The following is a 288358-nucleotide window of genomic DNA, read 5'->3' on the forward strand; positions in this document are numbered from 1 at the left end:
ATCGGAAATATATTTTTTAATCTAAAAACCATTGGAGTACATTTCAAACTAGTTCGTTAACAAAAGATTGATGTAATGTTCACATCATTTGTTTGTTAGGTACCATGCTGATAATAAATATCAAAAATGGAATTATTGATATATATATGGTTTTCAAATTTAAAAATGGTGTAATTGATATATCGAATCGTATATATTACTGGTCACAAGGCAAAAAATTCTTATTAAGGCCAGACCATATGTAGGTCTAAATTGTCAGTTAATAAAATATAAAACGTAGATATCTCTTTCGTTAGCATAACTTCCTTCTAATGGAAGGATAAGTAGTACAAATACGTTATCCAAATTCCGATTGTAATTTATTAAGAAAAATTGCGGAATATTTAAGAACTGAAAATCATTTTCAATCAGTATTTGTTACAAAATATTCGAATCTATTTTGTTGTTTGTTTTTTTTTTCATTTTGCGTTAGGGTTCAACTAGAATTAATTTTAATAATTTCCATATTTCTTTAATTTTCATTTAATGCCCATATCGTTTTTGCTATGAGAATGTTTTCTATGTAAACTCTACTCTACTAATAATGTAGGGAAGGTATAGAATAGATAGCTAATATCATTACTAAAATTAAATTATAATTGGAACTTAGACATAGAATATAGGCTAAAACTTATAGGCGAGTAAGTAATTATAATACAGAATATCTTGCATTTCGTTTTCGTTAACATTATTCTTTATACAAAATAGGGCTAATAAATTACAAAAAAAAACACACACACAGATATATAAAAAATAATATATATATATATACTAATAAATAATAACAAAGGAGGATTGAAAAACATTTTTATTTTTCATAGAATCAATGAGAGCGCTTTTCTAAATTTAGAGCCAGACAGTTGTTAATAATGATTTAGAAAATCATTTGTAAAAATTTTAAATAAATTAAAAATATTACATATGGTATACATTTATATAAAAATTATTTTTTTTTCTTCTTTTTTAAGGGGATTTAAAAAACAATAGTTGTGGTTCTGTTTTTTCGCAATATCTTTTTCCCAAACATACATTTTGTTTTCTCATAACTTTCCTTACTTATAAATAAACATTTAATACACAGTTTAATTGTAATTATAATAATTAAATAATTTATATAAAAATTTTATTTTTATCATAAACTCGATACACATTATCATTATTATTATATTTTGTAAAACATTTCCATGAATTTGAAATAGGAATTTCCCTACTGTATTTTGTAATTGGTTCATTCATCGTTTAATGATTTTCTTAGTTTTTAAGTTACACATTCAGTTTTTCTTTTTAATGTATCTTAGGGGGGTGTGTATGTTGTTTTTTTATTACTTTTGTGTAAAATAATAATCATTATTATTATTTTTTTAAATTGTAAAATTAATATTTAATAATATTTAATTATCTTTAAATATTATGATGATAATTCGGTACTTTCTCTTCGCATGCTAATGATGTCATTGAAATCACTTTCGGCCGATTCGATGGATTGTATTGAAGAGCTTCGCAGTTTAGAGGCTGGTATAAATTTTCCTCGACTTTTTAATGCTGTTAACTGGAAAAATTTATAAATAAAAAATAAAATCATTATTAATATAAAAAAAACTTGTTATATACAAATATTTTGCTAGAGATAGATCCAATAATACAATGATATTGAAAACACATGCTATTTTTTTTTTTGGGAAATGTATCTAATATATGCTAGCATAGAGTGAAAGGGCAGAATATGTATACACATAAAAAATATCACGAAAATTGATATTTTATATTTTAAATTGAAAAAATATTCAATTTAAAATTTAATTGATTCAAGCAATTTTTTAATTAAAATATATCATGCAAATTAATTAATTAATTTTTTTTTATTGGATCAGTTAGTTTTTTAATTCAGATTGGTGATTGATATTATCATATCTCTGATTGAAGATTAATTGAAATTAATTAATTGATTTGAAGATATACACTTGTGCAATTCGCAGTGCATTATTCTCCGCCATTTGAAGATTTCTCGATGAGTCTCGCAAAAGTGTCCCAACGAGGGCGGCATAATCGATAAGGGGATGACCGACCATTCGACTCAAAGAAGCCAATGCCTTTAGGATCTTGTTTCTACTTCAAACGTTTTTAGCAACCATTTCCGTATTCTTTTCAAAGAGGAACACACCAATATCCTTGGGGTTTTGCATTTGGGAATGCTTTGTATGTGAATATCAAGGTTCTGATTCACCTCTTTAATTCACCATGCGAAAATGGCTGCCATCGATTTCGGGGTAGATTTCTCTCATTAATCTTCACATCAAGCCCCTTGATGTCTCTGCCTGATGTAACCGTAGAACAATCGTCCGAATAAGTTAACGTATGAACATGTGATGGTGGAAGAGGAGCTATTGCCTTCTCTATCAACCATTACGCCAGATAGGTTTTGTTTATTCTTCGCCAACCATATCTTAAGATTATTATCGTAAAATCTCTTACGAGGACGGTTTACGGTATTCAATGCTATGAACATCGTTTTTATATATTTATTTGCAATCTATTTAAACATTTATTTCTATAGAAATTTTTATCAAAATTTTATTTCTCTGAAAAGTTTATTTCTATAGAAAATTTTGTAAAAATTTTATTTCTAAGAAAATTTTGTTAAAATTTTATTTCTATTGAAAATTTTGTCAAAATTGTATTTCTTTAGAAAATTTTGTCAAATTTTTATTTCTTTAGAAAATTTTGTCAAAATTTTATTTCTATAGAAAATTTTGTCAAATTTTTATTTCTATAGAAAATTTTGTCAAAATTTTATTTCTATAGAAAATTTTGTCAAAATTTTATTTCTATAGAAAATTTTGTCAAAATTTTATTTCTATAGCAAATTTTCTAAAGAAAGTTTTGTTAAAATTTTATTTCTATAAAAATTTTTTTTCAAAATTTTATTTCTATAGAAAATTTTTTCAAAATTTTGTTTCTATAGAAAATTTTTTCAAAATTTTGTTTCTATAGAAAATTTTCTCATAATTTTCTTTCTATAGAAAATTTTGTCATAATTTTCTTTCTATAGAAAATGTTGTCAAAATTTTATTTCTTTGAAAAGTTTTGTCAAAATTTTATTTCTATGGAAAATTTTGTCAAAATTTTATTTCTATGGAAAATGTTGTCAAAATTTTATTTCTATAGAAAATTTGGTCAATTTTTTTTTCTTATATAAAATTTTGTCAAAATTTTATTTCTATAGAATGTTTTGTCAAAATTATATTTCTATAGAATATTTTGTTAAAATTGTATTTCTATAGAAAATTTTGTCAAAATTTTATTTCTATAGAAAACTTTGTCAAAATTTTATTTCTATAGCAAATTTTCTAAAGAAAGTTTTGTTAAAATTTTATTTCTATAAAATTTTTTTTTCAAAATTTTATTTCTATAGAAAATTTTTTCAAAATTTTGTTTCTATAGAAAATTTTCTCATAATTTTCTATCTATAGAAAATTTTGTCATAATTTTCTTTCTATAGAAAATGTTGTCAAAATTTTATTTCTTTGAAAAGTTTTGTCAAAATTTTATTTCTATGGAAAATTTTGTCAAAATTTTATTTCTATGGAAAATGTTGTCAAAATTTTATTTCTATAGAAAATTTGGTCAATTTTTTTTTCTTATATAAAATTTTGTCAAAATTTTATTGCTATAGAATGTTTTGTCAAAATTATATTTCTATAGAATATTTTGTTAAAATTGTATTTCTATAGAAAATTTTGTCAAAATTTTATTTCTATAGAAAATTTTGTCAAAATTTTATTTCTATAGAAATTTTTTTTCTAAGGAAAATTTTTTTCAAAATTTTATTTCTATAGAAAATTTTTTCAAAATTGTCTTTCTGTAGAAAATGTTGTTAAAATTTTATTTTTATAGAAAATTTTGTCAAAAATATATTTCTATAGAAAATTTTGTCAAAATTTTCTTTCTATAGGAAATTTTGTCAAAATTTTATTTCTATAGGAAATTTTCCATAGAAAATTTTCTTTCTATTGAAAATTTTGTCAAAATTTTATTTCTATAGGAAATTTTGAAAAAATTTTATTTCTATAGAAAATGTTGTTATTTTTTTTTTATTTTTATAGAAAATTTTGTCAAAAATTTATTTCTATAGAAAATTTTGTCAAAATTTTCTTTCTGTAGGAAATTTTGTCAAAATTTTATTTCTATAGGAAATTTTGAAAAAATTTTATTTCTGTAGAAAATTTTATTTCTATAGAAAATTTTGTCAAAATTTTATTTCTATAGGAAATTTTGAAAAAATTGTATTTCTATAGAAAATTTTATTTCTATAGAATGTTTTTTTTTTTCTATAGAAAATTTTGTCAAAATTTTATTTCTATAATTTTTTTTTTACAAAATTTTATTTTATTTCTAAAGATTTTGTTTTTTTTTTCAAAATTTTATTTCTATAAAAAAATTTCTCAAAATTTTATTTCTATAGAAAATTTTTGCAAAAGTGATTTCTATGAAAAATTTGGTCAAAATTTTTATTTCTATAAAAAATTTTGCCATATTTTTATTTCTATAAAAAATTTTGTCAATATTGTGAAAATTTTATTTCTATAGAAAATTTTGTCAAAATTTTATTCTATAGAAAATTTTCTCAAAATCTCAAATACGGTCAAAATTTGGTCAATATAAACTTGACGTATTTCTTTCAATTTTGCATTTAAAAAACCTGAACACCCCTCATTTTGAAGGTGTGTGTGTAGAATGTTGCTCTCATTTTGATTTTGGAATGCACTCTTCAGTTGTCAAAATGCCGTCCAAGCAAGAAGAGCAGCGTAGCAAAATTTTGCTCGCGCATCGCGAAAATCCGAGCTACTCGCACGCAAAGCTGGCAAAATCGCTAAAAGTTGCCAAATCAACCGTTAAAAATGCAATTAAAGTGTTCGGGGAACGTTTGTCGACAGCCAGGAAGTCTGGATCGGGGGGAAATCGAAAACCGGAAGCCGCTGAGACGACAAAGAGAGTTGCCGGTAGTTTCAAGCGAAACCCTAACCTCTCTCTCCGAGATGCCGCAAATAAGCTGGGTGTATCGTCTACAACCGTGCATCGAGCCATAAAACGAGCCGGACTATCGACTTGGTGAAGGGATACACGCGTTTTCCCTGTGAAATCGTTTATTTAAAAAATCAAATTAAATTTCTTTTTCAAGTTCAATTAGTATAAAATTCAGGAAAAATATTCAGTTAGGCTTTCGCTTCTCCAAATCCGAATTGCCGAGCCTCACGCTTGACACCTGCCATCAGATTTTGTACAACCACCTTGTCCACCTTCTTCGCCGCAGAAAGCCAGTTTGCCTTGAACTGCTGCTCGTCCTTAGCAGTTTTTTTTTGTCTTCTTTAGGTTCCACTTGACAATAGCCCAGTATTTCTCAATTGGGCGGAGCTCTGGCGTGTTGGGAGGGTTCTTGTCCTTGGGAACCACCTGCACGTTGTTGGTGGCGTACCACTCCATGGCCTTTTTACCGTAATGGCGAGATGCCAAATCCGGCCAAAACAGTACGGAACAACCGTGTTTCTTCAGGAAAGGCAGCAGACGTTTATTCAAACACTCTTTTACGTAAATTTCTTGGTTGACAGTCCCGGAAGCTATGAAAATGCTGCTTTTCAAGCCACAGGTACAGATGGCTTGCCAAACCAGATATTTCTTTGCGAACTTTGACAGTTTTATGTGCTTGAAAATATCTGCTACCTTTCCCCTTCCTTTTGTCGTATAAAACTCCTATCCCGGAAGCTGCTTGTAGTCGGCTTTGACGTAGGTTTCGTCGTCCATTACCACGCAGTCAAACTTCGTCAGCATCGTCGTGTAAAGCCTCCGGGATCGCGCTTTGGCCGTCGTATTTTGTATCATCGCGATTTGGAGTCACTACCTTCTTGTAAGTCGATAGCCCGGCTCGTTTTTTGGCTCGATGCACGGTTGTAGACGATACACCCAGCTTATTTGCGGCATCTCGGAGAGAGAGGTTAGGGTTCCGCTTGAAACTACCGGCAACTCTCTTTGTCAGCTCAGCGGCTTCCGGTTTTCGATTTCCCCCGATCCAGACTTCCTGGCATTTGTAACGGTTGATTTAGCAACTTTTAGCGATTTTGCCAGCTTTGCGTGCGAGTAGCTCGGATTTTCGCGATGCGCGAGCAAAATTTTGATACGCTGCTTTTCTTGCTTGGACGGCATTTTGACAACTGAAGAGTGAATTCCAAAATCAAAATAGGAGCAACATTCTACACACCCACCTTCAAAATGAGGGGTGTTCAGGTTTTTTTGAATGCAAAATTGAAAGAAATACGTCAAGTTTATATTGACCAAATTTTGACCGTATCACCCTTTATAGAAAAATTTTTAAAAATTTTATTTCTATAGAAAGTAGCCAATCCATCTGGATCAATTGCGGTGAAAATTTTGACGGTCTTTGTCGCTTGGAATACACACACCTGGCTGATGATGAAGTATGGTTTGTTGTTGTTCTAGCATCTTGGAAAAGCTGATGTGAGAATCCTTAAGTTCATGTTGATCACGCTCTGGCTTGAACGCAGGCCATTGTCTTGGGAGCCTGTTTTGCGTCACTGTTTATATTATCAGGATTTAGATTAACAGCTATTTTGTTAATGGATTAAAGGGACTGGATGTGGATTGAGTTTTGCCACTATTCTCCAAATATTTTCTCTTGTGGTTTGCGCCATTATGATGGATACAATGAACAAGGAATACTTCATACCCTAACGAATCGACGTTACTCGCCCGTGCCAGACACTATTGTCTCCCCCGTAGAATGTATGGGGTGGCAGTTAAAGCCATCCAAATTTTATTAATATATATCACACCTCCGTTCACTCTATGATAGCATTATATTTTTATTCTTTTATTTTATCGATTAAATGTATGGTTAGTTAAATGTTAAATAGTGTTAGTTTTTATTTCTTTTTAAATTAATGGAAATTTAATGATTGTGCAGATTTGTGTAAAAAAGGTTAATGTTGATATTTTTATTATTATTATTTTTTTTTTTTTTTGAGGGGTTAGAGATTGTGCTTATGTTAAGTGTTAGTTTTAATAATTACAATAAACATTAAATATATCCAATATTACATATAAATTATTTACAACACAAAAAAAAATCAACTACATTTAATTTTTAGTAATGGGTGAAAAAAAAGACTTTATAGTATGCAACAAATGAATATAGGAACACTGATAAAATTTTGTTATTTATAACCGAAAAAAAACATTTGCTAGCAGGAAAACTAGTTATTGTAGTTGTTTCAAATGAAATATGCCAGCATATATTTTGTTCTGTTGGCATATTAAACATATAAACTACTGCATTAGTAAAAGTGATGTTTTAACAAACATTCACCGAAAAAAAAAACAGTAAACGCACCATGAAGAAAAATTTTAGTTGATTTTAGCATATTTAGATTGTTTTTAGAAAATGTTAACTAAACAAACGTTGACATCACGTCGATGTCACAAAACTAAGTTAATATTTTTCGATAAATTCAAGAAAATTTATCAAACATAATTCATTTTTTTTTTCATTTGATAAAAAAAAAATTGTAGTTTGAAGAAAAACATTGGAGTTCAAAATTGCAAGAATGTCTTTAATGCCAAGATGGGCACATTGGTAGTAAAATTTACTAATTTAAAGAAATAATTAACTATATTGTGAGAAGTACGAATTGAGTAAAACTTTATGATTCATTTGTGTATAATTTTTCCCGTTTTTAGTTCATTTAACTAACGTAAGCAAAAAAATTACACTAGTTTACAAAATATTTTTTATACCCTCCACCATAGGATGGGGGTATATTAACTTTGTCATTCCGTTTGTAACACATCGAAATATTGCTCTAAGACCCCATAAAGGATATATATTCTGGGTCGTGGTGAAATTCTGAGTCGATCTGAGCATGTCCGTCCGTCTGTTGAAATCACGCTAACTTCCGAACGAAAAAGCTATCGACTTGAAACTTGGCACAAGTAGTTGTTATTGATGTAGGTCGGATGGTATTGCAAATGGGCCATATCGGTTCACTTTTACGTATATCCCCCATATAAACGGACCCCCAGATTTGCACCCAGTTGCAATGTTAATTCTACACCCTGTGCAAAATTACACGTAAACCGGATTACAAATTTGACTTCTGCACTGAAAAAAATATTGTCGTGAGTTCAAAGATTTCATGTCTTTAAAATACGAATGCAAATTTAGTTTAGCATAGAAGACGCATTTCTCTAATATAAAGTTTTTTTACTTGTCCAAAAGTCGATAAACTTTTCAATCAAGTCGTATTTTCCTTATAATTAAGTGATTTGACTAAAAAATGGGTATCATAATATGAAAGAAAATATGTTTGGGCTAAGGTCAACTTGACTTTAATAATTCAGAAAAATTCTTTAGATTTAATGAAATTGTCTTTAAATTTGTTGTCTTTTTGCATCTTGACTACAAAGCAAAAAATTGTTCAAATATAGGACATGTTTTTTAACACTTTATTTTAAAGACGTTTTTTACTTTAAAAATAGCATAAATTCTACTGGAAGTCGAGTCTTAATTTGGAAAATAAAGTTGTCGTTAACTCGTTTTTAAAGGACTTTGATAGCATATGAAGAAAAAAAGCTGAAAAAGAGAACAATTACAATTTGCTTCCTAAAAGCAAGCACACAAAACCCAAATCTAAAAGAGAATTGTGTCTTAAAAGTATCCTTACTTGTATTCTCCGCTTCTTTGGCTCGGAATCAATACCAAAATTTTTACAGTAAAGACAAAATCTTTGGAACCGGGCACGCTTTTTTTTCAGTGTGTGTGAAAATCGGCAGAAAGATATATGTGAGAACTATATCTAAATCTTAACCGATAAGAACCAAATGTGGTATGCATACCGAGAACATTAATTCTATTCTGTGTGCAAATTTTAAAGTAAAGCCGAGTAAAACTTTGGTGTCTGTGGTTATAGGAGTCTGAATCGGGAGTTATATCTAAATCTGATCCGATTTTATTAAATTTTAGCACACTTGACTACACTAATAATTGTACTTCTAGTGCAAAATATCATACTACTTAGGGTAATACTCTGGCTTCTGGGCCCTTAGGTTAGGTTAGATGGCAGCCTGATGTATCAGGCTCACTTAGACTATTCAGTCCTTTGTGTGGGGCCTTATAAGTGCATATCGAGCTAAATATACATATATATGGGAGCTATATCTAAATCTGAACCGTTTTCAATAAAATTGATTACACTTGACTACAGTACTATTCGTTCTCCGTGTGCAAAATTTCAACCAAATTGGAGTAAAACTCTGACTTCTGGAACCATATAAGTGCATATCGGGGTTCTATAGAAGTAAAAATTTTCTATAGAAGTAAAATTTTGACAACATTTTCTATAGAAATAAAATTTTGACAAAATTTTCTCTATAAATAAAATTTTGAAAAAATTGTCTATTGAAATAAAATTTTTGACAAAATTTTCTCTAGAAATAAAATTTTAACAAAATTTTCTATAGAAATAAAATTTTGACAAAATTTTCTATAGAAATAAAATTTTGACAAAATTTTCTGTAGAAATAAAATTTTGACAAAATTTTCTACAGAAAAACAATTTTCACAAAATTTTTTATAGAACTAAAAATTTTACAAAATTTTCTATAGAAATAAAATTTTGACAAAATTTTCTGTAGAAATAAAATTTTGACAAAATTTTCTGTAGAAATAAAATTTTGAAAAAATTTTCTATATCAATAAAGTTTTGACGACATTTTATTGCTATAAAATTTTGACAAAATTTTCTATTGAAAAAAAATGTTGACAAAATTTTCTATATAAATAAAATTTTTACAAAATTGTCTATAGAAATAAAATTTTGACAAAATTTTCTCTAGAAATAAAATATTAGCAAAAATTTCTATAGAAGTAAAATTTTGACAAAATTTTCTATAGAAGAAAAATTTTGACAAAATTTTCTATAGAAGTAAGATTTTGACAAAATCTTCTATAGAAATAAAATTTTGACAAAATTTTCTCTAGAAATAAAATTTTAACAAAAATTTCTATAGAAATAAAATTTTGAAAAAATCTCCTATAGATATAAAATTTTGACAACATTTTCTATAGAAATAAAATTTTGACAACATTTTCTATAGAAATAAAATTTTGACAAAATTTTCTATAGAAAAAAAATTTGACAAAATTTTCCATAGAACTAAAATTTTGACAAAATTTTCTGTAGAAATAATATTTTGAAAAAAATTTTTATAGAAATTAAATTTTAACAAAAATTTCTATAGAAAAAAAATTTTAACAAAATTTTTTATAGAAATAAAATTTTGACCAAATTTTCTATAGAACTAAAATTTTGAAAAAATTTTCTATAGAAGTAAAATTTTGACAACATTTTCTATAGAAATAAAATTTTGACAAAATTTTCTCTAGAAATAAAATTTGAACAAATTTTTCTATAGAAATAAAAATTTGAAAAGTTTTCTATAGAATTAAATTTTGACAACATTTTCTATAGAAATAAAATTTTGAAAAAAATTTCAGAAAATATAAAATTTTGAAAAAATTTTCTATAGAAAAAAAAATTTTGACAACGTTTTCTATAGAAAAATAAATTTGACAACATTTTCTATAGAAATAAAATTTTGACAACATTTTCTATAGAAATAAAATTTTGACAAAATTTTCAATAGAAAAAAAAATTTGACAAAATTTTCTATAGAACTAAAATTTTGACAAAATTTTCTATAGAACTAAAATTTTGACAAAATTTTCTATAGAAATTAAATTTTAACAAAATTTTCTCTAAAAATAAAATTTTAACAACAATTTCTATAGAAATAAAATTTTAAAACAATTTTCTATAGAACTAAAATTTTGAAAAAATTTTCTATAAAAATAACATTTTGACAAAATTTTCTATAGAAATAAAATTTTGTCAAAATTTTCTATAGAAATAAAATTTTGACAAAAATTTCTCTAGAAATAAAATTTTAATAAAAATTTCTATAGAAATAAAATTTTAGCAAAAATTTATATAGGAATAAAATTTTGAAAAAATTTTCTATAGAACTAAAATTTTTACAAAAATTTTTCTCCACACAGAAAATTTCATTAAAAGTCAGCCAAAAAAAATTTCATTGATATAACGAAACATTGTCATTAATACAATGAAAATATTCGTAATAGTTCGAAACGTTACGTGTATTGACAGAAAATTCATTATGTTACCGAAAAATTTCGTTGTATTAACGAATTTGTTTCATTGGCTGACTTTTAACGACACATTTCGTTAATATAACGAAACTTTTCTATATATATAGAAATAAAATGTTTCCAAAAAATTTCTATAGAAATAAAATTTTGTTAAAAAAGAAGAAATCTGGCCTCTGGAACCATATAAGTGCATATCGGGGTTCTATAGAAGTAAAATTTTGACAAAATTTGCTATAGAAGTAAAATTTTGACAAAATTTTCTGTAGAAATAAAATTTTGAAAAATTGTCTATAGAAATAAAATTTTGACAAAATTTTCTTTAGAAATAAAATTTTGACAAAATTTTCTATAGAAAAAAAATTTTTGACAAAATTTTCTATAGAAATAAAATTTTTACAAAATTTGCTATAGAAATAAAATTTTTACAAATTTTTCTATAGAAATAAAATTTTGACAAAATTTTCTGTAGAAATAAAATTTTGAAAAAATTTTCTATAGAAATAAAATTTTAACAAAAATTTCTATAGAAATAAATTTTGACAAAATTTTCTATAGAAGTAAAATTTTGACAAAATTTTCTGTAGAAATAAAATTTTGAAAAATTGTCTATAGAAATAAAATTTTGACAAAATTTTCTTTAGAAATAAAATTTTGACAAAATTTTCGATAGAAAAAAAAATTTGACAGAATTTTCTATAGAAATAAAATTTTTACAAAATTTGCTATAGAAATAAAATTTTTGCAAAATTTGCTATAGAAATAAAATTTTTACAAAATTTTCTGTAGAAATAAAATTTTGACAAAATTTTCTATTCACAAAGAAAATGTCATTAAAAGTCAGTCAACGAAAAATTTTCATTGATATAACGAAACATTTTCATTAATGAAAATATTCGTTAATAGTACGAAACGTTACGTTGATTGACAGAAAATTCGTTATAACAACGAAAAATTTCGTTGTATTAACGAATTTATTTCATTGGCTGACTTTTAACGACACATTTCGTTAATATAACGAAACTTTTTCTATATATAGAAAATTTTGCCAACAATTTTCTATAGAAATAAAATTTTGTTAAAAAAGATTAAAGCAATTTCTGGAAAGCAATTTTTCTGGAAATTTCGACCCCATTCACGAAAAAATATCGCAAATTTGGGGAAAATTCTCAAAACTGGCAACACTGTCTACATGGAATAAACAAGATATGTTCGTCTACAAAATTATATAAAATTCCTTCGATTTACATTTATGAATCTATGAGATATGCTAAAATGATAAATAAAAATATTTAATATTTAATGTAACTTTTTGAACAAAAACAAAAAAAAAAGTACTAAACAACAATCATGCAAGATATAAACAAAAGAAAACGAAAACTGTTCTATTTTCAAATTGAAAATTACAAAATTTGAATCAACATGAAGAAAATATTACGCATTCACATACGAGATTATTGTAATGGATTATATGATATAGAGAAGATTGGGGGATTGTTGTTTTAATTTAATTGGGTTGTTTTTATTTTCTTATAAAACAATTTGCATGTAATGACCTGATCATATTTCTTTAATGCTTTTGTCAATATCTTGGGAAGGTATACTTGGAATACATGTTTAACTTATCCATTTCCAAGGTTCAGTATCGGGACTTGTTATGGGCGTAGTATACTATAAAATCACAAAAAAAAACAGAATGGCGATAAATTATATCAAACAGAAATTATGTGATGTATAAAATGTTGTTGTTTTTTGCAGCGGCGAGATTTTTTTTTTTTTTCGTAAAATAAAATAAAAACAGAAAATAAGTTTTAAATATAAATTAAATGTTTTTGAGAACAAAAATTAAAGTATATTGTAACTAAACAATTAGGCATCAATTGTGTGATTTAGATTTTTTTTGGAAAGCCATGATTGAATAAAAATAATATCGTATGAAAGTTGTATTTACGATAGATGATCTCTTTAATGTGATTTATGAAACAATTATGAAATGTTAGCGTAAGTGAGGTAAACCAAAAAGAAATGTTACAAGAGTATGATGTGATGGTGTTTGCATGAAGCAGCCTGTGGATGTTAGGTGAAAGAAAACCAAAAAAACGAGTCAATGGTTTTTCAATTGGTGAATACAAACATTTGATATGAAATCCAAAACCAATTAGTTATAATGTGTGTAGTGAGAATATATGTTTATTATATTATGTACACATGATAGAACACAACATGGTAAGTACGTGTTTTTGTTGTTTTTGTTATTGTTTGTGGAAGGGTGTTGTTTATAACTAACCAAAAAAACAAATAATAATAAATAAAATGTGAAGGGAACATTTCAAAAAAAAAATGAAATGGGTGTATTTGTATCGAATATTGAATCGTATAATCCTACCTCTGCCTTCAAGTCAGCGATTCTGTCCTGCAGATCACGTACTTTATCGGAGTCATCTAAATTGGAACGTAATTCACCTTCGGCCAACATTTCGGAATTCTGAAAGAAACAAAACAAAATATGTGAATGTGAGGAATATTTCAAAGGAATTTAATTGTGTAGGTTGGATATATTTGAAGTCCGTTATATTTTAAGTACACTGGTAATGAAATTCTCTCCTATAAATTAGTGATGACCGAATCTATGTTTAGCTCAATAACCATAGACTACGGTTGAAACCACTTGGACAAGCTTTAAAACATTCAGAAAGATCATCAGAATTTTTGAGAGCAATAAACACTTTTTCGATGTTGGGCCAAAACTGGGATTGAACCCATAATTTTTTGTATGCAAGTTGGGCATGTACGAGGGCAGTTCGGAAACTTCTTAGCCTAGCACAAAAAGCTATGAACACATGTTAAATTTTGTTTCGATCTGGCAACTCCTTCATATAGAAACAGGTGTTCAAAAATGACGCATCCGCAATTTTCTGCAAGATGGGTGCCGCATTTGTTAACACTCGATCAAAAACGCATAAGAATGAACATTTCTCAAGCTTGTTTGGATCGTTTTAAGCGAAATAAAATTGATTTTAAGCGTCGTTTCATAACTGTTGATGAGACATGGATCCACCACAATACTCCAGAGACAAAAGAACAATCCAAACAATGGACTGAAGCTGAAGGAATGCCCCAAAGAAGTTTTTTTTGGGACTTCAAAGGTATTTTATCGATTGACTATCTGCAAAAGGGTAAAACAATAAATTCAGAGTACTATTGCAACCTTTTGGGTCAATTAAATGTACAAATTCGAGAAAAACGTCCTGGCTTACAACACAAAAAAATAAATTTTCATCAAGACAATGCACCAGCGCACAAGAGTGTTAACAATTACTTGTTTCCAAATCTACAAAAATTCCTTGCTGGCAAGCGTTTTACTTCAAATGAAGATGCAATTACAGTTTTAAACCACTATTTTGAAGACGTTGAGGAAAACTATTTTAATCAAGGGATAGAATTGCTAGAAAAGCGTTGGACTAAGTATATTGTAGTTTCAGGAGATTATATTGAAAAGTAAAAAAATTTTTGAAAAACTATTCTCTTTCATTGATAGGCTAAGAAGTTTCCGAACCGCCCTCGAACAATGTGCAAAAACCAACTGCGTCTCGAGTTATAAACAGTGAATGCACCAAAACTGTACACTGGGGTAGAAGAAAGCCTAAGACAACGCCAAAAGAAGATCATATAATCAACAGAACTATGCAACAATTCAATCAAATATCATCTAAAGAAGTCAAAAATTAAATTCAATTGGATATATCTACCATAACGATCAAGGGTAGAGCATTAGAAGCCAGAGTGCCATTGTACAAAAGAGTCAAAAATCACTTATTTCAAAGAAAACTAGGTTAGCGCGCCTTCAATTTTCACAAAAACACCTTAAATGGCCTCAGGAGCAGTGGATATGTGCTATATTTTCCTACGACTCAAAATTTAACTTGCACGGATCGGATGGTAGAAATTTAGTACGAAGGCTGCAAGGAAAACTTTAATCCAAGAAATACAAAAAGTTACGTCAATCATGGCGGGGCCAATATTAGGGTCTGGGGGTATTTTTGTAGACCAGTTATTGGCCCGATTTACAGAGTCGAGGGTATTATGCTGTCGGAAGTCTACAAAAACATTTTGTCCCATGTGATATTGCCGTAAGCATTCTGGGAAGAGACGTTTGCAAGGATTATTCAGCGCGATCAAGACCTCTATTACACGTGTAACGTGGTAAAACAATGGATTTCCGATGAAAAATTGCGGGTGTTTGACTAGCCTGTTCAGTCGCCTAAAGTAAAAGTCATAAAAAAAACCTTTGGAAAGCTGTAAAACGAAAAATAGGTACGAATTCTTGCAAAGGGCTTATGAAATCTATTTGAACTTGAACCATAGGATATCATTGACCACTTAATCCTAACCAAGGGCAAAAAGTTGTGCAGAAGTAATCATACGGCATGGCTGTAATATCGACTATTAACATTTGTCGTTAAATGTTACAAAAACTTTAATTATTTTTAAATATATGTGACACTTAATATTAGTTGCAAATGTTTTGAACAGGCGAAAACTCTAATTTAAAAAAAAATTATAAATTATCAAAAACATTTTATCGTTAGTTCCGCTATTTCCTTAAATCTTTAAAATTGACATAGTAAGCAACAACATTGCATTAAAATTTTGGTTTTAATATTTTTTATTTTCATTACAATTACGGTTTATTTTTAAGAGTGAAGATAGTTGCAAATGTTTTGAATAGCACTGTATATATGGGAGCTTTATTTATATCTGAACCGATTTCGATGAGGGTGGCCAATTAGATTACGTTGTGGCAAATTTGACGCCGATCGTTTAGTAAATGAACGCAATCTGACCCCGTTTATCGAAATCGGGCGTTAAATATATATGGGAGCTATATCTAAATTTGATCCGAAATTCAATAGCGTTGGTCATTGTATCAAATGAACACTCGGTACCAAATTTCATCAAAATCTGTTAATAATTGCGATCGAAATCCTGCGATCAACAAATACATGGACGGACACCAAGGGCTAGATCGAATCAGGAGGTGATTCTGAGTCGATCGGTATATACTTTATGGGGTCTGACTTACTAACTATGTGGTTTAGGGTATAATAAAGTAAAATTAGATATGAATTAGACCGACCCGAAGTTCATTTACAGTCAGGCAAATCATATAATAATGACGTCTTCTAGAGGATTTGTACACAGAAAAAAAATCACGAAAATTTTTTCAATTAAAGTCTTACTTGAGTTTTAAAAAATATTCAATTAAAAATTTAATTGATTCAACAATTTAACAAAAATCAATTACTATATTTCATGTTAGCCTGATACCGAAACAGGCAATTGACGTCCAAATGCATTATATCTAATTATACAATTATTTTTTTTTTTTTTTTGTATATAATTTTTTGTTCCTACTATCATTTCTGTGATTGAAGACATTTCAATTAACAAATTAATTGGATCAATTAATTTCGTGATTGAGTCAGAAAAAAAAATATTTTATGTATGTATATATCTGGGGCATATGTAAAAAAACTGCCGATACAAGTTGATCTCTGTATGGGCCTATGGGTCCATCATAATAGCCTTCTCACGCAGCATGAGCTTGCTGTTAGCCAGAGGCTATGCAGTTTCATGAAAAGTTACTGCAGGAAAATATTGTACTGCTCAGCCATCTCGTTGATAAATTTACGGCTATCTATTGCCGTTTTCGAGTTAAGGAACAGTGTGTCCAAGGATTTTATTGCAGGTTGACTATCTGAGAATAAGTTTTTTTTTTTTTTTTTTTTTTTTATTATTTTATTCAACAATTCAACTTTAATACAATACAAGTCTGTCCCGCGCCATAAGGCATTAATGGGACTAGTTGGCCAATTATTTATACAATATTAAAAACAAAAATTATATGTATTTAAAAGGTTCATTCATATATGGTTTAATATTTGTTTCAAATTACAATATTATAAATATTACAATTATAGCAGAAGCGATTCAAAGCTATTGCAAAGATAGTATTTGCTCATTTCCTTAAATCTCGATATACGTTGAATGGATTTCAATTCGAGTGGAATATTATTGTAAGTTAAGCCACCTATATAATCAATCCGTTGCTTTGTTTTTTCGAATCTACACCTGGGCAAACGCAAATTCATTCTATTCCTTGTATTAAAATTTGTTTGATTCGTATAGAACTTTATTGTATGGTAACCAATGTTGTAATTACACTTGAAAACATACTTTAAAATATTATATTTATATAAACCATTGATTGGTAAAATATTTTTTGCAAACTCTTCAAATAGCGACAAGGTTGAGAAATTTGGAGGTAGGTTAAAAACAACTTTCAAAGCTTTATTTTGCATAGATTGAAGTGATCTTAGCTCACTATTATTTTTATTGTATGCATATGATGTAACCATATAATTTAAATGCGATTGTATTAAACAGGAAAATATTGTTAATTTTGCCTTTGTGTTTAATTTGTTTTTCATCTTGTAGAGAAATCCAATTGCGGGAGCTATTTTCCTTTTTAAACTGCGTATATGACAATCCCATGCTAAATTATTTTGTAACATCACGCCTAGATATGTTACGCTTATACATTCATGTATTGATTTTCCATCAATATAGACACTGAAATCGTTGTTAACTGAAGGATTTGGTCGAAATCGAATAAGTTTTGTTTTATCAGCGTTCAGAACTAGTCTGTTTACTCGTGCAAACTCACAGAGTAATGCAGAATCCCTTTCTATGTTTGCACGCAGAGCGATGTCATATTTATAGGGATAGAACAAGCAAATGTCATCAGCGAACATAAATAATTTTCCGCTAAGCTGGAGATTCCGGATATCATTAATAAAAATGGAAAACAATAATGGACCCAAACAACTCCCCTGTGGAACTCCGTGCACTACGGGCCCCACAAAACTTTTCGATTTACTGACATCAACGTACTGTTTCCTATTCTCCAAAAAACTTCTAAATAATAAAAACTCTTTCCCTCGAATCCCATAGATATGCATTTTTTCCAGCAATAATTGGTGATCGACAAGATCAAATGCCTTTGAAAAATCAAAAAATACTCCAGCAACTCCATTGAATCCCCCGTCTAAACCACTACAAATAAACTTAATTACATTTAATACAGCTTCCTCTGTTCCGCATCCACGCCTAAATCCATATTGATTCTCATAAAGCAAATTATTCGATTCACAGTATGTGTATAATTTATCATAGATAATCTTTTCAAAAATCTTGTCTATTGTTGACAATACGGCCACTGGTCTGAAGTTAGATACGTTACTAGCATTCACTATTTTGGGTATAGGAACAATTCTATGTAATTTCAAAATGTCTGGATATATCGATAAACTGATCATCCCATTGAAAATTTTTGCTAAGAAAGGTGAAACTATTTCACTGCATTCTTTGAGGAATATGGAAGAAATGCCGTCATGTCCTGGACTCTTATCTGCCTTCAGATTCTCTATAACTTCCATAATACAGTTGTTATCGACTTGTTCAATGGAAAATACGGAATCTATATCACCTGACAATGTATGGAAAATATTAATGTTATCCCCAGGATCAACTAAAATTCCTCGCCTCAAACTCATTACAGAATCTAAAAAGTATGTATTGAGTGCATTCGCCTTATCCAAGTTATTTGAAATCCTTCTTCCTTGTACGTCTTTAAGTTCTAGTTCTTTATGCCCCTTTTTCCCTAGAACCTCATTAATAAAATTCCATCCCCTTTTGGGATCATTTGCTGCCCTGTCAATATTCTCTGCATAATACGCCTCTCTACTTCTCTTGTTGGCAATACTAATTATTCTACTAATCCTCTTTAAGGAATCCTGTATCGCCTCATTTCCTCTTTCCTTCTTTCTCCTCTTCAGCAATTTAAACTTAATCGTTATCAAATGTTGTAAATTTACATTTATCCATGGGGTCATCATAAACCTAGCATGTTTCAAAGTTTTACTGACTGTTGTTGAATATGCAATAGCACCTTGTATACAAGATGTTAATCTGTCTGTCTGATCCTGTACATTCAGTGAACCAAAGTCAGGAGACAACTCATCTGATAAGTAACGTTTGGCCTTTTGGTAGTCACACTTAGTTTTCATTACCTCCACAAAATCATTTCTCATAATCTTACTTTTTATCTTGCAAAAAACTAAATTATGGTCTGAAATATCACATTCCACAGAGTCAACATCGACTCTCTCTACAAAATTGGAAAACACATGATCAATGCATGTATTACTTAAAGGTCTTGTAACCATCTCATGAGCATTCTCACATCCAAAACTCTGAAAGAGATCCAGCATTTCGTTATAATAAGAGCTGTGATAACGATCTATATTAGTATCTCCAACCAAAACTATTGGACTTCCAGCGTGATCATTCAACATTGATTCCAGTGTAAACTTAAATTGTTCAACAGAACATTTCTGAGAACGATAAAAAGTTACAAATTTCATTGGTCTTGCATTAACTTTAAAGTTTAATAAGGAAATAGCAATAATATCCAAAAACGATTCACTTTTGCAATAATCTACAGTATATACCCATTTATCCCTTACATAAACCGATGTTCCTCCATACCCATCTTCTCTACAACAATGAACTACCTTATAACCAGGAATCGAATAAATTTGAGTGATTGCATTTTGAAACCAAGTCTCTTGAATTGCTATTATATCCGGTAAAATAGGGATACTCGATAGTAATCCTTTCAAACGATTGAATTTATTAATAGATGAAACGCTTCTGCTATTCAAACTTACTATTGTGAAATAAGATTGCTTTAAATTACAAATATCCTTTTGGAAAGATTGAAAACTTTTAAAATATTTATTTTTATTTAACATTAATATCAAAAAATAGAAAATTTAATTCAAAATAATATATTTAAAAAGAAAATCATGATGTTAAATAATCATCATCTTCCTCCCCATTCTCCCGATCTTCTGTCTCCGCACCTCTTGCCATCACCTCAGATCTTCTCTTCCAATGCCTATTTGTAGTAGCGTTCAAAAGCATTGTGTCAACGTCATCTTCACATCTTAATAATTGAGGTCTTGAAATATTAGTTTTTTTACAATATACTCTCCCGTTGCGAGAATAAATTTGTTGGTAACCAATCGTTTTCAATGTTTTTGCATGATGTAACAAATTCATATTTTCTTTGCTCAAAAAGTCATTTATATATACATTTTTTGTTTTCTCATCTTCTTTAAGTTTATTTTTTGCTTCCATTATTTTTTCCTTTTCTGCTTTAGTAGTAAATTTCACCACAATAGTTTTCTTTTCATTTTGTCTCTTATTTCCAATAATGTAAACATCTTCAATAGCATTTTGCTCCAGATTTATACCAATAGTTTTCGATAGATTCATTACAGCACTCCTCGGATTTTCATCGCTACCGATTTTCATTCCACTAATTAAACAATCATTTCTAACTCGATAATTATTTAAATCCTTTACTGAATCTTTTAAAGCTTTGTTTTCTGTTTTCAATTGTTTGTTTTGTTTTTCCAGCTGTGATATTTTCTTTTTGTTTTCATTCACGTCTTTCATGATTTCATCAAATTTTTCTGACATATATATTATTGACTCAGACAGCTGATCTAGTTTATCAAGTTTTTTCAATTGCTTTAACTCAGTTTTTATTGTTTTCAATTCATTCTTTATGTCACTCTCTTTCTCTCTTTCACTGTCATCATCCTCTTCCTCTCTGCAATATTCGCACTCAAATGTCTCACTCTCGTTATCAATTAACATCTCAAACTCTCTCTTCGTTAAATCAGTGCAGCTGAGGTGAAATGTTTTCTCGCACTTATCACATTTTATGTAATTTTGCGTTTCTTCTTTAATAACTTTCTTGCACTTGAGACAATTTATTTTCGTTTTTACCAAACTACTACGAACAGTTCTTTTGGGCATTTTGTTTTTGTTTGAGCACAGGAACTTTTACTTGAATTTTAAAAAGTCTCAATGATTAAACGTTAACGTTTCAATGAAAAATTCAAATAATTGTTAGAGGCGATGAGAAAACAGTTGAAAAACACGTCCGATCAGTAGGGTTGCCAACTCTTCTTTTCTTTTTTGTGTCAACATTTTTTGGAACTTAATTTTTCAAACTGGAAAACACTACAGTGATTAGTTAATGTTTTGCGCGATTTCACAAACACGCCTTTCACTGAACTGTATCTAAATTTGTCGACTGTTGAAATCTTAAAATTTTGTTTTCTGTCCCACATAAATCCAAGTTAATTTTCACTCACGCACATTCACGCACTAACAAACGACGCTTATGAGGCTCATGCACGTTTCACAACAGTTCTCGAGACTCACGACAATACTGTTGTTTCACCAAAAAATATTCGTGACACCACAATTCGAATGATTCACGAACATTTTCGTGATTCACTACAAATTTCATGACTTGCTGCAATTAAATCATTTTCAGAACTCACGAAGGAATCATTAGCAAAATTAAAAAAAAAATGGTTCACCAGCAAACCGTTAGACAATGAACGCTATTGAAATTTTAAGCGTGATCAAAACTGTGGAAGTGATTGAAATTGCTGAGCATGAATTTAATCGGGAACGTTAATTTGTTCGCGATGATGAATTTTTTCTTGTGTCTGTATATTACCGTGAGTGTGATTTTAATCGAATGAGCGTGATTTCGAAGAAATTCTACTCACGCACATTCCCGAACAGAATTTGATTTTCACTCGCGCTCACCCCCGACACAATGTTTTTCTTTAGTCCTATTCACTCACATTACAAGGTTTAGTTTAAATTTCATTGACCACTCACGTGATTCATGCGAGAATCGAACGAATTCGTGTCACGCGCACACCTCTACATTAGGAGCTACCGTGGTGCAATGGTTAGCATGCCCGCCTTGCACACACAAGGTCGTGGGTTCGATTCCTGCTACGACCGAACACCAAAAAGTTTTTCAGCGGTGGATTATCCCACCTCAGTAATGCTGGTGACATTTCTGAAGGTTTCAAAGCTTCTCTAAGTGGTTTCACTGTAATATGGAATGCCGTTCGGACTCGGCTATAAAAAGGAGGTCCCTTGTCATTGAGCCTAACATGGAATCGGGCAGCACTCAGTGATAAGAGAGAAGTTCACCAAAGTGGTATCACAATGGACTGAATAGTCTAAGTGAGCCTGATACATCGGGCTGCCACATAACCTAACCTACATTGAAGTACATAATTAGTTTTGTCTTTGCCGGCTTTACCCCTAGACCATTCTTCTTCGCCCATTTCTTAGTCATCCGGAGGACCCTCTAATTCATCTGTGTATGGCACCACTTTTATGCCGTCTTTTTCTAAGATCACATATTTTTCAACGATTGCTTGCCCTAGAGCGGCTGTAATACGTCTCTTCTTTGGAAGTTCATCTATCAGTATCAGTATCCCTTGATCAACATTCCGAGTTGCATTTACTATTGAACTCGGATGGACGTTATTCAATGTGTATTCATTGACAGATAGCGAGCTTTCAATAAGGCTGATTAGTTCATGCAATGTGATTTCAGTAGACCTGCCCTTCGAGAAAGCATGTTATCATTTTGAAAGCAATCTTGAGTCGATACTAGTTCTAGGATAAATATCTATAAGCCTGTTAAGAAGGAATACGAATATGCTAATTGGTTGGGTATATGGGCATAACTCAACGAACTCATTTTCGTTAAACCAATTTGTGAGGGTAACCAACAAAATAGGGTTAACTGCACAAATTATCCTCCAAATTCAAGAAGCATTCTCCTAGGATCAGCGATTCTTGGGATCACATAGGACACTTCTTTTAAGACATATGTAGCAATTCAACCCACAATATTGTGGATAGGTATCCATAACCCAGGAAAATCTGATTGATCTTCACTATCTATTGAACGAGGTACCGTGAAGTCACTTTAACATCCACTTAGCCAAAATTAATAACAGAATGACTTAATTCCAATAGCAGTTAGTGGAATAATATTCCATTGGTTTTAAGATGGAATCATTCGATAATTTCTTTCATTAAAACTTACCTTAGTTTCTAATCTTGAAATTTCTTGTTTCAATTCCGCCACTGTTTGAGATTGTTCCGTGAATTTAATTTTGACATTCATCAGTTCATCCTTCATGCGAGATTCCAAATCGGAGTACCTAAATAAACAAAAAGACATAGGACATTTTAGATAAATATACCATCCAACACAAATGACCAAGATTAACATCATACCTATGTTGCTGTTCCCTAGCCTTGTTGGCCATTTCCTTTTCACGCATCAAGGCCATATCCAATTCATCCTTAATCTTCTTACTCTCTTCATCCTGGCGACGTAATTGATTTGTAGATACTTGCACTTGGGTCTCCAATTCCATAACCTTCAAACGTAATTCTTTCAATTCGGTTAGAGTTTCCATTTCACGTATACGTGTAGTCATCAATTCCTCTTCCAATTTTTGTGTGTGCTCATTGGATTTTGAAGAATCAAAGAGATTTGTAAGAAGTTTCTTGGGTGTCGAATCCACAGGATGAGAATTGTGATCATTGCGTTGCTCTTGCAATTGCCTTTGCCATTGATTACTGAGTTCTTGGACCCTTTGTTTGAGATCTTTTAGCGAGAGACTGGCTTCAGCCTCTCGCAGCTTACTGGCTATTAGCTCATCTTGTAAATGAGCTACCGAATTGTCAGGTGTAGTTTCACGTAAAGTCTTTTTATCTTCCTCCAGTTCCTCGACTTTGGTTTTCAAATTACGTATTTGATCTTCACTTTCGGCTAGACTTTGTCGTACCTTAACCAATTCTTCGAGAAGACATGAGACCATTTCATCACGCTGTTTTAGAGCTTCCTCTTTCATGCATAGCTCATCGAGTGATGATTGACGGGAATTATTCTGTAGGGAAGGAACGATTTTTGGAAAACGATTAGTTATTGTTATATTTTGTGAAGAGTGTTCGTTCGAACACAAGGTGTCATGCTACAAACGAAACAATTATAATTTTCGGGTTAGTAAAAGCATGATTAGTGTTATGATTAGAAGCATTCAAATTCAATAGGAAAAACATAACGAAATGAAAATGTGCAGATTATTGCCATAAACGTTAGAATTTAAAATAATTAGTGGCAAAAAAATATATTGTTAAATAGCTAATTATTTGATAAAATTTTTAATAAATTTATACATTTCTAATTTATGTATTTTTTAATATTTAATGGAAATATTTAGAGTGGAAAATTTTCTAGAGAAATAATATTTTGACAATATTTTCTATAGATATAAAATTTTCTATAGATATAAAATTTTGACAAAATTTTCTATAGAAATAAAATTTTGACAAAATCTTCTAAAGAAATAAAATTTTGACAAAATCTTCTAAAGAAATAAAATTTTGACAAAATTTTCTATAGAAATAAAATGTTTTATGTTGTTTTAATCTCAGCTTTAAAACCATTTCGTTGGCTAAACCAGAAGAGTAGCTTTACCAACAGAGGAAAATAATGTTTGTCAAATTTATTTGGGCAAAGCCCTATAGACTGTAAGATGGTTGGATGGACGCACGTTTCGGAATTACATTCCTCATCAGCATCCTCTACTTGCAGCAAAACTATCCACCAATTATCAGAATAAATTCGGATAGTTCACTAAACCCAAAGTGAACCACACTCGAAAAAAGGTTTATGATAGTTGGCCTTTGCCTAAATAAATCTTTGTACAAACATTTTTCTTTTCCTTTGCCACCGTCACATCATCGATGTGAGTGGGTTTATTTTGAGCGTGCGTCCTCTTACTTCATTCGTTTTTATTTTTATTGTTGGTTTGTACTTCAACCCTATTTTTCTCTGTTGGTTAAGCATTCTTTTCCTCTGTTGGTTAAGCTACTCTTGTAGTTTAGTCAACGCAATGGTTTTAAAGCTGAGATCAAATCAACAAATATGATTGAAGTAGAAACCAACAATAAAAACAAAAACGCAATAAACTGTTGACAAAATTTTCAGGAGAAATAAAATTGTAACAAAATTATCAATAGAAATAAAATTTTGCCACAAATGTTCTAGAGAAATAAAATTTTGACAAAAAATGTCTATAGAAATAAAATTTTGACAAAAATTTCCTATAGAAATAAAATTTTCCAAAATTTTCTATAGAAATAAAATGTTTACAAAGTTTTCTATAGAAATAAAATTTGGACAAAATTTTCTATAGAAATAAAACAAAAAAAAAGAAATGACAAAATTTTCTATAAAAAAAAAATTGTGAAAAATTTTCTATAGAAATAAAATTTTAACAAAATTTTCTATAGAAATAAAATTTGGACAAAATATTCTATAGAAATAAAAATGTTGACAAAATATTCTAAAAAAAATAAAATTTTGCCAAACATTTTCTATAAACATATCAGTTTGACAAAATTTTCTATGGAAATAAAATTTTGACAAAATTTTCTATAGAAATAAACTTTCGACAAAATTTTCTATAGCAATAAAATTTTTACAAAATGTTCTACAGAAATAAAAATGTTAACCAAATATTCTAAAGAAATAAAATTTAGACAAAAAATAGACATAAAAGTTTGACAAAATTTTCTAAGAAAATAAAATTTTGCCAAAAATTGTTATAGAAATAATATTTGGACAAAATTTTCTATAGAAAAAATATTTTGACAAATTTTCTATAGAGATAAAAATTTTACAAAATCTTCTATAGAAATAAAGATTTCACAAAATCTTCTATAGAAATAAAATTTTGACAAAATTTTCTAAAGAAATAAAATGTTGCCAAAAATTTTCTATAGAAATAAAATTTTGACAAAATTTTCTAAAGAAATAAAATTTTCTATCGAAATAAAATTTTGACAAAATTTTCTATAGAAATATAATTATTACAAAATTTTCTATAAAAATAAAATTTTGACAAAATTTTCTAAACAAATACAATTTTGCCACAAATTTTCTATAGAAATAAAATATTGACTAAATTTTCTATAGAAATAAAATTTTTTCAAATGTTCTACAGAAATATAATAAAATTTTCTATAGAAATAAAATTTTGCCAAAAATGTTCTATAGAAATAAAATTTTAACAAAATTTTCTACATAAATAAAATATTGACAACATTTTCTATAGAAATAAAATTTTTACAAAATGTTCTATAGAAACAAAAATGTTAACAAAATATTCTATAGAAATAAAAATGTTGACAAAATAATCTAAAGAAATAAAATTTTGCCAAAAAAAAAATTCGATAGACATAACAGTTCGACAAACTTTTCTATGAAAATAAAATTTTGTCAAAAAGTGCTATAGAAATAAAATTTTGACAAAATTTTCTATAGAAACAAAATTTGGACAAAATTTTCTATAGAAAAAATATTTTGACAAATTTTCGATAGAGATAAAAATTTTACAAAATCTTCTATAGAAATAAAGATTTCACAAAATCTTCTATAGAAATAAAATTTTGACAAAATTTTCTATAGAAATATAATTATGACAAAATTTTCTATAAAAATAAAATTTTGACAAAATTTTCTAAAGAAATAAAATTTTGCCAAAAATTTTCTATAGAAATAAAAGATTGACAAAACTTTCTATAGAAATAAAATTTTTACAAAATGTTCTATAGAAATAAAATTTGACAAAATTGCTAAAGAAATAAAATTTTTACAAAATTTTCTATAGAAATATAATAAAATTTTCTATAGAAATAAAATTTTGCCAAAAATTTTCTATAGAAATAAAATTTTTACAAAATGTTCTATAGAAATAAAATATTGACAACATTTTCTAGAGAAATAAAATTTTTACAAAATGTTCTATAGAAAAACCAGTAAGGAAAGTCTAAAGTCGGGCGGGGCCGACTATATAATACCCTGCACCACTTTGTAGATCTAAATTTTCGATACCATATCACATCCGTCAAATGTGTTGGGGGCTATATATAAAGGTTTGTCCCAAATACATACATTTAAATATCACTCGATCTGAACAGAATTTGATAGACTTCTACAAAATCTATAGACTCAAAATTTAAGTCGGCTAATGCACTAGGGTGGAACACAATGTTAGTAAAAAAATATGGGAAACGTTTAAATCTGAAGCAATTTTAAGGAAACTTCGAAAAAGTTTATTTATGATTTATCGCTCAATATATATGTATTAGAAGTTTAGGAAAATTAGAGTCATTTTTACAACTTTTCGACTAAGCAGTGGCGATTTTACAAGGAAAATGTTGGTATTTTGACCATTTTTGTCGAAATCAGAAAAACATATATATGGGAGCTATATCTAAATCTGAACCGATTTCAACCAAATTTGGCACGCATAGCTACAATGCTAATTCTACTCCCTGTGCAAAATTTCAACTAAATCGGAGTTAAAAATTGGCCTCTGTGGTCATATGAGTGTAAATCGGGCGAAAGCTTTATATGGGAGATATATCCAAATCTGAACCGATTTCAAGCAAATTTGGCACGCATAGTTACAACGCTAATTCTACTCCCTATGCAAAATTTCAACTAAATCGGAGCAAAAAATTGGCCTCTGTGGGCAAATGAGTGTAAATCGGGCGAAAGCTATATATGGGAGCTATATCTAAATCTGAACCGATTTTGCTGATATTTTGCAAGTTTTTCGAGAGTCATAAAATATTCGGATGTACGGAATTTGAGGAAGATCGGTTGATATACACGCCAATTATGACCAGATCGGTGAAAAATATATATGGCAGCTATATCTAAATCTGAACCGATTTTTTCCAAAATCAATAGGGATCGTCTTTGAGCCGAAACAGGACCCTATACCAAATTTTAGGACAATCGGACTAAAACTGCGAGCTGTACTTTGCACACAAAAATACATCAACAGACAGACAGACAGATAGACGGACAGACAGACGGACAGACAGACAGACGGACATCGCTAAATCGACTCAGAATTTAATTCTAAGCCGATCCGTATACTAAAAGGTTGGTCTATGATTACTCCTTCTTGGCGTTACATACAAATGCACAAACTTATTATACCCTGTACCACAGTAGTGGTGAAGGGTATAAAAAATGTTAACAAAATATTCTATAGAAATAAAAATGTTGACAAAATAATCTAAAGAAATAAAATTTTGCCAAAAAAAAAAAAATCTATAGACAAACAGTTTGACGAAATTTTCTATAAAAATAAAATTTTGTCAAAAAGTGCTATAAAAATAAAATTTTGACAAAATTTTCTATAGAAATAAACTTTTAACAAAATTTTCTATAGAAAAAAAATTTTGTCAAAAATTTTCTATAGAAATAAAATTTTAACAAAATTTTCTATAGAAATAAAATTTTGACAAAATGTTCTATAGAAATAAAGTTTTCACAAAATTTTCTATAAAAATAAAATTTTTACAAAATTTTCTATACATAACATAATAACACATGCACATACAATTAATTAAACTAAAAATAAATCTTTCAAATATTTGTTTAGACTTTTCTGTTCTTTTTTTACTTACGCTTTCCATAGGATCATTCTGCGAATTTTTATTTGATTTTGTGTCGTTTTTTTTTCGGGATGTTATTATGTGTATAGTGTTTGTGTATGTAAATTGTAAACCACAACCAGGAATTTGTATGTTACATATAAATGTATATATTTTGAAAAATTATTTAAATTAATATTAAAACAAATACACATAGAAAAAATAGAAGAAAAAATAAGAGAAAAAGGGTATTTGAGTAAATAATTGTTTAGCCATTTCCAGACAATTTAATATAGAGAAAACAAAAATAAATGTTTTCAATATTTTATTTTTGGTGATTAGATACAGCATGATAATGAATGAAAAATATAGTGAGCACAAAATGATGATTCAAATAAATTAAGGCTCAAAGGTATTGAAATTTATAGGTTCATAGTCCGTTTTTAATTCAGTTTTAAATAAAAACTAAACTTTTTCTAAATATTAATCATTTTAATTTTTTAAAATAATTTTAAAATATTTACTTTTTCGTAGGAGTTTAGATTTCTTGAGTTTTGATTTTCTAATCATTTGAATTTAAAAATAACTTTTCAAAATATTCTGAATTTTTATTTTTTATAATGTAAAATTAAATTCTATAGAATTTCAGATCTCTTAAGTCTTAAAGAAAACGAAAACCCAAGAAATCTAAACTCGTACAAAACAGTTAATATCATAACAAAAATTCGGAAACTAAGTCAACATTTTTTTAAAATATTTAAAATGAAAATATTAAAAAAATAAAAATGATTAAATATTCATAAATAATGAAAATGAGTAATATTCATAAATAATAAAAATGTTTAATATTACAAAATCATTTTTATTATTTATGAATATTAATCATTTTTATTTTTTTTAATATTTTCATTTTAAATATTTTAAAAAATAATTGACATAGTTTCCGAATTTTTGTTATGATATTAACTGTTTTGTACGAGATTAGATTTCTTGGGTTTTCGTTTTCTTTAAGACTTTTAAGAGATATGAATTTCTATAGAATTTAATTTTACATTTTTGCTTTTAATTCAATTTATGATAAAAACAATCTTTTTATGAATATTAATAATTTAAATTTTAAAATAATTTTAACAAGATTCTGCATTTTTGTTAGCTTGCTTGTGAGAGTTTATAGCTTTGTTTTATTTTAAAATTTTATATCTCTATATATCTAAGACCTTTAAATAAATACCTTTAGGCCCATAAACGAATTTTTGAAAAATTAAAATTATTTTTTTTTTTTGGCAAATGCATTAACAACAAACTTACATTTTCTTGCAAACGTAAACTTAAGCCACGAACTTCTTCATTGGCATTTTCCAATTGATGTGAGATTTCCAAATAAGAACGACGCAATTGCATTAATTCCGTTTGTATAGCAAAGCTAAAATGTCAATTATTTCAGGAGAAAAAAAAACTAAGTAAATTTTATCAGATTGTTAATCGATAGCCTACCTAGTTTCTTCCTCTTCGGCCCTGGAGACTTGACCACGAACCAAACGATCAGCTAATTCAGCAGATTCAGCCTCTAAGAGATCATTTCGTTGTTTCAGCAAACGATTTTCTCTTCGCAATCGTCTTAGCTCAACCATTTCCTCTTGTTCCTTTTTCTTAACATCTTGATATTCTTTTTCCATTTTTTTCATACGTTTTGTATTGATTTTAACCGAATAAGCCAACTGGAAGAAAGCATCGGAATCAGCTTCAACTTTTTTCGGCAGCTCCTTTTGGAAATACTAAAAAAAAATCAAGAACAAAAAAGATCTTTTGATTAAAGGAAATTTTAAAAAATAGAAAGGATAGTTCTAAAGTTTACAGATAAATAATCAAAGTTTATAGTTTTCGAAAATTTCTTATAGAAGGCGGTTACGAAAGTGGTCCACTAAGTATTTATCCTCAGTGCTTATTTTTATGAAAATTGTATGTTACTTAGAAGAGTGCACGTGAGTAATATTTTACTCACACTCACGCACACTCACGCACGATATTGTTTGTTTGTACACTCACGCACGAAAATGTCGTGACTCACGAAAAATACCGTGACTCACGAAAAATATTGTGACTCACGAAAAGTGTTGTGTCCCACGAACAATTTTTTGATTAATTTACCTTAGCGACGTGTCTGAAAACATGAGCATTATTAAAATTGAAAGCGTTATTACACTCTTAACATCCCAGATATCACTAAAATTGTATATGAATTTAACTCTTAAGCGTATTAAGTTGATGAGCGGAATTATTTACGTGAGCGTAAATCTTTACTCACGCGAGAGTTACGAACATTTTCGTGAGTCACGACAATTTCGTGTTACGTGCACACCTCTAATGTTACTTTGTCATAATCTGGCGAAATTTAGCAATTTTATTTTTAGCCATCATGGAACCGGGCCATCCACAGTGTGTGCTCAGGGCCATCGCAATAGACGGGTAAGGTTTGGCTACGAGGATGGACTCGAAATACCAGATATCTGAAAAAATGTGAAATTTGTTCCGGTTCTGAAACCATGACAACCGGGACACTTGGTGATTCGTATTACTTTTTCCCCCTTTTACAAAGATTCTTAGAGCTATTTAATACTCTACTTCACAGAATATCATGTGGTGCTTACCCTATCGTAGGCATTCGATACGATGAACATCCCTAGCAGCAAGAACCAAATGTTGGGTTCTTAATTAGCTGTGCGGGCGCCATTTGGAATTTAGGGATGGAAATTAGAGACCCCGTAGAGTGAAACAGAGAGTTCCTCAAGGAGGTGTGATATCTCCGACACTGTTCTATCTATATATATAGGCAAAATTTGTCAACATTTTATTTCTATAGAAAATTTTGTCAAAATTTTATTTCTATAGAAAATTTTGTCAAAATTTTATTTTATATAGAAGATTTTGTCAAAATTTTATTTCTATAGAAAATTTTGTCAAAATTTTATTTCTATAGAAAATTTTGTCAAAATTTTATTTCTATGGCAAATTTTGTCAAAATTGTATTTCTATAAAAAATTTTGGCAAAATTTTATTTCTATAAACATAAAATTTTGTCAAAATTTTATTTCTATGGAAAATTTTGTCAAAATTTTATTTCTATGGAAAATTTTGTCAAAATTTTATTTCTATAGAAAATTTTGTCAAAATTTTATTTCTATAAAAAATTTTGGCAAAATTTAATTTTTATAGAAAATTTTGGCAAAATTTTATTTTTATAGAAAATTTTGTCAAAATTTTATTTCTATGGAAAATTTTGTCAAAATTTTATTTCTATGGAAAATTTTGTTTGTCAAAATTTTATTTCTATAGAAAATTTTGTCAAAATTTTATTTCTATGGCAAAATTTGTCCAAATTTTATTTCTATAACATATTTTGGCAAAATTTTATTTCTATAGAAAATTTTGTCAAAATTTTATTTCTATAGAAAATTTTGTCAACTTTTTTTTTCTATAACATATTTTGGCAAAATTTTATTTCTATAGAAAATTTTGTCAACATTTTATTTTTATAGAATATTTTGTCCAAATTTTATTTTTATAGAAAATTTTGTCAACATTTTATTTCTATAGAAAATTTTGTGAATGTTTTTTTTTTTTTTTTTCAATACAAAATTTTGTGAACATTTTTTTTAAATAAAAATAAAAAAATTGAAATTAAATTTATTTCTCTAGAAAATTTTTGTCAAAATTTTATTTCTCTAGAAAATTTTTGTCAAAATTTAATTTCTATAGAAAATTTTATATCTATAGAAAATTTTGTCAAAACTTTATATCTATAGAAAATTTTGTCAAAACTTTACATTTATAGAACAGTTTGTCAAAATTTTATATCTATAGAAAATTTTATCAAAATTGTATGTCTATAGAAAATTTTATTTCTATAGAAAGATTTGTCTAAATTTTATTTCTATGGAAAATTTTGTCAAAATTTTATTTCTATGGAAAATTTTGTCAACATTTTATTTCTAAGGCAAATTTTGTCAAAATTTTATTTCTATAGAAAATTTTGTCAAAACTTTATTTCTATGGCAAATTTTGTCAAAATTGTATTTCTATAAAAATTTTTGGCAAAATTTTATTTTTATAGAAAATTTTGTCAAAATTGTATTTCTATGGAAAATTTTGTCAAAATTGTATTTCTATGGAAAATTTTGTCAAAATTTTATTTCTATAGAAAATTTTGTCAAAATTTTATTTCTATAAAAAATTTTGGCAAAAATTTATTTTGATAGAAAATTTTGGCAAAATTTTATTTTTATAGAAAATTTTCCATAGAAATAAAATTTTGTCAAAATTTTATTTCTATGGAAAATTTTGTCAAAATTTTATTTCTATAGAAAATTTTGTCAAAATTTTATTTCTATGGCAAAATTTGTCAAAATTTTATTTCTATAACATATTTTGGCAAAATTTTACTTCTATAGAAAATTTTGTCAAAATTTTATTTCTATAGAAAATTTTGTCAACTTTGTTTCTATAGAAAGTTTTGTCAAAATTTTATTTCTATAAAAAATTTTGTCAACATTTAATTTTTATATTCTATAAAATTTTATTTTTATAGAAAATTTTGTCAACATTTTATTTCTATAGAAAATTTTGTGAATGTTTTTTTTTTTTTTTCAATACAAAATTTTGTGAACATTTTTTTTTAAATAGAAATAAAAAATTGAAATTAAATTTATTTCTCTAGAAAATTTTTGTCAAAATTTTATTTCTATAGAAAATTTTATATCTATAGAAAATGTTGTCAAAACTTTATATCTATAGAAAATTTTGTCAATACTTTACATTTATAGAACAGTTTGTCAAAATTTTATATCTATAGAAAATTTTATCAAAATTGTATTTCTATAGAAAATTTTATTTCTATAGAAAGATTTGTCTAAATTTTATTTCTATGGAAAATTTTGTCAAAATTTTATTTCTATGGAAAATTTTGTCAAAATTTTATTTTTATAGAAAATTTTGTTAAAATTTTATTTCTAAGGCAAATTTTGTCAAAATTTTATTTCTATAGAAAATTTTGTGAATTTTTTTTTTCACTAGAAAATTTTGTGAACATTTTTTTTTCAAAAGAAATAAAAAAAAAATGAAATTAAATTTATTTCTCTAGAAAATTTTTGTCAAAATTTTATTTCTATAGAAAGTTTTTGTCAAAATTTAATTTATATAGAAAATTGTATATCTATAGAAAATGTTGTCAAAACTTTATATCTATGGAAAATTTTGTCAAAATTTTATATCTATAGAAAATTTTGTCAACATTTTATATCTATAGAAAATTTTATCGAAATTGTATTTCTATAGAAAATTTTATTTCTATAGAAAGATTTGCCAAAATTTTATTTCTATGGAAAATTTTGTCAAAATTTTATTTCTATGGAAAATTTTGTTTGTCAAAATTTTATTTCTATAGAAAATTTTGTCAAAATTTTATTTCTATGGCAAAATTTGTCCAAATTTTATTTCTATAACATATTTTGGCAAAATTTTATTTCTATAGAAAATTTTGTCAAAATTTTATTTCTATAGAAAATTTTGTCAACTTTTTTTTTCTATAACATATTTTGGCAAAATTTTATTTCTATAGAAAATTTTGTCAACATTTTATTTTTATAGAATATTTTGTCCAAATTTTATTTTTATAGAAAATTTTGTCAACATTTTATTTCTATAGAAAATTTTGTGAATGTTTTTTTTTTTTTTTTTCAATACAAAATTTTGTGAACATTTTTTTTAAATAAAAATAAAAAAATTGAAATTAAATTTATTTCTCTAGAAAATTTTTGTCAAAATTTTATTTCTCTAGAAAATTTTTGTCAAAATTTAATTTCTATAGAAAATTTTATATCTATAGAAAATTTTGTCAAAACTTTATATCTATAGAAAATTTTGTCAAAACTTTACATTTATAGAACAGTTTGTCAAAATTTTATATCTATAGAAAATTTTATCAAAATTGTATGTCTATAGAAAATTTTATTTCTATAGAAAGATTTGTCTAAATTTTATTTCTATGGAAAATTTTGTCAAAATTTTATTTCTATGGAAAATTTTGTCAACATTTTATTTCTAAGGCAAATTTTGTCAAAATTTTATTTCTATAGAAAATTTTGTCAAAACTTTATTTCTATGGCAAATTTTGTCAAAATTGTATTTCTATAAAAATTTTTGGCAAAATTTTATTTTTATAGAAAATTTTGTCAAAATTGTATTTCTATGGAAAATTTTGTCAAAATTGTATTTCTATGGAAAATTTTGTCAAAATTTTATTTCTATAGAAAATTTTGTCAAAATTTTATTTCTATAAAAAATTTTGGCAAAAATTTATTTTGATAGAAAATTTTGGCAAAATTTTATTTTTATAGAAAATTTTCCATAGAAATAAAATTTTGTCAAAATTTTATTTCTATGGAAAATTTTGTCAAAATTTTATTTCTATAGAAAATTTTGTCAAAATTTTATTTCTATGGCAAAATTTGTCAAAATTTTATTTCTATAACATATTTTGGCAAAATTTTACTTCTATAGAAAATTTTGTCAAAATTTTATTTCTATAGAAAATTTTGTCAACTTTGTTTCTATAGAAAGTTTTGTCAAAATTTTATTTCTATAAAAAATTTTGTCAACATTTAATTTTTATATTCTATAAAATTTTATTTTTATAGAAAATTTTGTCAACATTTTATTTCTATAGAAAATTTTGTGAATGTTTTTTTTTTTTTTTCAATACAAAATTTTGTGAACATTTTTTTTTAAATAGAAATAAAAAATTGAAATTAAATTTATTTCTCTAGAAAATTTTTGTCAAAATTTTATTTCTATAGAAAATTTTATATCTATAGAAAATGTTGTCAAAACTTTATATCTATAGAAAATTTTGTCAATACTTTACATTTATAGAACAGTTTGTCAAAATTTTATATCTATAGAAAATTTTATCAAAATTGTATTTCTATAGAAAATTTTATTTCTATAGAAAGATTTGTCTAAATTTTATTTCTATGGAAAATTTTGTCAAAATTTTATTTCTATGGAAAATTTTGTCAAAATTTTATTTTTATAGAAAATTTTGTTAAAATTTTATTTCTAAGGCAAATTTTGTCAAAATTTTATTTCTATAGAAAATTTTGTGAATTTTTTTTTTCACTAGAAAATTTTGTGAACATTTTTTTTTCAAAAGAAATAAAAAAAAAATGAAATTAAATTTATTTCTCTAGAAAATTTTTGTCAAAATTTTATTTCTATAGAAAGTTTTTGTCAAAATTTAATTTATATAGAAAATTGTATATCTATAGAAAATGTTGTCAAAACTTTATATCTATGGAAAATTTTGTCAAAATTTTATATCTATAGAAAATTTTGTCAACATTTTATATCTATAGAAAATTTTATCGAAATTGTATTTCTATAGAAAATTTTATTTCTATAGAAAGATTTGCCAAAATTTTATTTCTATGGAAAATTTTGACAAAATTTTATTTCTATGGAAAATGTAGTATGTAAAATTTTGTCAAAATTTTACTCCTTTATTTTATTTCTATAGAAATAAAAGAATTGAAATAAAATTTATTTCTATAGAATTTTTTTTTTTTTAAATTTTATTTATATAGAATTTGTTTTCAAAATTTTATTTCTATAGAAAATTTTCTCAAAATTTTATTTCTATAGAAAATCTTGTCAAAATTGGTCGAGTAATCAATTTCTTTTAATATATATTTTATTTTTTTGAAAATCGATTTTTTTCTGATCGCAATCCCTATTTTTCATTGACCACATTGATGCTAGCTAAAAATTTACCCCTCTGGTGTAAAATCCATAAACAAACTTACCTTCAGCATAGCTTCCATATCCAATGACAATAAAGTATCTTTACCCAATAGCAAAAGAGCCAAAGCAACTTTAAATATAAATTCCATGCCTTCGCTAAGGAATACATCCATGATAAGACTGCTGATATTTAAATTTAACGAAGTTGTATACAAAGTAAGGAACCAACTGGAAGCATACATGGTAGTTTGGAAACCCTAAAAAACAGGAAATAAAAAATATTATATTAATTGTAAATAATAATAAATTTGAAAACAAAAATAATCATCAAAATTCCCTACCTGTTGCTGGAAGTGTATATGCATTTCTGGTATTTGCTCTTGCACCAAATTCTCCAATTGATACATGCACAAACCCAATTCGGACATTGATGGCTTAAACATATCACGCATACGATGCTGTTGCATGATTTGTACTAATACTGCAAATGCTTCTTCCTCGGGCATATGCATAAGCAATAGGCCTACAATAAAACCGGAACCCTGACAATAACCCACTTCACGATCATGCAGGGAATAGGCTTTAATTACATTGAAAAGTGCCTCTTGACCAGGGCCATCTTTTTCTTTGAAGAAATCCACTTCGGGATAAGTACGAGCAATATCCCGACGAATGACTTTTTCACAAGCCGATGTTGCTTTGATATACTCGGCATATTGTTTTTTGTCAGCATCGCTAGCACCACACAATTGTTGCCAAACAATGGCTCTGCAAGGAGGAAGAAAGACACATTCGTAAATTTAGAAAAAAAAACAGGAATCGAAAATTCTTACCTAAAATGATGTGGAATACCACGTCGTACTAGCTCACGAACACACGGATTTTTTCGTTTTAATGCACCATCCCAATCATTTAGAATTGTAGCCCAAGTGGTCCAGATATCTTCTTCAGCCACAGAGTTACCATCTGTAATGAAACGAAATAGGAGTATTATAATTTCTCCACTCACTTACATACACGCAAAGCATTTTTACATACCACACTTACTTGAGGTCACACTTATTTGACTTGTATCCGAATTTTTACGACTGTGCGTGGAATGCAAGGAATTCAATGACTTGGCATCACTTTCGATTAATTTATTGGCAGCTTCCAATTTAGCTAAGAGATCCATTTCGGAGGTGGGTAAATTCTCATCAGTGGCCACGGCAGGTGCTGTGGAACATTTAATATCCATTTTCTTATTCGTATCCGTTTGTATAGTGGTGGGCTGATTTGTAGCGGCAGTTGTAGCTGATGCAGTTGTTAGGGTCATTGCCAAATATTTGATGTATGTATATTTAACCAAAATTTTATGGATTACAGCCAAAAAAAAAAAAGGAAAATAGGTATGGATTTTCGTTTTGTTTTAGATTTCCAAGAGCTTTTGGAAAATGCTTTAGTGAGAGTTGTTTAATATTTTCATTTGTTTTTCTTTTCTTGGTTTTAATTTCAAAATCCAAAATGTTTAATTTCGGCAATTTAATTGTCCTTTAACATTGTTCTTCGGGTAGAATGGTGGAGAACTGTTATTTTAAAAACTGAAATGGAAAAAAATGATGAAAACTTTAGAAAATTTTAATAATTTTACATTGATTTATGTAGAAAAAATTAGGAAAAAGAAATCTAAGATTTTAAAGGGTAGCAAATTATTAATTGCCAAAAAAGAAATAAAAAAGTCTCAACGAAAGGGTAAATATTTTTTTTATCCCGATATCAATGATCCATTTAAATTTTTAATTGAAATTGCTTCAATCACGAAAATTATGATATCAATCAGAAATGAATTAAAATAAACAAGTATATACGGCCGTAAGTTCGGCCAGGCCGAATCTTATGTACCCTCCACCATGGATTGCGTAGAAACTTCTACGAAAGACTGTCGTCCAAATTTCAACTCACATGGTTGTTAAATATCATATGCTACCACCACGTACCAAATTTCAACCAGATCGGATGAAATTTGCTTCTCCAAAAGGCACCGGAAGTCAAATCTGGGGATCGGTTTATATGGGAGCTATATATTATTATGGACTGATAGGAACCAATTCCTGCATGGTTGTTGGATACCCTATACTAACATCACGTACCAAATTTCAACCGAATGGGAAGAATTTTGCTCTTCCAAGGTGCTCCGGAGGTCAAATCTGGGGATCGGTTTATATGGGGCCTATATATAATTATGGACCGATATCGACCAATTTTTTGCATGGGTGTTTGAGGCCATATATTAACAACACGTACCAAATTTCAACTGAATCAGATGAATTTTTGTCTTCTAAGAGGCTCCGGAGGTCAAATCTGGTGATCGGTTTATATGGGGGCTATATATAATTATGGACCGATGTGGACCAATTTTTGCATGGTTGTCAGAGACCATATACTAACACCATGTACCAAATTTCAGCCGGATCGGATGAAATTTGCTTCTCTTAGAGGCTCCGCAAGCCAAATCGGGGGATCGGTTTATATGGGGGCTATATATAATTATGGACCGATGTGAACCAATTTTCGTATGGATGTTAGAGACCATATACTTACAACATGCACCAAATTTCAGCCGGATCGGATGAAATTTGCTTCTCTTAGAGGCTCCGCAAGCCAAATCGGGGAATCGGTTTATATGGGGGCTATATATAATTATGGACCAATATGGACCAATTTTTGCATGGTTGTTAGAGACCATATACTAATACCATGTACCAAATTTCACCCGGATCGGATGAAAATTGTTTCTCTTATAGGCTCTGCAAGCCAAATCGGGGGATCGGTTTATATGGGGGCTATATATAATTATGGACCGATATGGACCAATTTTTGCATGGTTGTTAGAGACCATATTCTAACACCATGTACCAAATTTCAGCCGGATCGGATGAAATTTGCTTCTCGTAGAGCAATCGCAAGCCAAATTTGGGGGTCCGTTTATATGGGGGCTATACGAAAAAGTGGACCGATATGGCCCATTTGCAATACCATCCGACCTACATCAATAACAACTACTTGTGCCAAGTTTCAAGTCGATAGCTTGTTTCGTTCGGAAGTTAGCGTGATTTCAACAGACGGACGGACGGACATGCTCAGATCGACTCAGAATTTCACCACGACCCAGAATATATATACTTTATGGAGTCTTAGAGCAATATTTCGATGTGTTACAAACGGAATGACAAAGTTAATATACCCCCCATCCTATGGTGGAGGGTATAAAAATATACTTGATTTAGAAAACTAATGGATTTCTTGGGGACTTGGGGATTCTCAATTAATTTTTAAATTGGTTCAATAAAAAGTTTAATTGATTTTGCTTGGTAAATTCAATTAATTTTAATTTTGACTTTATTTATTGTATAACTATTTATTTATTTTATTTAATATTATTTTATTTATTTACTTTTCGATGAAAAGTGTTCTTATTTCATTACATAAGAATGTCTAACGAATATTTTAAGACTTTCCATGGCCAAACAAAAACGAAAGCTGTTCATGAAATCGTGAACGCGAGTGGACAAAACCTTAAACATTCCGTTTTAATTTTTCGTGAACATTTCCGTTTCATTTTGTTACCGTCCGTTCACGATTCTTGAACGTAATTTTTTTCTAATAGTGCACTTATTGAAATATGAGCTTGGGCTAAAGCCATGGAAGTTCAAAGAAATGCTCACCAATGCACAAAAAAAATGTAGACTGGAAAGAGCAAGCCACTTTCGAAACTGTCCTCCCTAGGAGGAATTTAAAAAATTAAATTAATTAATTTTTTAATTATTTTGAAGTATGTGTTATAATTTGGATTTCAAGACAGAAATTTATTTTAAGGTTAAGGGATTCGTCAATACAAAGCAAAAATCTTATCCCCATTTTTATTTTTAGAGCCTTCAAAGCTACAAAAAAAAAATCTGATTCAATCACGAAATTAATTGATCCAATTAATTTTTTAATTGAAATGTCTTCAATCACAGAAATGATAGTATCAATTAAAAAATTAATTGATACAATAAATTTTTGTGATTGATTTTTATTTCAATTAAAAAAATTGTTGAAACAATTAAATTTTTAATTGAATATTTTTTAAAAATCAATTAAGACTCTAATTGGAAAAATTTTTGTGAAAAAATTTTTCTGTGTAGTTAGCTCACCAAAAATTTCTTTTCTTTCTTTTTCAATTATTTAGAATTTAATTAATTTACAAAAAAACATAAAAGATATTAGTAGCGGTTGTCAGCACAAGTATTGCCAGTAAATTTTTTTACCCACCACCATACAATGGTGATTGGGGTATAATAAGTTTGTCACTCCGTTTGTAACACATCGAAATATCGATCTCCGATTATATAATTGTAAGACGATATATGCATGCCCGTCTGGCCGTCTGTCTGTATCACGCTACAGTCTTCAATAAAGGGTGATACGGTCAAAATTTGGTCAAGGGAAAACGCGTGTAAATCGATGAAATCGTTTATTTAAAAAATCAAATTAAATTTCTTTTTCAAGTTCAATTAGTATAAAATTCAGGAAAAATATTCAGTTAGGCTTTCGCTTTTCCAAATCCGAATTGCCGGGCCTCACGCTTGACACCTGCCATCAGATTTTGTACAGCCACCTTGTCCACCTTCTTCGCCGCAGAAAGCCAGTTTGCCTTGAACTGCTGCTCGTCTTTAGCAGTTTTTTTGGTCTTCTTTAGGTTCCGCTTGACAATAGCCCAGTAATTCTCAATTGGGCGGAGCTCTGGCGTGTTGGGAGGGTTCTTGTCCTTGGGAACCACCTGCATGTTGTTGGCGGCGTACCACTCCATGGCCTTTTTACCGTAATGGCAAGATGCCAAATCCGGCCAAAACAGTACGGAACAACCGTGTTTCTTCAGGAAAGGCAGCAGACGTTTATTCTAACACTCTTTCACGTAAATTTCTTGGTTGACAGTCCTGGAAGCTATGAAAATGCTGCTTTTCAAGCCACAGGTGCAGATGGCTTGCCAAACCAGATATTTCTTTACGAACTTTGATAGTTTTATGTGCTTGAAAATATCTGCTACCTTTCCCCTTCCTTTTGCCGTATAAAACTCCTGTCCCGGAAGCTGCTTGTAGTCGGCTTTGACGTAGGTTTCGTCGTCCATTACCACGCGGTCAAACTTCGTCAGCATCGTCGTGTACAGCCTCTGGGATCGCGCTTTGGCCGTCGTATTTTGTTTATCATCGCGATTTGGAGTCACTACCTTCTTGTAAGTCGATAGTCCGGCTCGTTTTTTGGCTCGATGCAAGGTTGTAGACGATACACCCAGCTTATTTGCGGCATCTCGGAGAGAGAGGTTAGGGTTTCGTCTGAAACTATCGGCAACTCTCTTTGTCGTCTCAGCGGCTTCCGGTTTTCGATTTCCCCCCGATCCAGACTTCCTGGCTGTCGACAAACGATCCCCAAACACTTTAATTACATTTGTAACGGTTGATTTGACAACTTTTAGCGATTTTGCCAGCTTTGCGTGCGAGTAGATCGGATTTTCGCGATGCGCGAGCAAAATTTTGATACGCTGCTCTTCTTGCTTGGACGGCATTTTGAAAACTGAAGAGTAAATTCCTAAATCAAAATAGGAGCAACATTCTACACACACACCTTCAAAACGAGGGGTGTTCAGGTTTTCTAAATGCAAAATTGAAACCAATACGTCAAGTTTATATTGACCAAATTTTGACCGTATCACCCTTTACTATATGCTAATGAGCAAAGTTTTTTCTTTTAAATTTTGACGATTCACTATTCAATTAAACAGAATTTCATGTATTGTAAACCTAATTTATTACACTGAATCGATTTCCAAAAAATTCCCATATTTATGGAAATTCCCCATCAATTCCCCAATTTTCCATCTCGAAAATTTCGTCCCCAACCACAAAAAAAAAAATTTCTCAAATTTGAGGAAAAATCCTCAATACTGGAAACACTGGTAGGGACCTTTGTCTATACCTTTATAAGCAGCATATTTGGCTCAAAATCAATACCAAGGTTAGGTTAGGTTAGTTTAGGTGGCAGCCCGATGTATCAGGCTCACTTAGACTATTCAGTTCATTGTGATACCACATTGGTGAAATTCTCTCTTATCACTGAGTGCTGCCCGATTCCATGTTAAGCTCAATGATAAGGGACCTCCTTTTTATAGCCGAGTCCGAACGGCGTTCCACATTGCAGTTCCAAACTGAAGTGGTTTAGAAATGTCACCAGCATTACTGAGGTGGGATAATTCACTGCTGAAAAAAATTTTGGTGTTCGGTCGAAGCAGGAATCGAACCCACGACCTTTTGTATGCAAGGCGCACTCAAAAAAAATGTACTTGGATCCAAAGATTTTGACCTTTCCTTAAGGATTTTGGTATTGATTCCGAGCCAAAGATGCGGCTTCTTTAAAATAAAGAAATTTTTTAGCGACCTATCTGGCTTTAAATCTAGGACCAATAAAATTAAAATTAGGATACAGATCTCATTTATCAAATGTTCATTTTCTTTTCGCGGTTTATTAATAAAGGTACTCACGTACAAACAAATGCCAGTTTAAAAATCCAAATTATAACGGATACTTCAAAGTAAAAAATGTTTTCTTAACTCAAAAAAAAAAAAAAAAAAAAAACATTAAACCAAATAGGCTAAATCCTCAAAATAAGTATGAAGCGTTTTTATCTTAAATCTAAAGTTTCAATATTTCTGTTAATTTAAGGACAATTTCTTTAAATCAAAAATGTGTTTCTTTACTTTAAGGAAACTTAGCCTTAGTTCAAAGACATTGGACTTTAACGGAGGGACGCAAATTTACAAAATTTGTGTCCTAAATTTAATGAAAAATTTTTTTGAAGCAAAGATTATAAATTTTATTTTAATTAAAATTTCATTACTTTACAGAAATTTGTTCTTAATATTTTGTAAATTTCGCATCCTAAAATTTAGGTTGCGTAATCTTTAATATTCTTTTGAGTGCGGGCATGCTAGCCATTGCACCACGGTGGCACCCAATTCAATATAAATACTAAAATCTTTGGACCTAGTAAGCTGTAGGAAATTCTATGTTAAAAACAATTGAAACTTTCATTCTAGGGAGGTAGTGATACATTTTCCCCGTATTTATATCTTTATCAATAAATACAACCCAAATATTTATCCATAAATTATTGACCTTCTCCTATTTTTGGCTATTATTGGTCATGGTCATCTAATGATGACTACGAAGACAAATGACTATATTTAGTTTTCCATAAAACAAAATTCTTACTCCCTTGGCCACTAATTCTAATACTCTCGCAGTTATGAATGAATTTTATAGCGTAAAGGCAATTAACGCATAAATAAATAGAAATTTTCTATAAACAATTACCATGGTGGTAATGACCTCGATTTGGATCAAAAGACTCGAAGCATTTGTGTGGGGGGGATTGTTTGCCAATATTGGGTGGCATAAAAAGCACAACAAACCAGCAAAAGAGTAAGTAAGTCACCCAAACAAATATTAAATAGTAAAGCCTCAGGGAGCTTAACATTAAAGACACAATGAATGAATTGTTGAATGGAGATGGTGTGAATGATGGAAGGCATTTGTTGCCTATGGTTGAAAGCAGTCCAAGTTCGGATGCAATATGAAAACAATAAAAATGGAAAAAAAATGAAAAATTTTCAACAAAAAAAATCTTATAAACAAAACATAATGTAATGCGAGGGAAAAGTATTTTTTCTTGGCATTAAATATTTTAACAATAGCCAATATCATATCATAGCTGCTATCAATAACCTTGGCCAACAATTTTTCTGGCAGCCAAAATCAAAGCAGGTCATATCATATTAACATGAAATAATCCATTTTAATGACATCACTTGCACATCATTCAGTGTGCATACATTGCTTATTCGATTAGAGTTCTATTCATGTTCTAATAACGAATCAATATGTGACAAGGATATAAAATTACCATTAGTTAGTCCTTTTGATATGCCAGGATATTAATGTAGGTCAAGATGGCGGCTTTTATGATTGGCTTTATTTGAAGGCCAAATTTCGTTTGATTAAAATATAGGCCAACAAAATATAAAGAAATGAGAAATAAAAAGTCAATAAATTTTGGGGAGGAGGATGGTGATTTTGATGACATGATTGGCTATATTTAAAGGCCAAATTTCTTTTGATTAAAATATAGGCCAACAAAATATAAAGAAATGAGAAATAAAAAGTCAATAAATTGGGAAAATATTTGTGTCTAAGCTGACTACTAAGCCGAATAATTTTCTATGGAAATAAAATTTTTATAAAATTTTCTATAGAAATAACATTTTTACAAAATTTTCTATAGAAATAAAATTTTTACAAAATTTTCTATAGAAATAAAATTTTGACAAAATTTTCTATAGAAATAAAATTTTGACAAAATTTTCTATAGAAATAAAATTTTTACAAAATTTTCTATAGAAATAAAATTTTGACAAAATTTTCTATAGAAATAAAATTTTGACAAAATTTTCTATAGAAATAAAATTTTGACAAAATTTTCTATAGAAATAAAATTTTGACAAAATTTTCTATAGAAATAAAATTTTGACAAAATTTTCTATAGAAATAAAATTTTGACAAAATTTGCTATAGAAATAAAATTTTAAGGAAATTTTCCATAGAAATAAAATTTTGACAAAATTTCTTATAGAAATAAAATTTTGACAAAATTTTCTATAGAAATAAAATTTTGACAACATTTTCTATATAAATAAAATTTTGACAAAATTTTCTATAGAAATAATATGTTGACAAAATTTTCTATAGAAATAAAATTTTGATAAAATTTTCTATAAAAATAAAATATAGAAATAAAATTTTGACAAAATTTTCTATAGAAATAATATGTTGACAAAATTTTCTAGAGAAATAAAATTTTGACAAGATTTTCTATAGAAATAAAATTTTGACAAGATTTTCTATAGAAATAAACTTTTGACAAAAATTTTCTATAGAAATAAAATTTTGACAAAATTTTCTATAGAAATAAAATTTTGATAAAATTTTCTATAGAAATAAATTTTTTGACAAAATTGTGTCTAGAAATAAAATTTTGACAAAATTTTCTATATAAATAAAATTTTGACAAAATTGTGTGTAGAAATAAAATTTTGACAAAATTTTCTATATAAATAAAATTTTTACAAAATGTTCTATAGAAAATTTAGTCAAAATTTTATTTCTGAAGAAAATTTTGTCAAAATTTAATTTCGTTTTGTTTTGTTATTGTTGGTTTTGTTCTTTAAGCATTGTTGTTGTTTTTTCATTTCAGCTTAAAACCGTGCATTGACTAAACTACAAGTGTAGCTTAACCAACAGAGGAAAATAATGTTTGTCAAATTTATTTGGATAAAGCCCTATAGACTGCAAGATGGTTGGATGGACGCACGTTTCGGAATTACCACATTCCTCATCAGCATCTTCTACTTGCAGCAAAACTATCAAGCAAGTATCAGAATAAATTCGGGCAGTTTATTAAACCCAACAAAAACCACACTTGCAGTCTATGCTGATGAGGAATGTGGTAATTCCGAAACGTGCGTCCATCCAACCATCTTGCAGTCTATAGGGATTTGCCCAAATAGATTTGACAAACATTCTTTTCCTCTGTTGGTTAAACAAAAAAAATTTTATTTCTGTAGAAAATTTTGTCAAAATTTTATTTCTCTAGAAAATTTTGTAAATTTTGTTTCTATAGAAAATTTTGTCAAAATTTTATTTCTATATTTTATTTCTATAGAAAATTTTGTCAAAATGTTATTTCTCTAAAAAATTATGTCAAAATTTTATTTATATACACAATTTTGTCAAAAAGTTTATTTCTATAGAAAATTTTATTTCTATAGAAAATTTTGTCAACATTTTATTTCTATAGACAATTTTGTCAAAATTTTATTTATATATAAAATTTTGTCAAAATTTTATTTCTATAGAAAATTTTGTCAAAAATTTATTTCTATTTTGACAAGATTTTCTATAGAAATAAAATTTTGACAAAAATTTTGTATAGAAATAAAATTTTGACAAAATTTTCTATAGAAATAAAATTTTCTATAGAAATAAACTTTTTGACAAAATTGTGTATATAAATAAAATTTTGACATAATTTTTTAGAGAAATAACATTTTGACAAAATTTTCTATAGAAATAAAATGTTGACAAAATTTTCTATAGAAATAAAATTTTGACAAAATTTTCTATAGAAATAAAATTTTGACAAAATTTTCTATAGAAATAAAATTTTGACAAAATTTGCTATAGAAATAAAATTTTAAGGAAATTTTCCATAGAAATAAAATTTTGACAAAATTTCTTATAGAAATAAAATTTTGACAAAATTTTCTATAGAAATAAAATTTTGACAACATTTTCTATATATATAAAATTTTGACAAAATTTTCTATAGAAATAATATGTTGACAAAATTTTCTATAGAAATAAAATTTTGATAAAATTTTCTATAAAAATAAAATATAGAAATAAAATTTTGACAAAATTTTCTATAGAAATAATATGTTGACAAAATTTTCTAGAGAAATAAAATTTTGACAAGATTTTCTATAGAAATAAAATTTTGACAAGATTTTCTATAGAAATAAACTTTTGACAAAAATTTTCTATAGAAATAAAATTTTGACAAAATTTTCTATAGAAATAAAATTTTGATAAAATTTTCTATAGAAATAAATTTTTTGACAAAATTGTGTCTAGAAATAAAATTTTGACAAAATTTTCTATATAAATAAAATTTTGACAAAATTGTGTGTAGAAATAAAATTTTGACAAAATTTTCTATATAAATAAAATTTTTACAAAATGTTCTATAGAAAATTTAGTCAAAATTTTATTTCTGAAGAAAATTTTGTCAAAATTTAATTTCGTTTTGTTTTGTTATTGTTGGTTTTGTTCTTTAAGCATTGTTGTTGTTTTTTCATTTCAGCTTAAAACCGTGCATTGACTAAACTACAAGTGTAGCTTAACCAACAGAGGAAAATAATGTTTGTCAAATTTATTTGGATAAAGCCCTATAGACTGCAAGATGGTTGGATGGACGCACGTTTCGGAATTACCACATTCCTCATCAGCATCTTCTACTTGCAGCAAAACTATCAAGCAAGTATCAGAATAAATTCGGGCAGTTTATTAAACCCAACAAAAACCACACTTGCAGTCTATGCTGATGAGGAATGTGGTAATTCCGAAACGTGCGTCCATCCAACCATCTTGCAGTCTATAGGGATTTGCCCAAATAGATTTGACAAACATTCTTTTCCTCTGTTGGTTAAACAAAAAAAATTTTATTTCTGTAGAAAATTTTGTCAAAATTTTATTTCTCTAGAAAATTTTGTAAATTTTGTTTCTATAGAAAATTTTGTCAAAATTTTATTTCTATATTTTATTTCTATAGAAAATTTTGTCAAAATGTTATTTCTCTAAAAAATTATGTCAAAATTTTATTTATATACACAATTTTGTCAAAAAGTTTATTTCTATAGAAAATTTTATTTCTATAGAAAATTTTGTCAACATTTTATTTCTATAGACAATTTTGTCAAAATTTTATTTATATATAAAATTTTGTCAAAATTTTATTTCTATAGAAAATTTTGTCAAAAATTTATTTCTATTTTGACAAGATTTTCTATAGAAATAAAATTTTGACAAAAATTTTGTATAGAAATAAAATTTTGACAAAATTTTCTATAGAAATAAAATTTTCTATAGAAATAAACTTTTTGACAAAATTGTGTATATAAATAAAATTTTGACATAATTTTTTAGAGAAATAACATTTTGACAAAATTTTCTATAGAAATAAAATGTTGACAAAATTTTCCTATATAAAGGGTGATTTGTTAAGAGCTTGATAACTTTAAAAAAAAAAAAAACGCATAAAATTTGCAAAATCTCATCGGTTCTTTATTTGAAACGTTAGATTGGTCCATGACATTTACTTTTTGAAGATAATTTCATTTAAATGTTGACCGCGGCTGCGTCTTAGGTGGTCCATTCGGAAAGTCCAATTTTGGGCAACTTTTTCGAGCATTTCGGCCGGAATAGCCCGAATTTCTGGAAATGTTGTCTTCCAAAGCTGGAATAGTTGCTGGCTTATTTCTGTAGACTTTAGACTTGACGTAGCCCCACAAAAAATAGTCTAAAGGCGTCAAATCGCATGATCTTGGTGGCCAACTTACCGGTCCATTTCTTGAGATGAATTGTTCTCCGAAGTTTTCCCTCAAAATGGCCATAGAATCGCGAGCTGTGTGGCATGTAGCGCCATCTTGTTGAAACCACATGTCAACCAAGTTCAGTTCTTCCATTTTTGGCAACAAAAAGTTTGTTAGCATCGAACAATAGCGATCGCCATTCACCGTAACGTTGCGTCCAACAGCATCTTTGAAAAAATACGGTCCAATGATTCCACCAGCGTACAAACCACACCAAACAGTGCATTTTTCGGGATGCATGGGCAGTTCTTGAACGGCTTCTGGTTGCTCTTCACTCCAAATGCGGCAATTTTGCTTATTTACGTAGCCATTCAACCAGAAATGAGCCTCATCGCTGAACAAAATTTGTCGATAAAAAAGCGGATTTTCTGCCAACTTTTCTAGGGCCCATTCACTGAAAATTCGACGTTGTGGCTCGTTAGTAAGTCTATTCATGATGAAATGTCAAAGCATACTGAGCATCTTTCTCTTTGACACCATGTCTGAAATCCCACGTGATCTGTCAAATACTAATGCATGAAAATCCTAACCTCAAAAGAATCACCCTTTAAATACAATTCTAACAAAATTTTCTATAGAAATAAAATGTTGACAAAATTTTCTATAGAAATAAAATTTAGGCAAAATTTTCTATAGAAATAAAATTTTGACTAAATTTCCTATAGAAATAAAAATTGAGAAAATTTTCTATAGAAATAACATTTTAACAAAATTTCTTATATAAATAAAATTTTCTTATAGAAATAGAATGATGAAAAAAATTTCTATAGAAATAAAATCTTCACAAAATTTTTTATAGAAATAAAATTGTGACAAAATTTTCTATAGAAATAGAATTTTCTATAAAAATAAACTTTTTGGCAAAATTGTGTATATAATTAAAATTTTGTAAGAATTTTCTATAGAAATACAATTTTGCAAAAATTTTCTATAGAAATAAAATTTGTACTAATTTTTCTATAAAAATAAAACGTTGACACAATTTTTTAGAGAAATAAAATATTTGACAAAATTTTCTATAGAAATAAAATCTTGACAAAATTTTCTATAGAAATAAAATGTTGACAAAATTTTCTATAGAAATAAAATTTTGACAAAATTTTCTATAGAAATAATATTTTGAGAAAATTTCTTATAGAAATAAAATTTTGATAAAATTTCTTATAGAAATAAAATTTTGACAAAATTTTCTATTGAAAATAAAATTTTGACAAATTTTTTTATAGAAATAAAATCTTGACAAAATTTTCTATAGAAATAACATTTTAACAAAATTTTCTATAGAAATAAAATTTTGTCAAAATTTTCTATAGAAATAAAATTTTGAGAAATTTTTCTATAGAAATAAAATTTTGAGAAATTTTTCTATAGAACCCTCTTTATTAGTGTTAAGCTTTTTTTAACGTACCTAACTATTTATAGTACAAACCTGATGACATTAATGATATCATTAAATAATTACAATACATGATATTCCCAGTAAATAACAAAAAAGAAATCTGACTTCCTCATCACATTGTAAGTCATGATTGTTGTATGTCACCAATACAATGCATCGATTATTGTCATTAATGTAAGTATCCATAAAAATGATGAAGTAATAATGTTGAAGTTATCAACAATTATACAATACAAAAATATTATTATTATTATTTTTAACAAATTTTCGGAAATACTTTCACCAACATTATAAGAAAGCAAAATAGTTAGACAAGCGAATGAGAGAAAGAGACAGGGGATCCAACGTTATAGTAAACCAAGGAGTATTGTTTTTTTTTTGTTTTTGTTACTAACAATATTTACTTATTAAATTTTCAACAAAAAAAGCTAAAAAATTTATTTCATTAGTAGAAACTTTGACTACCAGCGGAATTGGCCTCCCAGAAAATAAATAAGAAACACTAAAGTTTATGGTTGTTCACTTTTGTTTTTTAAATTTTTAATTACTCCTACCAGTGTTTGTGGTTTTGGTTCCACAAATGAGCCATGAGCAAATCCAATAGTCATCCATCCAATCCATTAGTGTAGAAACACAAGAAGAAAACGGAATAAGACGTTTATTTATGGTATATCGTCGACTTCGTAGACAAGCGCTCGCCGGAAACGTGCAAAACAAAATAGGGAAATCTATAGTTTGACGTCTTTACATTAAAATTATTTGAATTTTCCGGGTTAATTTTCACGGTTAACGCATTTATTTTAATGATTTGTTTTTAACTATATCGATTGCTTCTAAATAACGAAACAAAAATCTTCAACTCGTGGCAAACTTTTAAGGCAAAACTACCACTGCACTCAAATGATAGCCGAAGATAACGAAGAAAAGTACTACTAAAGTATTTTCAAATTATATTTGAATTGTTTTAGAAAACACACAAAAGAAATATTTATTGTTCTTATATTGTCTAAGAAATAAATATCTTTCACTTTTGTTATCTGAAAAAATCAGAAAAAAAGAAACAAAATCGTATTCTTCACAAAAGAAGAGAGTTTCAAGTGAACAATCAAATTTTATTGTTGAGCATTGATATTCTCCACTGAAGAAGGTGACCGTAATAATAATGTACAAGAATACAAAGATAGTAAAAAAAGAACTAAAAAATAAAATTGTTTATAACAAAAATCAAAAATAATATTATTAACCAAATGGCATTATAAAATAATAGTGGTAAAATAACGTATAGAATAACCAATCCCATCACAAAATAATTAATCTAATTATTATTTTTGTTTTTTTTTTTTTTTTTTAAGAAATTGCTCTCTAGAAAATTAATGTTAAACAGAGTCCATCATAGAATTAATAAAATAATAAAGCAAGTGAGTAAAGTAGAAAGTCGGGCGGGGGGTATCATTGGTATAGGTTTGAGAGATAAAACGCATTTCTATACACGCAAAAAAAAACACGAAATTAATTGATCCAATTAATTTTTTTATTGAAATGTCTTCAATCACAGAAATGATAGTGTCACTTAAAAAAATTGAAAGTCAATTAAAAATTAATTGATACAATTAAACATTTAATTGATAGTATTAATTTTTATACACTCCGCCATAGCATCAAAATATTGTGTTCCAAACGGTGCAATGGTTAGCATGCCCGCCTTGCATACACAAGGCCGTGGGTTCGATTCCTGCACGCAAAGAAAAAAAAAAACATTTGGAAAAATTCATTTGTTACAAAATATTTTTTTTTTTTTCAATAAAAAAGTTATTTTTGAAACAACAACACAGTCCATTTCGTTTATATCAAACAATGTTCTTTTCTGACTTTAGGTCTTTTATAAGACACATTTTACAGTTCAAAATTTAATATACTACAATGCAATGTTGAAAATTTTTTCGGAATCTTCCGAACATATCTGGAATATATTAAAAAAAAAAAAAAACTTTGGTCGAAGCAGGGATCGAACCCACGACCCTTGGCATGCAAGTCGGACGTAGCAACCACTGCTCCACGGTGCCAAACTAAATATTTGTTTCTGTTAAATAAACTTTGTTTATTCGGTTCGTGGGCGCCGCAAGCTATGCTGTATAAATATAACTTATATGGATATTTATCTATTGATGACGATAACAGCTACATAGCTCAGTGGTTAGTGTGTTGGCTTACAAAGTACATGGTCCGCGGTTCGATTCTCCGTCCAGGTAAAAGGTAAAAAATTTTAAAAATTTATAAAATTGTATAATTTCTTCTACATGTTGGTATTACAGGAAAAGGTGTTAAGAACTAAAAAACCTCGTGGATGTGAGAAAGATGTGAGGGAAAATGCAATTAGCAAGAAAACAATGTGTTTTTTTTTTTTTTTTGAGTTTGTCTTTATGAAATTGTTTTTCATCCTGGAAAAGAATAAACGTTTATGACAAAAAGTATATACTTTTCTTCCAAATTCACTTCCTTACAGCGAAAAGCAAATGAGAAACAAACTTTTTTTGTCTACAATTTCTTTTGGGAGAAAAGAATTATTTTTTTGCGTGTGCTTCGACCGAACACCAAAAAGTTTTTCAGCGGTGGATTATCCCACCTCAGTAATGCTGGTGACATTTCAGAGGGTTTCAAAGCTTCTCTAAGTGGTTTCAGTGCAATTTGAACGCCGTTCGGACTCGGCTATAAAAAGGAGGTCCCTTGTTATTGAGCTTAACATGGAATCGGGCAGCACTCAGTGATAAGAGAGGAGTTCACCAATGTGGTATCACAATTGACTGAATAGTCTAAGTGAGCCTGATACATCGGGCCACCTAACCTAACCTAACCTAAGACCCCGTAAAGTATATATAGATTCTGGGTCGTGGTGAAATTCTGAGTCAATCTAAGCATGTCCGTCCATCCGTCTGTTGAAATCACGCTAACTTCCGAACGAAACAAGTTATCGACTTGAAACTTGGCACAAGTAGTTGTTATTGATGTAGGTCGGATGGTATTGCAAATCGGCCATATCGGTCCACTTTTAACGTATAGCCCCCATAAAATGGACGCCCCAGATTTGGCTTGCGGAGCCTCTAAAAGATCCGGCTGAAATTTGGTACAGGGTGTTAGTATATGGTCTCCAACAACCAAGCAAAAATTGGTCCACATAGGTCCATAATTATATAGAGCCCCCATATAAACCGATCCCCACATTTGACCTCCGGAGCCTTTTAAAGGAACCAAATTCATCCGATGCGGATGAAACTTAGTACATGGTGTTAGTATATGGTCTCTAACAACCATGCAAAAATTGGTCCATATCGGTTCATAATTATATATAGTCCCCATATAAACGGATCCTCAGAATAGACCTCCGGAGCCTCTTGAATGAGGAAAATTCATCCGATCCGTTTGAAATTTGGTACATTGCGCTAGTATATGGCCGACAACAACCATGCCAAAATTGGTTTGTATCGATATATAGTTATATATAGCCCCGAGATAAGCCGATCCCCAATCATTGAAAAAATTGCACCTTTTCGGTTTATAATCATATTCTACAAAAATTTTATTGCCATAGAAAATTTTGTCAAAATTTTATTTCTATAGAAAATTTTGTCAAAACATAATCTCTATAGAAAATTTTGTTAAATATTTATTTCTATAGAAAAAAATTTTAGATTTTTTTTCTTTAGAAAATTTTGTCAAAATTTTATTTCTATAGAAATAGAAATTTTATGAATCACCTCTTAGTTGGAGAGGATTTTTTTTGCAAAATCTTCCAAAACATCGAGAATTCTACCTTGTCATCGGCCGCAACCCAAGTAATTCGATAGTGTAAAGGGTGATACGGTCAAAATTTGGTCAATATAAACTTGACGTATTTCTTTCAATTTTGCATTTAAAAAACCTGAACACCCCTCATTTTGAAGGTGTGTGTGTGTAGAATGTTGCTCCTATTTTGATTTTGGAATTCACTCTTCAGTTGTCAAAATGTCGTCCAAGCAAGAAGAGCAGCGTATCAAAATTTTGCTCGCGCATCTCGAAAATCCGAGCTACTCGCACCCAAAGCTAGCAAAATCGCTAAAAGTTGTCAAATCAACCGTTACAAATGTAATTAAAGTGTTTGGGGAACGTTTGTCGACAGCCAGGAAGTCTGGATCGGGGGAAAATCGAAAACCGGAAGCCGCTGAGACGCAAAGAGAGTTGCCGATAGTTTCAGACGAAACCCTAACCTCTCTCTCCGAGATGCCGCAAATAAGCTGGGTGTATCGTCTACAACCTTGCATCGAGCCAAAAAACGAGCCGGACTATCGACTTACAAGAAGGTAGTGACTCCAAATCGCGATGATAAACAAAATACGACGGCCAAAGCGCGATCCCAGAGGCTGTACACGACGATGCTGACGAAGTTTGACCGCGTGGTAATGGACGACGAAACCTACGTTAAAGCCGACTACAAGCAGCTTCCGGGACAGGAGTTTTATAAGGCAAAAGGAAGGGGAAATGTAGCAGATATTTTCAAGCACATAAAACTGAGTTCGAGTTCAAAGTTCGCAAAGAAATATCTGGTTTGGCAAGCCATCTGTACCTGTGGCTTGAAAAGCAGCATTTTCATAGCTGCCGGGACTGTCAACCAAGAAATTTACGTGAAAGAGTGTTTGAATAAATGCCTTTCCTGAAGAAACACGGTTGTTCCGTACTGTTTTGGCCGGATTTGGCATCTTGCCAATACGGTAAAAAGGCCATGGAGTGGTACGCCGCCAACAACGTGCAGGTGGTTCCCAAGGACAAGAACCCTCCCAACACGCCAGAGCTCCGCCCAATTGAGAAATACTGGGCTATTGTCAAGTGGAACCTAAAGAAGACCAAAAAAACTGCTAAGGACGAGCAGCAGTTCAAGGCAAACTGGCTTTCTGCGGCGACGAAGGTGGACAAGGTGGCTGTACAAAATCTGATGGCAGGTGTCAAGCATGAGGCCCGGCAATTCGGATTTGGAAAAGCGAAAGCCTAACTGAATATTTTTCCTGAATTTTATACTAATTCAACTTGAAAAAGAAATTTAATTTGATTTTTTAAATAAACCATTTCACCGATTTACGCGCGTTTTCCCTTGACCAAATTTTGACCGTATCACCCTTTATATAGCCCCGAGATAAACCGATCCCCAATCACAGAAAAATTTGCCCCTTTTCGGTTCATAATCACGTTTGCCACTCGAGCCAAAAATATTCTGCAAACATTTTATTGCCATAGAAAATTTTGTCAAAATTTTACATTTCTATAAAAAATTTTGTCAAAAATTTTATTTCTATACAAAATTTTGTCAAAACATAATCTCTATAGAAAATTTTGTTTAATATTTATTTCTATAGAAATTTTTTTCTGAATTTTTTTTTTTCTTTAGAAAATTTTGTCAAAAAAGGAATGTGATCACCTCAAACATGTTTCAAGATCAAAATGATATTTTTGTATGGTGACCATGTAACATGTTTGTCACTAAAATGTTATTTTCTCGTCAAATATAACCTGCTTGCCAAAACCAGATACATGATTTCGAGAAAATAACATGGTTGTGAAAACCATGTACACCACACAAAAATAACATTTTGCTCTTCAAACATGTTTCAGGTGATCATATTCATTCTCTGGGTGTACATAAGATTCGGCCTGATCGAACTTACGGCCATATCTATTTCTTGTGATTGATTTTTGTTTCAATTAAAATTTTTTTTTTTGAATCAATTAAATTTTTAAATTGAATAGTTTTTAGAACTCTACTAAGATTTTTATTGGAAACATTTTCGTGAATTTTTTTCTGCGTATCTAAGAACATTAAGGGTACATGGTTATGGGAGTTTTATCACAATCGCAACCGAAATGTCTGATATTAGGAGCTATAGTTTAGGTCTGAACCTACAGAGTTAGTATGTCACTAATATTGATTCCATTATATTTGGGAAATATATTTATGTAAGAGCTACATGTGGGACTAATTGCGATCGGCTATTACTTCAAAATTTGAAATTTGAGTAACATTGGTTAATAAATACGAGTATTATGGGCAAATTTGGAAAAATCGAGCGATGCATAACAGGTTGGCTGATAAGTCCCCGGTCTGACACATCGATGGCGTCGCTAGTATTAAATTCATATTATTTTTATATATTACCAACCTTCAAATGATTCGTGTCAAAATTTGACGTCTGTAAGTCATTTAGTTTGTGATATAGAGCGTCTTTTGTGAAGCAACTTTTGTTATTGTGAAAAAATTGAAAAAAAGGAATTTCGTGTTTTGATAAAATACTGTTTTCTGAAGGGAAAAAATACGATGGAAACAAAAACTTCGTTTGATAATGAGTTTCCGGACTCTGCCCCAGGGAAATCAACAATAATTGATTGGTATGCAAAATTCAAGCGTGGTGAATTGAGCACGGAGGACGGTGAACGCAGTGGACGCCCGAAAGAGGTGGTTACCGACGAAAACATCAAAAAAATCTACAAAATGATTTTGAATGACCGTAAAATGAAGTTGATCGAGATAGCAGGGGCCTTAAAGATATCAAAGGAACGTGTTGGTCATATCATTCATCAATATTTGGATATGCGGAAGCTCTGTGCAAAATGGGTGCCGCGAGAGCTCACATTTGACCAAAAACAATAACGTGTTGATGATTCTGAGCGGTGTTTGCAGCTGTTAACTCGTAATACACCCCGAGTTTTTCCATCGATATGTGACAATGGATGAAACATGGATCCATCACTACACTCCTGCGTCCAATCGACAGTCGGCTGAGTGGACAGCGACCGGTGAACCGTCGTCCGCTGGCAAAGTAATGGCCTCTGTTTTTTGGGATGCGCATGGAATAATTTTTATCGATTATCTTGAGAAGGGAAAAAACATCAACAGTGACTATTATATGGCGTTATTGGAGCGTTTGAAGGTCGAAATCGCGGCAAAACGGCCCCATATAAAGAAGAAAAATGTGTTGTTCCACCAAGACAACGCACCGTGCCACAAGTCATTGAGAACCATGGCAAAAATTCATGAATTGGGCTTCGAATTGCTTCCGCACCCACCGTATTCTCCAGATCTGGCCCCCAGCGACTTTTTCTTGTTCTCAGACCTCAAAACGATGCTCGCAGGGAAAAAATTTGGCTGCAAAGAAGAGGTGATCGCCGAAACTGAGGCCTATTTTGAGGCAAAACCGAAAGAGTACTACCAAAATGGTATCAAACAAGTATATACAGCACTAGATTTCCAATTTCAGGTAAATTGAATAAAAACTGCGGTTTCTATAAGCCCAAGAAGTAAAATCGGGAGATCGGTCTATGTGTGGGCTATATCAAAACATGGGCCGATACTCACCATTTTTGGCATACCTCTTTATGGTTATAAAATACCTCTAGATTTCAAATTTCAGGCAAATTGGGTAAAAACTACGATTTCTATAAGCCCAAGACCACAAATCGGGAGGCCGGTTTATATGGGGACTATATCAAAACCTGGACCGATATAGCCCATCTTCGAACTTGACCTGCCTGCAGACAAAAGACGAGTTTGTGCAAAATTTCAGCACGATTGCTTCATTATTGAAGACTGTAGCGTGATTACAACAGACAGACAGACGGACAGACGGATATCGTTATATCGTCTTAGAATTTCTCCCTGATCAAGAATATATATCGTTACCTTAATATAGAAAGGCCCCAACTCATAATTTTTTGAAATCGTGTTTTTTGTCGATTCTGACAGAGCACCATCAGATACACCTTTCATAAAAAATTTACGGAGTTGCGTTGAAAAATAGCGAAGTTATAAGTTAATAATGTAAAGCCCTAACTCATATCCACACAATATGTACAAAAAAAAGCCCTAACTCATACCCACACAATATGTACAAAAAAGCCTAACTCAATTATTACTGCAAAAACACATAGTAGGCATAGATTTTCTGATTTTGTTTATATTGCTTTTGTGTTATGTATGTCTGTGAGCGGTTATTGCTGTTGTTGTTGTTGTAACAGTTTTTAATGTGGTCTCATCCATTTTGTTCTATGCTTGTGTAGTCCAACTTGTAGCCAGATCAAGGAACTCTGCGACAAGGATGTTCAGAGTGATCTGGTGGTGAGACGGGTAGGCTTAGCTGGGCAAGCAAAAAGGTGACGAGTGCCATGTGGCCCTTGATTGCAGATGTGACACACGTCAGCTACGCTGCTATCAATCACTGATAAGTATGAATTGAGGCGGCTGCACTTGCCTGATCGTAGTTGGGCCAAAACTACCTTGGTCTGCCGTGGGAGGTCTCTCTCCTCCGGTGCTATGGGCGACGGTCGGACTCCGAGAACTGGATTAACCTTGTTGCTTCTCACCGCTTCAGCTACAGTATCCTCATGAATCCTGTTCAGACCTGTCTGGTATGCTGCCTGACCTAGAGGCTCTCTTTTGTAACGCTGGATCTCGGGCTCTAGAAGGTGAAGATCAACCCTTACATTCCTGGGTGGAGGTTGTCTATCCACAAGATGGTGATTCGGATGACAACTTCGATGGCAACCCATGAGGTACTGCTTTGACAACATGTACCTAATTGTGTCGACGCACTGGGATGATCTTGGCCTCCGCATAAAGGTGATCCAGGGGTGTACTGCGTAGACACAATCTCGACGCCGTCAGAAGTGGGTGGAATCGAGGACAGGTAGAGGTTAAACAGTGCCCTGGGAAAACTCCTTGTTTAACTCTACGGGGTTTTGACTTCTTGTCCCTGAATTCCACGTACGACTGGCGTCCACACATATAATTCACAACCCAACGCTTCGTTCCTGCCGGTAGGGACGTATTCTCGATGTCCTCAAATAGTGTGGCATGGTTGACCGTATCTAATGCTTTCGATAGGTCAAGCGCCACCAGGACCGTCCTATGACACGGCTTGGGCTGATTAAGTCCCCTATTGATATGTGTCGAAATGGCATGTAAGGCTGTCGTCGTACTGTGTACCTTACGGAATCCATGTTGATGGTGGGCAGCTAGAAAATTCTCCACAAGGCTGGGGAGGAGTAGTGCCTCAAGTGTCTTGGCTACTGGCGAGAGAAGGGTTATGGGTCTGTACGATTCACTTTTATGAACAATAACCTTATAAAACCTAAGTTTAATTCCAACATTTCCTTTACTTAAATATGAATTGATATGTTATTTTGTTTTCTTTTAAGTTGTGCAAGAAAAAGCCCCAACTCATTTTTTTTGTTCAAAAATTCAAACCCAAAAAGCCCTATGTCATACAAATTAATTAAAAATGTAAATATTAAAAAAATTATTATAATTTTGAATTTGTCTGATGTTAATAATAAAAACTGAATTTTAAATATTTTTGTATCTGGTGTGTTTCTTATTTTATTAAGTTTTTTCCTCCTCCTGTAAACTTCGTTTTTCATGAGTTAGGGCCTTTGTATATTAAGGTAACGATATATACTTTATATAGTCGGAAATCGATATTTCGATGTGTTACAAACGGAATGACACACTTATTATACCCCCGTCACCATTCTATGGTGGTGGGTATAAAAATTGGAAGGTTGTTATAATCGTTGTATCGCTCTTGAAGGGAACTATGTTGAATAATAAAAACGAATTTTGACAAAAAAAATGTGTTTTTCTTTGTTAGACCGGGGGCAACCTGTTATACTACGATCTAAGAAGACTTAATAAAACGCATCTGGCTATTACTAATTTACATGCTAATGGTAAAATATAATATTTAAAGGAGAAATAATTGTCCATTAGTTAAAATAACACTTTAAATGACTTAAAAAAAAAATAGCTTATTTGCACAATGCTCAACAGTCTCGTGAATATCACTGTAAATATTGCCATAATGACATTAGCTGTGAAGCGATTCCGACCTATAACAAATATTTGTATAGAAAAACAATGAAAATAAAGAAACAAAACAATAGCTGATAAGTTCTTCTATGTAACAAACCCCTTATGAACCCGTAGGAAGTATTATGGCATGATTGAAACTTCCAATAAAAAGCATTTGCAATTTCCTAGATTACGGGTGAAAAAATGTAAAATTAATTAGCCATGCAAAATGCAACCAGATATTTATATTTTAACTAATTGCTACACGGAGACTCGACTTTTTTAAATATCAAAAACATTTTCAAAAAAAATTTAAGCTGTCCATTTCTTAAAAAGTTGACCTTTAAAAAGACGATTTTTTTTTCAAATTCAAATTTTTTACTCTGTATCTTTTACTCAATAACTGTTTATTGAGACACAAGATTTTTACCTTCACTGAATAATTTTAGTAGTAAATTTTAAGACTCGCAATTTAGAAAATATTAAGCACAAATTTCTTTAAAAGATTGAAATTTTAATCAAAATTTTTGCTTTAATTTTTTTTTTTTTCATAAATTTAGAAAACGGATATTTCAAATTAAGCAAATTTTACTTAAACTAAAGAAAACCATTTTTGAGTTAAAGAAATAATCTCCAAATATTGACTTCCAAATTCATAAAAGTTCATGTAAACTTTAAAACTATTATTACCATACAAATTCCTTCGATAAACTATCAGTAAATTATTATGAATATGACCATGAATCTTTGGATTAAAGACACAAAAACTTTAAATATAGGCTAATTGACTAATATTCTCTTTGCGCCACTGTACCCCATTTAGAGGTATATTAACATAAAGACAACAATTATTGGTAACATTGCATTATATGTTAATTAATTTATTAAGCATTTCATTCTATAAAGAAATGTTCATTGAAAATAATGTTAATCAGCGTTTTATGAATGGAATGGAAGAGGAAAATAATTAATTCTATACGGTAATATTGAATTACGTATTTTAAAAACAATTAATGCGAAGGTCATTCACCACATTTCCATTGATTTAACAAATGCAGTATATAAACAAAAATTTATATATATATATATTGAAATTAATTCAAACAATAAAGAAATATTTATCGATTTCTTTCGTTTGCAATTAATATGGTATAGAAGCTATAGTTCAGAAATAAATAATAGAATTGATAATGCGACATTATAGCGAATTTGGTAAATTATAAGATAAAATGTATATTTCCAATAAATGTTTATAGACAATGTTTTTCAATAGATAAATAATTACGCATCGTGTACTGGGTTCAGGGTGGCTGATATGTATTGCAACAAATTTCAGTTTACTATAATTTCTAAACCGCTTGAGAAAAATTTCTATAGAAATAAAATTTTGACAAAATTCTCTATGGAAATAAAATTTTGACAAAATTTTCTATAGAAATAAAATTTTGACAACATTTTCTATAGGAATAAAATTTTGACAACATTTTCTATAGAAATAAAATTTTGACAAAATTTTCTATAGAAATAAAATTTTGAGAAAATTTTCTATAGAAATAAAATTTTGAGAAAATTTTCTACAGAAATAAAATTTTGACAAAATTCTCTATGGAAATAAAATTTTGACAAAATTCTCTATGGAAATAAAATTTTCACAAAATTTTCTATAGAAATAAAATTTTGACAAAATTTTTTATAGAAATAAAATTTCGACAAAACTTTCTATAGAAATAAAATTTTGACAAAATTTTCTATAAAAATAAAATTTTGAGAAAATTTTCTATAGAAATAAATTTTTGAGAAAATTTTCCGTGAATAAGGCTTAGATATATGTAAAGACTTATTTTAAAGATATTTGTCTTCAATATTATGCAAATTGCGTATCTTAAAATTATATCTATTTCAGTGTATATTTGTTTTTCTTTAAAATCAAATACGAAAAAAAGGGAAAAAATGACAAAATTCTCTATGGAAATAAAATTTTGGGTAAACTTTTTATAAAAATAAAATTTTCACAAAACTTTTTACAGAAATAAAATTTTGACAAAATTTTCTATAGAAATAAAATTTTGACAAAATTTTCTATAGAAATAAAATTTTGACAAAATTTTCTATGGAAATAATTTTTTCATTCGTTTTGTTTTTTATTGTTGGTTTTTTTCCTTTTAATCATTGTTGTTGTTTTTGATTTCAGCTTTAAAACCATGCATTGACTAAACCGAAAGTGTAGCTTAACTGCACTCAAATCTATGATTTGACGGTGGCAAAGGAAAAGAGATATGTTTGTACGAATTTATTGCGGCATAAACCGGCTATCATGTAAAACCTTGTTTTCGGAAGGTTCAAGTGTGGTTCATTGTTGGGTTTAATGAACTGCCTGAATTTATTCTGATAATTGGTTCATAGTTTTGCTGCAAGTAGAGGATGCTTATGAGGAATGTGGTAATTCCGAAACGTGCGTCCATCCAAACATCTTGCAGTCTATAGGGCCTTGCCCAAATAGATTTGACAAACATTATTTTCCTCTGTTAGTTAAGCTACACTTGTAGTTTGGTCAATGCATGGTTTTAAAGCTGAAATCAAAAACAACAACAACGAAATAAATTTTTGCCAAATTTTCTATAGAAATAAAATGTTGACAAAATTTTCTATAGAAATTTCGACAAAATTTTCTATAAAAATAAAATTTTGACAAAATTTTTAATAAAAATAAAATTTAGACAAAATTTTCTATACAAATTATATTTTGACAAAATTTTCTACAGAAAATGTTGACAAAAGTTTCTATAGAAATAAAATTTTGACAAAATTTTCTATAAAAAAATTTTTTTTTTTTTTGAGAAAATGTTCAATGGAATTAAAATTTTAAGGAAATTTTCTATGGAAAAAATAAAATTTTGACAAAATTTTATATAGAAATAAAATTTTGAGAAAATTTTCTATGGAATTAAAATGGAATTAAATTTTCTATAGAAATAAAATTTTGACAAAATTTTCTATAAAAATATAAATTTGACACATTTTTCTATAAAACAAGTAAGGAAAGTCTAAAGTCGGGCGGGGCCGACTATATTATACCCTGCACCACTTTGTAGATCTAAATTTTCGATACCATATCACATCCGTCAAATGTGTTGGGGGCTATATATTAGAGGTGTGCACGTGAGAAATATTTTGCTCACGCACACTCACGACGGAGAAATCTTATTCACGCACACTCACGCACGATATTTTTTTGGTAGGACTCACGCTCACGCACGCTCACGAAAAGAAAATTTGTACTCACGCACTCTCACGCCCAAAAATATTTTAAATGTCGTGACTCATGAAAAATATCGTGACTCACGAAAAACCTCGTGACTCACGAAAATTTTTATGGGTAATTTACCGATGGAACCTGATTTAAAACACGAGTATGTGTAAAATCGTTATAAAACTCTTTACACCTAGGGTGTCACTAAAATTATAAATGAATTCAACTTGTAAGCATGTTATGTTCGTACGCAGAATTATTTTCGTGAGTGTGTTTTTCCGAAATTCGTTACTCACGCACACTCACGAAGATATTGTTTTCGTGACTCACGCTCACGCATGACATTTGGTTGGTTAATCACGCTCACGCACACTCACGCCGTTGCCGTCAGCGTGAATCACGACTCACGCGTGAGTCATGAAAATTTCGTGTCACGTGCACACCTCTACTATATATAAAGGTTTGTCCCAAATACATACATTTAAATATCACTCGATCTGGACAGAATTTGATAGACTTCTACAAAATCTATAGACTTAAAATTTAAGTCAGCTAATGCACTAGGGTGGCACACTATGTTAGTAAAAAAAATATGGGAAACATTTAAATCTGAAGCAATTTTAAGGAAACTTCGCAAAAGTTTATTTATGATTTATCGCTCGGTATATATATATATGTATTAGAAGTTTAGGAAAATTAGAGTCATTTTTAAAACTTTTCGACTAAGCAGTGGTGATTTTACAAGGTAAATATTGGTATTTTGACCATTTTTGTCGAAATCAGAAAAACATACATATATGAGAACTATATCTAAATCTGAACCGATTTCAACCAAATTTGGCACGAATAGCTACAATGCTAATTCTACTCTCTGTGCAAAATTTCAATTAAATCGGAGTTAAAAATTGGCCTCTGTGGTCAAATCGGGCGAAAGCTATATATGGGAGCTATATCTAAATCTGAACCGATTTCAACCAAATTTTGCACGCATAGCTACAATGCTAATTCTACTCTCTGTGCAAAATTTCAACTAAATCGGAGCAAAAAATTGGCCTCTGTGGTCACATGAGTGTAAATCGGGCGAAAGCTATATATGGGAGCTATATCTAAATCTGAACCGATTTCAATAAAATTTGGCACACTTGACTACACTACTAATTGTACTTCTAGTGCAAAATTTCAACCAAATTGGGGTAAAACTCTGGTTTCTGGGACCGTTTTAGTCCATATCGGGCGAAAGATATATATGGGACCTATATCTAAATTTGAACCGATTTCAATAAAATTTGGCACACTTGACTATAGTACTAATTGTTCTTCTTGTGCAAAATTTTAAGCAAATTGGGGTAAAACTCTGGCATCTGGGGCCATATAAGTCCATATCGGGCGAAATATATAAATGGGAGCTATATCTAAATCTGAACCGATTTCTTCCGAAATCAATAGGGTTCTATTCTGAGCCAAAACACACACTTGTGCCAAATTTGAAGTCGATTGGACTAAAACTGCGACCTAGACTTTGATTACAACTGGATGTTGCAAACATATGCACTAACTTATAATTCCCTGTTCCACAGTGTGGCGCAGGGTATACAAATTGAGAAAATTTTTTATATAAATAACATTTTGGGTAAATGTTTTATAAAAATAAAATTTTGACAAAATTTTCTACAGAAATAAAATGTTGACAAAATTTTCTATAGAATTAAAATTTTGAAAAAATTTTCTATAGAAATAAAATTTGACAAAATTTTCTATAGAAATAAAATTTTGACAAAATTTTCTATAGAAATAACATTTTCAGAAAATTTTTATAAAAATAAAATTTTCTATAGAAATAAAATTTTGACAAAATTCTATAGAAATAAAATTTTCAGAAAATTTTCTAGAAATTAAATTTTGACAAAATTTTCTATAGAAATAAATTTTTGAGAAAATTTTTATAAAAATAAAATTTTCTATAGAAATAAAATTTTAACAAAATTCATATACAAATAAAATTGTGACAAAATTTTCCATAGAAATAAAATTTTGAAAAAATTTTCTATAGAAATAAAAATTTCAGAAAAATTCTATAGAAATAAAATTTTCAGAAAAATTTCTATAGAAATAAAATTTTAACAAAAAATTATTTTTGCTAATTTAAACCTATTCAATTAAAGTGCTTTACATGCGATTACATTAAAATTTATTAATAAATGGATAAAAATGTGTTTTTTTTTTTCATACATTCAAGTTCATACATATAGAAATAAAATTTTGACAAAATTCTCTATAGAAATAAAATTTTGACAAAATTTTTGATAGAAATAAAATTTTGACAAAATTTTCTATAGAAATAAAATTGTGACAAAATTTGCTATTGAAATAAAATTTTGACAAAATTTTCTATAGGAAGCTTTTCTATAGAGAAATAAAAATGTCAGAAAATTTTAATAAAAAATTATTTTTGCTAATTTATTCAATTAAAGTGCTTTATATAAGACTTAAAATTCGTTAAATACGTGGATAAAAATGTGTTTTTTCATACATTCAAGTTCATATATAGAAATAAAATTTTGACATAATTTTCATTTCATTTCATTTATTCCAAAGCTTTATAGCCCTTACCTGAAAAGATCGCTGCAAGACCAGTGATCGGAACAGAGGCATAACAAGGGCAGAAGTTCTAACCGAATTGCAAAAAGCAAATTTAGAGCTCAAATACTGAGGACTATCGAACTTTATGGTTCTGTACAACAATTGGATAACTCTAAGATCGATAAATTTCTGGAAAGAGCAGCCAAGAAATTGTATCGTGTAAGGCGTAACATGTTGACGGTAATCTAAATTGAATACGAAACGAACAATTCGATTAAAACAAACCTTTAATCTGTCCAGACTCCCTTGGGATGCACCGGACAATATTTCAAGCCCATACAAGATATGTGGTAATAATATCGTCATCCCTACTTTCCATCGGACATTGAAGGGTAACACAGAAGCAGTCGTATATATTCTCCGTAACAAAAAGGGTATTCTAGCCATTAGCCTGTTAACATGACAATCACACTTCAAATCAGCATCGATATAGAATCCCAAAATTTTCATTGAATGAACATTTACAATATCTAAATCACCTAGGGAAAAATACAAATTTCCGTGCCCGGAATAGTTAAAAGTTATTGATTTAGATTTTGTGGCATTTATAATTTTATATCTATGGATATAAAATTGACAAAATTTTCTTTGGATATAAAATTTTGAGAAAATTTTCTATGGATATAAAATTTTGAGAAAATTTTCTATGGATATAAAATTTTGACAAAATTTTCTATAGAAATTAAATTTTGAGAAAATTTTCTATAGTAATAAAATTTTGACAAAATTTTCTATAGAAATAAAATTTCCGTGAATAAGGCTTAGATATTTGTAAAGACTTATTTTAAAGAAATTTGTCTTCATATTAGTTCAATATTTATTTCAGTGTATATTTGTTTTTCTTTAAAATCAAACACGAAAAAAATTGAAAAAGTCTTGGAACAAGAAAAACGTTACATTTATTTCGTTTTGGGAAACTCCCATCAATCATATTCCTTTACTGCCCATTCTTAAATGTTAGGAAGACACGAGTCTTAGACTCAGGCCAGCTGGCTGGCAGCTCAATGTTGAACATCACGTGGCAAAAAGTGTAAACAAAAACTCCCAATACAGTTAGTCATCATCATCAGATTAATAAATAATGACTGAAATTCCATAAAAGAAATATTTGAACAGAGTGTGCAAATATAATCGATATATGTGTGGAACATATTTGAGGATAAGAATTTACGTCACGTGTAGACAAAATTTATTGATAACAATAAAGTTGACACGGGTTCATGGGTTAACGGTTGACAATCCCTAAGAGTCATTATTTATGCTCTAAAGATGTGACAAACAAGAAGCTAAAAAATTTATAAATGAAGTGTTAGGGTATTTAATGTAATTGAAATTTATTATATTTAACATTATTTTCTAACAAATAGATTTTTTTGGAAAACCAAAAAAATGGATCGAGTTTTAAAAATTCTAAAATATCAAAAAATTTTATCAAACTAGAAATATTTTAGATGTTAGATTTAAACAAATTAATCAAAAAATTTTGACTCGTTTCAAATACGTATTTAAGAAATACCAATTTACGTTGATACGTAGAAGGTGATCATATCTACATTGATTGATATACGTCATAGAAATTTGATCTATGAATCATTATTTATAGCTAAGGCCTATTACTAATCATTAATATATTTTCTAATATACAAAATTGATCGAAAATATCAAAATTATTCTTGTACAACAATTTATACCTGACGAAACTCATGCATTGCGATTAAAAACAGAAAACCTCGATAATGATATAAAGATATTTTACTTCGGTTAAGAAATAAAACATTCTTTGGGTGGGTGGTTACAAATTATGATAGCCTTGTAATGAAACAAAAAAAAAAACTACTTACGACATTTAAATTGTTATCTTCATGAAACATGTAATACCATACCAGAAATAAGCTTACCTAAAAGTAAAAATAAGAATATAAAAAAATTATATTTGATAACATGTATTTTATTTTTGCTAATTTAAACCTATTCAATTAAAGTGCTTTATATGAGACTAAATTTATTAAATACACACCCTGGGAAGGAATATGATCACCTCAAACCTGTTTTAAGAGCAAAATGTTATTTTTGGGGAGAAAATAACATTTTAATGACAAACATGTTACATGGTCACCATACAATGAGGTGATCATATTCCTTCTCTGCGTGCATGGATAAAAATGTGTTTTTTTTTAATATATTCAAGTTCAATTTCCATATATAAATACTGAAGTGGAAGCATACACAGAAAAAAATTTTCCAATTAAAATCTTAATTGAGTTTTAAAAAATATTCAATTAAAAATTTAATTGATTCAACAAATTTTTTAATTGAAACAAAAATCAATCACAAAAATTAATAGCATCATTTAATTTTTTAATAGTATCAACTAATTGTTTAATTGACTTTCAATTGAAGACATTTCAATTAAAAAATTAATTGGTTCAATTAAACTCGTGATTGAATCAGAAAAAATTTTTTCTAAAAAATAAAAAAAGAATTTTCATGTCGTTGGAGTGATCTATTTCCAGTGCTACCGCACACATTGTGTCATACCATATGGTGTTGGAAAAGTACCATTTTAAGCTTCATTTAACCCAAAAAGGAAATCAAATTCAGAGATTTTGAAAAAAGGTTACCGCTAGTCTTGTATCATTCCAGAACGAAGTCGTTAAAAAAAAAAGTTAATCCTCCAGGGCAGCCAATTTTATTAAATTTTATAAAATAATATCGCAATTTTTTTTTCAATTTTAAAACCCAATTATTTCCTTCAAACTACAAAATTTTCTTTAACAAGTTAAGAAAACGAAACTAATAAATATAAAATTAAGGAATTTGTAGTCATATGAAGAGATGATGCACAGTGGGATTAAAGATGATTCGATTAAAAGGGGTTGATTCCTATATGTTTTCTCCATAAAGAGTTAGCATACAAGACTACGGTTTCCACAGTTGGTAGAATTATACCAAAAATGGTAGATTTTTTACTGTTTTTTATTTCTATAGAAATAAAATTTTGCAAATATTTTCTATAGAAATAAAATTTTGACATAATTTTCTATAGCTATAAAATTTTGACAAAATTTTCTATTGAAATAAAATTTTCACAAAACTTTTCATAGAAATAAAATTTTGGAAAAATATATATAAATAGAAATAAAATTTTGACCAAATTTTCTATTGAAATAAAATTTTGACAAAATTTTCTACAGATATAAAATTTTGATAAAATTTTCTACAGATATAAAATTTTGATAAAATTTTCTATAGAAATAAAATTTTGACAAAATTTTCCAAGAAATAAAATTTTGACCAAATTTTCTATAGAAATACAATTTTGATAAAATGTTCTATAGATATAAAATTTTGATAAAATTTTCTATAGAAATAAAATTTTGACAAAATTTTTTACTGAAATAAAATTTTGACAAAATTTTCTAAAGAAATAAAATTTTGACAGAATTTTCCATAGAAATAAAATTTTGGCAAAATTTTTTTGACAGAATTTTCCATAGAAATAAAATTTTGGCAAAATTTTCTACAGAAATAAAATTTTGACCAAATTTTCTATAGAAATAAAATTTTGACCAAATTTTCTATAGAAATAAAATTTTGACAAAATTTTATATAGAAAAAAAAAACTTTGACAAAATTTTCTATAGAAAAAAACGTTGACAAAATTGTCTATAGAAATAAAATTTTGACAAAATTTTCTATAGAAATAAAATGTTGACAAAAATTTCTATAATAATACATTTTTGACAAAAATTTTCTATAGAAATAAGATTTTCGGTATAGGTATTTTTTGATAAAATTTTCTCCAAATTTTGGTAGATTATTTTTGGCACGAGTGACAACCGTGTAAAGGACCCAAATTGAGTTATCTATCCCAGCCAGATCTACACTAAAGACTGTGGAAAAAAGCCGTGTATAGATTTGTTTCTGGCGTTTCCTTTTCAATGACTCTGTTGATCAAGTGCCTTATTCTTCTTTGTCCCTAAATCTTGAATAATAATTAATTGTAAAGAAAAAAGTAGTTAATTAAAAATATTTAAAGTTTTGTAAACATTTTCTAATATAACCTGGTGGGTTCACTTTTATTTTGAGTGTGAAGAGGTAATAGTTCCTTGGATCGAAAAAGACCCATGCGTCGAAATTTCTCAAAACTACTGTCTCTAAAAGATTACGGATCTAGAAAATCCGTAATAATTTATTTAGAAAGATCCAAATGGAAAGTTCTACCCCATCCGCCATATAGACTAGATATTGCCTTCTGACTACCACTTATTTCCATCGTTGACGCATGACCTGGCTGATCAGCACTTTCGTTCTTATGAGAAAGCCCAATATTGGGTCGATTCGGACGACACGCAGCGAAGGAATATGATCACCTCAAACATGTTTCAAGAGCAAAATGTTATTTTTGTATGGTGACCATGTAACATGTTTGTCACTAAAATGTTATTTTCTCGTCAAATATAACATGCTTGCCGAAATCAGATACAAGATTTCCGAGAAAAGAACATGGTTGCGAAGACCATGTTAAATGGTCACTACCCAAAAATAACATTTCGCCCTTAAAATATGTTTGAGGTGGTCATATTCCTTCTCTGGGTGGACAAATATGTTTTTCGTATATATTCTATTGTCGCAAAATGTTTCAAATTTGTAACTATTTTCGTTCAATTTCAATGGAAAATGATGTTACACTTTATTTTTACAAGCCCTCCAACAACTACATATATCTCTCCGATAAATATATACATAGCCACTTTATTATTTATTCCACAATAGAATATATTGATGGAATAGGAATACGGGTTTGAAATTGTCATTTTGTTACTGATTGTAGCTCATCACATCACTGTCAATGCAATTTGTCATATCTCTTGTTTTACATGCAAATGTTAAAATACGCCTCTCTATATACAGGTCAGTGATGGCAATTTGAGAAAAAAAAAGAGTACGAATTCATGTACGAATATATAAACTAATAATTTCAAATTTTTATTTACAAATTGACATTATACACAATTGATATAATAATTTTGACAATTTTTTTTCGTAATTTTTAAACTTAACGGTCAACATGGCATTTGTAGAACATTTTTATAAAACAAAAATTATAGAAAAAATCATTGTCACCAAAAATGGACATATTAATAATGTTAATCTTCATTTTTGATAACTTGGGAAACTTTAACCCTCCGTCATACACATGTTTCGATAGTCACATTCGTAGCACATGAGGTCTGGCCATACCCATTATGTATTTTAATGTATTTATATGGAAAATATGCTATTTTGTTGATATTATTACATTATTACTGTCGTATTTTCCGTCCTGATTTTTTCACAAATCGATAGGTAATAAAATTTTAGGAGGGTGCCAGAAGTTTCAAGTCTCTAGCTACATTACAAATGTATTTTAATTACAATTAGAATCGAAAAAGGTCTGTCCAGACTCATGTCCGAGTGTTAAAAAGATGCTTCTCAGTTTTTCATAGATTTTGTTTGTCGCAATTTTCAAAATTGCAATGGGCTCTTAAAAAAATATTAAAAAAATAACATTAAACTGAAACAAAATATTTTTTGCAGTACCAATAAATAAATTTTGCAATAGGGTTAATAATAAAAATTGTTTCTGTATAGGGTTGCCATACATTTTTTTTGTGTGTGGATCTTTGTCTAACAAAATCGATCACAATAATAAGTTTTTCTTGATCATTTGGTTTTACTGCCAAGTATCGCTAAAGCAAACAACAAGCGTACAAAAGTAACCCCTTTACCATCATAGTTACCATATACACTCTCCACCAAAAAAAAACAACAACAGCTGAGTTACAATTAAAGATTGAAGGCTTCTTGCTGACAAACACGAAGAGAGAAGAGATTTGAGTCACTATATAAGATATGACGTTTCTTTTTGTTATAAATGATTCCAAGCTCAAGGAATACAATAACAGAACCAAGCTTCAGTTTTTTTATATATTTAAATGTGTTCATATATTTACACATGTACAAATGCATACTATTGTGTGGCTTTTTGTTTAGTATTTTCTGTTTTTTTTTTTTTGTTTTTCTTCTTTCTTTTTAGTGATTGGGCTTAGTCGGTAAGCTACTGCCACCACGAGAGGTATTTGTTGATCGTAAGCGCAAAGTAGAAACAAACAAAAAAAAAGAAAATACAAACAACAACAAAGCTCACAATTCCGTATAAGAGCAGCGCGTGCCTCAATATAAACACACGGAAGATATACAAGTCACCTGCACCACATACAGAGTCGTAAGTGGTAAGGGGGTACTCTCGCTCATAATTGAGTTGCAGTGTAAATATCATTGTTTTGCAGTTCGAAACATCTGTGTGAAGCTATATTCGTGTAAAAATATATATGTACGTGTGTATGTGTGTTTTTGTGTTGAAATAAAACTAGATCGTAGTGGATAGTGGGTGGATGGCTATGGGGTATTGTTTCCATGAATTTGTGATAGATAAACTTTGTCGTAATCGATCAGTTAGACAGTGTCCGAAACTAAACAAGACCAGACATTAAAGACCAGATATTAAACTACTACAAAACATTATTAGTTTTTATATTCCGTTATTATCGTGAGTTGTGTGGCTCCCATTCCCATTTCATATGTTTTGCTATCGCCTCCGAGAGAGAGAGTAGCGAGTACCAAACAAAATACAAGAAAAACTTAAGTCCAGTCACAGAAGTTTATCTTATCTGAGTTGTCTTTGTTGTTGTACTTTCGTTATTGTTATTTTTTATGAATTTGAACAAAATAATAACCGCATTGTATTTCTCACCACGATTTATTGACGAATAAATAAAGGTGGGAAATTTGATACAAAAAAAAAAACTGAAATTTATTTTGGTTTGTGTTTTGTTGACTTTCGATGATTTTTCTTTTTTTTGTGCAAATGCTAATAAGTTAGTCAGCACCTACATAAAATGTGCCCTATAAAATTGAGTTTTATCTATTAAAACTAATGTATAAAAAATAAATAAAAAAATACAAGTGAAAATATATATAAAATCAAGTGTTATTAAACATAATGTTTATAAAATAAGAAAACAAGTGAAAAATGAAATAACATAAATTTTAATATTGTACAATAACAAAATAATTTAAATATAAGGTCAAGTTTATATCAGTTCAAATCATAATAAAAATATGATAACGAAAAACTAAGAACTTAACAAACCAAATTATGTTAATTAATGATCACTCTCAAAAGGCAAATAAGAATAAAATATCTAAAGCGGCAACAAATAAAAAATGCAATTCTATATTATAAACGTAAACTAAAAAAAAAGTAAAAAATATTTATAGTAAATATTAAATTTAGAAATAAAACGTTGATAAGAAATATTTTAGTGTACGTAAGTAGTTTCAGAGCAAAGTATGACGTTTTTCGCGGTAAGCGTATAACATTTTCAACGCGATCATGTCAAATACAAATAATGCAATTGCAAATATCAGCTGTCTCGTAGTGTATTTCCACCAAATCTCTTTCGAAATCCACTATAGTGCGGTATAGTTATAAAACTTCAGTTTTTTCAAGTCTGTGCTTATTTAAATTATAGATGTATGTGTGCGTGAGCACATGCCCCTTTGTTTGTATTTTCTCATATTGAAGAAGTTTTTATGTTGGCCATAAACGAATGCAACTCATTTGTTAGCTTCACTCTTTAGTTAAATCAAAAGAAACCAGTTCAACAGTTACTTTTATGTTAAAATATTATACAAAAAAATCAATGTAAATTGACAAAATAAAAACTAATATTTACTTTTACTTTTTGTAAACATAAATAAAACAGCTCTTAAATACTAAAGTTAATGAAATCTCACATTTTTGCCAGCAAGAATATTGGAGATTTGTATAGAGAGAATGAAGAGAAAACTCGACATTTCGTGTCTAGTGTGAAACAATCAGAGATAACTGATTTGAAGAGCCGTGTTTTGAGATGTTCAAGAGTAATCAATATGAGATCTTTCGTATATCACCGCAAATGGTCTCATATAAAGAAAGAGAAAATGCTAAATTATTTTATGGTAAAACTGAACTACCGCATGCGAAAATTGAACTTAATGTACTACATTTTTTAGTATTTATAAAACAAGCAAAATGTAACAATTTTAAGTATTGTTAAGAGACATTTAACAAATTGCACTTTCTCACAAAATAAAAAAATAACTTTTTCGCCAAATCATGTCACAGTTTCTTCGGTAGAATTCTTGATGTATTTGTATAAAAAAAACTTTGAAAATTTTTTCTACAGAAATAAAATTTTGCAAAAATTTCCTATAGAAAAAAATTACACAAAATGTTTTATAGAAATAAAATTTTGAAAAAATTTTCTATAGAACAAATGACAAAAGAAATAAAATTTTGAAAAAAAAAAATTATAGAAATACAATTTTGCAAAAAAAAATTTAGGAAGTAAAATATTGATAAAATTTTCTATAGAAATGAAATTTTGCAAAAATTTTATATATAACATAAAAATATAAAAATACAACTCAACAAAAACAACAACATCTGTTTTTATTCATATGACCTCAAGTCGAACTAAACAAATATAAGAAATAAAATTTTGCAAAAATTTTCTGTAGAAATAAAATTTTGGAAAAATTTTCTATAGAAATAAAAGTTTGCAAAAAAAAATCTATAAAAAAAAATTTTGCAAAAAAAATTCTATAGAAATAAATTTTTGATAAAAAACTTCTATAGAAATAAAATTTTGCTAAAATTTTCTATAGAAATAAAATTTTGCGAAAATGTTCTATAGAAATAAAATTTTGACAAAAATTTTCTACAGAAATAAAATTTTGACAAAAAGTTCTATAGAAATAAAATTTTGCAAAAATGTTTCTATAGAAATAAAATTATGCAAAAAATTTTCTATAGAAATACAATTTTGCAAAAATTTTCTATAGAAATAAAATTTTGCGAAAATGTTCTATAGAAATAAAATTTTGACAAAAATTTTCTACAGAAATAAAATTTTGACAAAAAATTTCTATAGAAATTAAATTTTGACAAAAAATTTCTATAGAGATTAAATTTTGCAAAAATTTTCAATAGAAATAAAATTTTGCAAAAATTTTGCAAAAATTTTTTATAGAAATAAAATTTTGCAAACATTTTTGCAAAAAAATTGTTTATAGAAATACAATTTTGCAAAAATTTTCTGTAGAAATAAAATTTTGCAAAAATTTTCTATAGAAATAAAATTTTGCAAAAATATTATATTTAAAAATAAAATTTTGCAAAAATTTTATATAGAAATAGAATTAAGCAAAAATTTTCTATTGAAAAAAATTTTGCAAAAATTTTCTATAGAAATAAACTTTCGACAAAATATTCTATAGAAATAAAATTTAGATAAAATTTTCTATAGAAATAAAATTTTGCAAAAATTTTCCATACAGATACAATTTTGACAAAATTTTCTATAAAAATAAAAATTTGACACAATTTTCTTTAGAAATAAAATTTTGCAAAAAATTTTCTATAGAAATAAAATTTTGCAAAAATTTTCTGTAGAAATAAAATTTTGCAAAAAATTTCTTTAGAAATAAAATTTTACGAAAAAATTTCTATAGAAATAAACTTTCGACAAAATATTCTATAGAAATAAAAATTTTGACAAAATTTTCTATAGAAATAAAATTTTGACAAAATTTTTTATATAGAAATAAAATTTTGCAAAAATTTTCTATAGAAATAAAATTTTCCAAAAAATGTTCTATAGAAATAAAATTGTGCAAAAATTTTCTATAGAAATAAAATTTTGCAAAAATTTCTATAGAAATAAAATTTTGCAAAAATTTCCTATAGAAATAAAATTTTGCAAAAATTGTCTATATAAATAAAATTTTGCAAAAATATTCTATAGAAATAAAATTTTGCAAAAAATTTCTATAGAAATAAAATTTTGCAAAAAATTTTCTATAGAAAAAAAATTTGCAAAATCTTTCTATAGAAATAAAATTTTGCAAAAAATTTTCTATAGAAACAAAATTTTGACCAACATTTTCTATAAAAATAAATTTTTGACAAAATTTTCTATAGAAATTAAATTTTGACAAAATTTTCTATAGGTATATAATTTTGACAAAATTTTCTATAGAAATCAAAATTTTAATAAAAAACTTCTATAGAAATAAAATTTTGCAAAAAATTTTTATAGAAATAAAATTTTCCAAAAATTTTCTATAGAAAAAAAATTTTGCAAAAATTTTCTATAGAAATAAAATTTTGCAAAAAAATTTCAATAGAAATACAATTTTACAAAAATTTTCTAAAGAAATAAATTTTGCAAAAATTTTCTATAGAAATGAAATGTTGACAAAAATTTTCTATAGAAATAAAATTTTGCAAAAAATTTCTATAGAGATTAAATTTTGCAAAAAATTTTCTATAGAAATAAAATTTTGCAAAAAATTTTCTATAGAAACAAAATTTTGACCAAAATTTTCTATACACTCAAAGAAAAAGTCAAACCTATATTTGACTAAAGCCGATTTAACTTTATTTTATTTCATGGAATTATTATGTTTTAATAAAGTTTCCATGGCTTTAATAATTTTTTCCGTAAGTTAGTTAAATTAACTAAAATTATACATATACGAAGTATAAAGAGCTAAAGAACTAAATTCGTGTGACCCACGACATAGTTCAGAATTTCTTAAAATTTGTAAATTTTTGTAAATAATGCGCCCATCTTTAACTTCGTATGGCGCAAAAGACATTTTTGGCAATTTTCAACTTCAATTGTTTCCTTCAAGCTACGAAATTTTCTTTAGTATGTGAAAAATAATAATTTTGTTTAATAAATTTTCTAGAATTTGTCGAAAATTATTTACTTATTTTTGTGAAATCGGCGTGATATATGTATTTCTAATACTATTTAGTTAAAATTTACTAAAATTAATCTATTTTTTTTTTTCTAAAATTAACTAAACTTTTCTTTCCTGGTGGGTTCACTGTTTTTCTGTGTAGAAATGAAATTTTGCAATTTTGATTTTTCTATAGAAATAAAATTTTGACAAATTTTTCTATAGAAATAAGATTTTGACAAAATTTTGTATAGAAATAAAATTTTGACAAAATTTTGACAAAATTTTCTATAGAAATAAAATTTTGACAAAATTTTCTAAATAAATATTTTTTCTAGATTTGCAGTCTGTGAAAACAAAATGTTGAAAAAAATAATATAAAGTTAAACTGAAAACAAGTAATTAATAAAAAGTTAAATTTAGTATCAGTTTAACGATGGACTTTTTTTCTGTATGCTGTAATTTTTTAAAATGTTTGTCTTGCTATGACACGATGACATTTCCGATACGATATGCATATCTCTAGTATTCATTGAGATACTAAGAGAGTCTCTCTGATCTAAACCTAAGAGAGTCTGCTTGATCTAAACCTAAAGGATTATTAAAATAATCCCAATATTGTTTATTCTCTCTCTCTCTCTTCTAAACTTGCTCTTTCATACATGTTCCAATCATAATGAGTGAACTAATATTACTTTCTCTTATCATGTAGAGGAGGCATTCTACACATAACAAAAAGTTCAAAAAATTTAGCCTTAATATACTAACCAGACTTTACACGCGGGGAAAAATATGAGGCAATAATAAAAGAACAAAATAACAAAAAAAAGAAGATTGATATGGCTAAATAATATTGAAGCGAAAAAAAGAGTATATTTTTTCTTTTTTTTTTTTTGAACTGATAACCAAGTTCGATTTCGATGTTAGATGAGACGGGAGATTGATAGAAATGAATTATTTTGTCAGTACGTAATGAACTTTTGGAGTTGAAACAACGCGAAGAGAAAGAGGAGATATACAAATAAAAATAAGATACAAAAAAAAATAAAAATTAATAACTTTCAACGAAAAAATAATAAAAATAAGTAAGAACAGAAAGTAAAATTAAATAAAATTTATAAAAATAAAAATATTAGTAAATAATTTTGAAAAAAAATTAAAAAAAAACTCAAATCTATTTCTTATAATTTTTCCATATTATTTCCTTTTGTTTCTTTTAGCAACGGGGAAACTAAAACCCTTCCAATGACAGCCACGGCAGTATATGGTAGTAACACAAACCCTTACCCAAATGGTAATAACATTCCGCCAAATATTACAAATTTGAATATTACCAACCTGAATATGACCGCCCATAATATGTCACCTGTCTCCTCACCCACCTCACCAAATGGCATTGAATTAACCGAGAATTTCTATATCAACAATAGCAATAAAAAGAAACATAATCTCAAAATTCAAGTACAATTAAATGCTACAGGAATATATTTGAGAAGAGAGACACCCGAACATGATCAAATCACCGAGCAATTGATACGTCTGGAGGATATCATTGGCAGTCATTGTGGCATGAAGATTAAGAAGCAAGTACGTGGCGTGCTCAATTCGTGTAATAGGATACAAGATAACGATGAGGAACAACATCATAGTGAGGGCTCATCATCGGGAAGTGTTGGAGGTCAGCAACAGGATAACAATGATATCTCGGCCTATTTGTATATCTATGCCTATGTGAAAAAAGAGAAACCATTAAGGCGCATGCGTACTGTAAGAATTTTAAGATTTCGTTCATTTCTAACCTATGAGGATAATTTGAAATCAGCAGAACGTTGGCAACGGGCCATTACCATCAACAAGGGCCAGGAATTACATGCTGGAGGATTTCGTAAACCTTTACTGATACTCCTTAATCCCAAATCGGGTTCGGGTAAAGGTCGTGTGTTGTTTCAAAAACAAGTGGCTCCGATTTTCAAAGAGGCTCAAATCCAATATGATTTGGTGGTCACTACCCATGCCAATTATGCCCGAGAGTTGATAAAACGACGAAATGATTTAACCCAGAAGTATAGTGGTATAGTAGTGGCCTCAGGCGATGGTCTATTCTATGAGGTTCTGAATGGTATCATGGAACGTAGCGATTGGAGGGTCTTGGCCCGCGATCTTCCTTTGGGAATAATACCCTGCGGCTCTGGCAATGGTTTGGCTAAGAGTATAGCCCATCTGTACAATGAACCCTTTGAACCTAAACCCATTGTAAATGCCTCTCTTGCCTGTGTCTCTGGAAATTGGACTAATTTGGATGTGGTACGTGTAGAGGTGGCCAACAAACAACAACAAAGTGAAATGTATTCATTCCTGTCCATAGGATGGGGTCTTATAGCCGATATAGATATAGAAAGTGAACGTTTAAGATCCATAGGAGCCCAAAGATTTACCCTATGGTCCATACATCGAGTATTGAATTTAAGAACCTACAAAGGGAAACTTTCCTATTTACCCTGGAAGAGAAGAGAAATGAAGAATGAAACCTTCACTAAGGCACCTCGTAAATCGGGAAGCTCTTCTAATGTTAAACGATTCCAGGATGCCCTTGATGATGACAATGAATTTATGGATGCTCAAGATATCAATGAGGGCAATAATGATGATGATTTTGCCGATATTGTTTCCCAATCCACCTATCGCCCTGATAGTTGGGCTTCAGCAAAATCAAATGCCACCGCTTATTTTTCCATACCTGGCCATTCCTTGCGATCCAATAGAAGTGTAGCCACTATCCAAAGTAAAATTGAGGCTGCCAATGCTGAATTTAATACTAAATCTTTGAATTTTACCATTCCTGCCCTTAGTGAGCCCATCCCCACCGCAGCGGAATGGCAAAGTGAAGAAGGAGAATTTGTTATGGTCCATGCTGCCTATACGAGTCACTTAGCTACAGATTGCCTTTTTGCTCCCGATTCCAAACTTAATGATGGCATTATCTATTTAGTAATAATACGAGCCGGAGTTTCCAAATCCCAGCTAATACATTTTCTCTTGAATCTTAGTTCTGGTACTCATTTGTCTGAAGCTCCCACTCAGCATATACAAGTGATACCTGTGAGTGCTTTTCGCATTGAACCTGCCAAAGATATAGAGGGTGGTGGCATAATGAATGTCGATGGAGAACGTGTACCTTATGGAAATTTACAAGCTGAAATCTTTCCGGGTATATTGAAGGTTATGGTGCCCAATGGTCAAATGATAGAGTGAGACGAAGAAATTCAAGAACCAACGTGAGTGAGACCAAGAAATTCATGAATGAATTGAATTTCCCCTCTATGGCTACTAAGTGGCCTTGCCATTCCTAAATCAAAGCTATATCGAAAGCTGGATATTGTGATGCCTATCCATTTATTACTGCTTTGTCAGTGGATATTTTATTTATCAAATTTTCAAATAGCTTTAGGGATAAGAAACTATTAATAATTTCCCAATACTATTGTTTATGAACTAATCTATTTAATCTTAATTGTTATTGTGATAAGTGTTAATTGTTGGCAGTATGTATGGAATATTTTTTACCTAAGATTTAATAAAAAACAATATTACTCTACATGAAAAAAACATAAGCATTGGAATTCAAATTTATTTTCTACAAAAATTTTTAAATTTTTTTTTTTCGAAATTTAAATACGAAGAATGTCGAAAAAAAATATGCACAAAATGTACAAAGTACACAAGTTTTCCCTTTATAATTTTTTAGTTAACTTCAATAAGGTTATGAAGTGGTTTTATATCAAAAAGCCAAAAACGAATTGATTACCTATGTTTATTTAAGAGATATGAATAAAGATTAATATTTTTAAAACAAACAAAAAAATTGGGTTTAGAAATAATCAAACATCGGTAAAGTCTAAATGTTTGCATAACATTTAATAAATTGCATTCCTTTAAAATATTCACAATCAAAATCTAATATACGAGAGAGGAAGATTTGAATTCAAATCATTTTCAAACAATATGATACCAATAAGAGAAGAGCTTAAAATATAGGTTTTGGGTCCCCAATGTGTGATCTAGAAATTGAACAAATTTGAATCATCTCCAATGATTTTTACATGGGCTTAACATAAGGTGCAAGTAAGTTCTCCATTTTTGGATCCTTTGTATTATTTAGGTCAAAAAACTCTTCCTTTTTATTTTTGGTTGGTATTTTTTTGTCGATTTATTGTCTATTATTTTATTTGATCGTATGATTTATTCTCGGTTACAGTCCTTTGTATTATTTAGGTCAAAAACTCTTCCTTTTTATTTTTGGTTGGTATTTCTTTGTCGATTTATTTTCTCTTATTTTTATTTGATCGTATGATTTATTCTCGGTTACAGTGAAGCCGATGTAAAGAGTTAACGACTAATGATTTCTTCTTGATAATCTTTTGAGAGTGAGTTAAGATGCAGCGAAGAAGAAGTCAGTATCAATAGCAACAACAACAACAATATGATATCCGTTATCCCTATTGAGAGCGTTGCTATTGAGAGAGTTATTATAATATTGCATGTAGAGATGATGATAATTAACATAAGCAATGAGAGGCCAGTGAATTTGCATATGTTAATGGTTGACATATGTAAATATCATCATAATTACATGACATTAGGGTGGGTCGTGTATTTATGGATATTTTTCATTGGTTCTCAAATTGTAGAATGAATAGAATAAATATGTTCTCGAAGCAAGCGAAGATCGAAGAAATTGATATAAAAATATATAAAATTGATAAAATTCTAATTAATTCTAATTAAAAATTAAATTAAAATAGAGATTAATTAATGAATTTTGATTGAATATTTCATTAAAAGACTGTTTTGTTACGTCATACAAACACCGACAAAACAGACTGTTTAATGTATTTGGTCTTCTCCTATCATATTATTTACTTAAGCTTAATATAACAAATTGAAGTGTATTAATTGAATTGAATTAAAATAATATCATATTTTCTGAATTTGAATTTCGATCAAGTAGCCTGCGAGCTCACATTCTACTTTCTCCTTCTCTATCCATCCGTCGACTAGGACACATCACTCCTCATCGTCTAATAAAAACCCACTTTTGAAATATAATCTCCCGTATCAATCTCTGTTTTTTTTATTCTCATATTAAAACATGTAAGTATCCGTTAAATCCCAAGATTATCAAAAGAGCTTGAGCTCCAGATCGAAGCAGGGATGGAAAATACAATTTTTAAGAAAGTACAAAAAAGGTATTTTTTTGAGCGGAAAGGTACTTTTTGCTAAATTTCAACAAAAATTTCACTGGAAGATTATTGTCAAGAGACTAAATTTTAAAGAAAATAAAATTTTGACAAAATTTTCTATATAAATAAAATTTTGCAAACATTTTCTATAGAAATAAAATTTTGAAAAAAAATTCTGTAGAAAAAAAATGTTGCAAAATTTTTTCTATAGAAATAAAATTTTTTGCAAAAATTCTATATAGAAATAAAATTTTGACAACATTTTCTACCGAAATAAAAAATCGACAGTATAGAATCGCATTCTTTTTTCGACTAAACCATTTTTGAAGTTCAATAAAATCCTGTTTTTGACTATGTCTTTTACAAAATCAAGATTTTCTTCCCACATGAACATGTCTGTTTTGCTATATTTGTAAAAGACTATTAGCAAATAAGGATAAAGACTTTCTCAAAATATTAAAATATTTTGTCAAAGCTATTGTACCATAAATCTGATATCGACTCAAAAATGTCTACACAAAAGATACTAAATCATTGGCGGGGGTACTACGGTACTGACCGGGGTGAAAAAGTATTGAAAAAAGTACTATAGTACTGCATTTTCCATCCCTGGATCGAAGTGATTTCTCACCCTATGAATCAATAGTGCCATATCGGAGCCTAAGTTCCCGTCTACAATTGAAAGGTGATCCTCCTCTTCTCCTTTCGTCCATAGCCCATTGATGAACCTAAGTTCATTTAGATAATTATCCACTAAAAAATACACAGACCTATTATAAAAAAACGACAAATTTCTTTAAAATGAAAAAAATTAAAAGAAAGTTCATATTCTTTTAATTTAAATGTTTTGTTACGTTAAATTTGGGTTAGGACCCTTTGAATATTGTGATTATCCGTTAAAGTTCTATGCCTTGGAAGTAAGACAAATTTTCCTTAAACTAAAGATTTTTTTTTATTTCAAGAAATAATCTTTAAAACTATCTGAAATATTGAATCTTTCGATTAAGGGCAAAAACTGTAAATATAGATTAAAACTTGTTTTGAGATCTTGGTACCTTAGTTTTTTTTAATACTAAACATTTTTATTTTTTTTTTTTTTTTAATTAAAAAAAAACATTTTTTACTTCGATGTATCTAAATTGCTTTGACACTATTTGGCAAAAAAAGAATGAAAATTTAATAAATGAGAAGTGTATCCTAATTTTAATTTCAAAATTTGAGTCTAAATTTAAAGATTGATAGATTCCTAAAAAAAAGTTTTTATTTTGAAGAAGCTTCATATTGGAATTGGAATCAATACCAAAGTCCTTAAGGGAAGGTTAAAACCATTTACATTTTTTCCTGGATATGATAAGAATATTTATTTTAATCAACAATTAATGAAATTCCCAAAAATTGAGTATAATTGTCCAACAACCTATTTTATAACTATTTGGCCAACTAAATGTAAGCTAATCTATATAAAAAAGTTTATAAAAAAATTTCGATCGACCTTCACTATAGTTTAAGGTGCCATACAAAAACAAAAAAACTCAATAACCCCGTTCATTGTATTTTATTGGTGATTAGCATAGTGATTTTAATTCATTGTTGTTACGATTAGATTGCAATGGTAGCTGATAATCTTGCAGGTAAATTCTTTTGGCACAACTATTAAGTGTGAATTAAAATAAAATCTAACACAAATTTCATTCAATAACAATCAAACCAAGGAACCCACTAGACTACTATAAATCATAGAAGCTTTAGGAGAACAAATGATTACATTGGACGACTTGTATCGATAGATAGTGTAGTAGGTTGCTAATGTTATTTTAATGTTAATTACTTAACATAGGCTCTCAAAGCATAGCATAGATTTTAAGTGTTGCCAACTTTTTCTATAAAGGAAAGTATGAGCTGGTAGAAGAAATCTCCAATAGGAACGAGCTGTTACAGAAAATCTACAATAGGATAAAGAATAAACTGCTAAATGATCTAAACGAAATTTGTGAAATTGAACCAAACAAACTCTATGTAAACGTAACTTCAAGTTATCTTAGACAAGTGAACCCACCAGGAATGAAAATGTAGCATAAATTTAGAAAATTTGAACCAACTTTATTTTTATTTTGGTTTTTAGTAATATTTGTTCTTGTTTCGGAAAATATGGTATTTTGAAGAAAAAATTTTTAAGAATGTCTTTCGTCTTTTGAAGAAAATATTTTTAATAATGTCTTTAGCGACATAATTAATGATCAGTGTTACCTTAATTGCCTCAACGAAAACCACTAGATTTTCTCAAAAAAAAAATAAATAATAATAATGAATAATTATAAATAAATTTATAACTAATTCATTTTTAATAATTATTATTATTCAATTATTACAATTGTTGAGTTTTTTTCTTTTTCAAAAATTAATTGAAAGTGTTGATCAATCATTTTTTTTTTTTTTTCATACAGAATATTTTTTATTTCTAATTGATTCTGTGATTGATGCTGTAATTTTCAGTGTACATAGAAAAAAAAACTTTTTCGTTTTAATCATGAAATTACTTGATCCAATTATAATTTTTTTTATTAAAATTTTAATCAGAATAATTAATACTATTATTAATACTATAATTCATTTAATTAATTAGAAATTAAAAATATATTTATTAAACATTTTATGGATTTCATCGGCAACGTCTATTAATTCTTTAATTGGTTTAATTGATTTTGATCGAATAACTCTTTTAATTTTTCAATTAAGGCAATCAATTATTTATGTATTATTATTTTTTGTTAATTGTTACAAATAATTTTTGTTTTAATTAAATTGAAAAAAGTTGTTGATTCAATTAAATTTTTAAATGAAAAAATGTTGGTAATATGGTTATTCTGTGTAGAATATACTGTCTACATAGCTAATAGAGTATTAACAAATGTTTTATTTTTTAATGTTTACACGATTTTATGTTTACAATGTTAATTGAAAGTCAATTAAAATATTAATTGATACTATTAATTTTTGTGATTGACTTTTGCTTCAATAAAAAAAATTGATGAACACACAAAAAATTGTTTTTCTGATTCAATCACGAAATTAATTGATCCAATTAATTTTTTAATTCAATCACAGAAATGATAGTATAAATTAAAAAATTAATTGACAGTCAATTAAAAAATTAATTGATACTATTAATTTGTATGGTTAATTTTTGTTTCAATTAAAAATTTTTTTGAATCAATTAAATTTTTAATTGAATATTTTTTAAAACTCAATTAAGATTTTAATTGGAAAAATATTTGTGGATTTTTTTTTCTGTGAATCAATTGCATTTTTAATTGAATATATTTTAAAACTCAATTGAGACTTGGAATAATTGGAAAAAATTTTGTGAATTTTTTTCTGTGTATCTTTAAAGGTGGGTACTAAGTTCGAGTTTAGCCGCTAAAATCGCTAAAGTGAAAACTAAATCAGTAGGAAAAAGGCATAATATTATACATTTTTTTGGCAAATTTTTTATAACTTGATGGGGAAAAGACCAAAGCAAATTTTCACAAAGTTTGTATTCCTTAAAATGGATTATTAAAGAAAAGTAATCATGAAAAAATGACGATTTTAGCGGCTAAACTCGAACTTAATACCCACCTTAATAGAGAATTCGTGAAAAATTCCCAATTATTTTAGCGTGCATTTTTCCTCTAAATACTCATTCTTTTACGATTACTTTTTATTAATAATTCATCTTAAGGAAATAAATGTTTTGAATTGTTGCTCTACATCATTACCTTTGTGGTTATAATAAAATTTACCTAAAATTTTACATTACTTTTGAAAATTTACTTTTGATTTAAGCGTTTTCCTGCTTAGTTCATTAAAACTGCAACCAGTGGCAAAATTTGGCAACCCTGTCTATGTTGTTTACATTGCATTGCAATATGCTACCATGTTTAGCAACATTTAGAATCAATTAATTTGCGACCCCCTAAAGGTATGCTTTAATTTTTATAATGAATTCTAAAAAAAATGCAATTAACCCTTAACTGCTGCCGAAAGTAACAGACAACGGTTAAGTGAATATATGAAACTTTATTTTAGAAACTCTAAAATAAAAATTGCTTGTAATGCTTTTCTTATTTTTGAAGAACATGATTTTTTTAATTTTGAAGAACATATCAACAAATATTTGTGTATACATTAAAATAAAAAGCCATTTTATGAACTATTGTATTTTGGCAAATATTTGAAACCTATAGATGTGGTTTAAAAACGAACTTCTTTATATCAAATAGATTTTTATCGTACAAAAACACTTGTTTATAATGTCTATAACAAAACAATGTTTCTGATTTTTATGATGCCCCCAACAAGAAAAAACGTAAACAAATTTTTTATTTTATAATATTATTCCAAACACATGTTTTGTGCTTAAATAAACAAAAAAATAAAATACTAGTTTCTCTCGCGCCAAAGAAAACAAAATGGCATGAAAATATCTTAAAAGCTAAAAATACTACAAATGAATTTAATTTTTAGATATTTTAGACATCAACATCAAGTTGATATCCATTATACTGGGCTATCACTCTTAGTAATCAATTGATACAAATTAAAGTAAACTTAAAGAGCCTTCGAATTGGAGGTAAATTGAAAAGATGTAATTCGGAAAAACGTTATTAAAGAAAGTCATTAATAAAATTAGTAAATAAACCAAAATTAATCATATTTACACCATCTTTTTCTAGCTCAGTACATCCTTTGAACTCATATTCAATCATTATTATTATTATGATTTTTTTTAGTAGTCAGTAAATCCATCCTTCTACTTAAATAGTAAAATAGTTTTCATTAATATTCTCATTGTTGTTTTAACTTGAATGAAGATTTCGAATATTTTTTTTTTAACTTAAATAAGCTTTTCTATCTATTTTAATTCCTAACCCACAAAAAAACCCAAATTGCCAGAATTGACTAATTAAATAAATGTTATCAAATGGATTTGGGTCAACTGCAATGTGTATCCAACAATGAATGAATTGTTTTAGTTGTCAATTTGGCAAATTTAGAACCTCGAAAATGAAACTTACTACCATTACTTCCGCTGAGATATGGAAATGGAAATTGTTTAAAGTTAATTACAAAATTGTCCATAGAAATAAAATTTGACAAACATTCTATAGAAACAAACTGTTGATAAAAATGTTCTATAGAAATAAAATTTTGAAAAAATTATATATAAAAAACTTTGATACAAATTTTCTATAAAAATAAAATTTTGATACAAATTTTCTATAGAAATAAAATTTTGGTACAAATTTTCTATAGAAATAAAATTTTGATAAAAATGTTCTATAGAAATAAAATTTTGACAAAATTTTCTATAGAAATACAATTTTGATAAAAATTTTCTATAGAAAAAAAAATTTGACAAAATTTTCTATAGAAATAAAATTTCGACAAAATTTTTTATAGCAACAAAAATGTTCACAAAATTTTCTATAGAAAAAAAAATGTTGACAAAATTTTCTATAAGAATAAAATGTTGACAAAATTTTCTATAGAAATAAAATTTTGACAAAATTTTCCATAGAAATAAAATTTTGACTAAATTTTCTATAAGAATAAAATTTTGACAACATTTTCTATAGGACTAGAATTTTGACAAAATTTTCTATAGAAAAAAAATTACAAAATTTTTTATAGCAACAAAAATTTTGACAAATTTTTCTATAGAAATAAAATTTTGACAAAATTTTCTATAAGAATAAAATGTTGACAAAATTTTCTATAGGACTAGAATTTTCTATAGGATTGGAATTTTGACAAAATTTTCTATAGGACTAGAATTTTGACAAAATTTTCTATAGAAAAAAAATTACAAAATTTTTTATAGCAACAAAAATTTTGACAAATTTTTCTATAGAAATAAAATTTTGACAAAATTTTCTATAAGAATAAAATTTTGACAAAATTTTCTATAGGACTAGAATTTTGACAAAATTTTCTATAGGATTGGAATTTTGACAAAATTTTCTATAGGACTAGAATTTTGACAAAATTTTCTATAGAAAAAAAATTACAAAATTTTTTATAGCAACAAAAATTTTGAAAAAATTTTCTATAGAAATGAAATTTTGACAAAATTTTCTATAGAAATAAACTTTTAACAAAATTTTCTATAAGAATAAAATTTTAGAAATAAAATTTTGAAAAAATGTTCTATAAAAATAAAATTTTAACAAAATTTTCTATAGAAATAAAATTTTGACAAAATTTTCTATAGAAATAAATTTTTAATAAAATTTTCCATAGGAATAAAATTTGCTATAGAAATAAAATTTTGACAAAATTTTTTATAGCAACAAAAATTTTGACAAAATTTTCCATAGAAATAAAATTTTTCTATACAAATAAAATTTTGACAAAATTTTCTATAGAAATAAATTTTGCAAAAATTTAACATCGAAATAAAATTTTTAAAAAAAATTCTATAGAAATAAAATGATGACAAAATTTTCTAAATAAATAAAATTTGGAAAAAATTTCCCATAGAAATAAAATTTTGAAAAAAAGCTATATAAATAAAATTTTGACATTTTCTATAGAAATAAATTTTTAATAAAATTTTCCATAGGAATAAAATTTTAACAAAATTTTCTATAGAAATAAAATTTTGACAAAATTTTTTATAGCAACAAAAATTTTGACAAAATTTTCTATAGAACTAAAATTTTGAAAAAAAAATTTTATAGCAACACAAATGTTGACGGAATTTTCTATAGAAATAAAATTTTGACAAAATTTTCTATAAAAATAAAATCTTGACAAAATTTTCTATAGGACTAAAATTTTGACAAAACTTTCTATAAAAAAAAATTTACAAAATTTTTTATAGCAATAAAAATTTACAAAATTTTTCTATAGAAACAAAATTTTGACAAAATTTTCTATAGAAATAAAATTTTGACAAAATTTTCTATAGAAATAAAATTTTGACAAAATTTTCTATAACAATAAAATTTTGACAAAATTTTCTATAGAAATGAAATTTTGACAAAATTTTCTATAGTAATAAAATTTTCACCAAATGTTCTATAGAAATGAAATTTTGACAAAATTTTCTATAGAAACAAAATTTTGACAACATTTTCTTTAGAAATAAAATTTTGAAAAAATGTTCTATAGAAATAAAATTTTGACAAAATTTTCTATAGAAATAAAATTTGGACAAAATTTTCTATAGAAATAAAATTTTGACAAAATTTTCTATAGAAATAAAATTTTGACAAAATAAAATTTTGACAAAATTTTTTATAGAAATAACTTTTTAAAAAAATTTTCCATAGGAATAAAATTTTAACAAAATTTTCTATAGAAATAAAATTTTGACAAAATTTTCTATAGAAATAAAATTTTGACAAAATTTTCTATAGAAATAAAATTTTGACAACACTTTTTATAGCAACAAAAATTTTGACAAAATTTCTATAGAAATAAAATTTTAACAACATTTTCTATAGAAATAAAATTTTGACAAAATTTTCTATAGAAATAACTTTTTAACAAAATTTTCTATAGGAATAAAATTTTAACAAAATTTTCTATAGAAATAAAATTTTGACAACATTTTCTATAGAAATAAAATTTTGACAAAATTTTCTATAGAAATAAAATTTGGACAAAATTTTTTATAGAACTAAAATATTTTATAGCAACAAAAATTTTGACAGAATTTTCTATAGAAGTAAAATTTTGTAAAATTGTCTATTTTGAAAAAAATTCTACAGAAATAAAATTTTGACATTTTTTATAGCAACAAATTTTGACAAAATTTTCTATAGAAATAAAATATTGACAAAATTTTCTATAGAAATAAAATTTTGACAAAATTTTCTATAGAAATAAAATTTTGGAAAAATGTTCTATAGAAATAAAATTTTGACAACATTTTTGATAGCAACAAAATTTTCTATAGAAATACAATTTTGTTGTTTTGTTGGTTTCAGCTTAAAACCATGCATTGACTAAACTACAAGTGTAGCGTAACCAACAGAGGAAAAGTATGCTTGCCAAATTTATTTGGGCAAAGCCCTATAGACTGCAAGATGGTTGGATGGACGCACGTTTCGGAATTACCACATTCCTCATCAGCATCCACTACTTGCAGCAAAACTATCAACCAATTATCAGAATAAATTCAGGCAGTTCATTAAACCCAACAATGAACCACACTTGAACCTTACGAAAAAAGGAAATAAAATGTTTCTAAATAAATAAAATTTGAAAAAAATACATAGAAATACAATTTTGAAAAAGAAAATCTATAGTAATAAAATCTTAACAACAATTTTCTATAGAAATAACATTTTGAAAACAATTTTCTAGTTTGAAGATGGTCTCTATTGATCCGTGTTTCGATATAAGCCTCATATAAACCAATCCACCGATTCGACTTCTTGAGCCCTTTAGCTACTTTTATCCGATTTTCATGAATTATTTTTTTAGGTCCTTAAAGGGCTGTGCTGTATATGTATATAGGGTCATCGTTTTAATATAGCACCCATATATACCGATCTCCCGATTTTAATGCTTGAGAAAATAAAATTTTAAAAAAAAATTTCTATAGATATAAAATTTTGACAAAAGTTCCTATAGAAATAAATTTTTAACAAAATTTTCTATAGAAATAAAATTTAGACAAAATTTTCTATAGAAATCAATTTTGAAAAAAATATCCCATAGAAATAAAATTTTGAAAAAAAATCTATAGAAATAACATTTTAACAAAAATTTTCTATAGAAATAAAATTTTGACAAAATTTTCTAGTTTGAAGATGGTCTCTATTGATCCATGTTTCGATATAGGCCTCATATAAACCGCTCCACCGATTTGACTTCTTGAGGTCTTTAGCCACTTTTATCCGATTTTCATGAAATGCTATTTTAGGGCCTTAAAGGTAAATTAGGTATATGTATATAAATTAGGTATATGTATATAAATTAGGTATATGTATATAGGTCCACGTTTTAATATAGCCCCCATGTAGACCGATCTCCCGATTTTAATGCTTGAGGGCATAGAAGCTGCAATAAATTAAATAATTTTTTAGAAAACAATTCAAATTCTTTAGATTTATTTGCAATTTTATTTTTTCCTAAAATTCTTTAGCAAGATCTAAATGGTTTCAAACTTTCTCACTTAAAAAAAAATTGCTTTCATCGAGTGTAATGAATTCTTTTATAAGACCACTTTCACCTAAAAAAAAGGCAAAAGAAATTCAGTTCATTTGTTTTAAACAAATTATCTCTTGTTTTCTGAATGAAATAATAGCATAATTTTCTATTAGTGACTGGTAACCGGTTATTGAAATTATTTACCAAATTATAGCTAGAAATTTATTTCATAGCCATAGAAAAAAAAATAAACAAGAATAAGATACACAAAACATACAACGTAATTGAGAAATGAATGAAATCTAAGCTAAATACCGAAACAGGCAAATGGTAATAATAGTATTTCTGGTTTATTTACCTGTTAGGCATACCATTCATATTAAAAAATGGGAAAGCTCAATGAAAATGATGAAATTTGTATATATATAATTTTTTTTAATTTTAATATTTTGCAGGGTCAAGTATATAAAAAAAAACAATTTGAACTCAGTGTTATTTGTATCGGTTTTGATTTTTATTATATTATATTTTTATTTATTTTTGTTTGAGATTAGCCTGAAAATCTGTACTTTTTCCTCTCATGGTAGGCGAGTATAGAAGTGTGGACACACAAAATTGTGGACAAATGAAATTGAATGTGTCATTACTCGTTGCGGAAGAGTGGAATCGTGATTTGTATATCTTCATTCATAGCCAAAATCTAAACTCACACAACATACGGCAAACCGACACATATGCTCTTTGTATTGGAAGTCAGCTGTTGCTGTTTTTCAAAGGGGGGACATCTGTCTTTTTTCAACGATCCACTGTAATATTCGATGTAATGGCCCCCATGGTCTCTAATGTGCGCTTTAAAGTACAAGTGTACTTTAACATGAGTGTGTAACTCAAGTGTGCATTAATATTAGAGCATACTACACTCTCTAATATGGACATTAAGAATGTCATTTTTAACTTTAAAAACTCCGTTATCTTTGAGAGGTCTTTAGATATTTCCAGAGAGAATGATTGTTGAGTACTTTTGAGAAAACTCATCATGCCTGACAAAATATTAATAGGTATCTCAAAGAGCACAGTGTATATAAGTTACGCTCTTAAGGGCTAAGTGAGTGAGACATCATTGACACTCCCTCTATTATATGATGAGATTTTTTTTGTAGGTTATAGTGACTAGGGATTAGTGCCATAATCATATATATGAGATTTTAAACTTTAAAAATTGTATCTATGCTCTTAAGAGCTAAGTGAGCTAGACATCTTTGTGACACCCTTATTTTCATTAGAATGTGAAGTTTTCGAGTGAAATTTCAAGTGAAGTTTTCTTCGTCATCATATTCGATTAATTTTGGACTTATAAAACAGGTTGTTTCTATGTTTTTTTGTTTTTCGTACCGTTGACGTGGACTCGTACTCGTTACCATGGACGCAAAAAGGTAACAACACAAGAGTTTGATATCAAAATTGTGACCAGATTTGTTCGAAATCCAGAAAACTTGCTCGTGAGCTGAACATATCGCAAAATGAGGTTGAGCTAAAGCCATGCAAAGTTCCAAAACGTGCAGGAGCTCATCGAAGCCCAAAAAAAGTTGACTGGAAGCAGCCAAGGCTTTGCTTTGCTTACACACGCACAGAAAAAACATGTTTGGACATGGTTGCCGCATCCATTTAATGCTTATTTAGAGTATGTAATTGTCGCGAAAACCATGTATTTTGTCTTTGTAAAAATAATTTTCGAGCGGAGAAAAATATATGTTGGCAATAAGCATTTAAATGGTTCTCAAATGCCGCAAACATGTTCTATTATTTAAATGATAGAATTTGAGACCATTATATGGTGAGGAAAATCATGTATCTGACCATTCAATTTTTTTACTTTTTTGCAGAGAAAAAAATATTTTTATAGTTTACGTATAGACATGTCTACAACCATTACATGGCCATAAAGACCATGTACATTGTTTTCGTGACCATTTAATTTTTTAATTTTTTTGCAGCGACAAGAATTTTATAAAAACATTGAGCAGGTACACACGATTTTCATTTTGCGCGTCAGTCGTGTGTTGATTGTTTCTTGGAATGGACGGAGAATACGGAATTATTGTGTTTTGTGTTAATTTATTTATTCTGAAATGGCACGTGGTTTTATGTGAATACAAAAAAGGAAAGTGTAATTGAAAAAATATACCTGGTTTTTGTTCTGCATTTTGATACATGATATAATTTATTTTTATTTGCAGTTACATGATGTCTGCGTTTGTACATTTGATGGTCACGAAGTAAATATGGAATGATTACTTATTGTTGAAATTGAACCAAACTAGAGTGTGTAAAAATATGTGAAGTTTGCTTGCACGACATTATAAATACAAATAAACAATGAATTAGTTTATAAATAAATAAAAACAAATAAATAAAGTTGATTTTGTGTTTTCTTTTCTCAAGTGGCGTCCTTTTTTCTACGACGAAAAAAGTTTTTTCATAAAAATCAAAACATTTTAGGTTGTGACCATGTTCTTTTAACTAGAAGAAAAACATTTTTGACGAATAACATAACATTTTAGATCGTGACCATTGTCTTTTAATGGAAACAAAATTCTTTTTATCAATATAATAACATTTTAGATGAGGACAATTGTATTTTTCTTAGAACCATGTTCACTGAGCCAACATGGTTGCAGGTTAAAATGTTACATGGTCGCCGCAAAAATAGCTGCTATCATATTATTTTGCTCTTCGAATATGATTGTGGCAATCATGTTTCTTCTCTGCGTGCACGAAAGTGGCCAGTTACCGAGTATGGCTTTCTCTAAGAAGCCATTCCAAATTCAGCAGTTTGGGAAAAAAACAAAAAGTCCGGGTTTTCTCGCTAAAGAAGCCAGCTGAAAATGTACACCAGAAGTCATCGTTAGCTGATGGTTGTTCCGTGATTGTATTCATCAACCGTGGTCTCAAAAAGGAATGACTTAAAACAGAGATTCCTCGCCTCAGTTGTACCACCAAATGGCCACCAAAATCTCCGGATCTCAATCCGTTGGACTTTTGTGCCTGGGACATTTTGGGGGGTTGGTACTAAATACAATTCCAGGTGCTTCGCCGGGAATGGGCCAAAATACCACAGGGTCACTTGCGTGATATGGTTTTGATGATGGCATTCTCCGAGGGCTTTCTAGTAGAGGTGTGCACGTGAGTAATAGTTTACTCACGCTCACGCACACTCACGACGAAAAAACTTGCTCACGCACGATATTCTGTGGTAGGACTCACGCACGAAAATGTCGCAACTTACTAAAAATACTGTGACTCACGAAAAATATCGTGACTCACGAAAAATGTCGTGACTCACAAATAATTTTATGGGTAATTTACCTTAGCGACGTGTCTGAAAACATGAGCATTATTAAAATCGACAGCGTTTTTAAATTCGGAACATCCCAGGTGTCACTAAAATTTTAAATGAATTTAACTCTTAAGCGTTTTATGTTGGTGAGCGGGAATATTTTCGTGAGCGTAATTCCTTACTCACGCACACTCACGAAGATATTATTTTCGTGATTCACGCTTACGCACGACATTTTGGTTTGTTAATCACGCTCACGCACACTCACGCCCTTGTCATGAGCGTGACCCACGACTCACGCGTGAGTCACGACAATTTTGTGTCACGTGCACACCTCTACTTTCAAGCTTAGCTCGGATTTTTCGGCTTTCAAAACCGAAAAAAATGGTTTTCTTGGATTATAGTTTTCTTGGATTAAAGGCCAGGTGTCCGGTGTTATCTTCCGACATATCCCTCTTCACTCGAAAGACCTTTTCTACCTTCAGAAAGAAGAAGGAGACAGTAGAGCATATTCCATCCGATTGTCTCTACTAGAGGACCTGCTTCGCTGACCGGCATATTTGAAACCTCCTTTCGGTTTTCGTGCTATTCAACATTTTTGACCCGCAAGACTTTCCTTTCAGTCAAATCGTCCTTCTTTTCCAACCTACGAATGCATACTTTCGCATTTTTCAAGGATGCCGACCCGCGTATACCCTGGATATTAAGCTAAAGTTATCACTCCGGTTTATCGAAATTAATTTACAAAGATTTTCTCTTAACTTACGGAAAATATTAATGACAAGAAACACATATAACACAATCACATCTTATTTTACGACTGGCGCCACCTATCGGCGAGTAGAAACACAGCGATATTTGAGTAGTGGTAGCCCTCTTAATTTATATACAACGCCCTCCAGCATTTCCAGATTCAATAACAGCGAGAGCAGAGATAGGAGTTAGGTGAGAAAATTTATTTTTTTCCTAAATGTCATTCTGATTACATTCCCTACGTCGAGAGCTCAATTGTCAGAGTTAACATATTGAAGATTTTTTTTAAACGTTTATGACTTAGCTCTAGAAAAGCCTAACCTGAAATAATGAGAACCTTTTTACATTCATTCTTGAGTTCTTTTGATCAAATGCAATACGACCCAATGTCCAAACTCCCCACCACCATTAAATACTAAATTGCGAGTGTAATACATATACAAAAAAAGAGATACAACGACATAGGGACGCATTGAGCAAATGAGCTTTGTTTCCAGTCTGATTCATTCATAAGTTTTTTTCTTCTGTTTGCTTTGAGAAGAGAGGCACAAGAGGCACACACAACACAAGAGTCAAAAGTGGTTAATAATTCGACAAGTGTGTTTTTGTTGATGCCTCTGTTTCTGCTGTTGCCGTTGTCTGTAGGGATATGATGGAGAATGCATGCAAGCATGGTGGAGTGAGATATTGATGGATGAATGCTTTGATACTTTCGAATATGAGTACGTACCACCACCCACCATCATCATCATCACGATGGCTATTTTTCAAGTGCGCACAGATATGATAAGCGCTTGAAACGACAACACTTGCTCATCATACCAGAGCCCCATGTATGTCTGTTGTTCTATTTACCCTCATCTCGTTTCATGTCTCATCTTTCCATTTCCTTATATAAGAGTTCCATTAAAAACTAAAATGCACCATTTTATTGTTTGCTCACCAACGGTAGCTATAATGCACAAATGGCGGAAGATTTTTCAAAGAGAAAGCAGTTGATTGGAAACCAATAACGGGGTAGAGTCTAAATTTCACAGTGTGACTCTAACTGGTAGGGAAATTTAGAAAAAATGAAAATTATTAACCTAATTCCGTAACTTCATCTACAAGTATATCGCTTATTTATAGATCAATATGGTGCAGGGACAAATATATAGAGAGAGACATTTATAGAAAAAAATTTGCTAGGCTGATATCTGGTATGAAAGTGAAAAATTTCTCGCCCGAATCAAATAGAATTAATGCCCAAAAAAATAATATTAGGAGTTTGTTAATGTAATGTAATGTTCCAAATATTTTTTAATCGAAATGATGATATTAACCACACAATTAATTTAACAAAAATATATTTGTTTAAAGAAATGTAGCAGTTAATTTTTTACTATATCAACTTCAATCAACGTTTTTAATTGGAAATGTTGTAGTATGTTTTTTTGTTTCAGTGCAGCGGAAAAATAGCAAAAGGTTGTCGATCAAAATGTAACATATTTGGTTCAATAAAGTTCATTATAAATATAAAAAATGAGTTGAAAACGCCTATGAAAATCAAAAAAAATGCCTATGAAAATCAAAATTCGGCAGAAAATTTCTATGAAAATAAAATTTTAAAGAAAATTTTGTTTTGACGATATTTTGCATGAAAATCAAATTTCGACAAAAAATTTTTATGAAAATAAAATTTCATTATTGTTTTTGATTTCAGCTTGCGTTGACTAAACTACCATGCGTTGACTAAACTACAAGAGTAGCTTTACCAACAGAGGAAAAGTAAATTTGTCAAATATATTTTGGGCAGAGCCCTTCCGACTGCAAGATGGTTGGATGGACGGGAGTTTTGGAACTACCACATTTCTTATCAGCATCCTCTACTTGCAGCGAAACTATCAACTAATTATAAGAATAAATTCTGATTCCCGAAAAAAGGGTTTTTTGCTTTAATAAATTTGCAAAAATACATTTTCCATTAAAATCAAATTTCGACGAAATTTTCCATGAAAATCAAACTTCGACGAAATTTTCCATGAAAATCAAATTTCGACGAAATTTTCTATGAAAATTAAATGTCAACAAAATTTTATATGAAAACAAGTAAGGAAAGTCTAAAGTCGGGCGGGGCCGACTATATTATACCCTGCACCACTTTGTAGATCTAAATTTTCGGTACCATATCACATCCGTCAAATGTGTTGGGTGCTATATATAAAGGTTTGTCCCAAATACATACATTTAAATATCACTCCATTTGGACAGAATTTGATAGACTTTTACAAAATCTATAGACTCAAAATTTAAGTTGGCTAATGCACTAAGGTGGAACACAATTTTAGTAAAAAAATATGGGAAACATTTAAATCTGAAGCAATTTTAAGGAAACTTCGCAAAAGTTTATTTATGATTTACCGCTCGATATATATGTATTAGAAGTTTAGGAAAATTAGAGTCATTGTTACAACTTTTGGACTAAGCAGTGGTGATTTTACAAGAAAAATGTTGGTATTTTGACCATTTTTGTCGAAATCAGAAAAACATATATATGGGAGATATATCTAAATCTGAACCGATTTCAACCAAATTTGGCACGCATAGCTAGAATGCTAATTCTACTCCCTGTGCAAAATTTCAACTAAATCGGAGCAAAAAATTGGCTTCTGTGGTCATATGAGTGTAAATCGGGCGAAAGCTATATATGGGAGATATATCCAAATCTGAACTGATTTCAACCAAATTTGGCGCGCATAGTTACAATGCTAATTCTACTCCCTGTGCAAAATTTTAACTAAATCGGAGTTAAAAATTGGCCTCTGTGGTCATATGAGTGTAAATCGGGCGAAAGCTATATATGGGAGATATATCCAAATCTGAACCGATTCCAACCAAATTTGGCACGTATAGCTACAATGCTAATTCTACTCCCTGTGCAAAATTTCAACTAAATCGGTGCAAAAAATTGGCCTCTGTGGGCAAATGAGTGTAAATCGGGCGAAAGCTATATATGGGAGCTATATCTAAATCTGAACCGATTTGGCTGATATTTGGCAAGTTTTTCGAGACTCATAAAATATTCGGATGTACGGAATTTGAGGAAGATCGGTTGATATACACGCCAATTATGACCAGATCGGTGAAAAATATATATGGCAGCTATATCTAAATCTGAACCGATTTTTTCCAAAATCAATAGGGATCGTCTTTGAGCCGAAACAGGACCCTATACCAAATTTTAGGACAATCGGACTAAAACTGCGAGCTGTACTTTGCACACAAAAATACATCAACAGACAGACAGACAGACGGACAGACAGACAGACAGACGGACATCGCTAAATCGACTCAGAATTTAATTCTAAGCCGATCCGTATACTAAAAGGTTGGTCTATGATTACTCCTTCTTGGCATTACATACAAATGCACAAACTTATTATACCCTGTACCACAGTAGTGGTGAAGGGTATAATTATATGTCGACAAATTTTACTATGAAAATCAAATTTCGACGAAATTTTCTATGAAAAATCAATTTCAACGAAATTTTCTATGAAAACACAATTTCAACGAAATTTTCTATGACAACTCAATTTCAACGAATTTTTCTATGAAAATTCAATTTCAATGAAATTTTCTATGAAAACTCAATTTCGAAGAAATTTTCTATAAAAAGCATATTTTGAAGAAATTTTCTATGAAAATCAAATTTCGACGAATTTTTTTGTGAAAATTAAATTTCAACAAAATTTTTTGTCAAAATTATATGTCGTCGAATTTTACTATGAAAATCAAATTTCGTCAAAATTATCTATGAAAATTAATTTTTGACGATTTTTTCTATGAAAATTAAATTTCAACAAAATTTTATGTGAAAATTTTATGTCGTCGAATTTTACTATGAAAATCAAATTTCGTCGAATTTATCTAAGAAAATCAAACTTTTTTGGACAAATTTTTCTTGAAAATCAAATTTCAACAAAAATTTTATGTGCAAATTAAATGTCGACGAAATTCACTATGAAAATAGAATTTCGTCGAAATTATCTATGAGAACCAAATTTTCTATGAAAACTCAATTTCAACGAAATTTTCTATGAAAACTCAATTTCAACGAATTTTTCTATGAAAATTAAATTTCAACAAAGTTTTATGTGAAAATTATATGTCTATATTCACTATGAAAATCAAATTTCGTTGAAATTATCTAAGAAAATAACATTTCGACGAAATTTTCTATGAAAATTAAATTTCAACAAAGTTTTATGTGAAAATTATATGTCGACGAAATTTTCTATAAAAATAAAATTTCGATGGAATATTCTACGAAAATAAAATTTCGATAAATTTTTCTATAAAAAGCTTATTTTGAAGAAATTTTCTTTGAAGATCAAATTTCAACAAAATTTTCTATGAAAATCAAATATCAACGAAATTTTCTATGAAAAGCAAATTTCGAGGACATTTTCTATGAAAATTAATTTTCTATAAAATCTAATTTCAACGAAAATTGCTATAAAAATCAAATTTCGAATAAATTTTCTATGAAAATCAAATTTCGACAAAATTTTCTATGAAAATCAAATTTCGACGAAAATTTCTATGAAAATCAAATTTCGACGAAATTTTCTATGAAAATCAAATATCAACGAAATTTTCTATGAAAAGCAAATTTCGAGGACATTTTCTATGAAAATTAATTTTCTATAAAAACTAATTTCAACGAAAATTGCTATAAAAATCAAATTTCGAATAAATTTTCTATGAAAATCAAATTTCGACAAAATTTTCTATGAAAATCAAATTTCGACGAAAATTTCTATGAAAATCAAATTTCGACGAAATTTTCTATGAAAATTAAATTTCAACAAAATTTTATGTGAAAATTATATGTCGTCGAATTTTATTATGAAAATCAATTTTCGTCGAAATTATCTAAGAAAATCAAATTTCAACAAAATTTTCTATGAAAATCAAATATCAACGAAATTTTCTATGAAAAGCAAATTTCGATGACATTTTCTATTAAAATTAATTTTCTATAAAATCTATTTTCAACGAAAATTTCTATAAAAATCAAATTTCGACGAAATTTTCTACGAACACTCAATTTGAAATTGTCTATGAAAATCAATTTCGACGAAATTATTTATAAAAATTTAATTTCGATGGAATTTTTTATAAAAATTAAATGTAGAAGAAATTTTCTATGAAAATTTCTAGAAAACCAAATTTAGACTAAATTTTCTATAAAAATCAAATTTCTCTTAAATTTTCTATGAAAATCAAATTTTGACAAAATTTTCTATAAAAATCAAATTATGAAAAAATTTTCTTTAAAGATCAAATTTAACAAAATTTTCTATGAAAATTAAATATTGAAGAAATGTTCTATGAAAATTTCGACGAAATTTTCTATGAAAACACAATTTGAAATTGTCTATGAAAATCTAATGTCCATGAAATTTTCTATGAAAACTCAATTTCGACGAAATTATTTATCAAAATCTAATTTCAATGGAATTTTCCATGAAAATCAAATTTTGCAGAAAATTTTTTAAAAATGAAATTTCGACAAAATTTTCTATCAAAATCCAATGTAGAAGAAATTTTCTATGAAAATCAAATTTCGACGAAATTATTTAGAAAATCAAATTTAAACGAAATTTCCATTTAATTATTTATAAAAATTAAATTTTGACAAAATTTTCTATAAAAAACAAATATCGATGGAATTTGCAACGAAAACCAAATTTCGAAAATTTTGAAGAAATTTTCTATGAAAATGAAATTTTGACGAAATTTTCTATAAAAATTTAATTTAAACGAAATTTTGTATGAAAATCTAATTTATACGAAATTTTCGATGAAACCTCAATTTCGACCGAGTTATTTATGAAAATCTCATTTCGATGGAAATTTTGACAAAATGTTTTATAAAAAACAAATATCGATGGAATTTGCAACGAAAACCAAATTTCGGTAAAATATTCTATAAACATCAAATTTTGAAGAAATTTTCTATGAAAATGAAATTTAGACGAAATTTTCTATAAAAATTTAATTTCAACGAAATTTTGTATGAAAATCTAATTTATACGAAATTTTCGTTGAAAACTCAATTTCGACGGAGTTATTGATGAAAATCTAATTTCGATGGATTTTTCCATGAAAATCAAATTTTGAAGATTTTTTTAATAAAATATCGACAAAATTTTCTAGAAAACCAAATTTAAAAAAAAAATCAATAAAAATCAAATTTCGATTTAATTTTATATGAAAATTAAATTTAGACAAAATGTTCTCTAAAAATCAAATATCGAAGGAATTTGATAAAATTCGATCAAATATTCTATAAAAAAATAACAAATTTTCTATGAAAATTAAATTTCGATGAAAGTTTCTATAAAAACTAAATGTCGACGAAATGTTCAGTGAAAATCAAATTTCGACGCCATTTTCTATGAAAATCAAAATTCAACGAAATTTTCTATGAAAATCAAAATTCAACGAAATTTTCTATGAAAATCAAAATCAATTTCAATTTTCTGGTAAAATAAAATTTCGACAAAATTTTCTATGAAAATCAAATTTCAGTAAAATTTGCTATTTTATCGCATTTTCAATGAAAATTAAATTAAAAAAAAAAAAATTATAAAAATTATTTTATAAAAATTTATTTTTGATAAATATTTTCATAAAACTAAAATTAAATCTCAACTCCTAATTCAAGATACTGTGATCTTCTGCAACACAGAACTAACTCATTGTTAGTTCAGTTTATAGCATTTTGTTCGCATTCATATAACATACAAATACCCATTATGTCAGAAATAAAATGATAGAAAAACAAGTGATGTACAATTTTCTCTAATGCTGTGTAAATATCAAAGCAATTTGAAAGCATTTTAAATTATGTATTTATGTGGCATTACAAAGTCGACATTTTCGAAAAGTATCCTCCGTGAATAAAAGACATAATAATTGAGCCCATAAAATAGTACAACATTAATGTTAAGCCCATGAAATCCTAAACATAATTTTATGATTGAAATACTTACATCATATTATAGTAATGACTTTAAAATATGCATGAAGGTTTACCTGGAAAAAAGATGAATGGAATTTGAGATTAATAATTATATAAAAATAAAAAATTATTTGTTAAAATAAATTTGAAAAAAATATTAAATTCCGTTTTAAAATATTTTTTTTTATTTACAGTGAAACTTGAAAGAAGTGATCATTTTGACCAATAAAAAAATTAACTGAATTGCAATATTAATTTTAACTAGTGCTAATTAATTTTTTTAGCGTTAAAAAATCTAATATTTTTTTTTTCGATTTCTTTAGGTTAATTTTAATATTTTCTTTTCATGCACAACATTTCCATTGAAAAATATAGATGGCCTCCATATGAATTGGCATTGGAATTTCTATCATTCATTCCGATTTGCCCAAAATCGAAATCATTCAAGCACTTATTGCTCATGGCTGCTGGGCGATTAGTCAGAAACCTGTTATAGGTATCCCCACATAGCTGCATTTGGACACGCGGTTTATTCGATGTCTTCGATGCCAAAAGTAGGCAGTTGCTGTAATATGAACGTGGGGTTCTTATGTTTTCTTGTTAGAGCATGTAGTTTTACGGTTACGAGGCGAAACATGTAGAAAAACTCAATAATATATTTATTTCTACGTTTCTGCTTCTTCTTACAAATCTTCAAAAGCTAATGCAACTGTATTTAGTCCTCACTTGCAATCCGCTACTCTAAATGATGGTAGTTGAATGAATGAGAGAATGCTTGCTTGGTTGAAAGAGCTTTGGATGACTTAATAGCTGTTTGCTGTGAATGGCTGGTTAAGTTTACATGCCTGAGATGTTAGACGTGTTGTTGTGGTTAGAATTCATGAAAAAAAATGTAGAGAAGCAACTACGATGGTTGATGAAGAAAAGAAAAAAAATTGCAAACAACAACAACAAAAAACAGAGAATTCTTGAAATTTTAACACAAAAGGCTATGACGATTGGCAATAAATTATATCCACAATGCACACTGAGTTATAAATATCTATTGAATTTGTAAAAAAAATACAATAAATTGAAATTAAATTCGAAAAAATCGTATAACAAAATAAAGAATATAACACAACTAATACTTGGATTCGTGTAAGGTGAGACCACGAAAAAAAGATATAGAGAAAGTTACTCGAAGAAGAAGCAATGTGACTGATATTCATTAGGACACTCTCTTCACTCTAGCTCTCTCTCTCTCTCTCTCCGTGCGTACTTAGGAGCTTATTACATTGAATTAAATCTTTTTTCATCATATGATGCTACTGTTTTAAATCAACAATGATGTTTTTGTTATTCTTCCGTATTAATTAAATTTATCTACATGATAAGCATTTGAAATTTATTGAATTCTAACAACTCCAAGAAAAATCGCGATTATTGAGTTGTCACTCTTCATAAATGTTGCATTCATTGCAGTGTTGCCAAGATGTGGTTTTTCCACGCAAATTGTGTTTTTCATGTTTGAGGGGATTTTTTAAGAGTAATGTATACGTTTTTGTATTTCCCTAAAATAGGAATGCGAGTTTTGCTTAGCATAGAAGACGGACGCGTTACTTTGATACAAAGATTTTGTCTTTGGCCAAAAGTCGATAAAAGCGTTTTACCCTTACAGTTAGAATATTCCAGTTTAAAATCGATTTATTTACATACACAGAAAAAAATTTCCGTAGTTAAACTAACGCTAAATTGAACTTATTTTTATTGGAAAAAAATTTCCACAGCTTAATGAAATCTTACTTTTTTTAAGTATGTCTCAAAAATTTTATGAACTAAACCTTAGTATAAAGTTCAATGACCGTACACATAAGTTCAATATGAACTAAAACAAATGAAGATTTTCGTACGATTCCCAAAAACAGTAAGAATGAACTACTGTATGGTTAAAATTGTCATGATTTGGCGCCAATGATTTTCTTCTTTACTTTTAGTTAATTTTTTCTTCTATGATATGAGGTAATTTCGTGAACTGCAGTTAAAAAGTACAACAGGGCATTAACATTTCCTGGTTTTAACAACGCTTTGTGGAAATCTCAATATGTGGAGTAAAATTTAGTTCAATTGTCGTGCGTGGTAGTTCATTTTTCCTATAAAACAGTTCCCTTTTTTTATTCTATTCTAATTAATCTAATTGCCCTCAATTTCAATAATTTTTGGTAACTTGAACATGAAGCCAAAACGTATACACCTTCAAGATTTGATTTTATAGACGGTTTTTACTTCAAATATGGCATAATTTTAATTTGAAAATTGAATTTGAGTTTAACAAGTTCGAAACGGACTTCCATGAAAAAAAAAAACGAATGAATACGCAAATACAAAAACTACACAATTTTTCAACCATTCGTACCAGGTTTACGTTAACCCTGGACAGTCATCCTTCGTCAAAATGGCGATGCGTAATTTCATTTTCGATTTTAAATACATTTTAGTCGATTGGGAAATGATAACATTAAGTTATACTAATTCAACCATTTTATGAATTTTGTTAAAATTTTATTTCTCTAGAAAATTTTGTCAAAATTTAATTTCTATAGAAAATTTTTGTCAAAATTTTATTTCTATAGAAAATTTTGTCAAAGTTTTATTTCTAAAAAAAAAAATTCGTTAAAATGTTAGTTCTATAAAAAATGTTGTCAAAATTTTATTTCTATAGAATATTTTGTCAAAATTTTATTTTTATAGAAACATTTTGTCAAAATTTTATTTCTCTAGAAAATTTTGTCAAAATTTTATTTTTATAGAAAATTGTTGCCAAAATTTTATTTTTATAGAAAATTTTTATCAAAATTTTATTTCTATTAAAAATGTTGTCAAAATTTTATTTCTATAAAAAATTTTTGTTAAAATGTTAGTTCTATAAAAAATTTTGTCAAAATTTTATTTCTATAGAATATTTTATAAAAATTTATTTTTTTTTATAAAAATAACATTTTGACAAAATAATTTTATTTTTATAGAAAATTTTTGCCAAAATTTTATTTTTATAGAAAATTTTTGTCAAAATTTTATTTCTATAGAAAATTTTTTCAAAATTGTATATATATACAAAATTTTATTTCATAAAAAATTTTGTTAAAATGTTATTTCTATAAAATATTTCGTCACAATGTTTTTTCTAAAGAAAAGTTGTTCAAAATTTTATTTCTATAGAAAATGTTGTCAAGTTTTATTTCTATAGAAAATTTTGTCAAAATTTTATTTCTATAGAAAATTTTTTCAAAATTTTATTTCTATAAACAAATTTTGTTAAAATGTTTATTATTTATTTCTATAAAAAAATTTTGTTAAAATGTTAGTTCTATAAAAAATGTCAAAATTTTATTTCTATAGACAATTTTATAAAAATTTTATTTTTTTTATAAAAATAAAATTTTGACAAAATAATTTTATTTTTATAGAAAATTTTTGCCAAAAATTTTATTTTTATAGAAAATTTTTGTCAAAATTTTATTTCTATATAAAAATTTGACAAAACTGTATATATATACAAAATTTTGTTAAAATGTTATTTTTATAAAAAAAATTTGTCAAAATGTTTTTTCTAAAGAAAAGTTTTTCAAAATTTTATTTTTATAGAAAATTGTTGCCAAAATTTTATTTTTATAGAAAATGTTTGTCAAAATTTTATTTCTATAAAAAAATTTTGTTAAAATGTTAGTTCTATAAAAAATTTTGTCAAAATTTTATTTTTATAGAATATTTTATAAAAATTTTATTTTTTTTATAAAAATAAAATTTTGATAAAATAATTTTATTTTTATAGAAAATGTTTGCCAAAATTTTATTTTTATAGAAAATTTTTGTCAAAATTTTATTTTTATAGAAAAATTTGACAAAATTGTACATATATACAAAATTGAATACAAAATTGAATTTATGAATTTTGTTAAAATTTTATTTCTCTAGAAAATTTTGTCAAAATGTTTTTTCTAAAGAAAAGTTTTACAAAATTTTATTTCTATAGAAAATTTTGTCAAAATTTTATTTCTATAGAAAATTTTGTCAAAATTTTATTTCTATTGAAAATTTTATCAAACTTTTATTTCTATAGAAAATTTTGTCAACATTTTATTTCTATAGAAAATTTTATCAAAATTTTATTTCGTTTTTTATTGTTGGCTTCTCTTCAATCGTTATTGTTGTTTCTTTTTTTGATCTCAGCTTAAAGCCATGCATTGACTAAACTACAAGTGTAGCTTAACCAACAGAGGAAAAGTATGCTTGTCAAATTTATTTGGGCAAAGCCCTATAGACTGCAAGATGGTTGGATGTACAGCTGTTTCGGAATTACCACATTCCTCATCAGCATCCTCTACTTGCAGCAAAACTATCAACCAATTATCAGAATAAATTCGGGTAATTCACTCAACCCAACGTGAACTACACTTGAACCTCCCGAAAAAGGGTTTGATAGTCGGCTACTGCCTAAACAAATTTGCCAGCATATCTCTTTTCCTTTGCCAAACTCAAATCATCGATTTGTATGTATTTGGCTGGGTTTGTTTTTGAGCGTGCTTCCTCTATCTTCATTCGTTTTGTTTGTTATTGTTGGCTTCTCTTCAATCGTTATTGTTGTTTCTTTTTTTCACCAACACTTTATATCCGTAGAAAAATTTTGAACATTTTGTTTTTTGGTATACAACATTTTATTTCAATGAACATTTTTGCAAAATTTTATTTCTAAGAAAATTTCGTCAAAATTGTATTTCTATAGAAGATTGAGTTTTGTAAATATTATATCTATAGAAAATTGTACCTCTTAATTGGAGAGTCAATCAATAAGAGTTTTATGGTCAAATTTGGAAAATGGGGCAACACATACGTAAATATTTATTTTCAAATAAAAATCTTACTGAATTAGTAACTATATTGCATAAAAATGTTTTATGTTATTTTTATACAAAACTGAATTTTATTGTTTAAGTGCATTGTTATGTATGTTCATTTTCTGTTCTTTATATGAAATAAATACTTTTGTTTTTAACCAAAAAAATAGTTTTAGTTTTAATATTATTTACATTGCAGATTTTTTGATGATTATGACGATTTCTTCGAAAAACCATGACGATTTTGCTTGAGATTTTATTGGCAACCCTGTTTGTGAGATAACAAATTGAGTATGGAGAACAATGATAGTAACATATAAGTCAGATCTCCTTAACATATATTAACATTAGAGATAACATTAACGTTTAACTTTAATGAAAAAGCATATGAACATAGCATATGAATAAAAGATCAACTATTAAAATAACATTTCAACGAAATTTTCTTTAAAATTCAATTTTGGAAAAAAATACTGTATGAGAACTTTGCTGAAGCTAAAGTCAATGTCACAATTGATATTTTATTTTATAGCCAAAGAATTTTTGTTAAAATTCCTAACATAGGAATACCTCGTTAGATACCGAACAACAACCAAATACTAGGGGAAAATTCATACAACAAACAACCGATGACGGCAGCGAAACCAAAAGAACTTAACCGCACTAGAGTAGTACACAGAACTTGGCCCCAAACAAAAACTCTAGGCATTTTTTTTGCTTTTTTTGTTATACTCTGTTTGGAGTGGTGTCGTATCATGTTTCCATTCATTTTTGGCTCAAGTTTATTTCGTTTTTTTTTTTTTGAGCTAAAATATTTTGTGAATCTTTATTTGCCATTTCAGCTTGGCTTGAGATTGCATTTTGAGGAGGGTACTTCATTTTATGATTATCTCTTACGTATCCTTTTGCAATGTTTGCTTGGGGAGAAGTGGGGAATCAAACTTTATCGTCACCATCAAGTATTCATTCATACTAAATTCATGCTCAAAGGTGAACATTAGAGCGAAGGTAAAACGACCAAGGTAAGTGTAACATTTCACAGGTAGACACTGGTAAAGAGTGAACTGTGGTTCATAGCCAGAAAAGAATACTATGAACATTCATTTATTACGAAAATGTTTATCAATATCCAATTTGATGAAATTTTCTATCAAAGTCAATTTCCGTCGAAATGTTCAATGTGAATCAAAATTCGACTATTTTTATAAAATATTGACGGAATTTTCTCTGAAAATAAGATTTCGACGAATATTTTATGAAAGTTTAATTTCGAAGAAATTGTCTTTGTAAACTCAATTTCGACGATTTTTTATGAAAATCTAAAAATTTCGACGAAATTTTCTATGAAAATCTAATTCCAACGAAAATTTTTTTGTTAAAATTTAATTTTGGCGAAATTTTCTATGAAAATCAGATTTCGACGAAATTTTCAATGAAAATCTAATTTCGTAGAATTATTTTTATAGAAATCTAATTTCGACGACATTTTCTATGAAAATCAAATTTTGATGACATTTTTCTTAAAAAATTCAATTTCGACAAAATTTTCTATAAAAATCAAATTTCTACTAAATTTTCTATGAAAATAAAATTTTAACGACATTATTCTATAAATATCAAATTTTGAGATTTCGACGAAATTTCCTGTTAAAATCAGATTTCGACGAATTTTCCTGTGAAAATCAGATTTCAACGAAATTTTCTATAAAAATAAAATTTCAACGAAAGTCTCTATAAAAATCAAACTTCGACGAAATTCTCTACAAAAATCAAAGTTCGACGAAATTTTAAATAAAAATCAAATTTCGACAAAATTTTCTATAAAAATCAAATTTCTACTAAATTTTCTATGAAAATAAAATTTTAACGACATTATTCTTTAAATATAAGAGAGAAGTTCACCAATGTGGTATCACAATGGACTGAATAGTCTAAGTGAGCCTGAAATATCAGGCTGCCACCTATACCTAACCTAACCTAACCTTCTTTAAATATCAAATTTTGAGATTTCGACGAAATTTCCTGTTAAAATCAGATTTCGACGAAATTTTCTATAAAAATCAAATTACGACAAATTTCGACGAAATTTTCTATGGTAATCCAATTTCAACGATATTGTCCATGGAATGAAATTTCAACAAAATTTTTATGAAAATCAGATTTCGACGAAATTTCCTGTGAAAATCAGATTTCGACGAAATTTTCCATCATTGAGTTTAACATGGAATCGGGCAGCACTCAGTGATAAGAGAGAAGTTCACCACTGTGGTATCACAATGGACTGAAAAGTCTAAGTGCCACCGGGCTGCCACCTAACCTAACCTCTATAAAAATGAAATTTCGGCGAAATTTTCTATAAAAATGAAATTTCAACGAATTTTCTATAAAAATCAAATTTCGACGAAATTTTCTATAAAAATTAAATTTCGACGAAATTTTCTATAAGAATTAAATTTCGACGAAATTTTCTATGAAAATCAAATTTTTACGACATTATTCTATAAGAATCAAATTTCGACGAAATTTTCTATAAGAATCAAATTTTGACGAAATTTTCTATAAGAATCAAATTTCGACAAAATTTTCAACAAAAATCAAATTTCGAGGAAATTTTCTATGAAAATCAGATTTCGACGAAATTTCCTGTGAAAATCAGATTTCGACGAAATTTTCCGTCATTGAGTTTAACATGGAATCGGGCAGCACTCAGTGATAAGAGAGAAGTTCACCACTGTGGTATCACAATGGACTGAATAGTCTAAGTGCCACCGGGCTGCCACCTAACCTAGCCTCTATAAAAATGAAATTTTGGCGAAATTTTCTATAAAAATGAAATTTCGGCGAAATTTTCTATAAAAATCAAATTTTGACAAAATTTTCTATAAAAATCAAATTTCGACGAAATTTTCTATAAGAATTAAATTTCGACGAAATTTTCTATGAAAATCAAATTTTTACGACATTATTCTATAAAAATTAAATTTTTACGACATTATTCTATAAGAATCAAATTTCGACGAACTTTTCTATAAGAATCAAATTTCGACGAAATTTTCTATAAGAATCATATTTCGACAAAATTTTCTATAAATATCAAATTTCGAGGAAATTTTCTATGAAAAAACAAAAACCAATTTTTGACGAAATTTTCTATGAAAATCAAATTTTGAGGAAATTTTCTATGAAAATTTAATTTAGACATAACTTTCTATGAAAACTCAATTCCGGGGAAGTGTTCTATCAAAATCAAATTTTTGTGAAAATTTTCTATGAACATTTAATATCGAATAATTTTATTTGGACACCAAACTTCATTGAAATATTGTATGAAAATCCAATTTCGAAAAATTTCTGTGAACAATCAATTACTAAAGAATTTTTAATGAAAATCAAATTTCAACAAAATTAAAAATTTCGATAAAACTTTATCGAAATTTTCTATGAAAATAAAATGTTATCCATGAGAATCGAATGTCAACGAAATTTTCTATGAAAATCGGATTTCTACAAAAATATATATTTTTTATTTTATCTGAAATATCCTATTGAAGCACAATTTCGACAAAAAATAAATTTCATTTGAATATCAAATTTCAACGAAATTGTCTTTGAAATTCGATTTACTTCTCAAATATTCTATGGTTCAGTGTATTGAGTAAAGTATGGCCACGCCTAAAACACAACCACAAATTAACCATATGAATATCCATGAGTATATCTTTGTAAAGTAATTCCATTAATGTCATGTTTTATAAATTAATTTTCTGAAACATATTTCAAATATTCATTAAAGCTTTTAGTCTCATTCCCAAAATTGTTTTTACATACCAGAAACATTACGTGTGGAATACACAGTAATAGAGGTCATGGGTTTAGAAGCACAGAGAGATGGAGAGATTTGGAGAGAGGAGAGAAATAGAGACAAAAGTTACCTTTATATGAATAGATAGCAGATTAATCTAAAGGGGTTTACTTTTGTAGTGTAGTTATTTTATTTTTATAACAAATTTTTCCATATAATCAAGGACACCATTTGTGTATATAGGAATTGGGGTCAGGCATTCCAAGCTAAAATAAGGATATTTTACGCCATTATCATCACCAATGGAGGGGGGGGGGGGGGGGAATTACATTCTCCCTTACCCATTTGCCATTAATGATATTCTCCAGAGTATCTCTTTGTAGATTGAGTTCATGGCTTACACATAATGTCATGAAAATATATTTTAACTATCAACTACAGAAGTCGGTGTCTCATCTACTTACACTTGTAGATGACGTCCTGTTTGTGGGTGGTGGAGAAGGAGGGGTGGGGTGCCTATTATGATACTCCAATGAATTGTAGTCGTAATGATGTCAGTGACCGACCATAGCAAGAGAAAACTATTTTACTCTGAAAGAGATTACCAAGGTAAGCATTAATGTGCAATTTGTGTAAAAACAGAGGCCAAAAGAGGAAACTCCAGCTACATTTCTTACTCAATGTTAATGGGATAGAAAAGAGAAATTCATTTATTTAAATTAATGCAATTTTCTTATACATAATTAAGTTATGCATCGTTAAGACGTAGGAAAAGGTGGGAATTAATGTTACAGTTAGTTTTTTTTTTTGGAATTGAGGATTAAATACTCCAAGATGGGCGCATTATTGGTAAAATTTACAAATTTTCACTAATATGGGTTCAGTGAGATTTTTTTTTTCTAATGAATTATAGGAACTTTATATTGAATGATTGAGAGTGGAAGGTTCAAAATGTTTTTTTTAAATACAAATATACAATAATGAAACAGACCAATACATCATACACATCATTTCATTTATATATTATTTTTTTTCGTATTTGTTCATATTGCATCTACCAATTTATGTTAATTTGTTTCTAATGCTAAATTTCAATAACAGAGATCATTCATGTTAAAAAAAAACTCGTAACAGCGTTAAGTAGTCATTGCTATGCTACACGCAAAAAATAATTATTTCCTCCCAAACGAAATTTTAGACAAACAAAATTCGTTTCTCATTTGCTTTTCGCTGTAAGGAAGTGTATTTGGAAGAAAAGTATATACTTTTTGTGATAACCGTTTATTCTTTTCCAGGATATAAAAACAATTTCATAAAGACTAACTCAAAAAAACATTGTTTTCTTGCTAACTGCATGTTCCCTCACATCTTTCTCACATCCACGAGGTTTTTTAGTTCTTAACATAACACCTTTTCCTATAATATCAACAATGTAGAAGAAATTATACGATTTTATAAATTTTTAATTTTTTTTTACCTATCGCCTGGACGGAGAATCGAACCGCGGACCATGCACTTTGTAAGCCAACACACTAACCACTGAGCTATTACCTGTTATGGTCATGAATAGATAATTATCCATATAAGCTACATTTATATAGCATAGCTTGCGGCGCCCACGAACCGAATAAAAAAAGTTTATTTTACAGAAACAAACATTTAGTTTGGCACCGTGGAGCAGTGGTTGCTACGTCCGACTTGCATGCCAAGGGTCGTGGGTTCGATCCCTGCTTCGACCAAAGTTTTTGTTTTCTGTTTTTTTTTTTTACATATATATCTGGAATATATGTAAAAAAAAAAAAAAACAAAAAAAGATTCCGAAAAAATGTTCAACATTACATTGTACTATATTAAATTTTGAACTGTAAAATGTGTCTTATTAAAGACCTAAAGACAGAAAAGAACAGTGTTTGATATACACGAAATGGACTGTGTTGTTGTTTCAAAAATAACTTTTTTATTGAAATAGTAAAAATTTTGTAACAAACGAATTTTTTTGGTGATAAAAATTTAAAATTTTCGAAGAAATTCAAAAAACTCTAACAAAAGAAAAACGTTTACGGTACACGTTTTCCAAACGTTTTTTTTTTTTTTTTCTTTGCGTGTGTAGCAAGCCATTCCTAAGACGGATACCGAGCCTTGTCGCCTTATCGCTGTCTTTCCTAGACAAATAAAAAAATTAATATAAATAAAACAAATAAGAAAAGTCTAAAGTCAGGCGGGGCCGACTATATTATACCCTGCACCATTTTGTAGACCTAAATTTTCAATACCATATCACATCCGTCAAATGTGTTGGGGGCTATATATAAAGGTTTGTCCCAAATACATAAATTTAAATATCACTCGATCTGGACAAAATTTGATAGACTTCTACAAAATCTATAGACTCAAAATTTAAGTCGGCTAATGCACTAGGGTGGAACACAATGTTTGTAAAAAATATGGGAAACATTTAAATCTGAAGCAATTTTAAGGAAACTTCGCAAAAGTTTATTTATGATTTATCGCTCTATATATATGTATTAGAAGTTTAGGAAAATTAGAGTCATTTTTACAACTATTCGACTAAGCAGTGGCGATTTAACAAGGAAAATGTTGGTATTTTGACCATTTTTGTCGAAATCAGAAAAACATATATGGGAGCTATATCTAAATCTGAACCGATTTCAAACAAATTTGGCACGCATAGCTACAATGTTAATTCTAATCCCTGTCCAAAATTTCAACTAAATCGGAGTTAAAAATTGGCCTCTGTGGTCATATGAGTGTGAATCGGGCGAAAGCTATATATGGGAGCTATATCTAAATCTGAACCGATTTCAACCAAATTTGGCACGCATAGCTACAATGCTAATTCTACTCCCTGTGCAAAATTTCAATTAAATTGGAGTAAAAGATTGGCCACTATGGTCATATGAGTGTAAATCTGGCGAAAGCTATATATGAGAGCTATATCTAAATCTGAACCGATTTCAATAAAATTTTGCACACTTGACTATACTACTAATTGTACTCCTAGTGCAAAATTTCAACCAATTGGGGTAAAACTCTGGCTTCTGGAACCGTATTAGTACATATCGGGCGAAATATATATATGAGAGCTTTATCAAAATCTGAACCGATTTCAATAAAATTTGGCACACTTGACTATAGTACTAATTGTTCTTCTTGTGCAAAATTTTAAGCAAATTAGGGCAAAACTCTGGCTTCTGGGCCATATAAGTCCATAAAGGGTGATACGGTCAAAATTTGGTCAAGAGAAAACGCTCGGTGAAATCGTTTATTTAAAAAATCAAATTAAATTTCTTTTTCAAGTTCAATTAGTACAAATTTCAGGAAAAATATTCAGTTAGGCTTTCGCTTTTCCAAATCCGAAATCACGCTTGACACCTGCCATCAGATTTTGTACAGCCACCTTGTCCACCTTCTTTGCCGCAGAAAGCCATTTTGCCTTGAACTGCTGCTCGTCCTTAGCAGTTTGGGCGGAGCTCTGGCGTGTTGGGAGGGTTCTTGTCCTTGGGAACCACCTGCACGTTGTTGGCGGCGTACCACTCCATGGCCTTTTTACCGTAATGGCAAGATGCCAAATCCGGCCAAAACAGTACGGAGCAACCGTGTTTCTTCAGGAAAGGCAGCAGACGTTTATTCAAACACTCTTTCACGTAAATTTCTTGGTTGACAGTCCCGGAAGCTATGAAAATGCTGCTTTTCAAGCCACAGGTACAGATGGCTTGCCAAACCAGATATTTCTTTGCGAACTTTGACAGTTTTATGTAAAAATATCTGCTACCTTTCCCCTTCCCTTTGCCGTATAAAACTCCTGTCCCGGCTGCTTGTACTCGGCTTTGACGTAGGTTTCGTCGTCCATTACCACGCAGTCAAACTTGGTCAGCATCGTCGTGTACGGCCTCCGGGATCACGCTTTGGCCGTCGTATTTTGTTTATCATCGCAATTTGGAGTCACTACCTTCTTGTAAGTCGATAGTCCGGCTCATTTTTGGCTCGATACACGGTTGTAGACGATACACCCAGCTTATTTGCGGCATCTCGGAGAGAGAGGTTAGGGTTTCGCTTGAAACTACCGGCAACTCTCTTTGTCGTCTCAGCGGCTTCCGGTTTTCGATTTCCCCCCGATCCAAACTTCCTGGCTGTCGACAAACGTTCCCCAAACACTTTAATTACATTTGTAACGGTTGATTTGGCAACTTTTAGCGATTTTGCCAGCTTTGCGTGCGAGTAGCTCCGATTTTCGCGATGCGCGAGCAAAATTTTGATACGCTGCTCTTCTTGCTTGGACGGCATTTTGACAACTGAAGAGTGAATTCCAAAATCAAAATAGGAGCAACATTCTACACATGTGTACCTTCAAAATGAGGGATATTCAGGTTTTTTAAATGCAAAATTGAAAGAAATACGTCAAGTTTATATTGACCAAATTTTGACCATATCACCCTTTATCGGGCGAAATATATATAAGGGAGCTATATCTAAATCTGAACCGATTTCTTCCAAAATCAATAGGGTTCTATTCTGAGCCAAAACACATACTTGTGCCAAATTTGAAGTCGATTGGACTAAAACTGCGACCTAGACTTTGATTACAAAAATGTGTTCACGGACAGACGGACATGGCTATATCGACTCAGGAGCCCACCCTGAGCATTTTTGCCAAAGACACCAGGTGTCTATCTCGTCTCCTTCTGGGTGTTGCAAACATATGCACTAACTTATAATACCCTGTTCCACAGTGTGGCGCAGGGTATAAAAAATAGAACAAAATTTCATATAACCTAAGCATTTAAATTCATTCTTATAAATTTTCTTCTTTTGCTTTAAATTTCCCTTCGATATTTTCCAAACTCGTTTTTACAAATTAAAATGCAATTTGGTTAAGAATTAATTTCTATTTGCCCTATTCCCCATTTTTCTCTACACAGTTCCTTATTTGATTGCCTGGCATTTGCTGTCATTTGGATGAGATACGATGCACAATAATTTAATGGAGATTATCTAACTCATGCCAAATAGCTGTAACATGTCTAGAATATGGACTAAGCAAGGAAAGGACCACTTTTTTCCATATTTGAAAACAAACCCGTATATATAATGTCCTTGAGGGAGTGCTATCCTTGTAGTCAGCCAAAAAAATGCAATAAGAATACTTCGCTATGGTTGTCTGCTTTATTTTCTCCGGCTTGTTGCCCACAACCGATTGCCATAGGTAAATGGATTCACCATCAAGCAATGTGAAATTTGTGTCTTCTTTTTCTCTTGCCAGGTTATTTAGTGGCCGACGTTTTGTCATTATTGTGTGAAAGTAATTAGATGTAATTGCATCATGGCGGTACGCCACCACCACGATGATGAGTACGATGGTGACATAGCCTGTGTGTGAGTGTATATATGTGGAAAGATACAGGTACAAGCAAACTTAAATATGAATTTGCCCTGGCTAGATAAAAGGAAAGGAAGACGACAAAATTTGTCTGTTTAAAGAACCTTTGTGTTTGACTTGGATAGAACTTGTCAATTTGTCGAAATGATTTTCTTTTGTGTGATGTTTAAGTAACTTCCCATGTAAAAAGTCTGATTCATACATACAGTGGCGTAGCTAGACTAGGAAAGACTCAAGAAAAGGAAAGACACGAATAGCCCACAGCTAAAGACCTTATATGGAATGCAAATGAAAATTATACCATGTGGTATCAAAAATTAATTAGCCTATATTACTTGTTACTCCACATTTTGTTGACGTCATACCTTACGGCTTCATATGGGTACTAAGTGATAAAATTTTAGTTAACGTTCAATAAATTGAACGTTTTTTCTTTACGGACATGTTTTAGGATCTGTTGCTCAATGTCATGTTATTACTTATATCGTATTAAAAACAGCTAATCGAATTCAAAAATTTTGCGAACAAATGGTTTTTCGGCCGGACAAGTACGAATCGGTCATAAAAACTTAAGGAAAATTTTACTTTAGAATTCCTTGTCACATACCTTGACTTCCCATTACAAGTCCACATAGACAAGGGTCGCCCACCGACAACCGTTATTATTGTGATTGGTAATTATACTCCATCTCTTCGGGTGTCATATTTCTTTCGAATGTCTTTCCATTGTATCACTCACTCTCCCTTTCCCTCTCTCTACCATCTTTACTCTCTGACAAACTAGTACCCCGTCATGTTGTCTGTCTATCTTGTTATCATCTATTCAAGCTACAATTTTGTTAATTGTAATGAGATTGTATAAGCATCACTAATGGTTGTCTTTTACTTTTTACTTGAGAGTCTAGCAAATAACAGCTGCTAATGGCAATTAATGTCTTCATCTTGTTTCGTTTTTCAAGAATATACACCCACATTTCAAAACAAACAGTAGGCATTACGGCGACATAGCTAGAACCAGTTGAAATACTCAATTTAAAGATGGGAGAAGAATTTTTTGAATTCCTATAGTTGGGGGAACGTTGAGGAAGGTGTTAAAAAAAGGGAAAATATGTAGCGAAGACTAAACAATGTTCGACAAAAAACTTGATTAATAAAATGATTTTTTTGTGACAAATGACTATTGAAAATTGTCAAAGAACTTAATTAATGGTAAATTGTGTTCTTATTCAACGAAAATAGTTGCATAAAAAACATACTGAATTTCTTAATACAGAATGTCCAGAATAGAAATTGTAATAATCATTAAAAAATCAAAACTTATAACTTTTAGGCTTTTAATTTTGGAAAAGAAAATTTATTTTTTTTTTTTGTTTATAATTTTTTTTATAATATAATTCTGGCCACTTTACTATCATTATATAACTCTAAATTAATATCAATAATAATTTAAATTAATCAATATATTTATTTAATTATATGATATATTTTACATATTTACATATATTTTTGTGAGGCTTCAATTACATATATATGGTAACAGTGCTATTGAAGCCTTACTCATTGAAATCATTGTGATGTTTATGTTAATTTTGTCATGCTGAGATTCTCATTTAATTTTACTATGTATTCATGTAATTCTCATGTTAGCCTATGTTAAGATGATCTATCTAAATGTTAGTATCATTGTTCTCGGTATCATAGACACTGTTGTCTCATCTCAACAAAACTCTCATATTGAGAGATATCTCATTTTACCTACATGTTGTTGTCACTATAATAACCGTACGGGGTTGTTGTAATCATACACCCTCAAAAAAAATCGCTTCTGTAACATATACCCCAAACACATTTTGCTTCAAGCATATATATTTTCAGGATTGATCCAAACAAAATATTGTTTGTAGTGTTCAAACATATTATGTTTCACCTTAGGAATACACTGGTAGAAAAAAATGAATGAAAATTTCTTTGTGTATATATATTATTAAGGCACCAATTGGTTATTTCCATTCGTTTATTTGCAGCACACTCACTAGGTCTCTCTTTCTAAGCACATATATGTTTATAGGCTATTTCTAAATTAATATATGTTTGCACCCCAGCATATTATATTTACAAAAATTTTATGTCCCAAACATAATATGTTCTAACATATTAACATATATATCCCAAACATGTTACGCTAGTTTATGAACATTATATGCTTGCACTTAAAAATATTGTGTTAAAAAAATCTGAGTTCCAAACATATAATTTTTACACCCAAACATATGGAAAACACTCTTTTTCGTCCGTGTATATACTTTTATAATAAATATTATAGTAAATTTAATCTCAAAAGTTATGCTAAATGGTCACAGAAGCGATGAATTTAACATGGGTTTTTCCTACGATGGATGTTCACCATTTCAAAATTCTGTGATATTTTATCAAATAAATCATTTTTATAATTTAAAATCATTTTAATAATTTTAATACATTCTTACGCTTGTCAAACAAAATTGAGCTCAAATACTTTCGGAAATTCGGAAATTTTTGAATCCCCTTTTCACTTTTTTCGACAAAATATTAAACATTGGCACCATTCTATTAATTCTTACTTTTTAACACAATGGAAAGAAAAAAGTTAAAATTATTTCTTAAAAAAAATTAAAAGGGCAGTTAGTGGTTACGAGCGGGTATATCAAAACAAAAATGGAATTAAATCGTGAACATTTTCGTGCAATTATTAACTCAACAACAGTGCATCGATGACCAGTGTTTATTCAGCCGAGGCCGTAGTTCACTCCAAAACACACAAAATTTATTATTATTCTCAAACAATAGAAAAATGTTATTATTTTTAATAAATTTTCTTCAATATGATAAAAATTGTTAACTTATTTGTATAATAATGCAATTAATAAAACATTTTGATTAAAATTTTCTAAAATGAGGGGTTCACATTATTCTGGGTGTCATTTTTCATCGTACATCGTTTGTTTTATGAAGATACCTTTTTGGTTATAGTTTTACAATCACTGAGTAATAAAAAAAAAAAACCCCGACCCTATAAAATCTTTCCTACCCTCGGTTTAGGCATCGTCATCAACAAAGCACCAACGTCATATTTTCCATTTCTTCATTTGGAAATCTGCCGTACAATTAAACTTTTACAAACACAAGTTACTCAATTTTATTCTTCAAGTTCTACAAATGAATCGGTCTCTATGCAATTTATAACAATTAATACACAATTAAGTGTAAAAATAAAACTCTCGATGAATTCGTTGTTTGTTAACATTTTTTTTTTTTTCATCATAGAATGAATGGATTTATGTATAACCAAAGCGTGGATATAATTGAGTAATGCATGAAATTCTTTGAAATTGTGAAAAGGAGTTGGTGGTTCCCTTTTAAGGATTTTAAGAGAAAAATCCGTTAGATCGAACTGAAATTTACCAAGAGAGGATTTTTCCAAATAAACACAAAAAAAGTTTTATGATTATTTAATTTTTTTATTCCTAGACATGAAGGCTCAGTATACGTCTCAGCCATCAGAAAGTTTTAAGATCATTCTGAGTCTTACCCATTAATTTGTGTTTTATAAATGCTTTTGTTTCATTAGCCTTCTGAAAGGAGACCCTGTGCGCGCTATGATTTGGATGTGACTCGTTCTTCTCGATCAGAATGAATGTTACAATTTCAATAATTCATACCATTAAGCTTCTCTCTCATCTCTTTCAGCCCAGGAACTCCTTGCTGTGGTGAGGAAATATCTGTAAGCACATAATACAGCCCAAAACAACGACAGGCAATCGGCCATACGGCTCCATTCGCCCAGCTCTAACATCAATAGTGATCAGTGTGTTGGAGTCCCCTTGTACCTGTTGGAGCCCCCTTCCCTAATGTAAAGATCCTAATTTATTCATGGTGAGGGTGCTATAAAAAATCCAATTGTGACCAAGAGAAAAACAGTTACCATTAATACAGCATATACAATTCAAATTCAATTCAACATAACTAATGAGAGCATGGGAATTAAAGTTTTTGTCATTGTAAATGATCACTAGCATAGAAATGACCACTTAACACTTTAATGAGTATTTAACATGAATGATCTCTGTTAATGCAATTTAACATTCAGAACAAGTTAACATAAACGGTTAAATGCAAGGTGAATATATGAGAGAAATGTTTAAATGATGAGTAGTATTGGACTATTACAGGATTCCATGTTTTTGTAATTTGAGAACACATCAACACAGAACAAGCTCATGTACTTAACCCTCTAATGTCCCAATTTTTTTGCCAGCTAATTAAATATTCAAAGTTAACGACGCAAAAAAATTTTACACTAAAATTCTGTATATGCTGTTAAGCCTCTTGAATAGTTTTAAATAATTTTTCTTTTTATTTTACCAATGTTTGTTGTCCTAAGGTGTGTTTTACTAAAAGCTTGCTGATATAATGAAGACCGCATAAAGGCGGGATTGGGCATTAGAGGGTTAACAGTTCCCCCATATGTGGCCATGTTACCAAGTATTCATACTCATATTACACAGAAAAAAATTTCACGAACATTTTTCCAATTAAAATCTTAATTGAGTTTTAAAAAATATTCAATTAAAAATTTAATTGAATCAACAAATTTTATAATTGAAATAAAAATCAATCACACAAATTAATAGTATCAATTAATTTTTTAATTGGATCAATTAATTTTTTAATTGACTGTCAATTAATTTTTTAATTGATACTATCATTTCTGTGATTGAAGACATTTCAATTAAAAAATTAATTAGATCAATTAATTTTGTGATTGATTCAGAAAAAAAAATTTTTTGTGTGTAGGTAAATTTTGAACTTATCAGCCATCTCATTAAGATGTTAAAATGAATTTAAAGTCTTAATAACGTCTTGATTATCGGAGAACATATTTTATATCGCGGATGGGCCAATTTGTACTTAAAATTTACTATTGTGTGATACATTTTCGTAAATAGCAAAGTTCAGCCATGTCATGCACCAAAAAAAGGCCACAATTTATAAGGTAAATTGCACACCGAAATTAAAGGCCGCTTTGATAGCCACTCACTTCTTCACCTCCACGTATATAATAAAGCATTTCGTACGTTTAAGAAAACATTTGCATTGTCTTATCATACGCCGATATTATTTGTCTTAGGGTCTGGTAGAAAAGTAACGAACACATAGCTATTCTACGTTCTATTAAAAAAAAAAACAGAAATCCAATACGACAAAGTTGCATAAATACTTTAGAATCGTTATTCTGCAATCAAATTTTATTCAAGCACTGATAAACTTTAACCCTTACAAAACTAAAGCAATTCTATTAATTCTTCATTCGTATAAAAACATAGTTTTTGATATAGAAAAACTCATATTCATCTTCAAGACACATTTTTGGCAATTTTAGTAAAATATTATTTTGTAGTTTATCTAATTCAATAGGTCTGGTCAAAGAGGGCTGCATACAAAGACAAACAGAAAAAATATAATAAATCTATTTTTCTCAATTGCATTCTTGTCCAATGGAATGGATGAATTACACCTAAATGGAATACACACACTGAATACTTGTACTTTTTCAAATCTTTTTCAATAGACTAAAACGAATGCTGTGCCAAATGAAATTCTTATCAAATTCGAAATAGGAAAACATGTAGAGGAGTTGCATCAGTAGCACATATGCTGCTGCCCTGTACAAATCCAATAAATAAATATACAATTTGTAATAGAGATATCATGGGTTTTTGTTGAGAAAATATATACATATTAGAAAAATATATTGTAAACGTGAATGGAATTTTTACACTGTCTCCCTTATAATAGGGGCATACATATACGCAAAAAAATAATAAAAAATATATATAAATAAATAATTATGTTTAAAATTTTATTTTTATATTATTTGATTATAATATTTAAAAAAATTTGTTAAGTTTCCAAAATCAATGACATATACTAGGTCTGAATCTTTGAGATTATGACCGATCCCATCATTGAGCTTTGTTGTTAAATCAGCAGTATATTAAAATGTCGAAATGTAGTGCAAAAATACTACAATTACCACAGTATGTATTTGCCTTTTCTCTCCCTCTATCTCTTTCTCTCTCTCTCTGCACTTTGTTCAATATTCTCACAGGTTTAAGATTCATAATAAAGGGTGATACGGACAAAATTTGGTCAAGGGAAAACGCGTGTAAATCGGTGAAATCGTTTATTTAAAAAATCAAATTAAATTTCTTTTTATACCCACCACCATAGGATGGGGGGTATATTAACTTTGTCATTCCGTTTGTAACACATCGAAATATTGCTCTAAGACCCCATAAAGTATATATATTCTGGGTCGTGGTGAAATTCTGAGTCGATCTGAGCATGTCCGTCCGTCCGTCCGTCCGTCCGTCTGTTGAAATCACGCTAACTTCCGAACGAAACAAGCTATCGACTTGAAACTTGGCACAAGTAGTTGTTATTGATGTAGGTCGGATGGTATTGCAAATGGGCCATATCGGTCCACTTTTACGTATAGCCCCCATATAAACGGACCCCAAAATTTGGCTTGCGAGGCCTCTAAGAGAAGCAAATTTCATCCGATCCGGCTGAAATTTGATACATGGTGTTGGTATATGGTCTCTAACAACCATGCAAAAATTGGTCCGCATCGGTCCATAATTATATATAGCCCCCATATAAACCGATCCCCCGATTTGGCTTGCGAGGCCCCTAAGAGAAGCAAATTTCATCCGATCCGGCTGAAATTTGGTACATGGTGTCAGTATATGGTCTCTAACAACCATGCAAAAATTGGTCCACATCGGTCCATAATTATATATAGCCCCCATATAAACCGATCCCCCGATTTGGCTTGCGAGGCCTCTAAGAGAAGCAAATTTCATCCGATCCGGCTGAAATTTGGTACATGGTGTTAGTATATGGTCTTTAACAACCATGCAAAAATTGGTCGACATCGGAACATAATTATATATAGCCCCCACATAAACCGAACCCCCAATTTGGCTTGCGAGGCCTCTAAGAGAAGCAAATTTCATCCGATCCGGCTGAAATTTGGTACATGGTGTTAGTATATGGTCTATAACAACCATGCAAAAATTGGTCCACATCGGTCCATAATTATATATAGCCCCCATATAAACCGATCACCAGATTTGACCTCCGGAACCTCTTGGAAGACCAAAATTCATCTGATTCAGTTGAAATTTGGTACGTGGTGTTAATATATGGCCTCAAACTCCCATGCAAAAATTGGTCGATATCGGTCCATAATTATATATAGGCCCCATATAAACCGATCCCCAGATTTGACCTCCAGAGCCCCTTGGAAGAGCAAAATTCTTCCCATTCGGTTGGAATTTGGTACGTGATGTTAGTATATGGTATCCACCAACCATGCAGGAATTGGTTCCTATCAGTCCATAATTATATATAGCTCCCATATAAACCGATCCCCAGATTTGACCTCCGGTGCCTTTTGGAGAAGCAAAATTCATCCGATCTGCTTGAAATTTGGTACGTGGTGGTAGTATATGGTATTTAACAACCATGCCAAAAGTGGTCCATATCAGTCCATAATCGTACATAGCCCCATATAAACCGATCCCGAGATTTGGTTTTGGAACCTCTTGGAGGAGCAAATTTCATCCGAGTGAGTTGAAATTTGGTACATTGTGCTAGTATAAGGTCGTTAACAACCATGCCTAACTAGGTCCATATCGGTCTATAGTTATATATGGCCCTCAGATAAATCGATCCCCAATCACACAAAAATTGGTCCATATCAAGTTCATAATTGTATATAGCCCCCATATAAGCGACGCCCATATTTCAATTCTGGCTCTCTACGTACAAAAAGTCCATATCGATTCGTAATTATTTGTAGACTTAAATATACATAACTTTTTTGTCTCATATATACCATGTATGGACTAAATCACAATTTAGAAAACGATGTTAAGAAGTTTTAAGATACACTGAAAAAACAGTGAACCCACCAGGAAAGATAACTTTCGATTAATTTTAGAAAATTTTGAACTTTTATAGAAAATTTTAACTAAACGGTATTACAAGCGCTGGCATCACTCCGATATGGCAAAAATAAGTAAATATTTTTCGACAAATTCAAGAAAATTTATTAGACATAACTAAATTTTTTCAGAAGTTAAAGAAAATTTTGTAGTTTTAAGAGAAATCTTGGAGTTCAAAATTGCAAGAATGTCTTTAGTGACATACGAAGTTCACAATGGACACATTTTTGGTAAAATTTACAAATTTAAAGAAATAATGAACTATTTTGTAAGAAATACGAAATTAGGAAATCTTTATGCTTTATTTGTGTATAACTTTTTCCCGTTTTTTAGTTCATTTAACTAACATACGCAAAAAATTATTTGACTAAAATAAACTTTTTCCAAACATAATGATTCTATGAACTAATATAAAGTTAATATGGCTTTAGTGAAATAGAGAGTTCACTTTTTTTTGAGTGTACCACAACCCAAGTAATTCGATTGTGGATGATAGTCTTTCGTAGAAGTTTCTACGCAATCCATGGTGGTGGGTACATAAGATTCGGCCTGGCCGAACTTGCGGCCGTATATACTTGTTCTAGTTCAATTAGTATAAAATTCAGAAAAAATATTCAGTTAGGCTTTCGCTTTTCCAAATCCGAATTGCCGGGCCTCACGCTTGACACCTGCCATCAGATTTTGTACAGCCACCTTGTCCACCTTCTTCGCCGTAGAAAGCCAGTTTGCCTTGAACTGCTGCTCGTCCTTAGCAGTTTTTTTGGTCTTCCTCCGGGATCGCGCTTTGGCCGTCGTATTTTGTTTATCATCGCGATTTGGAGTCAATACCTTCTTGTAAGTCGATAGTCCGGCTCGTTTTTTGGCTCGATGCACGGTTGTAGACGATACACCCAGCTTATTTGCGGCATCTCGCAGAGAGAGGTTAGGGTTTCGTTTGAAACTACCGGCAACTCTCCTTGTCGTCTCAGCGGCTTCCGGTTTTCAATTTCCCCCCGATCCAGACTTCCTGGCTGTCGACAAACGTTCCCCAAACACTTTAATTACATTTGTAACAGTTGATTTGGCAACTTTTAGCGATTTTGCCAGCTTTGCGTGCGAGTAGCTCGGATTTTCGCGATGCGCGAGCAAAATTTTGATACGCTGCACTTCTTGCTTGGACGGCATTTTGACAACTGAAGAGTGAATTCCAAAATCAAAATAGGAGCAACATTCTACACACACACCTTCAAAATGAGGGTTGTTCAGGTTTTTTAAATGTAAAATTGAAAGAAATACGTCAAGTTTATATTGACCAAATTTTGACCGTACAACCCTTTACATTTGTTTACTATGGAGCAGGGATGGAAAACGCAGTACTATAGTACTTTTTTTCAACACTTTGTCACCTTGGTCAGTACCGTGGTACCCACGCGAATGATTTAGTACCTTTTGTGTATACAGTTACGATATCAGATTTATGGAACAATTTATGGAAAATTCTGTCAAAATTTTATTTCTATAGAAAATTTTGTCAAAATTTTATTTTTATAGAAAATGTTGCCCAAATTTTATTTCTATAGAAAATGTTGTCAAAATTTTATTTCTATAAAAAATTTTTATCAAAATTTTATTTCTATAAAAAATTTTGTCAACATTTTATTTCTATAGAAAATTTTGTCAAAATTTTATTTCTATAAAAAATTTTGTCAACATTTTATTTCTATAGAAAATTTTATCAAAATTTTATTTCTATAGAAAATTTTGTCAAAATTTGGTTTCTATAGAAAATTTTATTTTTATAGAAAATGTTGTCAAAATTTTATTTCTATAGAAAATTTTGTCATATTTTATTTCTATAGAAAATTTTGTCAACATTTTATTTCTATAGAAAATTTTGTCCAAATTTTATTTCTATAGAAAATTTTGTCAAAATTTTATTTCTATAGAAAATTTTGTCAAAATTTTATTTCTATTGAACATTTTATCAAAATTTTATTTCTATTGAACATTTTGTCAAAATTTTATTTCTATAGAAAATTTTGTCAAAATTTTATTTCTATAGAAAAATTTGTTAAAATTTTATTTCTATAGGAATTTTGTCAAAATTTTATGCTATAGAAATTTGTGTCATAAATTTATTTTTATTTATAAATTTGTGAAGTACCATTTTTGGAAGAATTCTACCAACTGTGGCAACCGCGATTACAATACTACTGTAGTCTTTGTAAGCGGATATAAAACTAAACAAAAATGTATTTAAAATTGTGGAGTTGGCAATCAAAATTTAGTCTAAAAGAGCTCTTGACAATAATCTTCCAATGGAATTTTTGTTGAAATTTAGTGAAAAGTACTTTTTCGCTCAAAAAGATACCTTTATTGTACTTTCTTTAAAATTGCATTTTCCATTCCTGCTATGCAATAGTATTGATCCAATGTTATCGCGAACATTCGTATTTTATGTGAGGCTTCATCTCTAATAAATTTTATTAAAATCGATTAATTAATTTATTTATTTTATTAATTTATAATTTTTTTTGTAATTGTCTAAAATAAAATTCTGACGCTTTTACAAGGTGATAAAAAAAACTAAAATAATAATATAATTACCTTAGTGTTATATTTAGGATACTTGATGCACGGAAGTTAGTCCCTAAAAAGAAATAAATACTCAATAAATAAATACACTATATAATTTTTAATAAAAATATATAATATTCATTTAAATATACTGAGACGCTTAACAAAAAGGAAGCCAATTTAAATTTATTTTTGTCCGTAGATTTTTTTCGTGTAGTTCATTTTTTCCCACAGTTTGAGAAAGATTTCTTCACTTTAATAATTTTTTCTATACATTAGTTATTAAAAAAAAAGAAAAAATATATGCACAAGGGATCAAAACATTTTTTAACTTTCACCAAAAATGTGTCCACATTGAATTTTTTTATAGCGCTAACGACATTTATACAAATTTCTTGAAAATACAAAATTTTCTTAAATATACTTTTTTTCTTAATGCACTTTTCTTTAGCGCAGTTAACATAAGTTAATTTTCGCATTAGTTTAGAACGGACTTTTTACTGTGTATAAGTTGCATGGTTGCGGCGAACATGTTTCATGGTCACAATCCAAAAATAACATTTTGCTTTTGAAACATGTTTGAGATGATCATATTCCTTCTCTGGGTGGGAAATTAATTGATCAAATTAATTTTTTAATTGAAATGTCTTCAATCACGAAAATGATTGTATAAATCACAGTTTTAATTGGACATTAAAAAAATAGTTGATTAAAAAATTATGTGCGTGAAGATAAATTCCGGATTTAGTTAGCACAGACACAAACCTTTTTTTTTTGCAGAGCTCTGTTAATTAGTTAACAGAGCTTCATAAAGGAGATTACAGAGCACTGTAACGAGTTAACAGAGGTATTTTCTTCTGTCATAGTGGGACAATGGTTCATTTGGCCACAATGACCACTGGAGGCATCCTGTCCAGATTTTTTTTTTAGTTTGATTAAAAAATTGATTGTTTGATATAAATGTTTAGTTTAAAATTAAAAAATTTCCCATCACTTTTGTAATTGACTTAGTCTTCCGACTTTGATTAAAAAGTTCATTGTATCAATTAATTTTTTATTTGAAAATTTTTTAAAATTTCAATCATTGACGTAATTAACTTCATTTTTCTATCTTGATTAAAAAGTTAATTGTATCAATTATTTTATTAATTGGCAATGTTTTCAAATTCAATCAACTTTTTAATAGGCAATATTTTTTTTCTGTGTACACAAATTCACGAAAATTTTTCGAATTAAATTTTTATTGAGTTTTAAAAAATATTCAAATAAAAATTTAATTGATTCAACAAATTTTTTAATTGTAACAAAAATCTATCACAAAAATTAATAGTATCAATTAATTGTTTAATTGGATCAATTCATTTTTTAATTGACCTTCAATTAATTTTTTAATTGATACTATCATTTCTGTGACATTTCAATTAAAAAATTAATTGGATCAATTAATTTCGTGATTGAAACAGAAGGAAATTTTGTGTAATATTTTTTTTTTTATTAAATAAATAAATTTTTACTTCACTCGCTTTACTTCTGATAAAAAAATTGAGCATCGGTTAATTAAAGAGAGAGAGAAATATATCTACAGTTATTCGTGATATTTGTTGTTGTTTCTTGTCTGATTCCCCGAGTCTCATTTAGGTTAATTTTGGTTTATTTTTATTTATTATGTCTCATTTTTTTTTTTGAATTTGTCAAAAAATATTTACTTATATTTGTGAAATCGGCGTTTGTAACAGAGTTTATGTAAATTTTTGTAAAATTAACCTAAATTTTCTACAATTTTTCTTCATGGTTGGTTCACTGTTTCTTGAGTGCAGGCGCTGAATTTTTAAGAAACGTTTAACTGATGGTGAATATTATCGATATACAAAATATAAAATCGAAATTATGATTTTTTCTTTACTTTCAGTTCATATTTGCTTTTATGAGAAGGAAGAACATTTTATATGATTATGATTAATTTATGTGATTGTTTTTGTATTATTGATACAATTATTATTTTGATTAAACATTTTTGTAATTCAGAATTTATAATATATTTGCTGTGCATTTAAAACATTATTTCTATAAGAAAAATATATAAACAGTTTGACGTATCTTGTTTCACGTAAACTGTGTATTAAGAAATAATAAAATCACTCTAAATCACTCGCATGTATAAATAAGTTAAATACTAAAGGCACATTAAAATATTTTAAATGTTGATTGTTGAACATTTTACTTTGCATTATATAAAGAAAAATAAATCAAATAAAATTAGGGGCGTTTGTGATTAGGACCCCCTGGAAAATAAACAAAAATATACACATACATACACATAATACAATACAATAATAGAGAGCCATGTAACTAAAAAAACTAACTTAAAAAGACGAACGGGTAAATAAACAATAAAAAAAATTTGAAGGCAGTTTAAAAAGACTTTTGAATATTTGTGAGTTTATTTGATTCCATTTGCAACAAGTTCACATTATGATAATTAATTAGTGTAATTCAATGCTTAGTAAAATGATAATGGATTGTTCCTGTTTATCTCTGGTTTCTCCCGCTCTATCCCCCTCTTTCTCTTTATACTAACGTCACTATATTGGTGAGTGTTTGTTTCTATTAGTATGCATTTGGTTGATTTCAGCGAAAAGAAATTGTTTGAAAAAATGGGTTAAGGAAATTAAGCATTTTTTGTTATTATTCTTTTTTAGGTTAATAAACAAACAAACAAATACTTAACAACGTGGCCAACAAAAAGCTTCTCAGGTTTATTGCGTTATTAAAACGTCAACAACCAATGAATAGCCAAAATTCACCTGTAATTGGAGGAAGGTTTAGTTCGTGATGTTCATACGAAATGTGTCCAAATGAAAGTCAACACTTTTTTACACAGACAATGAAACATGATACACAAACACACTACACAAAGTGAGAGCTGAGTTTACAGTTTTAGATGAAATTGTTTTTATGGGAAGTTGTTATAATATGGGAAGGGTTATCCCAGACTTTAAACAAAACAAAATAACACAGTCAAATTAAAATTATTATTAAAATTATATTAACTTCATAATTGCAGAAGTTTTAACATAAAATTAGATTTTTTCAATATGGATTGTTTTAAGATTAATGTCTCTCGTTTTACTTATCTCGCTTTACATCTGATAAAAAATTGAGCATCGGTGGATTAAAGAGAGAGAGAGAGAGAGAGAGAGAGATTATGTTGCAAATATATCCACAGTTATTCGAGATGTTTGCTGTTGTTTCTTATCTGATTCCCCCAGTGAAAGAAAGAAGAAGAATTTCTAGGTTATTTGCTCTAGGCAGTCATCCTTCGACAAAAGTGTGTGTTTTTGTAGATTGGTAAATTATCAATTTAGTTTAAACTAATTCAACCATAATATGAATTTTGGTTTATTATTAATTAAAAATGAAATAAATAACAAAATAAACTAAATTATGGTTTGGCTCACTATGAAATTTTTAGGGCCATGAATAGGCCGTAGTCCAAAAGACTAAGGATGATGTTAGCGTGCAAAAAATAATGATGACTTTTCAGGGTTACGAAAAGTACTTTATAACAAAGAGGAATTTCGTTTGTCTAAAATTTCGTTCCAGAGGAAAGTATTTTTTCTATAGGAGCATATTCGAAATAATTTATCGACTTTCTATGAATCTTTTTTGAAATTAAGAAACTAGTTTTTACTTTTAAGGTTGGTATTAAGTTCGAGTTTAGCAGCTAAAATCGAAAACGAATCTGTAAAAGCAGAATAAAATTATAACTTTTTTAGGCAAATTTGTTTATAACCTCATGGGGACCCACCCAAAGTAAAAATTAAAACAAAATTATTTTCTTTAAAGTGTATTATTAAAGAAAAGTAACCGTGAAAAAATGGAAATTTTAGAGGCTAAACTCGAACTTAATACGTTATAAAGTGGATTTTTAACCTAACACTTATTTGTAACAGTTTTATAAATATAATCATGTCTGTTCTGGGTCACACCGCATTGTGCACCACACTATACACTTTCTACACACCACACACAAAGTTAGTTGTTCTGAGTCACACGTGTTAACACTTTTTTCGGACTTTTAATCGAAAAATGTGACATCTGATTTTTTTCTGCAAGCCATACTATTTGCAGACAGAAATTATAAACAAAACATATTTTGCCGGTATAAACATAAAAAATTAAAAGTAAGTGCGTAATTCAAAGCCATAAAATGCCTGCCGGATTTTTGTTAGCAGTGAATAATGTAAGGACAAGAGCAATGTATCACAAAAACAAATAAGAAGGCGATTTCTACCTTTGTTTTGATTTGTTTTTTTCTATTCCTCCTCAATGTTGCTTATGAACAAACGATCGCCGTGTCGTTCTCGTTTTTGTTTTTGACGGCGGAGAAGTTTTTATTTTGGTTTTGGTCAAACAGTTTTTAACATCCATACATTAAAAGAAATTTAATTATAGTGGTCATAATTAACTATTCTGTTAAGGTTTTTCTCATTTGTATTGCTTAAATATTTACAATAATATTGCAAACAAATTTTCTATCGTGGCGGCCTCCATGTGCAGAAAGATATTGGCGGCGTTAGTTTTTTAATTTGCTCAGTGATTTGTGCACCAAGAACACTTGAATTGAAGATGCCATATTTTTCATGCAATAAATTTGGTAAAATTCACTTTTCTTAGCCCATTGATTTTGTAAAAGTTATAATTTAATTACCTTATATTTTCAAAAAGACCTTTGATTTGTTTAGGAAAGCGGATAATATTCACAAAAATCAAAGATAATTTTGCTTAAAACTTTTTTGTGTTAACTTTTAAAAATTGTGGCAACATTATACTTTCGAACACACTGAAAATCAGCTGATTAAAACAACCCCAAAATTTATACACCAATCAGGGGAAATTTCGGTTCAAATTTTAGATGGATTTTTAAAATCGGTTTCTGCCATATATAAGTGATTTTCCCAATAAAATTTGCAAATATTTATAAAAAACATATTAAAGTTTCAGAATCTGTTATTTATTTGTTATAAAAACTTCTAACTGTGCATACGATGGCTGTACACTAAGCCTACACAAAAGAAATGTTCGTGTACATTTTTCAGGTCTATGACGGTCTATAGTGTGGGCCAGAACACCTTTTAAGTGTGACACCACACGAAAATTGTACATGTGTGTACCAGAACAGACACGAATATTAATTCTAATTTTGTAGGGCCTAGATTTAACGCTAGGTCCTTAAAAAATTTCTTAATTTTAATGAAGCCACAACTATGGCTCGGAATCAATTATAATATTCTTAAGCTAAAGTTTTGGATCAAAGTAAACTTTGTTTTTGATTGTAAAAAAAAAGAGTCTTTAAAATTAAGTCTTGACGCCTTTCTTGAAACATTTTCGAGATCTTTTAAAACGAAATTGTCCTCAGTTCAATAAAATTTTCATTGGGATCTTTCTTTCCGTCCATATTTGACAAAAGCATCTATTTTTTAAGTCGTATTAAAAAAATATGGAGTGCTTGCTTCAGAATAACTCCAATTGAATTGGAATTTAACCACTGTGCAGCAACACATTTCGCAAGTAGTTCAATAATTCACAATTCAGCCCGTTTGTCTGACACATATTAATTTTATTATTTCAAACACATTCACAACGGCACAAACACATACACACTCAGATGCCAAAAAGATGTTAACGAAAAAGAGAGAAAAGAGAAGAGAGTTTAAGTGTGTTATACAAAATAAAAATAAATAAATAAAAACAATAATAAAATGCAAAGAGGCTTAAATACCACACATAATGAAAAAAAAACATTGGTATAAATAAAGGTATAATCAAAAAGAAATATAATAACAATAAATAGACTGGTTATTTCAGACGAGTGATGGCAAACAATAAAATCAACTGCAACAAAACCAAACACAACAACAACTCGATATAATGGCTAAATGAGTAATCAATACAAAAACAAGAGTGACATGAAAAGAAATTTCAACAAAAAAAAAAACAGAGAGAAGTAACAGAGAAATAATAATTTTGATTGCATGATAACTTTAATCTGGCGTTAAATCAAAGACCACCATATCCAAGCGATTTGAGAGGCATATAAAAATAAACACCAAAAAAGTAAAACAACATGCAGCCGATAATTTTGAAAGATAAAATAAAACACAAGCAGAAGCATTGCGTTGGAAAAAAATATAATGAGATATATACCTTTACATTAAACGTAGTAAATATAAATCTAGAATTTTCTCAAAAGATGGCGCTATTAGCATATCCTACTCAAAGTACTCAAAGCCGTTGGCTTTATCTGTTTTCAGTGGGTTGTTGAAAATCACTTTTTCAGTGGACCGGTATTTTTTAGGCCTCAAATTCAATATATTTTTTTTTTATTGAAACAAAATAATTGTATCAAATTACTTTTTTTTTATTAATGCTAACATTACCGTGCTTGAAGAAATTTATATTGAAAATTAATACAAAATATTTTTTCTGTGTATCAATGGTCACTTGTGGAACATTACCATTGGTATCAGGGTACTTTGAATTTATATTTATATTGAAAATTAATAAAAAATATTTTTTTCTGTGTACCCATGGTAAATTGTGGTAAATTACTATTGGTATCAGAGAGAATGAAAATACAAGAGGACGAAAAGTTATTTTCTGCGAAGAAAACAAATGTCAACCGAATAGATGTCGCACAATGCCTGCAGCTTTGGTATTACCGACATAATGGCCGAAGCGCTGTTTTTATAAAGGCATCGGCAGTTATAATTTCAATTTGTCTGCCAAAAAAAAAAAAATTAATGGAATGAAAACATATATAAAAAAAGTACATTTGTTGCTTCAAAGTAGGTTCTAAATCCTATTTTAAGCCGGCAGAGAACTGAACTGGGTGACGTCGACGCAAATTGTATGATATTTGAGAGAAGCGCCGACAAAAACTGCATGCTATTAGAGAAATGTTCATCATGACTGCCACCTACTGACGCAGTTTAGCCTCACAGTTTCGTTCTCTTGTATTTTCATTCCCCCTGTTGGTATCATGGGCAGGGTTGACATTTTGGTCCGATCGGACAAAATTTTGACATAATTTCCTATACAAATAAAATTTGGACAACATTTTCGAATGAACTAAAATTTTAACAGAAATAAAATTTTGTTAAAATTTTGTATAGAAAAAAAGGTTTGACAAAATTTTCTAATGAACTAAAATTATAATAAAGTTTTCTACAGAAATAAAACTTTGACGACATTTTCTATAGAAGTAAATTTTGACAACGTTTTCTATAGAAATAAAATTTTGACAAAATTTTCTATAGAAATAAAATTTTGACAAAATTTTCTATACAAATAAAATTTTGACAAAATCTTCTATACAAATAAAATTTTGACAAAACTTTCTATAGAAATAAAATTTTGACAAAATTTTCTATAGAAATAAAATTTTGACAAAACTTTCTATAGAAATAAAATTTTGACAAAATTTTCTATAGAAATAAAATTTTAACAAAACTTTCTATAGAAATAAAATTTTGACAAAATTTTCCATAGAAATAAAATTTTGACAAAATTGTCTATAGAAACAAAAATTTTGAATAGAAATAAAAATTTTACAAATTTTTCTATCGAAGTAAAATTTTGGAAAAATTTTACCTTTAATTTGGAAAAATGGTCCGCTGGTACGAATTTTGGTCCAATAAAAATTCATTGTGGCAACGCTAATCATGGGTGCCATGACTTTTGCTGCTAACTGTAACTGCCACATAATCCTAGTTCCACATTACACTGTGTTGATTGATTTTTTTTTTTTTTTGATTCCCTAATCCATCTAAATTGGAAAATTCCACGTTTTGGTCATCGGCCTTGGGTGACCGCCCTCTCTAAATGCAACCAACAACCAGTTTTCAAAACGAAGAAAAATTCGTCGTATAGTAAGCTAAGGCTAACAGTTCATTCGGCAACACGCCATGTCATGCCCTAAACAATATGTAACAAAGTTTATAATCACCACCACCACAAATCCACAAGCGACGTAATGTACATATACAAAAACAAAAAACATAGATTTTTATTTTTCTTCTTCTACTGGCCCACTAACTCAAATCCTAATGTTATTGTTTTTGTATTCACATAAACAATGGGGAGACCTACTTTAATTTTCAAAACAACAAAGATAAAACGGGTTAGATGATAAGAGTGACTGACTTGCTCACAATCTCAACTAGCAGGCCTCCTTTAAATCTATTTAATTGAGGAACACATGATATTTGTTGAGGAAGGTGTCGATAATTTTTTGAATAGTATTATCACAATTTCGTCTATACAAATGCATTAATATTGCGTCAGACAATTGTATACGCGTATGGGAACATTTACAAAATATCTGGAACCTTGGAAGTTATGATTACTTTTGTGACAGTTTCATGGAGAAACATTACAATTGACCTATAACTGTTAACCGTAGCCCTCTACATTAACATCATTCACGCAGAGAGGGCAAAAAAACAAACTGTATTAACCACCATAACATATGATTGACACACATCTGTTGCTGTCTAACGGTTCATTACCAAGTGTTGAGTGTGTCAACACCTATGCAAATGTCTTCATATGCAACATTGCTTAGCAAAAAATGTAATAGACTACAATATGATCAATCAATTTGAGATGCATTCTCTTTCTCAGTATAACATGATTAGGTCTTTTGGTTACAGTGTTGCGAATTAGTTCACATTTTATATAATTGCTTCAAATGTGTTACAACTCGTGTTTTATATGTAACGGAATTGACTTCAGATAAATGATAAATGAATTATTATCTGAGCTATATTTATTGTAATTAAATCTCATATCAGATTTTTTTTTTAAATGCCACATCTCAATTAAATTATAGATTATTTTCTTAAGTCATCATTAGCGAAGTAACACAAATTTTAAAAATGAGTAACTTAAATTTCAAGATAGAAGAATTTTGAAAAAAATATTAAAGCTGTTTTTCAGTGTTATCATGACAACCTTTCTTGTCATACTTCTTAAATAGATTTTATAATTGTTTCCGAAGCAATGTAGGCAAGATTCACCCACTTAAAAAATATATATTTAAATTCCGGAAATAACTTCCACTTTAAAGCAGAATACAAAAAAAAAACGACCAAAAATCAAATTTGTAACCTTGGCAAAAGTGTTCATAGTCATTGAGATCAATGAATGTATGTCAAAAATTTGTTTGCCGTTTTTAGAATTTATATGATTTGTAAGTTAATTCTTACACGTAGATATAGTCTGTTGTAAAATAATTACGTATTAATATATTGTTACTAATTACAGGGTTTGTACAATTCCAAAAAAATTGCTGAAGTGTTAATAAACTTTGCAATGTGAGATATATTGTATCTTTTGTTAAAATATTATGGTGTTTTGCATTGAGTTGAATTTCACAAAAAAAAAATTGTAAGGCCTACATTAAGAAAAATTGTTTGGTTTATTTTATAAAAAAAAAAATAATAATACAATTTCTCAATCGAAATTGCTTTTATTTAATCCCAGATCATCAAAATGACAACGCTTGATTTTATTTTCGACGAAAAACTGTGCTTTTGTCGAATGGAAAATGATAAATTTAAGTTAAATTAATTCAACTAGTATATGGGTTTATGTTTATTATTAATTACAAATGAAGTGACTATCAAAATTTTGGTCACTACGTTTGCTTGCGATGCAATTTATAGGGCCGTAGTAAAAATGACGAAGGATGACTCCTTGCCAACATTTTCAAACACTTAGGATGATTGTTTGCAGACATAAGTAAAAACCTACTCTTTTGGAAGATCTAAAAATGTTCAATCGAAAAATTGACTCATAGTTTAATCATTGTTAAGCCTTAAAAGTGATTATTGAAGCCTTAATCATTAAAAGCAATAACAACATCATTATTATTTGTTATATTTCACGTTAAACTTCTCACTATGCCTTTATTTTATCTCTCATGTTAACATAAGTGAGTGATCTAAGTAAATGTTACCGTCATTGTTCTCTGTACTCAAATGGCTATTGTACAGACACAATGACAACATTGAGCATCTCATGTTATTATCACAATTGACTGAGTAGTCTCAGTGAGCCTGATACTAAATCGCGCTACCTCTTTAAACGATCTCATGTTATTCTCACTGCAATTACGGTTCACTTGGATATTCATTAGCTAACATGGTTATTGTACTCATCATAACATAGTTTGGTTTTGATACATTGTTAATAACATATGCATCTCTTGTGATAAATTTGAAACAAATAAATTTTAATGTTAAGAACATAGATAAGAACATAGAATCTAGAATTAATTCTATTATCGCTTTAATTTTGTTTATTTTTGTTTTTACTAATGAAAATTCTTGATCCTTTCGATTATATCATCTGAAATACATAAAAAATAGCATCTGGGCCAATTAGTTTTTTCCCATAGAAATAAAATTTTGACAAAATTTTCTATAGAAATGAAATTTTGACAAAATGTTCTATAAATACAAATTTTGACGAAATTCTCCATAGAAAAAAAATTTAAAAAATTTTCTATAGAAATGAAATTTTGACAAAATTTTCTATAGAAATAAAATTATGACAACATTTTTTTTTAGAAATAAAATTATGGCAAAATTTTTCTATAGAAATAAAATTTTGACAAAATTGTCTATAGAAAGAAAATTTTGACAAAATTTTTTATAGAAATAAAATTTTGACAAAATTTTCTATAAAAAGAAAATTTTCCATAGAAATAAAATTTTGACAAAATTTTTTATAGAAGTAAAATTTTGACAAAATTTTTTATAGAAGTAAAATTTTGAAAATTTTTTTTATAGAAATAAAATTTTGACAAAATTTTTTATAGAAATAAAATTTTGGCAAAATTTTCTATAGAAATAAAATTTTGACAAAATTTTCTATAGAAATAAAATTTTGATAAAAATTTTCTATAGAAATAAAATGTTGGCAAAATTTTCTATAGAAATAAAATTTTGACAAAATTTTCTATTGAAATAAAATTTGGACAAAATTTTCCATAGAAATAAAATTTTGACAAAATTTTCCATAGAAATAAAATTTTGACAAAATTTCCTATAGAAATAAAATTTTGACAACATCTATATATATAAAATTCAATCTATGTTTGTTTATTTGTTTGTTTGTTTGTTTGTTTGTATGAACCGAGTTGGCTCCGAAACGGCTGAACCGATTTACTTGAAACTTTAAGAGATCATAGGGGACGTTCATGTGGTGAAAATAGGGTACCTCATTTTTTGACACCTGGTCGCGGAGGGGGACCTCCCCTTTGTCGGACTTTTTGAAAATTGGACCAAAGTTGACCGATTTGCTTTAAATTGTCATTGAAGGTTGGGGTTGGCAACTAGACAAAGATCCGCTACTTTATATTTCGATATTTGGTGGCGGAGGGAGACCTCCCCTTTGTTCGACTTTTTTTAAAGTACAGTGAAAAAACTAAAATTCTCTAAATTATCTGAGATTTAAAGAGAACATGCGGTGAGGTTATGGAATTAATATGGAGTACCTGATGATTTCATATGCGGACGGGGAGGGGGACCTCCCCCTTGCCTTACTTTTTGTAACTTGGAACAAAATTATACGATTTGCTTGAAATTTTCATTGAATGTTGGGGTTGGTATCTAGACAAAAATCCGCTACATTATTTTTCGATATTTGGTCGGGGAGGGGGGGCCACCCCTTTGCCCGACTTTTTTTTAAGTACAGTGAAAACAAAACTAAACTCCCCCGACTGAAATTTTACGGAAAAATGGGTGAGGTTATGAAATTTATATCAGGTTCCTGATTTTTTAATAAAAATAAAAGGGCATAGGGAGACATCCGCTTCTCTTAAGTACATACAGAGAAACAATTAAACTTTACCGAGTTACTTGCAATTTACAGAGGACTGGGGAGAGATCGTAACCTCTGTCAACCGTAATAGTTGATACCTGATTTTGTGATTTTTGGACGGAAGAGAGGCCGCCCCTTTAGGCTTATAATTTGCTTGACATTTTCTGGGACGTTTACAAAAGATACGCTTTTCGACATTTGGTCGGGGAGGAGGTCCTCCTCTAAAACTGCAAAAAAAAAAAGGCTCTATTAACCATGTTCCTTAATCTATATCTGTCCATAAAGCTCGAAAAATAATTGTATAATTAGATATAATGCATTTGGACGTCAATTGTCTGTTTCGGTATCAGGCTAACATGAAATATAAAAAAAATTAAGTTTTCTTGAAATTTACAAAGGAAGCCGGGGAAAAGGTTATAAATGAAGAGGCAACCTTCATTGCCCCACACTTGAAGGAAAGTTTCAAGAATTTTCAGGGAAGGTTAGGGGTGCTATTCATTGTTCATTGTGTTTGTCGATATTGTATCGGGGAAAGTGACGTCCCTTTAAAACAATAGAGCAAAAATTAAACATCTCCGATCTACTTGAAATTTACAGGGAACGTGGGAGGAGGTGATGAAATTTATACATGATTTTTAAATTAATATATGATTTTTCGATATCTGGTTGGGGAAGGGGAAAATTGAAATAAACTTTGTCGATTTACTTCGATAGAATTTATAGGGACCATTGAGTAGTTGCGAAATTAATATAGGGTACGTGATAGTCCGATATCAGATCAGAGTGGAGCGAAGGTGGGGAGAGAGTTCCCTTTTGTCGGTTTTTTCTCTTAAATTGAAAGTGGAGGGTTGTCCGTAAATGGGAACTCAGTATATAATTTTATGATTTTTGCACAGGCTTCTTTCTTCCAGACTTCTTATTAGTAAAGACAGGGTTCCCTTTTGTCTGTTTTTTTTTTCTTAAGTTGAAAGTAGAGGGTTGTCCGTAAATGGGAACTCGGTACATAATTTTATGATTTTTGCACAGGCTTCTGCCAGACTTCTTTTTAGTAAAGAACTTAAATCTACATGAAATTTGCAGCCAACGTAGAGGGTGCATTATTTTCCAACATTTTAGCAAATGTTAATGTGGTAAAATTTTTTACTACTTTTGCCTTTTCCGATTTATTGGATGGGAAACAGTAATTCTTTGTGTGTTATTATAATATAATGCTTAATTTTCAGATATGTTGAGGAGAAGGATACCTTTCCTTGACAAACCACACTTAAAATTCACAAGAAATATAGAAGAAGGTACACCCTCTCCCGCCGTATTTGTACCTGTAAACGAAAAATCAAGTAGTCCGATTTGTTTAAAAGAATTCAAATCTTTTCGAAATTGTTTTCAGCACGAAGGATATAGTTGACTAAGTTAACGTAAAATGTTCCTCCAAATACGCTTCGGACGGCGCAGCGAAGCGGGCCGAGTTACGCTAGTTTTCTATAGAAATAACATTTTGACAATTTTTTTTAAATTTGGTATATTATTGGTAAATGTTTCTTCTGAGTGTCAACCGTGTGCAATGGTTAGCATGCCCGCCTTGCATGCACAAGGTCGTGGGTTCGATTCCTGCTTCGACCGAACACCAAAAAGTTTTCAGCGGTGGATTATCCCACCTCAGTAATGCTGGTGACATTTCTGAGGGTTTCAAAACTTCTCTAAGTGGTTTCACTGCATTGTGGAACGCCGTTTGGACTCGGCTATAAAAAGGAGGTCCCTTGTCATTGAGCTTAACATGGAATCGGGCAGCACTCAGTGATAAGAGAGAAGTTCACCAATGTGGTATCACAATGGACTGAATAGTCTAAGTGAGCCTGATACATCGGACTGCCACCTAACCTAACCTAACCTAGCATGCTCGACTGGAATACAAAATCTCACGGGTCCAAGTAGTAATTAATTAATTAATAATAATAAGTTTACTAATCAAATATTTAAAAAAAAAAATTAATAAATAGAAATGACGCCATTGGAAAGTTTATCGACTTTTGGTCAAGGAAGGAAACTTTACTTCAGAGAAATACGTAACATATTCTATGCTAAGCAAAACTCCCATTCGTATTTTAAGGAGAAGAAATCTTTGGCCTCACGATATTTTTTTAGAGTATCAACATTTTTTCAAATTTTATCACTTCACTCCATTCATGGGGAAGTTGATACAATAGTCGTTGTAAAAAACAATAACAATAGAAAATTTTCTTGCACTATGTCATATACAAATGACTTGAAATACTAGACATTTAAATTCCCAACATTCAACAAATTCTCTTAAAAAAAAAAACAGAAAATTCAATTTCTCTCTTCAAGCATAACAGAAAATCCTCAACAGCTGCTTTGATTGTAGAGATTATGGGTGCTGCATTTCCCACATTGCTAAAGTTTTTCCCCATTTACCATTTTGTAAAGAGTTTTCATATGGCCCCCCTCGTTTAAGCCATAACATAAAAACGCTCCTTTTTTCTACTTTTCAATTTATTGCGTTTCCCTCATCGGATTTATTATTACACTATCGGTAGTTTGGTTTTTTTTTTTGCTGTTGTAGTTAGATAACTCGAGCCGACTCAATGGCTGGCCCCCATCATCATCATCTGCATCAGAGCAAACTAAAGCTGGTAGTGGAACAACTACGGCATACAAATCCAGAAAAATAAATCGAAAAAACTGGATTTGCGCTATTGTGGCTGTGAAATATAATCAAATACGAGAAATATGCAACAATATATCCTGTTTCATATCAACATCAGACACCATCCATCCATCCAACCATCCATCCTCCATCCAGATCACAGAAAGTAAATTGAAATACAAACCCCATAAACGAACCGATCTCGAAACCAAGAAAAAAAAACACAATTCCTTTAGCCATTTATGATGACTGCTGCTTGATTTGGTAGAATGAATGGCCGGTTTGTTGGTTGCCCCCCGTATTTCATATGAAAATCTGAAAACGCTTCTATGACAAGTTACCAACTACCACTGCCTCTACACCCATTTAAATATCAAAGTAAAATTTAAAAAAAAAATAGAACCAAAGATGATAAATCCTCAAAATAAGTAGTAGCCTATATTTACAATTTCAATTAACTTAAGGACTTTTTCTTTAAATCAAAAATGTGTTTCTTTACTTTAAGGACAATTTGCCTTAGTTCAGTCATACATACGACTTGAAAGGCGGGAAGCAATTTTCCAAAATTTGTGTCCTAAATTTAATAAAAAAAACGATTTTTTGAGGCAAAGATTTAAACTTTATTTTAATTAAACTTTCATTATTTTAAAGAAATTTTCCTTAATACTTTCTAAATTGCGCATTCTAAAATTTAGGTAGCGTAATCTTTAATATCACGTAAATAATTTTTTCAGTCCATGCACAAACCACTTTTTTTGCTCAGCTCTGTTAATTAGCTAACATAACTACATACATAAAAACGTTAACAGAGCACTGTAAAGACTTAACCCAGGTATGTTTTGCACTACCAAATTAGAGATTTATTTTGTGACCACCAGGAAAAATATGAAATGGTCTTCCTCCCACCATGACCTATACACCATACGAAAGGGCTATATTTATATTATATTTCGAGAAAAGTATTTTTTTAGAAATTTCTAGAGAGGATGTTTCCAATGACCATTTGGTTAAATAAAAGGAAATTTCTTTCGAAGGACGAAGGATATTTTTTCTTTGTGTGTATAGGTACGAAATAATTATTTTTCCATTAGATGGTGCTACTGATTTGTATAGTTTCGCCGTTGTGCAGTGGTTAGCATGCCCGCCTTACATACAAAAAGTCATGAGTTCATTTCCAGTTTTCGCTAAACTTTAGCTATGGCTTATCCCCTCTCAGTAACTCTGGTGACATTTCAGAGTGTTTCAATGTTTCTCTAAGTGGTTTCACAGCAATATGAAACTCATTTCGGATTCGGCTTTAAGAAGGAGGTCCCTTTTCAATGAGCTTAACATAGAATTCTTCTGTCTACTTCACTCATTGGTAAGAGAACTTCTATCTTACAAATGAGTGCTGCCCATAGACAATAGAATATATATAGATAATCCATCAGTGTCAAACGATGTTTGACAGTTCCGAAGATTAAGAATAAACGAAGAAAATAAGAGCACGCTTACATTCTCCTTCGTTTTCCTTTTTGTAGTTTGCCAATTTTACACAAAATTAGAACGTTTATGATGCACCAGAGGATTTTTAAACAAATTAATATATTAAAAGTGCAAAACAAAAAATTGTGACCAAAACCGCGAAAATACGAAATTTAATTTTGAGCAGCATTCCTCTTCACGAACAACACAAAAGCAAATGTACGAAAATTAATGTTTGGGACTGACTTTACGAAAAAATCAAAACGAAATGTCAGAAGATTAATTTTTGGAACTGACACATTTTTTTAAAAGTGGATCATCTATGTATTTTCTATTGTCTATGGTGCTGCCCATAGACATTATAATACATAGATGATCCACTTGTCTCTTTAAAAAAATGTTTGGTAGATTGGTAGAATTACTGATGTTATGGTAAATTTTGCAAATTATTCCTCTTACTTCAAAAAATTTCCACAGAAATAAGATTTTGACAATTTTTTTTTATAGAAATAAAATTGTGACGAAATTTTCTACAGAAATAAAATTTTGACAAAATTTCCTATAGGAAAAAAATTGACAAAATTTTCTATAGAGAAAAAATTCTGACAAAATTTTCTATAAAAATAAAATTTTGACAACATTTTCTATAGAAATAAAATTTTGACAAAATTTCCTATAGAAATAAAATGTTGACAAAATTTTCTATAGAAATAAAATTTTGAGAAAATTTTGACAAAATTTCCTATAGAAATAAAATTTTGACAAAATTTTCTATAGACATAAAATTTTGTCAAACTTTCTATAGAAACAATTTTGACAAAATTTTCTATAGAATAAAATTATGTCAAACTTTCTATAGAAAAAATGTTGACAAAATTTTCTATAAAATAAAATTTTGCAAAATTTTCTATAGAAATAAAATTTTGACAAAATTTTCTATAGAAATAAAATTTTGACAAAATTTCCTATAGAAATAAAATTTTGAGAAAATTGTCTATAGACATAAAATATTGACAAAATTTCCTATAGAAATAAATTTTTGATAAAATTTCCTATAGAAATAAAATTTTGACAAAATTTTCTATAGAAAAAAAAAATAAAATTTGACAAAATTTTCTATAAAAAAAAAATTTTAACAAAATTTTCTATAGAAAAAAAATTTTGGCAAAATTTTCTACAGAAAAAAAATGTTGACAAAAATTTTCTATAAAAATACATTTTTGAAAAATTTTTTTATAGAAATAAAACTTTGACAACATTTTCTACAGAAAAAAAATGTTGAAAAATTTTTCTATAGAAATACAATTTTGAGAAAGTTTTCTGTAGAAATAAAATTTTGACAAAATTTTCTATAGAAATATGTCAATTTTCTTTAGAAAAAAATGTTGTCAAAATTTTCTATAGAAAAAAAATGTTGAAAAAATTTTCTATAGAAATAAAATTTTGTCAATTTTCTGTAGAAACAATTTTGTCTAAATTTTCTATAGAAAAAAAATTTTGACAAAATTTTCTATAGACAAAAAATGTTGACAAAATTTTCTATAGAAATAAAATTTTGACAAAATTTTTTATAGAAATAAAATTTTGACAATATTTTCTATAGAAAAAAATGTTGAACAAATTTTCTATAGAAATATGTCAATTTTCTTTAGAAAATTTTTTTGTCAAAATTTTCTATAGAAATAAAATTTTGACAAAATTTCCTATAGAAATAAAATTTTGACAAAATTTTCTATAGAAATAAAATTTTGTCAAACTGTCTATAGAAAAAAATTTTGACAAAAATTTCTATAGAAATAAAATTTTGACAAAATTTTCTATAGAAAAAAAAATTGACAAAATTTTCATTAGAAAACAAATGTTGACAAAATTTTCTATAGAAATAAAATTTTGAAAAAATTTTCTATATAAATAAAATTTTGACAAAATTTTCTATAGAAAAAAATAAAAAAATTTTCTATAGAAAAAAAAAATTGACAAAATTTTCTACAGAAAAAGAATGTTGACAAAATTTTCTATAGAAATAAAATTTTGACAAAATTTTTTATAGAAATAAAATTTTGACAAAATTTTTTATAGAAATACAATTTTGACAAAATTTTTTATAGAAATAAAATTTTGACAAAATTTTTTATAGAAATAAAATTTTGACAAAATTTTCTATAGGAATACAATTTTGACAAAATTTTCTATAGAAATAAAATTTTAAGAAAATTTTCTATAAAAATAAAATTTTGACAAAATTTTCAAAAAAAAAAAAATAAAAAATTTTCTATAGAAAAAAAAAAATTGACAAAATTTTCTACAGAAAAAAATGTTGACACAATTTTCTATAGAAATAAAAATTTGACAAAATGTTTTATTGAAATAAAATTTTGACAAAATTTTCTATAGAAAAAAAAAATTGACAAAATTTTCTATAGAAATAAAAATTTGACAAAATTTTCTATAGAAATAAAATTTTGAAAAAATTTTCAATAAAAATAAAATTTTGACAAAATTTTCTATAGGAGTACAATTTTGACAACATTTTCTATAGAAATAAAATTTTGACAAAATTTTCTATAGAAATAAAATTTTGACAAAATTTTCTATACACTGAAAAAACAGTGATACCATCAGGAAGAAAACTTTTGGTTAATTTTAGAAAATATTAAATATTTTTAGAAATTTTTAACTAAACAGTATTACAAACGCTGGCATTACGCCGATATCACAAAATTGCAAGAATGTCTTTTAGTGACATACAAAGTTCATGGTGGACGCATTTGTAGTAAAATTTACAAATTTAAAGAAAATATTGAACTATTTTGTGAGAAGTACGAATTTAGTAAATCTTTATGCTTTATTTGTGTATAATTTGTTCCCGTTTTTTAGTTCATTTAACTAACATACGCAAACAATTATTAGAGTAAAGGGATTTTTTCTAAACACAGTAAATCTATGAACTAACATAAAGTTAAATTGGCTTTAGTGAAATAGAAAGTTCACTTTTTTTTGAGTGGAGAAATGAAAATTTAACTACCTTGCGCTCATAGACCAATACATTCAAATAGGATACGTGAAAAGTACCAAACTATGTTTGTTTGTCTAGGTTAGGTTAGGTTAGGTGGCAGCCCGATGTATCAGGCTCACTTAGACTATTCAGTCCATTGTGATACCACATTGGTGAACTTCTCTCTTATCACTGAGTGCTGCCCGATTCCATGTTAAGCTCAATGACAAGGGACTTCCTTTTTATAGCCGAATCCGAACGGCGTTCCATATTGCAGCGAAACCACTTAGAGAAGTTTTGAAACCCTCAGATATGTCACCAGCATTACTGGGGTGGGATAATCCACCGCTGAAAAACTTTTTGGTGTTCGGTCGAAGCAGGAATCGATCCCTCGACCTTGTGTATGCAAGGCGGGCATGCTAACCATTGCACCACGGTGGCTCCCGATTTCTAATATTTCGTTTGGGAGGAAAAACAAAATATTTTTGTTGCATGTTAGACTGTTCAGTTAAGAAAAATAAATTGGATCTAAATAATCTCATTATTGAATAATGTGTACTTGAAGTAAATATTTAAAATTGTCAGAAAATATTTCAACAGTTCAGGTTAAGAAAACGTTTTGTACCTTTCTGAAGACCCTGTTCATTTTTCTTTTTGATAACAAAAAAACAAGAAAACATCTTTGAATTTGTGATATTTTTTTTTTGTTTCTCAGAGTACTATTCAAAGTTTTGTTGAAATTGTTTTCCCAAAGTGGTACATCTTGACTTGTTTATTTGTAAAATAATTCAAGTTCAATTATTTTTTTTTGTTTTGTATTGAATTGGTAAACAATAGAAGTATTTAAACAAATGGCATTTAAAACAATTTAATCGGTAATACAACACAAGTGTGAAGATACTAGATGCCTATGTATGTTTCATAAAAAAATACCCATAGAATCAGGTAGAAGATGGGAGTGGGAGCAATTGTTTAAAAAAACAAAATTTACAATTGATAGCTGGAAATCAATAATGGTCGTTGTTTTTTTTTTTTTTGAGGAGGGTACCTGAAGGTCATTGATTGTACTTGAAATTAAAACAAGAAAATTAGAAAATATAGGCTATATCAAAACTTCAATGACATTTAATTGTTGGTGTTAATAAATTATGTATAAAAATAAAATTCCTTGAATCTTATTGCAAAAAGAATAAATATAAACAAAAAATTATATCAATGACCAAATTGTTATCAAAATACATGAATAAATAAAATAACTAAATATGACTATATTCTCAAAAACTGTTAAACAATTTGATTCGTATTTGTCTTGTATAGGGCTTTCAACGCCAATATTTGGTCGACGCTCCGGGAAAGAAGCCCCCAAGAAATACAGCCCAAAAATGTAAATTAAATTAAATTTCCTAAATTTTGGGGTTTTATTTCGTAAAGAAATATTTTTTAAAACCCCACAACAATGAAAAAATTCCCCCAAGACTCATCAAATAGGGTCCATGGAGATTTATTTCATTGTCAAATATAAAATTGTAAACACTCAAAAAGAGGTTTACTTGAATCCAAAGATTTTAACCTTCCTTCAAAGATTTTGGTATTGATGCCGAGCCAAATAAAATAAGAATGTAGCAGTGCTGATTAAAGCCAAAAACATTAACAGCGATAGCATCATTATTATGTTTTTATGTTATGTTACACTTCTCATTAAATGTTATTTTGTATTTATCTTACTCCATATGTTAACATAGCTTTTTGATCTATCTATATATTGCTATAGTATGTGTGTGAAGATAAATTCGAATTTGAAATTTGCAGCAAAAACTTAGCCGAGACACAAACCAACACTAAAAATATTTTTCAAATTCGAATTTAGGATTTCAAATTCGAATTTGGATTTTTAGTATTTGGCTTATTATTTAAAAACTAAGCCGCGTGCGATATAGAGACTAGGCTCATTGGAAAGGGCTTGAGCTCAGCTTTCATAATCACAAAAGTCTTCATTAGAAAAGTATTTGTGAAAAGCGAAAATTTGAAAACAAAATTTTCATCAAATTTTTACAACGGGCCCACTGTGCCAAAACTAAGCCGCGTGCGATATAGAGACTAGGCTCATTGGAAAGGGCTTGAGCTCAGCTTTCATAATCACAAAAGTCTTCATTAGAAAAGTATTTGTGAAAAGCGAAAATTTGAAAACAAAATTTTCATCAAATTTTTACAACGGGCCCACTGTGCCAAAACTAAGCCGCGTGCGATATAGAAACTAGGCTCATTGGAAAGGGCTTCAGCTCAGCTTTCATAATCACAAAAGTCTTCATTAGAAAAGTATTTGTGAAAAGCGAAAATTTGAAAACAAAATTTTCATCAAATTTTTACAACGGGCCCACTGTGCCAAAACTAAGCCGCGTGCGATATAGAGACTAGGCTCATTGGAAAGGGCTTGAGCTCAGCTTTCATAATCACAAAAGTCTTCATTAGAAAAGTATTTGTGAAAAGCGAAAATTTGAAAACAAAATTTTCATCAAATTTTTACAACGGGCCCACTGTGCCAAAACTAAGCCGCGTGCGATATAGAGACTAGGCTCATTGGAAAGGGCTTGAGCTCAGCTTTCATAATCACAAAAGTCTTCATTAGAAAAGTATTTGTGAAAAGCGAAAATTTGAAAACAAAATTTTCATCAAATTTTTACAACGGGCCCACTGTGCCAAAACTAAGCCGCGTGCGATATAGAAACTAGGCTCATTGGAAAGGGCTTCAGCTCAGCTTTCATAATCACAAAAGTCTTCATTAGAAAAGTATTTGTGAAAAGCGAAAATTTGAAAACAAAATTTTCATCAAATTTTTACAACGGGCCCACTGTGCCAAAACTAAGCCGCGTGCGATATAGAGACTAGGCTCATTGGAAAGGGCTTGAGCTCAGCTTTCATAATCACAAAAGTCTTCATTAGAAAAGTATTTGTGAAAAGCGAAAATTTGAAAACAAAATTTTCATCAAATTTTTACAACGGGCCCACTGTGCCAAAACTAAGCCGCGTGCGATATAGAGACTAGGCTCATTGGAAAGGGCTTGAGCTCAGCTTTCATAATCACAAAAGTCTTCATTAGAAAAGTATTTGTGAAAAGCGAAAATTTGAAAACAAAATTTTCATCAAATTTTTACAACGGGCCCACTGTGCCAAAACTAAGCCGCGTGCGATATAGAGACTAGGCTCATTGGAAAGGGCTTGAGCTCAGCTTTCATAATCACAAAAGTCTTCATTAGAAAAGTATTTGTGAAAAGCGAAAATTTGAAAACAAAATTTTCATCAAATTTTTACAACGGGCCCACTGTGCCAAAACTAAGCCGCGTGCGATATAGAGACTAGGCTCATTGGAAAGGGCTTGAGCTCAGCTTTCATAATCACAAAAGTCTTCATTAGAAAAGTATTTGTGAAAAGCGAAAATTTGAAAACAAAATTTTCATCAAATTTTTACAACGGGCCCACTGTGCCAAAACTAAGCCGCGTGCGATATAGAGACTAGGCTCATTGGAAAGGGCTTGAGCTCAGCTTTCATAATCACAAAAGTCTTCATTAGAAAAGTATTTGTGAAAAGCGAAAATTTGAAAACAAAATTTTCATCAAATTTTTACAACGGGCCCACTGTGCCAAAACTAAGCCGCGTGCGATATAGAAACTAGGCTCATTGGAAAGGGCTTCAGCTCAGCTTTCATAATCACAAAAGTCTTCATTAGAAAAGTATTTGTGAAAAGCGAAAATTTGAAAACAAAATTTTCATCAAATTTTTACAACGGGCCCACTGTGCCAAAACTAAGCCGCGTGCGATATAGAGACTAGGCTCATTGGAAAGGGCTTGAGCTCAGCTTTCATAATCACAAAAGTCTTCATTAGAAAAGTATTTGTGAAAAGCGAAAATTTGAAAACAAAATTTTCATCAAATTTTTACAACGGGCCCACTGTGCCAAAACTAAGCCGCGTGCGATATAGAGACTAGGCTCATTGGAAAGGGCTTGAGCTTAGCTTTCATAATCACAAAAGTCTTCATTAGAAAAGTATTTGTGAAAAGCGAAAATTTGAAAACAAAATTTTCATCAAATTTTTACAACGGGCCCACTGTGCCAAAACTAAGCCGCGTGCGATATAGAGACTAGGCTCATTGGAAAGGGCTTGAGCTCAGCTTTCAGACCCACAATAGTCTTCACCATATAGATGTAATTAAATTTTAAAGTTTTATTTAAAGGATAAACAATTTCTCAATATTGTCAATATTCTTTTTTGTATACACACAAAAATGCTTTTTTTTCTAATTCAATCACGAAATTAATTGATACATTTAATTATTTAATTGAAATTTCTTAAATCACGAAAATGGCATTAAAAAAATTAATTGATGTTAAGAGCAAATTTGAATTGATTTTTTAAATGACTAAATTAAAAATTTAATTGATCAATTAATTTTTTCATTAAAAAGTTAATTGTATCAATTAGTTTTTTACTTAAAAATTTTAAGATTATTAATTAATTTAATGTTTCCATCTTGATTAAAAAGTTAATTGCATCAATTAATTTATTAATTGGAAAATTTTTCAACTTCTATCAACTTTTTCAAAGGAAATGTGTTGAAGATATTTTTTCTGCGTAGGACTCACACTTTGGGAACAGCTGATATTTATCAATAAACTTTTATGTTCACTGCGTTTGCATGCGAAAAATAAAATTTTGATATATCGCAAAATTAATTGCTCCAATCAATTTTTGATTAAATTTTTTTCTATCACGAAAATGATAATATCAATCATCTATAACAACTAAAAATTAGTTGTTCCAATTCAATTATGCAATTGATTTTTGTTTTAACTAAATAAATAATGAAATCAATTAAATTGTGATTAAATAGGTTTTAAATTAAATTATTAATTAAAACTTTAATTTAAAATATATTGGTGGTATTTTTGCTGCGTAATGAAGATTTTGTTGATTCGCGGTTCCGAATCATTTTGTCCGCAAATGTAATTAATTCAATTAAATCCAATTGATTCCATTAATAGTGTAATTGATTACGTTAGCAAAACACTATTTTTTCACCGAAGCAATTTTATTTTTATTGAAATTGCTTACATAAAGAAGTAGATAGCATCAATCACAAATTACAAAAATACTTAATTAATTCGGAATTTACAATCAATTGTAGTGTTGATTCAATTAATTTTTAAATTATGCCAATAAACTGTTTATTGTATCATTACTCATTTATAATTAATTAAACTACAAATAAATAATAGTGTCGATTAATTTTTAATTGGTTCAATTAATTTCGTGATAAAAAAGTAAACAAAATTTTTTGTGCAAAAACCTAAAAATTAATAAAAAAAACTCATAGTAGACCATACACAGAAAAAAATACTACCAACGTATTTCCAATTAAACTTTTAACTTATCAATCACGATAGTATTAATCGTAGAAGTAATTAGAAATAAAAAATATTCTTGGTTAAAAAAGCAATTGTTTTCTTCGGCACTTTCACTTAATTTTTAATTGCTTCAATTAAAAATTTGACTGATTTTGGTAGAAAACTAAATTTTTTATTAGAGACAATCAATTGTATAATTTTCTATTATTTATTTATTTATAATTATTTTACCAGCAAAAGAAATATTTTTTTGCAATTGTTTAAGAGTTAATTTTTTTATATTTATTATTATATAATAGGCTTAAATTATTTAATGAACTGCCAATTGAATTAAAAAATGAAAATAACATACATTTCTTAAAAAAGGGCTCATTTTGTATGTAAAAGAAAATGTTGAAACTGCTTCGTAATGCCAAAAATAATCTACTAAAATTTGAACATAAATTTACGACAAATTAAAAATTAAAAAAAAAAAACTCCCAAATAAATTTGACAAACACGCTTTTCCTCTGTTGCTTAAGCTACTCTTGTAGTTCATTCAAAACATGGTTTTAAGCTGTAATCAAAACAATAATAAAAATTTTATTTCTATAGAAAATTTTGTCCAAATTATATTTATTTCTTATTGCTTTGATTTAGGTTGAATTATAGAAAATTTTGTCAACATTTATATATGTTAGAACGTTTTGTCAAAATTTCATTTCTATCGAAAAGTTTGTCAAAATTTTAATTCTATAGAAAATTTTGCCAATTTTTTTTTCTATAGAGAATTTTGTCAAAATTTTATTTTTATAGAAAATTCTGTCGAAATTTTATTTCTATAGACAATTCTGTCAAAATTGTATTTCTATAAAAAATTTTGTCAAAATTTTATTCCTATAGAAAATTTTGTCAAAATCTTATTTCTATAGAAAATTTAGTCAAAATTTCATTTCTATAGAAAATTTTGTCAAAATTTTATTTCTATAGAAAATTTTGTCAAAATTTTATTTCTGTAGAAATTTTTTCAAAATTTTATTTATATGGAAAATTTTGTCAAAATTTTATTTCTATGGACAATTTTGTCAAAATTTTATTTCTATAGAAATTTTTGTCAAAATGTTATTTCTATAGAAATTTTTTTCAAAATTTTATTTCTATAGACGATTTTGTCAAAATTTTATTTCTATACAAAATTTTGTCAAAATTGTATTTCTATAAAAAATTTTGTCAAAATTTTATTCCTATAGAAAATTTTGTCAAAATCTTATTTCTATAGAAAATTTTGTCAAAATTTCATTTCTATAGAAAATTTTGTCAAAATTTTATTTCTATAGAAAAGTTTGTCAAAATTTTATTTCTATAGAAAAGTTTGTCAAAATTTTATTTCTATAGAAATTTTTGTCATAATTTTATTTCTATACAAAATTTTGTCAAATTTTATTTCTATGGAAAATTTTATCAAAATTTTATTTTCATAGAAAATTTTGTCAAAATTTTATTTCTATAGAAAAGTTCGTCAAAATTTTATTTCTATAGAAAAGTTCGTCAAAATTTTATTTCTACAGAAAATTTTGTTAAAATTTTATTTCTGTAGAAAATTTTTTCAAAATTTTATCTTTATAGAAAATGTTTATTTCTATAGAAATAAAATTTGACAAATCTTTCTATAGAAATAAAATGTTGACAAAATTTTATTTCTATACTTTTTTCTATGGAAAATTTTGTCAACATTAGATTTTTTACAAAAGCCACCGTGGTGCAATGGTTAGCATGCCCGTCCTGAATACTAGGGATTACGGGTTCAATCCCACCTTCTACCAAACACTAAAAAGTTGACATTTCTGAGTATTGCAAAGCTTCTCTAAGTGGTTTCATCGAAATATGAAACTCCGTTCGGATTCGACTATGAAAATGAAGTTCCTTGTCATTCGGGAGCCACCGTGGTGCAATGGTTAGCATGCCTTGCATACACAAGGTCGTGGTCAATGAACCTAGTCTCTATATCGCACCCGGCTTAGTTTTGGCACAGTGGGCCCGTTGTAAAAATTTGTTGAAAACGCATTTTCAAATTTCCGCTTTTCACAAATACTTTTCTAATGAAGACTTTTGTGATTATGAAAGCTGAGCTCAAGCCCTTTCCAATAAACCTAGTCTATATACCGCACGCGGCTTAGTTTTGGCACAGTGGGCTCCGTTGTAAAACTTTGTTGAAAATAAATTTTTAAATTTCCGCTTTTCACAAATACTTTTCTAATGAAGACTTTTGTGATTATGAAAGCTGAGCTCAAGCCCTTTCCAATGAGCCTAGTCTCTATATCGCACGCGGCTTAGTTTTGGCACAGTGGGCCCGTTGTAAAAATTTGATGAAAATTTTGTTTTCAAATTTTCGCTTTTCACAAATACTTTTCTAATGAAGACTTTTGTGATTATGAAAGCTGAGCTCAAGCCCTTTCCAATGAGCCTAGTCTCTATATCGCACGCGGCTTAGTTTTGGCACAGTGGGCCCGTTGTAAAAATTTGATGAAAATTTTGTTTTCAAATTTTCGCTTTTCACAAATACTTTTCTAATGAAGACTTTTGTGATTATGAAAGCTGAGCTCAAGCCCTTTCCAATGAGCCTAGTCTCTATATCGCACGCGGCTTAGTTTTGGCACAGTGGGCCCGTTGTAAAAATTTGATGAAAATTTTGTTTTCAAATTTTCGCTTTTCACAAATACTTTTCTAATGAAGACTTTTGTGATTATGAAAGCTGAGCTCAAGCCCTTTCCAATGAGCCTAGTCTCTATATCGCACGCGGCTTAGTTTTGGCACAGTGGGCCCGTTGTAAAAATTTGATGAAAATTTTGTTTTCAAATTTTCGCTTTTCACAAATACTTTTCTAATGAAGACTTTTGTGATTATGAAAGCTGAGCTCAAGCCCTTTCCAATGAGCCTAGTCTCTATATCGCACGCGGCTTAGTTTTGGCACAGTGGGCCCGTTGTAAAAATTTGATGAAAATTTTGTTTTCAAATTTTCGCTTTTCACAAATACTTTTCTAATGAAGACTTTTGTGATTATGAAAGCTGAGCTCAAGCCCTTTCCAATGAGCCTAGTCTCTATATCGCACGCGGCTTAGTTTTGGCACAGTGGGCCCGTTGTAAAAATTTGATGAAAATTTTGTTTTCAAATTTTCGCTTTTCACAAATACTTTTCTAATGAAGACTTTTGTGATTATGAAAGCTGAGCTCAAGCCCTTTCCAATGAGCCTAGTCTCTATATCGCACGCGGCTTAGTTTTGGCACAGTGGGCCCGTTGTAAAAATTTGATGAAAATTTTGTTTTCAAATTTTCGCTTTTCACAAATACTTTTCTAATGAAGACTTTTGTGATTATGAAAGCTGAGCTCAAGCCCTTTCCAATGAGCCTACTCTCTATATCGCACGCGGCTTAGTTTTTAAATAATAAGCCAAATACTAAAAATCCAAATTCGAATTTGAAATCCTAAATTCGAATTTGAAAAATATTTTTAGTGTTGGTTTGTGTCTCGGCTAAGTTTTTGCTGCAAATTTCAAATTCGAATTTATCTTCACACACATGCTATAGTTTTAACATATCTCACAAACATAGTGATAATTAAGTGCATCTCAATTTTATTCTCTCATTGATCTATCTATATATGTTATAACACATATACAATGATAATTTTGTGCATCTCAATTATATTCTCAAATTGAGTGATATTTCATTTTATTGCCATGTTATTCTCACTAATATAACTGTTCGTTTTTTAAAATAACTGTTCGTATTACAAGAGGACCTGGTGTCTATTGTGGCCTATATTCTGAAAGTTTGTACTGACGACTCTGTCGTACTTAGTCTCAGAAATAGAATTTAAAATCTTTATAAAATTATTACATTAAGTATATTGATCTCCTTAAAATTTTAAGGAGATTTATCACCTTAGAAGGACAAATTTTTCTGTAATTAAAGTAAGCAAAACATGATTAAAGTGAAGGAAAGATTCTCATATTGGGAAATTTTTAACTAAAACATAGTACTGTAAAGGTCATGAACTGAAATAAATTTAAATTGTCTTTATTTTTTATTTTATGAAATCTACTAATCACTAAAGTTCTCTTCCCAGCATGTAACCCATGTCAAATTTATAATAAAATTTTGTGATATCTTATTACCCAAGGGCAATATGTCCTGGCCAAAGGGCATTCAGAGTCTTACTCTCACATTTTCAATTTCACTACCACTTCACACATTTTTTTTTTGTATACATTATTTATTAAATTTTTATTTTCACCATACACTCTAACATTTTCTCATCTTTCAAATTAGAATGGTCTCACATTTTGTATCCTCGGGTGTTGTCAGATGTTTCGGAATCCTCTGGAGAGAGAGAGAACACATTTGCAAACAAAAACAACGAAAAAAAGCTACTTTTATTGATATTAAAATATCAAATCACCACCAACGGTCACAAAATAATAAAAAAAAAAAAAAACAAAGTAACACCAACCCTAGACATGCAAAACGTAGGTGTGTTTTGGAATCAGCCACCAACTAAATGACATACAGTTGGCATAACAAACGGCGACGCCGCAAAAAAGACAATATCAACTAACTTGACTTTAAAGCTAAAGTCCCAAAAAAGGAGGGAACAGCCACCACAACAAAGAAAAAAAAAATTAAAACAATAATAAAGTTTAATGTTATTCGTAAGTGCACAAGTACGTTACGGTACGCCTGCGACTTATTTTCCGCCTGTTTCGCTGACTTTCGGTCTGTCTGGTTGATGATAACGCCACTATGTAGGAATAAATGTTGGATAGTAGTGACAAGGTTGTTTGCCACAATACCGCCACACTTGCTCCAGCAACTGTTCATAAAAATGCAAAACAAAAAATGTAAAAGTTGTAAAGGAAGGAAATGGTAGATATTCCAAAAGGCCTTTCTATTAGGGATACAAAAATCGAAAATCTACTTTTTCTCAAATGTGATTAACCGTCTTTCGCTATTTTGAAAATCAACTGAAATTGGTATTGATGACTTATTGCAGTGAGAATAAAAGGCAAATAAAATGAGGTAGCTCTCAATTTGAGGGAATAACGAAAATGCACAAAGTTATATACTGTGTTTCAGTATAGAGAACAATGATATTGCATCTATGAAATTTATGACATATTGCAGTGAGAATAAAATGAGATGCAATGAGAAATCAATGGAGATACATAAAATAATCACAGTGTTTGTGAGATAACCATTCAGAGAATAATATACAAAAAATGAGGTTCTGTGGAGACCAATTGAATTGCCATAAAGTTATCAGTGTTAGTGTTTGTGAGATAACCATTTGAGTGTCGAGAACAATAATAGCAAAACTACGGTGAGTGATTACATATTTCAGTGAGAATAACAGGCAAATAAATGAAGTTCTGTGAGAGAGCAATGTAGATGCCATAAAGTTGTCAGTGTTAGTGTTCATACCGAGAAAAATGATGGCACAGCTATGAGATTGATTGAGGTTCAGTGGAGAGCAGTTGAAATGCTATAAAGTTATCAGTGTTAGTGTTTGTGAGATAACAATTTTAGTGTCGAGAACAATAATATCACAAATACGATGACTTATTACATATTTCTGTGAGAATAACAGACAAATAAATGAAGTTCTATGAGAGAGAAGTGGTTCATTTCACTAGTAAAAACAATAACAGACTAATATTCTACTACTTCAAATGTAGTAAAAACTATAATATAATCATAGAGTGAAATTGACCATTTTTATCTCTTTTCGCTTCAAATTGTAGGCCTACAAAAAAAAATTCTATTAAAATGTATGATATCTTTTATCTTTTAAATCACATTAAAAAACAGTCAGTTGAGAAAATTGTTAATTTACACTTGTAATTAACACATTAATTGTGACAATTAACAAGTTAATTAAAAAATATTTCTAATTAAAAATATAATTGAAAATGTTGTTCATAAAATTTTGATTCCAAATAATTACAATCGGTACACACAAAAAAAAATTTTTTGATTCAATCAAGAAATCAATTGATCCAATTAATTTTTTAATTGAAATGTCCTCAATCACAGAAATGATAGTATCAATTAAAAAATTAATTGACAGTCAATTAAAAAAATAATTGATATTATTAAATTGTGTGATTGATTTTTATTTCATTTATATAAATTGTTGAATCAATTAAACTTTTAATTGAATATTTTTTACAAAGAAATTTTTTTTCTTTGTAAACTCATAAAAAGATATAAACCCTTACAAAAATACAAGAAACTTATTTCATCTAATGGTGAAATGAAACCAATGGTTAGCATAACCGCCTTGCACATTGTTCCATCCCGAACATCAAAAAGTTTTTTTTTTCAGCATTTTATTATCACCTCTCAATAATGCTGATGATATGTATTTAATTCCTTTTACCTTTCCTAAGAATGTGCAATTTCGTTAAGAAATTATGCCAGGTCATTACAATTTTCTTATTTTCAACAACGCATTGGACAAAAAACTCAAAAATTGAGTTTAGTTCAATTTTCATACGAGTTAGTTCATTTTTCCCCAAAGAAACTATTTTTTCTGTTTATGTATCAAGCTAAGTCCGAAATTCTTAACATTGTATGTGGTTTAAATCAAATTTCTCACAAGAGACACATAAGTTACTAACAAACTATCAAACCCATAATGTTAAGACGATCGCAATAGCCATGTTAAGCAATAGTATGCAAATTGAATGAAATATCTCTCAATGTGAAAGAATTATGGAAATGCATGAAGTTATCATTGTGTTTGTGAGAAAACCATTTCAGTATCGAGAACAATGATAGTAACAATAAAGCGTAATTAATGCTGTGAGATTAACATGCAAAATAAATGAGATATCTCTCAATCTGAGAGTTGAATGGAGATGCATAACGTTATCATTGTGTTTGTGAAATTTCAAAGTCGAGAGCAATAATGGTGAAAATTAGATTGACCACCATAACTTATGTTAACATAAGAAATAAATACATAATAACATTCAATGAGAAGCGTGAAACGTAAAACATAATATGTCATCATGGTATTAATTAGAGGTCTGCACAATTCCATTTGTAAATGCAGAGTACACGTGTACTTGCTAAACGAGTACATCTATTTGAGAGAGTCGCAAAACAATTGGTACACATTTTAATGAACACCAAAAGCCACGAGTAACTTCTTGTTGCTACTCTGATGTCTTCACTACCAACAAACACATATTCCTCTTTCTCTCTTATTGAAGTGTACTCAGAGTGATCACGTCGAGTATGTTGCGAGAACAAAACTTCATAGAGTACTCCATGTACCACGTGCAGTTTCAGAAATATAACAAAACAATTACTCTCCATAATATATGTTTTCGGATTGATATAAAGAACAGCAAACGTTAAGGTAAGTGTGTGACATACATAAATATATTAAATATGTGACATACATACATATCTATGATTAATAATAATGGAAAGTTTTGCTTCGCACATAACTGAGCATTACTTGTGGTACCACGTGAAGTGAAGAGAATCCATGTTGTACTTTTTCTCAAGTACTTACATTTTTATTGTTCCTTTTCCATATTGTTTCGGATAAGTACTTGGTGGTATTTGACAAGCAAGTGTTCTCTTCACTTCACTACTTGCGCTCTGAGAGAAAGACAGTGTATGTACTATATTCGACAGCGAATTGCATACATGTAGTGAAAAGTTATTCGATGCAGACCTCTAGTATTAATGATGTAAACGATTATGACTTCAATTAGCTCTGCTATAACAGATTAGATGACTAGCCACATCAAAAACTGAGTAATTAGAATTGATTAAAACGAATTACTAAAAGCCTTGAGTCATTTAACACTTTCCCAAACAATCCCAGTCATATCTCTTGGTCTCAATTAGAATTTAGATTTTTATTTTTCCTATAGGAAAGGTATATATGGAAACCACATTGTATTCCATCAATGAGGACATAGCTTACCAAGGCCTTACCAATTTCACATTTGTATAACTCATTTCATTCAAAACCAAACAATACGTATACATTGATAAAGCACGTACACAAACAAAAGGAACAAACAACAAGACAAGGCTTAATACGAAAATTGTCATAAAACAACAGAAGTGTTCCTCGTTCCATTTCTTTTTTTTCTGGTATCCATTTTTATGTCAAAGTGCACAGCGTTTATCATAAAAGTAACATGGCATATTTTCAGTATGAGGTGGCATAAAAGCACGGCGGGATGGCACGAGACATAAGATGCTATGTGACGCATTAGCAAACACACAAAACGAGTTATACACGCCACCGTAGTGAAGACGACTAAAATATTTCTAATTGGGATAGGGTGTGTGTTTGCTGTCCTATTTGCTAAAATTAACAGAACTGGTGTCTGCCTTGTCATAAATAGGATTATGGGGATATAATGGAGAAATATATTGAACGTATCTACATGTACATAAAGGTCTGGGGGTGAATGTGTGACCCTTTAATTTAGATTAACTAAACTGAACAAAAAACCAAAATTTCATAAATAAAAAATAAAAAGAAATTAATCATATTTTTTTTCTCTTACTTTTTTGTAGTTTATTGGCAGTTAGGAAGTTCTATTTTTGATAAATAAACTATGTCATCCTTAGGTATGTGTAGATGAATTTGAATGGGTGTTTTCCATGAAATAGATTAGTGTTAGCACGCACAATATTGAAGGTTGGCCACAATGCACATTTAAAGCTATTAAGAGCAGTGTAAAAAAATATAAATAATTGTGCCGAGTAGCATATACAAAGTGTAACTAATTCAATCGATCAAAATTTTTCTTTTGTATCAAAATATTTGTTATTGATTTACCAGGTATACCGGTATGAAGTGAGCGTCAAGATACAAATGTCTCGGTTGGGAACATTTGTTGTGAATGAATCCTTTTTTTGCTTGTTTGCTAGGACATCTGTAAAAGATATTTAGTATACATCAAACTAGTGTTGGGCATTATAGTTCAGTGTAGTGATCGATCACTTCAGCTCTTTTTCGATCAACGAACTAGTTCGGTCAATTAGTTCATTAGTTCACTTTCGGTCAGTGACCGGTTCATTCCAACTTCTGTTGTTGCTTTCTTCCAGTTCATCATAAAAGATGCACATTAGCCATGCGTTGATTTATTCATCCCAAAAAACACATTCAAAAAGAATCCCAAACAGCATATGTGCATGCGTAAAAAAGATCGATAGGAGCGTAATGGCCAGAAAATTGTCCAATTTTTGAGGAAAGCGAAAATAACTGAGCGAACAAACTGATACAATGTGCTTAGTTGGCTAAACTGACGGAAAAAAACGATAAATATGAGCTATTTCAGCTCGCTCATTTCAGTGAACCGTTCAATTGAACTATTTAGTTCGTTCGCGTACTACCCAACTCTACATCAAGCCATTGAACAGAAAACATCATATTTTTTTTCATCGTGTTAAAAATGTCGAATTTTGTACCAGAAAGCGATGATTTGCTGAAAGCATTAATTATTTATTTTCATTTGAAGAAATGGGCTGTAGATTCGCATGGAATGCTTGTCGAGGCATATGGTGATCAGGCTCTATCAGAAGGAACATGCAAAAGATTGTTTCAACCGTTCAGAAATAATGATTTTGATATAAAAAATAAAGAACGTGCAGGACCACCAAAAAAAGTTTTAAGACACCGAATTTGCAAATGATATTGGATGGTGTTGACAATTTGAGCCAAAAGCAAATGGCTACAATGTTAAATGTTGCACAATATCTTACCGTTTAAATGCTATAGGAAAAATCCCAAAGTGTGAAAAATGGGTGCCACATGAAAATAAACGCTCATTTCATAACAGTATACCTGGTAAATGAATTTGAATATTTGAAATTAACCAAAATTTTAGAATCTGTTCGCTTTTACTGAGATATGAAAACCTTTGGACTAAAATATTGATCTGAAGTTGTGAAAAAACGAGGTGCAAATGTAATCTGGCGGTATTTTGGCCCATACCGGTGTAAATGATTTTCTCAGGGCATCCATTCGCCATATTTTTTCAGATATTACCTGGCCTTCTAAAATGTCCCGAACATTGAATGCAGTTCGGGAAACACGCAATATTGAATGAATAGTGAAACCTCTTAGAAGTAGTCTCCTAACTATTGTCCACTTTTGGAAGCTCGCCAGTTATGAGAGGTTAATTTTAATGTAATAATAGGTTAGTTAGGTTAGGTTAGGTGGCAGCCCGATGTATCAGGCTCACTTAGACTATTTTTTTTTATTTTATTTATTTAGCATAACATGCTACTGATTTTAAACAATACTTCGTTAAATTATTAACCCCCATTTTCATAAAGCTCCGTTAGTGTTCCGTTAACTAACCAACTTTTAAACCGTATTATGGACGAAGCTGTCATCTTGCATATATATTCCATATGCCAGTTAGGAACTTAACTGACGAAATTTTTTCAGTTAAAGTTAACTGGAGAGAAGATATTTGCAATTTACTTTCTGTTAACTGGCAGTTAAAGCCTAACGGAGCTACATGAAAATGACCGTAAATTGGATAGGGTAATTTTGACATTACATAACTTTTCAAAAATTTTCTTTTACATATGAAATGAGCGATTTTTTAAAGGAATGTATGTTATTTTCATTTTTTAATTCAATTGGCAGTTCATTAAATAATTTAAGCCCATTATATAACAATAAGTTTTGATAAAAATTGGTTCTACTTAAATTTAATCGAAAATCTTGAATATTTCGTAAATTGTACGGTTGAACGTCTGCTACATACGTTATAAAACCTTGCATATACTTTGGAACTAAGTCGTGCTTTATTTTAAATATATATATATCAATGCGTTCATTGTAAGTCTTTGGTTAACTGACATCCATTTTAGTTTATTCAACATGCTGATTGTATGCGTTAAATGATGACATTTTAGAATCGCTCGCATTGCTTTATTTTGTAACTTCTGAAGTCTGGCTTTCATAGCTTGATTTCCCATAAACATGATTGTTGAACAGTACTCAAAGTGATGTTTAATAATCGTATTAAATATATTGATTGCTGTTGGAAGAGAAACTTTGTTTCGTATTCTTTTTAAAAAAGCAACTTTTTTTGAGATCTTTTTGCAGATATAGTTGTATTGTGCATCAAACTTCAATTTTTTGTCAATTACAATACCTAAGTACTTTATTTCCTCAACTTGATTCACTTCTTGTTCATCGATTAGAATATTTCCTTCAATTACTCCATTGATAATCATTACGTTAGTTTTGTTTATGTTGAGCTTCAGTTTGTTCATTTTTAAATACTTTTCCACTGCTCTTAGATCTTCATTAAGCTTTGATATACATTCGTTTGTATTTTTTCCAGTTATGTACAACAAAGCATCATCAGCAAACAAGCATAATTTAGTATTTCTTAATATGTTTTTTAGATCGTTAATATATATTAAAAATAGCAGTGTTCCTAATATTGCTCCCTGCGGTACACCGATTCCTACAGTACTCCCTGATGAAACATAAAGGCCACATTTTGTTCTTTGTGTTCTCTCCTCCAGGTAACTTTTAAACCATTTACTTTCAACTCCTTTTACTCCATATTTTTCAATTTTCTGTACCAATAATTCTCTATCGACGGTTTCAAATGCACGTTTTAAATCCAAGAAAACTGCTATGATGCAATTTTTATTCGTGACTTCAGATTTCCATTGAGTAATAACGAGATTCAAAAGGGACTCACAGTTGTGATTATGTCTTAATCCTGATTGCGTTTCGATAAATACATTATTTGATTCAAAATAGCTATTCAGTTGCGTGTATATTACTTTTTTTAATATTTTACTAAGAATCGGAAGCATATTTACTGGTCTTATTTCATTGGGGTTATCCGTATTTTTGATTTTCGGTATGGGTATTACATATGACTCTTTTAGACATTTAGGGAAAATTCCCCATCGCATAGATTCATTTATTAAACGTTTTATTGCTTCACCAAGCAAGTCAAAGTTATTTAATAGAATTTTTACTGACAGAAAATGTTGATATTTTTTTGTATTCATTCCCTTTAATAAAGATTTCAAATCATTGGTATTTATAAATTTGAATTTGAAGTTCTCCTTTGGAATGTGTGAAATATTATTTTCATAATTGATCGGAGGTATACTGCTGACTATTTCTTCTACACTCTCTATAAAAAATTTGTTCATTTCTTCAGCTATGCGTTTCTCATCAGATATGAGGGATCCATTTACTTTTATTTTCTTAATATGGGTATCATCTTTCTTAAGTACAAATTCTTTTATAGTTTTCCACATTGACCGTTGATCTGTACAGTTATCAATTTTATTACTGATAAAAGTTTCCTTAGCACTACGAAGTTGTGATTTGTATTGATTTCTGAAATGCCTATAATTTTCCCAACTAGTATTATCGTTTATCCAAACAGCTCTTTGATGTAATTGTTGTTTGTGAACTTGCATTCTCTTTAAATTGCTATTAAACCAATAGTTTGGTAATTTTTTTGATTTTGTTTCCTTCGTGCATATCATTGGATGCAAAGCCCTATTAATACTTTCAAACGGACGTTCGGCGTAGTCATCAACGGAATTTACAGGATGGTAGTAATAAATGTCATCATTAACTATGGTTCTTCGGAAAAGGTCGTCGTTGTAACGCAATATTTGGATATTCTTAGTTGTGGTAACTGTCTCTCTTTTTGATGGAAACTTAACTTCAATTGATTCGTGGTCGCTAATTTTGAGGTTTGTACAGGTTTTTGCAGTACATAGGTCAATATTGATTACTACATAATCAATTAAGGTTGAAGTCGTACTAGTAACTCTGGTAGGTTGGTTTACAATTTGGTTAAAAAAATTATCATTTATTATTTCCTCAATTTTTTGTCGCTTTGTAGAAATTTCATTCCAATTTATGTTGAAATCGCCAACAATAATACCAATGTCATTTCCACTAATTTTGTCCATTTGGTTTTCAAAAAAGTTACAGAATATTTCTTCTGAGCTGTTTTGTCTATTTGGCGATCTGTAAACACCAGCAATAAAAAATTTTATATAACTTTTCCAGATTTCCACTTTAAGCCACCAAATCGTCTTATCAATTGCTATACATTCAATAACTCTTGATTGCCATGAATCTTTTATGTAAAGAGCCACACCACCCGTATGCCTAGAATCGCCATCACATCTCAAAATATTGTAGTTTTGAATAGAGAATTATCTATCTTCCAAGTCTGCAGTTAGGTGTGTTTCACTCAAGCAAATAAAATCAAACTCGTTTTCACCAAGTATTACTTCCAGATCCTCAAAGTTAGCACATAAACCACCAATATTTAAGTACAATCCACATATATTCTTTGGTTGCTAGTATTGCACCCTTTCTGCTTCTATTCTTTCTCTACGTTTCAGAACACGGCACCCAGTATCTCGGCAATCATGATTGATGTCTATATCCGATAAATGTAACCTCTCTTTTGCCTTTAAACAATTTATGCATTTGGATATGTTATTATTACACTCTCTGTACGAGTGGCCAACTTCACTGCATTTAGCACATACTTGATTTTCACTTCTGCAATGTTTCGATGTGTGAGCGAATCCCCAACATTTGAAGCATCTTAAAAATTTCAAACTTTCATATACAGGACATCTATCCCACTCTATATTAATTTCCTGTTTATCCATAATTTCCTTAAATCCCTCTCCATCAGTCTCAATTATGACGTTAAATGTGTTTCGATTTTTATATGACCTGTATACCTTGACACATTCCAAATAATTGCATTGTATATTGTTTTGTTTTCTTATAGCTGCAACGACTCGCTTAAACCTGCAATTAACAGTTTCGGTTTTCTCATTGATGGTGATTGTACCTCGTAATTTTCTCCCATTTTCTCTTTAATTTGTTCTCTTAAAACGTTCCGTGCACTCTCGTTCTCGCATCTTATAGCTATCATACCATCATTTCTCTTCGTTATTCCTTTTACATGTACATTGAGTGCTGAAGGTTTAATCCTCTCTTTTACCTCTCTCTCAGTTGTCTCACTGTTCTGCTTATTTTTTGGTTTCAAAATAACGGGTACATTGTTGGTAGATTTAAGCTTGTCTGCATATGTTTGTACTTCTGGATTAGCTTTGTTATTTTTCAGCTCGCTCATAATTTCTATCTTTGCCTCTTCAACTCGTTTCTCCACATACTGGTTGTTTTTGTTAATTTCGCTAGTTATTTTTGCTTCATTTTCAATAACCATTGACAATAAATGTTTATAATTTTCATTTGTGACCAGCATAAAGTTAATACAAGAATCACAAAAAAATTTAATATTCTGGTGTTTAAAAATTGCATCGCACTCATACTTTGATAAGCCAACACATTTCATATGAAAAAATTTTCCGCAAAAACTGCTGCACCTTACTTCCGTGTCTCGGCAAGTGGTTTTACATTTTCCACAATTTAAATCCATGTTATCTTATGAATTTAATACCATTTAAGTGAAATCAAATCTCACTCAAATGATTTAAAAAGTGTTAATGTTTTAGATGTTGTGTTTATGAAAAAAATATCCAATTTATTCAAGAGCTTTAATTTCGCGTCTGCGTGCAACGAATGATCGATGTAAAGTCCATTGTGATACCACATTGGTGAACTTCTCTCTTATCACTGAGTGCTGCCCGATTCCATGTTAAGCTCAATGACAAGGGACCTCCTTTTTATAGCCGAGTCCGAACGGCGTTCCACATTGAAGTGAAACCACATAGAGAAGCTTTGAAACCCTCAGAAATGTCACCAGCATTACTGAGGTGGGCTAATCCACCGCTGAAAAACTTTTTGGAATCGAACCCACGACCTTGTGTATGCAAGGCGGGCATGATCTGCTTCAAAGACACCAAAGGAAAGTTCCGAATATCCATGGAAAGAAGCTAATGCTGTGTATTTGGTTGGAGCAATTGTGTGTGGTCCACAGGAGCTTTGTACCCTAATTCAATTGATGTTCCTATTTGTGCCGAGCACTGCATGATAAACAGCAACAATAATTGCAAAGATGGCTTAGTTGGGGATACCCACATTAGACAATAGTTAAACTATATAGCTTTCTTTTTCAAAAAATGTGTCAGTTGCCCGGTAAACAACAAGTTTCGTGCCCATAAAACATCATTTGCGATCAGCTGCTCCAAAGAATCCCTTCTCTCGCCAGTAGCCAAGATCCCTTCTCTTCCGATGTCCCCTCTCTCGCCAGTAGCCAAGACACTTGAGGCACTACTCCTCCCCAGCCTTGTGGAGAATTTTCCAGCTGCCCACCATCAACATGGATTCCGTAAGGTACACAATACGACGACAGCCTTACATGCCATTTCGACACATATCAATAGGGTATTATTCGAGGACATCGAATAATCCCCTATCCTATCAATAGGGGATTATTCGAGGACATCCCCAGGGTGGGGAACTCCCTGTGATATCTCCGGCACTATTTAACCTCTACCTGTCCTCGATTCCTCCCTCTCCTGACGGCGTCGAGATTGTATCATATGCGGACGACTGTAAAATCATGGCATCCGGGCCCATTGTTGATGGCATATGCGATCTTACCAGTTATTTCACTGCTAGCAATCTGAGGATATCTGCCACCAAATACTCAGCCACACTGTTTACTACATGGACGGCGGAAGTGCGTAGGCAGTTGAATGTTGGAGTCGATGGCAAAATAATTCCGACAGTAAATTACCCCAAGATACTCGGGGTAACATTCGACAGCCTTTTCAGGTCATCTGCCCATGCCACTGCAATATGTAATAAGATCCGCGGTAGAAACAAGGTCCTCAAGTCTCTAGCCGGCAGTACTTGGGGTGCGGATAAGGAAACCTTGTTAACTACTTATAAGGCAATTGGCCGGTCAGTGGTAAACTTATGCAGCTCCAGTGTGGACACCGTAGACCCGTGACACGCAGTGGAATAACATAGAGATCTGCCCTTAGAACTGCGACTAGGTGTCTCCGCAGCACACCCCTGGATCACCTTTATGTGGAGACAAAGATCATCCCTGTGCGAAGACACAATTATATGTTGTCAAAGCAGTATCTCCTGAGTTGTTATCGCAGTAATCATCCAAATCACCATTTCATGGATACACAACCACCATCCAGGTTGATATAAATCATCTAGAGCGCGAGATCCAGCGTTACAAAAGAGAGCCTCTAGATCAAGCAGCGTACCAGGCAGGTTTGAACAGTATTCATGAGGATACTGTAGCTGAAGCGGTGAGCAGCTACAATTAAGATCAGGCAAGTGCAGCCGCCTCAATTGCTACTTATCAGTGATTGATAGCAGCGTAGCTGACGTATGTCCAATTTGCAACCAAGGGCCGCACGACACGCGTCATCTTTTCTCTTGCCCTGCTAAACCAACCCGACTTACCACCAGATCACTCTTGGACGCACCCCACCTTAGTCGCAGAGTTCCTCGATCTGGCCACAAGCTGACTACCAGAGCGTATAACATAAAAATGGATGAAATCACAATAAACTGTTACAACAACAACATAAAACTTTATTTGGGAAGTCCTAACCCCAACTGTGGTATAGACGAGTCATTGTTCCTTCTGATTACTTGATTTTGTTCCGATCGATAAAGCATGAGCTGGCTGATAAGCATTTTCGTTCCAAAGAGGAAGCCAAAAAATTGGTTCTTTTTGCGGTATTCTTATATTTCATAAAAATGGGCAAAATAGCAAGTGGCTAACGATGGATAGTATTTTTCTTGATCAGTCTATTATAGAAAAGTTGCCAAACCGATAGACAACTGACGAAGTGGAAATTTAAACAGGCAAAAAATTTGGAAATAATGAGATTTTAATATATTTTCCCAAAACCGTAGTCACTGCCAAGGCCATACTCTCTATACACGATCTCATATGATTGTAACAATTTCATTTGCTTCCGACATACAATATATTTAGTGACAAGCTCAACGACCCAAAGTTATCAATTTTTCACCACAGTCTTATCGCAAAACGCATTGTCAGCAATATTTAATTATAAAATTTGCAAAGTGCTCAGCATAATGCATGTGTCTGTCGCAAACCATCATGAGAGTTTTCAACGTCATAAAAATATGTGATGTCTAAAATGATATGCTAACTAATATTAAGAGCTTTTTCATTTGAATTTGTGTTTGTAAAAACAATTCAACTGGGGATATACCAGTTACCAAATTGTTTATGTGGAATCGTATGGTTCTGTCAATGGAATAGATTTTAAATGCGATTAACAATCTATAGGTTAGGGAATCACTGTAGTGCAATGGTTAGCATGCACGCCTTGCATACACAGGGTCGTGGGTTCAAACCCAGTTTTGAGCAAACACCAAAACGTTTTTCAGTGGTGCTGGTGACATTTCTGAGGGTTTCAAAGCTTCTCTAAGTGGTTTCACTGCAATGTGGAACGTCGCTCGGAATCGGCTATAAAGAGGAGGTGTCTTATTCCTATACAAAATTTTTGCATAATTTTGTATCTATACAAGTTTTTTTGTTAAGTTTATTACTGTACAAAATAATAACAAAGTATCATTCTATAGAAAATTTGGTAAAAATTTTATTTCTACAGAAATTTTTGACAAAATTTCATTTCTACAGAAAATTGTGTCAAAATTTTACATCTATTGAAAATTTTGAGAAAAAAAAAAAACAAGTAAGGAAAGTCTAAAGTCGGGCGGGGCCGACTATATTATACCCTGCACCACTTTGTAGATCTAAATTTTCGATACCATATCACATCCGTCAAATGTGTTGGGGGCTATATATAAAGGTTTGTCCCAAATATCACTCGATCTGGACAGAATTTGATAGACTTTTACAAATCTATAGACTCAAAATTTAAGTCGGCTAATGCACTAGGGTGGAACACAATATTAGTAAAAAAATATGTGAAACATTTTAATCTGAAGCAATTTTAAGGAAACTTCGCAAAAGTTTATTTATGATTTACCGCTCGATATATATGTATTAGAAGTTTAGGAAAATTAGAGTCATTTTTACAACTTTTGGACTAAGCAGTGGTGATTTTACAAGCAAAATGTTGGTATTTTGACCATTTTAGTCGAAATCAGAAAAACATATATATGGGAGCTATATCTAAATCTGAACCGATATCAACCAAATTTGGCACGCATAGCTACAATGCTAATTCTACTCCCTGTGCAAAATTTCAACTAAATCGGAGCAAAAAATTGGTCTCTGTGGGCAAATGAATGTAAATCGGGCGAAAGATATATATGGGAGCTATATCTAAATCTGAACCGATTTCAACCAAATTTGACACACATAGCTACAATGCTAATTTTACTCCCTGTGCAAAATTTCAACTAAATCGGAGCAAAAAATTGGCCTCTGTGGTCATTTGAGTGTAAATCGGGCGAAAACTATATATGGGAGCTATATCTAAATCTGAACCGATTTGGCTGATATTTTGCAAGTTTTTCGAGACCCATAAAATATTCGGATGTACGGAATTTGAGGACGATCGGTTGATATACACGCCAATTATGACCAGATCGGTGAAAAATATATATGGCAGCTATATCTAAATCTGAACCGATTTTTTCCAAAATCAATAGGGATCGTCTTTGATCCGAAATAGGACCCTACGCCAAATTTTAGGACAATCGGACTAAAACTGCGAGCTGTACTTTGCACACAAAAATACATCAACAGACAGACAGACAGACGGACAGACAGACAGACAGACAGACAGACAGACAGACGGACATCGCTAAATCGACTCAGAATTTAATTCTAAGCCGATCCGTATACTAAAAGGTTGGTCTATGATTACTCCTTCTTGGCGTTACATACAAATGCACAAACTTATTATACCCTGTACCACAGTAGTGGTGAAGGGTATAAAAATATGGGAAACATTTAAATCTGAAGCAATTTTAAGGAAACTTCGCAAAAGGTTACTTATGATTTATCGCTCGATATATATGTATTAGAAGTTTAGGAAAATTAGAGTCATTTTTACAACTTTTCGACTAAGCAGTGGCGATTTAACAAGCAAAATGTTGGTATTTTGACCATTTTAGTCGAAATCAGAAAAACATATATATGGGAGCTATATCTAAATCTGAACCGATATCAACCAAATTTGGCACGCATAGCTACAATGCTAATTCTACTCCCTGTGCAAAATTTCAACTAAATCGGAGCAAAAAATTGGTCTCTGTGGGCAAATGAATGTAAATCGGGCGAAAGATATATATGGGAGCTATATCTAAATCTGAACCGATTTCAACCAAATTTGACACACATAGCTACAATGCTAATTTTACTCCCTGTGCAAAATTTCAACTAAATCGGAGCAAAAAATTGGCCTCTGTGGTCATTTGAGTGTAAATCGGGCGAAAACTATATATGGGAGCTATATCTAAATCTGAACCGATTTGGCTGATATTTTGCAAGTTTTTCGAGACTCATAAAATATTCGGATGTACGGAATTTGAGGAAGATCGGTTGATATACACGCCAATTATGACCAGATCGGTGAAAAATATATACGGCAGCTATTTCTAAATCTGAACCGATTTTTTTCCAAAATCAATAGGGATCGTCTTTGAGCCGAAACAGGACCCTATACCAAATTTTAGGACAATCGGACTAAAACTGCGAGCTGTACTTTGCACACAAAAATACATCAACAGACAGACAGACGGACAGACAGACAGACAGACAGACAGACAGACAGACAGACAGACAGACGGACGGACATCGCTAAATCGACTCAGAATTTAATTCTAAGACGATCGGTATACTAAACGATGGGTCTCAGACTTTTCCTTCTTGGCGTTACAAACAAATGCACAAACTTATTATACCCTGTACCACAGTAGTGGTGAAGGGTATAAATACCGATTTGACGAAAGTGGACCAAAATCAACAAAATTTCATTAGGTCCGAACCATGGGACCAAATTTAAAATTTACACAATCACAATGAAATCACTTAGAAACCCTTTGAAACACTCCGGATAGTCGACCGCTGAATAACTTTTTTTGTTTCGATCAAAACTAGGATTTAATCCGTGGTCATTTGTTTGCAAGAAATCGACTGTTTTGACATTAGAAACCTTGCGAAATACAATGTCGAAAAAGCGACATTTCAAACATTGTGTAAACCCAATATTAATCATTGCTGCAAAATGTCCAAGTGGCCAAAATATTTTGCCAAGCAACATCACTACGAATCCCCAATTCCGGAATGAATATTAATTATTGGCAACTCCCTTCTCGACAACGATGAAAACGTCGATGCGACACAAATGCTACATAAATAAATGAATGATTAATCCCATGCGATGGCCAATATTACCACAACTTGATTATCTTCACTTTTAATTGTGTGTCTGCTCCCCCTTTGCAGCGTTCTATTATGTTTTTGTGAAATTTGAAAGTTTTTTTTTTTTTCATTATACCTAGTGAAGAGATTACATTTTACTTACGTTGCGTTTACTATTCTGTTGTCTCTCTGTCGCAGCACAGTCTCCGCCTCTCTGCTACAGAGTGAAAATTTTGTTTGTATGCTCTCAATTTTATAGTTGTTGTTGCTACAGATTTTTGCTGTTAACAGCCAAAAAAAAATATTTTAAGCCAAGTTTAGAAGACAGGTGTTGGTTTATTATTCTCATTCATTAAATCAAATTCTTTAACAATTTTTTCCAATTGTAATCACACTTTTAACACACGCACATACAAAAACTTTTATTTCATGATTCTTTTTTGCAACGACAACAAAGTGATTTCACTGATTTTTCACCTTTTTTTGTATACACTAATTCTTGATGAGATGTTTTAGGCAAATGCTACTAGTTGATAAAAACTTTTTCGTTTCACTAGCCTGCTTTATTTATTTTCCAATCAAATATATTAATTATTTTCAATACTTTTTTCACATTTCATGAATTATACACGTTCAATTGGTTAAACAAATTTCCGTGTTTTGTCTGACGTTGACTCGAAGCTACCGTATACCATTTCCAATTGGGAATATAGATGGTAACTTCTCAATAGAAATGAAATGGAATGAATACGTGACAGTGACAACTTGGTGGGAAATGAAACATTAAAGAAATCAGCTGCAAAGTGAACAACACCCTAATTAATATGCGTGTTTCCTAGTATGTTAGTATGGGATGTTTATACTGGAATACAATTTGTACAATAGTACTGTAGTTAATACGCCGTTCAGATTATAAGTTTATCCGGACGACAGTGCTGGCCCAAACACTAACATTTGAAAAATGCCAAATTTCAACAATTTTTCAAACATTTTTTCAAAGGATTAATGTAATATACAAATTGAGAAAATCACCTTCTCAACAAAAAAAAAAAACAGACATAACCCGCAACAGTAAAATTCAACACATTAGCAATAATTTCTCAAGTGGTATCCTCATATTGAATTGCATCGCTACTCAATAATTTCTCAAACAATTTTCGATGCGAGTCAAATTAAAAATTAACATCGTTGCAAATACTTTTCAACCAAAATTTGTATGAATGATATCCCCACATCAAATTGAAAGTCAAAGCCAAAATTCTATGAATTTTGTATAATGTATTCATTTTCGTCAAAATAAAATATATAATAATACACTACACTACATCCCTGCCAACATTTTTTGAATTTGGGGGCGCTTCTGAGAATCCCCACTACGTCGAAAACAGTCGTATACGATATCCAAAACTCCTCGGAAAAGCGCCGTCACTATTGAGAAGTTGTACCACGCCAAGTTACTACAAAAAAGTATCGCATTAGTGCAATTATTAGGTGCCCTTCTGGATACATTTAGAAGGACGCCAATAAGAGCCCCTTCAAAGTGCATTTTAAGATAGTCGTAAAAGAATCATTGTGGTCAAGTATAACACGATTGTTTAGATGTTTATTAATTTTATTAAACATTTATAAATTCTCATAAATATAACATTTATACGACTATCACATCGCATTTAACATATTTTGATGCATTAATAAAAGATTGATGTTGAGTTACAAGTTGCAAGTTACATGTTGTAGCGTCTATCAGCCAGTGCTTTTATTCCCAATGGAGGCAGTGTGTCTGGAAAAATATTTGAAAAACTTTCACTTTATTCCATTTGAAAAGACAAAAATTGTTCACCAATATACCTTTCACAATTTTAATCGAAATAACTATGTTTTCAGCACTTCATTATATTTTTTGTTTAAATAAAGTATAAGAAGCTAGTTGTGCTTGGTGGTTCACAAAATATAAAATGGCTCTTGTAACAATAGTGATGGCAAAATACTTTCATGCGAATAGTGATGGCAAAATACTATCACAGTTGGCGATTGTTGCAGTGTCACTTACGAGTCTGTGGTAGCGATGAGGATGAAATGGAACTTTGAAATGCTGGCAGGGATAATACACTACAATACCAATTGAAAAATTATAATCCTATTAAACATATCAACAAATAAGAACAAAACTTAAAAAATCTTAAACATGATTTGTAAACAGTTTTGCATTCATAATTCGATTTCCTTCCTGTTGGTGTCATAAAACCGTATTAAAATGTATTAATATGCGGGCAATTTGAAATTAGGAACGTGCTGGATCGCGTGTTAGAATAGATTCCCAGCAGAAGAAATTCACAAAATATCCATTTTAAACTGATAATAGGATGTAAATTAAACTGACGATGTGATGCACATTTTCATCCAGAAGTTGTTGATTTTATCAATTTGTTGTTTTTAACAATTTTAATTGGATGCACTTTGAAATGTTTCTGGATACTTTTTCTTGTCGGTAAGCCACTTATGTTTCATTGGTCAGCTTCTTAATGTTTGCAAGAATGTAGCATCCAAAGATTTTGGTTTTCTGCAAAGAGATTTAAATTTAGTGAATTCTCTAAAGTTTTGATTTAATTTTTCATATTGACGTACCAATTATTATAAACTATTTGAAGCAGTTCCAGATAATTGTCCACAATTTTTTCATTGGTCAGCTTTTTAATGTTTTCAAGAACGTAGAATCCATAATTCTAGTTTTCTGCAAAGAGATATACTTTTAGTGACTTCCTTAAAGTTTTATTTCATTTTTTATTTTCACTTACCTATTTTTATAAACTATTTGGTTATTTGCTTAAATTTTCCATTTTTTTTTTTTTATTTCTTCAATTGACCACGAACTTCGTTGCACAAATAAGTATTGAAAACCACATGCCCTGCCAGCATTTCAAAGTTCCATTTCAACCTCATCGTTACCACAGACTCGTAAATGTCACTTCAACCATCATGAAAAGGTACATCAAAAAGTACATGCAAGTAATTTGCCATCCCTACTGTTAAAAAAGCCATTTTTTGTGAAACGCCAAGCGCAACCAGCTTGTTATATTTTAATTAAATAAAAACGAAAATAAAGTTCTGAAAACATAGATTATACGCTTAAAATTGTGAAAAGTATATTGGTGAACAATTTGGGGATTTTCCAAATGGAATAAAGTGATTGTTTTTCAGATATTTTACAGACACGCTGCCTCCATGGAATAAAAACACTGGTTGATAGACGCAGCAACATGTAACTCGCTACTTGTAACTCAACATCATCATTAATGCCAAAAATTATGTTAAATGTAATGTGATAGTGGTATAAATGTTATATTTTTAAGAATTTGTAAATGTTTAATCAAATTAATAAATATCTAAACAAACGTGTTTTACTCGACCACAATGATTCTTTTACAACTATCTTAAAATGCACTTTTTCTGATTGTTTGGAGGGTCCCTTATTGGCGTCGTTCTAAATTGATCTATAAAGGCACCTAATAATTGCACTCATGCGAAACATTTTTGTAGTAACTTGGCGTGGTACAACTTCTCAATAGTGACGGCGCTTTTCCGATGAGTTTTTGATGTCGTATATGATTGTTTTCGACGTAGTGGGGATTCTCAAAAGAGTCCCCAAATTCAAAAAATGTTGGCAGGGTGGTTTTTTCGTTGCATTTTATGGTAGTGTTTTGTCAAAGTTTTCTCATATTATCTTCAACACCTTTTCAAAGATTTCGTCAACATTTTGGCAAATTGAAAGTAATTCGCAAACAATTTGAAGATGTATTGAAGATGAGCTATTTCAAGTCAAGTTGAATTTATGTTGAAAATTATATTTACCCTCAAACTGAAAAGTTGTTGCATTTGAAAAACGCTCATCCTGTGTTTATTGGGATGTTTATATTTATTGTTTGAGTCCTAATTATTTTTATAATTTTTTTAAAGTAAATTTAATGTAATTCCTTATTTTGAGTATCCCTGTAACCGTATATGGCCATTTCGACTTGGTTGTAAAATGAGTTAAATAAATAAAAACAAAATAAAAATAAAAAAGCGTCACACTATCAAAATGCAATCTGACAACACCGACGCGACTTGCACTGATGAGATGTGCTAATGGATAACAGACATTAAGATGCCCTAGATAGATGAATTTATAACGGAAAATAACGGATATGAAAAATTGGCTGTTATAATATGATCGGCGCATTATTAACATTTTTGCCGTAGTGTCACTGTCCCGTCGTAATACGCATCGCTCAAAACGTTATAATCTAGCTTAGTTCATGCGTCAGCTGTTCTCAAAATTTGTTTGCAAATACTCGTTCTGGCATTTTCGGCGCAAGCCGGCTATAGGAATATGACACCTGGCAACACTTTGGTATACATGCGTCGATTAAAAAGAATAAAAGGAGAGAAAAAAACTTCGCAAAGTTTTACGCCAAAGTTTTATAATATTAGCACACAAAGAAGGTCGTTGTATTACTAAAAAAATGTCGGATAACGAAAGTAAGGTACCCGAAGGATGGGAGATGAGAACAAGTCGTTCTACAGGTAAGTAAAGAGTAGATTTACAAAACAATATCTTAGTATATATGCAAGGGATGAGAGAGTAGAAGAATTTATGTACCAAGTTTCCAAACTAATTGTTTTATAATGGTCTCTTGTAGGCCTGACATACTATCTAAATATTTACACTAAGGAATCACAATGGGATATGCCGACAGAACCAGCCAAGAAGGAAGTCACATCCAGTGGACCCAATGAAGTTCGTTGCTCCCATTTGCTGGTTAAACATAGTGGTAGTCGCCGTCCATCTTCCTGGCGTGAGGAGAAAATCACCCGCAGCAAGGAAGAAGCTCGAGAAATTTTAGAAGACTATCGCAAACAAATTGAAAATGGTGCCAGTTTGGATGAACTAGCACAGAAATATTCCGATTGTAGTTCGGCCAAGAGAGGTGGAGATTTGGGTCTGTTTGGACGTGGTCAAATGCAAAAGCCTTTCGAAGAGGCTGCATTCAGTTTAAAAGTGGGTCAATTATCAAAAATTGTCGACACAGACTCGGGATTGCATATTATTCTACGCACAGAATAAACTGACTTAAAATTGGAATACTTGGAGCACTTAAGCCAAAGTAGCATAGAAATACCGCCTATTATTTTAATATTCATAAAACGGAGATTTTAGATATGCAGAAAGGTCTGCCGCTAATTATGCATTTTTCCTCTAAATAAAATTTAAAAAGAAAATGGAAATATCCACTAACAACTCATGAAAAAGAAAAAATACGTTTACTTTTGTTAAAAGGATATTTTTTTGTATTTTTTTTTTAGAAAACATTTTAACTTAATAAAATATTATTTAATTACAAATATTTTTTTCAAATAATACCTATATCTAGAACATGGAAATTACTTTAATTTTTTCAACAGTAATTGAGCTCCATTAAATTTTTGCTTCTTTAGGGTAGCCATATGCGATTTCAGTAAATCTTTCAGTTGTTTTTGTACATCTTCGGAGTTATTTTCGACTATATTTAGTAAGATAAAACAGGCGCGATTTATATTAATCCAGGATTTGAGAGTTTCATCTGACAACTCTTGAACTAGAATGCTACCAAAGGTCTCCCCCTTGGAATCCTTGGACAAGCGTTCTTTATCATTTTTGATAATTTTCTTAAGAATAATGTGGAGTCCAGCTTCTTCAATACCAATGACATTCACTGTTGCAACCTAAGAAAAATAAAAAAATATATATATAAAGGGTGATTCTTTTGAGGTTAGGATTTTCATGCATTAGTATTTGACAGATCACGTGGGATTTCAGACATGGTGTCAAAGAGAAAGATGCTCAGTATGCTTTGACATTTCATCATGAATAGACTTACTAACGAGCAACGCTTGCAAATCATTGAATTTTATTACCAAAATCAGTGGCAGAAAATCCGCTTTTTTATCGACAAATTTTGTTCAGCGATGAGGCTCATTTCTGGTTGAATGGCTACGTAAATAAGCAAAATTGCCGCATTTGGAGTGAAGAGCAACCAGAAGCCGTTCAAGAACTGCCCATGCATCCCGAAAAATGCACTGTTTGGTGTGGTTTGTACGCTGGTGGAATCATTGGACCGTATTTTTTCAAAGATGCTGTTGGACGCAACGTTACGGTGAATGGCGATCGCTATCGTTCGATGCTAACAAACTTTTTGTTGCCAAAAATGGAAGAACTGAACTTGGTTGACATGTGGTTTCAACAAGATGGCGCTACATGCCACACAGCTCGCGATTCTATGGCCATTTTGAGGGAAAACTTCGGAGAACAATTCATCTCAAGAAATGGACCGGTAAGTTGGCCACCAAGATCATGCGATTTGACGCCTTTAGACTATTTTTTGTGGGGCTACGTCAAGTCTAAAGTCTACAGAAATAAGCCAGCAACTATTCCAGCTTTGGAAGACAACATTTCCGAAGAAATTCGGGCTATTCCGGCCGAAATGCTCGAAAAAGTTGCCCAAAATTGGACTTTCCGAATGGACCACCTAAGACGCAGCCGCGGTCAACATTTAAATGAAATTATCTTCAAAAAGTAAATGTCATGGACCAATCTAACGTTTCAAATAAAGAACCGATGAGATTTTGCAAATTTTAGGCGTTTTTTTTTAAAAAAAAGTTATCAAGCTCTTAACAAATCACCCTTTATATTAAAACACTTGCTCTACATTTTAGTTACTAAATAATAGAATGTTTTTGAGGAGGAAACGCGAAGTACAGTACATACAATACAAACATTTTACTAAACGTTTGTTCTCATTTTCTGTGTATCATTTACCGTTCCGATAACTTTTACTATCCGGTTGTTTATCCCCCGGTGAAATACAAATCACAAAATGGATGTTGCGGCGGTATGGGTTAAGTTATGTGTGTGCTACACTAAGGAACAAAGGTAGACCTATGTACAAACCACAGAAAGGGCTACAAAATAAAAAGAAGTGTGCACTGGATATCGACGAAGCCTTTTTATAAACTTTACCTTCAACCTTGGATTACGTACTAACTTCTACTATAGACTGTCATCCACAAACGAATTACTTGATTTGTGGTAACAGTTGCCGATGCCAACTTAAAATTTCTTAATATTGTCTTCTGAATTGTATTGTATGCTCCCACTTGAACAATCATTCATTTGTAGATTGTCGTCAGTCTGGTTTAAGGGAGATCATAGTACGACTTCATTGATGATTCACCTGACGGACAAGATAAGAAGGTCAGTGAACTCTGGATATCCGGGGATCCTGGCAATATTAGACTTAAGAAAAGCCTTTAATTCTGTTGATCATCATGTTCTTCTAAGGAAATTGTACGAACAGTTTAATTTTTCTTATTCTTCGTGTAAGTTAATATATTCGTTCCTGTGTTGTTGGTCTCAGTTTGTCTTGTCCAGAGATCGCATATTATCGACACGTGAGGTAGTCTGTGGTGTTCCTCAGGGCTCTATAATTGGCCCGCTTCTATTTATGTTATACGTAAACGACTTGCGTGACTGTGTTTTTAACTCGGAACTGAGTATTTATGAAGACGACATTCAGTTATTTTGTTCTTCTGTCCCTATGAATGATTGCATAAGTGATCTTGATGCTGACAGTGGTCGGATTTGTGACTGGTGTGCTGTTAATAATATCTTATTACATTTCTCGAACATATGACATAGTACTTTGTTGGGCTCTGATACTGACAATTTATTTCCTACTGTTTTTACAAATATTAGTTCAAATTTACTTTTTATTAAAAGATTGTGCGCTAGGTTAGGTTAAGAGTTAGTTTTAAGCAATTTGCTTTGAATTGTATTAAATCTATCAATATTTAGTCCAAAGAGGCGTTAGTTGATTAAATGACTAAATAAATAAATTAGTCCATATGGAATCTGTTAGAAAAGGCAATTAGAAATTAGAGGGCCAAATTTCAACCGGATCAGATGAAATTTGATCCTCCAAGAGGATCTGCTAGCACGGTTGCCACTCGAGCCCAACATAATGTACAAAAATCTATGGAAATAAAATTTGGAAAAAATTTTCTATAGAAATAAATTTTAGACAAAATTTGAGGAAAATTTTCTATACAAATAAAATGTTGACAACATTTTCTATAGAAATAAATCTTGGATATAATTTTCTATAGAAATAAAATTTTGACAAAATTTTCTACAGAAATAAACAATTTTCTAAGAAATAAAATTTTATCAAAATTTTATATAGAAATAAAATTTTGACAGAATTTCCTATAGAAATAAATTTTTGACAACATTTTCTATAGAAATTAAATTTGGACAAATTTTTATATAGAAAATAATTTTGGACAAAATTTTCTATAAAAATAAATTTTGGACAAAAAATTCTATAGAAATAAATTTTGGACATAATTTTCTATAGAAATAAATTTTGAGGAAGATTAGGTTAGGTGGCAGCCCGATGTATCAAGCTCACTTAGACTATTCAGTCCATTGTGATACCACATTGGTGAACTTCTCTCTCATCACTGAGTGCTGCCCGATTCCATGTTAAGCTCAATGACAAGGGACCTCCTTTTTATAGCCGAACGGCACTCCACATTGCAGTGAAACCACTTAGAGAAGCTTTGAAACCCTCAGAAAAGTCACCAGCATTACTGAGGTGGGATAATCCACCGCTGAAAAACTTTTTGGTGTTCGGTCGAAGCAGAAATCGAACCCACGACCTTGTGTATGCAAGGCGGGCATGCTAACCATTGCACCACGGTGGCTCCCAAAGTTTGAGGAACATTTTTTATGGAAATAACATTTTGACAAATTTTTGTATAGAAATAAATTTTGGACAAAATTTTCTATAGAAATAAAACTTTGAGGAAAATTTTCTATAGAAATAAAATATCGACAAAATTTTCTATAGAAATAAAATTTAGACAACATTTTCTATAGAAATAAATTGTGGACAACATTTTCTATAGAAATAAATTTTGCATAACATTTTTTATAGAAATAAAGTTTTGACAAAATTTCCTATAGAAATAAAATGTTGACAAAATTTTCTAGTCAAATCTGGGGATCTGTTTGTATGGGTCTATCTATATATACTCAGCAAAAAAAAAAAAAAGCGTAAGTGACGCAAAATTGGTGCAGATGAATTTATCTTGAGCTTGCCATAGGACGGATTTCCACTTATTATTACTTATATTTTTTAGTGCATTCTAACGCTTGGCCAAATGTTTGACATCAAATATTTTCAAAAATTTGCATATTTTCTAAAATGCATTTAGCTTTTTTCGACAAAATTTAAATAATTTGTACCGTTGTAATAATTCTTACTCTGTTTTAAACCTATTTGAAACAAACAAATTTAAAATTACCGATTAAAAATATGAAATATGAAAAACACGGTAACCTTTGACGACATTTTCTAGTCAATCAATTTGTCTAAAAGTTAGTTCCTCAATCAAGAAACGTATTAACCGTTCACTGGGAATGTTTTTATTTTTGCAGCTATGTTTCCCAAAACCCAATTTATCTATTTTAATATGGTTAATCACTATCTTACCTCTTCTTTTTCCTCAGCATCAGAATCTTGTTCCTCTGCGTCGTCAGTTTCCGCTTCACCATTTTGTTCATCTGCAACTTTTTGAGCCTGTTTCCTCTTTTTAGTTTTTTGTTTGGTAGCTTCGGCAATGATTTTTTCAACATCTTGAGGTTTCTTTTTTTGTTTTTCCTTAGTCTCGTCCTCAACGCAAACACTCCATTCAGGATTAGCAATAACTTTAGCTAATGCCGTAGATGCCTTAGTAAAATGGTCTCCGTTTACTATAAAATAAAGTTTAATCAATAACATTGAAATACACTATAAATTCCGTGTCCATCTTACATCGTGTCAATATTTCCCCGGTTACCAAGCCTATATGTTTATCGGATAACCAAAACTCAGGCTGTTCGGAAATGGCCGTTGCAATTGGTTCTTCGACTTGTTCAAAGATTTCTTTGCGTCGCAATTCTTTATCTTTTTTGCCATATTGAAGGCCTTCTTCAACGGTGGCTATAAATGTGGGATGGAAACAACTGGTACCGCCCGGTGACACCAACCATTCAATAACACGGCGACCCCATTGATTTCCCATTAGAGTTTGCAGCTCCGGATGTATGGTGTCATAAATGGCTTTTTTAGTGGCTTTAGTGTCATCCAATGAATTGAGAAGAGCTATAATGAACAAATGTCCATGTTCATGGGTGCATATTTTTACCAAGTGTTCCTTTATTGTTTTAATAATGGCCTGAAAAAAAAAAACAACACATAAGTGCCTTATTTTATTAACATTTCCTTCTACACACTCTTCTATTCTTTGGTGTTGATTTGTAAAAACATATAATCGAAGCTTGACAACCATCCTTAGTGGTAAGCATCAATGGTATAAGTGGGGCAAACATGGTCACCGTTTCCTCAACCTTATCATCCTCCATTTCTTTAACATATTCCAACATAATGGCATGGACCAAAGAATTATCAACCAATTGTTTGTTGGAAACGTGTTCTAAATTGGCTTTGACTGAACTCAAAATTGAAGCTTTCATCACTGGCATATCTTTGTAACAATCTGCCATTGTCTTAACTTTATCGTCTTTGGTTTTCTTGTACAAATCTCCGTAGAATTCTTGGCGCATGTAAATTTTCTGCTTGGGATTGGCAACCGTAAGATAGACATGATCTAAAATTTTACTGGAAATGTTGTGGCAGGCAAGTTTTACCACATTTCCAAAGAAAGCATCGACTAATTTAGTCTTTGTGATTGGTGATCCATATTTAAACATACGTAGCACACAGAAATGAGCATATTTAGATATAGACATTTCAACAGCAAGTGGCATTAGACGTTCGGAGAGTTGTTCTCGTACCGAAGGCGAAGCAAATTTCAGCATGCATTGTATCACCCGAGCAGTGTCATGAGCCATAACCACTTTCCGTATTGTATCTCCGGTGCTAAACAAATTAAAAAGTTTCTCAACCAATTCTGCTTTCTTTTCAGTCTTGCGACATTTAAGTTTTTCATAGATTTGTTTTGCTTCTATGGATATCTCGTAAGTGTCCTTGCCTTGTTTACGTTTCAGTTTCAGATCTTTCTTCTCTTGTTTGAACTTGTTCCAATCGGTTTTTTCTCCCTTATTACCACCAGCATCATCTTGCTTAATTGGGAATTTTGGCTTTCCAGCAAATTTGTTACCAGGTCTACTACTGTTGGTTTTATTTGAATTCCCTGAAAACTTTCCGCCTGACGGTTTAGTTGGTTTGCTAAATTTTGGTTTTTTGTCACTTTTGGCATTTCCTTCTTTGCTGAACTTTTCGGTTTTCTTTTTTAATGGTTCCTCGGAAGAACCCGTTTTATCCGCTGAACGTTTCCTGGCCTTTAGCATGGTGGAAAATTTATTTTTTCAAAAAATTCTTCTGGTAAAACAACGTCCACGTGCCTTGAGTTTCTTGTTTTTGTTGTTTAGTCGCCATGGTTTCTCAATCTAGCCAACTAAATATTAGCAATTGCGCACAACAACCATTTATTGGTACGCAGCGTCCTTCTACTGCGCTTTACATAATATCAGTTATTCCGGACGGAATGTCGGTGTTTGTAAAGAATCTTAAGCGGACCTTAGACGGTCGGATAAAACTACGACATAGGTTCGTCTATTTGTTGTGTGTTTGTTCAAGTTTTGCCCTTACACTGCACGAACAAATATGATGACAACATGACGAAATAAGAAGAAGCATAAAAATAAGAAACGAAGATGTATGAAAAGTTATAGGTGAAGTTATTTTTTACTGAAAAATGGAAGAAAATAATAAAAATCCGGGTTTATGTTGCAAACCAATGATTCCTGAAGTAATCCATATTTAATATATTACAAATTATTTAATGAATTTCAATATACTTCTCGCCTGGTTTTCCATTGAATGGAAGTGGAATTTTTCTAAGTTTTTCCCATAATTCTGTTTTAGATTTATATATTTCTTTAATTTCCAACCAGAATTGGCGATATATCAATAAATTCATTGCAGAAATGCCTATTTTTAATGTAAAAATAAATTTGTTTGTGACAATGTTTGGTGAACATCCCCTTACACCTAATGATTTGTGCTACCCAACCAGAAAAAATCAAAGTTGTTTTGATTTTATGCCAACACGTCCCCGCAACACGCGAACATGACCTTATACAATCGGAATTGACACCGCAATGTGTTGTGTCGCAAGGTTTATCCGACAGTATAAGGTGCCCTTTACAGTGTGTCGAATCGGTAAATGTGTTATCGATCCCATGCAGCAGTATCGATTATGCCATCGGACTTAACTCATAATGTGTCCAATATATGGGATATGTTCGACACGAGCAATGTCGTCCGGAATAACTGATAGTCTGTAAGGCGCATAAAACACAATCACAATACCCAATAAACACAAACGTTTAAAAAATGCTAAATTTCAACAATTTTTGATACATTTTTTTCAAAGTATTAGGGTAATATTCAGGGTCTGTTCGATACCGAAATTTTTTACTAGCAATTTGACGTAAATCGTGGTGAGTATAATTTTACTAGCCCAGGGAGCTGGTAACAAATTGGCATCACTAGGCTTGGCATGTTTTGATTATATCAAAACGAATAAAAAGTAGTTTCATTTGTTAAAGAAATGAGTATACGAAATTAGCACCATAGTAAATTGAAAGTTTCGGTTTCGAACAAGCCTTCAAGTTGAGAAAATCGCGTTCTCAACAAAAAAAAAAAAAACTCTAACATCCTCAACAGTAAATTCAACACACTAGCAATAATTTCGCAAGTGAAACGCGTCGCTACTCAATAATTTGCGATGCGAGTCAAATTAATTATTTTTAATTATTAATTATTTCTTACTTGTTCAATTTAACTCCTCAATATACACAAGCATTGGAGAAATGCTTATATTCAATACGCTCTCAAACATTTTGTCAAAGAATTAGATTAGAATTCAATTTGAGAAATTGTTGAAAAAATTGTGTTCTCAAAAAAAACAAAGAACATTGCCCTCAACAGTAGAATTCAAGACGTTAGCAACAATTTCTCAACATATTAGCAACAACTTTTCAAACTAAATTTCATTTTATTGCTTCAAACCTATTGGAAAATTTGTTGAAAGTATGTAATTTACCAGGCCATTCGAATTAATGTTGAAGATGGGATTCACTATCAATTGATATGGCGTTATCTATGGTTCTTTACCTATCAGGAAATATCAGTATTTAAGGCCGGTATGCACCTGTAGCGAAATTTTCGGTAGCAAAAATTTATTTAAGTTTACAACAAAAAACAGGGCTGTGTACACAAATTTTAAACCAGCTAATCGCTTTTAAAAATTGTTAATATATGTTCCAAATATTCCTCAAATAAATTGTTTATTATTTACAGACCTTTTAAAACTTTTACGCACACAATGATTGCATTCTATTTTTTGGTTTGTTTTTTTTTTACATTGCCTACAAATCGAGTTATAAACAGAGAATGCTCCAAAACTGTGCACAGAGGTAAAAGAAAACTTGAGACTACGCCAGAAGATCATATAATTAAATGAACTATGCAACAATTCACTCAAATTTGAGTAAAGGAGTCAAAAATTACGCGCCTTCATTTTCACAAAAATAAATGGGAGCCAGGATGTGGCTGAGGAGGCAAATGTTGAGCTTGCAAAGTATGGTACGAAGAATGAATATTATGTGAAGCAATATTTTGAGGCACCGAAACGGTGATATTGCCATGAGCATTCCGGGAAATGCCATCTGCATGGATTATTCAGCGCGATCATGACCTCCAGCACACGTGTAAGGAAACAATGGAGTTTCCATGAAAAATTGCTCATGCTTGACTGGCCTGCTCAGTTGCCTAATGTAAAAGCCATAAAATAACCTTTGGAAAGTTGCAAAACGAAAAATTGTTATTAAATTTTTGCAGAAGACTAATGAACTCTATTGGAACCTGAAACATATGATGTTATTGACCATTTCATCCTGATCAATGGCAAGATGTTGTGCAGAAGTAATCAAACGGCATGATTATAGTATCAACTATTAAAATTTATCATTAAAAGTTACAAAAACTTTATTTTTATTATAATTATATGTGACAATTAATATTAGTTGCAAATGTTTTAAACAAGTCAAAACTATTACTTTCCTTAAATATTTAAAATTGACATAATAAGAAACAACATTGTATTAAAATTTCGTTTTAATATTTCTATTTTCATTATAATTACAGTTTATTTTCAACAGGTAATGTGGTTGCAAATTGAACAGCACTGTATATATATAGACTTAATTTGGCATACATAGTTACTAAAAACTGATGATATCGTCAAGTATGCCAAATTTGGTTTAAACCGGTTAATATTTAGATATAGCTCTTCTATATACGCACCACTGATTTAGGGAATTAGTAGAAATGTTGGCCAATACCGGTTAATACATAATTATAAATAGCTCATAAAAATTCAAATTTCTTCCTATGTTATTAGCCTTGAAAAAACATATTTCACTTTGAAACATGTGCTGAATTGCGATCTTTCTTTTTGTTGTGACGACCAGGCTGCATTTAGTGTTGTGGTCATCAAATTCCAGATGAAAATCTTGAAAACGAATTCTTTAACAAATGAATGACTTCAAATTATATAAACTTGCTTTCTATCGACTGGCATAGTCTCCTTTTAAAAAATGTACAGCAAGTCAGGCGTCGCTGGAAATTTTTGTCCTGTCCTCCAGTTGATGGAATTTAAATCTGGAGTTTGACAAGGAACCAAGCTGAGTTGGAACATGTGTGATAGCTCAAAATGTTCGTATTGATGTCAGCTATCATGTTCCTTTGTCCAAATTTTCTAGGTTTTTAATATGTGGACACCAGGCGTCGGTTAGTGTCCTGACCACCAGTTTCAACACGGAAATCTGGAATTTGACTGGGAACCGAGCTGATTTGGAACATAAGTTATACCTAAAAATGTTCGTATTGATGTCAGCTATCATGTTCCTTTGTCCAATTTTTCTAGGTTTTTAATATGTGGACACTAGGCTGAATTTAGTGTCCTGGTCACCTAATTCCGATGGACACCTTCAATGGGTGAACCCCGTAACAAGTTTTTTGAAAAATTTATTACTGAAAATTATGCCCAATATAATTTCCTCACATTTGGAGAGGTTTTCCTTTCAAAAAATGTACAGTAAGTCAGCCGTCGCTGGGGTTTTTGTCCTGCCCTCCAGTTGATGGAATTTAAATCTGGAATTTGACAAGGAACCGAGCTGATTTGGAACATGTGTGATAGCTCAAAATGTTCATATTGATGTCAGCTTTCATGTTCTTTTGTCCAAATTTTCTACGTTTGTAATATGTGGACACCAGGCGTCGGTTAGTGTCCTGACCATAAGTTTCAACACTGAAATCTGGAATTTGACTGGGAACCGAGCTGATTTGGAACATAAATTATACCTCAAAATGTTCGTATTGATGTCAGCTTTCATGTTCCCTTGTCCAAATTTTCTAGTTGCAGCATGGCCTAGTTTTCGAGATATCGACATTTGAAAATCGGCATTTCCTATATATTTTTATTAATTTTGACCGAAAATTTTCAGAAAATTTCCGAAATAATTGCGTTTTTAGTAAAAATAGTACATTTTAAAGAGAAAATATATAGTAAAAAATTTGTCGGAAAAGCCTTGTTTTCGAAATATCGATCCTTCAAAATTTTTATTTAAATTTTCAGAACATTTCCGAAATAATTGCGTTTTTAGTAAAAATAGTACATTAAAAAGAGAAAATATTAAGTAAAAAAATTGTCGGAAATGCCTAGTTTTCGAGATATCGACCCTTCAACATTTTTATTTTATTTTTTTTTCACTTTGTTTTTTGCTAAATTTGAAAAAAAGTCCGTATTTAGTACAAATGATTTAAAGAGAAAATATTGAGTAAAAATTGTCCGGAAAACGCTTAGTTTTCGAGATATAGGCTATGAAAAAAATGTAATAATCTATTTTTTAATTATTAAAAAACTGAACGTTCTGTTATGCAACACTAGGGCTGTTTTCTTTTTGCACTGGATACAACATTTGCATGGGCTATCCAGAACATCTCACCAGTGCAAGTCGCGCCCATCTTGCCAGATTATGTTTTGATAAAGAGACGCTTCATCGATTCACAATAGCACTTTATTTTGACTAATTTATCGAAAAACATGTAATTCAAAGTGGTATAGTGTCGTAAATAATCGCAACAGTAAATATTTATTACTAATTGGAGCATTTCATACATTAAATATGCAAGATTTCACTTCTTTTCTGTGATTGTTTTTAAACAGCTGATGACAGTGTTGCATATTTTTGGAGATGTCCTGGATAAACGAGTACTCTGTTTTCTTTTAGTCCGTGACTGCTTAGGGTATCCAGTGCAAAAAGAAAACAGCCCTATTGTTGTGTTCTCTTATTTTTTTTTGTAGTAGTAAATAGACTATTGAATTGAATCCAAGAAAACATAAAAAATAGTCCTAATATAAAGAAAGCGCAGTAGGCGAAACATTTTTTCAAAAAAATCCCTTTTTTTTTTTGAAAAAAAATTTTCATTGCTGTTAGAAAATATAGAAAAGATGAAATGTAATATTTCCGTAAGAAAAGCGCCGTGTGCGAAAATTTTTTTCAAAAAAAAAAATCGAGCGATTTTTTTGAAAAAAAAAATTAAATTTTATGGAACATTTACTGGACAACTGCATGAAAAACTTGACAACAAAACCAAAAATCTTGACGAAATATGTGGACGATATATTTGCTGTGGTTCGGGAAGGTGCAATACATGAGATCTTGACAACATTAAATGGCTTCCATAATAGCATAAAATTCACGTTAGAAATAGAGAAAAACGGCAGAATTCCATACTTAGACACGCTGGTTATCAGGAAGGAAAATTATAAACTTGGTTTAGATTGGTACCAAAAACCAACAGCATCGGGGAGAATAATGAATTATTTTTCACAACACCCAAAAAGGATAGTGATTAACACAGCAAAAAATCTTATAAACAGGGTGTTAAACATAAGTGACAAAGAATATCATTCTAAAAACAAATCCATTATTAGAGATATTCTACACAACAATAATTTTCCAAAATATTTAATTAATGACTTAATATCACAATTTAAACCGGAGGGGAAAAAACAAAACGAAAATAAAAACGAGGAAACAATATACAAGTCACTAGTATATGTCAACAAATTATCAGAACGAATTACAAACTCTGAAATCTTTGATAAAGGACAATACACTTTAGCACACAAGTCAAACAATACTCTCAAAAAATTATTTTCCAACATGAAAACCAAGATCCCCACTATGGAAAAACATAATACGATTTATGAAATACCGTGCGGTGGAAATAATAAAGAAAAATGTGAAAAAGTTTATGTACACGCTCACAAAAAATCGCTTCTGTAACATATACTCCCAAACATATTTTGCTTCAAGCATATATATTTTTGGGTATTGCCCAAACATTTATATGTTTGATCTCTACCAATATATAATATGTTTGAAAGCATATTGGTCTAAACAATATATGTTTGGGTAGTCTAAGTTCCAAACATTTTGTATTTTTGCATCCAAATTCAATAATGTTGTCTTCCAAAAAACAATATGTTATTATGTGACCATATAATATGTTTGGAAGCATTTTGCACCCAAAAATATTATATGCTTAAAAAAAATTCTCCCAAACATTATTGTGCTCAAAATTTTACTTATTTATTTATATATTTACAATCATAATGAATTATGGAAATAAACAGGTAATATAGGTGCTAACAACATAGGTTTTCGACCTGAATGCTCAAAATTTTGTTTCTGCCCAATTGTATATTCCCCCACATCTTTCTCACTTCCACGAGATTTTTTAGTTCTTAGCACCTTTTTCTGTAATACAAACATTGTAGAAGAAATTATTCAATTGTATGATTTTTTTATTTTAATTTTACCTTTTGCCGGACGGGGATTCGAACAGCGGACCACACAGTTTGTAAGGATCAAAGAAGCAGCTGATCAATTGCCCAAGGAAAAATAAAATGTTAATTTTGTAATAACAAGCAACAACCACCAACTTAATTCAATATCGCTCCCTGTTAAATAGCGCTCCAAGCTACTAAACACATATATGTTTATAGGCTATTTCTAAATTAATATATGTTTGCATTCAAGCATATTATATTTACAAACATTTTATGTCCCAAACATAATATGTTCTAACATATTAACATATATGTCCCAAACATGTTATGCTAGTTTATGAACATTATATGCTTGCACTCAAAAATATTGTGTTTAAAAATTTGTGTTCCAAACATATAATGTTTATAGCCAAACATATGAAAAACAGTCTTTTTCAACCGTGTAGGAACATCCAAAAACAAATTAAAAACAAAAATTTCAGGACATAAATCGGATATTAAATTACGCACCAACTCGAATACCACAAAAACGGCACTAGCAGACCACTGTGCGAGAAACAATCATACCCCAAACTTTGACGACGTAAGAATATTAGAAAGAGAGAATAATTACAGCAAAAGGTTTACACTAGAAACACTTCACATAAACAATGTACCTGCAAGCAAACGAATGAACTTCAAAGTTGATACAGAAAACATCGCTCACTGTTACAGGCATTTGCTTCGGAAAAGGAAACAACAAATACATGGTAGTGATCATCGTGCAATAGTAAAAACAACTCAGAGCAATACAGACAGCTGACGACGGTAGTGAATCTACAGTAGCTTTAAGTATTTTGTGTTGTGGATACTATACATGTAAGTCATTGGTTGTGTTACTGTTTTAATTTTTCTGTTCGCCTGATACTTGAAAAATGAGATTAAGATATGTCTGTCCGATTTTTGTATAATTATATTATCCTATAATACCATTTAAGATTATTAACTAAAAGTAATTAAGATTTACACTTATTTTAAATTATTAAATGTTTAATACTGTGATATTTATGAAATGTAATTTCTATAAATCTATTGTAGACCCCTGAGGAAGCGATTCAATATCGTAATCGCGAAATATTGGGAATAATAAATAAAATATTTTAAAAAGACCTCGAGCTTGAAGAACCATTAATTTATAATTCTAACAAAAAGGTCGACCAAAAATCAAACAAAACTTAATAATTTTGGTTTTTCTCTTTAATGACTTTCTATATAAAAATCTCTGCGAAATTCGCAATGAACTCGAAATTAGCTTTAATATGAGTACCATATTGCTTATATGAGAAAGGGTAAACATTTTGAAGGCCCCTCCGAGTCCATGCTTATCAAGCTTTTTATATGTATTTTAAATATACAGTTTATTACCTATTATTTGGATACCATATATACTACTATTAGGAAGATTATATGCGTTGGGTACTAAGTCCAATATAAGTAATAATGAAAACTTTAGGGCCCCGTAACTCCGAAAATAGGTCTTGCCGCCAAAAAATGGTATATTACATTTTGTGCTTAGAATCGAAAAGTCTATGTTATGTGCGTGTTTATTCTAAAGTTCAATATGGCCGTCCGACTAGCTATGGCGGTCTCTTTGGGCGAAGTCCTCAACCCGCCAACATTGAACACACAGCACAAACATTGAAAAGAGGGAATTACGAAGACAAAATATACTGACACTGGGGAAAACACCGATATAGAGGCCTTGATGTTGAGCCCCTCGCTCGCCCACCCAACCTAGGTCCACAACTGCCCTCGCCACGATTATTGGACCCCGTGGAACAAACACCCAACTCACACACTTACCTCATTCCTTTGCCCCCTTATTTGTTAATTACCAACACATATTGTTTCGTTTCACAAATTACAACATACTAAATTTATTGTTTCTTTAAAGAACAGATAATGGTACTAATCCTAACTCGCTCTATGCTCCTTATCCTGATATTACAATTTCAAAAACTTACAAAACCAATTAACAAAAAAAAAAAAACAAGTGAAGAACAATATCTTTCTAACACTAAGTTTCTGGCTCACTATTTAGGACAAACAACACGATTTCTAAAGCCCTTGCTCACAGCGCAAATATCCGCGCTAATATTTTACTCTACTTTCCTATTAAAAGAGCTCTCTTAACAGACTTTTCTGCCTTTTTACACTCAGCAGTAATAACGCAAAATAAAACAAACAGGGACTACGAAATCTAATTGATTCCCTAAGCCTTTATTTCAATGAAACACCAAGATATTCTTCCCCTTACAATCAAATAGTCAAATCCTAACTTTACTTATGTACTAATCACTATATTCCTATCTCTACTGCTACAATGATTTTCTTATAAATATTTTAAGCCTTCTTTTTTTATACTATATCATATATATTTCCTGGTTATTATTTATCCTTATTTTTTTTTTCTTTTTACGTATTTCAGGTGAAAATTTGTTTGCGGAACAACGATTACAGCATATAAACGGACACACACAAATTGGTAAGATACTTTCTTTACCTGTTTTAGGCAGTCAGGATTTTAATAAATTAATATTTTTGTTTCTTCTCCTTTTCAGATTTCCGTACGGAGGATATTATTATATGGATATTCATCCAATTTGCCTCCAACTGAAACCAGCGGCCAAAGAATGATCCGATCTCGCTCGTGTAGTGTCCGTCAACAAATCGGGAAATTATGTCTATGGAGCTTTCTGCGGAGCCAAACTATTTGACATCAATCCTCCAAAACAAAACTGCCACCGGCCCTCCGTACAGCAACGAAGGCCAGTGTGAACGTCACAATTGCAGGTGTTGTTTCTATTCACACAAAAAAAAACATACACAGAAATTCAACAAGCTACTCTAATGCATCCAGAGGACTAAGTTTTACTCACTTTATTATGGCAATATTATATTTATTATTCAATATTAGTATAGTACAAGTTAATATAAACACATTCATGACACTTCTATTAACAAAATTATGCTGTTTCTTTTATTTCAATTCTTCTGTTTCAATTCAATCGATTTACCACTGTCACTGTCCGCTCAGCAATGGCTACTTCATCTCTTGCCATTGGTTTATATACCCCCTCTCACCAGACGCCAACTTTCCATGATCGACCATTTTTCTCATTTTCTTTCGGCCATTATTTTCCTTTTTTCCCAAAAGCAAATGTCTGTCCTAGGCATTTTCTCTAACAGGGTTGATATCGACTATCGTGAATTATCCATACCAATTCAAATTAACGGACGACCCGACACCTCTGGGTATTTATTCACTCTACATGCATTAACTATGAAACAGACCCCCCTCAATGGTTTCCCCACCGTCCATGTTTCAACTGTCGTTTCTCCTTCACTTTTGTCTTGAGCAACTAGTATATCGAACTTGGTTTCCATACACAGATTGCACAGAGAAACATCTCCACCACCCAACATGCATGGTGTGAACACCATAGAAATACCCTCGGTTCATACAGGTATATAACCAGAGAATGAAGCCGCCGAGTCGCGCCGCCGATTTCAGTCGCCGCCGACCATTTTTTGCCAGTCAACGCCGCCGCCGAATATGTCGACTCATCTCGACTCAATTTTAGCCGCCAATTAATCAAAAATGTCGATTTAAATCAGAAAAATTTATATATATTTGACGTATTTTTTTCAAAATTTTGAACACAACCAATCATATTTAAGCTGCTATAATAATTTAGCAAAAATTTAGCTCATAAAATTTGAACGAAATGCAAATTTGTTTGTAAGATAGGTTGTACAACTAATCTCATTATCATTCGATTAACTTCAAATTGATTTTGTAATGGATAATTGTCCGCCGCCGAGTGAACAAATTTATATCGGCTCAGCCATCAAGCCGCCGCCGCTGGAGGCAAAAATTTAGTGTCCGCCGCCGCCGACAAAAATGGGTCGGCTTCATTCTCTGTACATAACTACATTCTCATTTAAAAGACCGGTACTATGTTCATTCTTTGGAAAAATTTTTTTTATGGAACAAAATTATGATCCGTGTTTGATTTATAACCCCGCACAAATAGTTTTTATTAAATAAATTATCTCTTAATTCACCTTGCCACTCGAAAAACAAAGTATCACAAAAACAAAAAAAAAACGCTAGTTTTTCGCATTTTTTTTTGTTTTGTATGGAGTTTCAACGCGAAAACTGAACAGAGTACTGGCCTTAAATCGCACATTCTTTTTGGAAAATATACACGTCAAATCCGCAATATATTGTCCTACTGCTGAATACAATATCTATTTCACTATTTCTCCGCTCGAATCCTATGTCATCTTTCAGTTTGAAAACATGCCAAATTCAAACCTTCGTCACATGTGCCACCACTATTACCCTGTTTATGTAGTACCCCAATTGGGTAAGTAAGTAAGTAAGTATGTTTTATTTGAGACTTTTTCATTTCGATTACATTTGTTGTTGTTGACCTATCGATAAGTTATGGTAAACTTAGAACTATATCTGTCTTGTTCTAATACACGGTTATTTAGTAGGATAGCAACTTGCTTTGATAATAAATTATCGATTGTGCGTACATTGCACATTAGATGAATGGAGATAAGGCTTGCTCATTGGCCTTTACGATTTCTTACAGAGCGTTAGTGTCTGTGTTAATAATAAATAGTTAATTAATAAACTATAACTAAAAAACACTTAAAACGAGATAACAATTTATATGTTAGCGACGAATGCTAATACAGTAACAATTAGGGAATAAAGGTAAGTATTTCTACATTAATATCACAGTTGAATCGAGAATGTATTCAGGTACATAGTATTGAGAGGATTTGTTTACTTTTAAATTCGTCTAGTGAAGTGTATAAGTGATCATATCATTATTATTTTTTTTTATGACTAGGTTAATGAAAACTAATTTATATATATTATTTATCCTCTATGTGTTCCAGGAGTCGTCTTCTGGTAGAACTGTGGCAAGTTATGATTAGCTGGTTCATTGTCAAGAATTTCGTTGATGATGGCAACAGATGAGAGATATTTTGAGTCAGACCAATTTGAGTTTTCGTCAGTGCTATATATTGTGCTCAGCAAGTCATTTTCATGTGTGGCAAGCCGCTCAATGAATTTTCGTTGAGTGTTGAGGGCGTACTTGCAAAGTGGTTGAATTCCAGATAATTCGTAAATGTAAGTATTTGAAAATTTTTTATCACGGCTTTGGTAATGCTTGTTGACGCATTTTCTTAATATTTTTCGTTCAAGGATCTCCAATTCATTAGCCACTGTCGGGGAGATAGTGAACCAGATTGGAAATCCATATATCAATACTGGCCTTATAGCTACTTTATAAAGTAGAAGTTTTGTTTTTTGAGGCAAGTATTTATTTCCCAATATGTAGGAGAAAGATCCAAGTACCCGTTTCGTCTTTTTCAGCGTTGATCGTGCATGTGTGTTGAATTTCAACAAGTTGTCAAATGTGATCCCACGATATTTTATTTCTGTCTCAAAGGGAATTTCAATACCATTTAATGTCAGTTTGAGTGTTTTGCTCTCCGGGACTACAAACCTCGGGCATTTGCCAGAAGCGTTTCGTATGCATATCGCTTCAGATTTTGAAGCATTGACTTTTATTCCCCACTGTATATAGAAGTCACTGATAAGTTGCAGGTGATATGTGGCTTTGCGTAGAGCATCTGCTGGAGAAGTGCTATGAGCGTAGATTAGACAATCATCCGCATAGAGAATTGCCTGTGAGTCCGCATGAGTGTGTGGAAAATCGCTCAGGAAAATGTTGAATAATAATGGGGGGAATATTGATCAAGTTTACTATGCTTATTTGTTGATCTGTATTGTGATTAATGTAGTTGAATGTTTTGCAATATCATGACTTTGTACAATTTTCGTCTCTGATTACCGCATAAGCTTTATGATATTATTCTGAATTAACGACAGTTACAATTGACATTTTCCGTACGACTTATAGATTTCTTTTTTTTAGCCGCCTAAAATAGAATAATAGAATTTCGGTTTCACTTATATTTACTCATCGGGTATTGATATTATTCATTATGGCGGAATCTGATGAGCCACATTTTTCTGGCGCTGCCCGATATCGGGGCCAGGGGGCTTACGTCAATATCCGTAACGGACGGAATTCGTTGGCCGTTGACAATGTAGTGAATGGTGATGTAGATCGGGGCAGTTCTCGTGATCACGCGGTGGATTCACCGAACCTTTCTAATGGTAACAGCGACCAGGGGGCGTTAGTAGGTGATAGGCGTCAGGAGAGTTCTGTATCTCAACCATCGTATAGTCCTCGTACGGATCCCGGGAATGGGAACAATACTATGGGTGGCCTCAGCAGTACTGGATTTTTTGAGGTTATGGAGGCGGCCGTGTCTCAGGCTCAAACATCCATGATGGAACTCATGCGATCGGAGATGAAAATGGCCATTGCTGAGGCGGTAAAGTTGGCTATCTCGAATCCCTCCAACGCTGCCAATAATTCTGATAATTCTTCTCCTGGTATTAATTGGCCACGTGATATGCCACCAAGTAGGGAACAGACGGGTCATAATAGACAAAGGGCGACGAATAATTCAGTTCCCAGACAGGCTGCCGGCGACGGATCATCTCCTTCTCCCAACGGTCAGCATCAGGGCCCGAGATATCCATTCATTGGCAAATGGGGAATTAAATTCGATGCCACTTCTAGGACTCCTTCCGTTGAGGAATTCATATTCAGGGTTAGTAGGATGCAGAGTAGTTATCAGGTCCCAGATCAGGAGTTGGTGGATGGCTTTCACCATCTTTTAGAGGGCCGCCCAAACCAATGGTACTGGGACAGGATACAATTATACCCTGATTTGACCCTGGACAATCTTAAGGCTGATATGATACGTGAGTTTCGGAGATACCAATCCAATGTAGAGGTGTTGAGACAAATCATGGACAGAAAGCAAGGAAGGGATGAAAAGGCAGCTCAGTTCATCGACAACATATCCAGTCTTAGGAATAAGCTATCGAAGCCGTTACAGGATTTCGAGGTTGTCGATATTATTAGATCAGGCTTAAGGCCAAAGTTGGCTCATATGATATTTGGAGTGCAAATCTATACGGTGGAGCACCTTCGATCTGAGTGCCGAAAGGCCGAGGATTTGCTCGAGAGAGATTTGCAGTCGAGGATTCGGGGTAATCCGACAAGGAATATAAGTGAGATTTATGATGATGAGACAGGTGATCAGGTTGATGAAATTCGATTGAGACAGGGTAGCAAGAATATTTCGGCGGGTGGGAGTATAAAATGCTGGAATTGTGGCGATACAGGCCACACTTTTAGAAAGTGCACTTCGGTGCAGAGGACACTATTTTGTTACCGTTGTGGGGCACCGGATGTGACTTCCCCACAATGCATTCAATGCCAGCAGGGAAACTCCCAGGGGAACGTGGGCAAGGGGGAGTCACGTTTGAGCCCCAAAATGGATTAAACCCCACCCAATCTTCGATTTGTACTACCGCTCCTGTTATAGATAATTCTATTCGGACTTCTGATGAGATTATACGGTATACGAGACCCGATATTAGGAGACCATTTCATGTTAGATTAGCAAACTATTTGCAGGTTAGGCAACGTATTTTTAATTCCGAGATTACATCACCGGGGGTTTCAAAGAGGATACTTGGTGCGAGAGAGAGATATAGGAAAAGGCGTTTGCGTAGGCAAGAGATTGCGTCGGCAAGGTTAGCTGGTGCACCTTGTTTTGACCCGCGTCCGTTTCGAGAGGTGTTAGTAAATGGTAAAAAGGTGGTAGCACTATTCGATAGTGGTGCTACGGTAACCGTACTAGGAAAGAACTGCGAATCTTTGGTCAAGGAATTGAATTTACACGTCACGCCGGTCTTCAAGTGCAGCGTTGGTACTGCAAATGGCGAAAGAGCTTCGTGTGTGGGCAAGGTGTCAGTTAGGCTCTCATACGACGATCAGGTTCATACGATGGATGTTTATTTGGTCCCTACATTGGAGAATCATATGTATTGTGGCGTCGATTTCTGGAGATTGTTTTCGGTAGCTCCGAAACTTATCTGTAGTATGTCTTCAGAAATTGCTACGGCCGACGACAATATGCATGCCCTTTCGGAGGGACAGATTAGGGCATTGGAGAAGGCTAAGTCGCATTTTTTGGATTTTGAGACGTGTGGTCTTGGCAAAACTTGGATGGAAGAGCATGTGATAGATACATCAGATGCTATTCCAGTCAAGCAAAGACACTACCCGGTCTCACCCGCAGTGGAGAAATTAATGTATGCGGAGTTGGACAGAATGTTGAGTTTAGGAGTCATTGAGGTCAGCAATAGTCCCTGGAATTCTCCTGTTACTTTGGTTCGCCGAGGGGAGAAGAACAGGCTATGCTTGGACGCTCGTAAACTCAACGAGAAAACGGTAAAGGACGCGTATCCACTCCCATACATTGATGCTTTGCTTGGGAGATTGCAGGATACATATTTTATATCCAGTATCGATCTCAAGGACGCCTTCTGGCAAATCCCACTTTCGGAAGAGAGTAGACCGAAAACCGCTTTCACAGTTCCTGGACGACCACACTATCAATTTACTGTCATGCCGTTTGGCCTGTGTAATGCAGCCCAACGGTTATGCCGGTTAATGGATAAGGTGATCGTGCCGGAACTGCGACAGCGTGTTTTCGTGTATTTGGATGATTTGCTGGTGGTGTCTGCTGATTTCGATACACATATGTATCTGTTGCGCAGAGTCGGGGATTTATTGTCGAATGCAAAACTGACCATAAACCTGAAGAAGTCTCGATTTTGTCAGAAAGAGTTGCGATATCTTGGATACATTGTTGGAGGAGGAAAGCTCAAGGCCGATCATGATAAGATTGATGGCATTATGAGAATTCCAATCCCAAAATGTACCCGGGATGTGCGGCGATTTCTTGGACTTTGTTCATGGTTCCGTCGATTTATCCAAAATTATGCGACTATATCAGCACCTATCACTCGTACCCTTAGGAAGTCAAAACGTTTTGAGTTCGATTCGGAAGCTGTAGACGCTTTCAATAGGATGAAAGCTGCTCTAACCAGCAGTCCGATACTTACTCATCCTGACTTCAGAAGACGCTTTTTCGTGCAATGCGACGCCTCGAATCTCGGTGTGGGCGCGGTGTTATACCAGGTGGACGATGAAGGATTGGAAAGACCAATCGCGTTTCACTCAGCGCAGTTAACAAGCGCGCAGCGTAACTACACCGTTACTGAGCGTGAGTGCTTAGCTGTAGTGAGCGCGATTAAAAAGTTCCGGCCCTTCATCGAACTCATGGAATTCACCGTGGTCACAGATCACAGTGCTCTAAAATGGCTGATGAGTCAGAAGGAGTTAAGTGGAAGACTTGCTAGGTGGAGCCTTCAACTTCAGAGCTACGATTTCGATATCGAACACAGGAAAGGTAGCCAGAACGTTGTAGCGGACACATTGTCTCGATTGAACTTGGACGAGGTGAATATGTTCGTGGACGAGAAGCCTCTTATTGATTTGGGATCTCCAGCTTTCCATAGTGAGGAATACGCGGAGCTGAGGAAGCATGTGGTTGCGAATGAGGGCAGACTACCCGATTTGAAGATCGAGGGATCCTTCGTGTATAGGAAGACATTACCATCGGATGGAAATGTGATACACGAAGATTTTTCTTGGAAGCTCTGGGTACCGCCTGAACTTACGACTGGACTAATAGCCAACGCGCATGAGCCGACTATCAGGTCACATTGTGGTATGGGCAAGACAGTAGCAGGTCTTCGGCAGTATTTTTATTGGCCTAAAATGGCGGCCGAGGTCAGGTCGTATATCAACAATTGCGTTTTGTGTAAGGAGGTAAAAGCAACGAATAGGATTTTACGCCCACCTATGGGGGCGGAGACGATAATCCATCGACCGTGGCAGAAAATCTTTATAGATTTTCTGGGACCATTTCCACGGTCCAAATCGGGCAATGCTTTTATCCTCATCGTTTTGGATCATCTTACGAGGTTCGTGTTGTTGAAGCCCTTGCGCAACGCGACGTCGGCATCGGTCGTGAGGTTTTTGGAAGAGGAAGTTTTCCATAAATTTGGGGTGCCCCAAGTGGTACACTCAGATAATGGAAAACAGTTTACCTCTAGTGAATTTTCTGGTTTCCTCAGGAGGTATGGTTGTAAACATATGCGAAATGCGGTATACTCTCCTCAGGCAAATGCGTCCGAGAGAGCTAATCGGTCGGTTATATCTGCCATCCGAGCATATATAGCCGAAGATCAACGCAATTGGGACCAACATTTGTCTGCGGTAGAGTGTTCGTTAAGGTCGACTATGCATACTTCCATAGGGTTCTCACCATATTTCGCACTGTTTGGGGTGAACATGATCACTCACGCCAGTGCATATGATTTAGCAGAAAGGCTCGGAATATTGGAGAGTGGGGATATTGACATTTTGCCCAAGAGCGACGTGATGCAGGCGCTACGGAGTGTGGTGAAGGATAACTTGCATAACGCGTACGAACAGAGTGCCTCCAGATACAATACCCGTACGAGGACAGTCCGATTCCTTCCCGGCCAGGAGATATTGCGCAGAAACTTCGTACTCAGCGATGCATCCAGGAACATAAATGCAAAACTGTGTAAGAAGTTCGTGAAATGCAGGGTTGTGAAACAAACCGGGAGACATCTATACGAAATTGAGGATCTAACTGGCAGACCAATAGGAGTGTATCATGCGAAAGATTTACAACACATGTCACCGGTGAAATAGAGACATTCATTTGCCCGTCTTCATGACTCAGGGTCGCAGTTCTTCCCCACGTCGGCAGTAGATAGCGGTAACGAATCGACTTCCCGATTCAGTTCACCTTCGTCCGGCTTTCGGCAAACTGATCGGGTTTGTTATGTGGAGTTTTGGTTACGACAAATTGCGTGAATTTATCGGACAATAAATCCATGCTTATCGTAGTGTGAACCCCATATTGGGTTGAGTCTGCTTCCGTATATTAGGATTGCATTTTTGGCGATCTGGCCACCCGGTAATGGAAGCGGGAAGTTTCTTACTTGATAGTTTGCGAATTCCAATTTACTTTTTGCGTTTTTGCTGGTAAGTGAGGACTATCAATGGAGCCGAAATAATTTAACACGCGAGTAAAAATCGAATGTACAGTTTTTGAGGACTGCACATATAATTACAATTGCTGTCTATACCATCACGCATAAGCCCAGCTTGGAGGCACGGTTTTCACTACCCGTTAAGACTCGCCGACTTGAATTTTGTGAGCATACAAGAAAAGAAACCACGTTGGACATCTATCGTCCTCCAATTTGCAAAGGCGACGGAATTGTTTTGGTCTGGAGTGCAGATTATTGGCAATCACACCATCTTTTTTGCCAGCCGCGGCACCAAGAATTTTGGCGGAAAATTAACTTTGGCATTCCCCACCCGTTGCAAAGAAACCCTTTTGAGCACGTTGTCGTCAACACAACGGTATTCACCCCAACCCCTATTGCAGTGACATAACCGCGTTTGCGGGGGCGATTGCATTACGCGTCAGCCATCAGTACGTTGAATTGCCTTCTGGTACAGCAACGTTAGCATGAGAACATTTTCACAGTTTAAATACATTTTGAAGTGAGTCGTCTGTTGGTTATTGTGAACGTTTGATCAACCCCAGTTACAAACAAAACATCGACGACTGCGATAACAATTTGCTCAGAAACTACGCTGTCTTCCAGTTCTGCTGTGGGAAGGATATAATCTAAGCAAGTTTGTTTTATACAAAACTACAGCCCATTTCAATTCTGCATGCGGTATTTGGCCATCGATGTTAAATGAACTCACCATCTAAGAAAGCTGGCCACAACTAGTACAGGCAAAAACCACGTGTCCAACACCCCCAGAAGTTTGCAACAAGTTTGCCCATCAATCACCTTTATTTCGTCGCATGTTTATTCACCACCATCAATCGGGAAGAGGTTAACCTTAACTACACAACTGAATGCTGCTTACTCTCATTAAGGCAATTCCACACAAGCCTGGATACTACTCGCCATCGTCCAGTGTTGTTTCAGCAGAGCAATTTTCCAATCTTGTATTTCGGATTTTCTAACCACCATCATCCTCGCAATTTATCATCCAGGTTAAGTACAGGGCGGGACAGACTGGTTGCCAAAACCTGCATGTATCAGCACGACCGTCGACCGTCAAAAGTGCCGGCCGTGCGAAGTACGTGTATGTGGAGATGACTAGGATGTTTAATCATATTCTATAATATCGTATTTAAATAGTCCCATTATACATATATATTTTCACTATTAGTAATTGTGGTTATATTTACGTATACATATTTTTTCTTAATTCCGACTTTTAAGTAATTGTGGTTACATTTTCTTTGATGAGGCAGACACGTATGATTTTAGAAAAATTCCAAAACAAAACCATAACAGCCCAATAAGATCGATCGATTTTAGGTAGGGTAAATTTTTTTCTCTTTCTTCTACTTTTATAAGTGACTTAACAAGCTTTCGTTCATTTACTAAATTGTGGTTTTCAATATCATTACGTACTTGTCTTGTCAGCTCGTATACCGAATAGGATAGCTTTGACTCTTTTTATATGATTTTAATATAGTATAGTTAATATATAGCTTTAATAACTTAAGTCAATGTTCTAGAAGCTGGTAGTCTTTAAGACAATTCATCTATTTTTCTAAGGATATTATAAGGTCTTAAATACTGAACAGGTTTGATGAAAAAAAAAATTTTTAAGTTGTATTTATTTGAAACACCCTCTGCGGTTAGTTTGAATATAATCACAACACACAATAGAATACGCTTTTAGGCTCTTCTACAGATCTGTTAATAATCTTAAGTCATATTTTCACCTACAGCACACTAGTGTCATCTTTTTTTATTTACGTATAAACCGAAAGAAAGCCAGTATAAGTCCAATATAACTTGCTTGAGTCATATGTCAATTGATTTCATAAATATTACTCTCTAAGATAATAATCTGATTATTCTAAATACAACTTTTCATAAACTCAACACAGATTTATTAAAGAACCTTAAGTTTTGTTTTGTTGAAACGTTATCTGAATCTACCCTAAACGTAATCAGAACAAATTATAAAAAAAAAAAGAACTACAACACACTTTTAGGCTCTTTCATAAATTTGCGTATTATACAAAGCCATACCTAAGTCTATATTACACTAGTGCTTATTTTTTACACGTTAACCGACGGAAAGCCGGTATAAGCTAATATTACTTACTCGAAGAGTGAGCCACCATTCATAAAGATATTAAACCCTAAGGAATTGATTTCTTTAGTGACATTTCGTTTGCTTTGACACTTGCAGCCGATTAAAAGGAAAAGAACAATCCTTAAGCTTATTTCTGCCTTATGCCAAATCTAATTTGGATCTAATATCAACCATTGAGATGTGTAGCAGACTTTGAGGCTCATGTCGAAATTGTCTCTAGGGAAATCCATTTCGCCTTACGATGCTTAGATAAATTTAATTTCTATTCCAATATTGGATTACCGCAATACGGTCCACTTGTTGAAAATAGCTTTTTTTTATTAATCTGGATCGTGTCTCACTCTACGGTAGTGCTAAAGAAAACTACGCTATTGTGAATTTCAAATATAAGAAACCCTAATTGTTCGTATGACATATATTTTATTGGATCATATTTATGCATCTATTATAACTCAATAATACTTTGTCCAATCAATCATCGTATACATTTCTATTTGAATTCAATTTCTGTGAATTATCAAGAACTATGCTAAAGTGAATTTATTAATTTCTAATGTTATAAAATAAATGTGTTCTGAATGAATTATATTAATATGAATATGGCTATGGTCATGATTTCTGAGTGAGCTGAGCGTGAGGTAATGTAGAGCGGGATTTGAACAAAGTCATGGTATTTTTGGGGGCCCTCATTAAGGCATGGAGGTGTCTAAGGGAGTTTGCTTGGAGAGCAACTCATAGGGTGGGATAAATAGGGGATTCACTGCCAACCGAATCCTCGCAAGACATGTCAACAGTCATGAATTGGGATCAATCAGATGAAGCATAGTGAATATAACTAGTGGTACGATTTCAGTTTTTTTTTTGTTACTGTATGGCACCAAACTCGTGATCGCCAAGGACACCACGATGGCTGAAGCTAAGCCGAGGACCAAATTAGCGTACCACGACCGGCATTCACGGGTTCGAAAGTATCGTCAGCAGGTGCTTATAGTTTCTCCTACACGCCACCTACTGACACAAAGTATACCACAACATACATAACAAAAGAATGGCGCCCAACGTAACAAGGCCGACGTTTGTTCAACGTGCGGTTGATATTTGCTCAATCTCGAGTAAATGTCAAGACAATCGATTGCGGGTCTCATAAGTCTAGAGTGGAAGTTTCTATGACGTCCATCTATTGCGATGCGACCCAAGTAGTTTGTCTATATTCTTTCTGTTACAGACTAATTTCTGTTTCAATTGACAAATTCAGATATCATACGACTAGACTGGGAAGTTTTCATGACTTCACTCTAATGCGATGAATCTTGGATTGTGTTTTTTCTTTTTTTTTGACTTCGGATTATTTTGGTGTCTTCATCTGAGTACACTCTCATTTGTATTTGCTTCCAGAGGATTTTGAAAGCTTGAATTTTACTGTGTCTTGAGGATACCGTCATATGCGTACCTCAATCGCGGCAGAATATTGATCAAGTTTACTATGCTTATTTGTTGATCTGTATTGTGATTAATGTAGTTGAATGTTTTGCAATATCATGACTTTGTACAATTTTCGTTTCTGATTACCGCATAAGCTTTATGATATTATTCTGAATTAACGACAGTTACAATTGACATTTTCCGTACGACTTATAGATTTCTTTTTTTTAGCCGCCTAAAATAGAATAATAGAATTTCGGTTTCACTTATATTTACTCATCGGGTATTGATATTATTCATTATGGCGGAATCTGATGAGCCACATTTTTCTGGCGCTGCCCGATATCGGGGCCAGGGGGCTTACGTCAATATCCGTAACGGACGGAATTCGTTGGCCGTTGACAATGTAGTGAATGGTGATGTAGATCGGGGCAGTTCTCGTGATCACGCGGTGGATTCACCGAACCTTTCTAATGGTAACAGCGACCAGGGGGCGTTAGTAGGTGATAGGCGTCAGGAGAGTTCTGTATCTCAACCATCGTATAGTCCTCGTACGGATCCCGGGAATGGGAACAATACTATGGGTGGCCTCAGCAGTACTGGATTTTTTGAGGTTATGGAGGCGGCCGTGTCTCAGGCTCAAACATCCATGATGGAACTCATGCGATCGGAGATGAAAATGGCCATTGCTGAGGCGGTAAAGTTGGCTATCTCGAATCCCTCCAACGCTGCCAATAATTCTGATAATTCTTCTCCTGGTATTAATTGGCCACGTGATATGCCACCAAGTAGGGAACAGACGGGTCATAATAGACAAAGGGCGACGAATAATTCAGTTCCCAGACAGGCTGCCGGCGACGGATCATCTCCTTCTCCCAACGGTCAGCATCAGGGCCCGAGATATCCATTCATTGGCAAATGGGGAATTAAATTCGATGCCACTTCTAGGACTCCTTCCGTTGAGGAATTCATATTCAGGGTTAGTAGGATGCAGAGTAGTTATCAGGTCCCAGATCAGGAGTTGGTGGATGGCTTTCACCATCTTTTAGAGGGCCGCCCAAACCAATGGTACTGGGACAGGATACAATTATACCCTGATTTGACCCTGGACAATCTTAAGGCTGATATGATACGTGAGTTTCGGAGATACCAATCCAATGTAGAGGTGTTGAGACAAATCATGGACAGAAAGCAAGGAAGGGATGAAAAGGCAGCTCAGTTCATCGACAACATATCCAGTCTTAGGAATAAGCTATCGAAGCCGTTACAGGATTTCGAGGTTGTCGATATTATTAGATCAGGCTTAAGGCCAAAGTTGGCTCATATGATATTTGGAGTGCAAATCTATACGGTGGAGCACCTTCGATCTGAGTGCCGAAAGGCCGAGGATTTGCTCGAGAGAGATTTGCAGTCGAGGATTCGGGGTAATCCGACAAGGAATATAAGTGAGATTTATGATGATGAGACAGGTGATCAGGTTGATGAAATTCGATTGAGACAGGGTAGCAAGAATATTTCGGCGGGTGGGAGTATAAAATGCTGGAATTGTGGCGATACAGGCCACACTTTTAGAAAGTGCACTTCGGTGCAGAGGACACTATTTTGTTACCGTTGTGGGGCACCGGATGTGACTTCCCCACAATGCATTCAATGCCAGCAGGGAAACTCCCAGGGGAACGTGGGCAAGGGGGAGTCACGTTTGAGCCCCAAAATGGATTAAACCCCACCCAATCTTCGATTTGTACTACCGCTCCTGTTATAGATAATTCTATTCGGACTTCTGATGAGATTATACGGTATACGAGACCCGATATTAGGAGACCATTTCATGTTAGATTAGCAAACTATTTGCAGGTTAGGCAACGTATTTTTAATTCCGAGATTACATCACCGGGGGTTTCAAAGAGGATACTTGGTGCGAGAGAGAGATATAGGAAAAGGCGTTTGCGTAGGCAAGAGATTGCGTCGGCAAGGTTAGCTGGTGCACCTTGTTTTGACCCGCGTCCGTTTCGAGAGGTGTTAGTAAATGGTAAAAAGGTGGTAGCACTATTCGATAGTGGTGCTACGGTAACCGTACTAGGAAAGAACTGCGAATCTTTGGTCAAGGAATTGAATTTACACGTCACGCCGGTCTTCAAGTGCAGCGTTGGTACTGCAAATGGCGAAAGAGCTTCGTGTGTGGGCAAGGTGTCAGTTAGGCTCTCATACGACGATCAGGTTCATACGATGGATGTTTATTTGGTCCCTACATTGGAGAATCATATGTATTGTGGCGTCGATTTCTGGAGATTGTTTTCGGTAGCTCCGAAACTTATCTGTAGTATGTCTTCAGAAATTGCTACGGCCGACGACAATATGCATGCCCTTTCGGAGGGACAGATTAGGGCATTGGAGAAGGCTAAGTCGCATTTTTTGGATTTTGAGACGTGTGGTCTTGGCAAAACTTGGATGGAAGAGCATGTGATAGATACATCAGATGCTATTCCAGTCAAGCAAAGACACTACCCGGTCTCACCCGCAGTGGAGAAATTAATGTATGCGGAGTTGGACAGAATGTTGAGTTTAGGAGTCATTGAGGTCAGCAATAGTCCCTGGAATTCTCCTGTTACTTTGGTTCGCCGAGGGGAGAAGAACAGGCTATGCTTGGACGCTCGTAAACTCAACGAGAAAACGGTAAAGGACGCGTATCCACTGCCATACATTGATGCTTTGCTTGGGAGATTGCAGGATACATATTTTATATCCAGTATCGATCTCAAGGACGCCTTCTGGCAAATCCCACTTTCGGAAGAGAGTAGACCGAAAACCGCTTTCACAGTTCCTGGACGACCACACTATCAATTTACTGTCATGCCGTTTGGCCTGTGTAATGCAGCCCAACGGTTATGCCGGTTAATGGATAAGGTGATCGTGCCGGAACTGCGACAGCGTGTTTTCGTGTATTTGGATGATTTGCTGGTGGTGTCTGCTGATTTCGATACACATATGTATCTGTTGCGCAGAGTCGGGGATTTATTGTCGAATGCAAAACTGACCATAAACCTGAAGAAGTCTCGATTTTGTCAGAAAGAGTTGCGATATCTTGGATACATTGTTGGAGGAGGAAAGCTCAAGGCCGATCATGATAAGATTGATGGCATTATGAGAATTCCAATCCCAAAATGTACCCGGGATGTGCGGCGATTTCTTGGACTTTGTTCATGGTTCCGTCGATTTATCCAAAATTATGCGACTATATCAGCACCTATCACTCGTACCCTTAGGAAGTCAAAACGTTTTGAGTTCGATTCGGAAGCTGTAGACGCTTTCAATAGGATGAAAGCTGCTCTAACCAGCAGTCCGATACTTACTCATCCTGACTTCAGAAGACGCTTTTTCGTGCAATGCGACGCCTCGAATCTCGGTGTGGGCGCGGTGTTATACCAGGTGGACGATGAAGGATTGGAAAGACCAATCGCGTTTCACTCAGCGCAGTTAACAAGCGCGCAGCGTAACTACACCGTTACTGAGCGTGAGTGCTTAGCTGTAGTGAGCGCGATTAAAAAGTTCCGGCCCTTCATCGAACTCATGGAATTCACCGTGGTCACAGATCACAGTGCTCTAAAATGGCTGATGAGTCAGAAGGAGTTAAGTGGAAGACTTGCTAGGTGGAGCCTTCAACTTCAGAGCTACGATTTCGATATCGAACACAGGAAAGGTAGCCAGAACGTTGTAGCGGACACATTGTCTCGATTGAACTTGGACGAGGTGAATATGTTCGTGGACGAGAAGCCTCTTATTGATTTGGGATCTCCAGCTTTCCATAGTGAGGAATACGCGGAGCTGAGGAAGCATGTGGTTGCGAATGAGGGCAGACTACCCGATTTGAAGATCGAGGGATCCTTCGTGTATAGGAAGACATTACCATCGGATGGAAATGTGATACACGAAGATTTTTCTTGGAAGCTCTGGGTACCGCCTGAACTTACGACTGGACTAATAGCCAACGCGCATGAGCCGACTATCAGGTCACATTGTGGTATGGGCAAGACAGTAGCAGGTCTTCGGCAGTATTTTTATTGGCCTAAAATGTCGGCCGAGGTCAGGTCGTATATCAACAATTGCGTTTTGTGTAAGGAGGTAAAAGCAACGAATAGGATTTTACGCCCACCTATGGGGGCGGAGACGATAATCCATCGACCGTGGCAGAAAATCTTTATAGATTTTCTGGGACCATTTCCACGGTCCAAATCGGGCAATGCTTTTATCCTCATCGTTTTGGATCATCTTACGAGGTTCGTGTTGTTGAAGCCCTTGCGCAACGCGACGTCGGCATCGGTCGTGAGGTTTTTGGAAGAGGAAGTTTTCCATAAATTTGGGGTGCCCCAAGTGGTACACTCAGATAATGGAAAACAGTTTACCTCTAGTGAATTTTCTGGTTTCCTCAGGAGGTATGGTTGTAAACATATGCGAAATGCGGTATACTCTCCTCAGGCAAATGCGTCCGAGAGAGCTAATCGGTCGGTTATATCTGCCATCCGAGCATATATAGCCGAAGATCAACGCAATTGGGACCAACATTTGTCTGCGGTAGAGTGTTCGTTAAGGTCGACTATGCATACTTCCATAGGGTTCTCACCATATTTCGCACTGTTTGGGGTGAACATGATCACTCACGCCAGTGCATATGATTTAGCAGAAAGGCTCGGAATATTGGAGAGTGGGGATATTGACATTTTGCCCAAGAGCGACGTGATGCAGGCGCTACGGAGTGTGGTGAAGGATAACTTGCATAACGCGTACGAACAGAGTGCCTCCAGATACAATACCCGTACGAGGACAGTCCGATTCCTTCCCGGCCAGGAGATATTGCGCAGAAACTTCGTACTCAGCGATGCATCCAGGAACATAAATGCAAAACTGTGTAAGAAGTTCGTGAAATGCAGGGTTGTGAAACAAACCGGGAGACATCTATACGAAATTGAGGATCTAACTGGCAGACCAATAGGAGTGTATCATGCGAAAGATTTACAACACATGTCACCGGTGAAATAGAGACATTCATTTGCCCGTCTTCATGACTCAGGGTCGCAGTTCTTCCCCACGTCGGCAGTAGATAGCGGTAACGAATCGACTTCCCGATTCAGTTCACCTTCGTCCGGCTTTCGGCAAACTGATCGGGTTTGTTATGTGGAGTTTTGGTTACGACAAATTGCGTGAATTTATCGGACAATAAATCCATGCTTATCGTAGTGTGAACCCCATATTGGGTTGAGTCTGCTTCCGTATATTAGGATTGCATTTTTGGCGATCTGGCCACCCGGTAATGGAAGCGGGAAGTTTCTTACTTGATAGTTTGCGAATTCCAATTTACTTTTTGCGTTTTTGCTGGTAAGTGAGGACTATCAATTGAGCCGAAATAATTTAACACGCGAGTAAAAATCGAATGTACAGTTTTTGAGGACTGCACATATAATTACAATTGCTGTCTATACCATCACGCATAAGCCCAGCTTGGAGGCACGGTTTTCACTACCCGTTAAGACTCGCCGACTTGAATTTTGTGAGCATACAAGAAAAGAAACCACGTTGGACATCTATCGTCCTCCAATTTGCAAAGGCGACGGAATTGTTTTGGTCTGGAGTGCAGATTATTGGCAATCACACCATCTTTTTTGCCAGCCGCGGCACCAAGAATTTTGGCGGAAAATTAACTTTGGCATTCCCCACCCGTTGCAAAGAAACCCTTTTGAGCACGTTGTCGTCAACACAACGGTATTCACCCCAACCCCTATTGCAGTGACATAACCGCGTTTGCGGGGGCGATTGCATTACGCGTCAGCCATCAGTACGTTGAATTGCCTTCTGGTACAGCAACGTTAGCATGAGAACATTTTCACAGTTTAAATACATTTTGAAGTGAGTCGTCTGTTGGTTATTGTGAACGTTTGATCAACCCCAGTTACAAACAAAACATCGACGACTGCGATAACAATTTGCTCAGAAACTACGCTGTCTTCCAGTTCTGCTGTGGGAAGGATATAATCTAAGCAAGTTTGTTTTATACAAAACTACAGCCCATTTCAATTCTGCATGCGGTATTTGGCCATCGATGTTAAATGAACTCACCATCTAAGAAAGCTGGCCACAACTAGTACAGGCAAAAACCACGTGTCCAACACCCCCAGAAGTTTGCAACAAGTTTGCCCATCAATCACCTTTATTTCGTCGCATGTTTATTCACCACCATCAATCGGGAAGAGGTTAACCTTAACTACACAACTGAATGCTGCTTACTCTCATTAAGGCAATTCCACACAAGCCTGGATACTACTCGCCATCGTCCAGTGTTGTTTCAGCAGAGCAATTTTCCAATCTTGTATTTCGGATTTTCTAACCACCATCATCCTCGCAATTTATCATCCAGGTTAAGTACAGGGCGGGACAGACTGGTTGCCAAAACCTGCATGTATCAGCACGACCGTCGACCGTCAAAAGTGCCGGCCGTGCGAAGTACGTGTATGTGGAGATGACTAGGATGTTTAATCATATTCTATAATATCGTATTTAAATAGTCCCATTATACATATATATTTTCACTATTAGTAATTGTGGTTATATTTACGTATACATATTTTTTCTTAATTCCGACTTTTAAGTAATTGTGGTTACATTTTCTTTGATGAGGCAGACACGTATGATTTTAGAAAAATTCCAAAACAAAACCATAACAGCCCAATAAGATCGATCGATTTTAGGTAGGGTAAATTTTTTTCTCTTTCTTCTACTTTTATAAGTGACTTAACAAGCTTTCGTTCATTTACTAAATTGTGGTTTTCAATATCATTACGTACTTGTCTTGTCAGCTCGTATACCGAATAGGATAGCTTTGACTCTTTTTATATGATTTTAATATAGTATAGTTAATATATAGCTTTAATAACTTAAGTCAATGTTCTAGAAGCTGGTAGTCTTTAAGACAATTCATCTATTTTTCTAAGGATATTATAAGGTCTTAAATACTGAACAGGTTTGATGAAAAAAAAAATTTTTAAGTTGTATTTATTTGAAACACCCTCTGCGGTTAGTTTGAATATAATCACAACAAACAATAGAATACGCTTTTAGGCTCTTCTACAGATCTGTTAATAATCTTAAGTCATATTTTCACCTACAGCACACTAGTGTCATCTTTTTTTATTTACGTATAAACCGAAAGAAAGCCAGTATAAGTCCAATATAACTTGCTTGAGTCATATGTCAATTGATTTCATAAATATTACTCTCTAAGATAATAATCTGATTATTCTAAATACAACTTTTCATAAACTCAACACAGATTTATTAAAGAACCTTAAGTTTTGTTTTGTTGAAACGTTATCTGAATCTACCCTAAACGTAATCAGAACAAATTATAAAAAAAGAGAACTACAACACACTTTTAGGCTCTTTCATAAATTTGCGTATTATACAAAGCCATACCTAAGTCTATATTACACTAGTGCTTATTTTTTACACGTTAACCGACGGAAAGCCGGTATAAGCTAATATTACTTACTCGAAGAGTGAGCCACCATTCATAAAGATATTAAACCCTAAGGAATTGATTTCTTTAGTGACATTTCGTTTGCTTTGACACTTGCAGCCGATTAAAAGGAAAAGAACAATCCTTAAGCTTATTTCTGCCTTAAGGCCGGTACTCTGTTCGGTTTTCGCGTTGAAACTCCATACAAAACCAAAAAATGCGAAAAATTTGCGAAATTTTTTCCATTTGTGATACTTTGTTTTTTCGTGTTGAAAAAGTGACGTTATAGCACGGCGCCATTTGCAATGCGAATTAAGAAATAATTTATTTATTAAAAACTATTTGTGCGGGTTTATAAATCAGACACGGACCATATTTTTGTTCCGAAACTATACAAAGGATCAAAGGAATAGCAGATCAATTGCCCAAGGAAAAATAAAATGTTATTTTGTAAAAACAAGCAACACCACCAACTTAATCCAATATCGCTCCCTGTAAAATAGCGCTCCAAGCTACCTAAAAAAACGCCGCTTTCTATGTGCGAAATAATGGTTTCCATAAAAATTTTTCGCAAGAATGAACATAGTACCGGCCTTTATGCCAAATCTAATTTGGATCTAATATCAACCATTGAGATGTGTAGCAGACTTTGAGGCTCATGTCGAAATTGTCTCTAGGGAAATCCATTTCGCCTTACGATGCTTAGATAAATTTAATTTCTATTCCAATATTGGATTACCGCAATACGGTCCACTTGTTGAAAATAGCTTTTTTTATTAATCTGGATCGTGTCTCACTCTACGGTAGTGCTAAAGAAAACTACGCTATTGTGAATTTCAAATATAAGAAACCCTAATTGTTCGTATGACATATATTTTATTGGATCATATTTATGCATCTATTATAACTCAATAATACTTTGTCCAATCAATCATCGTATACATTTCTATTTGAATTCAATTTCTGTGAATTATCAAGAACTATGCTAAAGTGAATTTATTAATTTCTAATGTTATAAAATAAATGTGTTCTGAATGAATTATATTAATATGAATATGGCTATGGTCATGATTTCTGAGTGAGCTGAGCGTGAGGTAATGTAGAGCGGGATTTGAACAAAGTCATGGTATTTTTGGGGGCCCTCATTAAGGCATGGAGGTGTCTAAGGGAGTTTGCTTGGAGAGCAACTCATAGGGTGGGATAAATAGGGGATTCACTGCCAACCGAATCCTCGCAAGACATGTCAACAGTCATGAATTGGGATCAATCAGATGAAGCATAGTGAATATAACTAGTGGTACGATTTCAGTTTTTTTTTTTGTTACTGTATGGCACCAAACTCGTGATCGCCAAGGACACCACGATGGCTGAAGCTAAGCCGAGGACCAAATTAGCGTACCACGACCGGCATTCACGGGTTCGAAAGTATCGTCAGCAGGTGCTTATAGTTTCTCCTACACGCCACCTACTGACACAAAGTATACCACAACATACATAACAAAAGAATGGCGCCCAACGTAACAAGGCCGACGTTTGTTCAACGTGCGGTTGATATTTGCTCAATCTCGAGTAAATGTCAAGACAATCGATTGCGGGTCTCATAAGTCTAGAGTGGAAGTTTCTATGACGTCCATCTATTGCGATGCGACCCAAGTAGTTTGTCTATATTCTTTCTGTTACAGACTAATTTCTGTTTCAATTGACAAATTCAGATATCATACGACTAGACTGGGAAGTTTTCATGACTTCACTCTAATGCGATGAATCTTGGATTGTGTTTTTTCTTTTTTTTTGACTTCGGATTATTTTGGTGTCTTCATCTGAGTACACTCTCATTTGTATTTGCTTCCAGAGGATTTTGAAAGCTTGAATTTTACTGTGTCTTGAGGATACCGTCATATGCGTACCTCAATCGCGGCAGAATATTGATCAAGTTTACTATGCTTATTTGTTGATCTGTATTGTGATTAATGTAGTTGAATGTTTTGCAATATCATGACTTTGTACAATTTTCGTTTCTGATTACCGCATAAGCTTTATGATATTATTCTGAATTAACGACAGTTACAATTGACATTTTCCGTACGACTTATAGATTTCTTTTTTTTAGCCGCCTAAAATAGAATAATAGAATTTCGGTTTCACTTATATTTACTCATCGGGTATTGATATTATTCATTATGGCGGAATCTGATGAGCCACATTTTTCTGGCGCTGCCCGATATCGGGGCCAGGGGGCTTACGTCAATATCCGTAACGGACGGAATTCGTTGGCCGTTGACAATGTAGTGAATGGTGATGTAGATCGGGGCAGTTCTCGTGATCACGCGGTGGATTCACCGAACCTTTCTAATGGTAACAGCGACCAGGGGGCGTTAGTAGGTGATAGGCGTCAGGAGAGTTCTGTATCTCAACCATCGTATAGTCCTCGTACGGATCCCGGGAATGGGAACAATACTATGGGTGGCCTCAGCAGTACTGGATTTTTTGAGGTTATGGAGGCGGCCGTGTCTCAGGCTCAAACATCCATGATGGAACTCATGCGATCGGAGATGAAAATGGCCATTGCTGAGGCGGTAAAGTTGGCTATCTCGAATCCCTCCAACGCTGCCAATAATTCTGATAATTCTTCTCCTGGTATTAATTGGCCACGTGATATGCCACCAAGTAGGGAACAGACGGGTCATAATAGACAAAGGGCGACGAATAATTCAGTTCCCAGACAGGCTGCCGGCGACGGATCATCTCCTTCTCCCAACGGTCAGCATCAGGGCCCGAGATATCCATTCATTGGCAAATGGGGAATTAAATTCGATGCCACTTCTAGGACTCCTTCCGTTGAGGAATTCATATTCAGGGTTAGTAGGATGCAGAGTAGTTATCAGGTCCCAGATCAGGAGTTGGTGGATGGCTTTCACCATCTTTTAGAGGGCCGCCCAAACCAATGGTACTGGGACAGGATACAATTATACCCTGATTTGACCCTGGACAATCTTAAGGCTGATATGATACGTGAGTTTCGGAGATACCAATCCAATGTAGAGGTGTTGAGACAAATCATGGACAGAAAGCAAGGAAGGGATGAAAAGGCAGCTCAGTTCATCGACAACATATCCAGTCTTAGGAATAAGCTATCGAAGCCGTTACAGGATTTCGAGGTTGTCGATATTATTAGATCAGGCTTAAGGCCAAAGTTGGCTCATATGATATTTGGAGTGCAAATCTATACGGTGGAGCACCTTCGATCTGAGTGCCGAAAGGCCGAGGATTTGCTCGAGAGAGATTTGCAGTCGAGGATTCGGGGTAATCCGACAAGGAATATAAGTGAGATTTATGATGATGAGACAGGTGATCAGGTTGATGAAATTCGATTGAGACAGGGTAGCAAGAATATTTCGGCGGGTGGGAGTATAAAATGCTGGAATTGTGGCGATACAGGCCACACTTTTAGAAAGTGCACTTCGGTGCAGAGGACACTATTTTGTTACCGTTGTGGGGCACCGGATGTGACTTCCCCACAATGCATTCAATGCCAGCAGGGAAACTCCCAGGGGAACGTGGGCAAGGGGGAGTCACGTTTGAGCCCCAAAATGGATTAAACCCCACCCAATCTTCGATTTGTACTACCGCTCCTGTTATAGATAATTCTATTCGGACTTCTGATGAGATTATACGGTATACGAGACCCGATATTAGGAGACCATTTCATGTTAGATTAGCAAACTATTTGCAGGTTAGGCAACGTATTTTTAATTCCGAGATTACATCACCGGGGGTTTCAAAGAGGATACTTGGTGCGAGAGAGAGATATAGGAAAAGGCGTTTGCGTAGGCAAGAGATTGCGTCGGCAAGGTTAGCTGGTGCACCTTGTTTTGACCCGCGTCCGTTTCGAGAGGTGTTAGTAAATGGTAAAAAGGTGGTAGCACTATTCGATAGTGGTGCTACGGTAACCGTACTAGGAAAGAACTGCGAATCTTTGGTCAAGGAATTGAATTTACACGTCACGCCGGTCTTCAAGTGCAGCGTTGGTACTGCAAATGGCGAAAGAGCTTCGTGTGTGGGCAAGGTGTCAGTTAGGCTCTCATACGACGATCAGGTTCATACGATGGATGTTTATTTGGTCCCTACATTGGAGAATCATATGTATTGTGGCGTCGATTTCTGGAGATTGTTTTCGGTAGCTCCGAAACTTATCTGTAGTATGTCTTCAGAAATTGCTACGGCCGACGACAATATGCATGCCCTTTCGGAGGGACAGATTAGGGCATTGGAGAAGGCTAAGTCGCATTTTTTGGATTTTGAGACGTGTGGTCTTGGCAAAACTTGGATGGAAGAGCATGTGATAGATACATCAGATGCTATTCCAGTCAAGCAAAGACACTACCCGGTCTCACCCGCAGTGGAGAAATTAATGTATGCGGAGTTGGACAGAATGTTGAGTTTAGGAGTCATTGAGGTCAGCAATAGTCCCTGGAATTCTCCTGTTACTTTGGTTCGCCGAGGGGAGAAGAACAGGCTATGCTTGGACGCTCGTAAACTCAACGAGAAAACGGTAAAGGACGCGTATCCACTCCCATACATTGATGCTTTGCTTGGGAGATTGCAGGATACATATTTTATATCCAGTATCGATCTCAAGGACGCCTTCTGGCAAATCCCACTTTCGGAAGAGAGTAGACCGAAAACCGCTTTCACAGTTCCTGGACGACCACACTATCAATTTACTGTCATGCCGTTTGGCCTGTGTAATGCAGCCCAACGGTTATGCCGGTTAATGGATAAGGTGATCGTGCCGGAACTGCGACAGCGTGTTTTCGTGTATTTGGATGATTTGCTGGTGGTGTCTGCTGATTTCGATACACATATGTATCTGTTGCGCAGAGTCGGGGATTTATTGTCGAATGCAAAACTGACCATAAACCTGAAGAAGTCTCGATTTTGTCAGAAAGAGTTGCGATATCTTGGATACATTGTTGGAGGAGGAAAGCTCAAGGCCGATCATGATAAGATTGATGGCATTATGAGAATTCCAATCCCAAAATGTACCCGGGATGTGCGGCGATTTCTTGGACTTTGTTCATGGTTCCGTCGATTTATCCAAAATTATGCGACTATATCAGCACCTATCACTCGTACCCTTAGGAAGTCAAAACGTTTTGAGTTCGATTCGGAAGCTGTAGACGCTTTCAATAGGATGAAAGCTGCTCTAACCAGCAGTCCGATACTTACTCATCCTGACTTCAGAAGACGCTTTTTCGTGCAATGCGACGCCTCGAATCTCGGTGTGGGCGCGGTGTTATACCAGGTGGACGATGAAGGATTGGAAAGACCAATCGCGTTTCACTCAGCGCAGTTAACAAGCGCGCAGCGTAACTACACCGTTACTGAGCGTGAGTGCTTAGCTGTAGTGAGCGCGATTAAAAAGTTCCGGCCCTTCATCGAACTCATGGAATTCACCGTGGTCACAGATCACAGTGCTCTAAAATGGCTGATGAGTCAGAAGGAGTTAAGTGGAAGACTTGCTAGGTGGAGCCTTCAACTTCAGAGCTACGATTTCGATATCGAACACAGGAAAGGTAGCCAGAACGTTGTAGCGGACACATTGTCTCGATTGAACTTGGACGAGGTGAATATGTTCGTGGACGAGAAGCCTCTTATTGATTTGGGATCTCCAGCTTTCCATAGTGAGGAATACGCGGAGCTGAGGAAGCATGTGGTTGCGAATGAGGGCAGACTACCCGATTTGAAGATCGAGGGATCCTTCGTGTATAGGAAGACATTACCATCGGATGGAAATGTGATACACGAAGATTTTTCTTGGAAGCTCTGGGTACCGCCTGAACTTACGACTGGACTAATAGCCAACGCGCATGAGCCGACTATCAGGTCACATTGTGGTATGGGCAAGACAGTAGCAGGTCTTCGGCAGTATTTTTATTGGCCTAAAATGGCGGCCGAGGTCAGGTCGTATATCAACAATTGCGTTTTGTGTAAGGAGGTAAAAGCAACGAATAGGATTTTACGCCCACCTATGGGGGCGGAGACGATAATCCATCGACCGTGGCAGAAAATCTTTATAGATTTTCTGGGACCATTTCCACGGTCCAAATCGGGCAATGCTTTTATCCTCATCGTTTTGGATCATCTTACGAGGTTCGTGTTGTTGAAGCCCTTGCGCAACGCGACGTCGGCATCGGTCGTGAGGTTTTTGGAAGAGGAAGTTTTCCATAAATTTGGGGTGCCCCAAGTGGTACACTCAGATAATGGAAAACAGTTTACCTCTAGTGAATTTTCTGGTTTCCTCAGGAGGTATGGTTGTAAACATATGCGAAATGCGGTATACTCTCCTCAGGCAAATGCGTCCGAGAGAGCTAATCGGTCGGTTATATCTGCCATCCGAGCATATATAGCCGAAGATCAACGCAATTGGGACCAACATTTGTCTGCGGTAGAGTGTTCGTTAAGGTCGACTATGCATACTTCCATAGGGTTCTCACCATATTTCGCACTGTTTGGGGTGAACATGATCACTCACGCCAGTGCATATGATTTAGCAGAAAGGCTCGGAATATTGGAGAGTGGGGATATTGACATTTTGCCCAAGAGCGACGTGATGCAGGCGCTACGGAGTGTGGTGAAGGATAACTTGCATAACGCGTACGAACAGAGTGCCTCCAGATACAATACCCGTACGAGGACAGTCCGATTCCTTCCCGGCCAGGAGATATTGCGCAGAAACTTCGTACTCAGCGATGCATCCAGGAACATAAATGCAAAACTGTGTAAGAAGTTCGTGAAATGCAGGGTTGTGAAACAAACCGGGAGACATCTATACGAAATTGAGGATCTAACTGGCAGACCAATAGGAGTGTATCATGCGAAAGATTTACAACACATGTCACCGGTGAAATAGAGACATTCATTTGCCCGTCTTCATGACTCAGGGTCGCAGTTCTTCCCCACGTCGGCAGTAGATAGCGGTAACGAATCGACTTCCCGATTCAGTTCACCTTCGTCCGGCTTTCGGCAAACTGATCGGGTTTGTTATGTGGAGTTTTGGTTACGACAAATTGCGTGAATTTATCGGACAATAAATCCATGCTTATCGTAGTGTGAACCCCATATTGGGTTGAGTCTGCTTCCGTATATTAGGATTGCATTTTTGGCGATCTGGCCACCCGGTAATGGAAGCGGGAAGTTTCTTACTTGATAGTTTGCGAATTCCAATTTACTTTTTGCGTTTTTGCTGGTAAGTGAGGACTATCAATGGAGCCGAAATAATTTAACACGCGAGTAAAAATCGAATGTACAGTTTTTGAGGACTGCACATATAATTACAATTGCTGTCTATACCATCACGCATAAGCCCAGCTTGGAGGCACGGTTTTCACTACCCGTTAAGACTCGCCGACTTGAATTTTGTGAGCATACAAGAAAAGAAACCACGTTGGACATCTATCGTCCTCCAATTTGCAAAGGCGACGGAATTGTTTTGGTCTGGAGTGCAGATTATTGGCAATCACACCATCTTTTTTGCCAGCCGCGGCACCAAGAATTTTGGCGGAAAATTAACTTTGGCATTCCCCACCCGTTGCAAAGAAACCCTTTTGAGCACGTTGTCGTCAACACAACGGTATTCACCCCAACCCCTATTGCAGTGACATAACCGCGTTTGCGGGGGCGATTGCATTACGCGTCAGCCATCAGTACGTTGAATTGCCTTCTGGTACAGCAACGTTAGCATGAGAACATTTTCACAGTTTAAATACATTTTGAAGTGAGTCGTCTGTTGGTTATTGTGAACGTTTGATCAACCCCAGTTACAAACAAAACATCGACGACTGCGATAACAATTTGCTCAGAAACTACGCTGTCTTCCAGTTCTGCTGTGGGAAGGATATAATCTAAGCAAGTTTGTTTTATACAAAACTACAGCCCATTTCAATTCTGCATGCGGTATTTGGCCATCGATGTTAAATGAACTCACCATCTAAGAAAGCTGGCCACAACTAGTACAGGCAAAAACCACGTGTCCAACACCCCCAGAAGTTTGCAACAAGTTTGCCCATCAATCACCTTTATTTCGTCGCATGTTTATTCACCACCATCAATCGGGAAGAGGTTAACCTTAACTACACAACTGAATGCTGCTTACTCTCATTAAGGCAATTCCACACAAGCCTGGATACTACTCGCCATCGTCCAGTGTTGTTTCAGCAGAGCAATTTTCCAATCTTGTATTTCGGATTTTCTAACCACCATCATCCTCGCAATTTATCATCCAGGTTAAGTACAGGGCGGGACAGACTGGTTGCCAAAACCTGCATGTATCAGCACGACCGTCGACCGTCAAAAGTGCCGGCCGTGCGAAGTACGTGTATGTGGAGATGACTAGGATGTTTAATCATATTCTATAATATCGTATTTAAATAGTCCCATTATACATATATATTTTCACTATTAGTAATTGTGGTTATATTTACGTATACATATTTTTTCTTAATTCCGACTTTTAAGTAATTGTGGTTACATTTTCTTTGATGAGGCAGACACGTATGATTTTAGAAAAATTCCAAAACAAAACCATAACAGCCCAATAAGATCGATCGATTTTAGGTAGGGTAAATTTTTTTCTCTTTCTTCTACTTTTATAAGTGACTTAACAAGCTTTCGTTCATTTACTAAATTGTGGTTTTCAATATCATTACGTACTTGTCTTGTCAGCTCGTATACCGAATAGGATAGCTTTGACTCTTTTTATATGATTTTAATATAGTATAGTTAATATATAGCTTTAATAACTTAAGTCAATGTTCTAGAAGCTGGTAGTCTTTAAGACAATTCATCTATTTTTCTAAGGATATTATAAGGTCTTAAATACTGAACAGGTTTGATGAAAAAAAAAATTTTTAAGTTGTATTTATTTGAAACACCCTCTGCGGTTAGTTTGAATATAATCACAACAAACAATAGAATACGCTTTTAGGCTCTTCTACAGATCTGTTAATAATCTTAAGTCATATTTTCACCTACAGCACACTAGTGTCATCTTTTTTTATTTACGTATAAACCGAAAGAAAGCCAGTATAAGTCCAATATAACTTGCTTGAGTCATATGTCAATTGATTTCATAAATATTACTCTCTAAGATAATAATCTGATTATTCTAAATACAACTTTTCATAAACTCAACACAGATTTATTAAAGAACCTTAAGTTTTGTTTTGTTGAAACGTTATCTGAATCTACCCTAAACGTAATCAGAACAAATTATAAAAAAAGAACTACAACACACTTTTAGGCTCTTTCATAAATTTGCGTATTATACAAAGCCATACCTAAGTCTATATTACACTAGTGCTTATTTTTTACACGTTAACCGACGGAAAGCCGGTATAAGCTAATATTACTTACTCGAAGAGTGAGCCACCATTCATAAAGATATTAAACCCTAAGGAATTGATTTCTTTAGTGACATTTCGTTTGCTTTGACACTTGCAGCCGATTAAAAGGAAAAGAACAATCCTTAAGCTTATTTCTGCCTTATGCCAAATCTAATTTGGATCTAATATCAACCATTGAGATGTGTAGCAGACTTTGAGGCTCATGTCGAAATTGTCTCTAGGGAAATCCATTTCGCCTTACGATGCTTAGATAAATTTAATTTCTATTCCAATATTGGATTACCGCAATACGGTCCACTTGTTGAAAATAGCTTTTTTTATTAATCTGGATCGTGTCTCACTCTACGGTAGTGCTAAAGAAAACTACGCTATTGTGAATTTCAAATATAAGAAACCCTAATTGTTCGTATGACATATATTTTATTGGATCATATTTATGCATCTATTATAACTCAATAATACTTTGTCCAATCAATCATCGTATACATTTCTATTTGAATTCAATTTCTGTGAATTATCAAGAACTATGCTAAAGTGAATTTATTAATTTCTAATGTTATAAAATAAATGTGTTATGAATGAATTATATTAATATGAATATGGCTATGGTCATGATTTCTGAGTGAGCTGAGCGTGAGGTAATGTAGAGCGGGATTTGAACAAAGTCATGGTATTTTTGGGGGCCCTCATTAAGGCATGGAGGTGTCTAAGGGAGTTTGCTTGGAGAGCAACTCATAGGGTGGGATAAATAGGGGATTCACTGCCAACCGAATCCTCGCAAGACATGTCAACAGTCATGAATTGGGATCAATCAGATGAAGCATAGTGAATATAACTAGTGGTACGATTTCAGTTTTTTTTTTGTTACTGTATGGCACCAAACTCGTGATCGCCAAGGACACCACGATGGCTGAAGCTAAGCCGAGGACCAAATTAGCGTACCACGACCGGCATTCACGGGTTCGAAAGTATCGTCAGCAGGTGCTTATAGTTTCTCCTACACGCCACCTACTGACACAAAGTATACCACAACATACATAACAGCCGATGAAGAGGATAATAACGAATATGTCTCAACTAACCCTTTGGATGAATCATCTAACCCAATAAACACAGGATGAGCGTTTTTCAAATGCAACAACTTTTCAGTTTGAGGGTAAATATAATTTTCAACATAAATTCAACTTGACTTGAAATAGCTCATCTTCAATACATCTTCAAATTGTTTGCGAATTACTTCCAATTTGCCAAAATGTTGACGAAATCTTTGAAAAGGTGTTGAAGATAATATGAGAAAACTTTGACAAAACACTACCCTAAAATGCAACGAAAAAACCATGTGGTTTTCAATACTTATTTGTGCAACGAAGTTCGTGGTCAATTGCAAGAAATAAAACAAATGGAAAATTTTAGACAAATAACCAAATAGTTTATAAAAATAGGTAAGTGAAAATAAAAAATGAAATAAAACTTTAAGGAAGTCACTAAATGTATATCTCATTGCAGAAAACTAAAATTATGGATTCTACGTTCTTGAAAATATTAAAAAGGTGACCGATGAAAAAATGGTGGACAATTAACTGGAACTGCTTCAAATAGTTTATAATAATTGGTACGTCAATATGAAAAATTAAATCAACACTTTAGAGAAGTCACTAAATTTAAATCTCTTTGCCGAAAACTAAAATCTTTAGATGCTACATTCTTGCAAACAATAAGAAGCTGACCAATGAAAAATGAGTGGCTTATCGACAAGAAAAAGTTTCCAGAAACATTACAAGTGCAACCAATTAAAATTGTTAAAACAACAAATTGTTGAAATCAACAACTTCTGGATGAAAATGTGCATCACATCGTCAGTTTAATTCATATGCTATTATCAGTTTAAAGTGGATATTTTGTGAATTCCTTCTCCTTGAAATCAATTCTATAATAATTGGTACGTGAATATGAAAAATTAAATCAACACTTTAGAGAAGTCACTAAATTTAAATCTCTTTGCCGAAAACTAAAATCTTTAGATGCTACATTCTTGCAAACAATAAGAAGCTGACCAATGAAAAATGAGTGGCTTATCGACAAGAAAAAGTTTCCAGAAACATTACAAGTGCAACCAATTAAAATTGTTAAACCAACAAATTGTTGAAATCAACAACTTCTGGATGAAAATGTGCATCACATCGTCAGTTTAATTCATATGCTATTATCAGTTTAAAGTGGATATTTTGTGAATTCCTTCTGCTGGAAATCAATTCTAACACGCGGTCCAGTACGTTCCTAATTTCAAATTGCCCGCATGTTAATAAATTTTAATTCTGTTTTATGACACCAAAAGGAAGGAAATCGAATTACCAATGCAAAAGTGTTTACTAATAATGTTTAAGATATTTAAAGTTTTGTTGTTTGTTTTTGGTTCTTATTTGTTGATATGTTTAATAAGATTATTATTTATCAATTGGTATTGTAGTGTATTATGTATTGTAGTGTATTATTATATATTTTATTTTGATGAAAATGAATAAATTATACAAAATTCATAGAATTTTGGCTTTGACTTTCAATTCGAAGTGGGGATATCATTCATACAAATTTAGGTTGAAAAGTATTTGCAACGATGTTTATTTTGAATTTGACTCGCATCGAAAATTGTTTGACAAATCATTGAGTAGCGATGCATTTCAATTTGAGGATAACACTTGAGATATTATTGCTAATGTGTTGAATTTCACTGTTGAGGGTAATGTCTGTTTTTTGTTGAGAACGCGATTTTCTCAACAATTTCTCAACTTGAATATTACCCTAATCCTTTGAAAAAATGTTTGAAAAATTGTTGAAATCTAGCATTTTTCAAACGTTTGTGTTTATTGGGAAGGTTTCTACTAATGAAGGAGCTAATATTCTTGTAATATTCTCTAATCGTTTTATACCATTTCCTACGGAATTTCTTCGTTCCAATTCCTGCTCTGTGATACGATTAAATAGTGTTCGCGACACAAAAGAAAAAGAATCGAAAATTTTAATAATAGATTTCATTTCTGTAGATCAAGAAATAAGATGGAAATATAATAATATAATTCAATACGAAGTACTTCCTTGGTGGCATCCTGATTTTAGAGAATATAGTAAAGGTCAATTCTAGAAAATTGGAAATTCGCAAAATACGGTCCACTTAATAAATTTTCGTAGTATATTCTTCAAACTTGTGGGCAATAGTTTCATGGAAAAATTTCCCTTAAACAATTCGTCTATGGAACTCACTGTCCCCTCAAATCCAATTCAATGGAAATATATCTTATCTTCTATTTCTATTATTGCTATTACTATCCTTGTTATTTTTAACTTAATTCCCGTTTGTTTTTGTTGATTAAAATTAAATTGTAAATTTCACGATACATATTCATTTATGTTTTTTTATTTTTATCATTTTAATACTTTTAATTTTTATTAATTTCTTTTTGATTATATTTAATGGTATACTAAATAATGTGTACACTCATATTTCTACCATATTTCTCATATTTCTAAAATCTTGTCGTATGTGAAAGCAAAAACTAAATAAAATACAAAAGAACCTATTGTTTCGTTTTATTAATTAAAAAAGAAAGAAAACTAAACCAATTTCGACATAGGTTTGGTTTGGTAGTTTTTCAAATATTTTTCCAGAATAAAAGCACTGCCTTATAGACGCTAAAACATGTAACTTGCAACTTGTAACTCGATCATTACAATGATGAAATGCTGTCAGTAACTTATTTTTTGTTACAAGAACAATGTTTTGGTTATTTTATTTTATTTTTTTATTTAACTCATTTTACAACCAAGCCGAAATGGCCATATACGGTTACAGGGATACTCAAAATAAAGAATTACATTAAATTTACTTAAAAAAATTATAAACCATTATACATCCAACACGACCATAAAAAAGTTCACAGGATTAAAAAAAAATTCCCATAACCATTCAATTGGTTACAATAACCAATGGCGATAAATTTGGTTTTATGCTGCATAAAATTGTTGAGCTAACCACCAGCATAGTGAGACGTACATAATGGGAATCAACATATGGTTGGTACAACCAAAAGTTGAGTATACTAATAGAATCTTAGTTCGATTATAGGAGGGGATTTGCAACAATAATAAATAATAGTTGTTGCAACAAATAAATATTTATATCAATATCGACATGGTAAATGGTACACCAAAAAAAAAGTGAACGCACCGTGGAAGAAAATGTAGGTTTTATTTAGAAAATTTTAACTAAAATAGTTTTCTAAATGCAACATGCTACAAATAAGTTAATAATTTTTGTCAAATTTAAGAAAATTTATTAAAAATAATTAATTTTTTTCTCTTGTTTATGAAAATTTCATATGTTGAAAGAAAAAATTGGATTTAAAAATTGTTGAAATGTCTCTTGCGCTATACGAAGTTCATGACAGGTACAATTTTAGTAAAAAGAGACTTGTAAACTCAATTTAAGCAAACTTCTGACGTTACAAAATTTGCAAAACAGAGAACAGCATTCCCAATAAACACAAACGTTTGAAAAATACTAAAATGCAATAATTTTTCAAACATTTTTTCAAAGGATTAGGGTAATATTCAAGTTGAGAAATTGTTGAGAAAATCGCGTTCTCAACAAAAAACAGACATTACCCTCAACAGTAAAATTCAACACAATAGCAATAATCTCTCAATTGTAATCCTCAAATTGAAATGCATTGCTACTCAATAATTTCTCAAACAGTTTTCAATGTGAGACAAATTAAAAACTAATATTGCTGCGAATATTTTCTAACCACAATTTGCATGAAAGTCAATCCCAGTTCTTACTGAAAGTCAACACTAAATTTCTAGTGATTTTGTACATTTTATTAATTTTTTTCGTTAAAAAATATAATAATATTAAAAATAACATTAACAATATAAAAAAATAATAATATGTTATAATACCAATCAAAACATAATTATCTTATTAAAGGTATTAATAACTAAAACTATCAATACAACTTTAAATAACTTAAACATTCTTCATGTATAATTTCCCCCATAATGTTGGTGTCACATAACTATTAATTAATTAATTATTAATTAATATGCTGACAATTTCAAATAATAACTATCGAGGAACTTGCTGGCCTGCGTGTTAGAATAGATTCCATCAAGAGGAATTCACAAAATATCAAACTGATGACGGAATGTAAATTTATGTTATTCACATTTTCATCCAGAAGTTCTTGATTTAGGAACTGTTGCACTTTGTTTTAATTGGTTGCACTTTGCAAGTTTTCTGGAATCTTTTCTTTGTTGTTTCCTTCCTCATTTTTTCACCGGTCAACATCTTCCAAGAATATAACATCCAATGATTTTAGTTTTCTGCAAAACAATCGAGTTTTGTGATTTCCATTACGTTTTCATTTCACTTTTTATTTTGACTTACCAATTATAATTACCGTTTTGGATTAATTTCAGTTTTATGTCAATAAAAATAACTGACCACGTACTTCGTGGCACAAAATGTATTGAAAACCACAAAATTCCTCAAGAACGTTGGTGTCACAAAATTGTTGTAAAACTCATTAAAATTCGGGAAATTAGCAAGGAACTTGATGACTAGAGAGTTAGAATAAATTTCCAGCAATTTCAATTCACAAAATATCAAATTAAACCGATGATGCGATGTAAATTAAACTATAGGCGTGATGCGAATTATCACCCAGTAGTTGATATGGAGAGCATAAATACCAAGTTTAATTCATTGTACTTTGATTTATGGAAACTTTCTCTTTTCGATAAGCCACCATCATTTTTCATTGGTCAACCTCTTAATGTTTCCAAGAATGTAGCATCCAAATATTTTAGTTTTCTGCAATGAGATTTAAATTTAGTGACTTCTCTAAAGTGTTGATTTAATTTTTCATATCGACTTACCAATTATTATAAACTATTTGAAGCAGTTCGAGTTACTTGTCCAACATTTTTTCATCGGTCAGCTTTTTAATGTTTTAAAGAACGTAAAATCCATAATTTTAGTTTTCGGCAAAGAGATATAATTTAGTGTCTTCCTTAAAGTTTCATATCATTTTTTTATTTTCACTTACGTATTATTAGAAACTATTTGGAGTAAATTCAGTTTTTTGTCTAAAATGTTTTTTATTTCTTTAAATTGACCACGAACTTCGTTGCACAAACAAGTATTGAAAACCACATGGTTTTTTCGTTGCATTTTAGGGTAGTGTTTTGTCAAAGTTTTCTCATATTATTTTCAACCCCTTTTCAAAGATTTCCTCAACATTTTGGCAAATTGGAAGTAATTGGCAAACAATTTGAAGATGTATTGAATATGAGCTGTTTCAAGTCAAGTTGAATTTATGTTGATAATTATAGTTACCCTCAAACTAAAAAGTTGTTGCATTTGAAAAACGCTCATCCTGTGTTTATTGGGATGGTTTTTTCGTTGCATTTTAGGGTAGTGTTTTGTCAAAGTTTTCTCATATTATCTTCAACCCCTTTTCAAAGATTTCGTCAACATTTTGGCAAATTGGAAGTAATTCGCAAACAATTTGAAGATGTATTGAATATGAGCTGTTTCAAGTCAAGTTGAATTTATGTTGATAATTATAGTTACCCTCAAACTGAAAAGTTGTTGCATTTGAAAAACGCTCATCCTGTGTTTATTGGGTTTACTTGATAATAGTCCGCAATACATTGAATAAAGTTTATCCCATAGAAACGAAGTTGCCTTCAGGTAAGTATCGCACCGATTTATAAAAAAGGAATATTACAAAAGTTTCATAAGAATTGCAGGCTTCATACACCAACCAACACAAATACTTTTTACGGCAAGCGAGCTATTTTTATAGTATTAAGCATAGGACGAGCCTAAGTCGATCTGAATTTATATCTAGAGGCTTAAGGAAGAAATTTCTGGCAAGTATATATTGAATTGGGTTCTGTAGTTTCACCACATAATTGCAACCTAATAACCATATGTCATTGGTATACAAACATTACCTATAAAAAATTTTAAATTGTAATGTAAATTGACATAAGGGCTGTTTTCTTTTTGCACTGGATGCAACATTTGTATGGGCTATCCAGAACATCGTTGCACTGGTGTTCTATCCAGAACATCTCATCAGTGCAAGTCGCCCCGATGTTGCCAGATTGTATTTGGATAAAGTGACGCTTCTTCGATTCACAATAGCAATTTATTGTGACTATTTTATCGAAAAACATGAAATTCAAAGTGATACAGTGTCATAAATAATCGCAGCAGTAAATATTTACTACTAATTGAAGCATTTCATACATTAAAAATGCAAGATTTCACTTCTTTTCTGTGATTGTTTTTAAACAGCTGATGACAGTGTTGCATATTTTTGGAGATATCCTGGATAAACGAGTACTCTGTTTTATTTTAGTCCTTAACGGCTTAGCAGATATCATTGATAGTTGATGGAACCACCCCAATAAACACAAAATGAGCGTTTTTCAAATGGAACAACTTTTCAGTTTGAGGGTAAATATAATTTTCAACATAAATTCAACTTGACTTGAAATAGCTCATCTGCAATACATCTTCAAATTGTTTGCGAATTACTTCCAATTTGCCAAAATGTTGACGAAATCTTTGAAAAGGTGTTGAAGATGATATGAGAAAACTTTGACAAAACACTACCCTAAAATGCAACGAAAAAACCATGTGGTTTTCAATACTTATTTGTGCAACGAAGTTCGTGGTCAATTGCAAGAAATAAAAAAAATGGAAAATTTTAGACAAATAACCAAATAGTATATAAAAATAGGTAAGTGAAACTAAAAAATGAAATAAAACTTTAAGGAAGTCACTAAATGTATATCTCTTTGCAGAAAACTAAAATTATGGATTCTACGTTCTTGAAAACATTAAAAAGCTGAACAATGAAAAAAGGTGGACAATTAACTGGAACTGCTTCAAATAGTTTATAATAATTGGTACGGCAATACGAAAAATTAAATCAACACTTTAAAGAAGTCACTAAATTTAAATCTCTTTGCAGAAAACTAAAATCTTTGGATGCTACATTCTTGCAAACAATAAGAAGCTGACCAATGAAAATTGAGTGGCTTATCGACAAGAAAAAGTTTCCAGAAACATTACAAGTGCAACCAATTAAAATTGTTAAAAACAACAAATTGTTGAAATCAACAACTTCTGGATGAAAATGTGCATCACATCGTCAGTTTAATTCATATGCTATTATCAGTTTAAAATGGATAGTTTGTGAATTCCTTCTGCTGAAAATCAATTCTCACACGCGGTCCAGTACGTTCCTAATTTCAAATTGCTCGCATGTTAATAAAAGGAAGGAACCAAAAGGAAGGAAATCGAATTATCAATGCAAAAGTGTTTACTAATAATGTTTAAGATATTTAAAGTTTTGTTGTTTGTTTTTTTTTTTTGTTCTTATTTGTTGACGAAAAAAACACATGGTTTTCAATACTACTTTGAACAACAAAGTTCGTGGAAGAAATAAAAAAATGTGGAAATTTTTAATAATCAATTGAAATTGCTTATAATAATTGGTAAGTAAAATTAAAACACGAAATGAAAACTTTAAGGAAGTCACTAAAATCAAATCTCTTTGCAGACAACTAAAATATTTGGATGCTGATTCTTGGACACATTAAGAGACTGGCCGATGAAAAATGATAGTGGCTTATCGAGAAGAGAAAGTTTCCATAAATCAAAGTGCAACCAAAAAAAACTTGGTATTTATTCTTTTCCATATCAACAGCTACTGGATGATAATTCGCATCACATCGATAGATTAATTTACATCGCATCATCGGTTTAATTTGTTATTTTGTGAATTGAAATTGCTGGAAATTTATTCCAATTATCTAGTCATCAAGTTCCTGAAAATTTCCAGTATTTTAATAACAACAATTTTGTAAAACCAACGTTCTTGAGGAAAACACGAAGTACGTGGTCAGTTGGAAGAAATACAAATTGGTAAGTCAAAATAAAAAGTGAAATGAAAACATAATGGAAATCACAAAACTCGATTGTTTTGCAGAAAACTAAAATCATTGGATGGTATATTCTTGGAAGATGTTGGCCGATGAAAAACCGATGAAGGGAACAACAAAGAAAAGTTTTCAGAAAACTTACAAGGTGCAACCAATTAAAAAAAAGTGCAACAATTCCTATATCAAGAACTTCTGGATGAAAATGTGCATTACATCAATTTACATCCCGTCATCAGTTTGATATTTTGTGATTTCCTTTTGCTGGAATCTATTCTAACACACAAGCCAGCAAGTTCCTCGATAGTAATTATTTCAAATTGCCACGATATTAATTAATAGTTATTTGACACCAACATTGTGGAGGAAATGGAATTATACATGTAAAAATGTTTAAGATATTTAAAGTTGTATTCATAGTTTTATTTATTAATACGTTTAATAAGATAATTACATTTTGATTGGTATTATATTATTATTTTTATATATTATTAATGTTATTTTTAAGATTATTATATTTGTTAACGAAAAAAATAATAAAATTTACAAAATCTCTAGAAATTTAGTATTGACTTTCAGTTAGAACTAGGATTGACTTTCATACAAATTGTGGTTTGAAAGTATTCGCAACAATGCTAATTTTTTTTTTATCACATTGAAAACTGTTTGAGAAATTATTGAGTAGCGATGCATTTCAATTTGAGGATTACAATTGAGAAATTATTGCTATTGTGTTGAATTTTACTGTTGAGGTTAATGTCTGTTTTTTCTTGAAAACGCGATTTTCTCAACAATTTCTCAACTTGAATATTACCCTAATCCTTTGAAAAAATGTTTGAAAAATTATTGAATTTTAGTATTTTCCAAACGTTTGTGTTTATTGGGACCAGCTTTCGGTTGTCAAATAATTCGGTTGAGGCAACGAATTTGTTTTCTGGGTGAACATAATTCTTTTATTAATGCAAAAAAATATGTTAAATTTTATGTGATAGTCGTGTAAATGTTATATTTGTAAGGATTTATAAATGTTTAATCAAATTAATAAACATCTAAAAAATCGTGTTTTACTTGACCATTATGACCAAATTTTGTGAAAAGTATATTTCTATAGAAAATTTTTTCAAAATTGTATTTCAATATTTTTATTAAGCTTGAGATCATAGTTTCCTTTATTTAATTTTAATCCATCATTCCTAATATTTCGCAATTATCATTGAATTGCTTCTTCATAGGCGATTTGAGCCAATGATCACACAACAATTATTATTCTAACGGAGCGTCACTGCTCTCGTCTACTTTATCTATTGCACTTTCTATAGAAAATTTTGTCATTTTATGTCTATAGAAAATTTTGTCATTTTATTTCTATAGACAATTTTGTGGCAATTTTATATAATGCTAATTTATTTTTACGTAAATTTAACGAAAAACATTGTAGGGAAATTTTGTTTTTGGGAATGTAGGGGAAAGTAGGGTAAACCAAAATAACCCTGGCAACACTAAACAGCTGATTAGTTGCCAAGTCTTAAATATGCCTTGACAATTTGGAATCACCAAAAATACCAAAACAATTAGATGCTACCTTATTTTAAAACTTACTGGAGAACTTTCGGTGTAATCTGTTAACGTGTGGTGTCAATGTTTTGGTTTGAATCGATCCGTAATCATGGATGCGGGCGCTGTATTACAAGTTGATGAGAAAGTGCTACACATAGAAGAGGAGTTAGATGATGATGAGGAAGTGCAATTGCGAAATCAGTTATTAGCCAAAAGCAAAAAACGTAACTAACATATTGTTTTTTCCTCCGTTTTCAATTCTGTGCCCTTATAATTTTTTTCCAATTTTTAAGAAACTTACATACCTCAATCTGACATATTGGAACTTGTGCCAAGGAAACGTACGGGGAAATGTTTTGGAGCAGCAATGGATATAATAAAATACCAAAAGGCACGTAACATAAGATCTAAAACGCCAACAGAGATACCATTGGAGTATAATTATATATGCAATGATATATGGTATAACTTAGCAAATCATATTTCTCCCGAAGATGTGCAACGATTTGCATTAATTTGTATGCAAAGTTGTGATTTTGTAAAATCAAAAATGTTTTGGCTAAAACTTTTCAGGAAATATTGTTCCAGTTCTCAGTTGGATATTTCTCAAATTGCCCATTGCGATGTTGCGACAGTAAAGCAAAGAGTTGTTGAGGCCCTCTTCACTTGCTATCAACCTTTGAAGCAACGTTTAAAAAATAATTATAAACTAGATACACTGGAAGGTAAAATATATGTATCATCTTGGCATGCAAATGCTTCATCAGTACAGCCTTGTGTTTGGGTGATGTGTTACAGATTCAAAAGGCAATCCAATCGAAATATTCAAAGTACAATTATTGACCATAACCAAGAAAACACACAAGTCGTTGATAATTGGGAATGTTTAGCCGATGAAGAGAATGCCAACGAATATTTCTCAACTACCCATTTTGATCACTCGTCTAAGGCTACTACAAATGAAGGAGCTAGTATTCTTGTACTATTCTGTAATCGTTTTATACCATTTCCTACGGAATTTCTTTGTTCCAATTCCTCCTCTGTGGTACGATTAAAGACCGTTCGTGAACTTTTGTCCTCAGATATGATGACGAAAAATTTAGAAATAGATTTCGTTTCAGGAGATCAAAAAATAACGTGGAAATATAATAATGTTATTCTATACAAAGTACTTCCTTGGTGGCATCCTGATTTTAGAGAATATAGTAAAGGCCAATGCTAGAAAATTGGAAATTTATAAGATATCCTAGTACTTAGTAAATTTTCGTAGTATATTTTTCAAACTGTATGGGTCATACTTTAATATCCCTAGTTACATTTTATTTAATAAAAACAGAAAGAAACTAAACCTATTTTGACGTAGGTTTAGTTTGGCTGCATAAACAGAAAATGCAATAAAGTTGTAAGTTGTATATGACAGTAGGGGTGACCCCCAAACCTATACTAAGGTTAATAATTCCGACCACAAATTACCCCAAGATTCTTGGGGTCACATTCGACAGCCTTTTTAGGTCATCTGCCCATGCTACTGCAATTTGTAATAAGCTCCGTGGTAGAAACAAGGTCCTCAAGTCACTAGCCGGCATTACTTTGGGTGCGGACAAAGAAACCTTGCTAACTACTTATAAGGCAATTGGCCGGTCAGTGGTAAACTATGCAGCGCCAGTGTGGACACCGCAGACCAGTGATACGCAGTGGAATAACATACAAACCTGCCAGAACGCTGCTCTTAGAACTGCGACTGGGTGTCTCCGCAGCACACCTCTGGATCACCTTTATGTGGAGACAAAGATCATCCCTGTGCGAAGACACAACTACATGTTGTCAAAGCAGTATCTCCTGGGTTGTTATCGCAGTAATCATCCAAACCACCATCTTATGGATACACAACCACCACCCAGGAACGTAAGGGTTGATATACATAATCTAGAGCGCGAGATCCAGCGCTATAAAAGAGAGCCTCTAGATCAAGCAGCGTACCAGGCAGGTTTGAACAGGATTCATGAGGATACTGTAGCTGAAGCGGTGAGAACTACAAGGTTAATCCTGTTCTTGGAGTCCGACCACCGCCCATAGCACCGGAGGAAAGAGACCTCCCACGGCAGACTAGGATAGTTTTGGCCCAATTAAGATCAGGCAAGTGCAGCCGCCTCAATTCCTACTTATCGGTGATTGATAGCAGCGTAGCTGACGTTTGTCCAATTTGCAACCAAGGGCCACACGACACGCGTCATCTTTTCTCTTGCCCAGCCAAACCAACCCGACTTACCACCAGATCACTCTGGACACACCCCATCTTAGTCGCAGAGTTCCTTGATCTGCCAACAAGCTGATGTACCAAGCGTATAACATGAAATGGATGAGATCACAATAAACTGTTACAACAACAACTAAGGTTTGGGGGTTACCACTATCTGTTGTTGCAGGCACATTTCATACTAGTATATGAAACTCAGCAAAATGTTGGAAATTATAATTAAGTTCAAACAGGAACCACCGTGGTCCAATAGCCTTGCATACAAAGGATCCCAGATTCGTCCGAATCAGCTTCTCTAGAAGATTAAATTGGGTTGTGATATTCTGTTTGGATTTGGCTATACATATACCCCCAAACCTATACTAAGGTTTGGGGGTTACCACTATCTGTTGTTGCAGGCACATTTCATACTAGTATATGAAACTCAGCAAAATGTTGGAAATTATAATTAAGTTCAAACAGGAACCACCGTGGTCCAATAGCCTTGCATACAAAGGATCCCAGATTCGTCCGAATCAGCTTCTCTAGAAGATTAAATTGTGTTGTGATATTCTGTTTGGATTTGGCTATACATATATTAGTAAGAGACAAGTTCACCATTTTATAAAAAAAAAATAATTTAATGTTTTTTCAAGATCGAGGTGTTTTTAATATTTTATCTATTTTTCCCAATATTTTGCGATTGTCATAGTGAATCGTTTTTCAGGGGATCGCGAAATACTGGAAAAAAATTAATAAAAGTAATAAAGAGAGCTCGAGCTTGCAAAAACATTAATATATTATTATAAAAAAATGTCGAAGAAAATCAAAGAGTATTCTTAAAATAACATAAATAAAAACAAGTAAGGAAAGTCTAAAGTCGGGCGGGGCCGACTATATTATACCCTGCACCACTTAGTAGATCTAAATTTTCGATACCATATCACATTCGTCAAACGTGTTGGGGGGCTATATATAAAGGTTTGTCCCAAATACATACATTTAAATATCACTCGATCTGGACAGAATTTGATAGACTTCTACAAAATCTATAGACTCAAAATTTAAGTTGGCTAATGCACTATAGTGGAACACAATGTTAGTAAAAAAATATGGGAAACATTTAAATCTGAAGCAATTTTAAGGAAACTACGCAAAAGTTTATTTATGATTTATCGCTCGATATATATGTATTAGAAGTTTAGGAAAATTAGAGTCATTTTTACAATTTTTCGTCTAAGCAGGGCGATTTTACAAGGAAAATGTTGGTATTTTGACCATTTTTGTCGAAATCAGAAAAACATATATATGGGTGCTATATCTAAATCTGAACCGATGTCAACCAAATTTGGCACGCATAGCAACAATGCTAATTCTACTCTCTGTGCAAAATTTCTACTAAATCGGAGTTGAAAATTGGCCTCTGTGGTCATATGAGTGTAAATCGGGCGAAAGCTATATATGGGAGATATATCTAAATCTGAACCGATTTCAACCAAATTTGGCACGCATAGTTACAATGCTAATTCTACTCCCTATGCAAAATTTCAACTAAATCGGAGCAAAAAATTGGCCTCTGTGGGCAATTGAGTGTAAATCGGGCGAAAGCTACATATGGTAGCTATATCTAAATCTGAACCGATTTGGCTGATATTTTGCAAGTTTTTCGAGACTCATAAAATATTCAGATGTACGGAATTTGAGGAAGATCGGTTGATATACACGCCAATTATGACCAGATCGGTGAAAAATATATATGGCAGCTATATCTAAATCTGAACCGATTTTTTCCAAAATCAATAGGGATCGTCTTTGAGCCGAAACAGGACCCTATACCAAATTTTAGGACAATCGGACTAAAACTGCGAGCTGTACTTTGCACACAAAAATACATCAACAGACAGACAGACAGACGGACATCGCCAAATCGACTCAGAATTTAATTCTAAGCCGATCCGTATACTAAAAGGTTGGTCTATGATTACTCCTTCTTGGCGTTAAAGGCCGGTACTCTGTTCGGTTTTCGCGTTGAAACTCCATACAAAACCAAAAAGTGCGAAAAATTTGCGAAATTTGTTCCATTTGTGATACTTTGTTTTTTCGTGTTGAAAAACTGACGTTTATAGCACGGCGCCATTTGCAATGTGAATTAAGAAATAATTTATTTATTAAAAACTATTTGTGCGGGTTTATAAATCAAACACGGACCATATTCCGGCCTCTAAGGAAACGTTGAATGTTCTCAAAGTTGAGGGTAGCGCGTTAAAAACCCGGGCTGCTCTGACCCCGAAAGATCCACCCAAATAGGACAGAACTCTGGGTATAATCAATTGACTTGCCCTGACCGAGTGACAGAACGTAAAACTACTAACAAGAAAAGATGGAGTTTGATAACGAAATACTTTAAGGCCGGTACTCTGTTCGGTTTTCGCGTTGAAACTCCATACAAAACCAAAAAATGCGAAAAATTTGCGAAATTTTTTCCATTTGTGATACTTTGTTTTTTCGTGTTGAAAAACTGACGTTTATAGCACGGCGCCATTTGCAATGTGAAGGCCGGTACTATGTTCATTCTTGCGAAAAATTTTTATGGAAACCATTATTTCGCACATAGAAAGCGGCGTTTTTTTAGGTAGCTTGGAGCGCTATTTTACAGGGAGCGATATTGGATTAAGTTGGTGGTTGTTGCTTGTTTTTACAAAATAACATTTTATTTTTCCTTGGGCAATTGATCTGCTATTCCTTTGATCCTTTGTATAGTTTCGGAACAAAAATAAGGTCCGTGTTTGATTTATAAACCCGCACAAATAGTTTTTAATAAATAAATTATTTCTTAATTCCCATTGCAAATGGCGCCGTGCTATAAACGTCAGTTTTTCAACACGAAAAAACAAAGTATCACAAATGGAAAAAATTTCGCAAATTTTTCGCATTTTTTGGTTTTGTATGGAGTTTCAACGCGAAAACCGAACAGAGTACCGGCCTTGAATTAAGAAATAATTTATTTATTAAAAACTATTTGTGCGGGTTTATAAATCAAACACGGACCATATTTTTGTTCCGAAACTATACAAAGGATCAAAGGAATAGCAGATCAATTGCCCAAGGAAAAATAAAATGTTATTTTGTAAAAACAAGCAACACCACCAACTTAATCCAATATCGCTCCCTGTAAAATAGCGCTCCAAGCTACCTAAAAAAACGCAGCTTTCTATGTGCGAAATAATGGTTTCCATAAAAATTTTTCGCAAGAATGAACATAGTACCGGCCTTAATAAAACAACAACATAATTCGAAAATATACAAAACTAGAAAAAGAACAATTAAGAAAACGATGGACATCTGGGCTCACATGATCAAAGATTCTACGAGAGTATATATATTCACTGCAAGATTCACTCTCAGCATGTTACCTCCGCTCGTTCCAGAATAAACCTCGAGGCAATATAAAATTTTGGGCATGATAAGATTTCAATAAACATGTGAACGGTGCAGTATTTTTAAAATCAATTACGCTCTCATTTAGGTTATATCATTGCAGATAGAGTGTCCCAATACAACCATGTGCGTTACCCACATATGGCAACACCACAACAACGCCGCCATTTTCCACCGGCATCGTTGGTATCGAGATTATAGGGTGAAAGAAGAAGTGTATAATTTTGAATATTTTAGTTTAAAACAAAAAAAATTAAGCCACATTACGTGGATATACTTAAAAATATAGCTCGACGCTTATTAGGGCTATACGAATAGTTTGAATTCTGAGGAAAACATTGTGAAAACACTTCCTATAGCGATATATAAATTTTCGCGTGTGTATATTGCATTCGTGTTTAGCTAAAAAAAAATAGATACTTTTTTTCTATTTACCAAGAATATCGAACATCATATGAACAATTTCACTTTGCTTTGAGCTAGAAAATAATTGAGAATGGTTGGAAAGATACACAAGAAGAAAATTTCCGAATATACGGAAAATGAAGAATACAAAAGTGACAATGAGGGCGGTGATGATGATATGAATGATAAAGAATATCATGGAAGCGCCAGCGAATCCGAGAACGGCGACGTTGGCAAACATGACCTGGGCAAAGGCTATGATTCCGGTATGCGGAATCGAGATGATGACGAAGAAACCACATTGGGTGAAGATGATGATCTTGCCCATAATTTAAATAACAGCTATTCGCATGGCGACATTGATGATGCGGCCGATGATGCAAATGACTACGATGGAGAATCCAAAAAGGCCAAGAAACGTAAAACAGCAGGAGCCAAAAAGGCAATGGATGACATTGGCCTAGACGATGATGCATTAAATGGCGTTTCAGCGAAAAAGAAAGGTCGTAAAGCTGGTAGTGGCAAGGCCACTAATAAAACCAAGGATAAAGCTACAAAGCCCAAAAAAGCAGCAAAGCAAGATGAAGACGATGCAGATGAGGAGGAATACGAAGTCAAGGACATTGTTGGTCATAAAATAGAACGTGGTGTTTCCTACTTCCAAATTAGATGGAAAGGCTATACAAAGGATGATGATACATGGGAAGCCGAGGATACACTCAATTGTCCGGAAATTATTGAAAGATACAAAAAGAAGGTAAGTTGATAGGTGTTAAGTCGTGGCATGATATTGTGCTGGGCAATTAGAATATGTCGTTGAATATTAGGATATGTGTAACAAATTGTATGTACAGTTGACTCCAAACATCAAGTTGGTTGGTGTATTGTATTGTATGGTTACCATGTATTTATTTTTTTGCTGAAAAAAACAGTACATTTTCTTGTTACATATTTTAGGGTTGCCTAGGTTGCCATTGGAAAATAAGCGGCATTTTAGTTTGGTGGGTAGGTAGGTGCATTACTAACTATGCATACGGTTTGGGTGATATGCATCGTTGGTTCTATTGAGCAAAATTTACAATCGATGGTGTATAAATATTTTGTTATTTTATCTTCAAGGGGAATATTGTGTGGTGTTTATCGCAACTTCTTATCTTTAAAGTTGTGAACTGTTTAGTAATAACTTTCAAATAATTGATAATCCGAAAAATTAAAGTTTTTTAAAAATTTAATTTTTACAAAATTTATTTGTCATCTATGATGCGCATTAAAGACTTTCTTGTACGAAGTACATTTAATGTACCTTAGTAAATGTAATGATCTAATGGCTTATTTAACACCATTTAAAAAATATTCAATTAAAAATTTGATTAATTGAAACAAACATCAATCACAAATTAATTATGTCAATTAATTTTTTAATTCATTGAAGAAGTTTCAATTAAAAAATTAATTGGATAAATTAATTTCGTGATTGAATCAGAATTTTTTTTTGTGTGTGATTGTTTTGTGGCGACAATCGTTGGCAAATTTCCACATCCTCATTAGTTTCCTCTATCACAGTAAATAAATATTTTTTGTATTCAATCATGAAATTCTACAATCTCAGTAATGATAGCATCAATCATCAACGGCAATTAAAAAATTTATTGATACAATTAAAATTTTAAATGTTACTATTAGTTTCTGCGATTGATTTGTAGTTTCAATTAAAATATGTAATTTTTAATTGAAATATTTTTAGAATGCAATTAAAATTTTCATTGAAAAATTTTGGTGATATTTTTCTGTGCAATTGGACCAGATTGGACTATATTGGCAACATATTCATAAAAGAAATGTATTTTTTGGGAACAAAAAATAATTAGTCTCAGTACGAGAAGATAGATAAATACAAGAAAAGGAGAATAGTATTGGATTTAATAAGGTATGGTCGAATTCATATACTGCGAAATAAGAGGTTATACTGGGAAAATATGCTTAATTCCTTTGAGCTTCCTAAATTTTGCGCGCAGAGTATCCTGAGGCCGTTAAGAACTTGGGACATTAAAAGCGAATGAAAACCTGATATAGAGAGTCAAATATACATTCGATTAATAAATCTTTCAAAACGTAGACCAGTTCCTTCCAGATAGAGTATCAATATGGAAGTGGAATCAAGGTCAGAGTCAAGTACGACAATCATACAATGACATCCAAATTATTTTCCACTATGTCATTCGCAACACAATCAGAACTTTGGAAATCTTCCGCATGCCATAAATGTCCAAACACTCAAACCGAGCAGAAAAGCTCAACTTTCTTGCTTTGCGAAGTACAGCTGTAGACCTATTTTGGTACCTACGATAAGATACCCTATTTTCCTGGGATCTGACAGAAAGAGAGACGGAAAATGAAAGATCACGAAGAGATAGAAACATCATTTGCTATGTCCATAGCTAGGGTGCAGAGAGAATAAAAAGACAAGAGTACTAAACTGTGAAGCGAAACTGCGTCAGTAGGTGGCGATCATGAGGAAAATTTCTCTAATATCATGCAGTTTGTGCCGGCGCTTCTCTCAAATATCATACAGTTTGCGTCGGCATCACCCAGTTCAGTTCTCTGCCGGCTTTACGAAACGTAAGGAAAATAGGATTTAGAATCTACTTAGTAATAACAAATGTTATAAAAATATAAATCTTTTCATTCTACTAAATTTTTTGGCAGACAAATTTCAAATTGTCTGCCGATGTCTTTATAAACAATTTATCAAAACAGCGCTTGGACCGCAACGTCGGTAATACCAAAGCTGCAGGTATTGTGCGACATCTATACGGTTGACATTTGTTGTTTTTGTAGAAGAGAAATTTTCGTCCTCTTGTGTTTTTTTATTCTCTCTGAGGGTGTACACGGTTGCCACTCGAGCTAAAATAAATCTACTAAAATTTGAAAAAAATTACCAAAAACTACCAAGTAAAAAAACATATTTTTTCAGTGTTTGATCAATTGTTTGCGGTCATTATGGAAAAATATTTCTTTGAAAAATGTTTTATGGTATTATTTTAAAAGTTTATTTATTGTTATATGATCACTCCTAATAGCGACAATTTTTTGGGGTGTATAAATATCCCTTGCATTCTAAAGGTATCGAGAAAGTCGAAATTTTATTTCTATATAACATTTTGCCAACATTTTATTTCTATTGATAATTTTGTAAAAATTTTATTTTTATAGAAAATTTTGTCAAAATTTTATTTCTATAGAAAATTTTGTCAAAATATTATTTCTATAGAAAATTTTTGCAAAATGTTATTTCTATAGAAAATTTTTACAAAATTTTATTTCAATAGAAAATTTTTGCAAAATTGTATATCTATAGAAAATGTTTTCAAAATTTTATTTCTATGGAAAATTATGTCACAACTTTTCTATGGAAAATTTTGTCAAAACTTTATTCCTATGGAAAATTTTGTCAAAACTTTATTTCTATAGAAATCTAGCAAGACAACAAGAATTCTACAGTAAAAACTACCAATTTTGGTAAAATTCTATCAATTGTGCAACCGTGTGTGCATTCCTTTGTCAATAATGCTCAGGAATTTCAACGTGATCGTGATTTTGGGCACAATATTCTCTATTACTCCTTTTACATTTACAAGGAATTTGTTAAAAATATTATCTACTCTATAATGCAAATATTTACCATCTCACTGACAATTTCAAACTCCATACGTTTTAATTTCTTGTTTACCATGTATAAAGGGTTGTGCGTTAGGATTTTAATTTTAATTTTTTTTTAGTTTCGTTTTAATTATAAGGTTAAGTTTTTATTTGGAATACTAGAGCTCTATTGATTGAATTCTATCAACATGTTGTCCAGAACGGCGTTGGTTGATTAAATAAATAAATATGTCATATACTACTAAAATGTGACTGTCAGCTTAAGACCTAATGTTCACAAAAATTCTTAACCAATTAAATAAACTTATTTCAGTTTTGTACTCTACCAGTGTATAGGTGACTCAACCAGTTCTTGGTATACCTACCATACGCATACCGATTTTTGGACAATGGTCTAAATATAAATACTAAAATCTGACGTTCAGCTTCAGACCAAACCCGCAATTTTTATTCGTGCACTCTTCTTAGAGGGCTATCTTCACAAGTACTGTGTACATCCCCCATATCGATTTTGGGCACAATGGGTCAAATAATAAAATGTGACTCTCAGCTTAAGGCTCAATATTCTCAAAAATACTAAAATCTGATTTTAAAATTTTCCAGAATCTCTAGGTATTTAAGTAAATCATTGCATGTTAGCTGGAAATTTTGACCTTAACCGAAAAATTCAAACAGCTGATTTACACATAGTTATTTGCACCATTGACCTTGGCGGCCTCTAGTCTTACTTGGGTTTAGTGTTAGTTTTTATAGTAAAAAATTGTTTTTATCAACCATTCATAATTTGACAATGGAACCGTCAAGTACTAACAGTCACCGGTCTAAAAAAAAACATTTTTTTTGTCAAAATTCGTTTTTATTATTCAAAAAAGTTCCCTTCAAGAGCGATATAACGATTATTACGACCTTCCAATTTTTTGATACCATTTTGGTAGTACTCCTTCGGTTTCGCCTCAAAATAGGCCTCAGTTTCGGCGATCACCTCTTCATTGCAGCCAAATTTTTTCCCTGCGAGCATCCATTTGAGGTCTGAGAACAAGAAAAAGGCGCTGGGGGCCAGATCTGGAGAATACGGTGGGTAGTGAAGCATTTCGAAGCCCAATTCATGAATTTTTGCCATCGTTCTCAATGACTTGTGGCACGGTGCGTTGTCTTGGTGGAAAAAAACTTTTTTCTTCTTCATATGGGGCGTTTTGCCGCGATTTCGACCTCCAAACCCTCCAATAACGCCATATAATAGTCACTGTTGATGGTTTTTCCCTTCTCAAGATAATCGATAAAAATTATTCCATGCGCATCCCAAAAAACCAAGGCCATTACTTTGCCAACGGACTTTTGAGTCTTTCCACGCTTCGGAGACGGTTCACCGGTCGCTGTCCACTCAGCCGACTTTCCACTCAGCCGACTTTCGATTGGACTCAGGAGTGTAGTGATGGAGCCATGTTTCATCCATTGTAACATATCGACGGAAAAACTCGGGTGTATTACGAGTTAACAGCTGCAAACACCTCTCAGAATGCTGTTTTTGGTCAAATGTGAGCTCGCGCGGCACCCATTTTGCTCAGAGCTTCCGCATATACAAATATTGATGAATGATATGACCAACACGTTCCTTTGATATATTTAAGGCCTCTGTTATCTCGATCAACTTCATTTTACGGTCATTCAAAATCATGTTGTGGATTTTTTTGATGTTTTCGTCGGTAACCACCTCTTTCGGGCGTCCACTGCGTTCACCGTCCTCCGTGCTCATTTCACCACGCTTGAATTTTGCATACCAATCAATTATTGTTAATTTCCCTGGGGCAGAGTCCGGAAACTCATTATCAAGCCAAGTTTTTGCTTCCGCCGTATTTTTTCCCTTAAGAAAACAGTATTCTATCAAAACACTAAATTCCTTTTTTTCCATTTTTTTCACAATAACAAAAGTTGCTTCAGAAAAGATGCTCTATCTCACAAACTAATTGACTTACAGACGTCAAATTTTGACATGAATCATTTGAAGGTCGGTACTATATAAAAATAATATGCATTTAATACTAGCGACGCCATCTATGTGTCAGACCGGGGACTTATCAGCCAACCTGTTACCATCCTTTTCCACCAAAAAAATATATATATATTGAGAACAATGAATAATTGTATCATTTCAGCAACTTGCTGCATCGCCCAAAAAAGCTGCCACTCCCGCCGCTAAGAAATCCAAAAAAGGAGCCGCTCCTGCTGCTAAAGGTAACAAAAAAGCCAAAGCAGATCCTGAAGACGAAGAAGAAGAATGGGAAGTCGATAAAATTATTGATTATGCCGAGGAGAAGAAAGGTCGCATATTCCGTATACGCTGGAAAGGCTTTGGTCCAAAACACGATACTTGGGAGCCAGAAGAAAATTTGAATTGTCACGATATCATCGAGAAATTCATGAAACGCATGAAGGCCGAGGAAAACGTGTCATTCAAGGAGTTGCGCGAAGAGCCCAAAAAGACTAAACGATTGGTTAATGAGACAGCACCACGTACCAATCTGTCCAATGCAATCGGTCGTAAGTCTAAGCGAGGGGGCAACAAGCAAAGGTAAGGTAAATATTTTGCCCACCCTCTAAAAGAGATTAGCAAAATTCTAATGTCAATCGCATATATCTCTTTTCACTTTTTGTAGAATTTACTATGGCGAGGAGGATTAGATGATGTTTTGAGCAGTATTTTGCAAAAAAAAAAAAAAAAACAGAAAGTAATGTGTGCACATACATTTCAATCTCAAATTGCAACATCAACTTAAACATCGCCGTCTAATATTTTTTTTAACTATCTATGTATGGATCATTATGTGTTTCCTTATCTCTTTGTTTATTTATGGGCATACATACAAAATTTTTTGTATTATTTTAGACATTTTTTTTATTGTGTGTGGTTCTGTTTAACAGTCCTCCTATTATTGTGTGAACACTGAAAGCAATCAACGGCCAATGTATCGCATCACAATATTCTTGTATTTAGAGTTCCTATTCCAATTTTTTTTAACTTACTCGCTTTTAATATGTTTACATATCGTGTTTGTTGTCGTACATGGCTACCGTTTAAATTGCAAATCCATTTTTTATTAAATCGATCGCATGCTTTTTATACGCGTAAGCTCTTTTTGTATTGGTCGGTTTTCCAAGCCTTTCGTTTTTCACTACATTTCCAAAATCAATGAATTTATTACTAAGCTTCTGGAAGTTTTTAGTATTTTCAATTTCATTTAAGCTTTACTTGAAATAAATATACATTTTTATTCCAATATTCAGATATGTGTCTCAAAGATTTCCTTACAAAAACCAACAACAACAAAGCAAACAAAAATGTTGCTCTTTAAAAACTAAAAGTCCCGTATCGTTAGACTTCCATGAAAAAAAAACTTGAAAACAAAAAATACATACCCAAGGTATGCAAAAAACAAACAAAATCCCACATATATTAAAATCCAAAATTAATAAATATTCGATAACAAGACAAAGTATAAGAATATAGTAATACCAACAAAAATCTATTAACAAACAAAAAAAAAAAGTAATACAAAAACATATGTTTAGATTTTAAAAGAGAACAACAAGTTTTTTGAAAACGAGACAAATGCAAAATGTTTTAATAAAATATAAATAAACCCATTATACTATGCAAGGAAAAAATTTAATTAGTACAGAGTGAAAATGAAGTAGTCAGACAACAAGAGATGTTATTTTAAATCGAGCAATAACGGTTAGAGTGATTAAAAAGACGGGGTTTTTGAATGTCCGGTTTTCTCGGTTTTAAAAACCTGGACATTTTTCCAAAACCGTTGAATGGCATTTTTTGTAACAATTTACCAGCATAACCTGTTTTATCGTTACAAAAAATTAAAAAAAAAATAATAATTCAATAATTTCTTAATTTCTTAAGTTGGACACCATTGTTTTTAAAATTTTCCATAAATTTAGCATTAAATTGGCAAATTTACAATGAAAATATAAAAACCGAAAGCCGTTTGTTGAAGTCTTGAAAATTCCGGTTCTACCGGTCCACCGAAAATGGGATTTCCACGAAAACCGACAATCGGTGTAAGAAGATATACCGGTCCACCGGTTTTGATCATTCTAGTAACGGTCACTTTTAAAAGCTTTAATTTTTGAAATTTTACAAATAAAAATAACATTTAAAATGATTGGTGAGCTTTATATCCACCTAGTTGGCTAACAGGTTGGCTGATAAGTCCCCGGTCTAACAAAGAAAAACAATTTTTTTTTTTTGGCAAAATTCATTTTTATTATTCAACATAGTTCCCTTCAAGAGCGATACAACGATTATAACGACCTTCCAATTTTTTGATACCATTTTGGTAGTACTCCTTCGGTTTTGCCTCAAAATAGGCCTCAGTTTCGGCGATCACCTCTTCATTGCAGCCAAATGTTTTCCCTGCGAGCATCCTTTTGAGGTCTGAGAACAAGAAAAAGTCGCTGGGGGCCAGATCTGGAGAATACGGTGGGTGGGGGAAGCAATTCGAAGCCCAATTCATGAATTTTTGCTATCGTTCTCAATGACTTGTGGCACGATGCGTTATCTTGGTGGAACAACACTTGTTTCTTCATATGGGGCCATTTTGCCGCGATTTCGACCGTCAAACGACCTCCAATAACGCTATCTAATAGTCAATGTTGATGGTTTTTCCCTTCTCAAGATAATCGATAAAAATTATTCCATGTGTATCCCAAAAAACAGAGACCATTACTTTGCCAGCGGACTTTTGAGTCTTTCCACGCTTCGGAGACGGTTCACCGGTCGCTGTCCACTCAGCCGACTGTCGATTGGACTCAGGAGTGTAGTGATTGAGCCATGTTTCATCCATTGTCACATCTCGATGGAAAAACTCGGGTGTATTACGAGTTAACAGACCGCTCAGAATCATCAACAGGTTGTTGTTTTTGGTCAAATGTGAGCTCGCGCGGCACCCATTTTGCACAGAGCTTCCGCATATCCAAATATTGATGAATGATATGACCAACACGTTCCTTTGATATCTTTAAGACTTCTGTTATCTCGATCAACTTCATTTTACGGTCATTCAAAATCATTTTGTGGATTTTTTTTGATGTTTTCGTCGGTAACCACCTCTTTCGGACGGGCACTGCGTTCACCGTCCTCCGTGCTCATTTCACCACGCTTGAATTTTGCATACCAATCAATTATTGTTGATTTCCCTGGGGTAGAGTCCGGAAACTCATTATCAAGCCAAGTTTTTGCTTCCACCGTATTTTTCGCCCTTCAGAAAACAGTATTTTATCAAAACACCAAATTTCTTTTTTACCATTTTTTCACAATAACAAAAGTTGCTTCACAAAAGACGCTCTATCTCACAAAACTAATTGACTTACAGACGTCAAATTTTGACACGAATCATTTGAAGGTTGGTACTATATAAAAAATATATGCATTTAATACTAGCGACGCCATCTATGTGTCAGACCGGGGACTTATCAGCCAACATGTTATGTCAGCTAGCAAGCTTGTAGCAGGTGGGTCTCGGAAAATTCAAAAGTTATTCTTGAGAATCTTTTCACCAATAACTCCAGTTTTTACACGATTTTTTTATATTATCCGGATTTTTTTCCTAATGTATGAAAAGGAATTGGTTTTAGTTGAGTTTCGTCACTATACTCCATTAGTGGCGCTGCTGGTTATTTCTATTTATAGCTTCTTTGTTGGTGTTAATGAAGCGTCTTTGTAGTCTGTTTGTTTTATTTATAGAAAGAAAGTACGACCGATTGTAAATGTATCAGCAGACACTCGTACAAGTGATTAATTTAATAATTTACGCATTTAAATTATTTTGGCAGTGCTATCGCAGCCGAGAATCGAAACTTTGTTATGCATGACTAACGCACTTCCACTGAGCTACCGAAGGCCACTGCATTTGTTGATGAGGTTTATAGTCTGGTGGGTGTCATTGAAGCAGACTTTTCCAAATGCATTCTCATATACGCACAAGAAGTACGTTTGATGGTAGCGTCAAGCATGACAAATTTGGTTGAAATAGGTTCAGATTTATGGCATTTTCGGACTTTTTTTGCATTTTACCTGGAAAATGTACTTTTTAGGTTCTTTTCTAAAAAAAACAGACAAAAGTACGAAAAGGCTTCGAATTCTGTTGTGAAAATAGCGCGCATGCATTTTCAGCACTGCCAACAAAAAAAAAAATGCACATTCTGGACAGAAGGCAAAGCGCTTTTTTTCAAAAAAGAAAACACCATTAAATATAGCTCCCATATAGTTTTGTCGCCCGATTTACACTTTCATGACGAAAATGTTGTTCCCATTTATGTGAAACTTTGCAGAAATAGAAATACATCCTAATTAGGCCTGCCAAATTTGTTCAAAATCGATTGAGATTTACATATGTTATAACTCACATATATATCTTTCTCCCGATATGGATATGGATGGGTCCCAGAGGCCAGCGTTTCATTTTTATTTACTTAACATTTTGGTACAAAGACTACAAGTATGCCAAATTTCGTTGAAATCAAATCAACTTTTTATATACACATGTGGTCAAATTAATAAGTACACTAGAGTGTTTTTATGTTCCATGGTAAATTTAAGAAATATATTTATTTAAAAGCAATATAAAGTCTATAATTCATATTAATGACATACATTTAACTTAAAAGTAAATAATTTTCTGGAAAAGACAAGTGAAATGAAAAGTTAATCCAAATAAGGCAAAGTAATAGTCAAAAATGAATGGACAAAATAATAAGTACATTTTCTAAATCGTGAAATATACAGGTCTACTTAATTTTTTTTTTGGTTTAAATTGAACATAATTTTGTTACATTATCAATAAAGTGTATCCAACTTTATTTTGATAACATTTTATACTCGCTTTGACATACTGCTTACCAGCTTCCGATTGGTTTCATCTGAGTTTTCATAGCATGTAATCTGCCTAAAATTCCAAAGTTGTTGTTTAATTTTAAATGTTTCATTCCCAATTCTGTATTTTGTATCTGGTGGCTAAGTAGGCCAATATAGAAGGGTTATGTCTTTGTCTTGAAACCAATTTTTAATAAAGCGAGAAGTGTGTTTGGGATCGTTGTCTTGTTGAAACAACCACCCTAGAGGTATGTTTTCTTCTGCGTACAGCATCATTGTGTTCTCCAATATATTTCTATATTCGAACAGGGTAATTTTATAAGTAATGTGATAAATTCGACCTAGGCCACACCAGAAAAAACAGCCCCATACCACTAGGTTAGGTGGCAGCCCGATGTATCAGGCTCACTTAGACTATTCAGTCCATTGTGATACCACATTGGTGAACTTCTCTCTTATCACTGAGTGCTGCCCGATTCCATGTTAAGCTCAATGACAAGGGACCTCCTTTTTATAGCCGAGTCCGAACGGCGATCCACATTGCAGTGAAACCACTTAGAGAAGTTTTGAAACCCTCAGAAATGTCACCAGCATTACTGAGGTGGGATAATCCACCGCTGAAAAACTTTTTGGTGTTCGGTCGAAGCAGGAATCGAACCCACGACCTTGTGTATGCAAGGCGGGCATGCTAACCATTGCACCACGGTGGCTCCCACTATGTTCCCGCTCCCATGCTTGACCGTCATTTTTGTGAAGCGCATATGAAATTCTTTTCCTTGGGGTCGACGAACATTACGACTACTATTATTTCGGAATATTTTTTTTAGTATCATCGCTCCACAGGATATTGCGCCATTTTCTTTCACCTACCTTTCCTGACCACCTATAATGTTTTCTGGCGAAGCATAATCTCATCTTTCAATTTTTTTTCCGTGGCATAGGAACTTTTCTGACTGTTCGGCCAGGTAATTTGGCATGCACTAATCGCCGCCAAATAGATCGTGCAGATATCACATTGCCTATTTCAGCGGAAATTTGTCTGGATGATTTGAAAGGGTCTTTTTTTTGGGAGAGTGACAAAAAAATTATCTGTTTTTCGAAGTGTCTTGCTTGGTTTTCTACGTGTTTTCGCAGAACTTATTTTCTTTAGGGTTTTTTGGAAACCATGTAACGATCTCTTAAAAGATTTGACGGTCGTTCAAAGAGATTTTCCCTCAATTCTTAGAGCTAAAGCCAGTCTTTTCTTTTCTTCTACAATGACTTTTTCGGTTCATCTAGTAACTAATTTTTTTATTAATTTTTTATTATTTTCATTCAATTCATCGCCTTTAAAAACACAATAAAAAACTTTTTGCAAAATATAAACATTTTCATATAAAAACGCGCAATGTTGGCTTACCGATCCTCTAATAGAAGCAAATTTCATCCGATCCGGCTGAAATTTTATACATGGTGTTAGTATATGGTCTCTAACAACCATGCAAAAATTGGTCCACATCGGTCCATAATTATATATAGCCAGCCCCCATATAAACCGATCCCCCGATTTGGCTTGCGGAGCCTCTAAGAGAAGCAAATTTCATCCGATCCGGTTGAAATTTGGTACATGGTGTTGGTATATGGTCTCTAACAACCATGCAAAAATTGGTCCACATCGGTCCATAATTGTATATAGCCAGCCCCCATATAAACCGACCCCCAAATTTGGCTTGCCAATCCTCTAATAGAAGCAAATTTCATCCGATCCGGCTGAAATTTTGTACATGGTGTTAGTATATGGTCTCTAACAACCATGTAAAAATTGGTCCACATCGGTCCATAATTATATATAGCCAGCCCCCATATAAACCGATCCCCCGATTTGGCTTGCGGAGCCTCTAAGAGAAGCAAATTTCATCCGATCCGGTTGAAATTAGGTACATGGTGTCAGCATATGATCTCTAACAACCATGCAAAAATTGGTCCATATGGGTCCATAAATATATATAGCCCCCATATAAACCGATCCCCCGATTTGGCTTGCGGAGCCTCTAAGAGAAGTAAATTTCATTCGATCCGGCCGAAATTTGGTACATGGTGTTGGTATATGGTCTCTAACACCTATGCAAAAATTGGTCCACATCGGTCAATAATTATATATAGCTCCATATAAACGATCCCCGATTTGGCTTGCGGAGCCTCTAAGAGGAGCAAATTTCATCCGATCCTGAAATTTGGTATATGGTCTCTAATGACCATGCAAAAATTGTTCCACATCGGTCAATAATTATATATAGCCCCCATATAAACCGATCACCAGATTTGACCTCCGCAGCCTCTTGGAAGACCAAAATTCATCTGATTCTGTTGAAATTTGGTTCTGGCTCTCTACGTATCGTGCAAAAGTCCATATCGATTCGTAACTATTTGTAGACTTACATAGGTTAGGTTAGGTTAGGTGGCAGCCCGATGTATCAGGCTCACTTAGACTATTCAGTCCATTGTGATACCACATTGGTGAACTTCTCTCTTATCACTGAGGGCTGCCCCATTCCATGTTAAGCTCAATGACAAGGGACCTCCTTTTTATAGCCGAGTCCGAACGGCGTTCCACATTGCAGTGAAACCACTTAAAGAAGCTTTGAAACCCTCAGAAATGTCACCAGCATTACTGATGTGGGATAATCCACCGCTGAAAAACTTGTTGGTGTTCGGTCGAAGCAGGAATCGAACCCACGACCTTGTGTATGCAAGGTGGGCATGCTAACCATTGCACCACGGTGGCTCCCTAACCTAACCTACGTATACATACCCAGTCAGAAAAAAACCATCGGAAAAGCGTTGTAAAAGCGTTGTGAACGGTTGATACACGGTGGGAAAAAGCGTTGTTACAACCCCAAAATGATAACATCATTCCACGGTGTATCGATTGTATTTAACAACGTTTTCAAAGCGTCATGAAAACAATATTTTATACGCTTTTCCGATGGTTTAACGAACGCTTTGACAACCCCAAAATGATAACATCGTTATACGGTGTATCGATGGTTTTTACAACCATTAAAAAGCACTGAAAAACAAAATTTCATACGTCTTTCCAATTGTTTCTAGAATGCTTTAGGAGGGTTAGAATTATAATTTTACAGTACCTTAAAACCGCTATTGAAACAAAACAAAATTAGTGTTTTACACTTTACAAAGGAACATCAGAAAACTAAACAATTAACAATTACCCCCATTTTCATAAAGCTCCGTTAGTGTTCCGTTAACTAACCAACTTTTGAACCGTATTATGGACGAAATTATCATCTTGCATATATATTCCATAGCCAGTTAGGAACACAACTGACGAACATTTTTCACTTAAAGTTAACTGGAGAGAAGATATTTGCAATTTACTTTCTGTTATTTGGCAGTTAAAGCCTAACGGAGCTACATGAAAATGGCCGTTAATAGGAAAAATACATAACTAAGATTAAGATTGACATTTATAATTGGTAAAAAAATTATTTTAATATGGTCAAAAATCGCTAAAGTGAAAACTAAATCAGTAAAAAAGGCATAAAAGTATACATATTTGTTGCAGATTTCTTTATATCTTGGTGGGGAATAGCCCAAAGCAAATTTTCATAAAGTTTGTATTCCTTAAAATGAATTATTAAAGAAAAGTAATCGTGAAAATTTTGTGATTTTAGGGGCTAGTCATATGTCTTTATTATTTCCTATAGGTAATAGTTCAAAATTCACTCTTGGAAAAATTTTAAGGTACATTAAAAAGAGAATCCTCTACGACACTAAAATGAACTTAACAAAGGGAAAAAGTTATACACAAATGTGCGTATTTCACACAAAACACTTCAGAATTTCTTAAGATTTGTACATTTTACCCCAAATGCGCCAAAAGATTTGTACATTTTACCCCAAATGCACCAAAAGAACATTCTTGCAATACTGAACTCCAATTTTTTCCTTCAAACAATGAAATTTTCTTTAAAGGTGGGTATTAAGTTCGAGTTTAGGCGATAAAAACGTCATTTTTTCACGATTACTTTTCTTTAATAATCCATTTTAAGGAATACAAACTTTCGTGAAAATTTGCTTTGGGCTTTTCCCCATCAAGTTATAATAAAATTTGCAACAAATATGTATGATTCTGTGAATTTTTCTTATTGATTTAGTTTTCACTTTAGCGATTTAAGCGGCTAAACCCGAAGTTAATACTCACCTTAACATGTGAAAAAAAGTAATTATGTCTAACAAAATTTCTTCAATTAGTCGATAAATAAGTACTTATATTTGGGTTTTGGCGTGAGGTCAGCGTTTAGTTTAGTTAAAACTTTCTACTCATTTGTAAAATTACCCAAATTGTTGTTCCTAGTGGTTTCACTGTTAATGTACATATTCACTTTATATGATAAAGGAACATTATCCTATTATAAATCAATTCCTATCAACAATAATACCTCCATTACTCATTAAAAACCATTGGACATTGATGGAACATGCATTTTCAACGATAATTTTATGGAAAATTTACTATTTAAAAACCGTCAATTAATTTGTTTAGCAAGCGTTGTTTCAACGTTGGGTTCCAACGCTGTTACAACGCTCAATATTTATAACCATCGTAAATTTCTGACTGGGTACCTTTTTTGTCTAATATATACCACGTATGGACTAACTAACAATTTAGAAACGATGTTAAGAAGTTTTAAGATACCACAACCCAATTAATTCGATTGTGGATGACAGTCTTACGTAGAAGTTTCTACGCAATCCATGGTGGAGGGTACATAAAAGTCGGCCTGGCCGAACTTACGGCCGTATATACTTGTTTCTTATTGAATCAGTTCTGCCAACATTGAACTTTAGTTACATGACTTAGTTACAACACCAAATTAAAAAAAATATGTTAGAATTAGGACAAGGAAGAAAAATGCTAACGTGTACTTATTATTTTGACCATATGTGTAGCTCATATAAATATTTCGACCAATATAGATTGATATGATCAACGGAGGCCAAGAATACCACACAATTTTAGTGATGATTTCCCCACCTTATAGTCATATCCTACTCACTATAATTGCAAACTTTCCACAGAACCGGATCTACGGATTTAGATAAGAGTCCGACTTGTGTAAATATCGTCGAGTATTGTGGGCCCTCCCGACATAAGACTTTCCTTACTTGTTCGATCTTAAACTCAAGTCCAGAAACTCACACTGAAGTTGTATAAATTCATGTGCTGCTGTATACACATTATTATGATATTTCAAAAGACGGACAAACTTTCAGGTCGTATTATTTATGTTAGAAAGTCAGTAAACTTTCAAACGTAATATAATCAACATAGATATGGAGGTTAATGCAATTTAAAAGATTGATAATCGTATTATTTGTATTTAGTATAAACACACATAGCTAACTTTTTAACATTGTCCAAGCCATCCAACTATGTATGTATCGAGAAACAAATCTGAAGAACACAATTTAAAATTTGTATATAATTTCAGCGATGATTTTTCGGAGAGATCACCAACCCCTGTGCAGAAATTCGTGCCACCTCCATTACCAGGTGTAAGTGTTTTGTTTTTAAACAATTTTCATAAGTATTTAATGATTATTTATGGCATTTTTTTTTTCATTTTATGTAAATATCTAAATTTACAGAAGGATACTACTAAAGGAGGATCAACCAGATTAAACGGTGCTAAAGGCAGTGCATTGGATATTCAAACTATTAGCGGAGAGAATGCTTCATTCTTAAATCATGTGGATTGGGTATTAAATAAATTACCCGATATGTCGGTGGAGAGAATGCAAGCGAAAATCTTTGCTATGCTTTATGAAGAACTTGGTAAACATACGCCCAAGAGAAAAGGCGCATAAATTCTCAATTTGGATAAGTATGAATATTAATGTTTAGTATCCCCAAATTGGTCGATAAGTTTTCTTTTACGAGACGATAAAAAAACATTATGGGTAGCTGAATCAGATGGTTTTTTCTTGGGAGGAAATTAATAAATTTCCTTGAAGGTTTTTATGCAAATCCAAATGCAAAATTTGTTTATAGAATAAGATATTTTGAAGGCTTTTATATATACACACAAAAAAAAATTTTTCTGATTCAATCACGAAATTAATTGATCCAATTAATTTTTAATTGAAATGTCTTCAATCACAGAAATGATAATATCAATTAAAAAATTAATTGAAGGTCAATTAAAAAATTAATTGATACTATTATTTTTGTGATTGATTTTTGTTTCAATTAAAAAATTTGTTGAATCAATTAAATTTTTAATTGAATATTTTTTAAAACTCAATTAAAATTTTAATTGGAAAAATTTTCGTGAAAATGTTTTGTGTATATATATATATATATATACAGTCAGCAAAAAAAAGTTGTACACCAATCAATGTGAAATAAATTGTGAAACGCTATGGAAAGTATCAAGTAAATATATATGGATTATACCTTAAATTAAAGCTTGAGATCCCAGCTACAAAATAAGAATAAAATTAAATCGGATTTATGTCGGTTTTGTTGAAAAAATAACAAAAACAAAAAATTTTTTATTTTAAATTCTAAATATGATGTTTGTTATTTTTTCAACAAAACCGACATAAATCCGATTTAATTTTATTCTTATTTTGTAGCTGGGATCTCAAGCTTTAATTTAAGGTATAATACATATATATTTACTTGATACTTTCCGTAGCGTTTCACAATTTATTTCACATTGATTGGTGTACAACTTTTTTTTTTTGCTGACTGTATATAGAAATTAATCAAATTTAGAAAACTTTAACATTGAATTTTTCAAAGGTTAACATGGCCTGTTCTGCGTCTCACCTCACTTCACACCTCGTAGAAAGTTCACACGTGAAAACTTTTTGAGAGGTGTGAAGTGAGGACTTCGGATCGAAAAATGTAAATAATTGATTTTTTTGCAATTCATTTTATTTAAAGACAGAGGCTATAAACCAAAAAAAGGCGGAATAAAATGTAAAAGCAACCCTTAAAAATATACACCTGTCAGAAGAATTTTTGTTTTTCGAATTGTAGATGTTTTTTAATTGTATTTCGTGCCATATAGAAGCGATTTTGCTTAATAAAATATGCAAAATAAAGGGTGGTTAAAATTTCAAGGGCCGATGTTGATTTTGAATAAAACACAAACTATTTAGGAAATTATTGTAATTTTATTTTATTATGATATATTGGTATTACTCAATTATGTATGGAACAAAATATCGGCCAAATGGGCGCCGCGACTTCGGTGGCACAGCTTCATCCGATGGTCCAAATTTTCGATGACGCTGAGGCATAATGGAGGTTCTATGCCGTTAATGTGCCGCCGAATTATCTCATCCTTTAGCTCTTGAATTGTTGCTGGCTTATCGGCGTACACCTTTTCTTTCAAATAACCCCAAAGAAAAAAGTCCAACGGTGTCAAATCACATGATCTTGGCGGCCAATTGACATCGCCATTACGTGAGATAACACGGCCATTGAATTTGTTGCGCAAAAGAGCCATTGTTTCGTTAGCTGTGTGGCAAGTGGCACCGTCCTGCTGAAACCACATATCGTCCACATCCATATCTTCCAATTCGGGCCATACAAAGTTCGTTATCATCTCACGATAGCGAACACCATTCACAGTAACTGCCTGGCCGGCCTCATTTTGGAAAAAATACGGCCCGATGATGTTTCTGTTTATTGACGAATCCACTGAGGTGAAAATGTGCCTCATCACTGAAGATGATTTTCTTCGAAAATTGATCATCCACTGTTGCCATTTCTTGGAACCATTCTACCCATTCACGACGTCCATGGTTCAAATTGAGAAAGTCTGAAATAGAGAAATGTCAAATAAAATTTGGAAAAAAAAAACTTGGCGTTTAGGTGTGGTTCACATTCAACATCGGCCCTTACAATTTAACCACCCTTTATATAGTTCTGTGACGGTGTAAAGTGTTGTCCAGAACATCTCATAAGTGTGACACCTCACGAAAGCGATATATGTGTCAGCGAACGGCTGCGATCTACCGCAACCGAACAGTGTATTTAATAAACACCAATATTTGCAATCTTAAAACACGAATTGCTCACTTAAGTGCCACACTCGTTTTTTTGTTTACCGAGCGTTGTTACGATGTCGATTAGTTTAAGATTGCAAGACACTGCATTACGAACATTGTTATATACTAATGTTGTTTTTATTCTCGCATTTGTATCAATGTAAAAGATCGCATGGTAATTGGTGTCTTACTCACTGCCACCGACATTTTGTGGGTAAGAATGCACCGGTTGCAGTTCTCTGATATGTATACCAAAACAGGCATGATTAATTCATTTTTCCAAAAGCCTTAATCAAAATACGAACGATATAAAAATAAATAAAAATTGCATATTCTGAGTCTCACCACACTGTACACGACACAGCATACATTGTTCACACCTCGCAAAAAGTTAGTTGTTCTGACTTACACGTGAGAAAATTTTTTGGAATTTCTAATCGCAATTCCATTTTATTTGCAGACAGGAACCATAAAATAAACCTATTTTGCAGGAAAGTTATAGTAGAATGTGGAAAAACCAACCCCTAACCCCAGTCAGAAGAATTTTTCGTTAAAATTTTATTTTGTGGCATATTAACAAATTAAAAAGTTTCGAACTATGTTATTTATTTGTGCTAAAAATCTTCTAATTTTGTATACGATTGATGTACACTTGGCCCACAGAGAAAAAATGTTCGTTTAAATTTTTCAGGTCGGTGACGGTGTAAAGTGTAGTCCAGAACACCTCTTATACATGTGTGTATCAGAACCGGCACGACTATAAATATTCGTTATTGTCGTGAAATTAAAAAAAAATCATTGATTTAGTTTGTATGTTTTTTTTTTTATAATCTGAAATGAAATACTTTTAGTATCCGTCTAACTTGCTAAAAAATCTAAAAATTAAACATTTTGATTCAGATGCCCATAATTGTAAGATGTGTGTGTGTGTTTTTTTAAATCCCAAATAGACCAGAACACTTTTCCACTAATTTAATGAAAACAACTCAAGTAAAAAAAATGGAAAAAATATCAAAGCATAAATAAATAGATTCATAAACAAAGGTATTTCGCTATAAAAAAAGTAAAAATCTTTCGACATTATTTTGTGGGAGACACATTGGAATAAATTATGACATAATAACAAATCGAAATTTCTTATTTAATTTCTTTACCAAAAAAATTGTCAATACCAAGGCTAAAGCAAACATAAAATATATCAATTGCAATATATCTATTTTTTATCCATAATATATTTATTATTTCATATATATATTCATTCTTGTCAGTCAGCCCCTATGAGGCAAATCATGAGTTTTTATTTAAATTTTGCACTTTTTAAAGCTTTTATCATTGTATAGTTTTTGAATTTTTACTTCTCGAAGCGCAGCAAGAAATTATTTGAAAAAATTGTATTTTCCATAATTGCTAATACTATTTACAACTTGTATGTATGTATGTACTTACATATATGAGGTTGCTAAAATAAAATAGGTTTTATATTCACAAACAAAATAAAAATTATAATAACTTCAAATTCTATAAAATATCAATGATATTTTTCATATATATTAAATTGAATTTTTGTTTTAAAAAGATATTTTTTTATAAATTTAAGTGACATTTTAAAATGACATTAAATAAACATCAAACCTAATTATAGTCTATGTTAATTTTTATTTCCAAAGGCATTTGGGGGTTTTGCATTGAAGATTTTAAAAATGTGAAAGAAATTTGTCAGTAGCAGAAACATCTGTTAGAAAAGCAAAAAGTCTGCTGGAAAAGCAGTCACTGTTTGCTGACGTAGCAATCATTGTCAACATGTGGCTGAAACGTATAAAAAATGCAAGCTAGGAGTTATTGCTATACATTAAACAAACAATATAACCGTAGTGCAATGGTTAGCATGCCTGCCATGCATACACAAGGTCGTGGGTTCGATTCCTGCTTCGATTATCCCACCTCAGTAATGCTGGTGCCATTTCTGAGTATTTCGAAGCTTCTCTAAATGGTTTCACTGCAATGTGGAACGCTGTTTGGACTCGGCTATAAAAAGCAGGAGCCTTGTCTTTCAGCTTAACATGGAATCGGGTAGCACTCAGTGATAAGAGAGATGATGTTAATCACTGTGGTATCACAACATAGTCTAAGTGAGCCTGATACATCGGGTTGCCACCTAACCTAACAGAATAACAAGAATATGTATTGTATTATTGCTCAAATTAATTCACAACAGCAAACAAAATATGTGTTGATTCTTTTAATAGTGATTTTTTAAAGATACAATGGACAGGAATATACAAAAAACTTTTTTGGATCTTGAAAATACTTTGGGTAACATTTTAAAACGAACAAGCAGACACCTACTGCTGATTTTTACAAACTTTCCATGAGTGTACTATACAAACTTTCTATGAGTGTTCTATTCGGTTGAAAAAACCTGAAACAGTGCCTCTATTGGTTAATAGTGGCGAAACAAGGCAGAGATGGCACCTCCCTCCAAGAACTACAATCACTCCATATTTATACCCTTCACCACTACTGTGTACAGGGTATAATAAGTTTGTGCATTTGTATGTAACGCCAAGAAATAGTGGTCATAGACCCATCTTTTAGTATACCGATCGGCTTAGAATTAAATTCTGAGTCGATTTAGCGATGTCCGTCTGTCTGTCTGTATATGTAATTTTGTGCACAAATTACAGCTCGCAATTTAAGTCTGATCGTCCTTAAATTTGGCATAGGGCCGTTTCTTGGGACAGAGACAATCGCTATTGATTTTTACAAACTTTCCATGAGTGTACTATACAAACTTTCTATGAGTGTTCTATTCGGTTGAAAAAACCTGAAACAGTGCCTCTATTGGTTAATAGTGGCGAAACAAGGCAGATATGGCACCTCCCTCCAAGAACTACAATCACCCCATATTTATACCCTTCACCACTACTGTGTACAGGGTATAATAAGTTTGTGCATTTGTATGTAACGCCAAGAAATAGTGGTCATAGACCCATCTTTTAGTATACCGATCGGCTTAGAATTAAATTCTGAGTCGATTTAGCGATGTCCGTCTGTCTGTCTGTATATGTAATTTTGTGCACAAATTACAGCTCGCAATTTAAGTCTGATCGTCCTTAAATTTGGCATAGGGCCGTTTCTTGGTACAGAGACAATCGCTATTGGTTTTGGAAAAAATCGGTTCAGATTTAGATATAGCTGCCATATATATTTATCCCCGATTTGGTTATAGTTAGCGTGTTAATAACCGATTTTCTTGAAATGCCGTACATCCAAATATTTTATGAATCTCGAAAATCTTGCAAAATATCAGCCAAATAAATGATCGCCAGTTTTTTCGAAAAAAGTGGACATGTCACTAGAACTGTCAATTCTGAGCCAGTTGCCTTCTAAGAAATCAAGAAAACTAACTGCCGAATATAGATCACTCTTCACCACGGCAATGCGAGCTCTCACCCATCGGCTCAAACAACTGAATTTTTTGAGCACTCAAGATTGATTTGATGGCTCATCCGCCATATGGTTCGGACTTGGCGCCGAATGTCTTCGTTTTTATTCCAGTACGTAAAAAATAAAATGATACAACTCTTCATAATTTAAAGGCGATGGAACAGAAATCGCTTCCACTCTTGACAAAAAATCTGCTGCTATCGAATATCAGTGATATGTTGACCTATGTAATCCAACTGTTGAAGTTGTCTCGGAGAGGCTTTTTCACGTCGCTGTGCAAAAGTCCTCGCTTTCGATATAATGATACTGGAATCATAGATACATCAACCCTCGTGTCCACTAAAAATTGTTGCTTGGAAGACTGACCCTTTAACATGAGGCGACATATCTTCAGGTCTCCTTCGTCAGTCATCCAAGCCGAAGAAGATTCTAGTTTTCTTCGGATACTTTTCCAGATGATAATTGACGCATTTCGCGCAGCATCCCTGAAGGTTTTCTATCGCCCAAATCCACATTTCCGTTTTTTTAGGGAATTGTTCAAATTTCGCACTGGCGGATTCTCGATGATGTGTCTTACCGCATTAAGGATGTTGCTTTCTATCGATCCAACCAGCGTATGGTATTTGGTGGAATCTTGAGAAATTCCGGCGGTTATAAATTGACTCTCCATCTGGCTAAACCATAATTTTGGGTTCGCCTTCCAAAACGTCGGAACTTTTGCCGCAACTTGTTTTTATTCTCTAATCCCGAAATATAAAATGAAACTCTCGTATTATTCAACAGAATCTCTGTTTCACTCGATGAGGAAAAAAAATTTTCTAAGCCGAGTGTAGTGTTGTTTTCTTCAATTAGTCCTCGAATATTTGTTGTGCTGCGGTTGAATACTTCCCAGAAAAAATCTAATTACCAAATTATCTTGGAGGTAACTTAGTTCAAAATTAATAACCTGCTACTATTAAATGAAAGGACATGTCCTGCGAGGCAAGTACTTCTTTGCAGCATTACCAAGAGCTAAGTTGTAATCATCGGCCAAGATATACGCAAAGAATGTAGTTTGCGAGAAATAAACAAATGTATATGCTAGGGGTGTGGCAAAAATCATCTTGGTAAGCACTTTTTCATCTCAGCTACTTAGCCAGTTCTTCCTGCATTATCGAACCAGCTTTATGGTTGTCATATTATCCTAAATCAAATCTTTTGTTACGCCTTCTCAACGTGGTAGATATATAATATCAATTCCGATTTAGATATAACTTTCATCTAAGCGGATTTTCACATCATTGTGTTCTATACATGGCCCTTCTCTAATTTCCTAACTCGTATTTATAAAATTAGGTCAAGTGGTTTTTAGAACATATCCGACATCATATAATAAAATCGTTCACAAAATTCAATAGTATTGTCTTTTACATAGCCTACTACTAATTTGGGGTATTTTGTTTTTGTGGATCCTTTCATATTAAAACTCAACAGATGTTCTCACTTAATCATTCTCACAAAAAACGATTTAAATATTTATTTAAAAATTTCTAAATACATTATCGTACTATACGTTAGTTTAGAGACCGGGTTGAAGACCAAAACCTGGACCTTTTGGTTCCTCAGTCAATGATGTGGGTTCACCTTTAGGTTCGCTGGCAAAGCGGCCATTACGGGGTCCAGGGGGAGAAACACGATCGGCCTTGCAATCGGCCAAAATATTTTGCATATCCTTAGCAGTTAAATCTTCCTTTAAAATAGAAATAAAATTTTAAAAAATTTGGCTATATAAATACAAGATTGGGTCACTCACATAATAATCATCATTAATAGCAACCATGGGAGCATTGACACAAGCACCGAGGCACTCGACTTCGGAAATGGTGAATTTCATATCTTTAGTAGTTTCACCAACACCAATATTTAAGGTTTTCTGTGGAAAAGTAAACAAATATTAAAAAAATGTGTATTTTAAATATTGGTCTTGTGATATACCTTGCATGTCTCCAAAATTTCATCGGATCCTCTTAACCAGCATGGTGTTGTGGTACAAACTTGAATATGATATTTACCGGTAGGTTTGCGCATAAACATTGTGTAGAAAGTGGCTACTTCATAAACTCTCATATTTGGCAAACCCAAGATTTCAGCTACTTTATGCATGGCCGAAATTGGCAACCAACCATATTGACGTTGGGCCAAATCCAAAAGGGGAATCATGGCACCGCGCTTGTGACCCTCAGGATAGATACTTAAGATGGCTTCCACACGCTGCAAGAAAGAAAAGGAACAAACATTAAAATGCATATTTTCGCAAGCACAATTCTCTGACTATACGAAGAAATGTACCCAAGCTTTATTCCATGATATGTGCAAGATGTTTGAAGAAATTTGGATACACAGTGAAACCTCTCAGAAGTCAACACTCTCGGTTGCCTCGGGAGCCACCGTGATGCAATGGTTAGCATGCCCGCCTTGCATACACAAGGTCGTGGGTTCGATTCCTGCTACGACCGAACACCAAAAAATTTTTCAGCGGTGGATTATCCCACCTCAGTAATGCTGGTGACATTTCTGAGGGTTTCAAAGCTTTTCTAAGTGGTTTCAGTGGAATGTGGAACGCCGTTCGGACTCGGCTATAAAAAGGAGGTCCCTTGTCATTGAGCTTAACATGGAATCGGGCAGCACTCAGTGATAAGAGAGAAGTTCACCACTGTGGTATCACAATGGACTGAATAGTCTAAGTGAGCCTGATACATCGGGCTGCCACATAACCTAACCTAACCTAACCTAACCTCGGTCGCCTAAATTTTGCCCACATTTGGGAAGAGATTAATTTTAATGGGCTAATATAGTGCCCGGTTTTAAGTTTCAAGTTGTGAGGTTACACTGTAAAATATATTGGAACACAATAGTACACTTTCCAAATGAGCAAATGTCGGAAGAACGATACTAGTTATGTGTTTATTTTATTATGTTGGAGAAGAAACATCTTAGTCAGCCATCCCAGTGGCTTTATACTCCGAGCGGGAACAGTTAAACTCTTTGAGGTGTAAACGGTGCTTAGATGAGGTTAGGTATAGTAGCAGCCGGTTATTTTCGCTCAATGACAAAGGAGCTCATTTTTCTAGGTAAGACCAAACAGAGTTGCACATTCACGGTTGCCGTTCGTGCCAAAAATAATCTACCAAAATTTGAAAAAAAATTTTACCAAAAATCTACTAAATTAAAAAATTTACTTCTAAAGAAAATTTGTCCAAATATACTTCTATAGAAAATTTTGACAAAATTTACTTCTATAGAAAATTTTGTCAAAATTTTATTTCTATAGAAAATTTTGCGAAAATTTTATTTCAACATAGAAAATTTTCTATAGAAAATTTTGTCAAAATTTTATTTCTATAGAAAATTTTGTAAAAATTTTATTTCTATGGAAAATTGTGTCAACATTTTATTTCTATAGAAAATTTTTTCAAAATTTTATTTCTATAGAAAATTTTGTCAAAATTTTATTTCTATAGAAAATTTTGTCAGCATTTTATTTCTATAGAAAATTTTGTCAAAATTTTATTTCTGTAGGAAATTTTGCCAACATTTTATTTCTATAGAAAATTTTGCCAACATTTTATTTCTATAGGAAATTTTGTCAAAATTTTATTTCTATAGAAAATTTTGTCAAAATTTTATTTCTATAGAAAGTTTTGTCAACATTTTATTTCTATAGAAAGTATTGCCAACATTTTATTTATATAGAAAATTTTGTCAAAATTTTATTTCGATAGAAAAATTTTTGTCAAAATTTTATTTCTATGAAAAATTTTTGTCAAAATTTTATTTCTATAGAAAAATTTTGTCAAAATTTTATTTCTATAGAAAATTTTGTTAAAATTTTATTTCTATAGAAAATTTTGTCAAAATTTTATTTCTATAGAAAATTTTGTTAAAATTTTATTTCTATAGAAAATTTTGTCAAAATTTTATTTCTATAGAAAATTTTGTAAAAATTTTATTTCTATGGAAAATTGTGTTCATATTTTATTTCTATAGAAATTTTTGACAAAATTTTATTTCTACAGAAAATTTTGTCAAAGTTTTATTTCTATAGAAAATTTGGTCAAAATTTTATTTCTATAGAAAATTTTGTCAAAATTTTATTTTTATAGAAAATGCCAAATTTTTTTCTATAGAAAATTTTCTCAAAATGTTTTTCTATAGAAAATTTTGTCAAGATTTTTTTGGACGAAATTTTGTCAACATTTTTTTCTATAAAAATTGAAGTATATCTTAGTGTAAGAGGAATATTTTGCAGAATCTACCAAACAGTAAAAATTCTACCATTTTTGGTAGAATTCTACCAACTATGGGAACCGTGTTCAAATTACGGAGAAATAACAAAGAAAAGTTTTGAATCACTTAGAAATGTCACCACCATTATTGACAGGGGAAGTCTACCGTTGAAAACCTTTTTGGTGTTTTCGTCGAAACTGGGATTGAACCCATGAAAAGGCAGTCATTCTAAATATTGTAGCACGGTGGCTTGGACTGGATGAATTTTTGGAAATATACGACTCTATTATTTCTGCTGGAGTATAGTTATTCTGACTCCAATAACAGTGGTGTTTCACAATATCTCACTCCTAATTGTTTGGTAGGAAAGTGCATCGTTTCGTGATACAGTTGCAACTCCTGCTCTATATTGCACATTTACATGGAATCCACTCAGTACATGGAGTTGATTCATTTCTTGATATATTCGTGTCTAATATTTCTGTTGGAATATAGTCATTCTGACTATAGTAGCAGTGGGTCGTCAGAATGGATGACTGTGCAGACTTCTACACCACAAGGGCTTTCCTTCATGGAAAGAAATAAGCCAACTTATGTATTCTGAAAAATTCGATTTTTCGATTCTGTTTACAACCCGCAGTACTTTTATAAAAACCAATACAAAATTTAGGGGTTTCTAACTGGAAGCATAGCGCCACAAAACAGAAGTTTGGAACTAGGATGATGAGAATTCGCAAAGCGCTGATTTATCCATTTATAGTTTCCACGAGCGTTGACACATGCTAGCTTACCTTCTTATTTTCTGGGGTGAATTCGAATGGGATGTCTGGATTGTCTTCGGGAGTATCACGATGGACAAACAAATTGTCACTGCGTTGCATGGCCGATGTAGCGATGGCACGTACACTGCCGCGCTACAAAAAATAAAGACATGAATTTGTTAGAAATAGTTAATATTTCGTTTATACTTAAATTACATAACCTGTATTGGAAAATTATCCCATAGTTACTTCCCATTGTGTGTGACTAGGGATCAATACTTACCACATATTGCAAGGTTTTAGTTGCGCAATTGGCAAGCATTTTTCAATTGTTCTATGAAAATTTTGCAATCAATTTTTTTTTGTTTTCAAAAGAAAAGGAGGAAACTCGTCCCTAAGTGGTACCGACAAACTTTAGCAAAAACACACAACGTTTATGTCAATTTTGACATACACAATCATATGTTGTTTGTTTACATTTTTGGAGAAGAGGCTAGGGTTGCATAAAATGGTAGTAGTAATAAAATTTACATGGATTTATTGGACAATAAATTTATCTCTGTGTGACAGAAAACAATGCCACTAAAACACACGCCGCCAGATGTCCCCGCCGTCAATTATATAGGTTTATATCGGCTAATGCGCTTTACAGACTATCAGTTATTCCGGACGGAATGTCGGTGTTTGTAAAGAATCTTACAGTGTGTCGGATCGATACGACTTGTCGGCGATGACTAAATAATCGGTAAATGTGTTATCGATCCCATAAACATGCAGCAGTATCGATTATGCCTTCGGACTTAACTTATGATGTGCACAATATATGGGATATGTTCTACACGAGCACTGTCGTCCGGAATAACTGATAATCTGTAAAGCGCATAAAATATTGTCGCTTATTCATTATAAGTGTAGTAAAAAGAAATTCATTTGTTTTCGAATATATGGTGTTATTTGACTGTATTTAGCGTCAAAAAGGAGAAACACAAACACCAACCATATGGGAAAATAAAGTTTGCCTTAGCAGATGGCGCAAAGGTGACATTGAAATATTGATGTGGTGCGGAAATTGGCTAAATACGATCACTTCACAATTTTTTATAAAATTTGTTAGAATCTCATATTTATATATAATTGCAACATTTCCAAATATGCAAACTAATAGTCCATTCACATTAGGTTCGAAATCTAATAAAAGTGGTTTTGAAATTCCTTTTTTTTTAAGACAAATTACAATTAAAATCTAGTTAAAGTCATTTTAAAGGGTGATTTGTTAAGAGCTTGATAACTTTTAAAAAAAAAAAACGCATAAAATTTGCAAAATCTCATCGGTTCTTTATTTGAAACGTTAGATTGGTCCATGACATTTACTTTTTGAAGATAATTTCATTTAAATGTTGACCGCGGCTGCGTCTTAGGTGGTCCATTCGGAAAGTCCAATTTTGGGCAACTTTTTCGAGCATTTCGGCCGGAATAGCCCGAATTTCTTCGGAAATGTTGTCTTCCAAAGCTGGAATAGTTGCTGGCTTATTTCTGTAGACTTTAGACTTGACGTAGCCCCACAAAAAATAGTCTAAAGGCGTCAAATCGCATGATCTTGGTGGCCAACTTACCGGTCCATTTCTTGAGATGAATTGTTCTCCGAAGTTTTCCCTCAAAATGGCCATAGAATCGCGAGCTGTGTGGCATGTAGCGCCATCTTGTTGAAACCACATGTCAACCAAGTTCAGTTCTTCCATTTTTGGCAACAAAAAGTTTGTTAGCATCGAACGATAGCGATCGCCATTCACCGTAACGTTGCGTCCAACAGCATCTTTGAAAAAATACGGTCCAATGATTCCACCAGCGTACAAACCACACCAAACAGTGCATTTTTCGGGATGCATGGGCAGTTCTTGAACGGCTTCTGGTTGCTCTTCACTCCAAATGCGGCAATTTTGCTTATTTACGTAGCCATTCAACCAGAAATGAGCCTCATCGCTGAACAAAATTTGTCGATAAAAAAGCGGATTTTCTGCCACTGATTTTGGTAATAAAATTCAATGATTTGCAAGCGTTGCTCGTTAGTAAGTCTATTCATGATGAAATGTCAAAGCATACTGAGCATCTTTCTCTTTGACACCATGTCTGAAATCCCACGTGATCTGTCAAATACTAATGCATGAAAATCCTAACCTCAAAAGAATCACCCTTTAATATGGCGTTCTCACCAAGCATGTTTACACCCATAGTACGTTCCCTGCCAGCATTTCAAAGTTCCATTTCAACCTCATCGTTACCACAGACTCGTAAATGTCACTTCAACCATCATGAAAAGGTACATCAAAAAGTACATGCAAGTAATTTGCCATCCCTACTGTTAAAAAAGCCATTTTTTGTGAAACGCCAAGCGCAACCAGCTTGTTATATTTTAATTAAATAAAAACGAAAATAAAGTTCTGAAAACATAGATTATACGCTTAAAATTGTGAAAGGTATATTGGTGAACAATTTGGTGATTTTCCAAATGGAATAAAGTGATTGTTTTTCAGATATTTTACAGACACGCTGCCTCCATGGTATAAAAACACTGGTTGATAGACGCAGCAACATGTAACTCGCTACTTGTAACTCAACATCATCATTAATGCCAAAAATTATGTTAAATGTAATGTGATAGTGGTATAAATGTTATATTTTTAAGAATTTGTAAATGTTTAATCAAATTAATAAATATCTAAACAAACGTGTTTTACTCGACCACAATGATTCTTTTACAACTATCTTAAAATGCACTTTTTCTGATTGTTTGGAGGGTCCCTTATTGGCGTCGTTCTAAATTGATCTATAAAGGCACCTAATAATTGCACTCATGCGAAACATTTTTGTTGTAACTTGGCGTGGTACAACTTCTCAATAGTGACGGCGCTTTTCCGACGAGTTTTTGATGTCGTATATGATTGTTTTCGACGTAGTAGGGATTCTCAAAAGAGTCCCCAAATTCAAAAAATGTTGGCAGGGTTATTGATAGTTAGCCAACCCCGTATGGTACAATATCAATACCGAATGGTGCAGCCGGAACGCAAAGCATGATTATGAATGTACCCATGGCTGAACAAGAAGGTTAAATCATGGGCCCATATGATTACAATTTTTTTATTTCGACAAAATTTTAAGATGTCAAAATCATATGTTTATGGTGATTGCAGCTCTCCAAATGACACTGCATAGCAAATGCATCTCAAACAAACTCGCACATTCATAGCTGGAGAATTGTTCAAAGATGACTTGAGTATCTTGATAACATATTCCAGACCCAAAATACCACGCACATCAGTTTTTAAACTGCATCCTAAACTGTTTTTGTTAATAGATGGCGAAGATCCATTTGACTGACTTCCATTCTTAACTTTGGTGGGTATTATAGTCTTATTTGTCTCATATCGGCGTTCCTCGGATGAATTATCCACTTCACAATCACTCATAGGTGACGCAATTAAATTTGAACCTTTATTTTTCTCTGGATTTTAATTATTTTTTCAGGACAATTGAAAGAATAAATAATTGCCACTTTTACCAATGCCATACGATTCTTTTATCAGCTGATTTTGACTTCTTAAAATTGTAAACAACATATTGAAATTTGTTGTTTTTGTTATCGTGATTCAACCTCCTTATTCAGCCATGAAAGTACCTATATGGTATTGAAAATAATACCTAAGCGGTATTATTATTTATATCATAAAGGTATTGATGTATAAACAGTGCGGTACTACCAAATAATACCTAAACGGCATTGGGTTTAATACCAACCCGGTATTAATTATGCTAATACATATTAATTTAATAAAACACACGTAAAACGTCTTTGTTTCTTTAATTCATTTAATACATAACATACATACATACACATAGTAATTTCTCCATGCAAAATTTTTCTCCCAATTCAGCTCCATGTCGCTCTTGAGGCACTGCATTCCTCAAGTCGTCTGTTGTGGTATTTGAATGGTTTTTGTATGCAAATTGCGCATCTAGTTAAAGAAGGGAAGGTATACTTAAAAAAACTAAACTACAAAGGCGATCAATTCTAATTGGTCGCAACGGCTACATATCATACGTTACGGCGATGCGATAGTTAATACCATAGTAATACCGGATGTATATGATTTGATATAAAGTCAAGGCATATTAAAGAGGTAAAGTCATGCAATCAGGTGACTAATATCGACATTCATCTTGTCAAAGGCTTTGTTTACGTTTAGTAGGTTTGTTTACATTCTTTGTGTACATAAATATTACAATACAACAACACTACACATACAAAAAATGTCAACTTAAGTGACCTGCCATTTTAGTTTGACTTTCTAAATATCATGGGGTGTACACACGTTTGCTCGTGACTTTACCTTTAATTAATATGCCTTGATATAAAGTGGTATCAAAATTAAAACGTAACGTGAACCAATTTATTAATACCAAACCGTAAGGGCCACATACCGCCTTTTTTCTACCAGTGTAGGGGTTTGAAATATTTTCCCCTTATAACCATTTCAAAACGAGTCGTTTGAAATGTTTTCCCCTTATAAGCTTTTCAAAACGAGTCGTTTTCCCCATACACAAAATCAAGTCCAAAACACAAGTTTTCCTCCAAAACACATCAATTTTATAATATAAACGCCCCTAATTTGGAATAGGCTCTGACTGAACATACCCTGCCAACATTTTTTGAATTTGGGGGCGCTTCTGAGAATCCCCACTACGTCGAAAACAGTCGTATACGATATCCAAAACTCCTCGGAAAAGCGCCGTCACTATTGAGAAGTTGTACCACGCCAAGTTACTACAAAAACGTATCGCATGAGTGCAATTATTAGGTGCCCTTCTAGATACATTTAGAATGACGGCTATAAGAGCCCCTTCAAACAATCAGACAAAGTGCATTTTAAGATAGTTGTAAAAGAATCATTGTGGTCAAGTAAAACACGATTGTTTAGATGTTTATTAATTTTATTAAACATTTATAAATTCTCATAAATATAACATTAATACGACTATCACATCACATTTAACATATTTTTATGCATTATTAAAAGATTGATGTTGAGTTAAAAGTTACATGTTGTAGCGTCTATCAGCCAGTGCTTTTATTCGCAATGGAGGCAGCGTGTCTGGAAAAATATTTGAAAAACTATCACTTTATTCCATTTGGAAAGTCAAAAATTGTTCACCAATATACCTTGTACAATTTTAGGCGAAATAACTATGTTTTCAGCACATCATTATCAATTTTACTTAAATAAATTATAAGAAGCAAGTTGTGCTTGGTGTTTCACAAAATATAAAAGGGCTCTTGTAACAATAATGATGGCAAAATACTTTCATGCGAATAGTGATGGCAAAATACTATCACAGTTGGCGATTGTTGCAGTGTCACTTACGAGTCTGTGGTAGCGATAAGGGTGAAATGCAACTTTGAAATGCTGGCAGGGTACACTTTTCAAAATATATGTCAAATTAAAATAAATTATTATATGAAAAAATAGGGAAGTGAAAATAACTTTAAAAATGTTTTCCCTTTGCAATCGCGGTAATTATTTGGACAAACGGTGCTTATATTTTAATTTAGAGTAAATGGGAATTTCGAGTTTCCATGGCCACCGTCAAACTCGGTTTATTTTAATTTTGTTGTTTACTCGGTTTATTTTAATTTTGTTGTTTTATGTATTTTGCATCAGAGATGCGCATTCAAGACTGTTTTGTTGTACGAAGTACACATAGGTTAGGTTAGGTATAGTGGCAGCCCGATATTTCACGCTCACTTAGCATGCCCGCCTTGCATACACAGGGTCGTGTGTTGTAGCCCAGTTTCGACCAAAAAGTTTTTCAGCGGTGGATTATCCTACCTCAGTAATGCTGGTGAGATTTCTGAGTGTTTCAAAGCTTCTCTAAGTGGTTTTACTGCAATGTGGAACACCGTTCGGACTCGGCTATAAAAAGGTCAGCAGGATTGTAAGGGAGAGAGGCAGTACCAACTGCTTACAAAACAACCGAACCAGTGCTGATTTTTGTGAGCGATGTCCCGATTTAGAGCAGCTTCTTTCTACATAGCGCTGATATAATTGCTCATTTTAATAGAAATATTGCTCAGAAGTGATATATAATCTTGAGTATATCATTGTTGGCGTGAAGGAAAACAGCACTACTTTCATGCACCTATACTGCATGAATTGGTTGAAATAACGTAAACGAATGATCATAATACTAGTTTGATTACTCGCTTACGTTATTGCCACCGATTCATGCAGTGTGGATGCACTGTCTACTTTTTTGTATAACAAAAAGCGCAACTAAACTCTTACTGCTTAACAACCGTATTCATAAAAAGTTAAGTGACGTTTATAAACGATTGATAAACTATTTCGTGAAAAATAGCATTCATAAACGATTAATAGCTTACCAAACCTTTAATAAGTCTTTGGTAAATTGTAAAAATTTATTTTAGGATGTACCCTTCTTCAACTCTTTGACAAAATTGCAAAATGCTTTTTTTGGGCAATACCTATTAATTTATCGCTGTTTTATGCTATTTTGTATATCATTATATGTCAATGCGTATAAAATGGGCGATCTTTTCTTTTAAAACCCCTATTTTGATGTCATTTTTCAAAATACTAATCCAAATGAGAGAACTGCAGAAATAGACCTGCAAAATTCATACCTACCAATATTATGTAAATTTAACGTCATCTTAAACTTCCTTTTGTTACTTTAATGAAAAATGCGTCGAAAATTAGCTCGAGAAATTAAATAGATGAATTCCATTAGAATAGTGACGTGTTTTCAATAACAATAGACTTCATATTCGAATACAATCCGGTTCGATTAATACTAATATTGATAATAATATATTGACCATGGCTGAATAAGGAGGTTGAATCACGATAACAAAAACAACAAATTTCAATATGTTGTTTACAATTTTAAGAAGTCAAAATCAGCTGATAAAAGAATCGTATGGCATTGGTAAAAGTGGCAATTATTTATTCTTTCAATTGTCCTGAAAAAATAATTAAAATCCAGAGAAAAATAAAGGTTCAAATTTAATTGTGTCACCTATGAGTGATTGAGAAGTGGATAATTCATCCGTGGAATGGATAATTCATCCGATATGAGACAAATAAGACTATAATACCCACCAAAGTTAAGAATGGAAGTCAGTCAAATGGATCTTCGCCATCTATTAACAAAAACAGTTTATGATGCAGTTTAAAAACTGATGTGCGTGGTATTTTGGGTCTGGAATATGTTATCAAGATACTCAAGTCATCTTTGAACAATTCTCCAGCTATGAATGCGCGAGTTTGTTTGAGATGCATTTGCTATGCAGTGTCATCTGAAATCACCATAAACATATGATTTTGACATCTTAAAAGTTTGTTGAAATAAAAATATTGTAATCATATGGGCCATTGATTTAACCTTCTTGTTCAGCCATGATATTGACTAATTATAAAATGATTGTATATTGTGAGTAATGTATTCTGTATAAATTAATTTAGCCTGGAAAATTATGTTTCGCCACAAAATCATTAAAATGTTGAGACTTTATTTTTATTAAGATCAACCGGTTATAATTCGATCTTCATTACTACGATGAAAATGACAAGATGTAACGACATGTGTTGCCACCTGATCACTAAAAACGCATGTTATTAATGATTAATGAATACCTATTTTTATATAAGGCTTATAGAATAACAAGTATAAACGGCCGTAAGTTCGGCCAGGCCGAATCTTATGTACCTTCCACCAAGGATTGCGTAGAAACTTCTACGAAAGCATGTCATCCACAATCGAATTACTTGGGTTGTGGTATCTTAAAACTTCTTAACATCGTTTTATAAATTGTGAGTTAGTTCATACGTGGTATATATTAGACAAAAAAGTTATGTATAGGTAAGTACAATGAACCAAATTTCAACTGACTCGAATGAGATTTGCTCCTCCAAGAGGCTCCAAAACCAAATCTCTGGATCGGTTTATATGGGGGCTATATATGATTATGGACTGATATGGACCACTTTTGGCATGTTTGTTAAATATCATATACTACCACCACGTACCAAATTCCATCCAGATCGCATGAATTTTGCTTCTCCATAAGGCACCGGAGGTCAAATCTGGGGATCGGCTATATATAATTATGGACTGATATGAACCAATTCCTGCATTGTTGTTGGATACAACATACTAACATCACGTACCAAATTTCAGCCGGATCGGATGAAATTTGCTTCTCTTAGAGGCTCCGCAAGCCAAATCTGGGGATCGGCTTATATGGGGGCTATATATAATTATGAACCGATGTGGACCAATTTTTGCATGGTTGTTAGAGTCCATATACTAAGACCATGTACCAAATTTCAGCCAGATCGGAAGAAATTTGCTTCTCTTAGAGGACTCGCAAGCCAAATTTGGGGGTCCGTTTATATGGGGGCTATACGTAAAAGTGGACCGATATGGCCCATTTGCAATACCATCCGACCTACATCAATAACAACTACTTGTGCCAAGTTTCAAGTCGATAGCTTGTTTCGTTCGGAAGTTAGCGTGATTTCAACAGACGGACGGACGGACGGACATGCTCAGATCGACTCAGAATTTCACCACGACCCAGAATATATATACTTTATGGGGTCTTAGACCAATATTTCGATGTGTTACAAACGGAATGACAAAGTTAATATACCCTCCATCCTATGGTGGAGGGTATAAAAAGAGCATGATAGCTATCACTGGTTTAGAGTGCACGTTAATGATTTTTATGAATAAGGCCGTATGTATTTTTTGCTAGGAAGTGAGCCTGAAATATTGGGCTGCCACTATAACTAACCTAACCTAACCCAGACTATTCAGAAATACAATTTTGACAACATTTTCTATAGAAAAAAAAAATTGACAAAATTTTCCAAAGAAATAAAATTTGGACAAAATTTTCTATAGAAATAAAATTTTGACAAAATATTCTACGGAAATAAAATTTTGACAAAATTTTCTATAGAAATAAAATTTTGACAAAATATTCTACAGAAATAAAATTTTGACAAAATATTCTACAGAAATAAAATTTTGACAACATTTTCTATAGAAATAACATTTTGACTATTTTTTTTATAGAAATAAAATTTTACAAAGTTTTTATAGAAATAAAATTTCGACAAAATCTTTTATGGAAATAAAAGTTTGTGTAAAATAGAAATACAATTTTGACAACATTTTCTATAGAAATAAAATTTTGACAAAAATTTCTATAGAAATAAAATTTTGAAAAAAATTTCTATAGAAATAAAATTTTGAAAAAAAAATTCTATAGAAATAAAATTTTGACAAAATAAGATTTTTCGTTTGGTTTTTGGGCTCGAGTGGCAACCGTGGTCTATGTATCTAAATGTATTTCAAAATTAAACAGTTTTTTTTCTCCTAAATTGATAAATAAGAAATTTCGGACTTGAAAACATAGTGGCTAATACCAACTTTTCGAATAACTTTCCAATCATGATATCTAGGTTTTGGTAAGCGATCAATTAAAGAATTTGGCAACAACAAAGTTTGCATCGAACTTGCGTATAACTAATAATCCATGAATGGGTACCAGCTAGCTAGATAGGGTAATATTGTCAGGAAATATTAACACATATACCAAAAGGTGATACTATTCGATGGATGGACGGACAAACGAACTTACCTACCATCGACCACCTTAGGCATCGCATCAAAAATTCATGATTATAAATTGAAGAATGTCAACAAAAACAACGACATAACATTAACGTTAAATACAAATATGACTAAAAATGAACACGAAATAAAAAAAAACGGAATTATAAAAAACACTTTCCCCAAAGCCAAGTTTTTTGTTGTTTTGTTTGCGTTGACGCATTAAAGAAAGAACCAGAAACAACAACAAAGGCCGCGTAGACGACGGACAGTGACAGTGATGGTACATACGAAAGCCAAAAATAAACTCAAACTACCAAAATGGCCCGAAAGGTAATGCCACATGCCAACTATCCGGTGGCTAACCAAGCATTAACGACGAAGAAAAAACCCCTACGACCAGAAAGCCAAACCAAACATTGCACCATCACCATCACCCTCACCAACAACCAAACCAAAACATACAGATAACCAAGGAAACTACCAACAACCAAAATCACGGTACGGTTAATTAACATTTCTCGTTGGCACTGTTAGTTGTTGCTACTTTTGTGTTGTTAAAGAAGTCACCAAAAGCAAAAAATAGAAGATTGCTTCGTAGCTGAACTGAGTGAAAAGAAAGAAAAATTGTTTTGTGCCACTTGAGATGAGTTCCAGTTCATGTAATGAGTTCTTCGTACAGGGCGGGATTGAGGTATTCCATGGTGACTAGGAGGCCTCTGAATGGGAAACTTTAGACAAGTCACAAAGTCATATAATTGGCCAAATAAAACCACAGTGATGGGAAATAATTTACATTTTTTTGGGTACATTTCCCATAGTATCTATGTTAGCGATGGAGATACTATCCATCTATCAAATGCTGTCAAATATTTGGATACTCTAGAATTCGCCGATTTGTAGTGAATCTGGTTATGTCGCCGTAGCGGCTCATGATTGCTCCCGCTCATATTAATCGAGAATGGAGTCATAATAAATGTCCCATCGGGAATTTTTCCTAAAGGCAGTATTGAAGCTCTGGGCAGACAAACATTTGGGCCACAGACCAATTACATCCCAACAGGACTCACAACAACAACAACCATCGCACTCAACATGCACCCAACAAGAATGACTTAAAAAGGATGTTCCTCGTTTCATTTCTCAATCTCACTACCATGGACTTGGGAGCCACAGTGGTGCAATGGTTAGCATGCCCGCAAGGTCGTGGGTTCGATTCCTGCTTCGACCGAACACCAAAAAGTTTTTCAGCGGTGGATTATCCCACCTCAGTAATGCTGGTCACATTTCTGAGGGTTTTAAAGCTTCTCTAAGTGGTTTCACTAGAATGTGGAACGCCGTTCGGACTCGGCTATAAAAAAGGATGTCCCTTGTCATTGAGCTTAATATGGAATCGGGCAGCACTCAGTGATAAGAGAGAAGTTCACCAATGTGGTATCACAATGGATTGAATAGTCTAAGCGAGCCTGATACATCAGGGTGCCACCTAACCTAACCTAACCGTGGACTTTTGCGCCTAGGGCATTTTGGGGAGTAAGGTTGACACTAAAAAATGTCAAAGTGTCGATCATTACTATACTGCCGCAGCGATTTTAGACCGGAACACCTCCGGAAATGCACCCAATTCATGTATCGGTTACACCTCACCACACTTTACCGGATCGAATTTGGTTTCGGCAGACTGAACAGACCATGGTGTGGAAGCTGCTGGCCGATGAGTTTGACCCATTGCGGCAATCCGCCTTGGGAATGTCCTATCGAAGGCATTGGACACGGTCAACCAAGCCAGATTTTCGAGGAACCAAACCTTGGGTTCATGTTTATGCAGGCGTCAGTCGTATGTCGAATTTATGGATTAAGGTTGAATTACAAACCATGCGTCAATCCGTGCGTTGATGGAAGGGTTGATTTTTTTTTCTGTTTGCGGCAGACTATTCGAGCTTTTGATTTCAAGGGGAAATTTCAACTCTTCAATCATCGGACGCATTGAACGCATGGTATGTAATTCTACCTTTAGAAGCCAAGACCCCGTGGAGTGAAACAGTTAGTTTCTCAAAGTGGGGTGATACCTCCGGCACTGCTTAACCTCTTCCTATCCTCTATTCCATCCCCTCCTGACGGCATCGAGATTGTGTCATATGCGACTGTACAATATTGGCATCCGGGCACAAGATTGTACAGTCCGGGCACTGTGTCTATCTTGGTGATCTTACCAGCTATTTCACTGCTAGAAATTAGAGGATATCTGCCACTAAATCCTCAGCCTTACTATTCACTACATGTGCGGCAGAAGTACGCAGGCAGTTGAATGTCAGAGTCGATGGCGTAATAATCCGACTATAAATTATCCTTAATTCTCCACGTGACATTCGATAGAATTTTTAATTCATCTCAATCAAATTTCGATATGTTCCGAATAGAAATCAAGATCTCAAGTCGATTGCTGGCAGCACTTGGTGTATGGACAATGAAACCTTGTTGTCTACATGTAAGACAATTGACCGGTCAGTAGTAAACTGTGCAGTGCCAGTGTTGGCATCTCGGACAAAAACTGCTACAGTAGGTCTTCGCAGTACTCTGTGTACTGCGAAGACATCCTGTACACATTTAATTGCGTCTACGCGCGGCGCAATGTTGCCAAACCAGTATCTTTTGGGTTGTTATTGCAGCAACCAACCAAAATGGGAGCCACTGTCATGGGTTCAATCCCAGTTTCGATCAAACACCAGAAAGTATTTACAGCAGTGAATTATTCCGTGGTGATGACCTTTTTGAGTGTTTCAAAGCTTCTCTAAATTGTTTTATTGCAATGTGGTACCATAGTGGACTGAATAGTCTGAAATATCACCATCTTGTGGATATAAAACCACCATCCAGGAGTGTAAGGGTTGATCTTCACCTTTTAGAGCATGAGATCTAGCATTGCAAAAGGGAGCCTCTAGATCAGCCAGAATGCGAGGCAGGCCTGAATAGTATTCACAAGGATACTGTAGCTGAAGCGGTGAGAAGCTTCAAGGTTAATCTTGTTCCGGGAGATCGACCACCACCCATAGCAGCGGAGGAAAGAATCCTCCCACTGTATAGGGTAATTTTGACCCAACTTAGACCAGGGAATTGAAGCAGCTTCAATTCCTGCCTAATAACGATTGATGCAATCCGCTGATGTTCAGAGGGACACAATTCTTCTCCATGCCGAGGCCTGTTAAATCCGTCCCTCCGACTAAAAACTAACAAACCCGCTATAAACAGTAGATCCCTTGTCATTGAGCTAAATATAGAATCGGGCAGCACTCAGTGATAAGAGAAAAGTTCTCGGCTGTGGTACCATAGTGGACTGAATAGTCTGAAATATCACCATCTTGTGGATATAAAAATCCACCATCCAGGAGTGTAAGGGTTGATCTTCACCTTTTAGAGCATGAGATCTAGCATTGCAAAAGCGAGCGTCTAGATCAGCCAGAATGCGAGGCAGGTCTGAATAGTATTCACAAGGATACTGTAGCTGAAGCGGTGAGAAGCTTCAAGGTTAATCTTGTTCTCGGAGATCGACCACCACCCATAGCAGCTGAGGAAAGAATCCTCCCACTGTATAGGGTAATTTTGACCCAACTTAGACCAGGGAATTGAAGCAGCTTCAATTCCTGCCTAATAACGATTGATGCAATCCGCTGATGTTCAGAGGGACACAATTCTTCTCCATGCCGAGGTCTGTTAAATCCGTCCCTCCGACTAAAAACTAACAAACCCGCTATAAAGATCCCCTATGATTCTCGGGGTAACATATGACATCATTTTTAAATTGTCTGCCCACGCCACTGTAATCTGTGATAAGCTTCGAGGTAGAAGTAAGGTCCTCAAATCGCTTGCCGGCAGCACTTAATCTGCGAACAAGCTAACCTTGTTGCCTAGAAATAAGACAATTTGTCGGTCTGTGGTAAACTATGCAGCGCCAGTTTGTACACCTGAGACAAGTGACACTCAGTGCACAGAACTGAGAGAGAGCCCCTAGTTCGGCATGTCTGAACAGGATTAATGAGGATACTGTAGCTGAAGCGGTGCTACAGTTCCAGTTCTCGGAGTTCAACCACCGCCGATAGCACCGGAAGAAAGAGTCCTCCCAACGCAGAGGGTAGTTTTGACCTAACTAAGATCAGGCAAGTGCAGCTACCTCAGAGAAATGTCCAATTCTTCTCCATGCCGAGGCCTGTTAAATCCGTTCTCCTTGAAACATTTTTTTCATTGTTAAGTTTTCTTGATGTGACAACAAAAGATTCTTTTATTCAGCGTCATATCAAGATGACCGAATTGTTGTAGGTGTTTTTTGTTTTGTTCCCCTTTCATTTATTAAGCTCTAACATAATTTGTTGTAATTTTAGTATTTAGTTTAAATCCACTGTAACGCGAACCAGGGAAAACCATCATGGAAATTCTCACACGCTAGTTATGCATGACATATTTCACGAACTCGAACTCGAACCCGACGCACAGAGATGAGTTGAATGAGAAATAGCTATTGAATGATGGAAATAAGTGTATTCAAAGTATGGGTAATGAGTCCGGTTCATCTTACAAAGTGGTAGAGATAATTGAGGTAAACAAAATGTAGTTGCTTTTGATTATGGTACATCGTAATGTCCATAACGCAGTTACTACAATGCATTGAACCTCGTTTGACTTCACTGACCAAGTGGCCTTAATGAAAAAAAATAAAAACAATGAGAGTTTTCCATTGACCGATATGATGGCAAAGAGAAACAATTGTAAACGGATTTATGGATCATGGTATTTGAAGTGCTGCCAGATAGAATTGAATACAGCCATGGTATCCTACCCTAGAATAATTGTTAGAATTTTGGATTTCTATAACCTTCATTATTGCTAACTTTTGAATTTCGTTTGTTGATCATCTCAGGCTTAATGTTGATAATCGGCAAATCGATCTACCTATGTCCGTTTGTTTTGTGTAAACTGGGGTCCGAATCCGAAATAACAGAGATAGTTTGCTGCACGTCAAATCAATCATAGGTATCCACTGATGGATCGGGTTTATGGAATAGACCCGATAACACAATATGAAAATTGGTTTATGATTCATTTTCCAGATTATTGCTTTGGCTTCATTATTAATGATTCTGTGAAATATAGTTTCACAACCATAATTAACATGGAAGGCCATGCAAGTCGATATACGTATCTCGTATAACTGCCTCCAATTGTCATAGCCGAGTCCGAACGGCGTTCCACATTGCAGTGAAACCACTTAGAGAAGCTTTGAAACCCTCCGAAATGTCACCAGCATTACTGAGGTGGGATAATCCACCGCTGAAAAACTTTTTGGTGTTCGGTCGAAGCAGGAATCGAACCCACGACCTTGTGTATGCAAGGCGGGCATGCTAACCATTGCACCACGGTGGCTCCTCATATTCCTTCTTTGAATCGACCGAAATGGAACCTGTCTAACATTCCCTCTCTACACTGATAGAAAATGTTTCGTTATATTAACGAAATGTTTCATTAAAAGTGAGCCAATGAAACAAATTCGTTAATACAATGAAATTTTTCGTTATTATAACGAATTTTCTGTTAATCAACGTAACGTTTTGTACTATTAACGATTTATTTCATTGTATTAATGAACAATTTTCGTTATATCAATGAAAATGTTTCGTTGGCTCAATTTTAATGAAATTTTCTTTGTGTGTAATGCTGATGCCATGTTACAACCACTGCCGAATAGCTTTTTGATGTTGAGGCCAATTTGAAATGGACCCTATCCTCCATGGTGGATCTCTGTTAGCCATAATACCCGAGCTCTTTTTCTATGTCTATCTTAATTTCACTTTCATTCCAAAATTTTCTAACCTTTGACAACATTATAGCGATACATGCATAAATTATTTTCATGTCATTTAAATCCCTCACATTTACGTGTGGCAACTCCATGATTGCTACTTAATGTCGACATGTTCCGTTTACTAATTGTTATGTGACTTTAATGGAGCGAGTTAAGCTTTCAATACTTTTCTTGAAGACTATGAACAAATTCCAAAAAAATAATGTCTTCGATGGCGTATACATCAGCACCTGCTGGAACGTGTCCATAAAGAGACATGCTGTTCGAAGAAAAGAAAAAAACCCCAATGCGCAATCGCCTTGAAGAAAAACTCTTTCTTCTTTAATGGCTTGTGAACAAAAACAAATCAAACAAAAATGACCAACAACAACAATGAAAATAACTGTAACAGTGTCTTGGCTTAAAGTTGTTGTATGGAACGGTTTAGCTAAGCAACAACATGTTTGATAGCAACTTGTTTGATGTTCAAATTTGTATCAGGGATGGAAAATAAAATCTTTCAGAAAGTACAAAAGAGGTATTTTTTTCAGCGAAAAAGTATTTTTCGCTAAATTCCATCAAAAATTCCATTGAAAGATTATTGTCAAGAGACTGAATTTTAAAGAATATAAAATTTTGTTTGTCAACTACCCAATTTTAAATATTTTTTTTTTAGTTTTATATCCGCTTACAAAGACTACCATAATATTGTAATCACCGTTGCCACAGTTGGTAGAATTCTATCAAAACTGATAGTTTTTTACTGTTTGGCAGATTGGTAGAATTCATGGTACTTCATAAATTTTCTGTAGATAAATAAAAATACATTTTTGACAAAATTTTCTATAGAAATACAATTTCAGGACAATTTTCCATACAAATAAATTTTCCATAGAAATAAAATTTCCACAGAAAAAAAATTGACAAAAATTTCTATAAAAATAAATCTTCTATAGAAATAAAATTTTTCTATAGAAATAAAAATTTGATTAAATTTTCTATAGAAATATTATTTTTACAAAATTCTATAGAAATACAATTTTGACCACATTTTCTATAGACATAAAATGTTGACCAAATTTTCTATAGAAATAAAATGTTGAATTTTGACAAAATTTTCTATAGAAGTTAAAATTTGGCAAAATTTTCTATATAAATGAAATTTGGACAAAAATTTGTATAGAAATAAAATGTTGACAAAATTTTCTATAGAAATAAAATGTTGACAAAATTTTCTATAGAAATAAAATTTTGACAAAAATTTCTATAGAAATAAAATTTGGATCTTCTATAGAAATAAATTTTTCACAAAATTTTCTATAGAAATAAAATTTTCATAAAAGTTTCAATAGAAGTAAATTATTGACAAAATTTTCTATAGAAATAAAATTTCAAGAAATTGTATATAGAAATACATTTTCGACAAAATGTTCTATAGAAATAACATTTTGACAAAATATTCTATAGAAATAACATTTTGACAAAATTTTCTATTGAAATAAAACTTTGACAAAAATTTCTATAGAAATAAAATTTTGACAAAATTTTCTATAGAAATAATATTTTGACAAAATTTTCTTTAGAAGTAAATTGTTGCCAAAATTTTCTATAGAAATAAAATTTTCAAAAGAAATTCTATAGAAATAAAATTTTGACTAAATTTTCTATAAAAATAAAATTTTAACAAAATTTTCTATAGAAACACAATTTCAGAAAAATTTTCCATAGAAATAAAATTTTGACAAAATTTTCTATAGAAATAAAATTTTGGCAAAATTTTCTATAGAAATAAAATTTTGGCAAAATTTTCTATATTTCTAAAATTTCTATATAAAGGGTGGTTAAATTGTAAGGGCCGATGTTGAATGTGAACCACACCTAAACGCCAAGTTTTTTTTCCGAATTTTATTTGACATTTCTCTTTTTCAGACTTACTCAATTTGAACCATGGAGAGATACACAATCCAACAACGTGTTAAAGTTATCCAGACTTATTATGATGTGGATGATCAATTTTCGAAGAAAATCATCTTCAGTGATGAGGCACATTTTCACCTCAGTGGATTCGTCAATAAACAGAATTGCCGCATTTGGGCGAATGAGAATCCAAGAGTGATTGTCGAAAAACCAATGCACCCACAAAGAGTGACTGTTTGGTGCGGTTTATGGGCTGGCGGCATCATCGGGCCGTATTTTTTCCAAAATGAGGCCGGTCAGGCACTTACTGTGAATGGTGTTCGCTATCGTGAGATGATAACGAACTTTTTATGGCCCGAATTGGAAGATATGGATGTGGACGATATGTGGTTTCAGCAGGACGGTGCCACTTGCCACACAGCTAACGAAACAATGACTCTTTTGCGCAACAAATTCAATGGCCGTGTTATCTCACGTAATGGCGATGTCAATTGGCCGCCAAGATCATGTGATTTGACACCGTTGGACTTTTTTCTTTGCCCAGCAACAATTCAAGAGCTAAAGGATGAGATAATTCGGCACATTAACGGCATAGAACCTCCATTATACCTCAGCGTCATCGAAAATTTGGGCCATCGGATGGAGGTGTGCCACCGAGGTCGCGGCGCCCATTTGGCCGATATTTTGTTCCATACATAATTGAGTAATACCAATATATCATAATAAAATAAAATTACAATAATTTCCTAAAAAGTTTGTGTTTTATTCAAAATCAACATCGCCCTTGAAATTTTAACCACCCTTTATATAGAAATAAAATTTTGACAAAATTTTGTTAAGAAATAAAATTTTGGCAAAAATTTCTATAGAAATAAAATTTGGACAAAAATTTCAATAGAAATAACATTTTGACAAAATTTTCTATAGTAATAATATTTTGACAAAATTTTCTATAGTAATAACATTTTGACAAAATTTTCTATAGAAATAAAAAAATTCTATAGTTTGACTAAATTTTCTATAAAAATAAAATTTTAACAAAATTTTCTATAGAAATACAATTTCAGGAAAATTTTCCATAGAAATAAAATTTTGACAAAATTTTCTATAGAAATAAAATTTTGGCAAAATTTTCTATAGAAATAAAATTTGGACAAAAATTTCTATATTTCTAAAATTTCTATATATATAGAAATAAAATTTTCACAAAATTTTCCATAGAAATAAAATTTGGACAAAATTTTCTATAGAAATAAAATTTTGACAAAATTTTCTATAAAAATAAAATTTTGGCAAAAATTTCTGTAGAAATAAAATTTGGACAAAAATTTCAATAGGAATAAAATTTCTACAAAATGTTCTATAGTAATAACATTTTGACAAAATTTTCTATAGAAATAAAATTTTGACAATTCTTTCTAAAGAAATAAAATTTGAACAAAAATTTCTATATTTCTAAAATTTCTATATATATAGAAATAAAATTTTGACAAAATTTTCCATAGAAATAAAATTTTGACAAAATTTTCTATAAAAATAAAATTTTGGCAAAAATTTCTGTATAAATAAAATTTGGACAAAAATTTCAATAGGAATAAAATTTCTACAAAATGTTCTATAGTAATAACATTTTGACAAAATGTTCTGTAGAAATAAAATTTGGACAATTCTTTCTATAGAAATAAAATTTTGGCAAAATTTTCTATAGAAATAAAATTTTCATAAAATTTTCTATAGAAGTAAATTATTGACAAAATTTTATATGGAAATAAAATTTTGACAAAATTTTCTATGGAAATAAAATTTTCAAAAAATTTTCTATAGAAATAAAATTTTGGAATTTTCTACAGAAATACAATTTTGACAAAATTTACTATAGAAATAAAATTTTGACAAAATATTCTATAGGAATAAAATAAAAATTTTCTATAGAAGTAAATTGTTGACAAAATTTTCTGTAGAAATAAAATTTTGACAAAATTTTCGATAGGAATAAAATTTTGGCAAAATTTTCTATAGAAATAAAATGTGGACAAAATCTTCTATAGAAAGAAATATAAAATATAGAAATAAAATTTGGGCAAAAATTTCTATAAAAATAAAATTTGACAAAATTTTCTATAGAAATACAATTTTGACAAAATTTCCTATAGAAAAAAAAACTTTGACAAAATTTTCTATAGAAATAAAATATTGACAAAATTTTCTATAAAAATAAAATTTTGACAAAATTTTCTATAGAAGTTAAAATTTGGACAAAAATTTGTATAGAAATAAAATGTTGACAACATTTTGACAAAATTTTCTATAGAAATAAAATTTTGACAAACATTTCTATAGAAATAAAATTTGGATCTTCTATAGAAATAAAATTTTCACAAAATTTTCTATAGAAATAAAATTTTCATAAAATTTTCTATAGAAGTAAATTATTGACAAAATTTTCTATAGAAATAAAATTTCAAGAAATTGTCTATAGAAATACATTTTTGACAAAATGTTCTATAGAAATAACATTTTGACTAAATATTCTATAGAAATAATATTTTGACAAAATATTCTATTGAAATAAAACTTTGACAAAAATTTCTATAGAAATAAAATTTTGACAAAATTTTCTATAGAAATAATATTTTGACAAAATTTTCTTTAGAAGTAAATTGTTGACAAAATTTTCTATAGAAATAAAATTTTCAAAAAAAAAAAAATCTATAGAAATAAGAGTTGACTAAATTTTCTATAAAAATAAAATTTTGTTTCTATAAAAATAAAATTTTGTTAAGAAATAAAATTTCGGCCAAAATGTCTATAGAAATAAAATTTGGACAAAACTTTCAATAGAAATAACATTTTGACAAAATTTTCTATAGAAATAAAAAAATTCTATAGAAATAAAAGTTTGACTACATTTTCTATAAAAATAAAATTTTAACAAAATTTTCTATAGAAATACAATTTCAGGAAAATTTTCCATAGAAATAAAATTTGGACAAAAATTTCTATATTTCTAAAATTTCTATATATATAGAAATAAAATTTTCACAAAATTTTCCATAGAAATAAAATTTGGACACAATTTTCTATAGAAATAAAATTTTGACAAAATTTTGTTAAGAAATAAAATTTTGACAAAATTTTCTATAAAAATAAAATTTTGGCAAAAATTTCTGTATAAATAAAATTTGGACAAAAATTTCTGTAGAAATAAAATTTGGACAAAAATTTCAATAGGAATAAAATTTCTACAAAATGTTCTATAGTAATAACATTTTGACACAATTTTCTATAGAAATAAAATTTTGACAATTCTTTCTATAGAAACAAAATTTTGGCAAAATTTTCTATAGAAATAAAATTTTCATAAAATTTTCGATAGAAGTAAATTATTGACAAAATTTTATATGGAAATAAAATTTTGACAAAATTTTCTATGGAAATAAAATTTTCAAAAAACTTTCTATAGAGATAAAATTTTGGAATTTTCTACAGAAATACAATTTTGACAAAATTTTCTATAGAAATAAAATTTTGACAAAATATCCTATAGGAACAAGTTAAAAATTTTCTATAGAAGTAAATTGTTGACAAAATTTTCTGTAGAAATAAAATTTTGACAAAATTTTCGATAGGAACAAAATTTTGGCAAAATTTTCTATAGAAATAAAATGTGGACAAAATCTTCTATAGAAAAAAATATAAAATATAGAAATAAAATTTGGGCAAAAATTTCTATAAAAATAAAATTTTGACAAAATTTTCTATAGAAATAAAATTTTGACAAAATTTTCTATAGACATAAAATAAAAAAAAAAAGTTCTATAGAAATAAATTTTTGACAAACTTTTCTATAGAAATAACATTTTTAGAACAAATTCTATAGAAATAAAATATTGACAACATTTTCTATAGAAATAAAATGTTGACAAAGTTTTCTATAGAAATACATTTTTGACAAAATTTTCTATAGGAATGAAATTTAGCAAAATACGATTTTTTATAAAATCAAAAAAAAAAAAAATGTCCAAATCGGTCGAGATTTAAATATATGTACGTATACTTGTATAAATTGGATATTATGTAATTTTAGCACCTTTTGGCTTCGAAAAGTACATTTTTAGTACTTTTTCGTCAACATCATTTATCATCCCTGAGGTAAATATAAAGCTCGCTCCCCCCTTTAGCGAGACAGGCGATCCAAACATTGTTGTATGCCCATGCGTGAACGCGGTTTGAAAGCCAAATTGGATGCTTTTGTTTGAAGCAACGTCCAACAACGCATTGACGTTTTCCTCTTCATTTTTAGAAACTTTGGCTTACAACTTGGCCAAGTCTTTGACCGTCAATATCAACGTTTGATCGTCACAATTCGATTTAGTTTTAATTCTCGACGCGAAGCGTCTTAACGTGTCCGCTAAACCGTAGAAAAAAGCCTTTGAGCTTATTCCGTTGAAACCGTTAAAACGAAGTCTACTTAAGCCAACCTCCTCCAGTGGTGGTCGTTTCGTGGTGGAAGTACAAACACAGAAAAAAAGTGAAATTCAATTTAAAAAGCAACGGTTTAACCGCTGATCTTTGACTTTGGCCATAGAAACTTATATACCAAAGTGTTCGTGTGTGTGAACGTGCGTGCATTCTCGTTTAGGTAAACACACAAAATTAATAAAAATAAAACTATATTTAATAAAATAAAAACACAAGCAGAAGAAAATCACAAAAAACCGAACTTATATAATATGTAAAAAAAAACTTTCATTTCAAATTTTTTTGTAAACATCCATAAGTACATGCGCATCTGACTGTGTGCATGCGTAAGTGTTAAATGTTTGTGGCTTAAGGAATACCATGATGGATTATCCATTTTCTCACGAATTCGTCTTATTAATGTGTAGTTCCGGTTTGGGAAAATTAAAAAAAAATTAATTTGTTACATAAAAAAAAGTGGGTCGTCTGGCTATAGGCAGATCGTATTGAATTTGACCCAGTCTTAGAGACCGGTTGCCGTTAAGTGAAAATGAATGTTATTATTTTTTTATTTTTATTTTTAGATGTTGACCATTACATTGTTTTGTTGGTATTTGTGGAAATGCCAGTACCGAAATTTAAATATATACCTATTGAAAGAAAGAATAGTTATATCTTGCTGTTAATGAATGTATGGGATTGTAGATAAAGTTGAGTTACCTAAATCAGTTATGCAGCCTTTGTGCATTGCAATATATTTTAAAATGCACTCAGAGAAAAATTAGTAGCATGGACAAACACGAGAATATTTTAATAGAATTTATGCTGAGCTTTTTACATATAAATTACATATATTCTTGACCTGAAAGAAATTCGAAGACGCTATAACGATATCCGTCCGGTTGTTGCAATCACAAAACAACCTTTAATAAAGAGCTATCGTTATGAAATTTGGGACAAATTCGTCTTTTTTTGTCTGCAAGTAGGTCAAGTTCGAAGATGGGGTTCGGTATAGCCCCCATATAGACCAATCTATCTATTTGACTTCTTTGGATTCGGCCAGGGTTGCCGGTATGTTTCCGGCTCTTGTCCCCGAATTGAAAGGATTTCGTCCTCAAAAATCCCCAACTTAAATTAAAATTCTTCACAATAATCCTCAATAAATGTTCGAGAAGTTTCTATAAAAAAAAAACTCCTAACGGAGTTACAAGAAAATGGCCGTAAATTTGCAATTTACTTTCTGCCAGTTAACAGAAAGTAAATTGCAAATATCTTCTCTCCGGTTAACTTTAACTGAAAAATTTTCAGCAGTT

General features: G+C 31.8%; 9 protein-coding genes and 6 long non-coding RNA genes across 32 annotated transcripts in view; 10 read left to right on the plus strand and 5 right to left on the minus strand.

Annotated features, from left to right (window-relative positions):
- Nucleotides 1-283: 283 nt before the first annotated feature.
- Evi5 (ecotropic viral integration site 5) lies at nucleotides 284-172463 on the minus strand. 10 transcript variants are annotated; one of them, XM_075302801.1, is made up of 14 exons: nucleotides 172238-172462; nucleotides 171924-172041; nucleotides 127025-127067; nucleotides 37595-38136; nucleotides 37390-37522; nucleotides 36898-37324; nucleotides 36619-36813; nucleotides 30257-30537; nucleotides 30071-30185; nucleotides 28796-28813; nucleotides 23534-24192; nucleotides 23340-23457; nucleotides 13659-13757; nucleotides 284-1588 (listed from the first exon to the last, which is right to left on the minus strand). In XM_075302801.1, the coding sequence occupies exons 4-14, from the start codon at nucleotides 37869-37871 to the stop codon at nucleotides 1448-1450; spliced, it is 2463 nt and encodes an 820-aa protein (XP_075158916.1). In that variant the 5' UTR covers nucleotides 37872-38136; nucleotides 127025-127067; nucleotides 171924-172041; nucleotides 172238-172462; the 3' UTR covers nucleotides 284-1447. The 10 variants fall into 10 exon arrangements, 7 of the variants coding, with proteins under 7 accessions (XP_075158916.1, XP_075158918.1, XP_075158920.1 ...); XM_075302803.1 differs by adding an exon at nucleotides 102345-102387 and having other exon boundaries at nucleotides 171924-172462; XR_012721015.1 differs by adding an exon at nucleotides 12829-12943 and having other exon boundaries at nucleotides 1406-1588; nucleotides 37604-38136; nucleotides 171924-172462.
- Nucleotides 72091-80438, plus strand: Sk1 (Sphingosine kinase 1). 6 transcript variants are annotated; one of them, XM_075302808.1, is made up of 2 exons: nucleotides 72091-72367; nucleotides 78048-80438. In XM_075302808.1, exon 2 carries the CDS (start codon nucleotides 78073-78075, stop codon nucleotides 80077-80079), a length of 2007 nt encoding a protein of 668 aa, XP_075158923.1. In that variant the 5' UTR covers nucleotides 72091-72367; nucleotides 78048-78072; the 3' UTR covers nucleotides 80080-80438. The 6 variants fall into 6 exon arrangements, with proteins under 6 accessions (XP_075158923.1, XP_075158924.1, XP_075158925.1 ...); XM_075302809.1 differs by having other exon boundaries at nucleotides 72091-72266; XM_075302810.1 differs by having other exon boundaries at nucleotides 72091-72259.
- On the minus strand, nucleotides 156092-164399 carry LOC142231427 (uncharacterized). Its single transcript, XM_075302035.1, has 3 exons — nucleotides 163580-164399; nucleotides 162596-163441; nucleotides 156092-156258 (listed from the first exon to the last, which is right to left on the minus strand). Exons 1-3 carry the CDS (start codon nucleotides 164397-164399, stop codon nucleotides 156092-156094), a joined length of 1833 nt encoding a protein of 610 aa, XP_075158150.1.
- A 2203-nt stretch (nucleotides 172464-174666) lies between the features above and the next one.
- Nucleotides 174667-175172, plus strand: LOC142232090 (uncharacterized). Its single transcript, XR_012721017.1, has 2 exons — nucleotides 174667-174901; nucleotides 174959-175172. It is a non-coding gene; the product is annotated as an uncharacterized LOC142232090 (long non-coding RNA).
- A 942-nt stretch (nucleotides 175173-176114) lies between these two features.
- On the plus strand, nucleotides 176115-177142 carry dod ((peptidyl-prolyl cis/trans isomerase) NIMA-interacting 1 dodo). The gene is made up of 2 exons (XM_075302815.1): nucleotides 176115-176323; nucleotides 176440-177142. Exons 1-2 carry the CDS (start codon nucleotides 176263-176265, stop codon nucleotides 176862-176864), a joined length of 486 nt encoding a protein of 161 aa, XP_075158930.1. The 5' UTR covers nucleotides 176115-176262; the 3' UTR covers nucleotides 176865-177142.
- Nucleotides 177061-183277, minus strand: peng (Pumilio and CPL domain-containing protein penguin). The gene is made up of 4 exons (XM_075302814.1): nucleotides 182115-183277; nucleotides 181654-182056; nucleotides 181333-181592; nucleotides 177061-177502 (listed from the first exon to the last, which is right to left on the minus strand). The coding sequence occupies exons 1-4, from the start codon at nucleotides 183189-183191 to the stop codon at nucleotides 177182-177184; spliced, it is 2061 nt and encodes a 686-aa protein (XP_075158929.1). The 5' UTR covers nucleotides 183192-183277; the 3' UTR covers nucleotides 177061-177181.
- An 8319-nt stretch (nucleotides 183278-191596) lies between these two features.
- On the plus strand, nucleotides 191597-192774 carry LOC142232093 (uncharacterized). The gene is made up of 2 exons (XR_012721018.1): nucleotides 191597-192293; nucleotides 192370-192774. It is a non-coding gene; the product is annotated as an uncharacterized LOC142232093 (long non-coding RNA).
- LOC142232094 (uncharacterized) lies at nucleotides 191653-193136 on the minus strand. Its single transcript, XR_012721019.1, has 2 exons — nucleotides 192688-193136; nucleotides 191653-192610 (listed from the first exon to the last, which is right to left on the minus strand). It is a non-coding gene; the product is annotated as an uncharacterized LOC142232094 (long non-coding RNA).
- Nucleotides 193137-222445: 29309 nt separating this feature from the next.
- On the plus strand, nucleotides 222446-223945 carry LOC142232096 (uncharacterized). 3 transcript variants are annotated; one of them, XR_012721022.1, is made up of 4 exons: nucleotides 222446-222559; nucleotides 222679-222845; nucleotides 222910-223015; nucleotides 223098-223945. It is a non-coding gene; the product is annotated as an uncharacterized LOC142232096 (long non-coding RNA). The 3 variants fall into 3 exon arrangements; XR_012721023.1 differs by having other exon boundaries at nucleotides 222452-222845; nucleotides 223098-223342; nucleotides 223425-223945; XR_012721021.1 differs by having other exon boundaries at nucleotides 222452-222845.
- Nucleotides 223946-228864: 4919 nt separating this feature from the next.
- Nucleotides 228865-230546, plus strand: LOC142229735 (uncharacterized). Its single transcript, XR_012720481.1, has 5 exons — nucleotides 228865-229214; nucleotides 229279-229383; nucleotides 229449-229974; nucleotides 230040-230404; nucleotides 230469-230546. It is a non-coding gene; the product is annotated as an uncharacterized LOC142229735 (long non-coding RNA).
- A 1365-nt stretch (nucleotides 230547-231911) lies between these two features.
- Nucleotides 231912-233365, plus strand: fsd (transmembrane protein fates-shifted). Its single transcript, XM_075302817.1, has 2 exons — nucleotides 231912-232199; nucleotides 232269-233365. Exons 1-2 carry the CDS (start codon nucleotides 232085-232087, stop codon nucleotides 233195-233197), a joined length of 1044 nt encoding a protein of 347 aa, XP_075158932.1. The 5' UTR covers nucleotides 231912-232084; the 3' UTR covers nucleotides 233198-233365.
- Nucleotides 233366-237808: 4443 nt separating this feature from the next.
- LOC142232099 (uncharacterized) lies at nucleotides 237809-254570 on the plus strand. 2 transcript variants are annotated; one of them, XM_075302818.1, is made up of 4 exons: nucleotides 237809-238811; nucleotides 243868-244283; nucleotides 254093-254156; nucleotides 254250-254570. In XM_075302818.1, exons 1-4 carry the CDS (start codon nucleotides 238146-238148, stop codon nucleotides 254466-254468), a joined length of 1365 nt encoding a protein of 454 aa, XP_075158933.1. In that variant the 5' UTR covers nucleotides 237809-238145; the 3' UTR covers nucleotides 254469-254570. The 2 variants fall into 2 exon arrangements, with proteins under 2 accessions (XP_075158933.1, XP_075158934.1); XM_075302819.1 differs by lacking the exons at nucleotides 254093-254156; nucleotides 254250-254570 and adding an exon at nucleotides 244369-245359 and having other exon boundaries at nucleotides 237811-238811.
- A 7017-nt stretch (nucleotides 254571-261587) lies between these two features.
- Nucleotides 261588-265583, minus strand: ND-24 (NADH dehydrogenase ubiquinone). Its single transcript, XM_075302820.1, has 5 exons — nucleotides 265422-265583; nucleotides 265169-265291; nucleotides 262086-262361; nucleotides 261904-262023; nucleotides 261588-261840 (listed from the first exon to the last, which is right to left on the minus strand). The coding sequence occupies exons 1-5, from the start codon at nucleotides 265458-265460 to the stop codon at nucleotides 261670-261672; spliced, it is 729 nt and encodes a 242-aa protein (XP_075158935.1). The 5' UTR covers nucleotides 265461-265583; the 3' UTR covers nucleotides 261588-261669.
- A 1798-nt stretch (nucleotides 265584-267381) lies between these two features.
- On the plus strand, nucleotides 267382-267883 carry LOC142231694 (uncharacterized). The gene is made up of 2 exons (XR_012720869.1): nucleotides 267382-267612; nucleotides 267670-267883. It is a non-coding gene; the product is annotated as an uncharacterized LOC142231694 (long non-coding RNA).
- Nucleotides 267884-286914: 19031 nt separating this feature from the next.
- Nucleotides 286915-288358, plus strand: part of LOC142229747 (uncharacterized) — a 19780-nt gene continuing 18336 nt past the window's right edge. The window contains exon 1 of the mRNA XM_075300315.1: nucleotides 286915-287226. The gene's annotated coding sequence lies outside the window, so the exon portion shown is untranslated. The remainder of the gene's footprint in view (nucleotides 287227-288358) is intronic.

Source organism: Haematobia irritans, chromosome 3 (genome assembly GCF_050003625.1).
Source record: "Haematobia irritans isolate KBUSLIRL chromosome 3, ASM5000362v1, whole genome shotgun sequence".
NCBI lineage: Eukaryota > Metazoa > Arthropoda > Insecta > Diptera > Muscidae > Haematobia > Haematobia irritans.

Excerpts from the sequence above, each read along its gene's own strand:
- ND-24 (XM_075302820.1), bottom strand. The coding sequence starts at position 265,460 with ATGCTTGCCAATTGCGCAACTAAAACCTTGCAATATGTG. Across the intron at positions 265,292-265,421 it reads CTAAAACCTTGCAATATGTG|CGCGGCAGTGTACGTGCCAT; the intron begins GTAAGTATTGAT and ends TATTTTTTGTAG. Across the intron at positions 262,362-265,168 it reads TCACCCCAGAAAATAAGAAG|CGTGTGGAAGCCATCTTAAG; the intron begins GTAAGCTAGCAT and ends TCTTTCTTGCAG.
- Sk1 (XM_075302808.1), top strand. The coding sequence starts at position 78,073 with ATGACAGCCACGGCAGTATATGGTAGTAACACAAACCCTTACCCAAAT.
- Evi5 (XM_075302801.1), bottom strand. The coding sequence starts at position 37,871 with ATGACCCTAACAACTGCATCAGCTACAACTGCCGCTACAAATCAGCCC. Across the intron at positions 13,758-23,339 it reads TTTCAAGATTAGAAACTAAG|AATTCCGAAATGTTGGCCGA; the intron begins GTAAGTTTTAAT and ends TGTTTCTTTCAG. Across the intron at positions 1,589-13,658 it reads TCGCTGACTTGAAGGCAGAG|TTAACAGCATTAAAAAGTCG; the intron begins GTAGGATTATAC and ends AAATTTTTCCAG.
- LOC142231427 (XM_075302035.1), bottom strand. The coding sequence starts at position 164,399 with ATGGACAAAATTAGTGGAAATGACATTGGTATTATTGTTGGCGATTTC. Across the intron at positions 163,442-163,579 it reads TGTAGAAGAAATAGTCAGCA|TAAAAATTCTATTAAATAAC; the intron begins GTATACCTCCGA and ends ATTTTCTGTCAG. Across the intron at positions 156,259-162,595 it reads TGAGGAAATAAAGTACTTAG|TTGCTGGAGCAAGTGTGGCG; the intron begins GTATTGTAATTG and ends TTTTATGAACAG.
- fsd (XM_075302817.1), top strand. The coding sequence starts at position 232,085 with ATGGATGCGGGCGCTGTATTACAAGTTGATGAGAAAGTGCTACACATA. Across the intron at positions 232,200-232,268 it reads ATTAGCCAAAAGCAAAAAAC|AAACTTACATACCTCAATCT; the intron begins GTAACTAACATA and ends CCAATTTTTAAG.
- LOC142232099 (XM_075302818.1), top strand. The coding sequence starts at position 238,146 with ATGGTTGGAAAGATACACAAGAAGAAAATTTCCGAATATACGGAAAAT. Across the intron at positions 244,284-254,092 it reads CGAGGGGGCAACAAGCAAAG|CGATGATTTTTCGGAGAGAT; the intron begins GTAAGGTAAATA and ends ATATAATTTCAG. Across the intron at positions 254,157-254,249 it reads TGCCACCTCCATTACCAGGT|AAGGATACTACTAAAGGAGG; the intron begins GTAAGTGTTTTG and ends CTAAATTTACAG.
- peng (XM_075302814.1), bottom strand. The coding sequence starts at position 183,191 with ATGCTAAAGGCCAGGAAACGTTCAGCGGATAAAACGGGTTCTTCCGAG. Across the intron at positions 182,057-182,114 it reads CAACACCAAAGAATAGAAGA|GCCATTATTAAAACAATAAA; the intron begins GTGTGTAGAAGG and ends TTTTTTTTTCAG. Across the intron at positions 177,503-181,332 it reads ATGCTGAGGAAAAAGAAGAG|GTTGCAACAGTGAATGTCAT; the intron begins GTAAGATAGTGA and ends TATTTTTCTTAG.
- dod (XM_075302815.1), top strand. The coding sequence starts at position 176,263 with ATGTCGGATAACGAAAGTAAGGTACCCGAAGGATGGGAGATGAGAACA. Across the intron at positions 176,324-176,439 it reads GAGAACAAGTCGTTCTACAG|GCCTGACATACTATCTAAAT; the intron begins GTAAGTAAAGAG and ends GGTCTCTTGTAG.